The sequence below is a fragment of the Mirounga leonina genome, unplaced genomic scaffold, assembly GCF_011800145.1.
Source record: "Mirounga leonina isolate KUSES-001 unplaced genomic scaffold, KU_Mleo_1.0 Mir_173, whole genome shotgun sequence".
Lineage (NCBI taxonomy): Eukaryota > Metazoa > Chordata > Mammalia > Carnivora > Phocidae > Mirounga > Mirounga leonina.
Window position 1 is genome coordinate 77,144,084 of NW_023270447.1, and position 227,280 is coordinate 77,371,363.

Genomic DNA, 227,280 nt, shown 5'->3' on the forward strand with positions numbered 1-227,280 from the left:
CCACAGCGTCACCCCCTTGCTGCAACCCCACAGCGTCACCCCCTTGCCGTATCCCGCAGCGCGTAAGGCCAGTGGCTTGGCTGTCGTATCTACCACACGTCAGGCAAACAGCGTCATTTCCCCTCACAGCATCTTCATGGAGCGGAGCTTTATCACTCTCATCCCCGTTTTGCAGACGGGGACACTGAGGCTTAGAGAGGATGAGTCACCTGCCCAGAATCCCATAGGTAGTGTGTGGCAGAAGTGAATTTGAAGACGGGGTCTGTTGGACCCTGGAGCTCTTATCCAGTAAATTAATCTGGGAGAGCCCGCAGGTCGGGGGAACCCAGGCCGCCCAGAAATCCCACTGGGATGAACCATTTGAGATTCAGCCCAGCCCTTCGCACTATGAGAGCAAAGTGTCATAGGGATGTCACTGGAGAATAAAGTCACCAATGAACTCCTCCAGAGATCCTGAAGATGGGACTCTCAGGAAGACCGAGCTGTTCTCTAGGGGCCATACACGTGGACAGCCCTGGGCAGCTGGAAGGGCGTCTGCGCAGCCCAGAGCCTGGCACAGGGCCCCAGAAGCCTCTGCTCCTCACCCTGCTTGCATCTCCCCGCTTCTGTCCTGAAACTCGCCCCCCCAATTCCATTAACATACCAGGGGGCGCATGTTTCCTCTTCTGGGCAAAGGAGGGGGCCGAGCCCAGTGGGTTGAAAACACAAACCCGAAGCTCCTGAGGACAAGAAAAGCAGCCCTGACCTGCGGGGATGGACCCAACCAGGCGGGAGCCGCTCTTCCCGAGAGTTTGTGTGGAAATCTTCCAGATCAGAGTCCTCAGCTCAAAATGAATGAATCATTGTGACCAAAAAAAAAAAAAAAAAAAGTCAAAGCAATGGTAATTTATTTTTTAATTAGGAAAGGTATGCATGATCATGTGTAGAGAAAAAAATCCCTTTTTAATGCCTAAATAAATACATGTGAGTCTATGTGTGCATAGTTAGAGACCCTTCTTTCCTTCCTCCCCTCCCCTTCCTTCCTTCCCTTCTCCCTCCCTCCTTCCATCCTCCCTTTCTTCCCTCCCTTCCTTGCCCTTCCCTCCCCCTTTCCTTCCTTCCTTTCTTGCTTCTTTCCTTCCTTCCTTCCTTCCTTCTTTTTCTTTCTTTCTTCTTTTTTAATTAATCTTTTTTTAAGCTATTATTTATTTATTTGGCACAGAGAGAGCACAAGCAGGGGGAGCAGCAGAGGGAGAGGAGAAAGCAAGCTCTCTGCGGAGCAGGGAGCCGGATGCAGGGCTCGATCCCAGGACCCTGGGATCATGACCTGAGCTGAAGGCAGACACTTAATGACTGAGCCACCCAGGCAACCCCCTTCTTGTTTTTCTACAAAAAAAAAAATCATTCTTTATTATTCTGGAACATATTTTTTCATTTAACAATATATTGTGGACACCTCTCCAATATATTTAGATCTGTGTATTCTTTTAATTCATCTAAAATGTTAGTAAGTAATACATTCGCATGGGCCAAAGGTACACAAGAGCACTCATAGACGAGTTTCCTTCCCATCCCCTCCTCCAGGCAACGGGTCTGCTCTCCAGAAGCCAGCTTGCCTTTCTTGTGGACGCTCCAGAGTTATGTGATGTATGGATAAGCAAATGTGTCTATGCAATACTGTCCCTCCCATTTTACATAACAATATATTATTATTGGGACACCTGGGTGGCTCAGTCGGTTAAGCGTCTGCCTTCGGCTCAGGTCATGATCCCAGGGTCCTGGGATGGAGTCCCGCATGGGGCTCCCTGCTTGGCGGGGAGCCTGCTTCTCCCTCTGCTGTGCTCTCTCTCTCTCTCTCTCTCTCTGACAAATGAATAAATAAAAAATCTTAAAAAAAAAACAAAAAAACAATATATTATTATTATATATACAAAACATACAGTACATACTGCTCTGCATCTTGCCTTTTTTACTTAATACCATGTCTAGAAGTCATTCCTATCCATATGCAACATTTTCACTCTTTGTAGTGGTTAATTACAGCCTATGGTTAATAACAGCCTATGGGGTGTGGACTGATTTATTCAGCCCTTCTCTCACGAGGGACCTTCAGGTTGCTTCCAGTTTTTTGATTCTGCTATTATAGAGTGTTTCCGTGAATCATCTGTATACCCATCGGCATGTACTCATGCTTTATTTCCATCGGACAGATTCCTAGAAGTGGAATTACTGGGTCAAAAGTTGGATGTACTTCAAATTTTATTTTTTTCAAAGATTTTATTTATTTATTTGAGAAACAGAGGGAGAGAGCACAGAGGGAGAGGGAGAAGCAGGCTCCCCACTGAGTAGGGAGCCCATTATGGTGCTCGATCCCAGGACCTTGGGACCATGACCCAAGCCAAAGGCAGACCCTCCACTGACTGAGCCACCCAGGCGTCCCTATACTCTAAATCGTAATAAATAGCGCCAGATTAATTTTGCAAAGGTTGTAGCAATTTGTGGGCTCACACTTATTTTTATTTTATTATCTTATAAGTTGCTAACATTTTTGCCAATCTGATGAGAGAAAACAGCACTTCTGGTTCTGAATGTGCATTTCCCTAACTTCTCTGCGAGGCTGAGTATCTTTTCATAAGCACTTTGACTGTTTGCAGTCACCTTCTATGACTTGTTTGTGTCCTGAGCCTGTTTTTCTGGTGAGTTCTTTGTCCTCCTCCTAGCTCCTTCTTGGGTATCCTTCCTTTGTTTTCTGTAGAAATATTTTCCCCTAATTTGTTATTTTGACTTTGTGTATAGTGTCATGCGCCATGGAGAATAGTTTATTTTTTGTGTAGTCAAATCTGCCAAGCACGATAATATTTTAAGGAAAAGAAATTTATTTTTATCTTAAAAGATAAACATTTTAAATTTGGATGGTATAATTTCAGCGTGAATGCTGATTTTGCTTGCCTGCCAGATGCTTTACTATTCTAGGTATCGTGAAAGAGAAAGTAGCAGAGGTCAATCGATACGTGAAATCTTTTTACGCTGCTTTGTTTCAGATGCTCCCCCACCTCCCACTGCTGGTAGTGGTCCTGGTGGTCAGCTCACCTGCTCTGTGTTAGGGCTATGCTCTACTCTTAGTTACACCGTACTCTACATTATCTCGTGTAATCCCTACAACAGTTTTGGAAGCCAGCTTTTTTTCTTTTTTTATTGAAATATAATTCACAGGTCATAAAATTTACTCTTTTAAAGTGTACAATTCAGGGGCGCCTGGGTGGCTCAGTCATTAGGCGTCTGCCTTCGGCTCAGGTCATGATCCCAGGGTCCTGGGATCGAGCCCCTCATTGGGCTCCCTGCTCTGCGGGAAGCCTTCTTTTCCCTCTCCCAGTCCCCCTGCTTGTGTTCCCTCTCTCGCTGTCTCTCTCTCTGTCAAATAAATAAAATCTTTAAAAAATGAAAAATAATCCTATTAAAAAAATAAAGTGTACAATTCAGTGATTTTTTTTAATATGTTCACAAAGGTGGGTAACCATCACCACTATCTAACTCCAGAACTTTTTTTTTTAGAGAGGGAGGAGGGGGGAGGGTCAGAGGCAAAGGGAGAGAGAGAATCTCAAGCAGACTCCAAGCTGAGTGTGGAGCCCAATGCAGAGCTCGGTCTCACCACTCTGAGATCATGACCTGAGCCGAAATCAAAAGTCAGACGTTTAACTGACTGAGCCACCCAGGCGCCCCTAAATCCAGAACATTTTTAACCCCAAAAAGAAACCCCGTGGTAAGTACTGTTCTCATCCCCATTTTACAGACGAGGAAACAGACTCAGCGAGGTGATGTAATCTGGCCTGGATTTGAACTCAGACCTATCACATGTGTTGGCATCCTCTTGACTGAGATCCACGATGCTAGACCAGGGATTGGCAAACTTTTTCTGTAAAGAGCCAGATAGTAAATATTTTAGACTTTGTGAGTCACTCAATGGGTAAGTGTTTTTTAAATTGAATTTAGGGCAAAACAAGGATAACTCCATATGAGGAAAAAGTTTCTAAATGTCTGATAATGGGGTGAGGATTTCACGGAGGTATTCAACTAGAGGGCAGGCAAGTAGAAACAGGTCTTTTTTTTAAAGATTTTATTTATTTATTTGAGAGAGAGAGAGCACAGAAGGAGAGGGAGAAGCAGACTCCCCACTAAGCAGAGAGCCCGATGCGGGGCTCGATTCCAGGACGCCGAGATCATGACCTGAGCTGAAGGCAGATGCTTAACCGACTGAGCCACCCAGGCGCCCTAGAAACAGAGTCAGATCCAGGATGACCTAATGGAGCCAGATACTCCAGTTCAAAGTCGGGGGCAGCAGATGTCTGAGACTCCTCCCACCCAGCTCCCATGCCGAGGAGCACACGTGGGGTGTCCTTTAGAGGGTGTGTTATAAGGTCTAAAGTATCCTGCACTGCCCTGGCATCTTTGAGCCTCACAGGGCCTCAGAGGCCTGTTCCCCTGCTCCAGATATGCCCCCCACCCAGCAGGAAAGGCTCCCCACCCTGCTAGTTCCCCTATCAGCTGGGCCATCTGCCCCAGCTGTCCTCAACCTAATTGATTTCAACTCCCTGCCAGCCTGAGAAATTATTCAAACAAGCCAATCACATCCTCCCGAGGAAACCAGGGGTCACCTCACCCTCTGGTTTACTACAAAGCCCGCTTCCCACAGCCCCTGCTGGTTCACTCGGTTCCTGAGTACAACCCCCAAGTGGCCCCATGTGGCCCTGGGTGGCAGGCTGTGTCTTCCTCTGGGGCTATGGGAGTATGTTTGATTAATAACTTCCTGTTTGAGTTCATCTGTCCCGTGTCAGGGTCACGGGTTCAGCCATCTCATACTAGTTAGGGCGGGGACTCTCCCTCACCAAGCAGGTGAATAGGAGGCAATCGAAACAGAGATCATCTGCTGCCCTTTCCCAGCGTCCATGTCAGTGACCTGATTTTCCCTTGGGGTGCCACCTCCCCAAGCCTTGTGGTTCAGGTAGGACTGGCTCCAGCCGTAACTCAGGCCTATTCCATCCATTTGGCCTCAGTAATTGGTTCAGAGACAAATACGTGACCCGGCTTGATCCGCGGAGAGCTACTTTCAAGACTTTTTCTGAAACTATTGAGAAAGAGGCACTTTTTTCTGCTGAGGCAGCTAAGCAGGTGAGATATTAATTTGAAGCTGCTAGTGGCTGCTTGATGGGGAGCCTGTCTGAGATGAACCTGATATAGTGGGAAATAGAGCCTGGAACCAGCTTTACCTGAAGTGATGCTATTCTTAGACTTTTTCAGTTATGTGAGCCAATAAGTACCCTCCGGCCTCCTCCATTTGTTTTGGTTTTTTTTTTAAAGATTTTATTTATTTATATGAGACAGAATGAGAGAGAGAGCACATGAGAGGGGGGAGGGCCAGAGGCAGATGCAGTCTCCCTGCCGAGCAGGGAGCCCGATGTGGGACTCGATCCCGGGACTCCAGGATCATGACCTGAGCCGAAGGCAGTCGCTTAACCAACTGAGCCACCCAGGCGCCCCTTTGTTTTGTTTTTTGCTTAGCTCAAAGGAGTCTAGACTGACAATACACTCAATAAATACAAATTGAATGAATAAATGCATTCTCAGTGCTTGCTACACTCCTTAGTACGTCTTATTCTTTATTGAATGAAGTCTTCCATTTAAGAGAGAAGAAATCTTATCTACTGAAAACAGAGCCAGGAGTAAGATTAAAAAAAAACCAAAAACCTAAGACGGTGTGAAAAATTGGGGGTTGCACGTTTTCATGCACTCAAGCCACCCACTGAAGCCACCAAGGACCAGAAAGGACTGGTCTGCCCAGGTAGAACCTCCGTGCATCAGTATCACGTGTCTCTCGGTGGTCCTGTTCCCTTGGATGGGTCATTCAAACAAAAGGTATTTTCCCCCAGGTATGCATAATGGAGTTGGAGAGCATCACATACTTGGTTGAACATTTAGTCTCCAGTGAAATAAGCCATTGGTAAGTTACCAATGCACAACAAAGTCTGATTTCTGGTACAGTTCAATCTAGTGACCATAGTTACAGTCTAGGCAGAGGGTGTTAACTTGGGGACCCCCAAGAGCTCCATGGACAAAATTCAGGCAGGACACAGACTCAAATAGGGGAAAATTACATCTGTGTTTTCACTATCTTCTATCTGAAAGTTAGAATCTCTTCAGTTATGAATGAAGGCAATAAACCACAAATTACTAGCAATTCCTATGGTTTTGTTTCCAATAAAAATCATAGTTATTTTGGTATCACATTATGGTTATTACAGATATCTTGAAATATTTTTTATGATCATCACGACTTTGAAATTAGGATGGTCATTAGACCAGCTGCCAGATCTTGTTATTTAATGTGTTAATAAAGAAACACTTTTATTATATCGTGGATTTAAAAAAATACATTGTGACAACAGTATTTCATTATAACTTGTTTCCTTTGCAATCCTATGTATTTTATTTTATGCATTAAAATCATGTTCTGAGGAGGGGTCCATAGGTTTTGCCAGATTGTCAAAGGGGCCACAGCCCAAAAACCAGTTAGGAGCCCCTAAGCTAGCCCTTTTGTGTTGTTACACCCTGAATCCAGTTCTTAGCCTCAATGAACCTCAGTCTGCCCTTCTATAAAACAGGAACATTGGGGCGCCTGGGTGGCTCAGTTGGTTAAGCGACTGCCTTCAGCTCAGGTCATGATCCTGGAGTCCTGGGATCGAGCCCCACATCGGGCTCCCTGCTCAGCAGGGAGTCTGCTTCTCCTTCTGACCCTCTTCCCTCTCGTGCTATCTCTTTCTCTCTCACTCAAATAAATAAATAAAATCTTAAAAAAAAAAGGAACATTAATGGCTGTTACAAGATTATTGTAATGTTTAAATGAAATAAACATGGTGTCTAGACTGTTGCTTAACACATAGGAGGAAATCTGCATGTTTATTTTTCTTACCCCATTTCAAGCAGTTCCCAACTGGTAGTGCAGCATGAAGCCCCAAGATCTGATGCCAAAACTTCCTGGGTTCAAATCACATCTCTGCCTTGATCTCAGCTCTCTAAATCTGTTTCCTCTTTTTTTTTTTTTTTTTACGATTTATTTATTTATTTATTTGACAGAGAGAGAGCACAAGCAGGGGGAGCAGCAGGCAGAGGGAGAAGCAGGCTCTCCCCTGAGCAGAGAGCCCGACGCAAGGCTTGATCCCAGGACCCTGGGATCCTGACCTGAGCCGAAGGCAGATGCTTAACCGACTGAGCCACCCAGGCGCCCGTTTCCTCATCTTTGAAATGGGGTAATTTCTTTCCAGCAGTGTTACAAGAGTGAAAGATCGTATATATGCAAAACCCCCCACATAGTCCCTGGCCCAGAATAGTCAAAAAACAGAAGCTACTGGGCGCCTGGGTGGCTCAGTCAGTTAAATATCTGCCTTCGGCTCGGGTCATGATCTCAGGGTCCTGGGATCGAGCCCGGGTGGTGGGCTCTCTGCTCAGGGGAGAGCCTGCTTCTCCCTCTCCCTCTGCCCCTGCCCCCCACTCATGCTCTCTCTCTCAAATAAATAAATAAATAAATAAATAAATAAATAAATAAATAAAATCTTTAGGGGCACCCAGGTGGCTCAGTTGGTTACGTGTCTGCCTTCAGGTCAGGTCGCGATCCCAGGGATCAAGCCCTGAGTCGGGCTCCCTGCTCAGTGGGGAACTTGCTTCTCCCTCTCCTCCCTGCTTGTGCTCTCTGTCGCTGTCTCTCTCTCAAATGAATAAATAAAATCTTAAAAAAAAAAAAGACAGAAGATGCTATTATCATCAACAGTCCCATCAATTTCTGTATGAAAAAAAGCTGGACAAGTTGTCCTTTCTTTGCCAGAGAACTATCCTCATCCTCAGCCCACTCCTTAATAGTCCCAGTCAGACTCTTCCAGTGATGAGCAAGTGTCTGGAGATTTCTACTCCCCTGCAGTCATCCCATCAGGAAGAGCTCTGGAGGCAGCCCGGTGCTGTCATCATGCATCAAATACTAGCTGGCCATGGGGGAAATGTCCTTAAGACCTTGTGTTATAGGGGCGCCTGGCTGGCTCAGTCGGTAGAGCATGTAACTCTTAATCTCGGGGTTGTGAGTTTGAACCCCACATTGGGAGTAGAGTTTACTTAAAAAAAAAAAAAAAGACCTGGTGTTCTCACTGGGGAAGCTGAGTCCAGGGGGTGAGGGACTTCCTCCAATGTTGGGCATATTTCTTTCAGTGACACAGATTAAGTTGCTGTCCTTTCTAGACATGGTTTCATCTCCTCTCTGCATCCTTCCTGCCTGATAAAGAACGAGGGGGTCAGCCTTTCAGGAGAAGCTGGGTGAATAATAATGAGAAAAGAAACAAGAGGAGAACCAACTCTCCAGCACTTAATCCTGCCTGGCCTCATGTTACGAGCCATACAGATCACCTCATTCCTCCTCACTTCAACCTGGGAAGTAGGTATTACTGTCCTCATCTTACAGAAGGGGAAACCCCAGAGAGGGCTGTACATCTTGTCCATGGTCATGTAACCAGTGAATGGCAGGGCCAGGCTTTGAATCCAGAGCCATACGATCCAGCACATGTGCTCCTGCCATGATGACATCCCAGAGTCCCTTCTGCTTCTCATGTTTATTGAGTTGCACAGGGTCTGCACTCCCCAGACAGGGGTCCCCACCCCTGCCGCCTCTCCCTAGAACTGCACTGTGCCCTCCACTGCCACCCCATCCCCGCTGTCAAGAGTCCATCCTGGCTGCGGGCCCCCATGCTCCACCTGGAACCCTCGTTCTAAGGAGCCCTGGAGCCGAGCCAATCTGCTGCCCACCCAAGGGTCCATCTCTCCCTCTTTCTCTGGATGACAGAGTTGCACAGACCTGCTAATTGTGTTTGCATTTGGACTGATTTGTATTTGTGCTCAGCATGCATCCACACCCCCCACCACGAAAGCAGATGGGCACGTTGTGCTTTCGAAAGAATCATAGTTAAGGCAATTTAGCATCTTCCTCAAAGGACACTCTTCCTCCACACGGAGGAAATGTCTTTGGAGCTGCTTTAGAATGTCTGAGGTCGAATTCTGTGGTGCTCACAGCTGGCCCAATGGGGGGGGTTGGGGGACACGGTGCTGAGGGGGAAGAAAGAGAAAGCATTCTTTTACCCAGGGCCTGGGGCAGGCGGAGAGGAAATGCCAGGAGTGGGGGAGACCTGCTTTGTGACTTGAGAAGGTCTCTTTCCCTTCCTGATCCTTTAGGTACCACGTTTGTTTAAAAAAAAAAATAAGTAAAAATAAAGTAACTCAGCAGTAGTTTGAAAGGAGCCTTACAGATTCAGAATCCCTGGAGATGCTTGACAAGATTCACAGATGATCCCGACTCAAGCCAGGCTGGAAAACCTTTTCTTTAGAAGTATTCTCTGTTTTACTGAAAATGATTTTTTTTTTTTTGTAGAATTTTAGAGCCAGAAGTTACCTTAGTAACCTCTCTTATATAATGTGGAGCGTGAAGTTTGCTGATGTAAAGAAGCAGCTTGCTCAAAAGGGTAATAATTATTTTTTTTCTTTTATTCACATATATTCACGTAAATATATTTTATATACATAAAATCCCATAGTCCACAACTGCCAACAGTACATGTAAGAGAGTAAAAGATGAAAGTCGTTTGCACCCACGCCATCCTCCTCCCTTCCCAGCTGACCACTGTGAACAGCTTGGTGTGATTCCTTCCCAGCTACTTTTCTAGCATTTACATGCATTTTTATAGTTGTAAATGTACACAAATGTAGTCTGAATGAATGCCTGAATTGAATACATGAATGGAATCACACTACACAGACCCTTCTAGAACTTGCTTTTGTTACATAAGCTTTTTCCGCCCAGAGGGTTTATGATATCCATACACAGAAATCTACCAAGTTATTTTTAACTGCTTTATAGGAGCTCATAATTTAGATATAATATCATCGATTGAACCAAGGGGAATGCAAAGGCATTTGGGTCATTTTCATTTTTTCTCCCTGCTTTGATAAACACACATCCGTGCGCATGTGGGAGAGTACTTTGATAAGCTGATATTTAGCAATGGCCCTGTTAAAAGCCATGCTCGCTTAACCTTTGGAGAGTTGCTGGCAAGTTGTCCCAAGTAAGTTCCAAGTAAGACTGTCCCAGTATCGCTTCTCCCAGGGGCCCCACTTCCCCACACCCTAGCCCATGCTGGATGTGACCAATCTGTTCCAACTTCTCCAGTCAGATGAGTGAAAATCAGCTCTACTTCCCCAAAATTGTCTTTTGGGAATGCAAGTTGATTTCTACATGGAATTTGGAGGTTATGTTTTGAAGGGGACCCCTGAGATCCTTATACCCAACGTGGTGCTCGAACTCACAACCCCGAGATCAAGAATCACATGCTCCATGGACTGAGCCAGCCAGGTGCCCCAAGGGAACACCTGAGATTTTTAAAAGGATGCTTAGAAATCTCAGATGTGTCTGTCAATTAATAATCCATGCCAGAAAGTTCCCTTGAATTTCAGAGACTGTCAAACTGCCTTGTCTTTGGAGAGAGGAAAGCTGCTCTTTCCAGTCCCAGAAGGTTGAATTTGGAAGCAGCATCTATATATTATTATTATTATTATTATTATTATTATTATTATTATTATTATTAGGAAACCACGTTTTAGAATTAAATCCTGCCTTTCGGCTTAGCTGGGTCCCAGTGGGGAGTGGTATGAGGGGACAGACGGGTATACGAGTAGGCTTACAGCATCAGCCCTACTTCTCTCTGTGTAGTTCACATTGAGAAAGAACCCCTACTTACCAGATTCTTCTCTGTAATGAGAATTAAACGCACACACACACACACACACAGAGGAAAAACACTGGAGGACAAAGGGGTTCATGGGCTTTAGGGAAGCACTGGGGAGAAAGGCAGGGAAGCAACTCTGTGGAGGGAGCCAGCTGTCAGCGGGGCTTGGCACCCTGCTGGCCTCTTCCCCTCACCTCCTTTCATCTCCGTTCAGCAATAGCAATCCCCCCTCCCTACTCCATACCTTTTGTAATACTTCCCTGGGAATTACAATCTCATTGGTCCCCCTCAGTCTGAGTTCTGAGTCCTACTTCATAGTTGGAGAAATACTCAGGCCGAGTGGAGCAGGGTGGGCTCCCACACTAGCTGCCTCCTGTCAGGTATTAGCTGTGAGATCTTGGGCAAGTTCCTGCCATCTCTGTGCTGTCTCCTTGCCTGAAAAATGGGACTGATAAGACCTCATGATTCCCTTGAGAATCGTAAATGGCACGAGCTCCTCACGGTGCCTGAGTTGTTAGCAGGTGTCTTCCCCACGCCCCCCACCCCCCGACCCCCGGCCAGGGAGGCCTGGGAGTTGTTTCAGCCCTCTGAGCCTCATATTGTCCATCCATAAAATGGGGATGATAATTCCCTCCCCAAATGCTGTTGTGAAATTTAAGCACTGTGCCTGGTGCCTTGTCATCGGTCTGGCCTCATCTCCTTCTCTGGCCTCAGCCCCTTTTCTTAGTGATTGAAATGTTCAGAGGAGGGCTGTCGTGGCCCGCTCTGTTAGCTCAGAGGAGGACAGGAATTACGAGCTTGTGGACGGCGGCAGGGTTGGCTGAGGATGCTCTGTGTCTCTCCCTGAGTCTGGGACTGGTCCACTGAGAACCTAATGTGCCTCTCAGAAATAGTCCTAACTTTCCTCCCCTTATCTACCCTGCAGCTCCTGCCTAAAGTCAGGCCCCACACGCCTTGCCACAGCCTCTCTCCCCCACTGCAGACCCTCGTTTTCATCCATTCTATACACTAGTTCTGGAGTTTTCTCTACATACAAACCAAATATGGAGTAAAGCTTCCAATCAACTACTGTCCAAATACTTGATTTTTACTGAGCACTTACTATGCACCCAGCACTATGCTAAACATAGTCCTCCCTTCATGTGCTCCTCACAACACGGGCAGATACTTTCACTGTGCCCATTTTACAGATAAGCAAGGACACAGAGCTGCAAAGTGGACCAGTGGAATGTAGACATGCGGAAATCCTCGCCACAATCCTTGAAGGTAAGTCATAGCCTCGTTGTACATTATTTTATTCATTCAAGAAATACCTACCGTGCATCTAGCATGGGTGGCATTGATCTAGATCTGGGGTAGAGTGGCAAGCAAGATAGACAACGGTGGATCGAGTACAACAGGGCTGGAGCATGAGCAGGAGGGAGTGCTGGGGAAGGCTCCCTGGAGGAGGAGGTGGCCAGAGGAGAGCTGAGTGACCTGGGGGAGACAGGAAACAGGCAGAGAGATGATGGGTCCTGGCCCCAGGCAATGGCAAGAACTAAAGGCCAGGGCATGGAGCTCAAAGCCAGCTTCATGCTGTTCTCTGTGTTTCTTTCTGCCTCAGTTGTCCCTAGGAGATTCCTAAGACTGCCCAGAGCCAGGATATTGGGTTAGAGGCTTCCTCCTGGCCATGGGCAGCAGAAACACCAAGACCCTTCTCAAATGGCTTTCACCTGAGTTAAACTGAGATCCCAGAAATTCAACTCCTCTGGGGAGGGAGCGCATACCACATACCCCCACTCACAAATCATAAATCCTTTCGGCTAAAATGACTGATCAGAGTTGACTAAGTTGAATATCGCTTTTTTTTTTTTAAGATTTTATTTATTTATTAGAGAGAGAGAGCACAAGCAGGGGGAGCAGCAGGAAGAGGGAGAGGGAGAAGCAGGCTCTCTACTGAGTAAGGAGCCCAATCTGGGGCTCGATCCCAGGACCCGGGGATCATGACCTGAGCTGAAGGCAGATGCTTAACCAACTGAGCCACCCAGGCGCCTCGAATATTGCTTTTTTTTTTTTTAAGTTTGTTTATTTATTTATTTATTTATTTTTAAGATTTTATTTATTTATTTGACAGAGAGAGACACAGCAAGAGCAGGAACACAAACAGGGGGAGTGGGAGAGGGAGAAGCAGGCTGCCTGCTGAGCAGAGAGCCCAAAGTGGGGCTCAATCCCAGGACCCTGGGATTATGACCTGAGCCGAAGGCAGACGCTTAATGACTGAGCCACCCAGGTGCCCTAAAGTTTATTTATTTTTAAGTAAGCTCTGTATCCAACGTGGGGCTCAAACTCACCACCCTGTGATCAAGAGTTGCACGCTCTACCGATTGAGCCAGGCAGGTGCCCCCCCACCTCCTTTTTTTTTTTTTAAAGATTTTATTTATTCATTTGAGACACAGAGATAGAGAGAGAGAGAAAGCATGAGCAGGGAGAGAGGCAGAGGGAGAGAGAGAAGCAGGCTCCTCGCTGGGCCAGGAGCCCGATGTGGGGCTTGATCCCAGGACCCTGGGATCATGACCTGAGCTGAAGGCAGACGCTTAACCATCTGAGCCACCCAGGTGCCCCTCCTTTTTTTTTTTTTTTAAACAGAACTGATGAGTGGATTTTGTGAGGGTGACTAATCTGGTGCCAGCCCCAGTCTAGGTCGGCCTGCAGAGCAAAGTGTGTCCTCCTCTTCACAAATGACTAACTCTCCTGTCCCGCCCCTCCATGTCTCAGAGAGCAGAGGGGTAGGAATTTATGCCATAGCACAGACAATCCCTCCTCAGAAGCTCCTTCCCCCCGTGAAAGATCCCAGGGATCTGGTGGTGACAGAGGGGGTGAGGGCTGTTCACATTCAGTGAACACAGTGCAAGGCATTTCCATCTCTTGAGTCATTCCATCCTCATCATGATGCAGTCTGGACACTAACATCCCCATTTTACAGACAGGAAGACTGTGGCTCAGAGAACAGCCCCACCTGCCCAGGTTCGCCAGCCAGGGAGCGGCAGAGCTAGAATGTTCTCCTAGGCCTAACCCCAAGCCCATGCCCTTTTCTCCCTAAGACGTTGTCTCCCTTCTGTTTTCCACACCCGGTCTCTTTTATTCCTGCCCTCGACTCTGCAAGAAAGATATTCTTCTCATTTTATAGGTGGACAGTGTGAAGGAGTTAGTGGAGTTGTCCCTATTCTACAGATGAGGATTCTGAGGCTCAGGGAAGTAAAGTGTCAGAATTTGAACCCAGGCCCACGGGCTTGCTCCTAATCCCCAGCAGGGCCAGGAAGAACAGTGGGAGTGGTTACAAGTGGGAACCTTCCAGAATATCACACTTTGCCTATTTCCTTGGCTGGTTTAAACTTCTGTCCATTTGTGCCGCAGAATCTACGATTTCTCCAGTGCCGAGAGGGAAAGATTCTTGCCTTGGGGTCAGACCAGAAGTCCCCTGTGAGCTGAACTGCTCTGCTGCAGCTTAAACCCTTCACAGAGCTGAGTCAAGGGAGGTGCCTCTCTTCCTTCCTGGTGGCCACCAGCCTCAGCCCTCCTGTCCCCTTGGATTTCTATTCCCTGGGTGAAGCCATCGAGCTCTTAATTAAATTCTCTGGTTAGAAGTCAAGCCCGAGGAAAATAAACAGAGAAACCTCTCCTGTGGGACCTGTCTTCTCCCTGTTCGGAGGTTTGACGTTGGAGATGGTATCAGGGCTGCCCTTGGGACATCCATTCCTCACTGCTCCAGGGAATTTCCTGTTGGCTGCTTCCAGAGGAAATTGCAATGGGAGGTACGGGGATGTTATCAGGAGTCTCAGTGCTGTGTTCCAGTTAGGAGTGAGGGGCGACGGTGGGGGTGGGAAGGTGGCAAAGACAGGGAGGAAGAGTGGTGGGAGGCACTGAGATACGGGCTCAGGGACATCTGGACACTTGTCGCCAAGGACAGCAGACACCTGATCACATGTATCCCCCTTCCTAGGTAACTCCCATTCTCCCCTAACCACACTCTAATGGACACAAGGAAGCACGGGGAGCTGGAAAGAGCAGTGAACTGTGAGTCAGGAAGTGCAAGGTCTAGTCCAGATCTGTTGCTAACTCATTGTGTGACGAGTTAATCATAATCAGAGCAAAATGTGTTGTGGGGTTACGTGTTAAGTGTTATGCTAAACCCCACTCAAGAATGATCTTACTTAATTTTTTTTTAAAGATTTTATTTATTTATTTGAGACAGAGAGAATGAGAGAGAGAGAGCACATGAGAGGGGGGAGGGTCAGAGGCAGAAGCAGGCTCCCTGCCGAGCAGGGAGCCCGATGCGGGACTCGATCCAGGGACTCCAGGATCATGACCTGAGCTGAAGGCAGTCGCTTAACCAACTGAGCCACCCAGGCGCCCGATCTTACTTAATTTTTGCAATTTTATCCCCCTTTCTCAAAGAAACTGAAGCACATAGAGGTTAAGTGACCGACCCAAAGTCACACAGCTGGTGTGAGCTGAGATTCAAACCAAGTGGCCTGCCTCCAGAGCCCAAAGCTCCTGACCATACTCTCCAGTTAGTTCCCCCTTGTTGGTCTCATCTGTAAATTGACAGGATCAATATACTTGAACTTCAAAGGCCCTTCCAGCTCTGACAATCCATGCTGTGGTCAACATTCACTACATTGCCAGGCACTGAGCCAGGAATACAAAGACAGCTTGTGGAGGGCGGCAGGGAATCAGAGTAGAAATCACAACTGAATTATCCTTGCTGTCCCCGAACCACTTACCACAGTACTGTGCAAAGAGCAGGTGCTCAAAATATTCGTTCACTAGACGCATGATTCATGGTGAGAAGCCTGGGCTTGCGGAGTTGGATATAACTGAAGTCCCACCCTGTCACTACGCTTGCAAGAGAAAGTCACTTAACTTCTGTGTGTGTTTCTTCATCAGGTGGCAAGACAGTAGTCCTTTCCTCCCAGGATTATGGAGAGGACAATGCATGTTAAGCATTCAGCATAGTGCTTGGCACGTAAAATTACTCAATAAATATTGGTTCCTTTCCTTGGTGGATTCTCCATCCTTCCCTTTGCCCTGTCACTACCTGGTGAAGGGCCCTCTCTGTTGTCCCCAGGTCAAAACTGTCAACTAATTTCCACTGCTGAGAGCAGGCAGCAAACTTGCTCAGCAACCTTGGGAGCAGAGAGGAAGGAAGAAAGGAGGGAGAAGGCTGGGCTTCCGGTTCCCTGAAAAGCCCTCGCCTGGATTCTGATTCCCATGCAGTCCCTGGTGCAGATGTCCCCTCTGTCTAGACAGATCTCTCCTGAAGAAATTACAAACCACAGACTGATGACAAAGCTTGCCCTGGACATCAGTCCCCTGACACAGGATTCATTCAACCCTGTTCAGAAAAGGACAAGCCTGGCTGCCACCTCTTAAGCAGAGGAGACTCAATGGGAGCTGGTTGGCTTCTTTCATGAATTTGTCCGTCCATCCATCCATCCATCCATCCATCAATCCATCCGTCTTTGGTTGAAAGCCACAGTGTGCCGGACCTGGTGCTAGGCACGGGGCATACTGAGGTGCATAACCCCTCCCCTTCCAAAACTCAATGTTGGGGGAGATGGACACAAAGTAATTCTGAAAGGTACGGCATCCCAACTACAATTATAGTGACAGGAAACACTCGTGGAGGGCTTATTATGTGCCAGGCGCTACACTATGTACTTTAGGGGCTTGGTTTTAACGGTCATCATCATAACCCCATGGAGTACTATTATTGTGATCATTTTCCACATGAGCCAACTGAGGCTTCTGGAATTGAGGTAACTTGTCCAGGGTTGCACGGCCACTGAGCGGTGAAATCAGGAGATAAAACTCAGTCTGATCACTGAGTCGACCCTTTTAACCCCCACTCTACCATCAGACCTGCAAGGAGGGAACCACCACTTCCGTTCAGGAGGAATGGGACGGTCCCTGCAGAGAAGTGGATCTCAGAGCGGGGCCTTGAGGGGATGAGTCATGGTAAGTCAAGGAGGTATGAAAGATTCTGGAAACGAGAGGGATTCACGGAAATGGGGATGAGAACTTTGCAAATGGAAGGAAAAGCATGAGCCAGGTTATAGAAGGCAGAACATACAGAGTGGGAAATGACGGGGAAGAGTTTGGAATGCCAGGGCGGGGAGCTGGGACCTCTTCAGGAGCGGTAGCAGGTACTGGAGATGTCCGGGCCAGGAATCCGTGTGTTTCAGGAAGCCTGTTCTAGGGAAGCATGGAGGATGGTTTGGAGGGGTTGGGAAGCTCTTAGGGAATTGCCGCAGGTTTTCTCAGCATGGGAGCAGTGATGGGGACTATGATAGAGTTGTCGATGATGCCCATGTGGGTATCAGGGTTCAGGGTACAGAGACTGCCCACCTACCACTGTCCAATCATGCCATTTTCTTTCTTTTTTTTTTTTTTTAAAGATTTTATTTATTTATTTGAGACAGAGAGAATGAGAGAGAGAGAGCACATGAGAGGGGGGAGGGTCAGAGGCAGAAGCAGGCTCCCCGCCGAGCAGGGAGCCAGATGCGGGACTCGATCCGGGACTCCAGGATCATGACCTGAGCCGAAGGCAGTCGCTTAACCAACTGAGCCACCCAGGCGCCCCAATCATGCCATTTTCTTATTTGGAGCCCTTCCCTGGCTGCCGTGGCTCTCAGGATAAAACCTGGGGTCCTTCACCTGCCATTCAAGGCTCTTCATGAGCTGGCTCCTTCCCGCCCCTCCAGCCACATCCTGACCTCTTCTCCCTACTCTAGCAGTATATGCAATATATGCAATTCCCCTAACTAAATTCCTTTTTAAAAAAATTTTTTTAAAGGTTTTATTTATTCATCTGAGACAGAGAGAGAGAGAGCACGTGCATGAACAGGGAGAGAGGCAAAGGGAGAGGGAGAAGCAGGCCCCCCACTGAGCTGGGAGCCCAACATGGGGCTCGATCCCAGAACCCGGAGACCATGACCTGAGCGGAAGGCAGCCGTTTAACCATCTGGGCCACCCAGGCGCACCCACCCCCCAACCAAGTTCTTTTCTTAGTGTCTATGCCTTTGCACATGCTGTTCTTTCTACTGGGAAACACCTTTGCTCTCCTTCCCCCTTTGCTCAGATGCCTGCTACTCACCCTCCGGGCTCAAAGCAGGGTGACCTTCCCCATCAAGCGGGGTGACCTTCCCCATCGAACCTCTCTCCTTTCCCCCACACCACGCAGTGCTTAACTGCATGTGGGTTTTTTCTCCTGGACTGTAAGCTTTCTGTGAGTGGAGAATGTGCTTACTTAACACAGAGGGTGAGGGCTGAGAGGCTGAAGTGACCTTCTCCAGGAGATCCAGCCTTTTCCTTAGACCAGCTGTTGTTAAATGCTGTCAGTTGGTTAGAGAACGCTGAGATGTCACACAAGGTTTGCCCCTTTCTCTTCCCTGTTTCTCATCCCTGGTCAGGACAGCTTCTGGGGCTGTCCGGGTCTTTTCACTGAGGACACCCCCAGGTGTATTTACTCCGTGTGGGTTTCCCGACTCTAGGACCTCAGGCCGGGACCCTGGTGTTAGTGCAATTGCTTCTGCTGTCTAGACATGTTCCCTTCCTCCCCAGGACTGTTCTACTTGGGGCAGGCACAGCAGCAGCACCTATTTTGGGAAATGCCTACATATGGCATTGTTCCATCTTCCTATTTCCTATTCGGGAAAAGAGCCCAGGACCTGAGTAGAGTGAAGGAGGCTGAGGTGTGGCTGCCCATAACTCCTGTCTATTTGCCAGTGATTTACTTGCCTGGGGTTTGCACTAAGACAAAAAGAACTTTTGCATTATTGATGATCATTGATCACAGCCTTCCAAAAAAGAGAGAGAGCTTGAGAGAGATGGAGGTCCCTGGCCAATGATCCAACGGTAAACCAGGAGGGTGAGGTGTGGAGAAAGGAGGGGAGGGCCAGGTGGGTAGGGAATTTGTGGAAACAAAAGGACACAGAAGGACACTAACAAGAACGTCTGGAGGAGGTGTTGAGGGTTGGTGGGCCAGCTTTCAAACACTCGTGTGGGCCGTAAATAAACCAGCCACCCGACTGCTGGCCTCTCCCTACACCCAGCTAAAGGAGACTTCACAACAAAAACGGTTGCCTGGGACAGAGTCACTTCATAAGGATAAAAGGGTCAATTCATCAAGAAGACATAGCCATCCTAATGCTGGATGGACCTAATAACAAGGCTTCAAAATGCATGAAGAGCAAGTAGACAAAAAGCCCATAGGGATATGGAAGGCCAGCTCCACCTGACCCATGTGAAGCCTGGACACAGGACGCGCCCAGCGCTGTGCCTCCCCAAGGGATGGTTCTCGATGTTTGCTTTGTGCTCAAGTCTTCTCAGCCCTGGTTCTCTGGGACGGGGCAGATTCATGACAGCACAGGAGGCGGGAAGTGCCTCTCTGACCTCAACTCCTGCTATTCACTTGGTCCCCAACCGACCGGCAGCCTGGGGGGTGGGGGTGGGGGCCCTCACTGGGAATACCGGTTCCCCACTCTTCTGCAGGGCCCACTCCCCACCTCCTGCCTCCGCTCAGGCGCCACTTTCCCAGTGAGGCCACCTCATCTCTCTTTCCTTTTCCCTACTTTATTTTCTTCCGTACCATTTACCTCTACAAACATTTTATATGTTTTACTTCTCACATTCATGTAAGCTCCCTTGGGTCCACAACTGTTTAGTGCACCATGTCCCCAGTGTCTAGAACATGCCGGACACACAGATCAACAGTTATTTGTTAAACGAAGAAAAAAAAAATCCAACTAGGGATGAACACACGAGACGGGCACCGAAGGACAGATGCGGGAGGCTAGGCTTTCACCCCGGGGCTCTGGGCGTGGCCGCCCCCCCAACTGCGGACCCAGCCCACCGGCTCTCCCACAGGTGCGGCGCGTGGAGCCCGGGGCTGCGCTGGGGCGGCGGCGGGGGCTCCGAGCTCCCCGCGCGGCCGGGACCGGAGAGGGCCGAGCCTGCGGGCCGCGGGCGGGGGGCCGAGAGGGGAGCGAGCCTCGCGGGGGAGGAGCTGGGGGAGGGAGCGAGGAGGAGCGGCGGGCGCGGGAAGGGGAGCGCCGAGCGGGAGCCGCAGGGCGCCGGCCCCGGAGGAGGGAGGTGGGGGTCGCGAGGGCGCGGGCCGGGCAGAGCCCCCGGGACGGCGGGGCGGGCGGCGCCCGGAGCTCGGCGGGGGTCGCGGCGAGATGCGGCGGCCGCCGGCGGAGAGACGCGGCGCTGCGCGAGGAAGCAGGACCCGGACCGGCGAGCCCGGGGTCCGCACCTGCGTGGCGGGGAGCGGGTAAGCTCTCGGAGCCGAGCGCCGCCCAGGGAGGGCGCGCCGGGGCCCTCGGGGCTGGGAGTCCGGCCGTGACGGCCGTCCCGAGGGCGCTGGGGCGGGGAAGGGGCGCCGCGGCTTGGGGCCTCGGTGACCCGGCGCGATCCCCTTCTCGGCGCCTTCGGACGCGAGGCGCGCGCGCGCGGGACAGAGGGTCCCGGAGGACCAGTCCAACCCGCGGGGAGCGTCCGGGGGGCGCCGTCCGGAGCCCCGGGACGGAGTGGGGGCCGACGCAGCGCCGGGAGACGGGTGCGGGGTCCCAGGCGCGCCTTCGGGGCGCCCCGCGCCGGGGCGAGATCTGGCCGGGCGGGGGCCGCGCGCCTGGGTCGGGGGCTGTGACGCCCCCGGGAGGCGGAGGGAAGCGGGGCGCTGCCCCCTGCCGGCCAGGTCGGGGTGCGGCGCAGCGCGGGGCCGGCCCTTTCCGGAGGGGAGCTGAAAGAGCGTCTAGTGTGGAGCCTCTGTTTCCAGACCCGAAGCCCAGCGGGCCCGGACTTGCTTTGTGACCTTGGGCAGGTCACTGCATCTCTTCGAACTTCAGTTTGCTCATCTGGCAAATGGAGGGGATACTTCTCCCACCCTGCAAGATCCGTGGGAATAAATGAGATGCTGTAAGGATGCCTTTTTCTAATTTTTTTTTTTGTTTTGTTAAGATTTTATTTATTTGTTTGACAGACAGCGAGAGAGGGAACACAAGCAGGGGGAGAGTGAGAGGGAGAAGCAGGCTTCCCACAGAGCAGGGAGCCCGATGTGGGGCTCCATCCCAGGACCCTGGGATCATGACCCGAGCTGAAGGCAGACGCTTAACGACTGAGCCACCCAGGCGCCCCAGGATGCCTTTTTCTAAACTATAAAGTTCTGTACAAATCCTAGCTAATCACATAATGTCAGAACTGGAAGGGCACTAAGAAATCTGCTTTGCTGCAGGTGGGGAGAGTGGAGACTAAATCTTGCCCAAGGTCGCATTGCTTGTAAGAGGATCTAAGACTTAGCCCCCTGCCTCACCAGCTCTGGGGAAGTTCAAAAAATTAAGAGGTGGTGCTCTCCATCAGATTGTCTGCATTAGCAAACCGGGCTTGGCTATTTACTAGCTGCCTGACCTTGTGAAAGCCCTTAACCTCTCTGCGCTGTGGTTTTCTCCCATGTGAAATGGGTTAAGAATGCTGCCTTACAAGCTTGCTGTGCACATCAAATGTGGTCATTGCTCAGCACAGCACCTGGCCACACAACAGCTCAGTCATTAGTGGAAATCATTGCTCTGGTTAGTGGGAATCACCTCTCAATCTCTTCCTTGGAATTGGCCTCAAGTGTTTTCTGATTGAGCACTCGTCTCAGGTCTGTGCTCTCCTCTGGACTGCACAGCCACTGGTCAGGGTCTTAGCCTTCCTCACAGGGACAAGGAGGGACTCTTTACCGACAGCAGTGAGCAAGGCTGCTTGGACAGCTGGGCCTTCTGCAGGCTTTGGTCCTGTCCAACGAGTGGGGGAAAATGGGTGGTCTTTATTGTGGAGGCATCCTGGAAGCCAGGACGTAGAGGGTGGCCTAGGAGGAAGGGGCCGGCCAGCTGGATGTGACTGGTAGGGCCTAGGGCCTCCTCCTCCCCACAGTGCCTAGTACAGGCCCAGAAATACAAAGGTGCTTTCTCAGAATTGGTCAGTTGCATGACAGATAATGAGGGTGAATGGACAGGGTCATCCTTACTCTCCTAGGCCGCAGATGGATGACAGTTCTTGGCAAAGTGATGTGACTATGAGCAGAAATACATTCTTAGAGCTGGGAGTTCCAGGGACCTGAGAGGTCCCTCTCATTGCAGATGGTGCAGGGTCTGGAGTCAGGCAGAGGAACAGGGATCTGCCAAGGTCACCAGTGTTCTCCAGCAAGCTGAATTCCACGGACATCATTCAGTCTTGAACTTTCTCTCTCAGCAGCAGATGACACGGCTGACCACTCCTTTCCTCAGGATGCACTCTCTTCTGGCTCCTACAATGTAACACTGTCCTGTTTTCCCTTCTTCATCTCTTGTTTTTGCAAGTTTATCCTTCTTTCTACAGCCATTACCGGCTCTGTTCCCCCAGGCCCTCCGCTCCGCTCGTACTAGACATTCTCCCTGGGTGAGCTCATCCACCCTGTTGGCTTTAGTAACCACCTCTGTGCATGTGACTCATAAAGGTTTGTCTCCAGCTCAGATCTCTCCTCAGGCTGTAGACCCACCTAGGTATTGCCAGCCCCGCATTATTCTAGACGCTGGGGATATAGCGATGGGCTCGACAGAAGGTGAGTTTTGGGAGGGGGTGGGGTGAGACAAGCAAAGATGAGCAGAAAACATCAGATAGGGTTAAGTGTTAAAACGAGCATCGAGCAGGGTGATAGGATAGAGAATGAGGGCTACTTTACTATATTGGCTGGTCAAAGCTGTGCCCAAGAGGTGATATTTAAGGGTGGAGTCGGCAGCTGGTAAGAGATGAAGTCAAGGAGGTGTCTTGGGCATCAGACAGCGTAGGGCCTTGTGGCTGTGGTGAGGATTTCGGATTTTGTTCTGATATGGGAGCGGTTGGAGAGTTTCAGACCGGAGAGAGCAAATGCTATTATTTCTCCAGGGCTCACTGGAGCCTTACAAAGGAGTTCTTCTGTACTGATTGCCAGCCTACCGTGCCACGGTCACTGGAGTGCGGAGGGAATAGGGAGCTCTTCAAAGAGCTTCCAGGCACAGGCAGTGAGAGGCACCAACAGACCCAGAGTCAGGAGAGGGCTTAAAGGAGGAAGGTTTTGCCACCAGAAAAGGCTTCCTGGAGGAAGCGGCTTTTGAGAAGGGCTTCAGAGAACAGAGAGCAGATGACATCAGGTATGCAGGAAGGGGAGTGGGAAAGATTGTTCTTCCAGGCAGAGGGGAGTCAGCCTGAATCAGCATGTGAATTCCCCAAATATGTGTGGAGAAGTCAGGGGAGAGGAGACAGGACTTGTAGGGAATTAGACGTCAGGCTAGGGAGGAAGTCTGAGCCGTTCAGAGCAAGACCCTGGGTCTGGCCACGTATGAGCTGTGTGACCTTGAGCAGATTGCATGACCTTTCTGAGCCTCAACCTGCTCATACATAAAAGGGAAGTAACTGGTTAATTGCCAGGGAGAATAAGGGAGGGGGAGGATGCCAAGTGCTAGGGACAGGTGAATGGGAACAGGATCGTGCCTGCCAAGGAGGAAACAGGAGGGGCTGGTGTGGGTGAGGAAGATGGTGGCTGTACTGAGTTTGGGACCTTCCAAGCTCCCATGAGTGGTGGATGGAGTGGACAAGTTTCAGCAAAGAGGTGACAGTTGAATTTGATCCTGGGAGTGAAGTTGCAGTTGGATGAGTAGATGAAGGCTACCCACACAGAGGTCTCTGGACTTCATGACACAGGTATACCACTCCCCCCTTCCAGAAATCAAGTCCAACAGGGAGACAGGCAGTAAGCAAGTAAGCCCGGTGGAGTGGGGAGGAGGGAGTAATCAGTTCCATCTCTTGGGTCCAGAGAAACCTCCAGAGAAGGTGGATCCAGAGATGAGAGGAAGGGTATTTTGGGTAGAGGGAATACCCTGTGCAAAGGCTCAGAGGAGTGAGAGAACCATGGTGTTTTTGCAGAAGGAGGCCTCAGCTATGCTGGAGGTGGGGTCTTCTGCGAGTGCAGGTGAAGGGGAGAGGAAAGGGCTGGACTGTGCAGCCTCTGGATAGGTAAGCCACAGGAAGTGAAGAGAAAGGATTCAGGGCACATGAAGGGAGAAGTTCTCCAAGGATTCTTCAGTCTGTGGAATAGGTATCCTCGGCCCCAACTCCTCTCCCCTGGCTGACTGCATTTGTCCTCCAGCGCTCCGCTTCAGGGCTACTTTCAGAAGGGGTCTCGGGGTCACAGCAGGTTATCTGTCTCTCCTACATTCCCACGGCTCCCTTCATGCTCCGATGTCATCCTCAGTCATGTCTGTGGACCCAGGTTCCGGGAGCGTATCCCCGGGGCCGCCGGAAGTCTTCCCAGGAACAGGGTCCACATGTGTGTTGCTTACGGCAACACGGGGTAAGGCTTTAAGCGAATAGCTATCGAATGGCTGAGGAAACAGGCTCAGAGAAGTCAAGAAACTTGCCCAAAGTCACAGAGCTAGTAAGTGGCATAGCGGGAAAGCAAATTCAGTCTACCTGACTCTAAAGCTTGTGCTTGTAACACAGCTGGATTATGCCTCCCAGCAGGGCGAGCAGATGGTGAATAGTAGGTTTGGATCCCGTAAGCCCTAACAAATTCAGTGTTCCATTTCTAGGAAATGAATTCCTGTTGTTCGTACCTTGTTTATCCAGCCTGGAGAAGACAGCCTCTCGCTTGCCCTAAAAGTGGTTTCACTCCATCAGCTCAAGTGCTCTCTGGGGACCCAGATGTGCAGCACGGGGAGGGGGGCGCAGCAGAGTGAGCTCCAGGACCTGGGGATGCAGCCCTGGAGGCTTCTGGCCGAGTGTGGTCTGCCCTGCCAGTCTGTTCTGAGAATTACTCCCCTAGTGTGGAAACTCCGACAGAGGTGACTGGGAGATTTGAAAATGCCAAAAATGTACGGTGTGAAACGGGCACAAGAGCCGGTGGATACTGCTGTCCTTCGTCTCAAGTTCCTGCTGCTGCAAACGGGAGGCAGGGGAAGGAGCAATGATGGGAGTCTGAAGACTTGGTCTCCGCCTATAACTCACTGTGTGCCCGTGGGCAAGTGTCCTGCCCTCTCTGGGCCTCTTTCCCCGTCAGCACCATGAGGGAGTTGGACCACACTTCCTGAGTCCTTCCCGCTCTGACACTCACATCCTTCTGAAGCCTTAGCCCTGACATTGCGATTATCCCTGGCACCATTCATTGCTGCGCATGGAGCAGCCCCATCACCTGGGAGCTGGTCAGCAATGCCGAATCTCAGGTCCTGCTCTCCTCCCACGGAATCAGCACCTGCCCGTTTCCTAAGACCCCTAGGTAGCCCGTGGGCTCATTCCAGTGTGAGATGGGCTGCGGTGAGCGGCTGTTTCTACCCTCGCTCTGGGCTGTTCGGAGAAGGCGAGCGGAGGATCGCGTGCTGCCGGCTGAAGGAACAGCTCCTGCGTGCTCCCCGGGGCCGAGGCCCGCTAGGGTCGGAGTGACGGAGCTTGGCATAGAACAGGTGCCCAGGTCCCCAGCAAAGAGTCTGGGAGTGTGTGCAGGCTTGTGTGGGCTATTTGTGCAGCAGAGGAGGGAGTGGAGCTGACTCACTCGCCTTGCCTGAGCGGTGGAGCAGGGAGGCGAGCAAGCCGGGCTCCTAGCCTGGATCTGCAGGGCCTCCGACAAGCCATTTCCCTGAGTGGCAGTTCTCTGCCCTGGGCAATGGGAGTAATACCAATGGGACTGACTTCAGACGGTGGGAGGATCCACCTTAACTGAGTTGATAAAGGAGAAGTGCTGAAAACAGTGCCTGGCACCTAGTAAGCTCTTAAGAGCGGGTCGGGTTACTTTGTTGCTACTGGGCTTCCAGCCCCTGCGCGCGCAGCACCCCGGGCCGTCCCAACCCCGCCCCTGGATTGCGGGAGTTCCCTGAGGACAGAGTCCCAAAATGACCCCTAGGGGGCGATATCACCCCCGTTGAGAACCACTGGTTCTAGAGCACAGCTATGCAATTAAAAACAGAAAGCAAGCCACGGAGGTAATTTTAGATTTAGAAAATTTAGAGGTAGCTGTGTTAAAAAAAAAAAAAAGAAAAAACCACTTATGTTTTATTTACTCAATATGACCAAAATATGATCAACTGATATAAAAAATTATTAGTGAGATATTTTACATTCTTTTTGAAACTCAGTGCGTTTTACACTCCAGCGCATCTCAGTGGCCACGTTTCAAGCCCTCAATGACCACGTGTGGCCAGCAGTGGCTATTCTGGAGTTTTTCAGCGCTGGCTCTCAATCCTAGCTGTGTCACATATTACCCGTGTGGCCTTGGGCTAGTCATTTAACCTCTCTGGACCTCAGTTTTGTCATCTGTAAGGTGGGGGTACTAACTCTGCTTCCAAGCGGTAGTGTTAGAGGCAGATGGTGAGTTTAAAACCCCTTTGCCCACTTTCCCACAAGCATGGGAGAAAATCCAGTGAGTGGTCAGCCATAAAGCCTTTGGGCAACACATTTAGTCGTTCAAGGTGGTCCCTTCCCTACTGAAGGCTGGTAATAACTCAGTGCAAAGCTGTAAGGAAAAAGGGGTTGCATTCGCTGACTTCCCTAGCTGTTGCAAAGGTCTGGAAAACAGGTTTCACCTGTCTTGGATTTCTTATTTTTATTTTTTCTTCCCAGCTGACCAGGGACCCCCACTCGGGGCTCAATCCCAGGATCCCAGGATCATGACTGGAGCCGAAGGCAGACACTTAACCAACTGAGCCAGCCAGGTGCCCCAAACCCTTGCATTTTTAAGGTGAAGAAACTGAGGCCCAGAACAGGAACTGACTTATCTGAGGCCACAGAGAGGTTATGGCAGAACCAAGCAAAAGATCAGGGCTCCCCCCTCTCAGGCCACGCTCTATTCTCAGAGCCTATTCCTCACCAGTTCAGGGAGACTATCTTAAACAGGTACTGAGCTCTTGCTCTGGGCCAGGTGTCAGGGCTCTAGGGGTTAAGTAAGACATGGTCCCTGCACTCAAAGTCCAGTGATGGAGACAGTCCAGCATGGTAAGAGCTATGGTGTTAGGCATCCAGAGTGGGGTATCTAACACAAGCTGGGCTGGGGGGAGGTTAGGGAAGGTTTCCTGGGGAGATGCCAGAGCTTAGTCCTGAAGGGTGACTTGGATTAGGCAACCAGAGGGCTGAGCAGGGGATACTTTCCAGGCAGAGGACACAATGGGGACAGAGGTTCCGAACTGAAAGCAGCGCTGGGGCTCATGGCAGCGGGGTGCTGGCAGGAAGACTAGCAGATCTGTGTCACTGGAGTGCAAACGTCACAGCCAGCTGATTCAGGAGATGATGCTGGAAATGTAAATAAAGACCAGTTCATGAAGGGTCTCTTAGACCAAGTTGGGACTGAATCCCAGGGGCCTTGGGAGCCACTGGAGGATTATAAAGGACTGACATGGTCAGACTTTTAGTTAAAAGGAAGATTCTGGGACACCTGGGTGGCTCAGTCAGTTAAGCATCTGCCTTGGGCTAAGGTCATGATCCCAGCGTCCCAGGATCAAGTCCTACGTTGGGCTCCCTGCTCAGTGGGGAGTCTGCTTCTCCCTCCCCATTTTCCCCTCCCCACCATTCATGCGCTCTCGCTCTCTTTCTCTCTCTCTCTCAAATAAATAAATAAAATCTGTAAACAATTAAAAAATTAAGGAAAATTCTGGGTGTGATGTGGTAAGAGAATGAAGAGGGGGCAGGAGTGGCAGCAGAGAGAAACAGGAGAGTGATAGCAAGGGCTAGATGGGAGGAAAGAGCCAAGGCAGAGTTAGGTTTATGCAGTAGAATTGACAGAATTTAGTAATTCGGCAAACGAGACTATATCAGTCAGCTATTGCTGTGTAACAAACCACCCCCAAACTCAGTGGATTAAGATGACATTACTATGAGTCCCGCATCTGGAGACTGGCTGATTTAATCAGAGATTGGCTGGGCATTTCTGCTGGTTTAGCTGGGCTCACACATGCATCTGTTGGTCAGCTGAGGAGCTCTGTTCTAGGCTGGCTTTGGCTGGGGGCAGTTGACTGGCGTGGCTGTGCTCCATGCATCTTCACCTCCTCTAGGGACCAGTGGGCTCGCCCACACGTGTGCTCGTGGCAGAGTGCAAACAGAAACGTGCACAGCCTCTTGAGGACTAAATTTGGAACTGGCTCACTGTGGCTTCTGCTTCATTCTGTTGACCACAGCTAGTCCATGCTGAACCCAGACTTGAGGGACAAGGGAGTAGAAGCACAGAGCTGAGCTGAGAAGGGTGTGAAACTTCACTGTGTGGTCTTAGACAAGACACCTGCCTCTCTGGGCATCAGCAGTCTCAGCTGATTAGATTGGATTGCATCATTTAAGGTATTCCTTTGAAATCAGGTTTGCCAGGGAGGGGCTGTTAATTATAACTAATTGATGGAGTGTTTACTATATGGCTGGGCTTTCTGTTCAGCTCACTCAAACATAACAGCAATTTGAGTTTGGTGTTGTTATTGTCCGTGTTTTCTTTCTTTATTTCTTTAAGATATTATTTTACTTTATTTTTTAAAAAATTTATTTATTTGAGAGCAGGGGGAGGGGCAGAGGGACAAGCAGACTCCCGGCTGAGCAGGGAGCCCAACAGGAGGCTTGATCCCAGGACCCTGAGATCAGGACCTGAGCTGAAATCAGATGCTTAACCAACTGAGCCACCAAGGTGCCCCAGATTTTATTTTTAAGTAATCTCTACACCCAATGTGGGGCTGGAACTCACAACCCTGAGATTAAGAGTTGCACATTCCACCGACTGACCCAGCCAGGCATCCCTCACCCCCGTTTTCCATATGGAAGAAACAGCTCGAAGAGGTTAAGTGGAGAAGCCCAGGGTCTCCCTTTGACCCTAGCCTGACTTCCATTAGTGTAGGTCAGTTTTGCCTGTTCTTGAACTTTATGACGTTTGAATCACACGTGGTGTGTCATAATGTTCAGCTTCTTGGGCTCAACATTATTTCTGCTTTTTCCTTGTGGTGGTGTGTAGCGGGGAGCTGGTGTTCCTTCTCACTGATGTATAATATTCCACTGCGTGACTTTGCTCATTTCTCCATCCTACTGTTGATGTCTGTTGGGATAGCTTTCAGTTTGTGGTTGTTAAACCGTGCCTGTATGAACAGTTCTTGCACAAGTGGTTTGGCGGACGTAAATGCAGGTTTTTGTTGGTTATATAGCTGGGAGTAGAAGGTTTTGGCCAGAGGTTTGGCATTTTTTATCTTCTACATTTTCCAGATTTTTATAATTAGAGAAACAGGTGAAAGATGGACTTGCTTGAGATACTAATTAGAAGTCAAGCCTTGTGCTCAGATATAGACAGACACACACACACCCATGTTAACACTTCTCTAGTTTTCTGAACATATATTATTTCATGCTCACAACACCCTCAGGAGATAAACTTGATGCCCTGATTTTACAGAGCAGGAAACTGAGGCTGAGGGAGATCCTGTGCCCTACAGAGAAGGAGATGGTCACAGCTGTGGATGCACTTTGTAAAATATAAAGCACTCTTCAGATTTGTGGAGAATGATTTCCCCATCCAGGGCTCACTCAGCCGTACCACACAGCTTCTAGAGAAAGAACAGACAGGAATTTCTCTGGGGGGTATTTATCCTACGGCAACAAATCTTCATCACAGAGCCCTGGGTCTTTTTCTTCCAAAAGGATGAGACTGGTTTCTGAGGATACATTAAACCCATAAATTCTCTTGTTTTCTGGCAAGGTTTTATGACTGTTAAAATAAAGATCTTTCAGAAAGGGGAGGTGACTGATCTTTCTGCAAACTGAATGAGTCCTGGGTAGGAAGCCCTTGTTAAGAGGGCTACAAAGAGCCCCTGCTGTGGACCAGGCATGCATCCTTCCCACTGAATCCCCGGAGCAGTTCTGGGGGAAAGGTGCTATTACCCCAATTTACAGATGAAGAAGAAAAGCCCAGGAGGTGAAATGACTTGCCTCCACTGCACAGTAGGGATTGTTTGGGGGAAAGGAACTGGAAATCCTCTGTCTTATTACCACTTCTCAGGGCCTGTTGGACTGTTTCTCAGTTCATTTGAACTGGCTCAACTGGGAAAAGTAGGAGCTGGTTAACAATGAGGTTTCCTGGATACAGAGGTTGCTTATGGACATCCAAGAATAGGAAGGAGTGCCATTGGATCTGGAAGGTTCCTTCCTCTTCCTCTCTTGGGGCAGGTGGTTCTCCTGTTTCTCTGCTCTCTTCTCTGTCCTCTCCCTTCTCCTGCCTCTCTCTGCAGACCTCTTTCCTTATTTACCTGTGGCTTTTCTGCTGCCCCTAAACTTGCCCTGGCCTTGGTCTTCGGCGGTGGCCAGACTTCAGCCTCAGGGTCCTTGGCTTGCAGGTTGCTCCTCCTCCATTGTCAATCCACCCAGCTGTTCACAGTCTCCTTGCTAAATTCCCAGGAGAGAATCTGGTTGGCTCATTTGGGGTCACGTGTCCACTGGTCCAATCAGCTATGCTCAGAAGTGGTCTGTGGAACAAGATGAGATTGAGACTCTGCTTTTGCCCCTCCATCTCGCTGCAGAGATGCTAGAGCTGGGAGTGTATGGAGTGCCTGGGGTCTATGTGGTCTGGACTCTGGGGGAGACACTGCTGGGCTAAGGGGAGTCCTTGCTGCTGCCGCAGTGGTTCCCGGGGGTGTGGTGGGCAAGGGAGAAGCTCCCTGGTATGGCTGGTAGTTCTGACAGTGGCAGGCCTCACTCACTAAAATGGACAGGGATGGCTTGGTGGACAGTGGACAGAAGAGGCCTCATTGCCTGCAGACCTGAATTTGGTTGGACACATCATAGAGAAGCCAGAGAAGTCATCATTCGCTATGTCGGGCATTTGGATCCATGATTTTACCAGTTCTCCCCAAGCTCCTGTGAGGTCTGGGTTATCGGCTCCATCACGGAAGCTGTGCAGGCCCAGAGAACTTACATGACTTGCCCAATGGCCATAGCAAGAAAGTGGAGCAACAGGAATTGGACCCTGATCCTACCTGACTTAAAATGTATGCTTTTAAGGGGCACTTGGCTGGTTCAATCGGTTAAGTGTCTGGCTCTTGATTTTGGCTCAGGTCATGATCTCAGGGTCCTGGCATTGGGCTCCATGCTCAGTGGGGAGTATGCTTGAGTATTCTATCTCCCTCTTCCTCTGCCCCTCCCCCCTCATGCTTTCTCTCTCTCTCTTTCTCAAATAAATATATATTTTTTTAAATGTATGCTTTTAGCCACTGCCTGCCATCTTTGTACCCTCATTACATTTGTCCAAGTTTCTATAGTTAGTGCACATCACACACATGATCTTTTTTTTGAAGATTTTATTTATTTGTGAGAGAGAGAGAGCGAGCACAAGCAGGGGGAGCGGCAGAGGGAGAGGGAGAAGCAGGCTCCCCGCTGAGCAGGGAGCCCAATGCGGGACTCGATCCCAGGAGCCTGGGACCATGACCTGAGCTGAAGGAAGTCACTTAACTGACTGAGCCACCCAGGCGCCTCACATAAATGATCTTATTGGAAGTACTAAACATCCTTTGGGGCAGCATAGCCATGCTTATATTCCCATTTTACCCAGGAAGACACTGGGGGTTCAAGAGAAGTCATGACTTATCCTTGGTTACCTGCTGGCCCGTGGCAGAGCTGGGACCAGAACCCACATCTTCCGGATTCAAATGTATCAGCAGGTATTACTGTATCAAGCTGTATCCGTGTCATTGCTGGTAGGATGGCTGCCTTTTTTCTCAAATGTACAAAATTGATTGTCTAAGAGAAATAATTATAAATATATCATTCCCTGCAAAAGAGTACATATTATAATATACATACAGTTCAAAGAATAATCATCAACATCCAAGTACCTACCACCACCTTAAAAAACACGTCATCAGGGGTGCCTGGGTGGCTCAGTCGTTAAGCGTCTGCCTTCAGCTCAGGTCATGATCCCAAGGTCCTGGGATCGAGCCCCGCATCGGGCTCCCTGCTCGGCAGGAAGCCTGCTTCTCCCTCTCCCACTCCCCCTGCTTGTATTCCCTCTCTCGCTGTGTCTCTGTCAAATAAATAAATAAAATCTTAAAAAAAAAAACCAAACACGTCATCACTGATACTTTTAAAACCCCTACACAATCTCATTCCTGCATTCTTTCCCCTCCAGGGGTGACCACAATCCTGGATTTTATATTTAACGTTTCCTTGCTTTTCTTTATGGCTTTGCCAACATATATTTATATCTCTAAACACTTTGTTTCTTTGTGCGTGTTTTTGACTTTGGCACTAAGTGTTGTTTGTGAGAAGCACCCACAGGATGCAGCTTTGGTTTACTCAGGTTTGCTTCTCCATGATGCTCTGGCATAGGAATACACCACATTCTACCACTCTGCTGTGGATGGACGTTTGGGCGGTTTCTAGTTGTTTGTTTCTAGCCCATGCCACTGTGACCATTCTTGTTCCTCTCTGCTGATGAACACAAGAGTTTCCCTGCGATGTATACCTGGGAGCAAAATTACTGGGCCATGAGGTAATCACTGCACCTTTAGCTTTATGAGATAATATCAGATTGTTTGCTAACGAGGTTCCTCGTCTTTCCACTCTGCTAGTGGTAGGTGACAATTCCTGTTGGTCCACGCCCTTACGGATGATGCGGCATGATCAGATTTAAAATGTTGTACTTGTCTGCCGGGTGAATATGCTATCTCACTGTTGTTTTAATTTGTATTTTTTGTTTTATTATTTGAAGTGTGATAGGAGAGGCAGTTGCTTATGGAGCTACAGTCTTTATCTCCAAAGGCAGCTGGATTATGGGAAATTCCCCCAACTTTGTTGAGGGTGGGGAAGGACAGCAGGCGGGAGAGGAGGGAGATAGCTTCAGAAGCACTTGGCTTCCCTCAAAATTCCAGCTCAGCATTCCTGACCAAGGCAAACCACGCTATCCTTCCCAAGATGTCACCCACCAGCCTCCCAGGCCTTTCTGAGCCCACGCCTTTCACTGAGTGAGGTCACTGGAATGCCTGGAAACCAAGGGGCGGCCACATGGGTTTGTGGGGCAGGCATACAGCCCTCCATGAGAAATGACTGCACCTAGTCTGTCTGGAAGGAAGAACATTCCAAACAGTCCAACCCAACTTCACATTTTCCATGTGAACCAAAGTGGGAGGAAAACTTCAGCCAGAGGCTTTTGAGGTGGAGCACGGAGTGAGAGGGTCAGGAGAGGGCATCGTTTTCACCTATCACCGTGAGGCCCCAAACCAGTTTCACTGCTGGAAGCACATGCGCCTTAAGGCTTTTCTTCCTGATCCAGGCAGTGTGGAGAAGAATGGAAATCTCAAGAGCTGCTCTGGGCCCAGTTTTTCCACTTTTAGCTGGGTGACCTTCGGCAGGTGACGTCACCTCTCTGCTCACTTGTAAGGTGGGGGCCATATTGCCCACGTCACAGTGGGTGACTCTTGGCCCCAGGGCTAGCTCAGTGCCTGGAACATAGCAAGAGCTGTATGAAAGACATAATAATAATAGTATCTTTTATTTTTTTATTTTATTTTATTTTTTTTAAAGATTTTATTTATTTATTTGACAGAGAGAGACACAGTGAGAGCAGGATCACAAGCAGGGGGAGAGGGAGAGGGAGAAACAGGCTTCCCGCAGAGCAGGGAGCCCGATGCGGGGCTCGATCCCAGGACCCTGGGATCATGACCTGAGCCGAAGGCAGACGCTTAACGACTGAGCCACCCAGGCGCCCCAATAATAGTATCTTTTAAACTTTAGGAATGTTCTTGAGCAGGTTAGGATTAAGTTTGGTTTTCTTAGGGCACCTGGGTGGCTCAGTCAGTTAGGCATCTGACTTTTTTTTTTTTAGAGATTTTATTTATTTATTTGGCAGAGAGAGACACAGCGAGAGAGGGAACACAAGCAGGGGGAGCGGGAGGGGGAGAAGCAGGCCTCCTGCAGAGCAGAGAACCCGATGTGGGGCTCGATCCCAGGACCCAAGATCATGACCTGAGCCGAAGGCAGACACTCAACAACTGAGCCACCCAGGCGCCCCAAGCATGTGACTCTTGATCTCAGCTCAGGTGTCCGTCTCAGGGTTGTGAGCTCAAGCCCTGTGTTGGGCTCCACGCTGGAGTGGAGCTTACATTAAAGTAAACCAACAGATTTGTTTTCTTAAACTGAGGATGTTTCCCCTCTTCTAGGAAGATACATATTTTTAAAGATTTTATTTATTTGTTTGAGAGAGAGAGCACAAGCAGGGGAAGGGCAGAGGGAGAAGCAGGCTCCTCACTGAGCAGGGAACCGATGCAGGGACTCTGGGATCGTGACCTGAGCTGAAGGCAGATGCCTGACCGACTGAGTCACCCAGGTGCCCAGAAGATATTTTTTTCAAAGATAAAGTCCCCACAGTTTGAGGAGTGCAAGAGAAACTATTGCATTGCAGTAGTCTAGGTTCTTAATGGTTTAAAAACCAGTCAATCAACAGACACAGACTGAAACTTCCCAACAAATCCCAGAGCCAAGCTGTAGGGACCGGCAGTCAGACTGGCAATGAGTCTTGACTTTGCTCAGTGTTTACTGGGTTTCAGAGGCTGGCCTTGCCAGGAGCAATGGAAGCTCCACCACAGCCCGGAGGGGCAGGTAGGGTGGCCGCTTTTTTGAAGACGAAATCTGAGACTCAGAAAGGGGTAAGGGACTTGCTCAAGGTCATACAGGAGGGTGGGGAGAGAAGAGGGATTGGCGTCCAGACTGTCCCACCCAAGCCAAGCTCTCCCCTGCACCCAGCTGCCTCCCACCTCTGGCGCCAGCCCCCTCCTGAGCCTTCTCTGCTACTGCACCCCTGCTCTCTCTGCTCCAGCCAGTTGGGCTCTTTGCCAGGCCTTGCACTTTCTGACCTCTGGCCCTTTGCTCTTACCTTTCCAGCCACCAGGAATGCCATCCCTCCTGATCTTGACTATTGAAACCTTCTTCTTAATGTAGCCATCCATTGGAGCAATATACGGCCCTTAAGCATGATGTTATGGGAATGACTGATGGAACAGAGTTCAAAACACATTAAGTTGAAAAACATACAGACTATGAAACAAATTCATACATAATAATAATTCTTTTTTTTTTTTTAAGATTTTATTTGTTTGTTTGACAGAGAGAGACACAGCGAGAGAGGGAATACAAGCAGGGGGAGTGGGAGAGGGAGAAGCAGGCTTCCTGCCGAGCAGGGAGCCCGATGCGGGGCTCAATCCCAGGACCTGGAATCATGACCTGAGCCGAAGGCAGACACTTAACGACTGAGTCACCCAGGGGCCCCCATAATAATAATTCTTAAAAGTGTGTATATATAAATCTGCCTGGCCAGCTCCGTCCCAGGGTCCTTGAAGCTATATGTCTACACCCCGTGCCAGGCTTTGAACACTCTTAGGATGGGACCTGGAAGAAATCAAATGAATCATAGGGATTCCTGGTGGAGTTTTAGCATTCCATATAAGGCAGGGGAAGAGGTGGTAGGGGTGTGGATGGGGCTAAGGGGTCTTGGTACTCTTCTTGTCAACCCCATACATCAGGGGCTACCTGCAGGCCCCACAGACTTCAGCTGGGGTCATGCCAGAGATGGGCCTTACACAGAGTGCCCTGTGCTTTACCTTACCCCAATCATCTATACCAGGGGCCCCAAGCTCCAAGAACCCCTTGGCTTGCCCATGTCCCAAATACTGAAACCCAGATTCAAGGCCAGAGGCATACAGAGGAGAAAATGAGTCTTCGAGGGGTTTTTTGTGATGACATTCCCAGTTTCCATTTAGAAAGCTGACTATATTTTCTGGAGCTGAACTTTCACCAGGAAAAATGCTCAGGGTTTTAATTTTTGCAATTAATTTTCTCTGCTAGCCAAAAGGTGTTTTCTGTTTTTGCTTTTGTGTTTGTTTTAAGAATCATGCGTGCTCACTCAGGGAAATTGGAAAATTTTTTAGGAATAAAAGAAATCCCCTCCCCAATTCCTAGAGAAATACATTGTAAAAATTTGGTATCTTTCCTGTTGACCTTTTTTTTTTTTTTTTCCTGTGCACGGAGTTATTTTGTTTAGTTTTCATTGTTGCTGAGCAAATCGAATGATGGTTTCTGATTCATAATTTACAAAGCTGATTTCATGTATTTATAACAAGCCTGTGATGCTTCCAGCAGCTCTGCCCCCTCTGGGAATTGTGGGGGTGGGACCCGTTGCCCTCCCCTGTGTTCTGCTGGCACTTTTGACAAGCTAGGTTCACCGTGCCACCGCCAACATTAACCAGTATGCTTTTAAACTTATAGTTAGTCTCGAGTGTCTCAATGTCCTTCTAGAACCTAACTCTTGCCTTCTTTTCTTTTTTAAGCCCCAGAGCTCTGGACATGTGCCCTTCTCGATGAACCCACAGTGATCGGTTTGTTTTGCCTTCTCCCAGCTCATGCATACTTCAGGTCTTGGTAACCAGAATGTTTTGTCTGTTCAGGCTCAAAGTGATCAGTGGGACAGGAACCCCCAAGTTCAGTGCCTCATGATGTGTCAAGATGAACTTAGGAAAACGGTGAGCTGTTGACTGGACTGCTTCTCAGAATCTGCTGGTACTTCTGTTTGTCTCTGGTTTTAAAAGCCCCCCAGAGGCAACCTGAAACCCAGACTCTTCTCAGAATAGGGTGGGGGAAATTCCGAAGTTCTTATTAAACACATTTATCCCTCAAGCTTTGGAAGGAGCCAAAATGCCAAAAGCGAGAATCCCAAAGTACTGCCCACACTGGTGTGATATCCTGATAAATGTCTAACAAATCCAGCATGTGTCCCCTGGGCTTGAATATTTGCTGGGCAAAGTTCCAGAATAGTGAGACATCTTGGGATTCATCCGGGTTAGGAAAGACCTTTAACTACCAGCTGTCACCTCACTGTTCTTCAAATAGTCAAGTCTTGAGGTCTTTTCACTGTGCACTGTTCTGATGGAGGGCCCCCACCAGCATGAAGCAGAAGGATGACCTTGTCCCGTAGGCAGGACAACTGTGAAGGGAGCTGTGTGTGTCCAAGTCTGTGGGAAGAGAGAGCCACCTAGAATGTCCCCGCCAAACCAGTCACTGGAAGGCCTTCTCCAGGAGGCCTCCAACAGATCCCTGAATGCTACAGAAACCCCAGAGGCTTGGGGTCCAGGGACACTCCAGGCCCTCAAGATCTCTCTTGCTCTGCTCCTTTCCATCATCACAATGGCCACAGCCCTCTCCAACGCCTTTGTGCTCACCACCATCTTCCTCACCAGGAAGCTCCACACCCCAGCGAACTATCTCATCGGCTCCCTGGCCATGACTGACCTCTTAGTCTCCATCTTGGTCATGCCCATCAGCATTGTCTATACCACCACCCACACCTGGAGCTTTGGCCAAATCCTGTGTGACATCTGGCTGTCTTCTGACATCACATGCTGCACAGCCTCCATCCTGCATCTCTGTGTCATTGCTCTGGACAGGTACTGGGCCATCACAGATGCCCTGGAGTATAGTAAACGCCGCACAGCGGGCCGGGCGGCTGCCATGATTGCCACCGTCTGGGTCATCTCGATCTGCATCTCCATCCCGCCACTCTTCTGGCGGCAGGCCAAAGCTCACGAAGAGATGTCGGACTGCCTGGTGAACACGTCTCAGATCTCCTACACCATCTACTCCACCTGCGGGGCCTTCTACATCCCCTCTGTGCTGCTCATCATCCTCTATGGCCGCATCTACATGGCTGCCCGGAATCGCATCCTGAATCCGCCTTCGCTCTACGGGAAGCGCTTCACCACAGCCCACCTCATCATGGGCTCTGCGGGGTCCTCGCTCTGCTCGCTCAGCCCCAGCCTCCATGAGGGGCACTCCCATACTGCCGGCTCCGCTCTCTTTTTCAGCCACGTGAAAATCAAGCTGGCTGATAGTGTCCTGGAGCGCAAGAGGATTTCCGCGGCTCGAGAAAGGAAAGCCACGAAAACGCTGGGGATCATCCTAGGGGCCTTTATCATCTGCTGGCTGCCCTTCTTTGTCGCCTCTCTGGTCCTCCCCATCTGCCGGGACTCCTGCTGGCTCCACCCAGCCCTCTTTGACTTCTTCACCTGGCTTGGCTATCTCAACTCCCTCATCAATCCAATAATATATACTGTGTTTAACGAAGAGTTTCGACAAGCGTTTCAGAAAGTTGTCCATTTTCGGAAAGCCTCCTAGTCTTATTTGCTGATGACTCTTGTTATCTGTTGGGTCCTGTAACCCAACTGGAATTGTCTTGTTTATTTTTCCTGAGATTTGGGTCAATCCTGATATGTTGGGTTTTGGTTCGACCAATAGAATTGTTCAGCGTTCTTCTTCCTGTTGTCTTCTTGACTTCTGTGCCACCCAAAGTGGGGCAGCTTTGTGAAGGGTGACAAGACCAAAGATTCCACTTAGCATATTTTCACGGCTCATCCATGTTGGGAGAAATGTGATCCACAGGATTCCCCGTTGATTCGGTTCAGACGGGAAGCTGTCCAACTCTACAGAGAGACCCTAGGTTCAAATGGGAGGCTTTCTGGTCTACGTAAGTTTTGTATGGAGCTCAGAGGAGGAGGGTACGTGAGGTTAATGACCTGAGCTGAAAGAGAATTGGAGTCAGGATGGAAGCTCTCCATTCCATGTGGCACCTTGATTAGAAAATAACACGCAGATCAACTACCCCCTACCCTTCCTCCTTCCCCGGTATCTCTGCATCACCTTAATATTCTGAAGTTAAAACCCACAATTATCCTCAATGACAGATTGACAGGCTTTGGACCCACCAAGCTTTGAGTGGGACACCATTCTGAATTTTGTTTCATGAACTATTTTTTTTTATATCCTGTTCTCATCAGAGATCTTAAGATGTTGAGTCTTGTCAAATAAAAAGCATGAGACGTCATGGTCAGTGAGGTCTTCAGGTAATGTCCCCCCGCTCCCTGGATGAACCTTTCAATCCACTTCAGTCTCCAGCATTTACTGAGCACCCACCACAGGCCCGGCGCTGTACTGGAGCCCTGGCATCTCGTCTCTCACTGGAGCCTTATGAAAGCCAGTCTTGCGATGGTTAAAGCTGAGCAATGATGCCTCAGTTCAAATTCAAGTACTACCAATTTCTAGCTGGGTGGTCTGGGGCAAGTTTTTGAAGCCTTCTTTGCCTCACTCTCTTCAACTGTAAAATGGGGACAATGATAGGTATGTTATTGTATAAAAACAATAGCCACTGTTTATGGAGTGCCTACAATGTTCCTTGTGCACATTTTCTTGTTTGCTCTTCATCCCCATTTTATAGATGCAGTAGAGCAACGTTCCTATTGTTAGGGAAGATTTCATAAAGAGGGGACAGACTCTCAAAAGCTGAACCTTTGTGGGATGGGAGACTAAGGAAGGGGAGAGGGGATGAGGCCTCTTGGGGGAGATGGAGCGAAGCAAAGGAAGGTCATACCAGGTGGAACAAAGAGCAGGAACAAAGACTGGGAGGTCTGTAATGCTCATTGGGGTCTCTGGGCACAGAGAGAAGCATGATAGCCAGGAATCTGGGATATCAGGAAGGGAAGGAAAAGAGGGATGCCAAAATGGGGGGTGGGCAGGGGCAGACAGAGAAGTCTTATGTTGACCTTGAAGTTCCTGCTGGACATTTCACACTGTGCTCCCTGGGCCATCTGCATTAGATCCAGGGAGCTTGTTAACATTAGATTCCTGGTCCCCAACTCAGACCCATCAAATCAGACCTCTGGCAGTGAGGCCTGGGAGTCTGCATTTTAAATAAGCCTCTCTCTGACTTCTTACAGTAGATGATTTCTATCTCTCTAAAGTTTGGGAACCTCTATGTTAGTGTCTTGCTCCCCCTGGGAGATCCCTCCCTGAGCCCAGAGACACCTCTCAGCATGCTCATTGCTCTCCCTTGCACCTGGCATGCCCTTTCCTAACTTCCTTTAAGGCTGTGCTCTCTTTCCCATCTCCTCTGTCTTAATTTTTTTTTAAAGATTTTATTTATTGGGGCGCCTGGGTGGCTCAGTTGGTTGGGTGACCGTCTTCAGCTCAGGTCATGATCCTGGAGTCCCAGGATCGAGTCCCGCATCGGGCTCCCTGCTCAGCGGGGAGTCTGCTTCTCCCTCTGACCCTCCCCCCTCTCATGTGCTCTCTATTTCATTCTCTCTCTCAAATAAATAAAGTCTTTAAAAAATTTTTATTTATTTATTTGACAGAGAGAGACACAGCGAGAAAGGGAACACAAGCAGGGGAGTGGGAGAGGGAGAAGCAGGCTTCCTCCCGAGCAGGGAGCCCGATGCGGGGCTCGATCCCAGGACCCCGGGATCATGACTTGAGCCGAAGGCAGATGCTTAATGACTGAGCCACCCAGGCGCCCCTCCTCCATCTTAATTTGGGCCATCTTCCTGATCTGGGAAACATTAGGAATTCAGAGACTGGACAGGGAAGTGTAGCTCAGTGGTTAACTCAGCGGACATAGGCTTTGAAGTCAGAAACAGCCAGAATTGAATTCTAGTTCTGCCATTTATCAGCTGTGTGACCTAGGGCAAGTCACCTATCCTCTTTGTGCTCCAATTTCTTCATCTGTTAAATGGGATTGTCAGTATCTAAGCCATAGGATTTTTGTGGGGATTCAATGAGGTGGTAATTATAAAACGCTTTGCACGTGTCTGGCACATAGGTGCTCAGTAAAATGTCATCTGTTACTGTTTGAGAGCTTTGAGCCAATTACAAAGGAAGCTCAAAAGTCACCTCCTCAGAGGCCTTCCTTGACCATCTAGAACAAAAGTCGATAAACCTTCTAAAAGATGGCTTTACAGGGACGCCAGGGTGGCTCCCTTCAGCTCAGGTAATGATCCCAGGGTCCTGGAATGGAGTCCTGCAGTGGGCTCCTTGCTCAGTGGGAGCCTGCTTCTCCCTCTACCTACTGCTCCCCCTGCTTGTGCTCTCTCTCTGACAAATAAATAAATAAAATCTTTAAAAAAAAACAAAACATGGCTTTATTGAGACATAAGTCATGTACCAAATAATTCACCCACTGAAAGTATACAATTCAAAGCCTTTTAGTATATTCACAGAGTTGTGTAACCTTCACCACAATCAATTCATCACCCCAAAAAGAAATCCTGCACCCTTAGCCAACACTCCCCAGCCTCCCTGGCCCTAGGCATCACTAATCTATTGCCTGTCTCTATAGATTGCCTATTCTGTACATGTCACATGAATGGAATCATATAATCTGCTCTTTTGTGGCTGCCTTCTTTCATTTAGCCTAGTGTTTTCACAGCTCATCCATGTTATTTATTTTAGATTTTATTTATTTGAGAGAGAGAGAGCACAAACCAGGGGGGGCGGCAGGCAGAGGGAGAAGCAGACTCCCCACTGAGCAAGGAGCCCAGTGCGGGGCTCAATCCCAAGACTCTGGGATCATGACCTGAGCCGAAGGCAGATGCTTAACTATCTGAGCCACTCAGGCGCCCATCCACTTTTTTCCATTATAAATAATGCTGCTATGAACATTCTTGTACAAATTTTTGTGTGGACACATGTTTTTATTTCTCTTGGGCACACACCCGCGGATGGGATTTCTGGGTCATATGGTAACTCTATGTTTACCCTCTGAGGAACTGCCAGACTATTCTCCAAAATGGCTGCTCCATTTTACGTTCTGATTAGCAGTGCATAAGGGCTCCAATGTGTCCACATCCTCACTGATATTTGTTTTTTGATGATAACCATTCTAGTGGGTGTGAAATGGTATCTCACTGGGAAGGCAAACTTTTTTTTAAGGGCCAGATAGTAAGTATTTTCATCTTTGTAGATTCTATCATCTCTGTTCCGATTACTCATCTCTGCCCTTGTGGCATGAACGCAACCATAGATAATATGTAAGTAAACGAGCTTTGCTGTATTCCAATAAAATTTTATTTACTAATATAGGTGCCAGCTCACAGGCGTGTAGCGGTAGACCCCTGATCTAAAAAAAAAAAAAAAAAGCAAGCACCTCTCCCCGCATCTACCTAGTCATTCTCTATCCCCTTCTCTGGCTTTATTTTTTTTATTGTACTTATTACTAATGATGGTGTGTACGTGTTAGTTTTGCTTCTTGTCTGCTTCCAGAGTGTCAGCTTCTTCAGGGTGGAGGTCTTACTTGTCATGTTCACTGTTTGATACCCCGTATACCAGAGTGCCTGGCATATAGTACATACTCAATAAATATTTGTTTGAATGAATGAATGAATTAATGGAACACCATTTCCAGGTTTACAAATGACTTCTTCTCAATGTCTTCATCTTTAAAATTTTAAGAGAAGGTGACAGGCCCTGGAGCTGGAACCTCACAAATCATGAGATCTGATGTCAGGTAGACCTAGGTCAGACTCAACAGTTCTGTTCTGAGTGTAGCTGATGCCAAGAAGTGAGTGAGGGGGATGGGTGACCCCAGTGTCTCCATGGAGCCAGGGCTGGGCTGACCTCTTAGCCTGCACTCAGCCCGGCCCTTCTGTCCTTTTGTTCAGATGACCCCCTCCTCCCTAGTCTCTACAAACTGACAGTCAAAGGATAGACCAGCTTAGGAAGAGACCAGATGTTTTCTGATCTTTGTTATTATTGCCTGAAAGCTGCCCTTTGGGGTATCATGCCTGGAGAACTGCACACTAATTAGGCCACATGAAGGTCAAATTAAAAATAAACTTGTTTCCCATGACCACAGAAGAAGCCTGTATTTGAGGCCTTTCTCCTCCACGCCCCCCCCTCCCCCAACATCCTTGTCATGCTCTTAATTCTTTCACACTTAGTCACAAACACACAGCATGATAGCGGTGATGCTGGGGGAGAGCAGAGCCTTGGCTAGGAGGGGATTCAGCTCATTTCTGATTGAAGCAAGTGTAGTGGACACGGCAGGGTGCCCACCTAACAGCCAATCCTGCTTCCTTGCCCACAGAACCCCAGACCAGTTCCAATGGCAACGCGCCCAGCGCCCCAGGAGGTGAATCCTCATTGGTTTAAACCAGTTGGTGGTATTTCCACGCCCTTTGCTAGGGATTGGTCAAGGGATAGACATGTGAACCAGCCCTGGCCAGTGGGATGCAAGTGGGGAGACCAACCAGACAGATACTTGCCCACGACTAAGGGGGTTCCCATGACCTGCAAAGTTCAGTATAAGCCAGAAAAGTACCAGGCAAACCAGAACAAGTTGGTCATGTGGAATATAAGGGGAAGCCGGCAGGGGGCTTTGGGAAAGATACTTCTTGCAGGAAAAGAGCAACAGGAAAGGAAAAAAAAGTTCTTCCTGCTTGGGAGAAGTCCCGTGAGGAGGGGAAGCTTGGGCCGCGTTGCTGTGATTCTGTAGAAAAACATCACGGACGCCCTGAGGATGGCGGAGGGCAAAGAACAAGCCCCAGTTCCTTGACCACATCACTGAGGCACTGAAGCACCCGGGAGCTACCTGTCTCCGATTTCTTGTTAACTGAGCAGTAATAATCCTTATGGTTGAAACCCAGTTAGCTGGATTCTTCTGTTACTTGCTACTGAACACATCCCGACAGATACGGCAGGGTCTTCCTTTCTCTTGCTACCTTGCCCTTCCGTAGGCTGGATGGCAGCAAGCCTGCGCGCCATGAGGCACTCTCGGGTTGGCACAGGCTTGACGCCTTGGGCAGGGAAGTAGAGACAGCCAGAGGATGTTCAGGGTGAGCCAGCAAGTGCGATAAACAGCTTATGTGCGTTGGCTGCTTTGAGAGGTGACCCAGGGACCCAGGGATTTCCAGTGTGGTGCAAGCGCTCCATGGGGCCCATGGGACCATGTGGCAGCAGAGGAAATGAAGGCTCAGAGAGGGTGATTCATCTAAGGCCACACCAGTTTGAATCTCCATCTGTCCCATCCAAAGTGCATGCTCTTTCTCTTCACAGCACTGTCTTGGTTACACCACCAAGAAGGGATACTTACTGGAACATTCCTGGTGATGGGGAGATCAGTTTCCATGAGACACCCAGCCCATCACTGGTCAGCACTGACTGTTCTTCCCAATGGGGCCAAATCTGATTTGTTTAAAGATTTATTTATTTTAGAGAGGGGGGCGGGCAGAAGGAGAGAGAGAATCTCAAGCAGACTCCCTGCTGAGCACAGAGCCCAACACGGGGCTCGATCTCATGACCCTGAAATCATGACCTGAGCCAAAATCAAGAGTCCCACACTTAACTGAGCCACCCGGGTGCCCCCCAAATCTTATTTCTAGTAACTTCTACATACATGGCTTGATTCTGCTCTTCTGAAACCTGGAGGCCAGGACTGTTCCTCCCCAGGCTGATCAGCCTCATCTCAGCCTTTCTTCTTCTCATAACTGAGGAAGGAATTGGCCCATATTGCACTTGCAGTCAAACTAAAAGCACTAAATCTTTTCTTTTTTTCCAAGTAGGCTCCATGCCCAATTTGGGGCTTGAATTCATGACCCTGAGATCAAGAATCGCATGCTCTACCGACTGAGCCAGCCAGGCACCCCTAAAGGCATAAATCTTGTACCCACCTAGTGCTTTTTTTTTTTTCCAAAGATTTTATTTATTTATTTGAGACAGAGAGAATGAGAGAGAGAGAGCACATGAGAGGGGGGAGGGTCAGAGGGAGAAGCAGGCTCCCTGCCGAGCAGGGAGCCCGATGCAGGACTCGATCCAGGGACTCCAGGATCATGACCTGAGCCGAAGGCAGTCGCCCAACCGACTGAGCCACCCAGGCGCCCTAGAATCCACCATCTTAACCCTAGTGGATGAGGCCAGGGTCAAAACAGCATGTGGCTGTGAGGGACAGCATAAAGCAGTGAAAACAACACAGGTTTAGGAATCAGACAGACGGGGCTACCCAGCTCAGCTCTTCCATTTACTCACTTTCTGTCTCTGTGCCTCACCATGCTCTTCTCTACAATGTGGGTAGCAGTAAAGTCAGCCTCTGAGGGTGGTTGTGGCTTGGCACTGTGCCAATACTGTAGCATCCAAAACCAGGGGATATTCTTTTTTTTTTTTTAAAGATTTTATTTATTTATTTGAGACAGAGAGAATGAGAGACAGAGAGCATGAGAGGGGGGAGGGTCAGAGGGAGAAGCAGACTCCCCGCCGAGCAGGGAGCCCGATGCGGGACTCGATCCCAGGACTCGAGGATCATGACCTGAGCCGAAGGCAGTCGCTTAACCGACTGAGCCACCCAGGCGCCCCAAACCAGGGGATATTCTTGAGCGAGACCCAGCCACAGTTTACTCAGGAGGAATTTTGCTGAGCACCGACTACATTCTAGGTACTTTACAGGCATTTTCTTTAATTTAATCTTCAGATCAGCCCTGGGAGGAGTCCGAGTCCTGATCCCCCTTTTACAGATGAGCAAAGGAAGTTTGGAACACTAATGAGTCACATAACCAGGCTGGGACAACCCATCGTCCCGACACATCGCAAAGCTGGTGCTCTTGACTCTATCCCAGGAATCATAAGCTCAGGGGGCTGTGGGCGCCGTTCATAAGTGAGTAAAGCAGACTGGCTGTGACACAAGAGGGAGACGTGGGGACTCTGGTGACCTGGAGCTCACAAGCCCTATCTTAAGGCGGCAGCCGCTTCTCATCTCCAACGGACTCATGTTGTTCAGAAATGTGCTAGTGCTGTTGATTTTTAACAGAGTGAGGAATCTGGATTTTCTGTGCAGTCCCCTTATTTTGATTGTTGACAACTAATTAAAAAACAAACAAACCACCATGCTACCATGCCAACCACAAAACAAACCTGTGAGCCAGATTTGGCCCCCGGGGCACCAGCTGGCAACCCGTGATCCTCCCCCACACTCTTGGCTCATTTCTAGGCCCTGTATGGCAGTTGGTTCCCTCACAGAGCTCACAGTTTGGAGACCAAAGTGCACGAGCAGATTAGAAAGCCAGACAGCCTGTCCTGTGGCCCTGTCCTGCGCCCTGCCCCCACAGCTGCTTCCTCAGGTGCCATTCCAGTCACCTCCCTGTCACAGGGAGGGCTGGCTTGTGGGGGAGGGGAAGGGACAGTGCCTGCAAGTAGTCACCTGCATCGGGGAGTCTTAGAACGGTGGATTTACCTGCTTCACCAGGGCTCCCCAGGGGGATTCCAGTCCTGGAGGCTATCAGATGGAAGAGGACCTTCAAGGTCATCCAGGACAACCCCAATCAGATCACTAATGTCAGAGCTATAGCTCACACATTTTGATTGCTTTACTTCTTTGATCCCCCAACAACTAGGTTAAATGGGAGCCACTATTACTCCCATTTTTCAGATGGGAAGACTGAGGCTTGGAAGGGTTAAGTAATTGTCCCAGGGTATCACAGCAAATAAATAGCAAATCCAAGATTCACATCTAGTAGGTGTGGCCGACCCAAGAGCCAGTACCGCTAGCTATCAGCCCACACTGCCATCCTGAGCCACACTCCACCGGTTGCTTGATTCCTCGCCACTCCTACCAAGTATCCTCAAGCCTCTGCTCACGTGTCCAGTGACAGGGGGCTCACTACCTTTCTATTTTATTAATCATAGCTACACTCACCCAGCACTAACAAGGTGCTAGGTCTTGCACTAGGCATTTTTAATGATTTTTTTAGACTTATTTATTTGTGAGAGAGAGAGAGAGAGCGCGCGTGTGCGAGCAAGTGGGGGAGAGGCAGAGGGAGAGGAAGAGAATCTGAAGCAGACTCCCCGCTGAGCGCAGAGCCTGACAATGACTCAAGGCTCAGTCTCATGACCCTGAGATCATGACCTGAGCCGAAACCAAGAATTGGACACTTAACCAACTGAGCCACCCAGGCGCCCCTGCACTAGGCATTTAAAAAATGTTTTATATCATTCCATCCTCATGGGTCCTATATGCTCCACATTATACCCATTTTACATAGGAGAAAACCAAGCTTTAATATGATGAAGTAACTTGTCCAAGGTTACAAAATTAGTTAGGGACAGGTTGAGATTCAAATGCAGCTCTGTTCTTTATCTTAGACTGAAAGCCTCTCGTGGTTTTGGGGGGAGAAAATTCTGTTCCTTGAAGTAGTAGCCCCTAATTCCTAGTTCTCCCAGCCTTCTTCCCCAGATGCCCTCTTCAGATATTTGAGGGCAGACACTTGTACCCTTTGAGTCTTTTTTTTTTTTATAACAGAGTCAGTGTTCTGGCTCCTTCCACTGTTCCCCATAAAATATGGTTTTGTGGTCCTCCCTCAGCCATTATTTTGTTCTTTCTCCTATGGAAAAGTTACAATTTCCCCATGTCCCATTCAAAGTTCTAATCCCAGGGGCGCCTCAGTGCCTCAGTTGTTAAGCATCTGCCTTCGGCTCAGGCCATGATCCCAGGGTCCCAGGATTGAGCCCCACATTGGGCTCCCTGCTCAGCAAGAAGCCTGCTTCTCCCTCTCCTGCTCCTCCTGCTTGTGTTCCCTCTCTCGCTCTCTGTCAAATAAATAAATAAAATCTAAAACAAAAATCAAAAACCAAAAACCAAAAAAAAAAAAAAAAACCCCAAACAAAGTTCTAATCCCAAATGGAACGCAGGACTTCCGACATGGGCATAAGGAATATCACCTCCCTCACTGAACATATAGTGCTTCTATTAATGCAGCTCCCCAGGGATTCACCAGGGCTCAGTGAAGCATCTTCTATGTATAAAGCACTTGGTATAGAGAGTGAACAAGTCAGCAACTTCCCAGCCCTCTGGGAATTTACATCTGCCCACCGAGCTAAGGAAGGAGGCAAAGTCACGGGTCACTTGATGAACTTTATAAAGATTTTATTTATTTATTTTAGAGAGTGGGGAGGGGCAGAGGGGGAGGGAGAGGAACAAGCAGATTCAATGCTGAATGTGTAGCCTGATGCGGGGCTCGATCTCACGACCCTGAGATCAAGACCTGAGCAGAAACCAAGAGTCAGATGCTGAACCAACTGAGCCACCCAGGTGGCCCAACTTGGTGAACTTTAGACATGGATCCTAAATTATCAGAGCTGGTAGGGTCCAACCCCCTGCTGCCCTTATTTTACTGATGAGGAAACAGCCCAGAGAGGGGCAGTGGACAGACGCAAGATTCCACAGTGAGACAGAATCAACTTCTGCCTTTCTCAGAACCTCAGGCACAGTTGAGCCCTGGGGAGAGGGATGTGGACCGGGATGAAACCACCACCCTTTGGAATGTTGCTGTTGAGTGGAGGGCACTAGGCCTCCTTCCTCCAAGCTTTGGTCAGAAATCCTGGTCTATTCCAGGTATGACCACCAGGTGGCGGAGGGGCATCAGAGAGAGGCGCGGAAATCAAAGGTGGGTGGGTACCTTCCTCATTCAGAGCAATTTTCCTTTGCTTTTGGGAATGGTGAGGTGGGAAAAGCCTGTGCTTGCTCTGGGCGGGCACTCCAGCAGCTGTATACATTATAAACATATACTGAGGTGAATTCGGCCTCAAGCTTAGGGCAGTTGTTAAAAGCTTGGTCATCTCTATCCCACAGACTTGTAGGAAATCTAGCTCCTCTTTGCTGCTTTATCATGTCACCTCCCTGACACCTGGCTCTGACACATACAGAGGGTGCAAGATAAGGTCCTCATTTCCCAGGGCTCTACACAGAGCTGGAGTTGCTGGTGATCTGAATGTTTGGGGCCATGGGGGAGCCAAGGATGCCTGAGAGGAAAGAGAGGGTTAGAGGAGTAGGCTGGGCCTTGGGAGCTAAACCAAGCTATTGACTTTGAACTTTAAAACTGGGAACAACAGGAACTATTGAAGATTATTCATCAGGGGAATGACTTGGGTAGATAAGTGTAGAGAGCAATCACTCTGTGTGTGTGTGAAGGGAGGAATGGAGGTGGGAAGCCTGGAGGCAGAGAGACCAACAACGAGGCTGAGCAAGTAAGAGCTGCAGGCTGAACTCAGGTGATGGTGATGGTCGCTGATTTTCCATCCACTTGGAGCTTCTGATCAGCTTGAGGCACCCCAGGGAAACTTGTCTGTCTTGCCCGGGAGCTAGTTCCCCCAGGGTAAGGGGCTGCCCCGAGGCCAGGCAGGAGGAATAGGGGGTCCCAGAAGAGTTGTTTCCTAGATCCTTGATGAAAACATCCTGGCAAGAGAGAGGTTGACTAAAAAGAGAGACAAGATTCTGGGTCTGGTTGGAGGGGAGAGGCAGTAGAGACTAATGGTTAGGAACACATGATGAAGTCAGACACATCTCTTTTATGTCCCAGCTCTGCCACTTCTTAACTGTGTGACCACAGACAGGTCATTTTGCTTCTCTGATCCTCAGTTTCCTTATCTGTAAAGTGTGATTCTGAATAGGGCTCCCCCCGTGAAGCTGTTGGCGGGGCTGGACAAGGTAGTGTGTGTAAAGCTCAGCACAGTGCTTGCTACCCATCATGTGGAAGCCTAAAGGGGGAACTTCAGGTCCTCAATCCTGCTCAAAAACAGAGTCTGTTGCTGTGACATGGTGGTCTTTCTGGCTCTGTGGCACCTTTCCAGGCCAGGGTGGCTCCAGAAATGGGCCAGCCTGGGCTGCACACCACACTGAATTGAGCCAAGGGAATTCCAGCCAGAAGCAGAGAGAGGATGATTTGATCAGCCTGGGGCTGCATTCTGAGGGAAATGTACCATTTCTCTTCTACTTTTTGAAGCACTGAAAGTTATTTTCCTTACTCCAGGGGTCTCAGACAACATTCCTTGTTTTATTTTCTCGGGTTCTTCCTTATTTTGTGGGTGCTCATGCACTACAGTCTTCCTACGGTACCAGCTATTACGGCAAGTGCTTTGTAGAATTCTTTCATGTAATCTTTATGACAACTCTCTTAGGTAGGTCCTGTTTGCTATTGTGTCCACTGTGCAAATGAAGAAACTGGCTTAAAGAGGTTAACATATGTACCTGGGTCTGTTTAACACCAACCCCTTTGCTCCTTGCATTGACACTTACCTGTCCTGTGGACAGGTCAGCAGAAAGAAACCAGGTTACCCTCAAGCAAACTGCCCCCAGAGTTCCTCAGTGAGTAGGATGCCAAAGCTTGTCTGGTCCAAAAGCCAATAAGAGAAATAACCATGTGACCCACAGCCCAGCAGATGTCATAAAACAGCCCACCTTATTAGTTGGGGGGAGGGTGTCTCTTGTACCATACATAATAGCTAATTCCTACACAGAATTTACTATACGACAGGTCTGTTATAAGAACTGAATATGCTTTAACTCATTTAATCCTCCTAATGACCCAAAGAGAGGGGTTATTCTATTATCCCCATTTTTCAGATGAAGAAACAGAAGCACAGAGAAGTTAAATAACTGCCTAAGGTCACGTGACTAGTATGTGGTAGACTTGGACTTCAAAACAACAGTCTGGCCCCAGGTTTTGTGTGCTTGACTACATGTTTGCTATTTCCCATATAACTTGTAACTCATATTGTTTCCCTTTTTGCTTTGACTGCCAGGAAACTCAGCCATGGTTTTTGTTGTTTTTTTTTTAAGATTTTATTTATTTATTTGTGTGAGACGGAGAGCACAAGCAGGGGGAGTGGCAGGCAGAGGGAGAAGCAGGCTCCCCGCTGAGCAGGGAGCCCGATGTGGGGCTCGATCCCAGGACCTTGGGATCATGACCTGAGCCCAAGGCAGACACTTAACCGACTGAACCACCCAGGTGTCCCTGTTTTGTTTTTTGTTTTGCTCTACCACAGCGCTATCCTTAGGAAACTTAGCCTAGTATTTCTGCTATAATTAGTCAATTTTTTATCTTTCTTCCCTCCTTCCCCACTGACCTTTGGTCCAGGCCTTCATTACTCGTTGATTTTTGCTCTTCGATTATCCATCAAATAGGCTTGAGGCTGCAATGGAAACTACCTCAAAACACTTTGGGGAATAGGCAGGACAGAATGCATCAATTACATGAACAGAGACAATTTCTGATCAGCTGAGCCAACTGGACACAGTCGGTGCTAGATGGTTATCTTTTGAGCATCTTCCGTGTGACCAACACCATGCTTCATGATGTGGAGTATATAACAATGAATCCAAGTTAGTCCCAGTATTAAATTATACTAACTGCTGTAATAGAGAAATCCTGAAATTTCAATGCCTAAATACAGTGGAAGTTAGTTCACTGAGTGCCCCATTCAGTCAAGTGACTGGGTGAGACCCAGGCTGACCAAGGCTCTGCCACATTTGGTATGTGTCTTCCGAGGTCACCCTAGTGTTGGCATCCAGTTGGCAGGTGATAGAGAAAAGGTAGAGCTCTGAGAAAGCATACATACTTCTTAACTTGGATTTGGCCTGGATATGGCACACTTTGTCTCTGCCCACATCCCACTGGTGAAAATTAGTCACATACTTAATCACAAGGGGTGCTGGAAAATGTAGTGTGGGCTGCTTTTCTCTGAAACAACTCTACCCATGGAAGGTGAACATCTTGGGTGAACAGCTGACATTATTCCAGTTCACAAGGAACTGAACATTTTTGAGCCATTGGTCCTTATAAAATGGCTAAGAATACCATGCAATATATATGGAAGCCACGAGGAGGGAAATGGTCTTCCTTCATTTATAGGGAGCCAGGAGCAAAATGCAGTATTTACATTTTGGACCAAACATATATGTCCAACAGGAGAATGTGCTATTATGGAAGACAGAATTCATCACGATAGAAGTATTCAAACAGAGGCTGAATTTTCACTTGGCTAAAGGTTCTTAGAAGGAGTCAAGCTAGATGCCTCCTACCAGTCCTTCCAACTTTGAGCTTCTGTGCTGGGCTCCACAGTCATCTCTGAGCACCTATTTTGTGCTAAGCTCTAGGTGGGGTTTTGGGGACCCAAAAACAAATGAGACAAGGTTCTGGCCGTCAGGTTACTCAGCTGTAAATGTGTTGAAGTAGGATATCTGGGAAGCAGGTATCCTTCCTGCTTTAGGAAGGAGACCATTCCTTTAATGGTCTGAGCTCTGGAAATGGGAGACTGGGTTTTAATTTCTTTCTTTTTCCTTTCCTTTCCTTTTTTTTTTTTTTTAAGATTTTATTTATTCACTTGAGAGAGAGAGAGAGTGAGAGAGAGCACGAGCAGGGAGGAGAGAGAGAAGCAGGATCCCCGCTGAGCAGGGAGCCCAACATGGGACTCGATCCCGGGACCTTGGGATCATGACCTGAGCTGAAGGCAGACGGTTAACCGACTGAGCCACCCAGGTGCCCCTGGAGTTTATTTCTAACTCTGTTGATTTTAGCTGTGTGACATTGGAGAAGCCCCTTGGCCTCTCTGGTTCTCAGTTTTCTCATTTCTAAAATAGGGACAATGTTATCTTCATAGCTTCTGAGGACTTAAATGGCACAATTACATTCAGAGCACTTGTAACACAGTGACATGTAGTAAGCACTTTATTTTAGTCCAAGTAATACGTTAATAATGACCTTGGGTAGGTCATTTCAATTTTGTAAGCCCCCAGCTTTCTCATCCGTAGGATAGAGTTAATGCACTCACACCACGGGGTGGGGGGCTGGAATCTTGCTGTGTTGCGGGGGGTCTGCGGTCTGCCGTTTCGTTTCTCGGCGTCCTCCGGGGTAAGTGGGTCACATCACACCCAGTTCGTAAGGACTGAAAGCTTGGGGATGGCAGTCAGCACCTTCCGGCGGAGAGGAGGAACCTGAGTTAACGAGGACGCGATTTCCTGGCTGCGCTCCCCGGGAAGGAGGTTTGTGCTGGGTCCCATCCCCCGGCGGTCCTGCTCAGGAAACGCGGAGAGAAAGCCAGGAACCAGGCCTGCCAGGCGCCGGGCCCCTCAGCGCCTTCCCTCCGCCCCGGCCCTCGACCGCAGGAAGCCGGCTGGCGGGCACGCCCTGCCCGTGGGTGGGAAAGGCCGCGAGCGCGCCCCGCGCTGCCGGCTTCCCAGGCCCGACCTGCGGCAGGCGCGCCGCCTCCCCCGCCGCCCGCGCTCCCCGCGCAGCGTGCCCGCACGTTGCAATTCACCGAGGCTGAGTCCCCCAGGCGTCGCCGCCCGGCCCGGCTCGGAGCCCACGCCGCTGGGGCTGGGCTGGGGAGGGAGAGGTCGCTGAGGCCTGAGGGTTTGTAGGTGAGTGGTCCGAGGTCACGGCTAGCACACCGCGAGGCGGGAATTCGACCCTCCGTCTGCTGCACTCTGAAGTGTGCGCCTTCCGTCTGCGGTCTGGTCCAGGTTCTCGAGGGGCTCAGGGGGTTCAGGTTCTAGTGGAAGCTCATGAACAGGAGGTCTGAATCCGGGGGCTCCCAGAGGTCTGTGAACCTCTGGATTTTGTGTGTAACATGTGTATTGCCTTTTTGCTCAGAGTTTTAAAGGTGTCAGTGACCCCAAAAGGGTTAAGAACCGTAGCTTTCCAAGGTCACGGGTTCCTCAGTGGGGACTCCAGCTTTACTCCTCAACAGCCTATCTGCACCTTGAAGAGTATCTCTGCAGGGCCCTGCTGCTACTCTGGTGGGACTTGGGTTCTCTACAGGATCCCAGGATCTTCCTTCTGGATCTTGAGAATCTTTCCATAGAGTTTCTGGGGTCTCTTTGGGGATTTGCGGTTCCTATGGAATCTTGGAGTCTCTTTTCAGAGGTTCTAGAATCTCACTCTAAGGTCCTATGGTCCTCCATGGTGTGAGTTCTAAACCTGGGCCTTAGGATGCCCTGAAATTGTAGGCAAGGTATTGTGGGTGTGTCATATACATGTAATTCCTGGGAGAGGTTTCATAGATGTCGCCAGATTCTCAAAAGGGTATCTGATCCCCAAAGCTGGGAAAAACATTGCTTTAGAGCATCCAGTGTTAAACGGACCTTACTCCTCTTTCACCAATAAGAGTGAGGGAAGAATAAGATGGAGGAGATAGAAGGCAATATTCTCTAGAAGGTGCAGCATGGGCCTTGGAGTCAGGTGTTCCTAGGTTAAAAATCCCAGCTTTTGTGCTTAGCAGCTGTGTGACCTTAAGCAAATTTCTTAGTCTCTCTGAACCTCAAAGCCACCTCCTCCAGGAAGCCTTCCCTGTGTCCTGGATTCAGTTAGGTTCCCACTCCACATCCCCCAAACCTGATGCTCTGTGGTGCTTAATGCAATTGTGTTTAAGTAACGAGTTGTATTTAATGTTATTTTGTCTCTCCACCCCATCAGCCATGCTCCAAGAAGGCAAGGCCCTTTGCTGTCTTATAGTCTTGTGCAGTGCCTGGCCCATGTTAGGCCCTCAGCCATTTATTATGAAATAAATAAAAGACGGAGGGAATGGAGGGCTTCATGCCAGATGCTGCACTGGGGGCAGAAAGGGATCAAAAATGACTAAGTGTCGTTTCTGTCCTGGAGGAGGTCCCAGGCTGGTGGGGGTAATGATAGAGTTCCTGTAAAGAACCCTAAATGTGCTAACGGGGCTTGCGCCAAGAGATCTAAAGATGAGTGAGACTCAGTCCCTCAAGAGTTCATGGAACCACTTCCCTTTGTATTATGTGTTATGACTTAAAAAGCACATACCTTACATAAAATATCTGGGTAAACCCTTATTTTGCAGAGATGGGGATGCAGCTTCTGAGAAGAGTTCAGTGACTTGGCCAAGGCCACCCACGCAATAATGGCTGCCCAAGGACATAAGTCATTCGCTTTGGAAGTCAGCCCACATCCTTTAGGAAATGGGCTTTGATGTTGTGAAGGTCTTGGTTTAGATCCCACTAGATGTGAGACTTTGGGCATGTTACTTTACCTCCCTTGAGCCTTGTTTTCCTAATCTGCAAGGTGGGAATAATGACCTCCATAACCTATATGAGATAGTATCTGTAAAGTGCCCAGTAGGATGCTTCGTTTACAGTAAAGGATCCATAAGTATTTGTTGAATGAATGAATGAAATACACATCTTGGTGGGTGGCCTGCAATGTGAAGGACTGGAAATCATGCCACTGGGGGGACAGTAGGAGAAACGGAGGGCGATTTTATCCCTTCCCACTCTCACTTTCTATGATTCCTATGGAACTTAGCACTGGCCTCAACCACATTGTTATAATTTATTGTTTGCAACCAACAAAAGTGGACCAACACCAGCTTGCTTAGCTTTCCTTTTATACCTATCTTTACTGCATTTTTTCTGATGACCACATAATGTATGCTACTTGTAAAAAATTTAAATTGCAGAAGAGATATGAGGAAAAACAAAAGTGCAAGTTTAGGCACAGTAGACAAAAGATGCTGACATATTGTTATTCTTTGGGAGGGGCACAGGACAGGTAGCAAAAAAATTCTTCCTACTTTAAAGTCTTTCCTACTGGCCTTGCCATGGCTTCTGGAAGTTTTATTAGGAGTCTTGCCTTTGGTTGTAGCATTGAAAGTTCAAGTGTAGCTAAGGGCTGGAGAGTGGGGAGAAGGAGAATTGTCTGGGCAGGGGCTTTCCCTGGAATGAGATGGACACTATGGAACTTTCTATGGCAGTATGCACAATTGGTTCAGATGCCCACTGCTGATTGCCTTGTAGCTGTGTTTTCATCCCCTCTCCTCTCTCTTAGAATTTAGTAGAGTCTTTTTTTGAAAGTTCCTGCTATACACACACACACCACACAGAAAAGCAAATCAGAAAGAAAAAAGGTGAAAAAAGGTGTATTTTCCACCTTTATGTTTGTACTGAGCATAAAAGTTATAACCATGAGATCCCACTACACCTATAATTCCATACCTTACTCTTATTCTTTTTCTTTTTTTCTTTTTTTAAAGTTTATCTATTTAAGTAATCTCTATCCCCAATGTGGGGCTTAAACTCAAGAGTCACATGCTCCTCCTACTGAGCCAGCCAGGTGCCCCAGACTTTTTCTTTTTTCACTAAAATTTCTTCCTTCCTTAAGAGAGGTATCAGTCTCCAAACACTAGGATGCAACATTGTCAGAAAACTGAGCTTTCTGTTGCACTGTGGAAGCCTTCTACACTGTTGTCTGGTTTTGGCATATTGTCACATGTCCCTTGATCGCCGTTCCAAAGCTCTCTGGGAAATGTGGGTTCAAAACTCTGCCCCTGTACAGACCATTATGAGGGCTACGATTTACATAATATAAAAATAGGAATCCTGAGTCAATGGAGAAATGAAACCAAACTATCTACCAGTTTGATGAAACCAAACTATCAAACCAAACTGTCAACCAGTTAGTTTGATCTTTTATGGAAAAATTGCCTGAGGGCCAATGGGTTATGTGGTGAAAATGTTTGCAGCAGAATTGCTTTGCAGGAAAAGTCCCTAGAACCAAAAATCTACCCCATTCCTTTTACTGACTGAGATGCGTGAGGTCAGGACTCCCTGTTCACCCTACTTTCAGCCCAGAGGCCAGCACAGGACAGGCCTTACTGGGAAGATGTGTTGAAATAGTAATAGCAGCAAAACCATATTGGGGCATGAACGAGGTGCTAGGCTCTAAACTAAGCTCTTCCATGTGTTATTTCATTTAATCCTCACAGCCATTGTATGAGATAGGTACTATTATTATTCCCACTTTTCAGATGAGAGGCTGAGGTGCAGATACTTGAAAGCCTGAGGTCACACAACTGGTAAGTGACAGAGCCGAGATTTGCATCCTGAGCTTTTCTGTGCCAAAGCCTTTGCTGTGAATGAACAAATACGTGATTGATGGGCTTGTGGGTCTTGGAGGGAAAGTTCTACCTTCAGAACCTCCCCTGTATGTCCTAGGTTCTCTCTGCCGATGGTTTGCAATGCTTGGAATCAGCATCCCCACACAGGAGGAACTCAGTAAAGGCCTTTTCTTTGCCTGCAGCAATCCTGTGGCCGTGCCTATTTTTCATGGGAAGTAGCATTTTTTAATCTCCTCTTCTAAAAATAAGCTGCAATTTGTTAGGGGCCCTTGAGAACCAGCCCAGGCATTTCAGGACAGCCATTTGCCTGTCTGCAGCTCAGGAAATTAATCAGAATCCCAAAGCCCTTTCCCTCTTCCCACAGGCCAGCACTCTGGAAACGCCCAGTGCGTTGCTGCAGTTCTCCTCGAGGACTGCAGAGATGCCAAGGGCAGTTGAACACAGATCTATCTCTTTGTCAGGGAAGTGAGAGCAGAAAGGCATGAGGGAGAAGTGGGTCAGCTCTGCTGCAAATAACTTGCAGAGAGAACTTGAAGCTGTCCCCCACTTGGATGGGTGCTGAGTGACAGACACCCTGGGGCGTCAGATGTGACTCTGCAGAATCCCCCCTGCGGTCTAGAAACTGGAGTGTTGGTTTCTGTTCTAATGACAATGTTCTGCAGGCGACTTTTAGTGAGCCTCTTCCTCTCTCGGGACCTCCGAGTCTAACCCTGTGAAATGACTGGGAGGATTATCACTAGGTGTGCTATGTGCTGTTAGGAGCTGGAAATAATATTGATGATAATGATGAAAATAAGAATGACAACTACATCATTTCTGGAACACTGTGCCTGGTGCTTTCCACACAGTGTTTTATGTGATTTCAGAACAAACTCTGCAAGGGCTATATCAATATCCCCATTTTACACATGAGAAGAATGAGGCTCAAAGAGAGCTAGCATGGGCCAGAACACGGGTGTATAATTCCAGGGTTTTCTGGCACCACGAAACATGCGTGGTTTCTGACCTCAAGGAAGTGAGGACGTGCTAAGAAACAAACAGGAGGTCAGTTTGACACAAGTTAAAATGGGTTCATGCCCACATGAGTGTCAAACACAATGCACAGGTATTCGGGGATTGAGAGCAGGGAGGGTGGGCTCCTGGTTGGGGGAAACTAGGAGGAGCTGTAAGTTGAGATGAGACAGCAGGGGAAGAGCATGAGCCATGGGGCAGATGTGGGAAAGCAGTGGGAGTGCGAGTGGAAGTTTGGATAAACTTTACAGTGTGTGTGTGTGTGTGTGTGTGTGTAAAGGTAGGAAGAGACCAGACCAGGCCAGGGTTTTGGCCCTTATTCCACAGGCAATAAGGAGCTTACACAAGAGATGTCTTAAGAGACTAGCTATGCTGTTGCAGTCAGAGAGGTAGCAACCCTCGGCGCATCTGTGTCCCGGCTTGTGAATGCAGCTCTGTGCCAGCACGTGGGAGGGCATCTATGGGGAGAGTGCATCTGTGGCTGTGGCTGGGTTTGGGCTCCTTTCAAAGGCCCCCTCCCCCCACTTCTCTGGGCCCTAGGTACCTTGCACATAGTAGCTCCACCGGAAATGTGTCATAGAATTATTGGAGGGACTTTTGAGATCATCTGGTCATCACTCCTTCCCATCTTAAAGAAGGTAAAAGTGAGGGACATAGATGGAAGAAGACTTGTCTAGGGTCACACAATGAATTAATAGCAGAGCTGGGGACTGGAACCCATGCCTCTATTCTGAGCGCCTGTTCCACATTTGCTGAGTAATAGAAATAGTATTTGTTGAGTGATTACTCCATACCAGGCCCTGGGCTAAACACCTTTACATGGATTATCTCATTTAATCCTCACAACCCTCCTGGGAGTGCCCCTCTTGAAAGCAGGACATCTTTCTTGTCTGCCATTTCGATTTCGCACCGCGCCTAGCACAGGCCCCGGGCACCTAGCTAGGCAAGCAATAAAAACTTGGCAAAGTCCAAGTCCTGGGAAGGGGGTTAAAGAACGGAGGGGGCGGGACTGTCGGTCAGCCCCGCCCCTCACAACAGGCCCCGCCTTCCAGGGCGCTGACGTCACAACTGGCCCCGCCCCTCATTGTCAGTCCCGGGGAGCCGGAGGAGGCGCCGGCCGCCGGGAGCCGAGCGCTGGACCCCTCGGCGGGCGGGAGCGCGGGCCGGAGTCGCCGAGGTGAGGGGTTCGCGGTGAGGCGGCGGGCGCGCGGCGCGGGAGGCTAGGGCGGGCGGGCGGGGGCGGAGGAGGGCGGCCGAAGGGGGCGGCCTGCCCGGGCAAGGGGTCGGGGCACCCAGGGGCGACAGGACAGAATCCGTGGGCGCACCCGGGGAAGGGCTGGGGGGGGTATGGAGTTGAGGCGGGGGGCAGTTGGAGCGGAATTTTGGAGAAAGTGCTCACAAGGGGAGATTTTTTGGGGCGAGACCTTGAGAAATTTCTTGGAGTTGGAAATTTTTCTGTTGGAGGGGGAGGGAAGGTTCTGAGAGACTTTTGGTGGGAGCGAGAATCTGAGGAGAATGTTTGGGGCAGAGAGCCGAGGGGACATTTTCGGGGGGCAGAGGAGAGTTTCGGGTCGAGTTTGGGCTTCAGGGGGAGGGAGCGCGGTGGGGGCGGGGAGCGGCGGGCCGGGCGGGGGGCCGGGACCGCCGGGGAGGGGGCTGCGCGGGGCCCGCGGGCACCCGGGAGGAAGGAAGTGATCTTACAGGAAGAGCCGGGAGCTCCCGAGGAGGAGGAGGACGAGGACGAGGAGGACGAGGAGGAGGAGGGACGTTTGGGAGCGCTCGGGCCGGGCTGCGGGACCGGGCTGCGGGGGCGCGGGCCGGCTGGGGAGGGGTCCCGCCGCCGCCGCCGCCGCAGCTGTCGGCCCGCCGCGCCGGCCCGCGTCCCGGCCGATGCTGGTCTCGCAGCCAGACCGCTGGGCCGGGAAGGAATTCGAGGCATTCGCTTTGTTTAAGTTGCCAGTAGACAGTCCTTAGGACTAATTAATGGTGGAATCTGCAGGGGGACGCGGGCGAGCCGGGCCCGGGCCGCCCCCCGCCCGCCGCTGCCGCCGCCGCCGCCGCCGCCGCCGCGGTGAACTTTCCGCAGCGCGCGCGGCCCGCCTCCCTGCGCACCCCCGCCCCTGGCCGGGCGGGGAAGGAGCCATGGCTTCCCGAAGCGCAGGAATGAAGTGCGGTTTCTGGGGCTCGTGGCCTCTGGCTGCGGAGGCTGCCTGCGGGGAAGCCGGCGTCCCGGAGCGGCCGGGCTGGGGGTTCGCAGCCCGCGTGGGAGCTCTCAGAGGGGCCTGCGGTTTCTCTTAATAACGTTGGAGAAGGCTCTGCGAGCCGAGAAAGACCATCTTGCTTTGCAGCATCTGTTTCTTCGTCGCGTCAGCCCCTTTCCTAACACAGCAGAGCTTGTTGTGGCTTGTTTCGGAAATGCCGAGACCAGTGCTCACACTTAAGGGTGGGAGAAGGGAAGAGACTAGGCGCCCCCCCCACCCCCATATCCCTGCAGTGTAATCTCCAGAAAGCTAGAAATTGCTTGCAGATTCTCCCGTCACACCTTCACTGACTTGAATGACCTTGGGAAAGGAATTGTGCTTCTGAGCTCCTGGTGCCTTATCTGTTGATTGAGGAGAAAATACCCTCTGGACCTCCCTGCCTTATGGGGATATTTTGAGAGGTGGGGTTAGTTCAGGGCATTTTACGGACTGCTGCCGTTCTGGCCTAAGGAGCTGGATTAGAGTCAGAGTTAGGGGAATTCAGATCCCCTAGTAAGATTTTATTAGCTCAGATTAGGTAGGGAAGGACAGGTTTGGATTTTAGGAGGATATTTCCCTTCGGAGAATCTGTACAGTATGTTCCAGATTGCATTCTGTCACTTTGTGTGCAGCTTTGGTGGCATTCGTGTGGTTAAATTAAGTAACTCCGTAGAAAACTCTTCTGTCAGAAATAATTATTTTGCTCAAGATTCCCCTTGGGGCAGATTAAGGTTTTGCTTAATTTACTCAGAAGAATTTTCCAGGTTTCTAAAATTAAATCACTTTTCTAAACATAGTAACTAAAGTTTGAAAAACTGGAAATAGTGGGATGGGGAGGGAGTTGATTAGAGTATGAACAAGGCAGCAAATACAGATTCATTGTTGTTCTGTGATTACTAACAGGGATTATGAATTAGCCTTGATTAATAGGTATTTTCTTACTCCTAAATAGTTTAAGACCAAGAAAGGGAGCTTACTTTGTTGAGTTGCCTACTGTGTGCCCAGGATTTGTGCTAGGTGGTATATATCTCCTATAATTTTCACAACAATGCTGTGAGGTGGTAGTTGGCATCCCTGCTTCACAGATGGGCAAACTGAAGGTCAGAAGGTAAAATGACTTCCCCAAGTTTACACATACAGCTGGTAAGAAGTGGAGCTGGAATTCAAACCCAAGCCTGTTTCTGAGGTCCATGATTATCTCCATTGTGCACACTGCATTACTTTCTAGGCCTTTGCCTCAGCCACTGGGTCACATTGGACTGTAGAGTAAGTCAGTTAAGTCTATTCCCCCAGTAGCGTTGCCTTCTTTTTCTTCCAGCAATGTTGTCAGTATGCTTTTGAGATGTTCTTGGTTTTTGGTAGAAAAACAAACATACAAGGTTGTGCTAGTGGTGTGTCCTATGTACAGTAGGTGCTTAATAAATATATATATATATATATAGCTGTATTTTTTACGATGGAAGCATTTGTATTGAAACGCAGATACCTGGGTGATCACAGATTTCATTTATATAATGGAGAATGATGGATAGCTAGTGGTCCTACTATAGAGGCCATCATTAAGGTGACATTCATGATCAGAAGCAAGAACCATTTTTCATGTAATACGGCTTTTTGGGACAGTGTCAGCTTCTGAGTAAGGCACATTACTTACAGGTAGGACCCAGATAGTCAAGCTGAGAGATTTGGTATAAACTTGGAAGCACATAATAGATGCTCAGTAAATATTTGCTGAAGAAATACATGCATTCTTTTAAAAAAAAAATCAACTTTATTGAGGTGTAATTTACATACAATAAAATTCATCAGTTTTAAGTGTGCAGTTTGATGAGCTTTGACAAATGTATGCAGTTGTGTAATCCCCACAACTGCCATCATTTGTTTAAACTGTGTGTTGTGTTTAAGGTATTGGTTAGCAAAGTGATCCCTGGGAATGTTGTGAAGTTTCTGTGTTCCTGATTCAAACCGGTGAGATCAGAGTGAGTACTAGAGAGTCAGTATGCCGACTTTGTAGGAAACAGGGAAACCTTTGGTATTTATTGGTGAGGTGCATGAGAAGAATAAGAGAGGTAGAGATAGGGATACTTGGCAGAAAGAAATTCATGAGGGACCAGGTTTTCATTTTAGGACGAGGATATACGTTGGGGGGGAAATTACACAAAGATTTATTTTATTTTATTTTATTTTATTTATTTATTTATTTATTTATTTATTTAAAGATTTTATTTTTTTTATTTATTCATGAGAGACAAAGAGAGAGACAGGCAGAGGGAGAAGCAGGCTCCCCGCGGAGCAGGGAGCCCGATGCGGGACTTGATCCCAGGACCCTGGGATCATGACCTGAGCCGAAGGCAGACGCTTAACCGACTGAGCCACCCAGGCGTCCCTACCCAAAGATTTATTAAGGAGTTGAACTTGTATTTTTGTTTCCTTTTTGAAATGGTACCTTCTGAAATATAAAACTTCAGCATCTTCGGCTATACTTAAGTGCTTTACACCTTATAGTTCAAATAATTCTTAAGGGTGGGGATGCTATAAAATAATAGAAGGCCTTGCCCTTCCCCCTATGGCAGAATATCCTTAGTGTTTATCTCTAGCTTATTTTAGTTAATATTCCACAAAGGGAATACATCAGTTAGAAATTGTGTCTTTCTTGGAAGACATAAGATTATTTTTTCCTTGTCATAATTTTTAAAGATTTATTTATTTATTTGAGACAGAGACAGACGGGGTCGGGGGGAGGAGTAGAGGGGAGAGGAAGAGGGAGAGAAGCAGACTCTGCGCTGAGCAGGACATGGTACTTGATCTCACCACCCCAAGATCATGGACCTTAGCTGAAATCAAGAGTCAGATGCTTAACCGACTGAGCTACCTAGGCACTCCTCCTTCTCATAATTTCTTAGGTCACTGAACCTGTCCCAATCTGCTGCTATAGCTCAAGTCTGTCTTAGAAAAAGTTTGAAGCCTCTGTTGCCCAGCTTCTAGAAGCAACCCCATTTAAAAAAAAAAAAAGATTTTTATATATTTATTCAGAGAATGAGCATGCGCGAGTGGGGATGGAAGGGGGAGAGGGAGAGAGAGTCTCAAGCAGACTCTGTGCTGGTTGAGGGGCTTGATATCAGGACCCTGAGGTCATGACCTGAGCCGAAATCAGGAGTCTGATGCTTAACCTACTGAGCCATCCAGGTGCCCCTAGAAGCAGTCCCATTTTTTTTTTTTTTTAAGATTTTATTTATTTAACAGAGAGAGACACAGCGAGAGAGGGAACACAAGCAGGGGGAGTGGGAAAGGGAGAAGCAGGCTTCCCGCCAAGCAGGGAGCCCGATGCGGGCCTCGATCCCGGGACCCTGGGATCATGACCTGAGCCGAAGGCAGACGCTTAACGACTGAGCCACCCAGGCGCCCGCAGTCCCATTTTTATATCTTACTCCTTGTATCTCTTTGTCCATTCTGTTTCTACATGTTGACTTTTATAACCCTTCTCTCCCACCTGTCAGTCTTGAGAATGGAAGCTCATCAGCCGTGGGCCCTCCGTATATCATTAGGAAATAATAATTAAATTAAAATACCAGTCTACCAACTCAATATTTTGGGTGATAATAGGGAGAAAATAATAACTGTGCGGTAGTCATTATCCTCTTTATACGTGAGGAAGCTGAGCTCAGAGCAGTTACTGCCAGAGCTAGTGAGGGGCAGAGACCATTGATTTGAACTCAGAGTGATTGGTACTCAAGTTTGGGATCAGTTTCGTTACACTCTCTGTGTATTTGGGTTGGGGGAGCAAGGGAAGAGCTTGGAAATACCATATTAAAAATATAAGCCAAAACATAAACAAGCATTGCAAATCTTTTAGGCTTTGCTATGTGTTATTTTATTTTATTTTATTTTTTAAGATTTTATTCCTTTATTTGAGAAACAGAGCACAAACAGGGAGGAGGGTCAGAGGGAGAGGGAGAAGCAGATGTAGACTCTCCAGAGGAGCAGGGAGCTGGACACGGGGCTCCAGCCCAGGACCCTGAGATCACGACCTGAGCTGAAGGCAGACGCCCAACCCACCGAGCCACGAAGGCGCCCTCCCCCCCATTTTTTTTTTTAATAAAGATTTTATTGGGATGCCTGGGTGCCTCAGTCCATTAAGCGTCTGCCTTCGGCTCAGGTCATGATCCCAGGGTCCTGGAATCCAGTCCCACATCAGGCTTCTTGCTCAGCAGGGAGTCTGCTTCTCCCTTTGCCCGCTGCTCCCCCTGCTTGTGCGCTCTTTCTCTCTGACAAATAAATAAATAAAATCTTTAAACAACAACAGAAAGATTTTTTTTGAGTGTGTGCATGCGCATGTATATATATAAAGAGTACAATTTGATTTTTTTTTTTTACAAACTGAATATATCCGTGGAACCAGCACCTAGATCAAAACAGTATTACTCGTACCCAGAAGCCCCCACCAAGTTCCTTTCCAGTTCCTGTCTCCCTTCCATCTCCCAGCATGACTTCTAACAGCATATGTTAATTTTGCCTGTTTTGTACTTTCGCAAAAATGGAATGCATACAGCAGATACTCTTTTGGGTCTGGTTCCTTTTATTCAACAGTATGTTTATGAGTATGAAAAAACTTTTAAGGGTTTTCTTTAGGGCTTGGGATAAAATCCAAATTCAAACTCTTTATTTTGGCTTATGATGTCTTACATAACCTGGTCCTGCCTACCTTTCCAGCTTCACCTTATACCAATCTTGTTGCCCATTATGCTTCAATCACACCAGCTTCTTATTTATCCTTAACAAGCTCTTTCCTACCACAGGGCCTTTATACGTGTGGCTCTCTCTTCCTTGAACACCCTTTTCCCTGCTCTTTGCCTGGCTGCCTCTTTCAAGCCTCAGCATATAGAGCAGAGATACTCTCCCTCATTATTTTATCCTGCTAGTCCTTTTCCGTTATTCCCTGTTACTGGAGTCTGTTGCCTCCCTTCATAGCACCTATTAGTTTATAATGATACATCTGTTTGCATGATTATTATCTGCCTTCCCCATAGACTTCACAAGAGCGGGGAACTCATCTGTTTTGTTCATCAGTGTATACCCAGTACCTGACACGGTGAATGACATGTAGTAGGTATTTAATAAATATTTAATGACCACATTCCCAATTCAGCATCTTTGTTCCCATTATCTTTTGTCCTTTTCTTATGCTGTTTAACTATTTAAACTTTTCCATCCTTCAAGGCTCAGCTCAGTTCCTTTCTATGAAGTCTGTGTTGACTTTGCAGTAGTAAATCTTTCTTCTCTAAAATTTTGACATTTATTGCTGATAGCCCTCATGTTCTTGGTAAGTCACACTAGCATGTATCTTATCTACCTAATTGGATCCAAAGCTCCCCTCCACCCCCCAAATCTTGCAGCTTGTAATGCCAGTACCCCTTATATTCTTGGTCAGTTTTACTAGTTTGTATCTTTACCTAATTTGATCAGAAGCTTCTTCATTAGAAGCTAAGTTGTTTTAGCTGGAAACTCCCCTTTGCACATAGGCCCTTGGTAGAATTTTTTTTTTAAATTTTATTTAGTTTTTTTTAAAGATTTATTTATTTATTTATTAGAGAGAGAGAGAGAGCAGGAGAGCGGGGAAGGTCAGAGGGAGAAGCAGACTCCCCGCCGAGCAGGGAGCCCGATGTGGGACTCGATCCCGGGACTCCAGGATCATGACCTGAGCCAAAGGCAGTCGCCTAACCAACTGAGCCACCCAGGCGCCCTAAGATTTTATTTATTTATTTGACAGAGAGAGACAGAGCGAGAGGGAACACAAGCAAGGGGAGTGGGAGAGGGAGAAGCAGGCTTCCCATGGAGCAGGGAGCCCGATGTGGGGCTCGATCCCAATCAGGACCTGAACCGAAGGCAGACGCTTAATGACTGAGCCACCCAGGCGCCCCCCTCAGAATTTTTGATGATTGATCATAATGATGCTTATGCATAGGTAGCGGTTTTAATTTCTTAGGCTTATTAACATGGACTCTTTTGCTTCTCCCTCTCTTCCCCCTGCTTGTGCTCTCTGTCAAATGAATAAATAAAATCTTTTAAAAAATGGACTCTTTATTAGAATTCTTAGTGTTTTCTCTAATCCAGAGGTTGGGAGTGCTCCAACTGCTTCAGGTTGGTAGGCAATTATCAGGGTGTGAAAGTACAGGAGTCCAGTCCTGGTACCACAAAGCAGATACTCCTTTGGAATCTCACTGGCAAAGAACTAACTATGTGCAGTTCTTTCTTAGAAAGATGCTTAATCGGGGCGCCTGGGTGGCTCAGTCATTAAGCGTCTGCCTTTGGCTCAGGTCATGATCTCAGGGTCCTGGGATCGAGCCCCGCATCGGGCTCCCTGCTCTGCGGGAAGCCTGCTTCTCCCTCTCCCCCTCCCCCTGCTTGTGTTCCCTCTCTTGCTGTGTGTCTCTCTGTCAAATAAATAAATAAAATCTTAAAAAAAAAAAAAGATGCTTAATCAGTGCTTGTCTAATGCTCTCAGATTGGAGTTATTAACTGAAATGAGAGACTAGGTAATACCTCACTTGAACTATTTTGTTGAATAACATTTTATTTTAATGTCAAGGATGACTCCAAGCCAGTTACCTTCTCTACCAGCTACCTTCTCTGACTTGCCAGTGAGCTCTCTAAGTAGTAATTCTTCCTCTTTTATTAAAGGCAGAAGAATGTAAGTACTAATATTATACATACTTACTTTAAGCCAATTCCTTGTAACTGGGATGATTTAACTTAATATATATGTGGCACAATTGGGTGATACATGTAAAACTTTTTTTTAAGAGGTGCCTAATACGTATTTTAAAGCAATGATAATTTTGACTTAAAAAATTTTTTTTTTAAAGATTTTATTTATTTGACAGAGAGAGACACAGCGAGAGAGGGAACACAAGCAGGGGGAGTGGGAGAGGGAGAAGCAGGCTTCCTGCCGAGCAGGGAGCCCGATGCGGGGCTCGATCCCAAGACCCTAGGATCATGACCTGAGCCGAAGGCAGACGCTTAACGACTGAGCCACCCAGGCGCCCCTTGACTTTTTTTTAATTTAATTAAAAATTTTTAAGTAAGCTCTACACTCAACATGGGGCTCAAACTCATGACCTGCGGATCAAGAGTTGCATGCTCTCGTGACGGAGCCAGCCAGGTGCCCCATTTTGACTTTTCTCATGGAATTATATCAGAAGATTGTGGAGTGATTTAGTAATTATTTTTATGCAAACATGGGAGCAGAGGTACTTAAGGACGTTTCTGAGAGATGATGTTGGAGTAATTTTGTTCACAATCATTCCTAATCTCTCACTGTTATTTTTTTCTTTTAACAACTTAGAAATATTTTACGAAACCAGCCTCTTTACTTTTTACACCAACTAGGTCAAAATAAAAAGTATAAGTAGAATGCATTTATATTTATCCATACTTCAGACTACCGCTGGACTTCAATAAACTTTTCTTTTGAAATGTGAGGAGACAAATGATAAACTATGGGAATTCATTATAAAAAGCAACTTTCAGAGACACCTAGGTGGCTCAGTTGGTTAAGCATCTGCCTTTTGGCTCAGGTCATGATCCCAGGGTTCTGGGATCGAGTTCCGCATCAGGCTCTTTGCTCAGTGGGGAGCCTGCTTCTCTCTCTGACTTCTGATCCCCCTTCTTGTGTTCTCTCTCTTTCTCTCTGACCAGTAAATAAGTAAATAAGTAAAATCTTTTAAAAAGTGACTTTCAGAATGGATTACAAAGTTAGAATATACTCAACCCAGTCTTTTGCACTTCTCATATTCACAGTTGTTCATAACATTGGCTTCTAGGCATCGGAGATCTTGGAGTATGTTTCTGAATCATTTAGTTTTATTCAAGTAAGCTTTTATTAAATGTGATTTATTGTATTCTGATTCTTTGACAATTGGTTATCTATTTGTGTCTTATTCTCATTCTTTGACCATTTTGGTTAAATGGCATTTTAACCTCACAAGGTTATGTAAAACTATACAGTTTAAATTGTCTGCTGATCCCCCTGCTTGTGCTCTCTTGCTGTAGCCTCAGAAAGCCTCAATTTGTCCATCTTTACGATGGGAAAAGTGGTTGTGAGGATTAAATAATGTACAGAAGCATTTAGGTCATAATACCTGGTACATAGTAAATATTGGCCATTATTTCAGTTTTACATTTTTGTTTACCCAAAGAATAGAAGAAAAATTTCCTGTTCTTAATATGATTTAGTCTAAAGTCAGTTAATATCTTTGTATACTGGGCAGACTAGAAGAAACACAAGAATATTTATTTATTTATTTATTTATTTATTTATGAAAGACTTGATTTATTTATTTGACAGAGTGCACAAGTAGGCAGAGAGGCAGGCAGAGGGAGAGGGAGAAGTAGACTCCCCGCTGAGCAGAGAGCCAGTGTCGCTCAATCCAAGGACCCCTGCCTGGATCATGACCTGAGCCAAAGGCAGACGCTGAACCAACTGAGCCACCCAGGTGCCCCAAGAATTTTTAAAAGCTTAATTTTAACTTTACTAATTTCTGATGAAGTTAGGGACTTTCTCAGTGACTAGTTTAATTTCCTTTATTAATCTGTTTTTCTTGAACGACTCATCCTTAGCCTAAGTGTTGGCTGTGTGGTTGTAATTGGTACAAATGAGAGATAATTTCGGGATGTTCTAGCCAGCCCTTCATCACTTAAAGAGAGACTCTGCAACTGGAAATTGAGACTATTGATAAGATAATATGTGAGACTATTTCAAACCATTGTAATTTTTGAAAATTATTTATTTATTTGAAAATCATTAAAAAATATTAAGTCTGGTTATAGAATCTTGGGATAGTGGTATTAATATTGTTAGCCATTTACTTTTTTTTTTAGCCATTTATTTTTGCTTATTCTAGGTAAAGATTTCAAGTGATTTTACAACGTTAGTTATATTTGTCAGGTACTATCTTAAGCATTTTATGTGCATTATTTCATTTACTTGTTCATTTAACAAATATTTGAGTGCCTGCCATGTGCCAGGCACATAAGCTCATTTAATCCTCACCACACCCATGAAATAGATATAGTGTTTATTATTTTAGCCCCATTTCATAGATTAGGAACTGGGGCACAGAGAAGCTGTGTATCTTGTCCAGTGTCACAAAGCTGTCGAGGGTCAAATTTGGGATTTTAAAAAAATTTTGAATGACAGTTGCTGAAATATTGGCATAAATTAATTCTATGCCAGATTTTTTTTTTTTTAGATTTTATTTATTTATTTGACAGAGAGAGAGCAAGAGCAAGAACACAGGCAGGGGGAGGAGGAGAGGGAGAAGCAGTCTCCCCGCCGAGCAGGGAGCCCGATGTGGGACTCGATCCCAGGACCCTGGGATCATGACCTGAGCGGAAGGCAGATGCGTAATGACTGAGCCACCCAGGCGCCCCCAATTTTTTCTTTCTTTCTTTCTTTTTTTTTTTTTTAAGATTTTATTTATTTATTTGACAGAGAGAGAGAGACAGCTAGAGAGGGAACACAAGCTGGGGGAGTGGGAGAGGGAGAAGCAGGCTCCCTGCCGAGCAGGGAGCCCGATGTGGGACTCAATCCCAGGACCCTGGGACCATGACCTGAGCCCTGAAAGCAGACGCTTAACGACCGAGCCATCCAGGCGCCCCCAATTTTTTTTTTTCTTTAGGAGAAGGATATTAATCAAATTTTGAAGTGTGTGCTAAATAGGTTACAGTCCAGGTACTTGGAGCAGGATGTGTTAGGTTTAGGTGAGCTAAACTGGGATAATTTCCTCTTTTACTCCAAATCCATCTCTTTAAACGACCAACAAAAGAACAAAAGACAAGTTTGTTTTTTTTGTTTGTTTGTTTTTCCAAAAGACAACTTGGAGGTTCCTTCTTTTGGAGAATTCCAGTTTACCCAAACCAGTGTGAAACAAATGTAAATTTTCAAGAAGGATGGATATAAATAACTGTATTAAACACTGTTCTTCAGAGGCATTCTGGGAGCCAATGTTACAGAAGCATGATAGTTTGATTGTTTAAATTAAACAACTTCAGTTGTTATCCATAGTATCTTTTTGCTGCTTTTGCATAGATCTGTTAACGATATTTCAGACTTCCACTTTTGTTAATTGTGGTTTTATGGTCATCTCGGGGGTATTTATAGGGTAATATGACTGCTTTTTATTTTTTAAAGATTTTATTTATTTGACAGAGACACAGAGAGGGAACACAAGTTGGGGAGTGGGAGAGGGAGAAGCAAGGCCCGCTGAGCAGGGAGCCTGATGTGGGGCTCGATCCCAGGACCCTGGGACCATGACCTGAGCCGAAGGCAGACACATGACTGAGCCACCCAGGCGCCCCTATGACTGCTTTTTTTTTTTTTTTAAGATTTTATATTTTGACAGAGAGAGACACAGCGAGAGAGGGAACACAAGCAGGGGGAATGGGAGAGGGAGAAGAAGGCCTCCCGCGGAACAGAGAGCCCAATGTGGGGCTCGATCCCAGGACTCTGGGATCATGACCTGAGCCAAAGGCGGATTCTTAATGACTGAGCCACCCAGGCGCCCCCTATGACTGCTTTTTAAAAACAAATACCAGGGGCGCCTGGGTGGCTCAGTCGTTGGGCATCTGCCTTCGGCTCGGGTCATGATCCCAGGGTCCTGGGATCGAGCCCCGCATCGGGCTCCCTGCTCAGCGGGAGGCCTGCTTCTCCCTCTCCCACTCCCCCTGCTTGTGTTCCCTCTCTCGCTGTCTCTCTATCAAATAAATAAAATCTTTAAAAAACAAAACAACAAAAAAAAAAACAAAAAAACCCCCAAATACCAGACGTTTCCAAAATGGGAAATAATTATATATTTATTTCAGTGAGATTTCCAAGCTGTGCTATACTTCTTTTGAATTTGCCTTTAGAGCATATTGCACATTTTTAATCCTGATAAGTCTTCATTTTGGGGGAATTATATTTAACTTTTGAAGATAAGCAAGTCTGGTGAATGAAGTGAGTAATCAGTATGGTTTTTGGTCATAAATGAGATGTAATTCTAAGAGGTGGAGACATAAGGGATTTTGTGTGTGAGGTTTCATCTTTGAGAATCTGCAAATAGAATTTCAAAAAGGTTTTGAGCCTTGGTGGCATTGCTGGAAGAGAGTCTTGCTTCCCAAGATGACTTCAATAACAGCACTTATTTTGAACCTATAAATAAAAATCATTCCTTGAATACAACTTATTTAACTTGTATTCTTGATTGAATTGAAATCGTCTATAATGAAAACATTATCTTGTATTAATATCAGTATCTTATTTGTAGCTTTTAAAAGTTAGTCTCTTTTTCTGTCTAAAAGACAGTTTTTTAAAAAGGAAAAGACCACGGGGGCGCCTGTGTGGCCCAGTCGTTAAACGTCTGCCTTCGGCTCAGGTCATGATCGCAGGGTCCTGGGATCAAGCCCCACATCGGGCTCCCTGCTCGGCGGGAAGCCTGCTTCTCCCTCTTCCACTCCCCCTGCTTGTGTTTCTGCTCTCGCTATCTCTCTCTCTGTCAAATAAATAAATAAAATCTTAAAAAAAATAAAAGGGAAAAGGACATTTTTAGTCTGCTGAGAGGCAAGTACATATAGGAACAGATTTGAACTCCTTATAATTAAAAGGTGAAATGTATTTTCCTGACCCACTTACCCAGGCATTATGTGTGTGGCCTCTCTGTGGAGGCTGAAGAGTTCAGATAGAAAAATGGTATCATTCATCTGGATCTGACAGCATATCCTATTTCTAAAAGTAAAGAAATCTCTGGTTTTATCCGATTTCAGGTTTACTGGATAAGTTAAATGCTGAGCAAGATGAATGTAGTTAATTTTTGGCTCTTTAAAACCCTGGAACAGCTTTATCATAATGTATGTCCTCCTAATTACCTGGGGGTGTTTGTCTTATTTAGGCCATGTTGGTGATTTGTATCTAGTATCAGTGAATAAACAGAATTAGAATTGAAAATTTTCTATGGATTCTTAGTCATTGAGGAGTAATAATAATACCTAACATTATTGACTATGTGCCAGCCGCTGTATTTAAGCGCTTTTTATATCTTTATTTAATTTTCTCAACAATCCCTTGGGGTAGATACTATTGTTATCCCCATTTAATAGATAACAATTCCTTAATATAGGAGATCAGTACGCCTAAAGTCAACACAGCTGATGAATGCCAAGCTAGGATTTGACTCCTGAGCTTGCAATTGAACATTACAATGAGCACATGATTTTATGAACTATGTGCATTTAAGATCATTCTTCCCTAAGTAAATGAGGCCACCGTTGGCTTATGTTCCCTAGGAGAGGAAGAATATCATTTTTAGATCCTGATAAACTTAAAGATGTATTAAATGTCTTTAAAATGGAAGACTGTTCCTGAGTATACAAAAGCTGATTGAATATGTAAGATACTATCGAGGTAGTTTAGGCTGTTTGTGTAACAAAGTAATGATTGCCGGTAGGTTTACATCGGGGATACCAGTTGTTTTTTAAAGATTTATTTATTTGGGGGAGAGAGAGAGACAGAGACAGAGACAGAGAAGGGGGGAGGGAGGGAATCTTCAAGCAGACTCCTTGTGGAGTGCACAGAACCTGAGGTGGGGCTCGATCCCGCGACCCATGAGACCTTGACCTGAGCTGAAACCAAGAGTTGCGCCCTCAACCAGTGACTGAGCCACCCAGGCGCCCCAGGAATACCAGTTTTTATGCTTTCTGCCACAGCTCTACTGGAGTACGATATAAGATACTCTTTTTTTTTTTTTAGATTTTATTTATTTGACAGAGAGAGACACAGTGAGAAGGGGAACACAAGCAGGGGGAGTGGGAGAGGGAGAGGCAGGCTTCTTGCAGAGCAGGGAGCCTAACGCGGGGCTTGATCCCAGGACCCTGGGATCATGACCCGAGCTGAAGGCAGACGCTTAACGACTGGGCCACCCAGGCGCCCCATGATATGAGATATTTTTAATATAATTTGATAAAATTAGATACTTTCCAGCATATGCTAATTTTTTTGGTAGGAATTTGAGGACTGTTGATTATGTTAGACTTTTTTATTTATTTATTTATTTTTAAGATTTTATTTATTTATTTGAGAGAGAGAGAATGAGAGACAGAGAGCATGAGAGGGAGGAGGGTCAGAGGGAGAAGCAGACTCCCTGCCGAGCAGGGAGCCCGATGCGGGACTCGATCCAGGGACTTCAGGATCATGACCTGAGCCGAAGGCAATCGCTTAACCAACTGAGCCACCCAGGCGCCCATAATATAGGCCTTTAAAGTACCTGGCACACTTTTTTTTTTTTTTTTAAGATTTTATTTATTTATTTGTCAGAGAGAGAGCGAGAGCAGGAACACAAGCAGGGGGAGTGGGAGGGGGAGAAGCAGGCCTCCCGCTGAGCAGGGAGCCCGATGTGGGACTCGATCCCAGGACCCTGGGATCATGACCTCAGCCGAAGGCAGACGCTTAATGACTGAGCCACCCAGGCGCCCAGTATGTTAGACTTTTTTAATAGTGGATCCCACCGTGACTTGAAAGAGACTGTCAGGATCATAAAGAAGTATGATGAAAAAATAGATGGCTTAGTAGTGAGGCAGTTAATGGAGTAGGGAGGAATAATAAGGTAATAGTGGGGGGGGATAAAATTTCTAATCATAAAAGGCAAGAGGAGTGGGATTAGGGCAGAAATAGGGGAAGTAGGTGGCTGTTCATTAAGTGGGTACAGCCGAGAAGAGTGCAGAGAATCTTTAGGGAAGAGAGGTAGAGAGGAGACAAGGAACACTGGCTTCATTTACATATTTGGTCAGTTTCACATCTTATTTATTTATTTATTTATAATTTTTATTTATTTGACAGAGAGCGAGAGAGGGAACACAAGCAGGGGGAGTGGGAGAGGGAGAAGCAGGCTTCCTGCGGAGCAGGGAGCGTGATGCGGGGCTCGATTCCAGGACCTTGGGATCATGATCTGAGCTGAAGGCAGACACTTAACCCACTGAGCCACCCGGGCGCCCCCACATCATATTTAAAAGCCAGTAATTTAGTCAATTCTGTTCAATTCATAGTACCTGTTATATATTTAACCCAGGGCTAATTAATGTGGACAAAACAAAAAGACAAAAGAAGTATGTAGCCCTTGTTCTAAGGAATTTAACATTTAATTGGGGAGACAGTAGCTGGTTTTTGAAATGGTTCCATGACAATATTGGATCATATGTTAATGCCAAAAGGGGTGATACTGACTGGTGATTCTGGAGCTTTCATTTGATAAACCATTCATATTTCAAAAGAACTTTTTGTTTTCCAAGTAAGGACACAAAAATGAAAAACAACCTTCTTAATACCACTGTTTCAGAAAAGATGGAACGAATTTTAAAAGAGAAATGAAAGGGCATCATCTCAGATGGAAGTCTTTATATTGAATAATTTAGCCTTATGGAAAATTTAGTATTCTTTGGTGAAAACGTCCCTGAATCTATGGTACAGTGGTACCTATTCTAGGAGGTCTGTTACGCTACTAACTTATGTCAGAATGACAGGTAAGAGTTTACTGAGCTTAGTCTGGGCTGAGTGATCTGTGAGGTCTTCATGGAGGCCGTTAGAGTGGAGTTTTACAATGATGGATAGATAGAACGTGAATAGACAGAAAGAAGGGAATGGTTTTCCAGGCCAGGGCAACAAAAGAACAAAGATGTTGAGATTGGGATAAACTTGTATTATTGATTGGACCTAAGAATACTTGTATGCTCCACCCTTGAGGATCATTGTTGGGGCTTCCACGAGCTGGCAGCTTTGTTTCTTTGTTTTCCTGCTTCAGACATCTGGAGTTGCTGGGAGCCCCCACTTGGTCTCTACCAGGCATGCCGACCCCACAGCCAGGCTAGGATCTGAAGTGGTAGCACCGGGCTTGGGGCCTCTGGCACTCCTTGGATAGTGCCAGGCTCTCATGAGCTGATCCTGGCCTGTGTTGCCCCAAAAGTAGCCTGGGCCCCTGCTTGCCCCATAGGCAACACCTAACAAGTAAACACACCTAAACAGGTAGTCCTCTACCACAAAGATGCCTGGGAGGGAGTGGGGCCTCTGACCTCCTGCTCTCCTACTAAACAACTGCTTTGGCCCCAGGCGATATCACTGGGGGAGGAGAGGGTGTCCAAAAGTGGGGACATCTGTTGTGGAAGGGGTGTCTGAGGCCACTTGAGGAGGATCACCATTTTTCCCTCCCTGGATTAGCTTGGGTGCCAGCCAGGCTGCTCCATCCATCCACTGAGAGCTGTGTCTCCTGCATAAGGTCCCATACAGGATTGTGAGGCACGGGGTGGTAAGAAGCCATGAGTGGGTGGTGAAGAAGGAGCGCCGCAGGCCTCAGGGCCGGGAGGTCAGACCTGACACTCAGTACACCAGCCGCAAGCGCAAGCCCCGCTTCTAAGCCCTTAGCTGGATCTAATCGGGCAGCTCGAGCTCCACACGCTTGCAGGTGGGAAGTTTTCTCTGTTGAAGTGCCTACTTCATCAGTTGCCAAAATAATGTTTTAGAAAAGTTTTCAACCTTTCTGTTCTAAAAGTTCTAACGGTTTTTCACTAACAAGAGTTCTGAAAGCATCTTATTTTGTTCTAAAAACAATAAACCACTTTCTCTGGAACTGTGGGGAAAAAAAAGAATACTTGTCTGCTCCAATAATAGAGTTTAGATTATGGACAAGGAGGAGATAAGATTAGGGAGGTAATGCTTGAATTATGAACAGTCTTGAACATTATACTGGGGCATTTGGACTTGATCTTGCTACCATTTAGGAACCACTGAAGGTTTATAGAGGTAAGGCATTGATAAATATAGAATTGTAGACTGATTAATCAGGAGGTGTTATATAGATTATTGGAAAAGAAGCCACTTAAGGATTTTTGTAGTAATTCAGATGTGCATACTATGAGGACCTGAATTTAGGGACTTAGAAAAGGAGTATATTAGAAGTTTTAAAGAGGGAAGAGATAGGAGTTAATGATGATGTGGAAAAAGAAAGGTAAATGTAAGATTATGAGATTGGTAAAACTGGGGGGCATTTGTGACAACTAGTTAACTGAAGTTGGAGAAGGGGACAAACGAGATAGCCTTTTTGCCTCAAATTCTCTGCTAAATATTACTCTATATCCACATGCTTTTATGATACAATTTATTTATTTATTTATTTAAGATTTTGAGGGCCAGAATCTCAAGCAGACTCCGCGCTGAGCGCTGAGCCAGACATGGGGCTCGATCTCATGACCCTGAGATTGTGACCTGAGCCAAAACCAAGAATCGCGCTTAACCAATTGAGCCACCCAGGTACCCCACGACACCATTTATTTGAGATATGTTGAGAGTCTCTAAAATTGCCTTGGGAAGGTGCCTCCTTAGCGCAGTAGGCAGCGCGTCAGTCTCATAAAATTGCCTTGGGATTGAAGCGGAAGTTAAAAGGTTTCCTTTATTTTGGAAACACTCTTTTGGAAAAAAAATACATAGTACATTTCAAACTGTTAAACATTGTATAAGTTATTAGTTATAGAAATTGTATCCTAATAAATAATATCATTGTTAGTTAGATGACCTATCAAGTTTGGAGGAATTTTTGGAATGCATTGGTGACTTTAGAATTTTTTCATTTGTCCTGTATACATTGACAACACAGTGTGGCAATACACTGGTTCACCTTGGATGGTTTAATTTATCATGATAAAGTTAAAATAGTCTTCCGGTTTTTGTTACTGCAGCATGTGATAGTAGAATATATTATCTATCATTTCATTAGCATCTACTGTGTAGCAGGTACCTGATGTCTGCTAACTCTTCAGTGTTTCATGAAATGGGTACTGTTACTCCTACTTTGCAGATGAGGAAACTAAAGCTCATAGGGGGTTTAAGAAATGTCCCTCGGGGAGCAGTCATAAGAATAGGAATAAGGAAGGGGGAGGAGATAATTGATTAGGCAGTAATTCAAATCAATGAAGTGCTACCCACATATTAACTGGTGTTATCAAGCCTTTTCTATCCTGTGTGTGCAGGAGTGGGCGGGGAGGGTTTCAAAGACCAAATATGATCTAGCCTAGTTCTTGTCAAGGATAGTCACTTTTGGATAATGTCTCATATCTTTTTGTAGAGCCTTCAACAAATCCTTCATAAAAATAAATGTCCGAGGGGCGGCTGGTGGCTCAGTCGTTAAGCGTCTGCCTTTGGCTCAAGTCATGTTCCCAGGGTCCTGGGATCGAGCCCCATATCGGGCTCCCTGCTCAGCGGGAAGCCTGCTTCTCCCTCTCCCACTCCCCCTGCTTGTGTTCCTGTTCTCGCTGTGTCTCTCTCTGTCAAATAAATAAATAAAATCTTAAAAAAAAAATAAATGTCCGATTCAGAAAACAAACACACTCTTGACACAATTCGGCAAATTGCTAGTCTGGCAAATGACATCTAAGGAAGTTTCAGGGTCCGTCTTCTGGGAAAGTGGGATTTGAAGGTCATTCTGCTTGAAAGTGTAGTTAGTGCTGGAGACTAGCTGTCATTGATATCTAGCACTTTTTTGGGGGTCTCTGCCTTTCTTAATTCTCCCCATTATCCACAGCCATAAAAGTTTTTAGCTTTTCTTCATGTGTGCTGTTGATAATTTCTTCAATGTTCTCTCTTTTCAGTATTATAAAGCTCAACCCCACCCCTCTCCACCTCATTCCTGCTGTTCCTTTACCAGCTGCTTGTATTGGGTCTGGTATAACCTTTGCACAAATGTGAGCAAAGTCCTAGGTTCTTAATCTTTTCTCCCAGCATTTCCTCCATCTCCTAACACACAACTGAAAACAAGCTTTTTTCTCTAATGAATGTTGTTATTCGTATTTTTGCTGGTTGAATATTTTGTCATTCCTTGGACAGGGGGAGCAATTAATATATTTCTGGTCCTTCACTGTTGCTTCTAGACCATTTTTTGCTATTTTCGCACAGCTTCTGATTTTTCTTTTCTTTTTTTTAAAGATTTTATTTATTCATTTGAGAGACAATGAGATAGAGAGCATGAGAGGGGGGAAGGTCAGAGGGAGAAGCAGACTCCCTGCCGAGCAGGGAGCCTGATGCGGGAATCGATCCCAGGACTCGAGGATCATGACCTGAGCCGAAGGCAGTCGCTTAACCAACTGAGCCACCCAGGCGCCCAGCTTCTGATTTTTCAAAGTCCCTACCATTTGCTCTCCTCTGTTCTCATTGCGTTTGGTGACTTTCAGGATCCACATGGATCATTCTTCTTCACCATCCCGTTCCCTAGTATGCACTTTGTGGAGGACCTCACTCTTAACCTATTCCTGTCTGTCTTGCATCTGTTGATTACATCCCTTGCACTCTTTATTGAGTCCTTCCTTTGAGATTAGGAGTACACTGATGTCTTTTCTATCCTAAATAAATAAAATCCCCGCCTTTCTTTTTTTTTTTTTTTTTTAAAGATTTTATTTATTTGACAGAGACACAGCGAGAGAGGGAACACAAGCAGGGGGAGTGGGAGAGAGAAGCAGGCTTCCCGCAGAGCAGGGAGCCCAATGCGGGGCTCGATCCCAGGACCCTGGGATCATGACCTGAGCTGAAGGCAGATGCTTAACAACTGAGCCACCCAGGCGCCCTCCCCCTGCCTTTCTGTCTCTTAGAGTTACTGCCATATTTTTTTTTCTTTTACTCTCAAACATCTAAAAACAGAGCATTCCCTATGCAGCCTTTTCTTTCGTACTCCTCATTCTTTAACACCCTTCCTGTCTTGTTTCTGTGTCCAACACTTTACTGTAAATGCCCTTTCAAAAGACCCAGTGTCCATATATTCAGTCATTTTCATAGCCTTTGTCTTCCTTAATCTCTTGTCAATATTTAAGCTATTGATCATCTTCCTTGAACCTCTGTTCTTTGACTTGGAGTTAAAAATATGTGTGTTTGGCCCCATGAGCCTGGTAAGGCCATTTTACCTGGAACTTGGCTGGTTGTTGGACTCTGGTGTTCATCTTGGGGCCTGTACTGACTAGCTGAGAAGGGGTGGAGCAGGTTGGCACTGTGCATCTCATAGTGCTCTGTACCCTGTGGACTTGTAAGTAAATAATTGATTTGACTTGCTAGTCTTCTGTTCTCTCTCTCCCTGTCTCCCCAATCCTGCTATGGCTTGTTTGTAAAATGGGTTGCCCACTTCTGCTCTTGACTCTGCTTAAATATTATAGTACATGAAGGCAACATTTCTTTTTTTTAGAGCAGATTTTTGGAAAGAGTGTTATGAATTAAGTTCTTTAAACTCATGTGAGATTTGAAATGCTCCAGAAAATTTGGGAAAGTTTAATGAATATCAGTTAAGTGGCCTTAATGAGAAAACTTTTATGTCTTCTCTCTTATGTTAGTATTTTTATGGAAGGCTATTTCTGGAAGAAAAAAAAAAAAACCCACATCAGAGTCTATCACAGCAAAAATAATTACACTGAGAATCTCAGTATAATAGAATTTCTAAGCCCCATTTATTTTCAGGAGTATTTGCTGTAATAACACGGTACTGTGACAGTTCCCTGGAGTTTGTTATTAGGATTTTGACCTGATTTTGCCAAGACAGTTTCAGAAAGTTGCAGAGATAGCTGGGAAGTAGCAGCATGAGCAGATGTGGGTTAGGCTAATACACATGTAGGGGAGCAAAGTTTTGAGATGACATGATTTTTTGAGAAGGAAACAGTATTGAGTAATGCCACTTTTTGTTGCTGTTTTGCTATGTTAAATGATCATGGAAGCCTTGTATCCCGAAATTTTTTTTGTCCTTAGAGATTTGAGTCATTCTCTGTTCTCAGATGTTTATCACCTTCTTGTACAGGAAATGGAATTATTCAGCCCAGAGAGATGATAAAGAGCTTTGGACTAAGTGAGTCTGGAGGTTCTGGTTCAGTTTTTGTCATTATTTAGCTACGTAGACTTGAGCAAGTTACTTTACTCTTTGGGCTTCAGATTTGTCAAATGAGGTGAAGTAAATAATATCTGAAAAGATACTGCTATTTTAATTTGAGGTGTTTTGATAAAAAGCCATTCACAGTGAGTCTCAAAGTCAGTTTACCAATTAGTCAGAAATGTGGTAATTTGTATTGAGATAAGTCTGTGACAATTTGTATTAAGAGATAAGAGTTTGCAGTATGTCTTTTGACATGTAAGAAACACTGCAGCTGTTATCTTCAAAATGGTAGAATAGATGCCTACATCAGCAGCAGTGTTCCATGGATTATAAAGGTACTAGAAAATATTACTGAACTATGGAGATACAGAAATGTGAGATCCAGTACATATGCCTATTTCAAAATGATGTGACAGCTTTGAAACACATTTTTTTTTTTTTTAAAGATTTTATTTATTTATTTGACAGAGACAGAGACAGTGAGAACAGGAACACAAGCAGGGGGAGTGGGAGAGGGAGAAGCAGGCTTCCTGCTGAGCAGGGAGCCCGACGTGGGACTCGATCCCAGGACCTTGGGATCATGACCTGAGCCGGAGGCAGTCGCTTAACCAACTGAGCCACCCAGGCGCCCGAAACACATTTTTTTTAAGTGTTTGTTTATATGGAAAATAGGTAAAATGGCAGAGTGAAATAATATTAACAATAGTAGCTAATGACGTTTGGTTAGCACTTCCTACAAGGCCAGCTACTATCCTCAGATGAATTTATAATGCATTTAGTCCTTCCTTAAATAATTCTACATGGTAGCTATTATCCCTGTTTTACACGTGAGGGCACTGAAACATAGTTAAGTAACTTGCCCTTGCTATTAAGTGACATATTGTCACATATATGACTAAGGCTGTGTGACTCCAGAGCCTGTGTTCCACATACATGTATCTGTTACGTGCTGAGTTCAGAGTGCATACAGATGAAGTATATGGTGGTGAGAACAAAGTAAAATTCAGATATTGAATGTTTGACTAGGTTATTGTGTTTGCTTCCTTAAGCCATGTGCTATCATATGGCTTATGCATTATGCATTACAATTATGTTAGTTTAGTACTATCACTCACATTTACTGACCAACATGGCCTGGGTTTGAATTCCAGCCCTACCATGTGATTTTTGTGTAAACTCAGGTATGGAACTGTACCTCTTTGTGTCTCAGTTTACTCATCTGAAAAATGCGGTTAATAGTATCTGCCTCCTAGTGTTGTGAGAAATAAATGAGTTGATGCAAAGGGCTTAGAATGACACGAAGTAAACATACAATAAATGTTGGCTATTGTTATGTTATCTTTTAACTTTTCCAAGTACCTTAAATACCATTTCCTTCAAATAACATTCGTATGTGAGAGGTAGGGTCTAGAATCAAGCATATTTAGTCCCATTTTACAAATGAGAAATCCATGAAGCAACTTGTCTTAAGGACACGAGAACAAAATTAAATGGAATTAAATTTAAAAGGTTAATCCTGGTCTGAAAGAGAAAAAAATTGGTTTGGGATAGTGTCATGTAATAGTCACCTCTCTTGTAGAAGTAGGACAAGCCTGTGGTGTTTGGAACGGGAAGGAAGATCATTCCCAGCTACTCATTTCTTTTTCTAGTCCCTGATTCCCTTCCTGCTGTTAGAGGGGGATGTTGCTGCGTCATTCCTATGTCCTGGTTTAGCCATCTAGCAAGCTGAAAAACATTTGAAGGGTATCGGATTCTCTGGGAACTGAGAAAACAGCTTACCTTTTCTATGTGGAAAAAAGGTAAACCAAGTGGGAGGTGTGAGCTACCAGTATGAGCTGTGCTGTCATGTGAGTTGTTTTATGGATTTAACTCTTGAGCTGCTTTAACTGAATCCCACTCTTGTCGTGTGTCAGTTTCCTGCAGTTGTTTAGAGGCATTTTTAGGATTTAAGTGCTTCTAGTTTTTTTTTTTTAAACAGCTTCATGCGGCTTGATCTAGCTCAGCTGTCAGCACTTGATTTTGCTGCAGTATGTACTGCATGATCTCTGCATTGCTGTAACCAGATCCTGGTAAGACTTGCCTTTCCATCTCTTTGATGAAAAGATTTCTTTGCATCTCTCCCTCGGGCTAGGCTGGCTGTAGCATTGGAGGCTCTTCCCTACTCTTTGGAAAAACCTAAAAAGAGTTTTTGAGAAGTGACCTTGTGTTGGGTTTCTCTTGGCTAGGATTTCTCCAGCTAACAGCTGTTAGCTTTCCCTTAGCTCTAACACATAGGAACAATGTCTTCAGCGAATGTATATTGTACCTGCCATGCAAGAGCTACTACTACTACTAGTCACTGGAAATGCAGAATATAAAAATTGAAGCATATTGAATTAGACTGGATAATGATTAAGGAGAGATAAAATGATACATCAAGGAGAAGAGATCATGGAGACCTGGATTTAATTCCAAGTTCTGCCTTTTATTCCCAGTGTGACTCTGGGCAAATTTGTGAAACTTTCCTGAATCTCAGTTTTCTCACCTATAGACTAGAAGTACTAATAATACCTAGTTCTTAGGGTTGTTTTAAGGATTGATTGAGAGAATAAATTGATGACACTGAACAGGATGCGTGAAACAGTACTGGGAAATGTTACTAACCTTCCTGCGGTTGATTGAGTTTCTTGTTAAAATGAGGATATTAGTACTAGCTCAGGTTTGTTGTAAAGATGAAATGAGAATTGAGATAGCTAGCTAGCTGGCACATAGATGTTACATGTGCAAAAAAGAACTGGAGCAACTGAAATGCTGGAGGCAGTATTTCTTTGGAAGAGACAAAATAGTACCCAGGTCGTACCAACACCAGCAACCAGTCAGTGTTATTTCAGCAGTCTGTGTTACTTCTGTTGTGCTGAGCTAAATATGTGCATTTCCAGTTGTATTTTGCCCGTGATGCAGTCCCTTCTTTTTTACACATAATCATGTTCTACTCATTCTCAAAGATTAGCTTAAATTTTACCGTGAAGCTCTTGTAGATCACTTCAGAGAAATGATTTGTCCCACTTCTAAATGCCATTATGACGCTTAGCATGGACTGACATACAGTGTTTTTACTCTCATGATCTGCCTGGAGAGAAGTTCTAGTCTATTCCTTCTTAAAATCTCATTTAGATCTCTCCTATGAAACCTTTCCTAACTCATTATCAATCCGCTCCTTCTGTACTTCTGTTTTTGTTGTAGTACATCTTCTGAAACACTTGTTGCCCTTACCACGTTGTTCTAATTATTTGCTTACTTTTGTTTGCTTGTAATGAACTATGAATATCATAAGAACAGAGTATTTTCTCTGTGTTCCCATTTTATAGCACATGCCTGGTTCAGTAAGTAATGAATTGAGACTTCAGTGCATTAATCTTGTGTTGGTATTTTCTTATTCCAATCCAAAAGGGCATGAGTGAGAAGTTCACTTTGGTGTCTTTGTGTGTGTTTTAAAATAAAACCAACAGGGGTGCCTGGGTGGCTCAGTTCATTAAGCGACTGACTCTTGATTTCAGCTCAGGTCATGATATCAGGGTTGTGAGATAAAGCACTGTGTGGGGCTCTGTGCTCAGCGGGAGTCTGCTTGAGATTCTCTCACTCTCCCTCTGCCCCTCCCCTGCCCCGGCTTGTGCTTACTCTCTCTCTAATAAATAAATCACTCTCCTGGTATCCTTGTGCTCTCTCTCTCTCTAATAAATAAATAAAATAAAATCTTAAAAAATTTTTTTTATTAAAAAAAGATTTTATTTATCCATTTGACAGAGAGAGAGAGCAGAAGCAGGGGGAGTGGGAGTGGGAGAGGGAGAAGGCGGCTCCCTGCTGAGCGGGGAGCCTGATGCGGGGCTTGATCCCAGGACCCTGGGATCATGACTGAGCCGAAGGCTGACGCTTAACCCACTGAGCCACCCAGGCGCCCCAATAAATAAATTTTTAAAACCAACAAAAATATATATTGATGTAATCACATACCATAAAATTCACAACCATCACCACTATTTAATTTCAGACCCATTTTCATCACCCCAAAAGAAACCCCATACCATTAGCAGTCACTCTCCATTCTCTCCCACCTCCAGAACCTGGCAACCATAATCATTTTCTGTCTCTGTGGATTTGCCTATTCTGGACATTTTATATAAATGGAAATCATACAATATGTAAACTGTTGTGTCTGGCTTCTTTCACTTACCACAGTGTTTTCAAGTTTTATCCATGTTGTATCAGTACTTCATTTTTAGGGCTGAATAATACCCCATTGTATGAATGTACCACATTTTGTTTATTCATCGGTTGAAAGATACTTGGGTTGTTTCCACTTTGGGCTATTCTGAATAAAGATTGCTGTACAAGTTTATGTGTTGGCACAGCTTTTCATTTCTCTCAGATATATACCTAGAATGGAATTGCTGGGTCATGTGGTAACTTTTAACTTTTTCAGGAGCTATGAGATTTTTTTCACGCCATTTGCACCATTTTTGCATTCCTACCAGCAATGTATGTGGATTCTAATTTGTCCACATCCTCACAACCCTTGTTATTCTTTTTTTTTTTTTTTAAAGATTTATTTATTTGAGAGGGAGAGTGAGAGGGAGAAGCAGACTCCCTGCTGAGCAGAGAGCCTGATGCGGGACTCGATCCCAGGACCCTGGGATCATGACCCGAGCGGAAGGCAGACGCTTAACCACCTGAGCCACCCAGGCGCCCTATCCTTTTTGATTATAGCCATGCTAGTGGGTGTGACATGGTATTGTGTGGTGGTTTTGATTTGTATTTCCCTAATGACTAATGATGATGGAGCATCTTTTCATGTGCTTATTGGCCATTGGTATATATTTCTTTGGAGAAATGTCTGTGCAGATCCTTTACCATTTTTAAAATTGTTTATTTGCCTTTTGTTGATTTATAAAAGTTCTTTGTATATTTTGGATACTAGTCTCTCATCAGATAAGTGATTTGCAGATATTTTCTCTGAGTTTTTGGATTTTTTTAATAAATCCTTCTTTTTTTTTTTTAAGATTATTTATTTGACAGATAGAGCACAAGTAGGCAGAGCGGCAGGCAGAGGGAGAGGGAGTAGCAGAGAGCCCGATTCCGATTCCGGGCTTGATCCCAGAACTCTGGGATCATGACCTGAGCTGAAGGCAGACGCTTATTAACCGACTGAGCCACCCAGGCGCCCCTGAGTTTTTGGATCTACCTGCCTAGAATTCATTGCCCACCTCGTATGTCTACATGATATAGTAGAATTAGAGGTCCTAAAAGAGCATATGTTGATTGAAGGAATTGCCATGCTACCTGTAGCACTGAAGTTATGCAGTTCTAGAGGCCTTGGGTTACAAGAAAGATCGCATTTGACTGGGAGCTAGGGAAGTTTGGGTTTTACTTAGTGTTGCCATAGCCAGATAGTATGACCTTGGGCATATAATGTAATTCTCCGTTTTCTCACCTGTAAAGTGAACGATTTGGACTAGGTAGTCTTTAAGGTCACCACTAAAGTTTTTTGAGTTGATAAGGTCCTTGGGGACACGTGTTACAGGTCAGATTATACTCTCTCGTTTATTCTTAATACAGCAGTCTTGTGCATGCTGTTACTTTGCTAGAAAACTTACTTTTTTCTCTTCAGTCAAGAACCCTGTCTTTCTTTAAAACTTAAAGTAAATTCTGACCAGCTCCAGTCACATGAATAAACCTGGATTTTTATTAAAGAATTTGTAGCTAAAAGAGACTTTAAAATTCTTTTAATCCAGTGTTCTCTATTACAAGTGATGAATTAGAGGCATAAAAAAGTTAGGGTCGTTGATTTAATAATCACATTTGCTGGATGTCTGCTCTGTTCCTGGCTCAGGCTGTAGAACTAGTTGGTGGCAGAATTGAGATGAGCACTGAGATCTCCTGGACTCTCAGTTCACTATTTCTAGTATACCACTTTGCCATGGATTACTAAATTAGAATCTGGTTAAGAAGCAGTATCAGGAATTTGCCAGTGTTTCAGCTAAGGGTTACAATAATTTGTCTCCAAATTCTGATCTTTGAATAAGTGGGATTGACGTATATTCGTTACATATTTTAGGTATAAGTTGATCGATAGTTTTAATTTTTAATTATCTTTCTCTTGTTCAAGGACCTATTTTCAGCCTTAGAGAATTATATGTAGCTCTAAGGTCCCCAGTTGGCTGCCTGTGATTTTATTATAACAATTCCAGTCCAACACCATTGGTGCTATACTGTCCTAGCCCATGGTCTCTCTGGTCACTGACTCCTGATGAAAATTATTTATTTTGGCACTGTGCCTATTCCTAACCACCTGTTCCTGTTAATGTGGGTTTTCCAATTCTTCAATGGAATATGCAACTTCATTGGAATCACAAATACAGTTCTCTTGAAAATCTCTCCTCTACCTAACCTTGCCCCATAAATAGGTACTAGGGCGGGCTGATGGAATTATTTGAGTAGGAGCATAGCATATTCCCAAGGAGTCTGCAGTTATTTATGTGCAGTGTCAAAACCCAAAAAGCACTTAAATGAAAAACATGACTCACTTCATAGCAAAATCTGACCTGAACTAAAGTGAGGCTATTTATGAGGTTTATTTATCCTACTTAGTATTAGTATTCATATATATATGTGTGTGTGTGTGTGTATGCACAATATATAATATATATATATTTTAAAAGATTTTATTTATTTGACAGAGAGAGAGAGACAGCGAGAGAGGGAACACAGCAGGGGGAGTAGGAGAGGGAGAAGTAGGCTTCCCGCCGAGCAGGGAGCCCGATGTGGGGCTCGATCCCAGGACCCTGGGATCATGACCTGAGCCGAAGGCAGACGCTTAACGACTGAGCCACCCAGGTGCCCCTATATATATATGCTTTTTAAATAAACTCTATCCCCAGTGTGGGGTCTCAAACTCACAACCCCGAGATCAAGAGTGGCATGCTCTACTGACTGAGCCATCCAGGCACCCCATGATTATTCATATATTTAAACTGTGGAAATATTGATGTGTTTGCCTACTGCATATTGCCCTAGTCCCTATTATATTATCTTTACAAAAATCTAAAAAATCCTGAATTCCATAATATATTTAGCCCAAACAAAAGTCTGTGGATATGGGGCGCCTGGGTGGCTCAGTTGGTTAAGCGACTGCCTTCAGCTCAGGTCATGATCTCAGGGTCCTGGGATCGAGCCCCGCATCGGGCTCCCTGCTCGGCGGGAAGCCTGCTTCTCTCTTTCCCACTCCCCCTGCTTGTGTTCCTTCTCTCGCTGTGTCTCTCTCTGTCAAATAAATAAATAAAATCTTAAAAAAAAAAAAAAAAATAGTCTGTGGATCTGTATTTGTTTTGTTGTTGGTAGTTCCTTTTTACGTGGATTATTCTTGAAATAAACCCCGGGGCGTTGAATTTTTGTACTGGGCCTTCATTGGACAGCTAATTTCCACTACTGTTCTTTGTTTTTCAAAAGAACATTGCTGTGCCACCTATTCATTAATATTGCTGAAGGAGTTTTCTCTTGCTCTTTAAAAGAGTTGAGAATTCTTTATGGTTTTTTTTTTTTTACTCTTCAATTATTTTTTTGGAAAATTTCTAAACCTATTAAACAATTGAGTGAATAGTATTATGAGCACTCATATACCTTTCACCTATATCCGTGGTTCTCAACGGGTTATTTACAGATCCCTGGGGGCCCCAAGACCCCTTAAGGGGATCTGCAAGGTCAGAACTATTTTCATAATAATACTAAGATGTCATTTGTCTTTTTCACTGTGGTGATATTTGTCCTGATGATGCAAAAGCAATCAGTGGTGGATAAAGCTGTTGGTGCCTTAGCACAAATCAAGGTAGTGGTATCAAATTGTATTAGTAATAATGATGTTTGTGACACACTTGCAGTAAAACAACAAATGTCAGTTTCATTTAAGAATGTTCTTGGGGAGCCTGAGTGGCTCAGTAGGTTAAGTGTCTGCCTTCGGCTCAGGTCATGATCCCAGGATCCTGGGATGGAGCCCCACATCGGGCTCCCTGCTCAGCGGAGAGTCTGCTCCCCCTCTGCCCTCCCCCGCTGTTTATGCTCTCTCTCTCTGTCAAATAAATAAAAGCTTTAAAAAAATGTTCTTGATGAAGCAGTAAAAATTACTAATTTTATTAAAATTTGATTTTTGAATACACATCTTTTTAATATTCCTTGTGTTGAAATGGGGTGAAATACTTCTACATATCAGGGTATAGTGTTTATTTGAAGAGTTGGTTGTTTGAGTTGCAAGCTAATAAACCTCTTTTTTCATGAAACATCATTTTTACTTGAAAGAATTAGTGACAAAGGGGGTTACTCAGGTTTGGGTATTTGGAAGACTTTTTTGGGAAATGAGTGAAATGAAGTTTGTCCTTCAAGGAAAACAACTGAAAGTACCTATTGCCAATGATAAAATTCAGATTTCAAGCAAAAATTAGAATTTTGTAACTTATATCTGTCACTATGAGCTTGTCAGCTTCCCAACACTTAGTCTTTTTTGACAGGATTGGTGGTATATTAACCATAGTGATTTTTTTTGGGCTCCTGGGTGGCTCAGTCGGTTAAGCGTCTGCCTTCGGCTCAGGTCATGATCCCAGAGTCCTGGGATCGAGCCCTGCATCGGGCTCCCTTCTCAGTGGGGAGTCAGCTTCTCCCTCTCCCTCTGCCTGCCGCTCTGCCTACTTGTGCTCTCTATCTCTCTGTCAAATAAATCTTTAAAAAGCAAAACAAAAAAACAATAGTGATTTTTTGATACTGTACAATGAAATGTGTCAGCATTTAAGATCTGCATCTCTTTCAACTTAGTGAGCCAGTATTTACCAGATGATCAGGGCATGATTTTATAAAATCATGGTTGGTAAAAAATCCATTCAAAGTGCAAGATAGACCAATGGATTTTAATGTAACAGCGTATGAAAAGTTCCTATGGATATGGCTTCAGATTCCATATTACAACTAACCTGTGAAAAACTACTACTTGTCAAGTTAGGTAGAAGAATATCTCTCATCATCTTAAAAGGCTATCAAGGCACTCTTTTTTCAAGTGCATAGTGTGTGAAGTTGTTATTTTCTTCTCATACAACAAAATGCCATATTGTAAGCATGACGCAGAAACAGGTATGATATTTCAACAACAGACGTTAAAGAGAGTTGCAGAAGTGCAAAACCAGTGCCACTCTTCTTACTAAATTTTTTGAATTTGGAAAATTACTTTTCATAAAAATGTTACTTATGGTAATATATAATGAGCTTATTATAATTTGAAAATATGTTTAAAAATTTTCACAGTTTTAATTTTTTATATGGCAAATCTAGATTCATATAAACAAAAGCCCTCTGGGGTCTTCAGTAATTTTTAAGAGCGCAAAGGAGTCCTGAGATCAAAAAGTGTGAGAACGACTGATCTAAATTCACGATTGTTAATCTTTAGTCATAATTGCTTTTTTCTGTTTGTCTAATTTTTTTTCTGAAACATTTGAAAGCAAGTTGCATTCATTATAACTTGTAACCACTAAATAATTCTGCATTCAACATTGATATGACATTGTCCAATATTAGTTCATTTTCATATATCCCAGTTGTTCCATAAATGTTCTTTATTGCTTTCCCTCCCCTTTAGAATCCACTTCAAGGATTTCTTGTTACATTTGGTCCTCATGCCCCTTTTAATCTAGAGCCGGGATTGGCAAACTTTCTATGAAGGACCAGATAGTAAATATTTTTGGCTTTGCGGGCCATACTATCTTCTTGAAGACAAAAGCACCCAGAGACAATATGTAAATGAATGGGCATGGCTATATTCTGGTAAAACTTTAGTTTGAAGACCCCTGATCTAGAAAATCTCCACTCTTAACTTCTCTCTGTGTGTGTCTAATAACACTTCCTCTTTTGAAGAGTCTGGGCCAGTTATAATGTCCCGTAAGCTGGATTTGTCTGATTGTTTTCTCATGCTGAGATGCAGGGTAAACATTTTTGGTAAGAAACGCCACATAGATGATGCTGTGAGGTTTCCTTTGTATCTTATTGGGAGGCACATAATGTTAGTCTGCTCCATTATTGTTGATGGTAAATTTGACTTCTTCATTAAAAGGTACTTACTCCCCTTTATAAGTAATCTGTGGGGTGACTTTGAGACATTGTGAATATCTTATTCTCCTACCAAATGGTTTTAACTTTCACTGATGATCCTTTTCTGAATCCGTTATTACATTGGTGGTTGTGATTATAGTTTTTAACATCTGCTTAAGTGACAATAGCAATAAAAAATAAATTGTATTTTCAGAAAAGTACTTATGAGCAAATTTATTTAGAAAGCCCTATTAATATATATTGTTACTGTGAGTCTGTGGTTTAGTTTCCCATCATAGACTGTCTCCCTGGGAGGGTGAGGCTGAAAGATTGGGTCTGCATGTGTTGTACTGAACAGCTGCTTTCTAGAAGCAGGGCTCTAAAATACGGTGTCTTCTGAGCCCAAGGCTGCTTATTAAGGACCGGGCCTAGTCTGGATTGGAAGTTGTCTTTGCCATGACTGGTTTTTCCTCTTCCTTACCTCTTTTGTCAATATTTCACGTGTTTTAGTGGTTCAGTTTGTGGATCCTATAGTACTGTCTCGATCAGTTTTTGTCTAATTATGCGTTGAAGCTTGTGCTCAAAACCAAGTAGTTACAACTTAGAAATAAAATTTTTAAGAGGAACATTTTTCCCCACTATTTTCTTACGAAAAATTTTGAACTTACAGAAAAAGTTAATAATCTAATAAATACTTAAACCTTTTAGCTGGATTCACTAATTGTCAACTGTTTGCCTTATTGTACTTACGTAGTATATATGTATATTTGTATATATGTATCCATTTTTTTTTTAAAGATTTTATTTATTTGAGAGAGCGAGAATGAGAGAGAGTACATGAGAGGGGGGAGGGTCAGAGGGAGAAGCAGACTCCCTGCTGAGCACGGAGCCCGATGCGGGACTCGATCCCGGGACTCCAGGATCATGACCTGAGCCGAAGGCAGTTGCTTAACCAACTGAGCCACCCAGGCACCCTATATGTATCCATTTTTTTCTTAACTATTTGATACCCTGCAGATGTGTAACCCCCAGAGTAAGGATACTCTACTACATAACCACCATACCGTTATCATACCCGACAAGTCTGTTTCTAATATATAATATCAGTTCATATTGTCTTTCATAGTTGTTTTTTGAGAAATATTCTCTTGAAGAACAGTAATTGATGAGAGATTGACATACAATTGAGCAATGAAGTGCTCTGTGTAGTCTCTGACAGAAGTAACTACAAGTTCGCGTGGTGCCCTGCAGGTAGCTGCAATTAGTTGCATTTCATTGATCAATAAAATGAGGTCATCTGATTGCAGGGGAGGAGGTTCAGGGCTTCTTTAGCTTATTATGATCAAGTGTTGGACCTTTCAGCATGTCAATGATCATGATAAATTGAAAACAAATGAGAATGATGTCTAGGCTAGTGCCTGGCTCATAATAGATACTTAATGAGTATTTGTTGACTTAATTAAAGATGTAATTGGAAGCACGTGCCAGGAGACTATAATTGAGCATTTATTTCAGTGCATTTAGTGTCTGTTAGGTGTTTGTAGGAGATAAAGAAGTAGAAAAATGGTATTCATGCTCTTGTGGAGAGCTCTGCAGTATTAAGTGAGAGGAAATACTCTTTTTCCTTAAACCCATCTTTATTGAATAACTATTTATAACATTGTACTGGTGGGAGTATAAAGGAATGACAAGTCTCTACTAACCTTAAGGACTTTTGCATAATAGTTGGAGTAATGTGGTATAAACACACAAAAAGGGGTGCCTGGGTGGCTCAGTTGGTTAAGCGTCTGCTTTCAGCTCAGGTCATGATCCCAGGATGTTGGGATTAAGCCCCACATGGGGCTCACAGCTCAGTGGGGAGTCTGCTTCTCCGTCTCCCTCTGCCCTTCCCCTCACTCATGCTCTCTTTCTCTCTCTCTCTCAAACAGATAAATAAAATCTTTAAACACAAACACACACACACACAAATGAGTGTACTGTTTAAGAGAATAATACCTCTATCATGGTAGTATATGCTTATATGCTAGATGGCAGTAGGTGCTCAAGAAGGGAAGAATTAATGAGTAGTGGGTATGGAAGAGTTCCACTGAAGGGCATGGCATTGAATTGTTTCTTGAACCGATTTGATGAGGTGGAGGAGGAGATGACAGCCATTCCGGGCAGGGGAGATGTCCGGGCAAAGGTATAACATGAAGGAATTTGTCCTCAGGAAATATTGAATAGATCAGTCTGTCCAGGGCAAGGAAAAGATAATGACTAGCATGCCAGGGCCTCGAGTGACAGACTGAGGAATTTAGACTTCAGTTTCCAGTTGTAATGGGTGCCCCTCATAAATCTTATGTGTGCATTAGTGCCTTGTATTCTGAATCTGTTAATCAACTAATACTGCTACGTTCTTTGTATTTTTTGAAATTCTAACAGCCTTGATCACTTGCAGATGTAAAATTGTGATTCTGGCACGTGGTTTGTATGTAGATATAGAAACAGATGCAGAAAAGAATGAACCAGGGAAAAAAATTCTTTTAAGTGGTCTTACTTCCTTGGGAAAGTTTGATGGGGTGGGATTTGTATCACTAGTAGGTGCTGAGTAGTTGGGAGGATTTTGTTGTTGAGAGATGGATTGGGGGAAATGTTGAAACTGTTAAGAAAGGCTATGCTGATGTTAAAATGTGTTGCAAGATTCCAAATCTCATTGTCATATTTATAATCTAGATTTTGATAAGGCAATGGTCACTTACGTTTGAGGGCCAAAAATAAGAGAATGTGAGCCTAATGGTGAGATTTTATCTTGATCATTATTTAAAATACAACCACCGGAGGGCGCCTGGCGGGCGCAGTTGATTAAGCTTCGGACTTGGTTTTGGCTCAGGTCCTGATCTCAGGGTCGTGATATCCGGCCCTGCTTTGGACTCTGCGTCTGCTTGAGACTCTCCCTCTCCCTCTGCCCCTCCACCACCTCTAAAATAAATAAATCTTAAAAAAAATACAACCACCTACACATACAATCCCGATAGCTCCTTAACTAATTAACTCACTGTCTCTCACCTAACCAAACCCCACTGGTTTAAGAAGGATTTTATCATTTCTTACCAATCTCAGCCATGTCATTGATAAATGCACTTTAGGACATTCACTAGGACTAATGCTATATAGTCTTTTATTTAAAATTAAGGTATTTAAGATTATTGAGAATTTTTTCTGTATTCTGCTTATTTTTTCTTTAGCTAATGGAGGACTAAGCCAGTATGTAGACTTATGCTGTGATAGTGTTTATGGGCTGTCCCTAAGAGTGAGCTTTTATAAACTGGAAGAAATCATCTGGACTCTTGTTTTAATCATCCTGGTTTATAGATCTGATTTATCTGAATGGGTAAGTGCCTTACCATGAAAGGAAGGAATTATCAGGATATAGAGGAACCCAGGCTCCCCTTTCCTCTCCCCTCTGTACATTGTGGTGAGGTCATTCATGGTCCTTCTCAAAACAACAAAACCATATTGATGTTTATATCCCAGTTCTCTGCCATTGAGAGACTTAATGGTGCAGTTGGAGAAATAGGACTTAAGACATAAAAAGGGTAAGGCACATCATTTCCTTTTTTTTTTTCCTTTTTGACTATATTCCCTTTGTTGTACTTTTTATCCCCATGATTTATTTATTTTATAACTGGAAATTTTTTTTTAAAGATTTTATTTATTTATTTGAGAGAGAGAGAGAGCAAGCAAGAGAGCAAGAGAGCATGAACCAGGGGAGGGGTAGAGGCAGAGGGAGAAACAGACTCCCTGGGGGAGCCCGATGTGGGACTCGATCCCAGGACCCTGAGATCATGACCTGAGTTGAAGGCAGACGCTTAACCGACTGAGCCACCCAGGCGCCCCTATAACTGGAAATTTACTTATTTTATAACTTCACCTATTTCTCCACCTCTGTCCCCTCTGGCAACCACTAGTTTATTGTCCGTATTTATGAGTCTGTTTCTCTTTTTGTTGTTTGTTCATTTGATTTTTAGATTCCATATATAAGTGAAATCACATGGTATTTGTCTTTGACTTCTTTTTTTTTTTTTAAGATTTTATTTATTTATTTGACAGAGAGAGACACAGCAAGAGAGGAAACACAAGCAGAGGGGAGTGGGAGAGGGAGAAGCAGGCTCTCTGCAGAGCAGGGAGCCCGATGTGAGGCTCGATCCCAGGACCCTGGGATCATGACCTGAGCCGAAGGCAGACGCTTAATGACTGAGCCACTCAGGCGCCCCTGTCTGACATACTTCACTTAAGATAGTACTCTCTTGGTCACATCCTTCCTTCCGTTGGGAAAGTTTAGGACTAGTTGGGAGTTTAGGACATTTACCTCTTACGTTGCTTCCACATGTAGTGGAACTTTAAATAATGCTGGCCTTACAGGTTGAGACATCAGATTCTTATTCTGCTGTCAAGGTTCAGATCACACTAATAATTATCTCTCTATAACGCTTTACAGTTTGTGAAGTGTTTTTGTAAGAATTATCACATTTAAATCTTAGGACACTACGTTGGGTGGGGAGGCAAGAGCATTTATCACTATTTTATAGCTGAAACACCAGAAACTTGAATTCAGATTTTACTTCATGTCTGCCTCCTAATGTGCTAAACAACACTGCTTTTATGATTTCATTTGCTTTATATCCAGATTTCCATAATAATAATTATGTTTTGATAGGTTCCATTTTGGAATAACTGAAAAAGCTGTGTTTTCCATTACTTATTCAAAGGGAGTTATATGAACATGATTTTTTTTTTTTAAGCTAAAGTTGGACTGAAGAATTTGATCTTAGGCAGATTCTTGAGTTTGAGTTAAAATGTCCTATTTAACTCTCATGAATTCAGCAAACATTTATCAAACGTGTTCTATGTGCCAGGCTTAGTGCAGGGGATGGGAGATGGGGGGAGCCTTGGGAATGAAAAGTGTTAAAATGAAAAAAGCAAGAATTTAAAGTCAAGTAGACTTGAATTCAGAACCTAGTCTGCTACTATTTTATTTATTTTAAAGATTCTATTTATTTGAGGTGGGGGAGAGAGAGAGTGGGGATGGGAGGCAGAGAGAGAGGGAGAAGCAGACACCCCGCTGAGCAGGGAGCCTGACACAGCGCTTGATCCCAGGACCCTGGGATCATGACCTGAGCCAAAGACAGACGCTTAACTGACTGAGCCACCCAGGCACTCCTTGCTAACTTATTTATTAGTTGTAAGTTATTTAATTCCTTGGAGCTTCACATTCCTAATCTATAAAATGGGGATAATAGTACCTATTTTGTAGGATTGTTTTGAAGATTAGGGTGATGTATACGAAGCACTTGGTATAGTCTGTCTTTTATAAGTCATTATCGCCCCTAAGCGAATGAATAGGCGAATGTGTGTGGTGAGAGTTAGCTGTGTCTTGACAGAAAGTGTTTGGCTGACCCAGTACAGAATCGAGTGAAGTGTGTTTGGCTGCCAACATACTATGTTCTGCTTTTGTTAAAACTTGCAGCTCTCACACTGGTGTTTGCCAACATTGCATTTGACTTCTCACATAGTAGAAGCCAAGTCATTCCTATGGAATATAAGTCATTTGGAAACATCTGTAGGCTGGACCTTTAAACCTCTATTGCAGTTCAGTTGGGGGGAAAAAAAATCTCACATTACCATAGGGCAGTGAAAGTCATGTGACAGCCTTTTGGGCAGGCACCCAGATTCAGCTTCCTGAGCCATGTAGCCATCTGAAGGATGACACTGGTGACCGTGCATATGGAAGGCAAATTGAATGGGATGAAAGACCAAGAACTTATTTTGTTTTCTGAAATGGTGTTTCATTCATTTGTAAACATTTATTGAGCATCCACGGTATGTCGGGTACCATTCTGGGTGCTAGGAATACAGTGGTGGTGGTGGAAAGCCCTTTTTCTAGTAGAGCTTATGACCTAGTAAGGGAGAGTGTAAATAAATATAAAATATAATGAATCTCTGGTAATGCTAAGTACCATGAAGAGAAATAAAACAGAAAAAGCAAGGTCCAAGTTAGAGAAGGGGTGCTTATTTTTAGAGAGGATTTCACTTTAGATAGGATGGAATGGAAGACTTTTCTGAGAAGTAACACACAGCCCAGAATGAAGCCAGTGAGTCACCATCAAAGAAAAGGAGCCCGAATGGTGTGTTTCAGTAACCCTTTAGAAGGGTCTTTGGTATGAGGAGTGGAGGTGACACTGACTTCGGAAGTGGCTTTAGGAGGTGGGAGTGGGGATTACCTTATTAAAGTGCTTAAAATCAGCCCATATTGATTCTCAATATGGGAGAGAGTGGGTCTGGTACTGTTGAAAATCAGTCGGGCATCCTCAGAACACATAGTGTAGGTTACACCTCCCAGAAAACGTACATTTAGGTGTCCAGGAGAGCTTTTTCCTCACAGTATTTTAAAAAGCATAGTCTTTGGACCTTCTGTATCAGAATACAAATGCAAATATATGGGCTCCACGACAGATCCAATTAATGAGACTATTCGAGGATGGTCCCTGGGAATCTGCAGTTTTATCAAGTAATTCCATAGCTATACTGAGGTTTGAAAATTAGTGTTTATAATCTTGTTGATAGAAATCATCTTTTCCCCAGCCTTAATGCGTGGGCAGGCAAGTCCTTGCTTATTTAAGATTCATTACTTTTCATAATTTACATCGGAGCTTGAATTTCCTTTTGCATTGATTCAGTTGTTGGCTTTAGTCTCAGATATACGGTAGCCTCTATGTTAAGATGTTTTGTTGATGAGCCAGCAGGAAACCAAACTGGTCCTCTTTGCTTACATTATTTGGTGTTTTCACCATCAGCCACATCCCTGGGAAGGAGCAGACTCTGAAAGGAGAATGCTGCATTGGCTGTGTGACTTAGATGCTGTAGAAAAAAGCTTGCTTACGCTCAGTGGTTTTGTCTTGTTTTGTTTTCTGTTAATTGAAATTTCCAGGTATTTACTTGTGATTAAGGTTTTTACATTTTTTTCATAGGTCTTTAACATTTAAAATGCTAAATCAAAGGGAAAACGAGAATGAGGATATTGGGAAAGTATTTAATATATTTAGTGGTAGACACCCAATAAATACTCAGTTTGATTTCAGTGAAGGGGCTGGAAACAATCAGCAGTGGCAAATTTAAACCATCTGTAGATGGTCAAACCAGATCCTTAAAGGCGTCACAGCCAACATTCTAGTGGGCACACCGTTGAAGAAAGTATGCACTGTTTCCCCCATACTGAATTTTAGTGGTACCCTTGATATTCACGGTCAGGTTGTGGGAAGGCTAGCTTCGAAGCCTGTCTGCCAGGGCCCATCTCCAGACTGGTGGCCCAGCTTAAGACTTTTGTACCTTGCCTCTTGGGTACTGTTGTGGTTACGGTCTTCCTTTGGCCTCTTGGAAAGAGGTGGAGCCTTTTATTTATTTTTTATTTAATTTTAATTTTATTTTATTATGTTGTTAGTCACCATACTATTTATTCTTTTAAAAGATTTATTTATTTATTTATTTGACAGAGAGAAAGAGACACAGCAAGAGAGGGAACACAAGCAGGGGGAATAGGAGAGGGAGAAGCAGGCTTCCTGCTGAGCAGGGAGCCCAATGCGGGGCTCGATCCCAGGACCCTGGGATCATGACCTGAGCTGAAGGCAGATGCTTAACAACTAAGCCACCCAGGTGCCCCGAGGTGGAGCCTTTTAAAACTTGAAAGGGCCTTCAAATGAATGAAAGTCTTCATTTTTTATCTTACTGTTAAAGAAACCAAGATTCCGAGAATCAAAATTTTCTCCAAGGCCTAGATACTGGATACTAGAATATGAAGCTGGTGATAATAGTTTCCTTCAATAGGGTCATCCAGTTGAGTCATCTTTTTAAAATTTGCCCCTTCCACCAAGGGCTGTTCTGGTTCTGCTTCAGGGTTCTTGTAGCCCTTCCATTGTAGCACTTGGTTGTTTTTGACTTTGGCCAGTGATTGGGAGGCCCAGGTAGGGTGTGGGTGGGAATTTATATCTTGCTTCTTAGTAAAAATTATGTAATGTTTAATAGAAAAGCTCTTGCAATTAGGGCATATGGAGGAGCAGAAACTGGCCCTGAGTCACACCACAAAGCCCAGAGGAGGAGGAGAGTTCACGGAGTTGGTCTCTTTGCTTGGAACCATATATTTACTTTCTTTTCCCTCCCTTTCCTTAGCCACTTGACTCCCATAAACTCAGTCTTATGAAGAGGTATGGTGTGGCTTAAAGGGTTTGGATTGGGATTCTGGACACCTAGCTTTTAGGTCTAATTTTGCTCCAAGCCTCCATTTTCCTCTCTTTGGACTTTATTTTCCCCATCTTTAAAATGAATGGCTGGATAATTGATCCTCAAAGATCTTTTAAGCTCTGATATTCTTTGATATCATGGATCCTGGAAGGTTCTGACGCCGTTTGATGAAGGGCCACAACTCGAAGTTTGCTCTGACACACAGCATAGATTCTGTATGGGAACGTGACCACAATATACCCCGGGAGGGGGCCTCAGGCTAATTACCCCCCCCCCAAGGAATGTTTCTAAGACTGTGGCCTTTCTTTTTTTTTTTTTTTTTTAAAGATTTTATTTATTTATTTGACAGAGAGATAGAAGAGCACAAGCAGAGGGAGTGGCAGAGGGAGAGGGAGAAGCAGGCTTCCCACTGAGCAGGGAGCCCGATGCGGGACTCGATCCCGGGACTCCAGGATCATGACCTGAGCCGAAGGCAGTCGCTTAACCAACTGAGCCACCCAGGCACCCAAGACTGTGGCTTTTCTAGATAAGCCAGTTTTGTTTTTGTTTTTAAAGAGAATGTAAAAGGTTAAAAATAAGTGAGAGAAGACTTCAGAGTTGGATCTGTGGGGAGTATATTAATGTGTATCCCAAGTAACTGTTCTAGAATAGCAAATGCTTTGTTCAGTCTATGTAGGGTGGCATAGTATTGTGGCATTCTTCTGATGCTATTGCAAAGAACAAGGGGCCATAAGGAAGTTAAAAGTCCACAGTCAGTTTCCACCTTTGGAAAAGGTGTGCCAGCTTACCTCAGGGCCCATCGGGAGGGAGAGCTACTGAGGACAGGATTTCCAGCTTCGTCTGAGCTCCCACTTCCTAGTAGAATGATTTGAGCCGCTCTCAGCGCTGTATGACTAGAAAATCTGCAGTTTAAGCTTAGCTTGTTTGGCTTAAATTATGGGAATTTGTTCCCCCTAAAAATGTCACAGCTTAATGATTCTTGTAGGGTACTCAGAGCTCTTTGGGGATGAGTCTGTCCCCAGAGCAGGCTTGATAGCTGTGTTGTAAGGACCTAAATCCAGAGTCTGGCTCTATACTGGAAACCATTCACCTCATGCTTTCTTCTTCCCAGTGGGTGGGGTTCCCTCCAGTCCTGCCTGAATGAAAAGCATTTAGATGACTTCCTGATCATGCCCTGTCTTGTCCTTCATTTTTTCTTTGCTGCGCTTTTCATTATTTGCTGCAGCTCAGCCCATCTAGTTGTGGTTTTACACAAGGCAGTAGCCTCCAAGCTTTGTACATGTTTGTAACTGGAAAAAAACTTTAAAAGCTTGAGTTAGGGCAAAGGAGTTTAGGTCTCTTGCTCTGTTCAGGGGATTAGGGGGAGGAGTGGGGAAGATAGAGAGGTGGGGAGACTGGGATCCAAGAAAACACTGTAGGTGAGGGATTTGAGGAAATGGAGCTTTGGGTTGCTGACAGGGCAGAAAAAACTTGAGGAATGCTCCCGTTTGATAAATAAGCTATTTCTAGTTTGCAGAGTAAGAGTAGTTTCACCAGCTTAGTGGAATCTTCAGTCATGTTTGTAACTTAAATTAATCAGTTCAGGCTGTGCCAGAAAAGTGTCAGGTGGCATGCTAATTTCCTCCAACTTTTATTTCTGTCTGGCTTAACTCCTGTAGTCCTGTGGCTGGGCCTCAGGGCATGTGAATGGGGAGTAATTGGGGCAGGGGGAGGGGGAGAGCTGCTGCTGATGGAGATGCTCCTCCAGGAGAGAGAACTGGTATGCTAGGCCCCCGCCCTAATGCATGCACTGGTACTATAGGTCTCTGCACAGATGTAATGTGGTGTTTAAATTCAGAGTGATCCATGGGGCTCCTGGGTGGCTCAGTTGTTGAGTGTCTGCCTTCGGCTCAGGTCATGATCTTGGGTCCTGGGATCGAGCCCCGCATCGGGCTCCCTGCTCGGCAGGAAGCCTGCTTCTCCCTCTCCCAACTCCCCCTGCTTGTGTTCCCTCTCTCGCTGTGTCTCTCTATACCAAATAAATAAAATCCTTAAAAAAATAAATAAATTCAGAGTGATCCCTTGTGGGACCCCAAGGACGACCTTGGGTGGAACTGCCTTAGAATCTGATTTGCTGTTTTTCCAGTTAACTTGGCATTCTGTGCCCATCTTTCTTGGTCCTTATTTTACTCTGCCTTAAGTGATTTTTTTTTTTTTAAAGATTTTATTTATTTATTTGACCATTTATTCAGCACTCTTTTATTTAGCGCCCTCAAAAATGTGTGCCTGGCATTATTGTAGTGCTAAGTGTCCTTTGATCTTTGTTTCTTAGAGAATCTAGATTCTGTATGTGTTCTGTTGAAGAATGTCAACCTGTTAATTACTTAAAGTATTTTAATTTTTAATTTTGGGAAAGGCAGTTTATGTTTATGTCAATTATTGGGACACAAAAACATGTTTAGTGGTCTGATTTTGGGTACTATATGCTCATTTAGAGGAGCTGGACCTTCCTAACTGGAAGATGTGACCTTTGCTCTTGTAAGAATTCACAGTAGTGTGGAGAAAACAGTAACCTTACAAGTTAGTGAGAAAATACTGGAGCAAGTACAGACTGAATCAGCTGTGCATGGCTGACAAATACCCCGAGTGCTGCAGGGCTCTCTGGTTGGCAGGGTTTAGAGCTTCCCGTTGGAGCAAATTTTGCTCTTAACTTCTTTAGCTTTTTATACACAGGGAGGTTAGCTAGTAGCTTTTGAGTGTGGCTGTGGGCTGGCCTTATTTTTTTTTGCTTAAAGCATAGTAAAAGTAATCGGTAGGGACACCTGGGTGACTCGGTCAGTGAAGTGTCAGACTCTTGATTTCTACTCAGGTCATGATCTCAGGGTTGTGAGATCAAACTCCGTGTGGGGTCTGTACTGGGTGTGGAGCCTGCTTAAGATTCTCTCTCTCCGGGTGCCTGGGTGGCTCAGTTGGTTAAGCGACTACCCCCAACAAAAGAAGAAGAGGAAGGCCCTTCAAAAATCTTGTCCAGCCTGTCATGGCAGGTGCTGTGAGAGCCCAGTTCTTAGGCCTATTTTACAGATGAGGAAACTGAGGCCCAGAATGGGGGAGTCACTAGGTTGCAGCCCACATAGCTAGACAGCAAGAACAGCAGGATCCACACTCGATCCCCGCCCTCTTTGTAAGATGATGCTGGGCTCTGGGGTCCTAGGTCTATCTCAGAGACCGTCTACCCTAGGGGACAGACGGTCTCTGAGAGCAATACACACCTAACCCTTCTGGCAACCTCCCTGCTCATTTGGAAGGTTAAGGTGGGTTCTGTCTTGAGCTACAAGCTACATAGCTAAGCAGGGGGGCCCGCTGCCCTGACCCTCCCCCCTCTCATGTGCTCTCTCTCTCTCTCATTCTCTCTCTCAAATAAATAAATAAAATCTTTGAAAAAAAAAAGATTCTCTCTCTCCCTCTCTCCCTCTGCCCCTCCCTCTCTCTAAAAAAATAAAAGTAATCTGTATAACTGATTCTCATGGGGATAAGGAAAACTTAAGAGGTAGTTAGCTTAATAAAGCAAAGCAACTAGTGGACTGACCGATGCATCTTATTTGGGGAGACTGGGGGATTGGAAATTATGACGTTCCTGTTTCTTTTTCTGGGCCCTGACAACAGGGGCTGCCTGTGAAAGCCTTCCTTTAGAAGCTTTCAGCTTGCCTTGGGTTAGCAAATTATTTCAAATATGAGCCTCTGTTTCCTCACGTATAAAATGGGTTTGATAATACCTCCTCATAGAGTTGTGAGAATTAATTTGAGTGTATGGGAGTGAAAGCGCTTTGAACTATGAAATAATGTATAAGCATTAGGTATTATTAGCAGGCATATTATTTAGGGAGGAAGAGGCATGGACTTTTGAGGCCTCTGGCAGGACATCTCTGGGGAGCCTTTCTGATGATTCTGGGCATCCTAGAATCTGGACTTCCTTTAGTTGGTGTTAATAAAGAAAATAATGTTGTGTTATTACTCAGTGTTACATGTGGGAGATGAATTGTTCTTTCTTATATAAGTACACCTACGCTTGTAAGAACATAAATATAGGCACTCCTCATAGTGCCCAGCTATTTAGCCATTGAACATTTACTGAACTATTACTATATGCCAAGTTCTATGCATGTGCTTGGATTCGGAGATGAAATACTATAATCTTGGCCTTCTAAGAGCTCACAGTTTGGTGGGGGGAGATAAACAAGTCGACAATTACAATACAGGATGGTAAGTGCCATCTATGTTAGAAGCAATCCTAGGGTCTTTCAGAGGGGCCTGTTCTTACTTGATTCCTCTCACCTTCCTCTCCAGACTTTGTTTAAAAGGTGTGCGAGATCATAGGGAGGCCTGGAGAGATGAAGCAGTTTGCCTAAAGTCATACCCATAGCTAGTTCGTAGTGAAGCTAGAACTAAAATATGAGTTGTGATATTCAGTCTCTTACAACTTTGTTCTTAGTTCCATTAGCACTGACCTAAGTTTTTCCTCCCTTGCCCTAGATTCATGCTCTTCTCAAAGAGGTTACTCTCTCCGTCCTCTCTGCCTTAAGTGATTTTTTTTTTTTGGTAAAGATTTTATTTATTTATTTGATGGAGAGAGACACAGCGAGAGAGGGAACACAAGCAGGGGGAGTAGGAGAGGGAGAAGCAGACTCCCGCTGAGCAGGGAGCCCGACGTAGGGCTCGAGCCCAGGACCCTGGGACCATGGCCTGAGCCGAAGGCAGACGCTTAACGACTGAGCCACCCAGGTACCCCGAGATAACTTATTTTAGCTTAATATTCCACAAAAGGAATACATCAGTTAGAAATTGCCTCTTTCTCAGAAGACATAGATTATTTTTTCTTTCTCATAATTTCTCAGGTCACTGCACTTGTCCCAATCTGCAGTAGCTCAAGTCTGTCTTAGAAAAAGTTTGAAACTTCTTTTGCCAAGCTTCTAGAAGCAGACCCATTAACATTTTTTTTTAAAGATTTTATTTATTTAGAGAGAGTGTGCATGAGCGGGGGTGGGGGGGGAGAGGGAGAGAGAGAATCTTAAGCAGGCTCCACACCCAGCAGCTCTGTCTAAAGACCTTGAGATCATGACGTGAGCCGGAATCAAGAGTTGGATGCTTAACTGACTGAACCACCCAGGTGCCCCAATACTCAATGAATTTTTATGTATTATACTTCATGTAAAGACTGCTCACATCAGGATATTCATCAAGTCAAGATAGAGAATATTTCCAGAACTCCAGAAGGCTCCCTTGTGCTTCTTCCTCATCAGTACTGGCTGCCCAAGTAACCACTTATTGTGACTTCTATCTCCATTGATAAGTTTTGTGAATTCTTGAGTTTCGTGTAATAGAGTATAAATAGAATCAGTATGCACTGTTTTGGGTCTGGCTGCTTTTGCTCAACATTGTGTCTGGGTATTGGGTATTCCGTCTATGTTGTATGTAGGAGTATGTAATGTTTTATTGTTTGGATGTACCACAATTATTTATTTATTCTGCTGATGGACATTTGGGATCTTTTTTTTTTAATATCTTATTTATTTGAGATAGAGTGAGAGCAAGTGAGAGAGCATGAGTGGCGGGGAGGGGCAGAGGGAGAGGGAGAAGCAGGCTCCCTGCTGAGCAAGGAGCCCAACGTGGGGCTCGATCCCAGAACCTTGGGATCACATCTGAGCCAAAGGCAGACACTTAACTGACTGAGCCATCCAGGCACCCGGACATTTGGGATCTTAACAGTTTGGGCTTTTTGACAGAGCTGCCATGGATACTCAGAAGTCTTGTGTAAGTATGTCTTTTGGTGGACGTATGCACTCATTTCTTTTCTTTTTTTTTTTTTTTGAAGATTTTATTTATTTATTTGAGAGAGAATGAGAGAGAGCACATGAGAGGGAGGAGGGTCAGAGGGAGAAGCAGACTCCCTGCCGAGCAGGGAGCCCGATGTGGGACTCGATCCCGGGACTCCAGGATCATGACCTGAGCCGAAGGCAGTCGCTTAACCAACTGAGCCACCCAGGCGCCCTGCACTCATTTCTCTTGGGTGTATACCCAGGAATAAGATTCTGGGTCATATATCAGCTCTGATAGATACTGCTAAAGAGTTTGGTAGTACTGGTGTTAGCATTCAGTTTTTTTTTTTTTTTTTTTAAAGTAGGCTCCATGCCCAGCGTGGAGCCCAGTGTAGGACTTGAACTCATGACCCTGAGATCAAGCCCCTAGCCAAGATCAAGACCTGAGCTGAGATCAAGAGTCAAATGCTTAACCGACTGAGCCATCCAGGTGCCACTCAAGTTTTGTTTTTTTTAAAGATTTTATTTATTTATTATTTGACAGAGACAGTACGAGGGAGGGAACACAAGCAGGGGGAGTGGGAGAGGGAGAAGCAGGCTTCCCGCGGAGCTGGGAGCCCGATGTGGGGCTTGATCCCAGGACCCTGGGATCATGACCTGAGCCAAAGGCAGACGCTTAACGACTGAGCCATCCAGGCACTCCTCAAGTTTTGTTTTTTTTTATTATGAAAAATTTCAAACATTCACAGAAGGAGGGAGGCTAATATAGTGAACCTATGTTCATGTATATGTATATTTATATTCAGTAATTTTCAAGATGTTGCTACATTTGCTTCATTTGTTTTTAATGTGTTGAGGAATTTTAAAGCAAATCCCAGAAATCATGTCATTTTACCCCTACACACTTGTTTAAAAAAAGATTTTGTTTTATTTGAGAGAGAACGCCTGTGTGGGGAGGGATGGGAGGGGGAGGGAGAGGGACAAGCAGACTCTGGGGAGCCGGACACGGGGCTCGATCTCACAACTCTGATATCATGACTTGAGCCAAAGTCAAGAGTTGGACACTTAACCAGCTAAGCCACCCAGGTGCCTTATCCCTACACACTTTTATATGCATATTTAAATATGGACATTTTCTTACATAACCATAATGCCATTATCAAATTTAATGAAATTAACAGATCCTTAATAGTATCTAGATAAGATCATAATCAGATTTCCTTGATTGTCTTGAAAATGTCTTTGCAGTTAGTTAGGATAAGGATCTGACCAGCCACACAATACATTAAGTTGTTATGTTTCCTAAGTTTCTTTGTATGTAGAGTCCTTCTTCCTCTGCTCCCCCTTTTTCATATCACTGACTCATTGTGGAAATTGAGTCAGTTGCCAGACAGTAAGGATATTTTTGAAAGCTCCTAGCTAATTAGCTAAGGTTGAAAACCCCTCGGAGTGTAAATCTCAGGACTGTTCTTTTTAAAGAGAGGTGAAGGCTAGGGGCTAGAATATAGTCATGAAGTTCTCATTTGTCTGTCCCGATTTTACTTTGTGGTGTGAATCTTCTTGTTTAGTACGAACTTCAAAGGTTGATTCTCTAACCTAAGAATCAGAGACTTTGACATGAAAAAGAAATGATTTCTTCCCTGTTGAAGTTCTTTTCTTGTAGAACTCTTGATCATGAGGGTTTTCTTTTTCTTTTTTAATTAGTTGAACACAATTGGAAATTGGAAAATAGGTCATTCACGGCAGTTGAAAGAAAACTTTAAGGGATTAAGAAATTAAGTCTATACACAGCACAGGGAGGAAGTGTTAAAACATCCATGTAGGTGGGAGGCTGGAGTGTCCCCAGGCAGGCCACAATAAAGCGCAACAGGAGTTGGTTTTCCAAACCAGGAAGACCTAGGGTGATTCCTTCTAGTTTGTGTCAAGCATCTTCTAACAATTATCCACCATATCACTCCATCCTCTTTATCTATATGGGCCAAATTGTGCAAGTAATCTTATTTTTCTTAATTTCTTATTTTCTTAATCTTAATTCATCAAATCTAAGTGCTCAACAGAGTTTTTTTGTGGGAAAGTTGGTAATGTTGGTCACTGGCATGGACTGAAATGGTATATCCACGTAGGAAACCTGCGGAAGGTCAGAGTGGCTGTAGCATAGACTTTGAGGTACTATGGGATTATTACCTAATCCTAGGTTGTCAGAACTAGAAGGGCCCTTGGGCTCTTGGATTCTACCCACCCCCTCCCCTTTCTTAGGTTTTTTTGTTAGAGAAAATTTCAAATTTATACAAAAGGAAACTTGATAAAAATGGGACTCCCATGTACCCATCCACCGTTTCAACAGTCAGGAACTCATGGCCAATCTTATTTCATCTATACCCTTATCCACTTAACCCCATTCTGTATTATTTTGAAGCAAATTCCAGACATTATATCATTTCATCTGTAAACATTTCATTATGTATCTTTAAAAGTTAAGGGCTTCTTGGGGCGCCTGGGTGGCTCAGTAAGTTAAGCGGCTGCCTTCGCCTCAGGTCATGATCCCAGGGTCCTGGGATCGAGCCCCACGTTGGACTCACTGCTCGGCAGGGAGACTGCTTCTCCTTCTCCTTCTGTCTGCCTCTCTGCCTACTTGTGCTCTCTATCTCTCTGTCAAATAAATAAATAAAATCTTAAAAAAAAAAGTTAAGGGCTTCTTAAAATTAAAAAACCTACAATTTTAATAATCACATAAAAACTTAAGAATTCTTTAATACCGTCAAATATCCAGTCATTCAAATTTTCGTTTTCTCGTCAATGATTCTGTTTTGTTTTTTACAGTTAGTCTGAATCAGGAGCCAGTTAAGATCCATACATTGTGATTGATTGATATGTTTTTGTTTTTTTTTTTTAAAGATTTTATTTATTTATTTGACAGAGAGAGACACAGCGAGAGAGGGAACACAAGCAGGGGGAGTGGGAGAGGGAGAAGCAGGCTTCCCGTGGAGCAGGGAGCCCGATGCGGGGCTCGATCCCAGGACCCTGGGATCATGACCTGAGCTGAAGGCAGACGCTTAACCGACTGAGCCACCCAGGCGCCCCGATATGTTTTTTTTTAAGAATCTTTTAATCCATAGGTTCTCTCTCCACATCCCCTCCCTTTTGTATTTAAAAAAAATTTTTTTTTAAAGATTTTAGTTCTTTATTTTAGAGAGACAGAGTGTGAGCTCGAGGAGGGGCAGAGAGAGAGGGAAAGAATCTCAAGCATATTCCACGCTCAGCGTAGAGCCTGACGCAGGGCTCGATCTGCAACCCTGAGACCTATGACCTGAGCCGAAACTAAGAGTTGGATGCTCAACCGACTGAGCCACCCAGGTGCCCCCCTCCCTTTTTTAAATATACAGGGTATATATGTTGTAGCATAAAACAATAGTCATTTATTATATCAGTTTCTGTGGGTTAGGAAGCTGGGCATGGCTTTAGTGGGTCCCCTGCTTCAGGGTCTCACACAGGCAATAATCAAGATATCAACCATCAAGGTGGGACTGAGGAAGGACCAGCTTCAAGTTCACTCAGAGGTGGTTGGCAGGATTCAGGTCCTTGTGGGCAGTTGGATTGAGGGCCTCAGTTTCTTGCTGTTTGGTAGACAGAGGCCACCTTCAGTTCCTTGCCATATGGGCCTCTCCAGCACAGCAGCTAGCTTCATCACAGCGAGAGATGGCAAAAGAGAGAAAGTGCCAGCAAGAAAGAATTCAGTCTTTTTAACCTAATCTCAGAAATGACATCTCCTGATTCTTGCCATACTCTTGTTGTTAGAAGAAGATCCTGAGGCCCAGACCAAACTCAAGGGGAGGAGCCCACACAGAACATGGACACTAGCAGGTGGAGATCATTGGGAGCCATTTTAGGAGAGTGCCCGTCTTCTAGAGATAAACTCCGGAGTCCAGATCTGCTGACTATCAATATATCTGCCTTTTTACCATATTTTTGACGCCACTAGCAAGAAAAAGGCCCCTCAGCCTGTGCATTTCATTTGCCTCTGTCTGTGTAATAACTCTGTTACGCAGTTTCCTTCTGTTAGTCTGATAAATGCCATGTTTGTATTTGTCAGTAACCAGAGCAGTTGTTAAAAATCTTAGGTAGGATAGGTTGATAAGGCTTTTTCACCTTGACCAAGAAATAAACCAGTCACCAGTCTTTAAAAAAGATATTGACGATGTGTTTCACACTCTGCCAGGCCTGTAAAGGTGCAAAAAAGCATAAAAGAATAAGAGGGTAGTCTATAATTATTGTGTGGTATGGACAACAAGTGCAAAAACATAGGAATTAGCATTGAGTCAACCAGCCAATATTTGTGGAGCACAAAGCTCTGTGTACAAAGTCCATGTTAAGTGCTGTGGGGAACGTAAAACTCAGACAGCCTTCTGCTCTCTCCTTAGGAGGTGATCTAAAATAAAGCTGTAATGCAAAGTAGACTGGAAATCGTGCAAGTAGAGACACGGACAAAGTACTTTGGGTGCAAAGGATGGATAGGCTTAGAATGTTAGAGCCACAAAGGGCCCTCGTAGAGCATCAGGGCCAGTGGTCTTTACCATTCTGGGGACATGGAGCCATTTAGTCAGAGAAGTTGAAGAATCCTTGCGAAGAAAAGAGAATCATTGTAATCAGAAAGAATATAAATTTTTCAGCTGCCAGGGATGGGAGGACTTGAGGTAAAGACAGGTAGCCATAGATCATAGAACAGACTACTCCAGGACTGAGGACTTTCTTAATAGCACCCCAGACTGGCCGAAGGTAGACTCTGCAGCTGCCTTGTGTACCTATAATATAACAATAACCATGTTTTATAGTGGCCAGAGTACTTTCACATATATTATTTCATTTCATCCTTACAATCTTATAGTCCAGATATATTGGTCATTTCTGTTATACAAACGAGGAAACTTCTACTCAGAGAATTATAATAATCCACAAGGGTCACAGAACCAGTAAACTGGAGAGACAGGACTGGGTCTGAGGATTTCATTGCCCAGCATACTGCCCAGTATGTGTGTGCTCTTGGTTCTGTGTGTTTGTAATACTGAAGACACTGACTTGACACTTGCCAGCAAGCAGGACTTACGAAGAGGGTGAGGTAAAGAGACACCTGCAAGGCTACAAGAAGGGAACTTGGACAAGGAGTGGTGGGGAGACGCTGAGAACCGGGCGTGGAGCCCGTTGAGGTCTTCTGACTAGGGCGTCCTCCCCGCCCTTTCTGATGCTGCCCGGTGACACCTCTGGTCCCGCCCACCTCTTTTAGTACTACTTTAAAATTATTTCTGCTGGAACTGGGCCAGTGAATTTCCCAAGGTTCTTTTCCCAAGGGCTTCGTGGTACACTTAGAGGGAAAGAGAAACTAAATAAAAATGTGCAGGGGGTGTAATGCTTTATCCGAATGGTGATGAGGAGAAAATTGGATTAACATTTATAGGATACACTTTATGCCAGGCCTTATGTGTGTACACTTAATGTGTATTTTCCTATAATCCCGACATCAGCCCTGTGAAGTTTAGAGAGAATCTCTGTGTACACTTGAAGAACCTGAGATTGGGAAGTGGTATCACTTGAACTGCTGTGTGACTGAATTGTAGGGGAATCGAGATTGCCTGGCTTCTGAGACTGTGTGGATTCCTTCCTTCATAGTATGTTGCCTGGGCAGCAGGCAGGGTGCAGGAGGAGTGTGCAACAGAGACAAAGGGAAGCTCTCTAGAGGCTATAAAATGGAAAGAAAATTCTTGCTGGGGTAGAAATAATGACTCCTCCAAAATGTGCCTTGAAATTAAAATGGCAGAGCAGACCTTCTAAACCCAAGCCCTCCAGGATAAACAGCCGCGTCTTCTGTTCCTGACACACCAAGGGGAAGTGTATAGAAGGGCATTTTTATCTTCCGTTGTAGTGAGGAAGATGAGATGTATGTATAAAAAAAGACTTCCAGATTGATACTCTGGGCATTTGGGAATCAGTCCAAGGGGAGTAGAATTCTAAGGGGAGGAAGAAGGCTCAAGCCTTTGGGTGACTCGCCGCTCGTACAGGAGGTGGTGCTAGGATAGTGCCTCCTTTAAACAGAAACAGATGAAACCGAGTGTCCTCAACCCTGCGTCCTCTTGGATCCATCACCTTCACTTCGAAATAGCCAAACGTCTCTAAACAGCTGTCTGTATTCACTGCCTCCCTCCACTTAGCCTGTCCCAGGCTGCTTTCTGTCATTTCACTGTACACCTCTCAATAAGGTCACTTGGGTCTTCCGTGAAGCCGAATTCAACAGATTTTTTTTGGTCATTTTCTCAGGGAAGTTGACGCTGTTGACCACTCGTTCCTTCCAGAAACACTCTCTTGTCTTGGCTCCAGTGATGAAACACTGTCCTATTCTTCCTCCTACTTCTCCTCCATTCTACAGCTATGAAATGTTCTACTGTCCCAGGCCCTCCTCTCTACTCATAGTAGATACTCTCCCTCGGTGATCTCATCCACCCCATTGGCTTTAAGTAACCACACCTCTGTGGACGTGACTCATAAATTTATGTATCCAGCCTGGATTGCTCCCCTGTGCTACAGACCCATCTATTTATTGTCAGCCAGGCCCCGTTTTAAGATATGGAATACCCCAGGGATATAGTGATGAGGTAGACAGAAGGTGGGGGTAGGGGTGGGGGGAAGAGACGAACAATAAACAAGTAAACAAGATACCAGATAGGGTTAAATGCTAAGGTGCACATAAACCAGGGTGATATGTTAGAGGTTGAGAGCTACCTTATATTGTCTGGTCAAGTCTTTACAGGGGTGGTAGAATTTAAGCTGACCCTTCAATGACCAAAAAGAGCCAGCTGTACAGAGGGAAGAGGAAACAGTGCAAAGGCCCCAAGGCTGAACACTGTGTGCAAGAATCAGGGAGTGGGGAGGGGACCTGTAGGAGATGAGGTCGTAGATATAAGAACGGACCAAATCACACAGGGCCTAGTAGACTTTGGTGAGGACTTTAGATTCTTCTAAGTGAAAGGGAAAGCTGTGAGGTGTTTTGTTATGTTGTGTTTTTTGTTTTTTTTTGTTTTTTTTTAAAGATTTTATTTATTTATTTGAGAGAGAGAGAATGAGAGAGAGCAAGCACATGAGAGGGGGGAGGGTCAGAGGGAGAAGCAGACTCCCCGCCAAGCAGGGAGCCCGGTGCGGGACTCGATCCAGGGACTCCAGGATCATGACCTGAGCCGAAGGCAGTCGCTTAACCAACTGAGCCACCCAGGCGCCCTGTTATGTTGTTTTTAAGCAGAAATAGAGTCTTGATCTGATTAAATGTTTATAAATTTAATTTGCCGCTATTTAGAGAGTGGTGTATATAGGGGGGAGAGTTGGTAGCAGAGAGACTTAAGGAGGCTCTGTAGTAGGTAGGGTGAAAGTCCAGTAGTTTGGACTAGTGTGCTTTATAGGGGATAGAGAGCAGAGGGATAGGTTCAAGAAAATTTGGAAGTGGAGTTGATATAGGAGCTGCTGATGGATTTGCAGGTGGGGTGTGAGGGAAAGAGACACCTGGCACGACTGGGTGTTCAGCCTGGGCAGTTGGGTGAATGGTGGTATTGTGAATTGGGGGAAGATGTAAAGAGGAATGAGTTTGGGGAAAGAAGGGTGGGAGGTAAAATACCATCAAGAATCTGAGAATATATGGATATGTGGTATCAGTTACACATCCAGGTAGAGAAGTCATGTAGGCTGTTGGATGTGCTTCTGGAATTCAGGGAGGTCATTGATATTAAAAGTCATGGGACTGGAGGAGATTGCCCAAAGAAGGGAGGGTGCAGGTAAAGAGGAGAGGCCCCAGGACTGTCTCTGGTCAAGTAGAAGAGAAGGCAGAGCAGACTGAGGATGACCCGTTTAGTAGGAAGATCAGAAAAAGTGTGATATCCTGGAAACAAGGAAGAAAGGGTTTCAGTAGAGGAAGAGTGGTTATTTATGTTAAATGCCATTTGGAGGATAAGGAAGAGACCACATAGAATTTGGCAGTGTTGAGGCCTTTGGCTCTTATGAACAGTTTTCGTGGAGCATTGAGGATAGAAGACTGATTGGCGTGACTTGAGAATGAGGGGTACGGAAGTGAAGAGTAGAGACCACTCTCAGTTTTGCTGTGAGGAGAAGCAGAGACATTGGGGCTGGACCAGCTGGAAGGAGGTGTGAGATCAAGGGAGAGTTTATTTCTGGTTTTTGTTTTTTTTTATTTATTTATTTTTAAAATATTTTATTTATTTGACAGAGAGAGAGACAGCGAGAGAGGGAACACAAGCAGGGGAGCGGGGGAGGGAGAAGCAGGCTTCCCGCCGAGCAGGGAGCCGGATGTGGGACTCGATCCCAGGACCCTGGGATTATGACCTGAGCCGAAGGCAGACGCTTAACGACTGAGCCACCCAGGCGCCCTGGTTTTTGTTTTTTAAGATGAGAAATTCTAGAATCTTGCTTTCCAAATGTGGCCTCTGGATCAGTCTGGGAACCTGTTAGAAATAGGGAAACTTAGGCCCCACCCCAGACCTACGGAGTCAGTGCTCGCACTTCAGGGCGATCCCCAGCTGATTCGGGTGCACTTTCAGCTTTGAGAAGCACTGTTCTAGAGTGTGGCTTCTCAAGCTATCGGTGATGCAGGACCAATTAATTTTTTCTAATCTGTCTAGGAACATGTGGGACTGCTATGTGCATTTTGTCTGTAACTCACTCCACATGTGACTCACTGTGTGAGTTGATCAGCACCCTCACTGATCTAGAACCCTATCTGAGAAGTCCTCCTCAGATCCTGTGGTTGGAGGTTGTAGCCAGGTCAGCTTGCTTCCCAGATGTCCAAGTGCCTCTTCTCAGTTCCTGTACTCCCACTGGTAGGAGTCTGCGAGCCAGTGCTGGCCTGTGGACCACATGCCGGTTGAGTTAGGGGCATTTGAGAGTCTGCGCAGGGAGAAAAATGATGTAAGCGAGCAGAGGTCCCATTGCTTCTGAAGAGGGAATCGGATCCATCGTAGACATGAAAAGTTGTACTTCATGTATCAGCAAAGCCTCTTCATTGTAACAACAGGGGAAGCAGAATGCTCGACTTGGAGTTAGGAGATGATGGTCTGAGTGTTGCTTCTTGGGGACAAAGTCATTTAGCTGATGAGGGCTGGAGGTTTGTTGAGAAAGAAAAAGATGTGCAAGAGTCATTTTGGGGAGTCACAAAGTGAACCTAGCAAGGGAAATGTCGTGGGATTGCTGGCAGCATCGAGGAATGTGTTTGAGATTTGTGGTGATAAATTTAAAATGTGGGTGCCTAGCTGGCTCAGTTGGTAGAGCATGTGACTCTTGATCTTGGGGTTGTGGGTTCAAGCCCCACACTGGGCATGGATCCTACTTAAAAATTTTTTAAAAAACGATGCCAGTCGGTAGTTGGCATTTTCTCTAGAGACAGAGCTTAGTCGGTAACTTAGCTGCTTTGGTGCGGGCCTGGAGAGGTTGTTAGTATGGTTTAGTGTGATCTGAAGTTTTACTAGTTGAATACGACAGGCAGGGGGGCAAGTGAATGAAAGATGTTTGCAAGGGACTGATTATGAGGGAAGTGAGCACATGAAGGGGGCATGTAATACCATTAAATTACTTAACTTCTCTTTTATAAGATGGGGATAATAGTATGTTTCATAGAGTTGTTGTAAGGATTCAGTTATTCCTACAAAGTGCCCAGAAAGGGGCATGGGGCATGGTAGGTGCTGTGTATCCCCCCATTGTGATTAGCTCTTACTGCTCTCATGCCTCCTGGCCCACGGATCTGGCCTCCCTCCACATCTTTTGGCACCATTCTTCTCTCCTTCCATCTGTGGTCCATACTGAAGCTGAAGTCATCTTTTTGAAATGTACACACCTTACCCCTACTTAACACTTAAATGACTTTCTGTAGCTCTTTGGATAAGGACACAAATCCATAATTCGGTCTCCAAGTGCCTTTGTGGTGTGGCTCTCTCCATACCTGTCCATCCTTGTCTCCAGTCATGCGTCTGCTTGTTCCGCCTTTTTGTCATCCAGTTTAGCTCAAGTTCATCGTGCTCCCACTTCTACTTAGAAACGTCCTGACCACTAGTGGTAGGCTCTTAGACCTCTCTGTGAGTAGGTCAGCTTCTATTAACTTACTAGTGTGATTTTTTAATCAGTGTTTTCCTGTTGCACTATATAGTAAATGGCATGAAGACAGTTCTGTTTCTACTCCCAGTTTTATCCCCAGTGCTTATTACCTCAGAGCTTGATGCATGGTAACCACTCAGTATTTGCATGAATACATGATTGAATGAAAGAATGCACAAACTACCCATCAACCTCTTGTCGGTTTGTGATATTTGGGATGTGGATCAGGACTGGCTTTCTTTCTTTCTTTTTTTAAAGATTTTATTTATTTATTTGAGAGAGAGAGAGAATGAGAGACAGAGAGCATGAGAGGGAGGAGGGTCAGAGGGAGAAGCAGACTCCCTGCCAAACAGGGAGCCTGATGCGGGACTCGATCCCAGTATTCCAGGATCATGACCTGAGCCGAAGGCAGTCGCTTAACCAACTGAGCCACCCAGGCGCCCAGGACTGGCTTTCTTGAAGGTCAGAGCTCAGAGAATTCCTTGGAGAGGTGGTATAATGCAGAGGAGAAAGCAAATTGTGGGTCAGAAATACCTAGGTGAGAATCCACTTATCAGCTATGTGACTTTGACTCTTTATTTCTTCCTCAATTATAAAATAATCATGATGGTATTTACCTGAGGGGGTTACTGTGAAGATTAAATTAGGTAATAAAAGCACTTTTGGTTTCTTTCTCCTTGGGCTGCTTGTTGTGACTTGCTGTTTACATTTGCCATTACCTCCCCTAATCCTTGTGGCCCCTTGATATCCTAAGTAAAGACTCCTAGGGGTGAAAGGGAGGCAGCGTGTTCTTCTGATTCAGCCAACTTTCTAAAGCAGGTCTAAAACCAACAATTTTAGACATGTGGTTCTATTGCTAAACCCCACAAACATGGGCTAATTGCAAGGAAGCCTAATCTCAATTATAGCCTACTTGTTAGAAAAGGAAACAGCGGACAGGTGGCGGTCCTTGAGGGCCTGCTTCTAAATAGATGCCCTAATCAGAAGCTAGTATTATCAATTGTTTATTAATAAGTGGTTCCAAAGTGTTTGAAAGTTCTTAAATCCTTTCTTTCTAATTTTAATCTCATTTATACTCTTGGTTCTTTGTTAGGTAAAGTTCTTTGGTAAGCTTTCTTTGGTTTCTTTGGTGAAGTTCAGAAATGGGATTACTGGATTTAGTCCTGTCTCTGTTATGAGCTTCCTGAAAGAGTCACAGGTCTTAATCTGTTTGCTCATCTGTCATGTGGGGGATAAGAGTATCTGCCTTCACATCCCAAGAGTTACATGGATAAAAGAGTTATCCTAGGAGAATCAGACATTGTTGTTATTATTTTAAAGATTTATTTATTTGAGAGAGAGCATGTGAGTGGTGGAGAGGGGCAGAGGGAGATGGAGAGAGAAACGCAAGCAGTCCCCGTGCTGAGCATGGAGCCTGACACAGGGCTTGGTATCATGACTCTGAGATCACAGACCTGAGCTGAAACCAAGAGTCAGACGCTTAACTGACTTCACCATCCAGGTACCCCAAATTGGACATTATTTTAGCAGCCCTCTATCATAGATAGGTATTGAAATCTGTTATTAACATAAACTTTAGGAATTAATAACAAGATTATTAATTTATTCTTTAAAAATGTGAATAATTGTATAACCCTGAGGTATTCTAATAAATCACGTGAGTTGGGATGTTGCCACTTTTGCCTTTTGGGACCTATTATTTATGGTTTCTTCAAGGGCACATGGACACAGCATCTTAAGGGTTCATACATGTTGTTATTGGAAAGGCCCTTAAATATCATTTTGTCTTGAGTGTTTTGTTTGGCTAATAAAACAGAGACCCAGAGTATAAAAGACCTGTGTGAGGTTGACAGTGGGTCAGGTGGCTGTGAACTCCTGTTCCAGGTTCCTCACCCTAAGAGGGTACCTCTTTTCCCCAGTTTTCCACTTGCTCTGGGTTCTCCGCCCTTGTGGGCAGGTGGGATGGGGCAGAGAGGGGTTGAGAAAAAGTCAGGGCTTTCAGACATGTCTTCTGCAGCCTGTGTTTTTCCCCCTACTTTTACCTGGAGTGTCTTTTTTTTTTTTTTAAGATTTTATTTATTTATTTAACAGAGAGAGACACAGTGAGAGAGGGAACACAAACAGGAGGAGTGGGGAGAGGAAGAAGCAGGCTTCCTACGGAGCAAGGAGCCCAATGCGGGGCTCAATTCCAGGACCCTGGGATCATGACCTGAGCCGAAGGTAGACGCTTAACAACTGAGCCACCCAGGCGCCCCTACCTGGAGTGTCTTGAACTCCTGCATGAAGTGACTTGAGTGTGGGAAGCTGGTCAGGGATGGCATTCAGCTTACCTGCTTTTATCAGCCTAGGTGGCACTAGATTGGCTCTCCCCAAGCTGCTGCCACTCTTAAGCCCCAGACCCAGTGACTGGTCCCACTCCATCCTGCCATCAACCTGTTTATAGGTTGGCTTTTTGGTGAAGAGATTGCATAGGGCAGAAAAAACAAAATCTCTCCTCACTTTTTTCCTGAATACTCCTGAGAATGCTCACTCAGCAATTCTAGGGGAAAAATGATTGTCTCCTTGCTTCTTGCTTCTCATTAGACACAGTGGGGCACCAGATTTGACTCCTAGGACTTTGGATATTATGGTTATCTCAGGTTTAAATTTTTATCCCGCCCTCTCATTTTCCACCTTCAGTTTAGTTCTTTGCTTACGTCTGGAAGAACTCAAAAAGTTAATTAGTAGATATGAGGGGTGGCCTGCTCCAGCAGAATTGCAGGGTCCTGGTATCTCCGTGATCCTTAGTTATTCTGGTTCTCTCTGGTAACAGAAAATCAAGGTATCACTGTGTACACTCAGGTGAAGGACTCAGGGTGGTTCTTCTAGAGACTGTGGATGACCCAGAGTTTTTGATTTTGGATAATTTCTCTTGATCTGCAGATGTCATGGACTCTTTTCTCTGTCATCTCCATTCTGTTCTTAAGCCCTTTCAGAGGATTTTTGTGGTTGTTGTTTCAGGTATTACATTTCTGTTCTGAAATTTCCACTTTTTTTTTTTTTTTAATTATTTATTCATGAGAGACAGAGAAAGAGGCAGAGAGAGAGGCAGAGAGAGAAGCAGGCTTCCCGCGGAGCAGGGAGCCCGATGTGGGACTCGATCCCAGGACTCTGGGATCATGACCTGAGCCGAAGGCAGACGCTTAACCATCTGAGCCACTCAGGCACCCCTGAAATTTCCACTTTTTAAATAAAATTTTTTTCACTTCCTCTGCTTAGCTATAATTGCTGCTTTAATATCCTTGTCTGATAATTCCAGTATTTGGGTCATCTTGGAGTTGCCCTCTGCTCATTGTCTTTTCCCTTGCAAATTGGGTGTAGTTTTTCTAGTTCTTCGTGTAATCTGGGATTGTAGTCTGAACATGAATGTGTGTGGGTGTTAATGCTATGGAGACCCTGATTTTTGGTGATGTTTTTATTTTAGCAGGCAATTACCTAAGATTCAAAACTGCAGGGTCTGTCTCCCCTGTGGGGAGGGGGGTATGCAGTTCAAACCTTAATCCAGTTCTTTGGTCCTTGGCTGAGGTGCTTGGGTTCTGCCCTGTGTGTGCACGGTTCAGGGCTCAGCTAGAGGTTTGGATGGAGTTCATACACAGCACCTGGGACTTTGCTTCTCTGGCCCTCTTCTTTCTTATTTCCCATTACCTATGGCTGCTCTGGACTCTGTCTGTGGTTCCTCCAGAGAGAAAGCCTGGTTTTTTGTTTGTTTGTTTGTTTTTTTTAAAGATTTTATTTATTTATCTGACAGAGAGACAGCGAGAGAGGGAACACAAGCAGGGGGAATGGGAGAGGGAGAAGCAGGCTTCCCACGGAGCAGGGAGCCCGATGCGGGCCTCGATCCCAAGACCCTGGGATCATGACCTGAGCCAAAGGCAGACGCTTAACGACTGAGCCACCCAGGCGCCCCTGGGGTTTGTTTTTCGATTGGCACTGCAGCTGGTCAGCCTTTTGGTGAAAGCTCCCAAACTGGGGAATTCATCCCATCCCAGCCCCTTCTCCCAGTTTTTGACTTCTCTCCAAAATCTGCCGGCCTTTGTTCACTTCAGATAGTTTTTTACATTTTATCCAGAGTTTATTGCGGTTATCTGTTGGAGGATGATACTGGAACCAGAATTACCTGATAGCATTTTTATCTGTTATCAAAGTGTTTTGGGAACAAAAGTGATACATATTTAGAGAGTTTCAGCCTTCAGCAATCATATAAGGATAATTGGATGCATTTTTTTCAGTGTAGCTTATTATCTCGGGTGGACAAAACTGTGTTCATTTTAACTTGCTTTGCAACCTTGGGTAAGTCTCTTCTCGTGGGACTCACTTTCTCCTCTGGCACATGAGGCAGTTGGACTCTCCGTGATCTGTAAGGGTCCTTTCATCTCTGCTTCTAGACAGACAGACAGACACTACCCACACATACACACTGCCAACACTATCTCCGGCAAAGTTAACGGTGTGGGCGGATCTCCCAGGGTGGACAGCTCTCTGAAGGGGCAGCACTAAAGAGTATGAGGATCTTTACAGTCATCCTCTTGTTCTGGGGATAGAAGGCCAGTGTGCCAAGGATGCACGAAGTAAATGACATTCAGAAGCAAAGGAAAGAAATCATTTGCTGCTTGCTTCCATCCCTTAGAAATAAGGAGAGAATGTAGACAGTTGAAAATAAATCTGGATCATCAGGAGTTCCTGTTTGTTTGATTCTGGCAATGTATTCTCTCCTGTTTTGAAAGGAATAGCCCCCTGGGCCTTAGTAATACGCCGGGAAATGTGGCAGGAGGCTGTGGGGGCGGGCAGTAGCTCTCAGCGGTGCTGCTGTCATTGGTGGGCCGAGGGGAGACAGAGCAGATTGAAATGGCAATTATACACGGTCTACTTCGACTGACTTTTAAAAAAATGTGTGTGGTGGGGGGAGGGTTTTTGGGGGAAGCTAAAACTTCTCCCACATCCACTCAGGCCATCCCTTGGGTGCTGACCCTAGTATAGCTCTTTTTTCCTACTTTTCTATTTTTATTGCTTGTTATTAATTCTTTTCTGTTCTGGTCTTACTGGCTTGAGGCTTCAGGCCCTCATATTTCTTTTAAAGATTTATTTATTTGAGAGTGAGCATGTGCAAGGGGGGGGGGGGGGGGGGGGGGGGGGGGGGGGATAGCGAGGATCAGTGAGGAGCCTGACTCCGGGCTGGATCTCATGACCCTGAGATCATGACCTGAGCCAAAACGAAGAGTTGGATGCTCAACCAAATGAGCCACCCAGCCGGCCCCCTCATCTTTCTTTTAAAGCCATTTGAAAAAACTATCATTCAGTTATCTCTCTATTTTAATTTTAAGCCGTCTCACTCTAGGAGCATAGAGGCAGGGATGGACTCTACTGTGTGTGTGTTATGGGGTTGGTAGTGGAGGTGGAAATTAGACTAAAGGGAACAACGGCCTCGGAAGGAGGTCACAAGGTAGTCTGTGGGATGTGTAAGGGAGGGATGGGCCATCATGATGAGAGAAGGGGGTTAGTTTGTGTTGAAGATCAAGTATAGAAGCTTTACTTCCAGCGTAGAAGGTATCTTAGCATTCTTTGGCAAGACGAGGATAGACAAAAGTTTGCCCCAGATCTTCCACCTCCAGTAATTCTTCTGAAACTTTAGGGGTAACATTCAATGGGTTAGTAGACCTTTCAGGTCTCCGGCATAATGCTTGTTATAAAACCAGAGGGTAATTTTCAGACAGAGAAGCCCTACTTAGTTTTAATTGATACTGGGTGTTTCAAGGCCCTTTTGAGGACCACATCTCGAAGGCAACCCAATAAGAGTCAGCCTGGTGAAGGGGCTTTTTTGTCAGACAGGCATGGGTTTGAATCCTGATGACTGCCATTCATTCATTCATTCATTCATTTAAAGATTTTATTTATTTATTTGACAGAGAGAGACAGTGAGAGAGGGAACACAAGCAGGGGGAATGGGAGAGGGAGGAGCAGGCCTCCTGCTGAGCAGAGAGCCTGATGCGGGGCTGGATCCCACCTGAACCGAAGGCAGATGCTTAACGACTGAGCCACCCAGGAGCCCCCTGACTGCCATTTATTAACAAGCTGTAAGATCTTGGACAAATCACTTGACTTCTTGAAATTTAGATTCTTTATTAGGGGATGATATTATTGTATTAATGTCTTGTATGAAATATAAAACATATTGCCCAGGGTGTGGTAGGTACTCCACAGATGTTTGGGGTTTTTTTCTTACCCATCTTCTAGAACATCGTATTTTTAGTAGAATCCTGGCTTTAGTCCTAAGCAGTTGTGTGACTCACCCTTTCCAAGTTTCAGTTTATTTCCTTAAATTGAGGGCATTTAACTAGTTGATTTCTGAGATCCCTCCCAAGCTGTAAGATGTCATGAGTTTTAGACTTTTGGGGACTGTGGAGTCATGTTAATTTAAGAAAGACAGCATAGTCTGCCTTGAGACCATATCATCTGAAAGGAAAAGGGAAGTCTCCTCTCCCTTCAGCCCAGTCTTGGTGCAATTCCCGCTTTACCTATGTCTTGCTTTCTGTTTATAATCTGTCCAGGTCAAGAGGCAGCTGCCATTGAAAGATAGTGAGCACCTGTTTCCAAGACAGCAAGCACCAGGGGGGCCACCAGGAGCATTAACGGAAAGCTTAAGTTACCTAAATGGTAAGTATGCTGTACAGCGAAAAAAGTATGCTGGCCACAGATAGAATTGCATGGTTTCTGAAGTCTCTGCAATTTTTGCATCACTGCGGGAGAGGGAGGAAAGTTAATATTTGTTGATGAACCAAACACTGTGTGTACTTAATTTTTTTTTTTCTCTTTCTTTTTTTTTTTTTTTTAAGATTTTATTTATTTATTTGACAGAGACACAGCGAGAGCAGGAACACAAGCAGTGGGAGTGGGAGAGGGAGAAGCAGGCTTCCCCTCGAGGAGGGAGCCCGATGTGGGGCTTGATCCCAGGGCCCTGGGATCATGACCTGAGCCGAAGGCAGACGCTTAACGACTGAGCCACCCGGGCGCCCTAATTTTTTTTCTTTAAGATTTTATTTATTCATTTGAGAGAGAGACAGAGACGAGCCGGTGGGGGGGCGGTGGCAGAGGGAGAGGGACAAGCAGACTCCGTGCTGAGCAGAGAGTCCGATGCGGGGCTCGATCCCAGGACCCTGAGATCATGACCTGAGCCGAAGGCAGACACTTAATCAACTAAGCCACCCAGGCGCCCCCTTCATGTGTTTTCTAATGTAATCAGCCAAACAGCCAACCTACCCAAGGTAAAAATCCTTGCATTTAGTCAACAACTTTCAGAAACAGGCCTAAGCTAGCGTTTGCTGAGTACTTACTGTGCACCAGGCACGGTCCTGTTTGACATGCATGATCTCCCTTAGGATTCACGCTGACGCTACAGGTAAGTGCTATTACTTTCACCCCAGGGAAATGAACCTGGAGACATTAAATAACTTCTCCAAGTTCACACAGGGAGTGAAGGGGAGGACTGGATTTCATCCTGGGTTATTTTCATTGTACTGTAATGTTTCTCTTTTGAGAAAGTTACTGTTTTTGGTTGAGACAGTGACTGACTTAATGTTTAAAAAACAAAGCAAAATAAACAAAAACCTGTCTTGGTTGACAGCTAGCTCCTTTTCCTAGCCCTTCTGGATTCTGCACTCTAGTTATTTTCTTGGTTGTTGCTAACCAAGGCGGAGCGCAGTGAGGAAATAGAAGGAGCTCACACTTGTGTAGCCAAAGGACCAAACTGAGTGGTTTTGGTCACCAGGGGTAGCTGGAGTATAGCTAGAAGAAGGTTCTCTGGAAAAGGTAAAGCGATGGGGCGGCCGCTGACTGAGTCTGGGAACTGGTTCTAGGCATAGTAGTGACAGGACAGAATGTAGGAAAGGAATCTCAACAAGACCTCTCACTCTCAGGGTGACCCCTGCCAGGAAAGGGGGCACATCACACATAGCTCGGGCTCTTCTTAAGGGGGTGGGAAACTTTGAGGCAAACTCTTGCCCTGTTACTTGGTTCAGGATTCTTGGCACGCCTGGGTGGCTCAGTCGGTTGAACATCTGCCTTTGGCTCAGGTCATGATCTCAAGATCCTGGGATCAAGTCCCGCATCAGGCTGCTTGCTCAGAGGGGAACCTGCTTCTCCCTTTGCCTGCTGCTCCCCCTGCTTGTGTTCTCTCTCAAATAAATAAATAAATGTTAAAAAAAAAAAAATTGGGGCGCCTGGGTGGCTCAGTTGGTTAAGCGACTGCCTTCGGCTCAGGTCATGATCCTGGAGTCCCAGGATCGAGTCCCGTATCGGGCTCCTTGCTCAGCAGGGGGTCTGCTTCTCCCTCTGACCCTCCCCCCTCTCATGTGCTCTCTCTCTCTCTCTCAAATAAATAAATAAAATCTTTAAAAAAAAAAATTATAAAAAAAAAATTGGCTCAGGATTCTTGTTCTGTTCCTTTCCCTAGAGCATTTTTCCTACCTCAGGGAACTGGGTTAGGAAACTCGTTCTGTTTGGGTGGTGTGGCAGCCAGCATTCGTTGTTCATAGATCTTTCTGATGGTATTATAGTCCCTTTTTATTGGAGTACCAGTGTTTTGTGGTTTTGTTTGTGTGTTTTTATGTTTCAAGTTTTTATGTAAATTCTACTTAGTTAATATACAGTGTAATATTAGTTTCAGGAGTAGAATTTAGTGATTTATCACTTACATATAACACCCAGTGCTCATCACAAGTACCCTCCTTACTGCTCATCCCCCGCCCACCTTCTCTCCAGCAACATTTAGTTTGTTCTCTATAGTTAAGAAGCATCAATGTTTTTTAATATACTTGGTGAATTTGACAGGGCAGGTGATCATTTTCTTTAACAAAACTTACTACACATACCTATTGTACATAGAGTATTTTGTTATATACTGGGGCTTATGTTCTGGTGATAGAGATTGACCACTTACTACATGTTAGCACAATTCTTGGACCTAAACAGCTCTAAACAAAACAACAATACAGCACGAAACAAAACAGGAAAAGTCCTTGCTCTCAAGGATTATATACTAAAGGGTAGAAACATAAAAAAAGAAAATGAATAACTAGATAGAAACAAGCAGGTAAGTAGATAAAAAATATCCACTAGGTGATATGTGCTCAGAAAAACAAAAGCAGGGTCAGGTGGCCAAGTGATAAGGTGCCTAGGGGACTGCTCCTTTATGTAAGGAGATCAGGGAAGGCCTCTGATGAGGTGATAGTTCCAGCCAAGGTATGAAAGAAGTGAGGGATCCAGCCAGGAATATCTGGGAGAAAAGCATCCCAGGCAGAAGGAACAGCAGGTGTAGGATCCCCAAGGTATGAGTGTAACTTGTCCTTGACAAGGAGGCCTGTGACTGGAGTGGAGTGGGAGGGAAAGAGTAGTAGGAGCAAGAGCAGGGAAGCAGTGGGACCCAGATCAGGTATATGCTCAGAGCCAGGGTAAGACCTTTGGAGTGGATTTCATTCTAAGTGAGATGGGGGAGGCACTGGAGAGTCCGAGCAGAGGAGTGAATGAGCTGACTTCTGTTTTGAAAGGCTTCATCTGGTTGCTGTGGGAGAATAGACTGGAGGGGGGCGGAGGGGAGGGCAAGGCAGGCAGTGTGAAGTGAAACAGAGAGACCAGTGAGGAAACTCTTGCAGTGATCAGTACAGCCTAGGGGAGGGATGATGGCTGGGACTAGGGTCCCATGGTGCATAGCCAGAAAGCAGTGGATTCTGGACATGTTTTGAAGGTAGGGTCAAATTCTAGTTCTCCCTGTAGAAATGTTTGATTTCTCTGGACTTAACCTTTTGGTCACATGGGTTTGAGGGTATCAGTGGACACTTGACAGTAATCCCTGGTGAAATTCTAAAATTGACTGAGCAAAGGATGAGAACACAGTGTCCCCTAGAAGCCACTTGTGTTCACTAAGTAAGTCATGCTAACTAATAACAGTTGTTTTCTTTAAGTTCTGCCTTGTTTTTTGTTTTTTTTCTTTAAAGATTTTATTTATTTATTTGAGAGGGTGAGAGAGATTGAGAGAACGAGTTGGGGAGTGGCAGAGGGAGAAGCAGACTCCCCGCGGAGCAGGGAGGCCGATATGGGACTTGATCCCAGGACCCTGGGATCATGACCTGAGCCTAAGGCAGTCGCTTAATTGACTGAGCCACCCAGGTGCCCATGCTCTCCCTTGTTTTTATTTAAACTATAGCATTAGTACAAGTTTATTATAGAAATCTAGAAAATAAAGATAAATAATGGGAAAAATCAAACCATCCATAGATGATTACTACATATAACATTTTGTTGTATGTCAGGACAATGCATTTTTGCAAAGATTCTAGGTTGGATGGTCTGGAATATGCTACAAAGGTAATGTGGTGAGGAGCGCCTGGGTGGCTCAGTCGGTTAAGCGTCTGCCTTCAGCTCAGGTCATGGTCCCAGGGTCCTGGGATCGAGCCCCACATCAGGCTCCCTGCTCAGCGGGAGGCCTGCTTCTCCCTCTCCCACTCCCCCTGCTTGTGTTCCCTCTCTCGCTGTGTCTCTCTCTCTGAAATAAATAAATAAAATCTTTAAAAAAAAAAAAAGATAATGTGGTGTAAGTCCTACAGTTAGGTATTTAACATTTTCTCATGTGATCCCAAGACAAAATTTTGGGCTGGCTTACAAGCAGGTATTGTATAAGTATTAATAATGGATCAGTGTTTACCAGGAAGGGCTGTTTTTAGTGGTGTTCTGGATGGCTGTTGTTATATTTTATCAGTTTGAACATAAGCACCAATGAAGATATAGAAAAGATGTGTCTATCATATTTACAGTGAATATTTGCAAGCTGGAATGTGTAGAAGTATTTAGACAATTGAAACTGTTGATTGAAACTAACTTTCAAGTTGTTGAAATACAAAAAATGGTGAATAAGCTAAAACTTATATAGCACTTAAGATGGATGGGGTACTAGTCTAAGCACTTCATGTATTAACTCATTTGCACTTACAGTAACCCTTACAGGTAGGTATTGAAGCACAGAGAAGTCAAGTAACTTATCTGAGATCACACAGCTAGTAAGTGGCAAAATCAGGGTTTGAACTTAGGCTGTCTAGCTCCAGTGTCTGTAATCTTTAATTCTTGTACCATACTGCCTACAAAAGATATAAGAACTAGTCCTATATTTAGGTTATTAAAATTAATTAGGCTTAATAGCAGTTTATTAAAAAAAAAATCAGTATGAACCTAAGACTGCATGAGCTAATCTGGCAGCCACACTACCAGTCTGTAGGTTCATTATTAAAACTGGATTAACCAGGTCATCTTTCAAATCCTCCCCCACCCCTTTACTCCATTGCTACTGTCTTAGTTCAGGCCCTTATTCTCTCTCTTGCCTTGACTGTTACAATAGCTGCCTAGTTTATCCTGTCAGACTGTTCTTTCATAAATGCAGCTTTTTTTTTTTTTTAAGATTTATTTATTTTAGAGAGGGAGAGAACGAGCACGCAGTATGGGGAGGGGCAGAGAGAGAGAGAAACTTAAGTGGACTCCATGCTGAGTACGGAGTCCAGTGTGGGGCTCAATCTCAACCACTGGGAGATCACGACCTGAGCTGAAACCAAGAGTCGGATGCTTAAGGGACTTGCCCCCCAGGCGCCCCACAAATGGCAGTTCTCATTGTGTGGCTCCCTTGCTGAAATCCTTTTGTCCAAAGCAGGTTGCACATTTGCTTCCCATGGCCACTTGTAGACATGTAGGATGTGTTGTGGACGGTCTGTACAGTGGTGGTCTTTTTATTTCCTTTTTGAATTAGTTGGCCACATTTAAGAGACACATATAAAAGTAGAATTTGATCTCTTTTAGCCAGTGTCCTACCAGGCCCCTGTCACTCATTGACATTATTGGCCTGATCTCTTTGGCATTTGCATTTGCAGCCTCTGGCATAAAGGCTAAGTATCTTTCCTCGAATGTGTGGTACCCAGATCTGAAGACAATTCCTTAGATGTAGTTTGGTCAGTACAGGACACAGTCAGACTAATAGCTTCATTTATTTTCCAAAACATTTGTAAGGTTCCTTGCCTTGCTCCATCACAGTGTTCAGCACCCATGAAGGGAAAATAAAGATGACACAGTCCTGCTCTCGGAGCTGAGAGCCCAGAGCCCAGGAGAGGAATACAAACATATGAGCAAGGAAACACCATGGGTACAGCGATGGAAGTACCTACAAGGTTTAGGGTGGTGCACTGTGTTGTGGGAGGGGCTATCTGAAAAGGTGAGAGAGGACAGGTACCTCCATGAAAGATGGTCTCATGGGAGTGAGGCGGAGGCGGTGCGAAGGAAGAAGGGAGGCTGAAAGCGCACTCTTAGACTTGTTCCTTGGACCTGGCCACCTTAGCCTCTGTGCCCACTGGCAGATTGCAGGGGTCTCTGTTGCCCTCCATCCTCACCAGTTACCTGCTCTGTTCTTCAACTCATGCCTCTCTGCTCAGTCCTGGGGAAAGACGGTTGCCCAGATGCAGCGATGTTTTGTCCCTCTCTCCTCTCCTCCTCACTTCTCTCCTCCCTCCCTCCCTCCTTTCTTTCCTTCCTATAAACAGTTATTTTATATCCTTTACGTACCAGAGACTGTTCAAAGTGTGAAGAGACAGCAGTAAAAAACAGCTACAAACACGAAAAACCCTGTTTCTGGCATCATGGATCTTACATTCTAGTAAAAAGAGTCAAGCAGTAATCAAGTGGTTAAGTGTGCTTTAAAAAAAAAGAAAAAAAAAAAAAAAGGAGCTGTCCAAAGGGGGAATGAGTTGCCTTGGGAAGAAAGAAGTGTCCTGCCTGTTGTTAGAAGTGTTTGAACAAGAGTGGAGTGGCTACTTGCAAGGTACCTTCTGCGAAGAGTGGGGGGTTGGATCACAGGGTCTCTAAATCCTTTCCCACCTGGAGAACCTTTCTGTGCTAGGTGGGCTACTAACTCTTGAGGTTTGCATATCTAAAACATGAATTTGTGCTTCTGGGGAAAATAATCGAAGCCCACTCATGACATAGAAGCCCTCAGGAAGAAGTGGAGATGTGGGCAGCCTAAGGGTTTAAGACAGGTGACGAGAAATGGTTGGGAGGAAGCTGCTTAAAAATAGTCTTCCCATTTTCCTTTTGACCAGGGGTTGGCAAACGGTGGTCCACAGGCGCGCACTGCCTGTTGTTGTAAATAACGTTGGATGGAAGCACAACCGTGTCAGGTACTACACTGTAGTTGGGTATGGCCGCTTCTGCTAGAGTGGCAGAATGGAGTGGTGGGGACAGACCCCGACCTAGGTCTTACAAAGCCTAAACTACTTACTATTAAACTAAGTTGTATACTTCTGTGTATACTATCCTACTTCCCAAAATTGAAGTGTAATCAACATGCTGCATTGTATTAGTCTCAGGTGTACCGCAGTCGATTCAGCCTTTCTACTCTGTGCTTACCACGATGGATACTGTCAGACTCTGAAGACAAAGCTTGCCGACCCCTTACTTCAGGGATTGTTGGGAAGAGGAAGTGTGAATCATGGTAGCTGTGTTAGGGGGAAAGGGCAGGGTAGGTTTGATTATGTTCTATTTCAGACCTTCCTGGTCCAGGAGGACAGGAAGAAGAGCCAGCCTCCAAAATGCTGGATAGGGCCATTTGGAACTGGGTTCAAGAACTTTGGCAGAAAGGAGCCCTGAGTGAGAGAGAATTGGTGCTGGATCTTTCTAGTGTGGATTGGAACTGAGCTAGACGCCGGTGTGGGGGGCAAGTTTGCATTAAAGGGTTGGACCACCCTTCCCTCTCTTCACTTTCCTATGATTCCTGAGGTTTAATATCAGTCATTTCCTTCCCCGAATCCACCCTTGGGTACAATTAGTCACTTCTTCCGAGCTTCCAGTGCAGCCTCTATCAAGTGGTAAACTGTGCTAAGGGAAAAAAGCATGGTAGGAGGACAGGAAGTATAAGACTGTCAGGGAGGCTGCTTTATTACTGTTTTATAATTAGTTCTTTCTTGTGCCAGGGCCTGGCAAAGGTCAGGTCTTGATAATCTGTCTAGCACTTGGCAAAATACTAGGAACATCATAGATGTTCCATAGATGTCTACTTCAATAAATGAATTTTACCTGGATAAACATACTAGGGCATGTGGGAGGCACTGGGAAGAGAGGCATCTGCCCCTTCCTTTTGGATGGTCTTGGAGGTAGCAAAGCATTTCTTACTCTGGTTATGCTTAGGGCCAAAACATCAGAGAAAAGTGACACTTTGATCCCATTTTCTTGTTTTCCCTGCGCATGGAAGGGCTGATTTTAGTGAGAGGCTATTTCTAGGAGGATTTTGCTGGTGAAACTTACCTTAGGTCTGCATAGGAGTTTTCAGAGTTCTTTAGCTGACTATTTTTTGTTTTGTTTTTGTTTTTGCTGTGAGGTAGGTCAGGTTGGTATTTTATTTGCTCAGAGGAAGGTGCTGGGGCATAGAGAAGATCATTGACTTGGCCAACAGGTTAACATTCTCAAAGAATACGGATTATAGAGGTAGACTTGGGTTCAACATCTGGCTGTCCTCCTTGCTAGCTGTGTGACCTTCAGAGGTCAAAGGTCCCAATCCCATAATGTTATTGTGAAGGCTGAATAGAATAGTAGCGATAGCTACTGTTGGTTGTGACTTAATGCGCAGGGTATTCTGCTAAGCCCTTTACATCCCCTGGGATTACCATACTTTATGGGAAGAGAAAGCCTCAGAGAGGTAATTTGTTTAAGAAAAAGTAAGTGGTAGATCTGGGATTCCTAGAGAAAGCATGTATTTAATATATTGTCTGTAATACAGTAGTGCTCCATTGGTGGTTGTCCTCTGCACCTTTTTGTTATTGGTCTGTGTATAATCAGAACTGCTCACTTTGTAAAAATGCTTAAGAGTTTCCAGGAAGGTGATTCTACACAATGGGAAGAATCCTGGATAGACAATCAGGAGACTAAAGTCCTTACCTTTACTGAGTTGCTAGAGAAACCACAGTATTTATCTCTGAGCCTCAGTTCCTTCGTTTTTAAAATAAGGGGATTGAGCCAAATTGGTGGTTTTATTTTAAATAAAAGCAGTGGAACTCTTTACTGTCATATGGGGGAAACCCAATATGTTAAGAAGCTAATATGAGTTGCTTTGGCTGATGAAGTGAATGAAGGAGCCTGCAGCTCAGCCTGCTAAAACCTTCTTCCTTGTTCTATTTCCCCTGGATGAACTCTGAGGGGATTTGCTGAGCCCGGTTTGAAAACCTGTGGACTGAATGATCTTTGAGCTACATTTTGGCTCTGAAATCCCATTCTAAGGAGTGGAAAAAGATCCAGGTTTTCTTTTTCCCCTTCTTTCCAACACGTGGTCCAATAACTAGAGCTAGACAGCCTGTGAATGATGTGGGTTTTTTGGTATTTATGCCCCATTTCCATGCATAGACCTGAAAGCCAGAGGGGCAGAGTTTGAACAGGGAAAAGCACCGGGACTGAGACGCTGCAGGTGGCACTGGACTGAAGTCATTCAGAGCATCATCATAGGACCTGATATCTGTGCCGGCCATATCTGCTCTTGCCAGTTGTTTTTGCCTTTGTAATCCATGAGTAGCTTGTTGACATTTTTATTATTTTGTGTTAATGGTTAGTGCCAAAGGGCTGATAAAGTCATTTAATAATTGGGGGGCTCATTCAGCCATTCATTCATCAAATTTTAAGCATTAATTATGTGCTAGGCTTCCTGCTGGGTACTAAGAATACAGTGGTGAATAAGAAACAAATTGGAGAGACAAAAGGGGAAAATACCACTTGAATACAGCACGTTGTGTGCTGTGATGGGATCGGTCCAGCACACTCACTCTAAGAGCAAGGAGAGGCCCCGATCTGGCCTGCGATTTGGGGAGGGAGGTGCTCCAGGAGCTTCCAGGAGGAGGTACAGTGTAAGGTGGGATTTGGAGAAACGAGAACGATTACCAATCAAGCTAGTGAAGGCCTGGAGAGGAGGGAATGCAAGGTTTGTGGGCTGCAAGAGTGCGGGTGGCGTTTGAGAGGTGGGCAGGGCCAGAGCCTTTGGGGCTTCACATGCTTCCTTGGGGACTTTGGTCTTTATCTTGAGAGCAGCAAGGACCTTGAAAGGATTTTGAGTAGTGGTGTGTAAGAGCTCCTTCTCTCCACATCGCCAGTAAGTGCTTGCTGGATAGTTATTGGGCTTAGCTGTTTCAGTTCTTGTGCTGTGCTGGCTGGCTCATATCTGAGTTTTGAACAGAACATGTAAAATTGGCACTAAAAGCCAAATGAATAAACAAGCAATAGGATTCCTGGGTTCTACTTATTCAGAATTAGAATTTGTAGATGAGCTGTACTAAAGTTGAACATTTCTCTCTTCTGAAAAAGGAATTTGTTTATGAAAATTGTAGTATAAGTGAGAGTTGCTGAGGGAGATGTTTCAGTTTGGGGTAAGCTGTGTTTTTGTTTTTTTTTTTAAACAGCTTTATTGAGATCTAATTTATATATCAAAGTTCATCTCTTTAAAGTGTACAATTTAATGGCTTTCTAGCATATTTATGAGGATAAGCTGATTCAAAGCACTTTGTAGGAACATCATGTATCATTTGTTTTCTAATAACTGTTATGCCAATACAGATCTTTTAAAATTGGTTTATGGCCCATATTTATTCAGCTCCCATTTCCTTCACCCTGTAGATAAACTGGTCAGGTGTTTTGTGTTTTTTACTGGACCACTAGGCAAAAGGCCAAAAACAAGTGGTACTCGAAGTAGGAAAAGTGGATGGGAAGAAGGGAAAAGGTTTTTTTCTTATATAAATGTATGTAGGGTTTTTCTTTCTCTTTTCGAGAATGAGGAAGCATATAAACTGGAAAGAGAAAGAAGGGAGACCAAAAGAAGCAAAGAGAAGACAGAGAGAGATGGACCCAGGAAGCAGAGTGGCAATGAGAGAGAACCAACCAGGGAGAGGGCAAGATCCCGGAGTCTGAGGGAGGGAGGGAGGCTCTGTAGTTCTAGCACCTCCTTGGCCTTGGCGGTTTTAGGGCTGCGCATGGGCTCCCTCTGGCGGCTGACGGCATACAGTGCGGGCAGGGGAAGGGATCTTGGGGTTGGAGACAAGTGGCTTTTGGCATTTCCTCAAATCTTTCTCTTTTGCCCTGGGTTTTCTTGTGGGATCATTGTTGAGTCAGTTCTTCTCTTCCGAGTGGTGGCTGTTTTTCTGTTATGGCTCAGATGGTGTTCCCTCACTCCTTCCACCTGGTTTTAAATCTAATCTCATCAGACTGTATCACCTCACACCCTTAGTGCTGCTCACCTTCTGACACCTCAACCCCCCAGAGTGCCTCTGAGTTCTCAGTGACTTTAGCTTCTTATTTAATGTCGCTCTTTCCAGCTCTGGTCCTGTTAGTTTCTGGTGCTTTCAAGGTACATACATTCTGTGGTCCATGCAGTGTCTTTGCCTCTCGGTTATTTCTCTCTCCAGTGATCTTCCTAGCCCATCCCTGCTCCTAGCAGTCCCATGATCGTGGTCATCTGTGACCAAAAACTTCAGGATTTTTATTTTTGTTTTTTTAATTAAGACTATCTTGGGTGGCGCCTGGGTGGCTTAGTCGGTTGCTTTTGGCTCAGGTCATGATCCCAGGGTGCTGGGATCGAGCCCCATGTTGGGTGTTTCTTCCTTTCCCTGTCCCCGCCCCCCCCCCCCAAATGCTTGTGCGCTCTCTCTCCAAAAAAAAAAAAAAGACAAGATAGTCTACCTAGATAGGGGGCGCCTCGCTGGCCCAGTTGGTGGAGCATGCAACTCTTGATCTTCAGGTTGCAAGTTGGAGCCCCATGTGGGTGTAGAGGTTACTTAAAAAAAATAAAATATTGGGCGCCTGGGTGGCTCAGTTCGTTGAGCGACTGCCTTCGGCTCAGGTCATGATCCTGGAGTCCCTGGATCGAGTCCCGCATCGGGCTCCCTGCTCAGCGGGGAGCCTGCTTCTCCCTCTGACCCTCCCCCCTCTCATGTGCTCTCTCTCTCTCTCATTCTCTCTGTCTCAAATAAATAAATAAAATCTTAAAAAAAAAAATAAAGTATTTAAAAAAAGGAAAAAGACTATTTTAGAGTATTTTTTGGTTCACAGAAGAATTGAGGGGAAGAGATTTCCCATCCCTGCCCGCCTGCCTTCCCCATTACCAGCATCCCTCACCAGAGTGGTACATGTTACAACTGACAAACCTACATTCACACGCTATAATCACCCAGAGTCTGTAGTTGTTATGGCGCACTCTTTGTGGTGTACATTCAGTGGGTTTGGACAAATGTATAATGACGTGTATCCACCATTACTGTATCATATGGAGTAGTTTCACTGCCCTAAAAATCCTGTGCTCCACCTATTTATACCTTAGCTTTGGACATTCTCCATTACTGCAACCCCTTGGTAATTTCAGTTCCTAGAGGTAGATCCCTGCTCTGATGACCATCTCCTGTCTTTCAAGCTCACTGCTGCTAATACCCTGACTCCAGTGATCCTTCAGCCTTTGTTGGTACCTTCAGTTCATTTGATCCTGTTACATTTTCACTGTTCTTCACATGTTCTCATCCCTCTTTACCGAACGAGCTTAAGTGCTCTTGCACATGCCTGTATGTGGCCTTGTCTTGCGTTGTTATATTTGTGGAGCTCCAGCCGGGTTCAGTCCAACTCTGTCTCCTCTGTGCCTTCATCTGGTTGGCTGAACAAGACTGGATATAGAGATACAACCTTGCCGATTGGATTCACTTTAAATCATAACCGTGAATTTTAAGTGGGCCCTTAATGTTGCCTAGCAGTCATTCACTATTTCCCACTCATCTAGCTGACCAGATCTGAAACCGGTAATACTTTATCCCCCATTGCCACTTTAAGATGATGACCTTGCTTTCTATTTCAGTGAAGACACAAAAACTACCTGAAGAGGACGTCGCTGGACCTCCTACTGCCATACCTGCCTTCCCACCTGCCCATTAACACGTGCGCCGCGTCCTCCTGCCCGTCACCACGCATACACTGTTCTCCAGCGCTGCTGCTGAAACCTTATGCCGGAGCCCCATTTTCTCTCTTCTACCCAAGAACATTGCTCTAGAATGTTTCCACCGGTCTTTCATAACTTGTCAAATTTTCCCTTTTTTCCTGGATCATACTCTATCAAATACGCCAACATACTTTTTCTTCCATCTTAAAAACAAAACAAAACACCTTGATGCCAGTCTTTCTGTCAGTGGCCTCCCCACCTATTTGCTCTGCTATTTATTCATTTTTTATTTTTATTTGCTCTGCTTTTTAACAGAATTCAAAAATCATCTAATATTTGTTCTCTCTAATTCATCACTTTATTTTCTCTCTTAACCTTATTCTAATAAAACTTTCACTTCCATCACTTTACAGTGCTGCTCTTGGCAGGGTGGACTTCCATGTTGGAAAATTTAATGGTCTGTTCCTAGCCTTCATTTTACTTGAGCCATCAGCTTCACTTGACAAAACTGAGCACCCTTCCTCCTTCAAAGGCTTTCTTTGCTGGGCTTCCATGATACTATATTCTCTTCCAGTTTTCCTTTACCTCACTACTTTGTTTTTGTGTCCTTTGCTGCTTACTCTACATTTCCACCAGTAAAAAATATTGGCCACCTTGGGGCTAAGACCTTTGACTTCTTGATTTCTCTGTATTCACTCAGTTCCTTGACAGTCTCATCCAGATCATGGCTTTCTAAGCCATCCATTCATTGTTGACTCACAGATTTATACATTCAGCCTGTTCTCTCCTGAAATCCAGCCTTCTATATTCAAACAGCCTCTTGAATGTCTCCATTTGGATGACTAATTGATATTTCATAAATAATATGTCCCAAACCAAGTTCCTGATCTTCCTTCTCAGACTGCTCCATCCAGTCATCCCTGTTGGAATTGGTAACAGTTCAGTCCTTTTACAGATTCAGTCCAAAACCCTTGGAGTTTCATTTTTTTTCTTTCTTTAAGAGCTTTTTATTTTCTTTTTAAGACTGATTGATTTATTTTAGAGCATGAGCGGGAGGGGCAGAGGGAGAGAGAATAGACTCTGTGCTGAGCGGGGAGCCTGACATGAGGCTTGATCTCATGACCCAGAGCTGAAACCCAGAGTTGGATGCTCAACTGACTGTGCCCCTAGCCGCACCCCCCTCGGAGTCACACCTCACATGCCATCCAAGAGCAAGTGCTGTGATTCTCCTTTCAAGTGGCCAGAGTCGGACCACTTCTTACCATGTGTGTGGCCGCTGTCCTGGGCCAGGCCACAACTGCCTTTTGTCTGGGTTACTGCTCTCACCCTTAACCTCTGTGGTCTGTTTTGAGCACAGCAGTCATGTCGGTCTGTATCTTGTTTTACAGGTCATCTATCTCTATTTTTTGTTATTGAGGTAACATAGGGTGTACAAACATTAAGTTATATAGCTTGATGGCAGGAATCTGCCATCCATAGAACATTCCCCAGCAGCCTCCTCCTAGTCACGGTCTCCCCAGAAGTAGCCACGATCACCATGGATTAGTTTTTGCCTGTTTTTCAACTACATATAAGTGAAACGATATAGTCTAGATTGGTTCCTTTCATTCCAAGTCAGAATATGTTATTCCTCCGCTCAGAACCTTTGGATGGGTCTCCATTTCTTAGATGAGAAATCAGAGTCCTCCCTGGGGCCTACAAGATGCCCCCACATCCTCTTTGACTCCATCTCTCACTGCTCTCCTTTTGTTCCCTCATCTCCAGCCATGCTGTCCCTATTCCTTGAATACATTAAGTATGCTTTTTAAATAGTCTGTTTTCAATCTTCTCTTTGCCTAGAATGTTCTCTTCTAAATATTCTTCTTTGCTTCCTTCAAGTCGCTACCTAGGTGCCACCTTGAGGCCTACCCTAATTACCCTGTTAAAAATTGCAACCTCCTCTCAGCACCGCCCCCCAAGCTTGTTTGTCTATCTATTGAACTTAAATTTTTTTAAAAAAAGATTTTATTTATTTATTTGACAGAGAGAGACACAGTGAGAGAAGGAACACAAGCAAGGGGAGTGAGAGAGGGAGAAGCAGGCCTCCTGCTGCGCAGGTAGCCTGATGCGGGGCTCGATTCCAGGACCCCGGGATCATGACCTGAGCCAAAGGCAGATGCTTAACGACTGAGCCACCCAGGCACCCCTGAACTTAAATTTTTTTAAAGAGCACTTTTAGATTCACGGCAAAATTGAGCAGAAGGTAGAGATTTCCCATCTACCTCCTGCCTCCATATATGCACAGCTTCCTTCATTATCTCTATACCTGACTAGAGGGGAACATTTGTTACAACTGATGAACCCACACTGTGACCCATCATTATCACCCAAAGTCCATAGTTTACATTATGATTCATTCTTGGTGTTATGCAATCTCTGAGTCTGGACAGATTTATAATGAGATGTATTCATTGGTATAGTAGTATGCAGAGTAGCTTTATGGCCCTACAAATTCACTCTCTTTATCCCTCCTTTCTAACCCCTGATCTTTTTATTGTCTTCATAGTTTACATAGGTTTTGCCTTTTCCAGGATGTCATATAGTTGGGATCACATAGTATGTAGCCTTTTCTTATTGGCTTCTTTTACTTTTGAGCTTCCTCCATGTCTTTTCATGGCTTGATAGCTCATTTCTTTTTTAGCCAAATAATCCATTATCTGGATATACCACAGTTTATCCATTCACCTACTGAAGGGCATCTTGGTTGCTTCCAAGTGTTGGCAGTTATGAATAGAGCTCCTAGAAACCTCTGCGTGCAGTTTTTACTCCTCTGGGTAAATACCAAGGAGTGCTATTGCTGCATCGTGTATGGCAAGAGTATGTTTAGTTGTAAGAAATCACCAAACTGTCTTCGAAAGTAGCTGTATCATTTTGTATTCCCACTAGCAGTGGGAATTCCTATTCCACATCCTCACTAGCATTTGGTGTTGTCAGTGTTCCAGATTTTGGCCATTCTAATAGGTGTATAGTGGTATCTCCTTATTGTTTTGTGTTCCTCTAATGATATATGATGTGGAACATCGTTACATATGCTTATTGGCTACCTGTGTATATTCTCTGGTGAAATCTTTGTTACGAGGCCCATTTTTTAAATCAGGTTCTTATTGCTGAGTTTTAAGAGTTCTTTGCATTTTATGTTTACACTACTTTATCAAATGGTCTTTTGCAAATATTTTTTCCCAGTATGTAGCTTATCTTTTCATTTTTTTGACATTGTCTTTTGCAGAGTAGAAGTTTTTAATTTTAGTGAAGTCCAGCTTACCAGTTACTTCTTTCATGGATCATACCTTTGGTGTTTTAGCTAAAAAGTCATCACCATACCATACCCAAGGTCATCTTAAGTTTTCTCCTATGCTACCTTCTAGGCATTTTATAGTTTTATGTTTTACTTTTAGGTCTGTGATCCATTTTGAGTTAATATTTTTGAAGAGTGTAAGATCTGTGTCTAGATTCATTGATTGGCATGTGGATGTCCATTTGTTCCAGCACCATTTGGTGAAAAGACTATCTTTGCTTCATTGTATTGCCTTTGCTTCTTTGTCAAAGATCAACTGATTATGCTAATGTGGATCTGTTTCTGGGCTCTGTTTTTTGTTCTATTGATTTATTTGTTCTTTTACCAATACCACACTCTCTTGAATACAACAGTTTTATACTAAGTCTTGAGGTCAGGTAGTGTCAGTCTTCCAACTTTGTTCTTTATTATGCTTTGGCTGTTTGGGTCTTTTGCCTCTGCATATAAACTTTAGAATCAGTTTGTCGATATCCACAAAATAATTTGCTGAGATTTTGATTGGGATTACATTGAATCTATAGGTCAAGTTGGGGAGAATTAACATTTGGATAATATTGAGTCTTCCTATCCATGAACATGGAATATCTCTTTATTGACTTAGTTCTTTGATGCATCAGTTTTATAGTTTTCCTTATATAGATCTTGCACATATTTTGTTAGATTTATACTTAAATAATTCTTTTTTGGGGGGTGGGTGCTAATGTAAATGGTATTTTGTGTGTGTTTTCTAAAATGGTATTGTGTTTTTAACTTCAAATTCCACTTGTTCATTGCTGGTATATGGGAAAGCAACTGACTTTTGTATGTTAACTTTGTATTTTGCAGCCTTGCTATAGATTTTTTTTTTTTTAAATCAAGTTGAGGAAGTTCCCCTCTATTCCTAGTTTGCTGAGAGTTTTTATCATGAATGGGTATTGGATTTTGTCAAATGCTTTGTCTGTAATTTTTGATAAGATCATGTAATTTTTCTTCTTTAGTCTATTGATATGCTGGATTACATTAATTGATTTTTGAATGTTGAGCCAGTTTTGTATATTTGGGATAAATTTCACATGGCCATGGTCTAAAATTCTATTTACATATTGTTGGATTAGATCTCTTAACATTTTGTTGAAGATTTTTACATCTGTGTTCATGAGAGATCTTCATCTCTAGTTTTCTTTTTTTTTTTTTTGTAATGTCTTTGTCTAGTTTTGGTGTTAGGGTAATGCTGGCCTCACAGAATGATTTAGGGAGTATTTTCTCTGCTTCTAACTTCTGGAAGAGTTTGTAGAAAATTGTATAATTGGTATAATCACTTCTTAAATGTATTTTACAATTACCAGTGACCCATCTGGGCCTGGTGTGTTTCCTGTTTTTGAAGGCTATTAATTATTGATTCCATTTCTTAAATGTATATAGTCCTATTCCGATGATCTGTTTCCTTCTTGTGTGAATTCTGGCAGATTATATCTTTCAAGAGATCGGTCCATTTCATCTAGGTTATCAAATTTGTGGGTATAGAGTTCATAATCCTTTATTATCCTTTTTTAAATTAACATATAATGTATTATTTGTTTCAGGGGTACAGGTCTCTTTATTATCCTTTTAATGTCCTTGGGATCTGTAGTGCTATCCCCTCTTTAACTGCTGGTATTAATAATTTGTGTCTTCATTAGCCTGGCTAGAGGCTTATTGATTTTGTCCATCTTTTCAAAGAACCAGTTGATTACTGCTTCAATTTTATTTCTTTTCTTCAGTTTATTTTGGTTTTAACTTGCTTTTCTTTTCTAATTGCTGAGGATGGAAGCTTAGCTTATTGCTTGTAGATCTTTTTTCTTTCTTGATGTATGCATTCAGTGCTATATATGCCTCTAAACATTGCTTTTGGTACACCCCACAAATCGTGATAAAATTGTATTTTAATTTTGATTCAGTTAAAAATACTTAAAAATTTCTCAAGATTTCTTCTTTGACCCATGTATTATTTAGAAGTGTGTTGTTTAATCTCCAAATATTTGGGTATTTTCCAGCTGTCTTTCTGGTATTGATTTCTAGTTTAATTCCATTGTGGTCTGAGAGTACACAGTATATGATTTCTGTTAAGTTGTTAATTGTGTTTTATGGCCCAGAATGTGGTCTCTCTTGGTGAATGTTCCATGTGAACTTAAGAATGTGTATTCTGCTATTGTTGGATGAAGTAGTCTATACATGTTTATTATATCCAGTTGATTGATGGTGTTGTTGACTTCAGCTATGTCCCTACTGATTTTCTGCCTGTGGGATCTGTCCATTTCTGACAGGGGAGTGCTGAAGTCTCCAACTATAGTAGTGGATTCATCTGTTTCTCTTTGCAATTCTGTAAGTTTATGCCTCGCATATTTTGATACTCCATTGTTAGGTGCATATACATTAAGGATTATTATGTCTTCTTGGAAAATTTAGACTCCTTTATCATTATATCTTTACCCTGGATAAATTCACTTGCTCTAAAATCTGTCTGGGGGCGCCTGGGTGGCTCAGGTGGTTAAGCATCTGCCTTTAGTTCAGGTCATGATCCCAGCGTCCTGGGATCGAGCCCCACGTCCGGCTTCCTGCTCAGCTGGAAGCCTGCTTCTCCCTTTCCTACTCCCCCTGCTTGTGTTCCCTCTCTGTCTCTATCTCAAATAAACAATTAAAAAAAAAAATCTGTCTGAAATTAATGTAGCTACTCCAGCTTCCTTTTGATTAGTTAGCATGGCAGATCTTTCTCCATTCCTTTACTTTTAATCATTACTTTAATCATTAATCAATTACAATCAATAATCATTATCTTTTTTTTTTTTAAGACATTAGTTTATTTTAGAGAGGGGGCAGACAGAGGGAGGAGAGAGAATCTCAAGCTGACTCCCTGCTGTGCATGGAGCCCGACATGGGGCTTGATCTCATGACCCTGAGATCATGACCTGAGCCTAAATCAAGAGTCAGATGCTTAACCTACTGAGCCACCCAGGCGCTCCTAGTCATTATGTATCTTTATTAAAATTTTTAAGTGGATTAGCACTGAGTAATGCATAGTATTGTTGAATCACTGTATCGTACACTTGAAACTAATATAATGCTGTACGTTAATTATACTGGAATTAAAAGAAATTAAAAGTTAGGGCACCTGGGTGGCTCAGTTGGTGGAGTGTGTGACTGTTGATCTTGCGGTTGTGAGTTAGAGCCTCACCTTAGGTGTTGAGATTGCTTAAAAATCTTTTTTTTTTTTTTAAAGATTTTATTTATTTATTTGACACAAACACAGCAAGAGAGGGAACACAAGCAGGGAGAGTGGGAGAGGGAGAAGCAGGCTTCCCACGGAGCAGGGAGCCCGATGCGGGGCTTGATCCCAGGACCCTGGGATCATGACCTGAGCCGAAGACAGATGCCTAACGACTGAGCCAATGAGGTGCCCAGATTACTTAAAAATTTTAAGAAAAATTTAAAGTGGGTTTTGGAAATGTATAGTTGGGTCTTGATTTTTTTTCTACTCTGACCAATCTCCTTTAATTGGTATAGACTGTTGATGTTTAAAAAGTGATTATGTGGTCTCGTTTTTGTTCCTTTTGGTCTTTTTTTCTGCCTTTTGTGGCTTTAGTTGAGCATTTTTATGGATCCAGTTTCTGTCCTTAACATATCAAATGTTTTTTTTAGTGTTTGACCTTGAGTTTGCAGTGTACATTTATAAGTAGTACAAATACGTTATAATAAAGTATTTCTACTTCCTCTTGTCCCTTTCACTGCTTTCATTCATTTTATTTATACATAACCTATAACCACTGAATACATTGCTGCTATTATTCTTTTTTTTAAAGATCTTATTTATTTATGAGAGAGAGAGAAAGAGAGCACACAAGCAGGGGGAGCAGCAGGCAGAGGGAGGAGAAGAAGAAGCAGGCAACACACTGAGCAGGGAGCCCCATATGGGGCTTGATCCCAGGACCCTGGGTTTATGACCTGAGCCGAAGGCAGACGCTTAACAGACTGAGCCATCCAGGCGTCCCTCATTGTTGCTATTATTTTCCACAAATTGTTACCTGTTAGATCAATTAAGAGTAAGAAAAATTAGGGGCACCTGGGTGGCTCAGTCGGTTAAGCATCTGCTTTCGGCTCAGGTCATGATCCCAGGGTCCTGGGATTGAGCCCCGCATCAGGCTCCCTGCTCAGTGGGGAGCCTGCTTCTCCCTCTCTCACTCCCCCTGCTTGTGTTCCTGCTCTCGCTATCTCTCTCTGTCAAATAAATAAATAAAATCTTTAAAAAAAGTAAGAAAAATTAAAAATGCTATTTTACTTGCACTTTAATGCTCTCCCTTTATGTGATCTGAATTTTTAATTGATCTTTTTCTTCTCACTGAAGAACTCTTTAACATTTCTGGCAAGGCAGGTCTACTGGCAGCAGGTCTCAATTTTTATTTGTCTGAGGTCTTTATTTTTTCTTCATTTTTGAAGTGGTATAAAATATTCTTTTTTCATGTTTGCAGGGTACAGAATTGTAGATTGGTGGTGTTTTTTTCCCCCTGTCAACATTTTAAATATTTTACTCCACTCTCTTCTGGCTTGCATGACTTCTGAGAAGTCAGATGTAATTCTGTCTAGTCTTTGTTTCTCTGTAGGTAAGGTGGTTTTTCCCTTGGCTTCTTTCTTTTTTTTTTTTTTTTAAAGATTTTATTTATTTATTTGACAGAGAGAGAGATAGCGAGAGCAGGAACACAAGCAGGGGGAGTGGGAGAGGGAGAAGCAGGCTTCCTGCCGAGCAGGGAGCCCGATGCGGGACTCGATCCCAGGACCCTGGGATCACGACCTGAGCCGAAGGCAGACGCCCAACGACTGAGCCACCCAGGCGCCCCCCTTGGCTTCTTTCAAGATTTTTTCTTTGTCTTTGATTTTATGCAGTGTGTATTTGATATGCCTAGGTGTTGGGTTTTTGTTTTTCTTTTGTCTTTTCTTTCTGGCATTTATCCTGCTTGGTGTCTGACACTAATTTTTGGAGATTCTCAGTTATTATTGCTTCAGATTTTTTTCTTCTGTTATTCCGATTACATGTTATACATTTTGTAGTTCTCCTACACTTATTGGATGTCCTGTTTTCTTTCTTTCCTTTTTTTTTTTTGGTAATTTTTCTCTTTACTTTTCAGGTTTGGAAGTTTCTGTTGACATACCCTCAGGCTCAGAGGTCCTTTACCCAGCTCTGTTAGTCTACTAATGAGATAATCAAAGGCATTCTTCATTTGTTACAGTGTTTTTGATTTCTAACATATTTTGATTCCTAGAATTTCCACTTCTGTTCTTATATGATGTCTACTTTTTCCACTTAGCATATTAATCATAGTTTTAAATTTTTGGTAATTCTAACATCTCTGCCATGTCTGAGTCTGGTTCTGATGCTTGCTGTGTTTCTTCAAACCATGTTTTTTGCCTTTTAGTATGCCTTATAATTTTTTGATGCAAGCAGGACTTGATGTCCTGGATAAAAAGGACTGAGTTAAGTAGGCCTTTATTGATGGCCTTCTCCCCTCAAACTCCTACGCCCCTTAGGTGGTACAGGATGGCTAGAGGGAGCTGCAGTTGGGTATTTCCCTTCCTGCAGGCTCTGGTTTCAGAATGCTTGCTTTAACCCTCCCCCTGCTGAATGCACAAGGGAGTTTTCTCTCATCTTCACTGTAAGAATCTTGTACAGCTCCTGGAGGTAAAGCTCATAAAATGTGCTGCATCCCCCCCAAGATTAAGACTCCCTCTTCTTCTTAACGTGAGTTGTCCATACTGAGCCTCCAGCACTTTGTCAATTGCAGTTTAGGTTTTCCTACCCTGGTGCCGGGTGTTCCCAGGGATACTCGTGAATTTCTCTTCTGTTAAATTAGTATTCCCTGCATCCACTTGTCTAATTTTTGGAGAAGTGGTTTTTGTGACCTCATTTCTCTCATGGATCTAAGAAGAGCTGTGAATTTTCAGTCTGTTCAGCTTTTTATATGTTAAGACACAGTGATGACTTCCTTACATGCTGGACTAGAAACTGGAAGTCTGCCCTACCCTTCTGTATGCTTTTTACTTCTTTCCTGCCTTAAGATTTTTTATTTTTTTATTATGGTAAAAATGCATAACATAAAATCTATCATATTCACCATTTATAGTTCAGTAGTGTTAAGTATATATTCACATTGTTGTGCAGACCAATCTCTGGAACATTTTTTATCTTGTGTGACTGAAATTCCATACCCAGTAAACAACAGTTCCTCATGCCCCTCTCCCCCAGCCTGTGGCAATTACCATTCTGCTGTGTTTATATGAATTTGAATATTCTAGGTACCTCAAATGAGTGAAATCATAGAGTATTTGTCTTTTGTGACTGGATTGTTTGACTTAGCACAGTGTCCTCAAGCTTCATCCAGGATGTACTAGGTGTCAGAATCTCCTTTTTTAAGACTAATAATTTCACTATAGCATATACTACATTTGGTGTCTCCATTCATCCATTGATGGGACACTTGGGTTGCTTCCACTTCTTGGCCACTGCAAATATTGCTGTCATGAACAAAGGCATGCAAATATCTCTTCAAGATCCCGTTTTGAAAATTTTTATACTTATACCCAGAAGTGAAATTGCTGGCATATGGTAATTTGATTTTTCATTTTTTGAGGAGCTGCCACACTTTTCCATAGAAGCTTTACCATTTTATTTTCCCACCAACCGTACACAAGCGTTTGTTTTTCCATATTCTCACCAACACTTGTTTTTTTGATAGCAGCCATGCTGATGGGTATGAAGTGATCTCCCATTGTGATTTTGATTTGCATTTCCCTAATTTTAGTAATGTTGAGTATCTTTTCATATGTGCTTGTAGGCCACTTGGATATTATCTTTGGAGCGATGTTTGTTCAAGTTCTTTGTCCATTTTAAAATCATGTTACTTGTTTTTTGTTAAGTTGTAGGAGTTCTTTATATATATATTCTGCTTACTAATGCCTTATCAGATATATGATTAATAGTTACTCTTAACGGGGCACCTGGATGGCTCAGTCCTTAAGCGTCTGCCTTTGGCTCGGGTCATGATCCCAGGGACCTGGGATCCAGCCCCGCGTAGGGCTCCCTGCTTGGCGGGGAGCCTGCTTCTCCCTTTCCCTCTGCTCCTCGCCCTGCTTGTGCTCTCTTGCATGCTCTCTCTCTCAAATAAACAAAATCTTAAAAAAAAAAAAAGTTACTCTTAACAAGTTCTAAACTTAGTTAAAATTACTCTGTCCTCCCCTCAAACTACAACTTTTTAAGAACACTTGAATTCTGATTTCTTTCTTTATGGCTTACATGTTATTACCCAGCATTTTAGTTCACTTCTACTTTGGTTTTATCCTGCCCTACCTCCTCCTATCCCCAGTTAATTTTTGTTTATTGTTTAACTGAACCAGTGCTTGTTTGAGTTAATTTCTTTGCTTTCCTGGGGGTGTCTGGTGGCTCAGTCAGTTAAATTTCTGCCTTTGGCTCAGGTAATGATCTCAGGGTCCTGGGATCCAGCCCTGTGTTGGACTCCCTGCTCAGTGGGGAGTCTGCTTCTCCCTCTCCCTCTGCCCCCCACCCATCCCGCTCACTCTCATGTGTTCTCTCTCAAATAAAATCTTTTTTAAAAAAATCTCTTTGCTTTCCATTCCTTCTTGCATATCATGCCCGCCTTAAGTGATCAGTTTCTATATATATATTTTTTTTAAGATTTATTTTTTTGAGAGAGCACGTCCACAAGCAGGGGGAGGGGCAGAGGGAGAGGGAGAAGCAGACTTCCCATTGAGCATGGTACCCAAAGTGGGGCTTGATCCCACGACCCTGAGAGCATGACCTGAGCCAAAATCAAGAGTCTGACACTTAACCGACTGAACCACCCAGGTGCCCCAGTTTCTATACTCTGAAGTACATCCATAAATAGCTTTTTCAGTGAGGGTCTTTTAATAATAAACACTTAGGTTTTTATTTTCCTTTTTTTTTTTGTTCTGAAAGGGCTTCTAATTATATCTTTTTTCATAGTTTCCCTGGGTATTTTCTTCTATGTTATGATTGTTTTCTCTTAGAAATTTAAAGATAGCACCATGTCTTCTGTCTTCTATTTGATACAGGGTTCTGCTGAGAAGCTAGTTCATTTGTTACTTCTTCATAGAATACATATATCTTTTCCTTCTTGTTGCTTCTCTTTGTGGTATTTTGCTGTATCCTTACTTACGTGTCTAGGTGCAGATTTAACTTTACCCTGCTTGGTTGGGACTTTGCTTCCTAAATATAAGGCTCCCTATCTTTCATCAACTCTTGAAAATACTAGTAGCTCTTCAAATATTACCTCTCCCTCATTCTCTCTCTTCCTTCCTTTTGGGTCACATGTTAAACTTCCTCATTTTTGGACCTCTTTGTTTTATTCCCCATCTATTAACCTTTCTTTCTTTTTATTCTTTTTCTTTCTTCCTTTTCTTTCTTTTTTTCTTTTTTTAAAAGTAGGCTTATTGCCCAGCATGGAGCCCAATGCCGGGCTCAAACTCATAAATCTGAGATCAAGGCCTGAGCTGAAATCAAGAGTCGGGTGCTTAACAGACTGAGCCACCCAGGTGCCCCATTAGCCTTTCTTTCACAAAATCTTTTTAAGTTTGTGCTACCCTTTGTAATCTCCTTATATTTCTTCCCAACCACTGGACTCTTCATTTGCATCTAATTTGCCATTTTTCTTTCCATTTCTAGTGATTCTTTTTGGTTAATTTTAAAATCTTCTGATCTTAGTTGATACCACCTTTTTCTTATCTCAACTAAAATGCTGGGTAATAACATGTAAGTCATAAAGAAATCAGAATTCGGGCGCCTGGGTGGCTCAGTCGGTTAAGCGACTGCCTTCGGCTCAGGTCATGATCCTGGAGTCCCGGGATCGAGTCCCGCATCGGGCTACCTGCTCAGCGGGGAGTCTGCTTCTCTCTCTGCCCCTCCCCCCTCATGCTCTCTATCTCATTCTCTCTCTCAAATAAATAAATAAAATTAAAAAAAAAAGAAATCAGAATTCAAGTGTTCTTAAAAAGTTGTAGTTTGAGGCAAGAGGACAGAGTAATTATAACCAAGTTTAGAACTTGTTAAGAGTAACTTAATCATCTATCCTTCTTTTACGACTTTAAACATTGGAATGTGCTTAATTTACAGTCTCTATCTTACGAACTTTGGTTCTTATTTGTATAAGTATCCTTTGTTCAGTCATAGTAAAAGAGTGGTCCTTATTTTATTTTTTAAGATTTTGTTTATTTGAGAGAGAGACAGTGTGAGTGGCAGGCAGACGGAGAGAGAGAAGCAGGCTCCCCACTGAGCAGGGAGCCTGATGCGGGGCTTGATCCCAGGGGCCTGGGATCATGACCTGAGCCGAAGGCAGATGCTTAACTGACTGAGCCACCCAGGCGCCCCTCCTTATGTGTTTTGTAATTTAGAATTGTCAACCCAAGGTTCAGCAGGACTTTATCTGTGGGACTCTTGTGTGACCTGGGTAGAGAGTGTATCTCTCCAGAGTATTTTTTGTTTACCTCTGGTAGGTTTCCCAGGGATTTTACCAGGCTGAGACCATTTTAGGTTAGATTCTCAGTGAGGACAGGTTGATACCAGACCACTCAAGGCAGTGTAAACTTGAACTCAGAACTCAAGTGAAGGCACGCCCAAAATTATAAATTCTCTAGGGGTATAACCCTTTCTTTCTCCCTTCATGGAGCCTAGGTCCTATTATCTCCCTAGTGCCAGTGAGGTGATTTTCTTTTTCACTGATCTGTTTCTTTCCCTGAAGCTGTCATAGCTCTTAATAATCTTATGATTATTTACTGCTTTGTTGCCAAGAGCTTCCTCTGCATTATCTCAGAACAGTAATGGGGAGAGATATGGTAGGGGTCATTATACCCATTTTACAACTCAGTAGAACTGAAGCTGTTTACTTAATGATTTGCAGAAACGTAAGGATACTCCTGAGATTATGTAGGTGGCACATGGTGAAGATGACCAATGAGGCATTCCTCTGTGTATTTTTGCCATGTGGCCACTGTAGAATTCTTCATTAGGATGAAACTAGATAATCACCTCAGTATAAAGCACCAGTGTTTTCCTGCAGGATTATTAAAATTCATTTCATTCGGGTCGCCTGGGTGGCTCAGTCATTGGGCATCTGCCTTCAGCTCAGGTCATGATCCCAGGGTCCTGGGATCGAGCCCCACATCGGGCTCCCTGCTCCGTGGGAAGCACTCCCACCCCCCTGCTTGTGTTCCCTCTCTCGCTGTGTGTCTCTCTGTCAAATAAATAAATAAAATCTTTAAAAATAAATAAATAAATAAATAAAATTCATTTCATTCAACACATTTGAGCACCTGCTATGTTGTAGGCACAAGAATTAGAACAACTGGGAGCTGAAGTACAGATGTTAGATCTGCTGCCTGACATGCTTTCTGCTTTCCTTCTATAGACTGATAATGGTCTCCAGCTGCCAAAGAAGATTGTGGATGCCAAGAGAAAGGTAACCATTTCTCATCCCCTCGAGTGGAACTGGATGCCTCTAGGAGCTCACACCGGCTGGCAGTAGTCATGGCTGAATTTACAAACTACAAGGATACCGCCTCCAGCCGCCACCTGCGGTTTAAGTTACAGAGTCTAAGCCGCCGTCTCGATGAGTTGGAGGAAGCCACAAAAAACCTCCAGAAAGCAGAGGATGAGCTCCTGGATCTCCAGGACAAGGTGATTCAGGCAGAAGGCAGCAACTCCAGCATGCTGGCAGAGATTGAAGTGCTGCGCCAGCGAGTGCTGAGAATCGAAGGCAAAGATGAGGAGATTAAGAGAGCGGAGGACCTGTGTCAGCTGATGAAGGAGAAGCTTGAAGAGGAAGAAAACCTCACCCGGGAGCTGAAATCAGAGATTGAGCGGCTTCAGAAACGAATGGCTGAACTGGAGAAGCTGGAGGAGGCCTTTGGCAGGAGTAAGAATGATTGTACCCAACTCTGTCTGAGTCTGAATGAGGAGAGAAACCTGACAAAGAAGATCTCCTCTGAGCTGGAAATGCTCAGGGTCAAAGTGAAAGAACTGGAATCTTCCGAGGACCGCCTGGATAAAACTGAGCAGAGTTTAGTGTCAGAGTTAGAAAAGCTGAAATCATTAACTCTGAGCTTTGTAAGTGAGAGAAAATACTTGAATGAAAAGGAGAAAGAAAATGAGAAACTGATAAAAGAGCTCACTCAGAAACTGGAGCAGAACAAAAAAATGAACCGAGATTATACAAGGAATGCTTCTAATCTTCTGGAAAGGAATGACCTACGGATTGAGGACGGGATCTCCAACACACTGCCATGCAAAGAATCAAGAAGGAAGGGCACTCTGGATTATCTAAAGCAGGTAGAGAACGAGACAAGAAACAAATCCGAAAATGAAAAGAACCGAAATCAGGAAGACAATAAAGTCAAAGACCTTAACCAAGAGATTGAGAAACTTAAGACACAAATCAAGCATTTTGAATTTTTGGAAGAAGAACTTAAGAAAATGAGGGCCAAAAATAATGATCTTCAGGATAATTACCTAAGTGAACAAAATAAAAACAAACTCTTAGCCAGCCAACTGGAGGAGATAAAGCTACAAATCAAGAAACAGAAAGAGTTAGAGAATGGGGAGGTGGCAGGGGACGAGGCCTTCCTGTCCAGCAAAGGCAGGCACGAGAGGACTAAGTTCAGAGGCCATGGGAGTGAGGCTCCTGTGTCCAAGCACACGCCCCGGGAACTGTCCCCTCAGCATAAGCGGGAGAGGCATCGAAACAGGGAGTTTGTGCTCAACAGTGAAAACTATTCTCTGGGCAACAGGCAGGTCTCCTCTCCTAGTTTCACTAATAGGAGGGCAGCCAAAGCTTCCAGCGTAGGGGCGGCTGCAGACAGTGGGACTCAGGAGACACGGAGAGCTGAAGACCGGTATGCATCAGGCTCTTCTCAGAGTGAAGGGAGGAGGCCCCGGGAGCAGCCCTCAGTGCTCAGCCGCTACCCACCAGCTGCTCAGGAGCACAGTAAAGCTTGGAAGGGTACTCCCAAGCCAGGTACCGAGAGTGGGTTGAAGGGAAAAGTGGAGAAGACAACACGAACATTTAGTGACAATACCACCCATGGATCTGTTCCCAGTGACATACTGGGTAGAGCTGACAAGGCTTCTGACACCTCCGTGGAGGCCCTCTTTGGCAAGAGGGGGCAGGTACCCAGCAGTGGAAGTCCGTTAAATCAGGCTGCAGACTGTGGCAGTCCTAAGGGGATTGGGTCCCTGGCCTCATCTCGAAGATCTTCCTCAGAAGGGCTCTGCAAGGGCAAAAAGGCTGCCAGTGGCCAGGAGGCTGATACCGGTTCCCCAAATTCCAAGCCTCCACTTTTATCAAAGTATCCTTACAGCTCCAGAAGCCAAGAGAACATCCTTCAGGGCTTTTCAACCCCAAATAAAGAAGGCATCGATCAACCCGTAGCTGCTGTGATGGAGGACAGCAGTCCGCACGAGGCCCTGAGGTGCCGAGTCATCAAATCCAGTGGCAGAGAGAAGCCAGACTCAGATGACGACGTGGACGTAACCTCCCTCGTGACTGCCAAGTTGGTAAACACCACCATCACTCCAGAGCCAGAGCCCAAACACCAACCCAACTCTAGGGAAAAAGCCAAATCCCGAGGGGGACTTAGAACCTCCCTGTTTGAGACTGATAAAGATGTTGGGACAGAAAATGAATCTGTGAAACCTGTCCGAGCTTCCGCCAATGCCGTGGAGTTCCCAGATGCCAACGGTGCTGGGGCGACAAGCCAGCGGCCCTTCAGCCCCAGAGAGGCCTTGCGGTCCAGGGCCATCATCAAACCTGTCATCATTGATAAGGATGTGAAAAAAATCATGGGAGGATCTGGAACCGAGGCCCCCACGGAGAAGCAGAAATCCACCTCCAGACCAGGGCCAAACAAGGTGACAAGCAGCATAACCATCTACCCCTCCGACAGCCCCAGCCCTCGGTCCGCCCCAGGTGATGCCCCGCGGGAGAGGCACACGTCCACCAGCAACATCCAGCTTGGGCCAGCAGAGCTCCCATCAGGTAGCAACCACGTCAGCGCCGCCTTGGAGCTCTCCATTCACAAACATGACCTCGCCCTGCAGCTCCCGGAAGCTGAAAGAACGGGAGATGGGCCCCTGAAGAACAGGCCAGAAACAGTGGTCTCTCGGAGTAGCATTATAATCAAGCCCTCAGAGCCCGTGGAGAGAAATAGCCACGCACCCCCAGCGGAGACAATCAGGTGGAAAAGCCATGGTGCCCCTTCAGAAGCGGGCTCTGCAGACGCCAGGCATGTTACCTTGCGGAACGCCTGGAAGAGTCGGCGAGACTTGAACTCTTTAGAAGACCCCCCAGCTCGAGGAGGCAGAAACGTGGAAGCTCCCAACGCCTACACCCAGAGGGCCGCCACAGACTGTTCAGACCTCGGACAGCCCAGGTTGTACCTTTGCGAGCAGGGCACTCAGAGGGCAGGAAATTCAGGGGATACCCCTGAGCTTGTCTCCAGAAGGAGCCACAGTAGCCTCACTGTGTCCGAGGTGCTCACTCGTCGGAATCGGGCAGGAGATGCAGCCACCGCGGCAGCCTGGAACCACTCGGCAGGCGCGGTGAGCCCCCTGCTCTCCCTCTCCCCCACCCCTGCCTCTCTCCCTCCCCTCCTTCCACTTGCCTTTTCTCTGGCCAGTGTGACTCAGAATGATGGGGCTGGGAAATACTGGGTAGAACTGGGTTGCCCAGAGAACTGCTGAAAATCATGTGGGTTTGGCCTTGAAGAAGAATGAAGGATGTTGAAGAGAAGGTATTTTGGCAGAGGGCAGCATGACTTTCCAGAACCCTTTTCCTGGTTTTGTCTCTTCTGTATATGAAGGCCACACGAAAAGAAGAGAGATCTGGCCTCCATTCTCTGGGTTTGCCAGAGTGCCAAAGGAAGTCCCCTTAAAGCACCCCAGAGAGGAGAGCCCGGGAAAGGGTCCCCACAGCAGGGCTCAGCCGGCTGCTGGCATGTGGGGAATGAGAGCGAGGGCTTAGCCTGGGCCTCCCTGATACGCTTTGTGCCCACGTGTCACTCTTCTTTTGCCCCAGACAGCTGTCTGAGTCATTGCATCTTCTGTCTGAGGGCAGGGCTGGTACAGTAGGCTCATTACAGGATAGATAAATCCATAACCACCTCCTCATTTGAAGGTCAGAGCGTCAGGGGCGTGAAGGGGAAGCCTCTGGGAGTGTCTTTTAGATACGGAGCCTACGAGGATGCAGGACATTTTGGACTTAGACATTGTTTCCTTCTTTTTAAAAGGCAGGTGATGGTGCATTAACTTGAAATGTCCTGTAAGTCCTCACAGGGTACTCAACATCTGACAAAGCACTTCCCTACCATCTCAGTCTCTCCAAGAGCCCTGCGGGCAGGTATTATCCCCATTTTTTAGATCTAGAAACGGAGGGTCAGCGACACAAAGTGCCTTGCCTAAGGCCACCCGAGGGAATTACTGGAAGAGCTAAGATTTGAATCTAAGATTCCTGTTTCTGAATCCAGCACTTTCTATCCTGCCAGCCTGACTTCCTCACTCATACTTGTGTTCTTTGATCTGCATTTGCTCGAAGGACCAATGAGAACATGGAAAAGGCAGAATTCTGGTAGAAGAGTGAAGGGGGGGGGGTGTTTAGGTCCCTGAAGCTTTGGAGAGGAGAGAGAGGAAGTGGGATAGGTATAGGACCTGAAAGGGAAGGGACCTGGCTTTTTGGTAGTTTTTAAGTGGGAAGTAGGAAAAGCCTGGTCCGGCTTCCTTTTCAGGATACTTCCTTGCTCCCCAAGCAGGGAAATGGCTCACCCCAAGAAGCATGCAGCCTGCACATGCAGAATGCAAGGACTGCTGGGCACCTGCTTATGGGGCTGGCCCCGTACCCCCATTCCAGGCCCTGTCCTGCCCTACGAGCCCAGCAGCTTGGGGGTGTAGTCTATCCTAGTTTCTAAGGAACGTTTAAATTGGCCTGTCCTCAGACCAAAGCAAATCTCTGCCATTGTACTCTGGTCTTGTTTACACTGTACCTCCCTCTGCCAGGCTGGAGAGGACCCCTGGGGTAGGGAGTGAGCGTGTCTTGTCCCTCGCTGTTGTCCTCCACAGCTCACTTCTGTCCTTTCTGGCACAGGAGGAAGGGGACGACTGTGCACTCGGTGTCCACAGGCGACCGCACAACTCCCTGGAGCGGTGTGAGCTGCCTGCGAAGCCAGGGCCGTCAGAGCCGGGGCGAGCCCGGGCCGAGGAGCGGTTACGGCCAGCCAGGCCCTGCGCCGAGGACAACTGAGCCTGCTGGGTGAGGTCTGCCGTCTCCTCTGCTCCCGCTTCTCCGCTCTCCTGCCTTCCTGCCCTGTGAAGGATGCCGGGCCAGTTAACCAGGCTGGACGCCAGGCCTTGGCTGGGAGAGACGGCAGACCAGGCTGTGGCTCAGGTCATTTTGCCAGTTGGCCAGAGGGGATCAGAAACTACAAGCTGGACATAAGTCACCCAGGCCCAGCCTTCCCCGATGCATGAGTCCTCTCTCCTTGTCCCTGTCCCCAGGTCAGATGGCCCCTCTGGCCCCCAAATGGGGAAAGCTATAGAAACCCCTTGTATCCTCATCACACAACAGCAGCCAAAAGCCCTTCTCTGCTCCTTGGTGGGTCAGAGGGCGCCCCTTCAGCGCTTAGTTTCTTCCAGTTCACTCCTTGTTTGCTCTAGGGGCCTAAGTACCCGCTGAGACCCAGCAGCCGTCCGCGCCACCTGGGGGCGTCCCTCAGACTTGGGCAGCAGCAGGTCTGTGCTGCCTCTGGGGGACTGTGGGACCAACCTTCAGGCTGAAGCTTCTCTGACGTGGCCCCCTGGCTGATGATGGTTTCCTGGGGCAGAGCACACGGGTACCCACCTACTGGACTGATGTCATTCCCGCCACCCCCCGGCTCCTGGCTCTCAGCTCACCTTCCAAAGGCACCTGGAAGCGCACAAGCCTCACGCATCTCCTTTCCTGGGCACCAAAAATGCTGCTGGGCCTGCCCGCTCCTCTCCCTTGGCTGGAGACTTCAGGCCGACTCCATTGTTTCCAGCCTTTGGAATTCTCCCGGACTAAACTGGGCCTGGCCCAGCGTGCTCTGCCTTCTAGCAAGTGCCCAGCAAGGGGGAAAATGGGCAGAAAGAAGCATTTCCCCAGTCACTGCACAGAGCAATACTTCCGTGAAAGGCATGGACTTTGTCCCTCTTCCTTCCCCCCACGGAGGAGGTATGGCACTTTACCAAGCTGGCGCGTTCCTCCAGAGGTGGGCCCTCGGTGTCTGCGAACTATCATGAGGAGGACTTCACTGGAGGAAAGGTAATAAATGCCTACCGAGGCCCCAGGTTTGTACAAATGCAAAATGCAGCAAACCTTTCAGGAAGCCGCATAAATTAAAACTGGTTAGTTTCCTTGTACCAGTCACGGGGGTGGGAGGGGGCGCGGTTACAAAGAACCATATATTCTTGGCACTGCTTTTCGTAGAACACTCAGTTCAAAGAAGGGATCCCTTTTCAGAGGCTTGTAATGGTGCAGACACTGTTCCTTCATAGTGAAAGAGAGCGTAACTAGGGGTCAGGAAAGCTGAATTTTCTTCATGGCTTTGCTGTGTGACTTTGGCCAAGTCACTGTCCTCTTGGGGCCTCAGTTCCCTTATCTATAAAATGAATTCTCTGAAATGGTCTCTAAGGGTCCCAAATCTGGCATTCTGCGAGGATTCTGGTTATACTGTCCTGTGGGGGCTGATGCTTTTGGAAGGTAGCATCCAGATGGTTCGGGGAAGAGGTTACCCCCTGCCTTTTCTGGACCTTATTTTTTCCATGTTTTAACATCATGAGGATGAACCCCGCGAAGCTCGGTTGGCCTCGTTTTTCTAGTCTGTGAGAGGAGGGATTAGGTCAGCTGGCTTCTGTAGCCCTTCTGGCGCCAGCCTTGCCCACTTGGCACACAGCGTCCCCTGGCTTTCGGGACACCAGTTGGCCATCTTGTGTTGCTGTGCCTTGCGACTGGGCTCATGGCGCCCGTGTCTGCCATCAGACTTGGCGACCCTGGATCCTTTCGGGGATAGGAAAGTTTTGCGCCGACTTCCATTTTCTGGAGTGTTGCCAGTCTAAGGGCATTGCTGTCTAGCCTCTCTTTCCTTACAATGCTGCCTCAGAGGCTCAGTTTAAGACGTTGTTTTCAAAATCTCTTCCTGCTGCTTCCCCTGGGTCACTGCCCAGAAACTAGCTGGCCCAAGGCTGCAACCTCTCACCTGTAGCCTCCCTGCCCTTCTTCTTCACTGGTTGGCAACCTTGAGAGTCCAAAGGAAAACAGACCTCTGGTCGTCAACTGAGGTTACAGGAAACTAAGTCTGTGGCTCTTCTCTGCTGGTGGAAACAAAAGGGTGCCAAGCCATGCCTACAAAGATTTTGCCAATAATTCATGTCTTTGGGCGCTGGAGCCCTGGATTCTGGTGCTGTAGCTCCTGGTGCCAAAGTCTGGATCTTTCCACATTGCAGCAGCACCGACACCTGCCACTCCCCAAAAGGTCTGTGGAGGAGGGACAGTGGTGGTGCCCTCTTGCTGGGGGCTGCGATCTTAAACTCTGAGTGCAATAGGGTTCGATTGTAACCATTATTTCAGGATAAATACTGTTTCCTTCATCGGCATACTTTCTAGAACCACTGCAAAATAGATTTTATTTTTAAATGTCCTCAGCATTGCCTAAGATACCATTTGTAATAGCAAATGAAGGCTGGAGGCTCAGTTCCTCTGGTTTCAAATGGCTGGCGAGGCTGGCTCGCAAATTCCGAAGTTTGAAGGCACCTTTCCGAAAAGCAGCCTGTGTGTGTGACCATCTGGACCTCACCGTTAGGGTCCTGGGGGAAACTTCCACAAAAAGGGGAGACCTGGTAACGAAACAGCTGTCCAGTCGACCAGCTACCCCCACCGCCCCAGCCAACAGACCTGCTCTTAGGACAAGCCTCCGCTGCAGCGCGGCTCCAGCTCCCGCTCGCTGGCCGGTGGCTGGCTGTGGACGGGTGCCCCGGGAGCCCGGGGAGCAAGTATGCAAGGGCTGAATGCCAGAGGCCGGTCCCTCACCATTCTGGCACTCAACACCCCCCCACCCCGAGAGAGCTGCAAGGGGCGGCGGGCAAAGAAGCCCTGGCTGTTTTCTTTTACTTGGCAAAGAAAGCACGCGGGCTGAAGGGACCTGCAGTGGGGCCCAGGACTCCAGCCTCCATCACAGGCAAGCACACTCATCCTCCCCCCTCAGTGGGTGTGGGGAGGGTCTCTCTCGAGCTTGGACCTGGCATTCTGGGGCAGTTTTAGTGCTTTACGTGTAGTGGGTTCGTGCCAAGTGCTACCCCTTCCCAGTAAAGGAACGGGGACCCAGCCGCTGGGTCCCTAGTCGTATCTGTTGAGGCGGGGTTTGTTGTTACTCTGACAAGACTGCTTTGGGAAGAGCTGCTTTTAGGGATTATCTTTTGACTACCCCGGGTGGGGCACAGGGTTCTCCTCAAAGCCTCACACCCAAGATCATAGGAAAGGGGCCCTATTTTCCTGCTGCTTCACAGCTCAGAACATGTACTGAATGGAATGTATTTTTAAGAGAATAAAGTCTATTTTTTTGTATTTTAAAGATTGGGAGGGCTGGGGAAGTAGCCCTCAAAAAACTGTTAATGCATCAGAGGCCCCTTTGCTGGGGGGCCTCGGTCTCGGTCAGTCCACCTCTGCTCGTTCACGCAGGTGCTCTGGTCTCACCCCTGCCCCTTGGAGTCTAGGTGCAGCAGCTTCTACAGTCCTGCTCCAAGCACGGGACCAAGGAGGCCGGACCCTGTTGCTGGAAACCAGGGCGAAGCCACGAGCAGTGACTCGGGGCTCCTTGGGTGCATGTGTGTAGTGGAAGCTGCCTGTCTGCATGTATCCTCTGGCTCGAATGCTGTCTGTCGGCTCTGCAGCACGATATGTAACCAATAAAGCTCCCTAGTTTCCACGTGCGCTGTGTGTGAGTCACTGATGCCATATTTTTGTTGTCATCTGAGACAGCTCGTGCATCTCACTGGGTCTTATGTCAAAGAACCAACTACTTAGTGATGCTGTAAGGACTGGAAACATGCTGGGGCTTGGAAGAGGACACGCCTAGCACCCACATGACTTAAATGCAGCAATGAAACAGCTGCTAGGATTCCTAGTTTTAGGCTGGTCTGTTGTCACACATGGAAAGTGATCGGTCTCAATGTGCCTATGCCGTTTACTTAGAAAAACCACCTAACACCGCATCACCCACCTGAGGTAACCGTGTGAATGGCAGAACTGCGATTCAAATACAGGTCACAGTCCAAAGTCCGTATGCTTCCCACCGCATGCTGTTCTTACCTTTATACCCCTCACTCCTGGTGTGCAGGTTACTCGAAGCCTAGGGGAAAGCCCTCTCCACCTCCATCATATCGTTAGCCCACCGATTTAATGTCCCTCAAATCTTACTAAGAATAAACCTCATTTAGGCTCATTATAGGGAAGAATTGACTCACACAAGTAAAAGCAAACAGATTATGTACGTGCATTTGTAGTAACATTGTCTGTTAGGAGCCCTTGAGAAGGAACAGTTACTGTTCCCTTCTTGTAAAAATGTTTTTACCTTATATGGCAAAAGGGACTTCGCAGACATGAGTAAGGATTTTGAAATGGGGAGATGATCTGGGTGGGCCTTAAATGAAATCACAAGTATCCTTGTATGAGGGAGACAGGACTACAGAACAAGAAAAGCAGAGATTGGAGTAATGAGCTCTGAAGGTGGAGGAAGGGGCCACAAGCCAAGAAATACAGCCACTAGAAGCTAAAAAGGCAAGGAAGAGCCTGCTGCGGTAATCTGTTAGCAGCAATAAAAAAGTAACAACAGCTAAGTCACTAAACCCTTGAGCATCTCCTTATGTAACACTTCCTAAAACTTTTATACCACGAGTTGGACAAAAGTGGAAAGTTAGCACATACCCATGGAGGGAACCTGGGGAGTAAAGCCTGAATGGTCTGCCGGAGACCCACCCAAACTCTGCCTTGTTTTATCTTAAAAATTCCAAGTCACCTCTAATATCCATATGCTTGACCTGTAGCTTCACCCTCTTGGCATACAGTCACCCCACAGTCCCAATGGGGAACGCTCTAGTCCCACCGATCAGGCAGCCCATTGCTTCTGTGGAGTTCCCCTCAACCCTATCTTCAGACCAAACCGCTTTTTGCCTTTATATAAACATCATCCTTATTTAAACATGGATAAAACTGGCATTTCCAAAGGCACAGCAACCTGTTAATATAAATCTAAAGGGGAAACAACAAAAAAGAATTTTATATGAAGCTTTATTTTTAAAATATAAAAAACCACACACCAAGAGACTAAGATGTCCTCTCACGAGGCTTGCTTACCTCAGTCTTTAGGAAGAACACCGACTTCCGCACTAACGGACAACTGCCTCTCTAGCGCTAAGTCCCTCAAAGGAGGCCACACCTGGCAGCATGAGTTCCAACAGCTGATTGGAGCCCAGATGCCAGAGTGAGTTTCTCAGTGAAATCCAGTATTGCTATAAAAGCTCTGCTTACACAGCAAAAGACTTGCACATTGCTTCCCTCAGAGCCCATCAGTCTCACATGCTTGGGGACTGCTGTGCAGGGACGCCTGGTGTGGCCTGGCGAGGCAGGGTGTACATGGCCCCCAGGAACTGGTCTGCAATCCTTCCTGCTTCTCGCAGCCCACTCAGCAGAGCGCCATGGACAGTGGCTGGGTAGTTACGGATTGTATGTTCTCCAGCAAAGAAGAGTCGTGGAATTGGCTATTTCAGGGGGAAAAAATTGAGAGAAGAATCAGCAGGTTGCACATAGTAACTTTTATTTTTGTTGTGTCTGAACTGCCAAATTCTTATTGGCCTTTGAAGGCTGCCCTGCTGATCACAGACCATCATTCTACCAAAAAGGATCTCCCTCATCAGTGGGCATTCTCCCAGAAATGACCAAAGTAGAAATGCGACAATAAAACTCAGCCAAGCCAGCCTTAGTCCTAGGGTGATGCATAACTGCATCTGTTCTTATTTATCATTGAATGCTGGGGGATAACTGGTTCTAGGGCTTCCTTTACCTCCTATAGTACCTCCTGGGGCAGAGGGGTTCCTGACTACTCTGTACCACAAAGAATCCAGCATTTGTTCTTACTTAGGAACACCTTTGCTTCTCAGCTCCAGAGCCGGTTCACAGGGTCCTAAGCTCTGGAGGAGGGTCTGGCATCATCTAGATAAGGACGGGCATGTCCTGGAGACCCCTAGTGACTGACATCCCATGAACCATTACAAAATGGGGTGCAACTAAAAATGTTTTTCGTTTTTTAGGGGAAAAAGTTTGAATAAGGAAAAAGTAGTTGGTTTACCATTCTGAATATGGACTGCCTAGATTTACAGAACCAGAATCCGAGAAATCAGATACAAATAATACTGTTCCTCCCTTTTACTCTGCTCTTGGTTATCTGGAAGGGTCCAAGGACAGAACAACTAAAATCTAACCACCAGCCCCCGGCAAAAAAAACAAAACAAAACAAACCCAAAACTGTGGCGTGGTGTTTACCCCGAAAGCCTGGGATATGGCCTTTTCCCAAATAAGCCCAGGTAGTTTGCCAGTTTCTCACCTGTGGAGCACCTGGAATTGAGGGGCCAGGAGTGATTGGCTGAGCCATTAAATCATAGTCATTTCCAGATGATCCTGCAGCTACATATGAATAGGAGCCCCGGGCCCAGGGATCAGCACGCCAGCGAGATACCACAGTCTCCTTGGGCTAAAGGAAAAAGCATGAGCAGAAGTTACTATAGGGCAGAGGACAAACCAGTCCTCTGAAAGGTAGAAAAGCTGTGGTGGGTGGGGATACAACAGAGCAGTAAAGAGGCAAGAGACATGAGTTAGTCAAGTGATGAATGCTTCTGCTTTAAAACACACAACAAATGGCTTCCAGGGAAGCTTCCACATTGCCCTGCCTAGGAAATCTATAGATCCACGCAGGACTTAACCTTTATTCTCTCATTAATTCACATGAAGCATTAATATACCTTCTTTCAAAGGAATCATAAGGATCTACGGGGTTTCTTTCAGTGGGCCTAAAGAACAAAGTACCAAGTGATTCTTCCATGAGGGAGTCTGACCACTTTGTCTAAAAGGCAGGAGTGGGAGGACTCCGCAACGCAGATACGATGGATGAGACCAGCAGGGATATGCAGCAAATAGCCTTCTCAATCCCCCAGCCTGTGTGCTGGGCGGGGGGGGCCTTTCCTGAATCCCACACTTACACACAGACTCCAAACACTGGCTTTCATGGAAACCCAGCACACCTCTTAATTCTGGCTGAAGCTGTGCTGCCCAATGTAACGCGACTGTGTCAAACCCTGCCCTAGGGTGAACCTTGACCCCCACCTGCCCCTCCCACTTACTTACCTGGGGCACCGCACTGCTGCCAAAAATCCCTTTGAGGATGGCCAGGCATCGGCCGACAATCACATCATCACTTATGTTTTCCATGATGCCGGCAGCTTCCCCTGCCACTAGTGCCAACAGTATTGGGGCTGGAGAAACAGGAAGAACAGTCCAGGGTTCTCGTACAGACTTCTCTCAAGAACTTCTTTATCAGGCCCCACATTATTCGGGGCACTCTGAAATCTGATGACCAACAGACAGACATGCAGCACTTGCGCTAGAGACGTTACGTTTCTGAAACTGCAACTCCAGATCTGTCCCTTAGAAGGCAGCTGGCAAACTCTCGTCAGTAACGTGTGACTCAGGTACTTAACCCTTACAATTCTGCAGCATACAGAAGGCCTGAAGATGAAGTAACTTCAGACCTTGCTAAGAAAACCAACAGGCATGCCTATGTTTAGGCAGAGGATCCTTAGCCCTGACCACCTTAGACAGTCTGCTCCATGAGCTCCAAGAGCTATATCCTTTTAACTCTTCCAGGTCCCTCCAAGCCCATCACCACCTTCACTCACCCATTTGGTGACTATTAGGAAAGACACTTGTGTAACAGGCACAGTATGAGCTGCTGCGATATAAAAGCTATATACTAGACTATGTAACTCCATGGGTCAGTAGGTAAGTATCACGTAGCTGTAATTATGAACTGATAAAGCAATGAAGAAAAACAAAGGATACAGAGGAGAGAATACAGGGACTTAATTTAGATTTGAGGCAGTGGAAGTATGTGTGTCCTAAAAGCCGCTTTTCAACAGTGGCAGTTAGGTCAAGACCAGAAAGGCTGAGCAGAGTATGCCATACTGGGAAGGAAGAGAAGAAAAAAACTCCCCAGACCCAGACCACACAGTACATGCAGAGGCCCTGAAGTAGAAGACATGAGATTTACACACACACACACACACACACACACACACACACCATAAACATTTTAAGCACCACAGAGAAGAGCAATCCAATTACAGAAGAAATTAAAATAGGAGGTAGGAGTTCGATACATTCTGAAGGACGTGATCAAAGATTCAGGGGCCGGTCAGATACAGAAGTCTGAGAATAAGGAATACAAGTTTCCCCCTATGGGAAGCTTCCCTGGTTCTGTGCCTCCTGCCTGGGTTGATTCTTCTTTTTATGTTCTCTTTTGCAGCGCCCTGGGCTTTCACTCTGACCCTCTACTTATGGCCCTGTTCCTAAAGAGCTCACCTACTTAATGTATTTCCCACTAGGATATGAACTCCTTGACGGCGGGTATTTTTTTTCCAATATCCCCAGCACCTACCAGGAATTTCTGGAATTGTTGGTTGAATTAATGAAAAATCAAGACATACATATTTGAGAAAACCCAGAATATCCCTAATTCTCTATTCCTGTAAGGATATGAAAAAGATTAAAACCAGGAAGCAGTTACCTTTATAGAGGTTCCAGAAGAGGAAGAGCTCACCCCTGCTGGCCGTCGTACTGCCAACATGCCCAAACAAATTGACACTTGGATCCCAGAACACACGGTCAAAACACAGTACTACCTGTGGTTAAAAAAGAAAAAAGGAGCCCAGGAACTGATGGCAGGGCTCGGAGAACACGGCTTTAAGCACAGCTGTGCCTCACTCAACAGGAAAGACTTCTCAGACCTTACTGAAGTTTCTTCTGATCTCCTCTCAGTATGAGCCTAGAAATCCCTAGCATGAATGTATTCCTTAAAACAACATTTAGAGTTGTCTGTGTTTTTCTGGGCTTAGGTCCCAGAAGACTTGGTCCTCATATACATATAATTAGGCACTGAAATGAATGAACTGACAGGCCTCTCACCCTGATCTCACAGAGCTGAGAGCATAGCAAAATACACAAAAATATAAACCCCTATCTTCTCTGACTGCACAACAGGTATGTAGAGAGAGGCCCAGGGCAAGTTACCTTGTTAAGGTTGCCAAATCCCATCCTTTGGACTGCAGATGTTTTCCACTCAGGAAGAGGCGGCACGAACTGAACAGCTGGGGGCTGCTGCTTCAGCACACCCAAGGGGAGGGTACAGAGAACTGCATCACACTTATAAATAAAGGTCTGGCTTGTGGAGCGGGTATTCACAGCGATCACCTCACATCCTAGAGATGTCAGAGGGAAAAGACCTTACTGGCGTAAGGATGGTACTGAACATTCAGTGCATGGTAGAATCTACACACTATCTCAGTTAATTCTTACCCTAAGTGTATGGAGTCTGTTCTCTTCACTTTTTAATAGAAGAAAACCAATGTTGCGGCGAAGTAACTTCAGACAAGGCCGCACGGGTCCTAACTGCCAGGATTCAAATGCTAATAGTCCACTTCAGAGTCCGGGCTCTTCACCGTGTACTTGTCTTACCTTCCTGATACAGTGGTGATCTTCTGGGCTAATCCAAGAGCCTTATTATTTACCAAGGGTTAAGTAAATTTAGACCAAAGTGAAGAATAAAGGTCTGTAACAACGAAAGCAGTGCCTCTCCATGGTGGTTAGGTGCTTACTAAGGACCAGGAGAGGAACGACCCCAGGAGACCATGGTGCGGATCTATGGGATGCCACTAGGGTGCAGAGCGTGCTGTTCTGGAGAAAGAACTGTGACGCCTAGTTTGCCAGAGTCTGAATAAAGCTCAGAGTGGACCACAGAATAGGCACTGAAAAGAGGTTACTGTTATTCTTCCTCATTTGTGTTTTTTTCCTTCAATAAGTACCTATTTATAGAATTTCAGAAAATACATAAACAGCTCAAAATTGGTATGAGAACTCAGTTCATGTCCACTTTCTCACTTTCTTCACCTGCCTGCAAATGGCTATTTAAAAGCCACAGGTCTCAACATCAACTAGAAGCTGCAAATGAAGGGGAAATCAAATGGAAAACGGTTTCAGGGGTTGTAAAAAAAGAATATCTGCAGTAATCTCGGCAGTTCTAGAAAAGCAGCCATGAAGGGCAAGCAAGGTTGATTGCCATATCTCCACTTGTCATGAGGGCCCTGGGGGGAGGGGCGGGGGGGACTAGCTATCATCAAGAGTTCTAGACCATTAATTCCAAAGGTGGGTGGACAGCGGGTTCTCTGTACTCTACATTAAATGTGCCCTGAAACCAGCAACAGTGAGCACTGAGCCTTCTGCCTGTGGGAATCAGGGCAATTCCATCTTTGAAGTCTGATACTGCTCCCAGTATCAGAAACCAGATTGAGCAGTTAGCCCACCTGAACAGGAAAGGCTAGAATGGATCCAAAGAGCAAGACACAGATAGTAAAATACAAGGAGTGGGTCCCACTGTGCCCAGAGGCCAAAATCCTGGTCTTTTAAGAATATACTCAGTGGGGCGCCTGGGTGGCTCAGTCGGTTAAGCGACTGCTCCTTCGGCTCAGGTCATGATCCTGGGGTCCTGGGATCGAGCCCCATGTAGGGCTCCCTGCTCAGCAAGGAGTCTGCTTCTTCCTCTCTTCTCCCCCTGCCCCGGCTCATGCTCACTCTCTCTCGCTTTCTCTCTCTCAAATAAATGAATCTTAAAAAAAAAAAAAAAAACCACTCAGCAAAAATTAGGTCCAAACTCACTGGCAGTTGTTAACAAAGTAACTCAAGTACAAATTGGAAACTTGCCTCAATTTTCCGGTTTACACAATGATGGATTAGAATGCCCAAAGGCTCTAGAGGCTCAATCCTTTTGTCAATGCAGATTTTTAAAATTAGGGTTCATAGTTTATATGATATGACATTTCAACAGGAAATGTACCTAACATTTTTTTCTGTAGGTCAAACTCAACAAAAGATCAGTACCGTGTTTCAGAGTAAGAGACTTATCGCCCCAGTGAAGCAGGGACGTACCCGAAGCCGTGTAGCGAACCTGCCGCACCGCTGTGTTCAATTTAATGTCCAGGCCTTCCGCTAAAGCCACAGGTACACAGGAGTAGCCATTCCTCACTGTCAGGTGGCTGCCAGTAAACTCAAAGTCGTCATCCTAAAGAGGAGAGAAAAGTCCATCCATTTTCTTAACTTAATGCCATACATCCTGAGTTCTGTAAGATTAAGACTGAAAAACAACAGTTTGTGGAAAACAGTCAATATGCTAAGGCAGAAATTAAAAAACCAGCACTCAGTATTCAGTTACAGCTATCCCAGGAAACTAGAGAAAAAAGAAAAAATGCTTAAATGTCCCTAATGGCCACCTCTGGGCAGTGAGATTAGGGCAGTTTCTTCTTCCCTAGATTGAGTTTTCTCCTCATAGTCCAACACCCAACCTCTCAGTCCAGACTATCCAAGAGGGTGGGGGATGGGATCTCTCGAAGAAAGAGGATTCAATAAATTCAGATGTATGTTTGGCTTTTGAATGCATTACAGATTTGGTAGAATATCAGATTCACCATCCTAATCACATCTTCTTTACCTAAGAACAAAATCAGTTTTTATTTCTTAAACTTACAGGCTTGAAAGATGAGGAAGACTTCCAAAACTAAAGTTGGTCAAACTAGATAAAAACAATCTGGGATTATAAAGACTGGCCTAAGAGGATCCATATAGTAAAGAAGTCAGCATTTGGCCTGGAAGGATTCCCAAAATGATCTTATTTCTTTGAATCTACTGAAAACTTTTCTGTGTAGAGAAATTTTTGAAGGCTAGTCAATTTTCTAATTTCATGAAATTTCTGGGAGAAAACACAGCATGATTCTTTTGAATTACATAAAAATACTGGGTTGGCAGAACTCTCACTACTTAGTGACTGATTCATCTGCTCCCTATACCGATCAGTTCAAATCACCCACATTCAGAATTTAGTAAGATTACGAATGGATACATATTGAAACTTCAAATGATAAATCAGTGATGAGGAAGGGTCTAATTTAGTATTACAGGGGGAAAAACAACAACAAAAACAACTGGGAATTCTCTAAGATTTTTACCACTAACAGGTCCAATCCTCTAAGTCAAACACTAAAGAATATGAAGGTATAACCTAAAGATTAAGAATGCAAACTAGGGGCGCCTGGGTGGCTCAGTTGTTAAGCATCTGCCTTTGTCTCAGGTCATGATCTCAGGGTCCTGGGATCGAGCCCTACATCGGGCTCCCTGCTCCACGGGAAGCCTGCTTCTCCCTCTCCCACTCCCCCTGCTTGTGTTCCCTCTCTCGCTGGGTCTCTCTCTGTCAAATAAATAAAATCTTAAAAAAAAATTTTTTTTCAAACTAATTTTACAAGGAAAATGTACAATGGAAATGAAAATATGTAAGTAAAAATGTAACATTTACTTCTGTAGTCTTAGGTCTGGCCAAAGTCTCAGATTTAGAGATTGATCTTTAATATCTAAGAAGCCCTGTGATTTCTCACCAGTTCAAGAGTAACTCACATTTAAAATACATAAGAATAATTTGACAAAAGATGTGTAAAACCTGTACATTGAAAACTGTAAAATATGGCTGAAAAATATTAAAGAAAACCTAAATAAATGGAGAAAGATACCATGTTCAAATCCCAGTACCAATCAAAATCCCAGAAGGTATTTTTTTTAATAGAAATTGACAAGCTGATTCTAAAATTTTTATGGAAATACAGAAGACCTAAAGTAGCCAAAATGATTTAAAAAAAAGTTGAAGAACTTACACTCTCCTAATTTCAAGATGTACCATAAAGCAACAGTAATCAAGACAATATGATAGGGGCATGTGGACAAATGAATGAATAGGAAGGAGTAACCATAGTCTCACACATGGTCAACTGATTTTCAAAAAAGGTGCCAAGACAAATGAAGAAAAAGGATGGTGCCAGAATAATTAATTAGATAACCATATGGAAAAATATGAACCCTACCCTCATCTCTCATTGTACATGAAAATTAATTTAAAATGAATCATAGACCTAACATTAGAGCTAATAAGTCCATAAAACTTCAGGAAGAAAACAAGAGAAAATTTAGTTATCTAAGTTTAGACAAAGATTTTTCAGGATACAAAAAGCACAAAGGTTATAGAGAGTTGAGGAAATAGGAACTTCATAAAATTAAAAAGTTTTGTTCTTTGAAAGATACCATTTAGAAAATGAAAAAGGAAGCTGTGGACTGGAGGAAAATATTTACAAAGGAATTGTATAAATACTGACAAAGGAATTGTATCCAGGATCTAAAGAACAGAACATAATGAACTCTTACACAATTTAGTAAGAGATCAACCAGATTTTAAAATAATGGGCAAAAGATCGGAACAGACTTTTCACCCAAGAACTGACATACAAATGACCAATAAGTACACGAAAAGGTGCTTCACACCACCCATCATTCAGGAAATGCAAATTACCACTACAATGAAATGTACCATACACCCATTAGAATGGCTAAATTTTTAAAAACTGGCAGTACCAAGTGTTGGTGAGGATGTGAAACAACTAGAACTTTCATACACTGCTGGTGGGAATGCAATTTAGAATAATTTGGAGTTTCTTATAAAGTTAAAGATCTATGTAAGACCCAGCAATTTCACTCCTAAATATACCCAAAAGAAAGATGTGAATGTTCATAGCAGCTCCAGTCATTTATAGCCAAAAAAAACTGGAAACAATCCAAATGTCCACCAATGTACCAGCGTATGGATAAACAATCTATGGCACATCCATACAACAGACTACTACTAAACAACGAAAAGGAACAAACCAATGATATCTCAACAACAAAAATGAATCTCAACAACTTTGCTAAGTGAAAGAAATTACACACAAAAGGCTGGCGCCTGGGTGGCTCAGTCGTTAAGCGTCTGCCTTCAGCTCATGTCATGATCCTGGGGTCCTGGGATCGAGCCCCACATCGGACTCCCTGCTCAGCAGGAAGCCTGCTTCTCCCTCTCCCACTCCCCCTACTTGTGTTCCTGCTCTTGTTATCTGTCAAATAAATAAATAAAATATTAAAAAAAAAAAAAAGCTACATTCTGTATGATTATATACCGTATTTGTTCAATTTATATGTAATTCTAGAAAAGCAAAACTACAGTGACAGACAGGAAAATCAGGGGTTGTCTTGGGCCAGGAGTGGGAGGGCTGGGACTGACTACAAAGAGGCAAGGGAGAACTTTCCAGGGTGGAAATGTTCTTTATCTTCATTGTGGTGGTGATTCATGACTATGTACCTTTGGCAAAACTTCAAACTGTTTGCTTAAAATAGGTAAATTGTACTGTAATGTAAATTCTATTTCTTAACAAAGCTGTTTAAACACACACATACAAATTAAGTTTCTCCTAAGAGCCCTTTCAAAGATGTGTGCAACAAAATAAATGATAAAGGAATTTTACCTGATCCCAATGTTTAAGGGAGAGTGTAGAGAGAGGTGTGGCATTAGCAAATTCAAGATTTGCAAAATGCCAATCAAGTATTTGTCTGTCTCTTGATGAGAGATACACGTCACTGCAAAATGAAAACAGAGGAGCGCAGGTTATTTAAAGGACTACTATTCTCAGTGGGCTGATGGGGACAATCTCAGTAACTGAGGAAACCTAAGCCTGGTACTGTGCCTTATATAAAGAAATTATAAGTCAAAAAATAGGACCTTATCTGTCTTAACTCCTTTATTACTGGTGCTGAGAGCAGTGCCAAGCTCACTACATAAAACAAATTACTATCAGGCTTCATTTGTCTTGGCAGGGGTGGGGAGACAGGGCGCCTGGGTGGCTCAGTCGGTTAAGTGTCTGCCTTCGGCTCAGGTCCTGATCCCAGGGTCCTGGGATGGAGCCCCACACTGGGCTCCCTGCTCAGTGGAGAGTCTGCTTCTCCTTCTCCCTCTCCCCCTGCTTGTGCTCTCCTCTCTCATTCTGTCAAATAAATAAAAATCTTAAAAAAAAAAAAATTATCGGTACCTGGCATTATAAAAGCGTTTTTGTTTTATAAATAATGATTTTTTTTTTTAAAGCAAGAATGGGTAGCATCCCCAACTCCAGAACAGAGTAGATATACTGGAGGCCAGATACACCATGAAGCACAGTATTCACTATCAAAAATCCAATGGAAACAAAGTATAATACTTTCCTAGTCCTCAGAATTATGGGAATTTAAAGCAATACCACCTTCTATTCCACTCACAGGAAAACAGTATATTTCATTCAAATATCAGATCTTATAGAGAAAGGTTATCTTTTCAAAAACAAATATATTTAAATATTTCAGACACTCCTACACATTAAAATTATAATCCATTCACTGGACATAAATAAAACCCACAGTGCTTTGTAATTTTCCTTCTAAATATAACAAAGAACAGCAAAAGCTATCCCTCTGAACATTTGTGTGTTTTCCTCACCTTGGGGGATTGGCTTCCAATTCTTGAAGTTTTTCTTCTAACTTTCCTTGTGTTTCAGCTAATTCATCATATTCCTGATAAAATGAAGAGAACTGGGTTGATCTTAATGAGTCAGAGACCAACCTAGTTATTTATACCACAAAGTGTAAGACCTGGACCACCTGCCTATCCAGGTCGTATCTGTGAGTGTGCCTCAGGCTAAGGCTGGATCAGGGCTCAGGGATGGTTGTTCTTGGAGACAAGTTACAATGTGAGCCCAGAATGAAGATGGGGTGTGGAGGAGGGAGCGGGCATGCAGCAGGAGGAGATAAAGGAAGAAGAGCATACTAGTATGCTACAAGTAAGAGTGAAAAAGAATAGCAAGTACCACTTCCTGTGCATTTACCATGTCCCTAGCATGGGATAAAGCACTTAAGATCCCTTACAAAGAAGTATTAACACTGTGTCACAGATGAGGTGATTAAGGAATCTAAGATCCCATGGCTAAGAGATAACTAAGTTAGGGATTTCAACCAGACAGTTTGATACCAAATGACTGAAGTCTATGTTATCATTATTCTAAACTGACAGCAGTAAACTATGACAGGGAGCTAAACTAAAATGTAAGTAAGTTAAAGTATAAGACTGAAAACAAAGTAGGAATTCTGCAGAAAAAGCAGATCTCAAACTAAACTAATCCATTCAGTCCCCTTGGTTCCTGTGTACCAAACCCTCTTCTTCTTACCACAGGCACCTGTGATTGGTTAGTGATTCTCCCTTTTCCAAAGTTTCCCAGATCTATATTCTTTCTTAGGATCCCAAGGGAAACCACCTAGGCATGTATGTATACCATACCTTGCACAGGGCAGTCAGATCCCTGTGTTTGCTTTTCACTAAGAACTCGGCAGTGATATCTCTGGGTGGCTTGACCTCAGATGCTTCTTTGTATTGCTGATGGAGTTCTTTAATTTTCTCTTTCAAATTTACCATCTAAGAGGGAAAAATACAAATTTACCATTTCAGATAGTGATGTAATCCATCTCCAAATCACATGCTTCAGTTCCTCCCCTAAACTGCTAGTGTACCAAAACAGGTTACAATGCAAGGTTCCTGAAACTCTTAAATATCTCTTCTATATGATGACATTTTAGAATAGGAAAAAAAATCCTGTATGGTTCAACACAGAGGTATCACATCATTATCAGAGAAGTAAGATCATTTCTGTCTTCCAAAACAAATGGAGAACGAGGAGTGTTCCATTAATTTAAAAACATATGTGTATATATATATATATATACATACAAAAATCAAATTCCAGGAAAAACAAAGCACCACTTAAACTTATTGTTTTGGGGAACAAATTATTATGATTTGTTTTCTAAATTATGTAAAGGCTAAATCACCACACAGAACCTTCCACAGCCATTCCTAATGTTAGTCTCTCAGCTTTCTGATGGTACTGGGTCTCACAGCTATCCTGCCAACTGGCTGTTCTCCAGCCTCTCTGCTCATTTCACACATGCCACACACAATCCATGAAGAAGGTGGGCACAGACCTCTTCTCATTTGACAAGATGAAAAAACAAGGCACAGTGAGAGAGTGAGGCAAGAGTCTGGTCACAAGATACACCCAGATTTTGCATCAAAAAGCTCCCCACAGGAGCTGTCCCGCTTCATGTTTTCTCCCTAAGCTGATAATACGTTTGCAGCTGGTAGGATGAGGAGAAAACAAATGGTTTCCCAGACTGGAACCAGGCATCTGCGAAGTGGTGGGAAAGAAGAGCCCTCAGCAGACATACCACTGAGGACTAGCCCCATAACTGGCACCTCAAGTGAAATAATTATGGCAATGAATTATGGTCCTGGCTGCAGACCTGTTGTCCCCATCAGTGGGATTTGACCCCAGCGCAACTGATCTCCCTCTCATCACAGAATCCAGCAGACGGCACTGGGCTAGCTTTGCCAAAGGGAACCTGACACAGAAAAAGATCTATTTCCCCTGGCAATAATTTGCCAATAATACCATACTGAAAGACTGACAGATAAAAACCGTGCCTTTTGTTAGTCACTATTATTATTATTATTTTTTAAGAATAATGAGTCCCAGCTGCGCGGACCTTCTCTCCCCCAGAAGAAAAAAAACGAAACTGAGAATTTCTAAAGCCATGCCCCCCACCCCCAATGCATCTTCAGCTTTGAAGAAAATATAAAATTTTACCTTATTAAGAAGTTCTTTCAACTCCTCCTGAGTCTTCACTATCTTCTTCCAATGTTCAATTTGCTCATCTTTGACATGCTTTTCTTGCAACCTAAAAGAGACAATACATATGCCTTGGCCACAAAGCCAGCTTTGCAGCCCAAGATAGGAACCCATCAAAAACATTCAAGGACATCAAAGCCCACTGAAATTTCTAAAACTTTGGAACAAGAAAGTTGGTGGGTGGCAAATTATTTTCTAGGCTATGTTAAATAATATAGTTCAGTACCATAAAAGCTGTGAATTTTAGAATTGAGAGGGGCCTTAAGGATCATTCTTTTTTAAATGGTTTTGAGATTTAAATTCACACGAAAATAAGTGAAAACTAGCTCAAATAAGACTTGCTAAAAACCTTAAAGCATAAATAGCAAATCTCTAAATGGAATTCACTATACAACAAGCAGTATCAAAGTACTTACTGAATGACAACTTCCAATGCCTGGCCAAGGGACACAGGCTTATTATTGAGGACATTGAAGTCTAGCTGATGACTAAGGTAAGACGTAGCTTCTAGCAACCGGTTAAACTCTTGCTCTACCATTTCATCTTTCTCTTTAGGAACCTGAAAATTCGAAGTATAGCAGAGTTGGTCCTTATAAGACTAAACGTAACCATCCATGAAAACACAAATGCTCTACAGTTTAAAAGGTCAAAATATGTACCTCAAAGGGGGAACTTTGAGGACAATGATTCCAACTTTCTTTTCTATGAAGTGGTCAATTCCATTAAATGAGGTATGAAATGTTTGGCCCTAATATTTTCTATTCTCCCAATTTTGCCCTCCGAGCTGGGACTCCACCTCTATTAACAGCCATAGGATTCACACTGGGTGCTAACTGGTGCTAACTGAAGTTACGTGGAGCACAAGGTGTCCTGGAGCTGACATGCACTGAAAGAAGCTGGGCCGACATGCAAATGACACACTGGAGAAGTCTCAGAGAACAAAAACTATGTCAACACACCTGAGGACCCTCCAGAATAAGGGCAGGATGGAAAAATAAGAAGCCCAAGGTATTGTCTTTCCCTCAAAGATGAATTTCAGGTGGGAGTAGGGAAGAGAGAAGTGAAATTCACGACTATTAATGAGAACACAATAGCACCTTCATTCTTTTGCAGAGTAACAGTGTTTTATGGCACCAATTAAGTTCAGAGTTGAATATCCAAAGCTCTTAGACTATGAGTGACTGAGGTACCAGGTCTGGCTCACTACTGTGCAGGAAGAGAGCAGACTGCAAAGCAGATCATCAAGCTGCAAGACCACATTCCTAATCCCTGCTGTGCCCCTGCCTGTTGATATCATCAGTTAGTCGACCCAAATCCCTCTGCTACCGCTTAATTCAGTCCTAAAGCAAACTGCATCTGCAATTTTACTGAATTCACGGTAGTAGCAAGAAGGAAAAAGCGTATCTAAGGCAAGCATGTCTAAAGCAAGCATCTCTTGCCAGAATAAACTGGGCATCAACTGGGAAGTGGGATTCAAAATACGGAATTTTACTTTACAGCCAACCTAAAATTGGTAATAAGAAGACAGCATTAAAGAAAGTTCTAATAAACATTAAGGCCAAGGAGGAGTGCAGGGGTAACTTGTGGATGAGATCATTTGAAATGATTCTACCTCTCATTTGAAATGCCTTAGTTTTAGCCCTTTCCAATTAAAGAGACAATTTTTAAGGCACTAGTCTCTTTCCCTTCACTGAGGAGTTGCACAAGTAACTCTATAAGATGAGCCACGGTGTGGCAAAAGAATATGGCAAGAAGTACAATCTGCACCCAAAAAAGAAAGGGAAAAGGACTGCACCTCTCTTTTGGAACTGTAAATATGACACCATAACGGACCCAATCAGAATCATATTCTAAAGCATCAAATTCTAAAAGGCCAAAGATGGGAGCAATCAGGAAATCTTTATGAATTAGAGAATCCCCCTTGGCCTAAGAAATATAAATCCCTGAGAATCTTCTGGTTTATGTTGAGAAATAAGGCAGAGAATCAGACTTTGGATGTTTGGTGCCCTTTATATATGAGTGGTACCTAAGACATGGTGGCTCAAACACATCTGGCCTACCCATTCAACTCCATGGCCAAAGGAAGGAGCTCTTGGGTGACATCCCTACTTGTTCTGATTACACAGCTATCAGAGCTGATGGATGAGACCCTTTTGGTCAGGAAGTTCATTTACTTTCTCGTCAGCTGCTTTTCCTCAGTGATGTGATGGGTCACATACAGAGCAGCTCAAAGCAATGCTGAAATTTTGCTCAGTGTGATTCCTGCAATGATGTTACCAAAGATGGTTCTAGAAACTCTAAATTTGGTGTTTCTTTAAAAAAGGAAACAATTGCATTTTTAACACAAAATCTATATAGTTATGAGACCTTAACTGATCCCAGATGCCATGTGCATGACTGCTTTTCCTGGAATACAAAATAGTGATATTTCTATGTGTGACTTCAAAAATGCCTAGCAAGAGGATGCTATAGAAGCAAGAGGGACCAGATCACATGTGCTCTGCAATAGGGCAGAATGTGCCAATACACAGTGTGCAAATGGTACAGATTAAAGCTCTTCCAGTGTCAACTGGATGGCTTGCTTCAGACAAGCTTTAATCTCTATAGCTAGGGTGACAGTCACATAGGGAAGTTCATACTGAAAAAGTACGCAGCACTCAGGCTCAGTAACTGGGGTCCAGGGTGTGTGGTAGAGAAACATTTAAAGGGACACTGTCAAGGTTAGAGGGACCAAATTTGACCTTTTGTTTCTTCCCTCTGTTTGCTGAGCAGCCCACTTGATTCATAACACTTTCCCCTTCAGTCCACCCACACCCCCCCCCACAAAAACCTTTTTACATGCGCTTTCAATGACAAAAACTCAAATGGCACCAGCCCAACATATAGGCGCAACTCTACAACAACAAACCAGTGTGAATGTATGATGGAGAGGATCTTTGGAAGGGAAAGATCTAAGTTTCAAGCTTTTAATGGGTTATTGTAAACAGTGAAGAAAATGATTTGAAAAATTATTAAAAAAAAAATACCTTGACAGTGTCCTTTTAACCAGTGCAGCAGAGAGAGAAATAAACTGTAAATAACAGCCCAACAGCCACGTCAAGTTAAGTTTTGTATGACAGCAGTAAAATCAAGGCTTTAAACACACAGCATGACAGAAGCATTCTGTTAGCTCAGAAGCTGCAACCACCAGAGAAACAAGGAATAGACTGTAGAGAGACCAAAATGGGAAAGTCAAGGCACAGAAATGGGCAAAAGAAAGGCAGTTTGGGGGCGGGGGGTGTGAGGGTGGTAAAGGGAGATGGTGTCAGAAAGCAGTGAGGAATAAAGCAAAACTCAATAAAAAAGGAAAAACACAGAACAGTAACAAGAACAACAAAATCAAACAAACAAAAACCAAACCAAAAGATGACTGCCTCATCTGACTGACACCAGGATGACAGACTGCATCTCTGGCCCACTGACTGGGTCCACTGCTCTAACTGGAGACTCCACTCTCCAGAATACGAGAGACAGCACTTAGGCCCCACCCATTTTCCACCTAGTTAAGCAATTTTAGGACTGTTGCCAGAGAGACCAGGGATAACATTCAAACCTGGATTTTGTTCCCATTAACTTTAGAATTCCACTTTGAAATTAAAGAAATATTTGGAAAATAGCAGATATTTGTCAATTAGGAAACCAACAATGATGGGGGAAAAACCAAAATGTAGTTTTGATATACTTAAATCTTGAATCTGTTTCTAAAATTAAACTAGTCAGATATGTTCTATTTGACATACTCAGACAATGAAAAGAACTTTAGCAACTGACTAGCCCCTGAGCACCTCTTAAGTACGTATTTCAGGTCACTGCCCTCTCCTCGGTGAGAACCCTCAAACTGTTAGTTCCATAAATAATTATGGAAAGGAGCTGAAATATTGGCAATCTTTAAACACAAGTCGCAATAATTTTCTTAAATTGCATCCTGAGAAAGGAACTCAGTAAATGACTGGAAGGGGCTAAGCACCATGTCTGATGGCAGCTGGATTTCTATGACAACATACTGAGGAGCTAAAACAGCAAACTAAGCAGGGAAAGTATCTTTGATATTGTTCTCTAGCAAAGACTCAAACAAAAAGGCTATCACTTGAAGCAGACTTTTTTTTGAAACATTTTGATTACGACTTTTCAAAGCCATTTATTTCTCTATGAAAGGCCCCAAATAGTTCCTTCAATCTAAGAATCTGGTGTGTCTCACTACTCTAAATAGGTACAATCCTGACTGCTTTGGTCCTGTAGAGATTATATGGAGCATCCCTGAGCGTGGCTGAGCGAAGAGCAGCCTGGGTATCTAACTCATGCAGAGTAAATTTAGGGAGAGCCAAGTGACTTTCCGGACAGGGTCCTAATCCTGCAGGAAGTCATTTCAGAGGAAGGACAGCTCTCCTCAGTTCTACCTTTGGTTACATTCTATCATCACAAACCCTTTAGGCCTTCAAAACCCTGTCCATTTCTCTTGCTTCCAGGGTGCATAAGCTCTCCAGCAGCAGAGCAAAATGGAGTTAGGTGCACTTAGGTCCTGGGCACCCAAAGGCTGGAGATTTAGCCAGAGAAATCCTCAGGAAGAATAACACAATGAAAAAACAGCTGTAATGTAACCTGGCCAACAGAAGCTACAGTAAATCTCTGCCTCTCCCATTCCCATGCACTTCTAGAATTAAGATTAAGATTAGTTCCTTTGGTGGGCGCCTGGGTGGCTCAGTTGGTTAAGCGACTGCCTTCGGCTCAGGTCACGATCCTGGAGTCCCTGGATCAAGTCCCACATCGGGCTCCCTGCCCGGCAGGGAGTCTGCTTCTCCCTCTGACCCTCCCCCCTCTCATGTGCTCTCTCTCATTCTCTCTCTCTCAAATAAATAAATAAAATCTTAAAAAAAAAAAAAAAAAAGATTAGTTCCTTTGGTAAAACCTGGAAGAAAAATTTACATCTGAAGAGTCTCTAATTCCCAGATTCCCAAATAACTAAAAGAAATGAGATATCCTTAAAGGGAGAATAAGAACAGGAATATCCTTAATCCAAATAAAATTATGATTCTATAAATGGAGACGGTTGTCCACCCCCACTTTTTTTACCTCATTAGAAATCATTTAGGGGATATAAATAATGGACTTCTCTAAAGCAGTAACTAAGCTGCGTGGAGAAGGCACACACAACATGTCTGAGTTCACTCTAGCAGTTTCTAGCACACAGTAGAGGTGCTCTGTAAATTCTTATGAAATGAATAAATTAATAAAGTTTGGAAAAGCAAAGTTAGTATTATATTTGAAAGGAAGTAACTATTTTGCAACTTTAGGAACATTAAAGGAAGGCATGAGATTTTTACATTTATAAAAAAGCGGGGATTAGATTTTAAAAGGTAGAGAAAAACCACCTTCAAAATGCCAAACCTTGGGATGCCTGGGTGGCTCAGTAGGTTAAGCATCTGCCTTTGGCTCAGGTCATGATCTCAGGGTCCTGGGATCAAGCCTCACGTCGGGGCTCCCTACTCAGCAGGGTGTCTGCTTCTCCCTCTCTCTGCCTCTCCCCCCTGCTCATTCTCTCTAAGAAATAAGTAAAATCTTAAAAAAAAAACTGTTTCCACAAAGGAATAGGAAAACTGAAAAGGCCAGACGGCCTGTGTCAAAAGTATAACTAACCTAAGCACCACTCCATATGAATTCAAATGACAACTTGCTGAATTGAGGTAGGTATGGAGTATACCCAATTAATGGCATTAATGGCCTTCGGAAAAGACCTGGCACTCTTTACCTTTCAAGTGTATCTTTCTTCCTCACAACAGCTGAGCTATTATTCCCAAGAAGAAAATCAAGATCTGTTTCTCCACGTAGTTACTGAGTCTTTGGGCCTCATTTGGTAAAAACAAAAACAAAACAATGACTACAAAAAAACCCAACTCCCTCCCCCCAATAGAGACCAGAGATTTTATAATGCAAAATGGTATTGCACTGAAGTAATTTAAGATGCTGTTTCATTACTCAAAAAAGCCAAAACAAAACTAGAATTTAAAGCCCCTGAGTTACTAGTTGGTGTACAGGAGATACATAGAAAACATTTAGAGTTATATTTCCCCCATCTCCCCACCAATCCATGTTTTCAGTCTCCTCATGGTGACTCCCAAAATATTCCTGGAATATGAATTACCCTATTTCCCAATTATCTCCATATCCAGGTAAAGCTGATGACAGCACAGTCCAGAGTAGAACTCAATCATCAGTCAATGTGAGGGCAGCTGCTGTATTAGCTCTGTTTTTATAAGCTTGGAAGATGCTTCTATTTATAGGGACATCCTATATTAGAACCAAGTAAGAAAGCCCTTGTTCTAGTCATGTGGAGCCATAAACTTCTGTCAAAAACAAACAGAGAAGCTCGACATCCTAGCTGCCAACGCAGGACCAGAGAGAATAAAGTGAGCTCTTTCAGGGATTCTTGTGATTGTGATTAAAACAATAACAAGATAACAGAACAAAAACCACTTGCTATGTGATTTTTTTCATACAGCAGCAAAATGACTAAGTATGGTGATAGGTCCTTAAGACAATATTACAAATGATATTTGTCACTCTGAGTTAACTGCTCACTGCAGGAGGAGGGAACTGATTTCTACGTACTACCAACAGAACCATCAAATCACTCTCTTTTGCACTGAGGCTGTCCACAAAGAATGGAGGAGGACAATCCCATTTCATTCAACAGTTTACTAAAGAAAAATCAATGGTTGAGTGAATGTCCACTCTGAGGGGGTGGGGGGTGGGGTTCTTGTCTCCTTAGAGTAACTATTAAAAGAAAGCTCTTGGAGAAGGAGACTCAGCTGATGAGGAGTTGCATGCACTGACTCCAGTCCCCATCTTCTCTGAAATATAAGCCACATATGGCAGAACAAGTGCACGCATACCTCAGAAATACTGCAGGTCTGGCTCCAGACCACTGCAATAAAGTGAGTCAAATGAATTTTCTGGTTTCCCAGTGCATAAAGTTATGTTTACAATGTACTATAGTCTAAGTGTGCAACAGCATTATGTCTAAAAAACAATGTACATACCTTAAGTACTTTATTGCTAAAAAAATGCTAACCATCATCCAAGCTCTCAGTAAGTTGTAATCACTGATCACCTATTACCATAATAGATACTAATGAAAAAGTGTGAAATATTGTGAGAATTACCAAAATGTGACACAGTGAGCAAATACTGTTGGAAAAATAGTGCCGACAAACTTGCTCTATGCAGGATTGCCACAAATCTTCCATTTGTATAAAAAAGGGGGGGGGGCAGTATCTGCAAAATGCAATAAAGCAAAGCACAATAAAACAATGTACGCCTGTAACGGAATCTGATCTGGGATACCAAGCAATATATCCTGGGCTCTACAAATTATTGATTAGAACGATCCTAGGCAAACACCATGCCTGAGCTTTAGATTCTTCCCCTGCAAAATGAGAGAATGAAGCAACTAACCTACTTACTCCTCAGGTTTCCAAAGTCGAGAAACATATTTGTAATTATACACAAAATTAATGGAACTATAAGCTCTTAGTTCTTGTCCTGTAAGCCAAAAGCCAATCTACTAGTTAACAGCTGTCCATACCTACTCTGAACTAGACTACAAAAACATTAACATGACTTCTTATGTTTGATTAACTTAAGGCAAACAGAACTCAAAGCTGTTAAGAATTTTATCCTAAACTTGAGAGTGCTTGAAGAATCCTCCTTACCACTTGGCTACTGCACCAAAAATCAAACAAACTGACTTAGAGAAATCCTTTTGTAAAGATCAGAGTTGAATGACAACTACAAATTTCACTTGGAAAAATATCCCTACATACACAAAATGCTGAAAACAACACACCAGCTTAACGGAGGTTTGGTACAGTGCTCCTCAAAGGGCTGGTCCTGGTGAGATAAGGAGCTTATGCCAGATCATAACTAAAGCACCATTTCTTTCACTGGGAAGTCTTGCTACTCAGCCCAACTCCCCCAAATCATCATTTGAACTAACAGTGTGATTAATGATGTAGTTTATTTTACATTTGAGCACAAGCAACATATTTATCTCATCCCATACTGGAAACCAACAGCTAATTCATGAATTAGCAGCTGGGTGCAGGCCACACCTGAGGGGAATACTGGTATACTATTTAGAAACAAATGTTTTTAAAATGTGTTAAAGTTCTTCTAATACCAAGAAAGGAAGAGAATTTCTCTGGATATTTCTATTAGAAAAAAACTCTTTTTACTGTTATAAAGACTAAATAAACCTGCTCTATATTCGGGAAAGGCTAAAGAAAAAAACAGTGTCTCAATCATCAGTGATAACCTTTGGTGTGGATTCCATTACTTCTTGAGGACTAATGTAATATCCACGTCAGAAGCCCTGCTTCAATTCAATTCTCTACTGCCTATCTACCTAAAACACCCATCTGGTAATGTCACTTCTGCTCTCAACCCTCTGAAGTCCCAACCTACAAATCAGCCTAGTAAGCAACATCCTTCACCCTCAACTTGTTTTGTATCTTAGCCCCACCAGTACAATCCCAACCTCCTTCAGAGACTTCTTGGTCTTAAACCTTCCTCCACAGCCACATTAGGTCCTAAGCCACCTTCACAAATGCTCTCTTTCCCTCCATTTCTCTCCCCACTCTTGCACCTCCCACTTTCAGAGACTTTGACTCTTTCTCTCTCCTCCTCCCCACTGGCTCTTCCATAGCAATTTATCCTTTTATCTAACCCTTGGCACATCTGCCTTGTGTTACCGATATATGTATAAGCAGTATATTTCTGGTTGGGGTGTGGTTTTTTTTGAGGGGGTATACCACAGATTTTAATGACACGTATAATTCCCGATGCTCCTGGGTTCATAAGATATCTAGAGTCACCAGAATTTAAGACCCTTGAGAGCAGGGAATACATAATCAATGCTGAGAAGAATGCCTAGATTTTGGCAAATATTTTAATAAATACTTGCTGATTGACTGTGATTTGCTTTAAAATACTCCAGACCAAAAAAAAACCCCAAAAACAAAAAACCAAAGGGACTGAATAGACGCAACAAGACTAGAATAAATGAAAGTCCATTATTATACTATTCTTTCTACTTTTGTATGGGTTTAAAAATTTCCATAATAAGGGGGCACCTGGGTGGCTCAGTCGTTAAGCATCTGCCTTCGGCTCAGGTCATGATCCCAGAGTCCTGGGATCGAGCCCCGCGTCGGGCTCCCTGCTCTGCAGGAAGCCTGCTTCTCCCTCCCCCACTCCCCCTGCTTGTGTTCCCTCTCTCGCTTTGTCTCTGTCAAATAAATAAATAAAATCTTAAAAAAAAATCTTTTTTCCATAATAGGGATGCCTGGGTGGCTCATTTGGTTAAGCGTCTGCCTTTGACTCAGGTCACGATACTAGGGTCCTGGGATCGAGTCCCGCATCAGGGTCTCTGCTCAGCAGGCAGCCCGCTTCTCCCTCTGCCTGCCATTCCCCCTGCTTGTGCTCTCTTCTCTCTCTGATAAATAAATAAACTCTTAAAAAAAATTTCCACAATAAAAAGTTGGGAAACAATTATCTGTGTATAAGTCCCACTAGACTGTGGGCTCTTCTATGGCAGGGACTGTCTTACTCATCTCTATAGCCTTTACAGAGTAACAAAAGTTGATTGAATTGCTGAGTTAAGCTCTACTTCGTCCTTTTTCTCTTGTTCATTCTATTTTGTTTATTCTGCCAGAAGGTTGTCCCACCCCCAAAACAAGCCCTGGGAGGAATTTGAATCCAGAATGGTGAGGATAGGAGCCAAAGCATTCCCTTATGTCTGTCCTCTTCTGGTATGAACCCCACAAAGCCTAAAGGCTTTAGTGAGAATGTCCACTGGACCTAGCAGACTAAATTCAAGAGTTGGGATCTTACCACTTTTAGCCACAATAGCTAAACTGCCATATGCATCATGAATCCTCCCTTCCTCAAAATATAAAAATGATAACATGCTTATATCCTGAATGGTAAACTTGCTCATTCATGATAGGGGAGAGTTGGTAAAATTCTGAATATAAACTTTTGAATTGCACCCACCCCCCAAAATTAGGACTGACTTACATGGTCTAAGCCGTTCAACATAGTTGTTAAACTACTCTTACTCTCTCAGAGCAAACATCACTGCTATGCTACTGCCTACTAAGTATGGGAAGCTTCTATGCCTCTGGTCAACAAATATTTTAATCTACCTAAGTATCTGAGTTCAGTATTACCATTTGGCTATTAGTTCATCAAAATCTTGAACCTACACACACAAAGCTGAAGTCATAAAGAGCACACAGAGCTAAAGCACATGATGAGAGGCACAATACAAAGAAATGAAGAATCAGGTGTCAATTCCACAGGTCTCTTAGTAGGTGGCCACAGCCAAATTAAAAAAAAAAACAAAAAAAACCCTGTCTAGCTAGCCTTCGTTAAATGTCTAAAGATAAATGCCTAAATAAGCATGTAAATTTGCATATATGCAATAAGCCCTTCCTATACAGCTCATAGTTAAGGAACAATCAGAAAGTCACAATTTCTACCCTCAGTTCATACAGATATGCGTGTATATTCATCCACACATTTTCCCCAAATTGTTATTTCAACTGAACCAAAGAAATTTTGAAAAGTTCTGTTTGTCCTCAACTTACAGCTTGTCCATTGGCTTCATAAAGTGGGCATTTTTGCTTGATCTTGGCCAATTCCATATTTACTTGTTTGCTGACCACAGCCATGGGATTCCCTCCTAAAAAAAACTCAAACTATTAAATTCAACATATCTATGAAAAGAGAACACATCAAAGCAAAAGTATTTTTACTTGAAATTTAAAATACTCAAAGTTTTGGGTATGTGAATTATAGATTAAAAAAATGCCCAGTAAAATAATATGTAATATATGAAATATGTAAGATAAGCATAAAGAAGCAAAAAATTACCTATAACCCCATGTTAACTTTTTTTTTTTTAAGATCTTATTTATTTATTTTGACAGAGAGAGAGAGAGAGAGAGACAGCAAGAGAGGGAACACAAGTGGAGGGGTGGGAAAGGGAGAAGCAGGCTCCCTGCTCAGCGGGGAGCCTGCTTCTCCCTACCCCCCTCCCCCCCCCGGCCAATGCTTTCTCTCTCTCAAATAAATAAAATCTTAAAAAAAAAAAAAAATTTATTATAGCTCCTTCTAGATTTTATGTGCATAAAATTATAGACACACACAGAGAAGGATCACAATACATGTACTGTTTTGTAATCTTTTTTCAAATTAGCAATAAACTGTGGCCATTGTCATGTTAATATAAAGCTACATAATTTTTAGTGGCTGTAGAGTTCTCTTTGTATAACAATATAATCCTCGGAATCATGGGTTCTAATGTCTTGCTATGCCACATTTAAAAAGCTCCAGGAGCACCTGGGTGGCTCAGTCAGTTAAGCCTCAGACTCTTGGTTTCGGCTCAGGTCGTGATCTCCAGGTTGAAAAATCAAGCCCTGAGATGGGCTCTGTGCTCAACTCAGAGCCCGCTTGAGATTCTCTTGCTCCCCCACTGCCCCTCCCTCTGTTTGGGCATGTGCAGGCGCCCCTGAGCGCACTCTCTCAAATAGATAAATAAAATCTTTAAACAAAAAATAAATAAAATTAAAAAAAATTAAAAGTTCCAAACTACATGGTCCACTTGTCTATTTTCTTAGGATAATTTCCTAGAACTGAGTCTGCTAGGTCAAAACATATGTACAATTTAAATTTTGCAAATATCGATGTACTTTTCAGGAAGACTATTTGTCAATTCACCTCTAACATTAAGAACAGTATCTTAAACCAAAATATTTTAAAACCACATTTATGGCTTTAAAACATAAGGTTAATCATGAATCTCAGATCTTGTATAACAGCACGAAACTAAGGACTACTTACCAAGACCTGTCACTACCATAGCTCCAAGATCAGCTACATAGTTTCCTTTGCGAAATGTAGCAACTCGTCCACCCACTCGATCCTGTTTTTCAAAAATTAAATGGCTAAAATCATCAATTCTATTTTAACCATAAAAACCTGGCATGGTACCACCCCAGGCCTCTGTCTCTTATAATTTAAAATGAAAGGTATAGTTTAGAGTATACATGGCATGCAGTGTGGGCACAAAGAGTGAGTGAAGTTTAACTATTTGAGGGAGTGGTAGGTAATGAATGACAGAGAATTAAGTGATAGGAGATAAACAATTTGACAGCCAGACATATTTAGCCACGGGTACTATATCTCTCTACCCAGCTGTCTCTAATACCATTTACTGTACAGGCTGAGCAAGGGCCACTCACACAGAAAATATCCGTTCACAAATTGCAACACTAAATGCCATCTTTCTATCACCATGTTCTGACTTTTGCCCCCCATCCCTAAAGTCAGCTGTGAATGACAGATGACTTCTCAAATGGTCCTCTAGTGCAGCCCCATACCCAGGGGCAGAGGGTCTACTGAGCATAAACTTTTGACAGTATCTCTCATTCCTCAACAGGTCCAGTCCAAGTTTATCTCTGCTAACTCGGGATTTTCAAATATGGGGAAAAATTACTGAGCTGTAGCGACACTTTAATCATGGATATTATGAGAACACTCTAACCTCCAAAAAAACGAAAGCAAAATAAAACAAAAAACCTGTATGTTAGGTTAACATGTTAGATTATGGGTAGGGATCAGAATGGTCCCATTATTCATTACTGTATTGCTAATACAGAGGACAAGAGGGCACACAAATGTTTCCTAAATTATCTATAAAATATTATTTTTAGCAAGACTATTAAAAATTACTTTGATTTCTCCATACTTTATTTGAAAAGAATATTTTAAAAAATTAACAATTTACAAAAAAGCAACTTAGATGTACTGCACAAAATATTTTAAAAGCTTCTATAAAATTTTAAACCGTTTAGGTTACCTGAGAAGTGTTTTTTTGTTTTTTAAATGGTGTAAGTCCAGGGAGGCCTATAAGCCACTGGAAGATAACTAAATGTCAAAAATCACTCATGAAAATAATTTGAATAGTAGCATCTTAACATGACGTTCATTTTCTCCACTTTGTGCCATCATCCCTTTCCTCCTTCAATTTCCATTTCTTTCTAGGACTGATAAGGGAATGAACGTATCTTGGCTGCATTAGGCACTAAGAGATGACTGTTGCCTGAGATGCACTCCTTTTCTTTTACTATCAAACAGGGAATACAATCCACTCTGTTCCACCACTAAAAATACCTGCCACCTACAAAGGGCACGTCCATGAAGGCCCAAAATTTGAGAATTAACTACAAGAAACAATAACCTGAAAATATCCATCAAAGAGCTACATGGATCATTTACAAACTCTAAATACTCACTGAGCACCTTTCAAAGCTTCACTGTCAAAAATGCTTTATCCAATGTAAGTAACAATTACCTAAAATACTTTGAGTAGTATACAAATCAGTTTGGTTTAGTTCAAGCTGTGGGACTCATTAATTTGCAATAGATAATTTCTTATTGCATTGATAAATACCTATTTTCATTAGGTCAGGCTTCTAAACACAATATAAAATTCTTACCCTGGCTTCCAGAAGTGTGACATCCATTCCGAAACTTTGTAATTGACGAGCTGCTGCCAAGCCTGAGACCCCAGAGCCTATAATAATTACCTTTCCTGTCTTTTTAGCTAAAAGTAAAAAACGAATAAAAATTACAATATTTTGTTGTAGGTTTAAGAGTTTATTTTACCATTTTTTACATCATGAAAACCTCTAGTTCTCAACATGTCATGATGTCTTACAAAGTAAACAGTTCACTTATTTTTAAAATAGAGAAACTATCTGAATACAAATTAGCAAATATCTGAAACTTATAAGCTTTAATTCAATATTAAAAATTTATAAATGAAATCCTTTATCTTTAAAGATATACTTTCTCATTATACCATGGTCATGTGCTTTGGTATCTGTGACTGGTTAACTTACTATGAATAGTCTGCTTCATTTATCTCACAATTATACTAGGACAATCTGACAGACAAATTATTCTTAAAGCTGTTTTCCTTAAGCTCTACTTCTGCTGTCTTTACTATCCCCTTTTGAAGATTATTAAAGCATCAAAAATAAATTAAAAATAAATAAAAGTGTTAATTCTCAAAATATCCCTAAACCCTAGATTCCTGGCAGTATAAAGAACTGGTCAATGAAAGAAAACCTCAAATCTGTGCTTTCAAAACGGACTTCTCTCGTTTTTAACTATTTTGTTTTCTGATTTTTCTTATATTGGAAATTCAGTATCTTCTACTAAAGTACACTTATCAAACCAGAAATTACAGGAAATGCATATTTATGAAGAGATTTTACTTTAAATCTGACATATAATGAAATAAGCTTGGGAATATCGGACTCCAAATTTAGACTTAGAAATCAAAATAAAATGCTAAAAGCCTCCTGCAAATAAAAGAGAGTCCTAGAACTGTAACTTAAAACTATTAAGTCCATCCGCCAGGTCCTTACTTGGTAGGGGTTTTATCCTCTTATAGATGCCGAAGTTGATCAGACCGTGACGCTCTAAATAACTGTGAACTCGGTGGACAAGCACAGTATCACCTACAGAATAAATGAATTTTAAAACATGTTCATATTTTTAGCAGTTTAAACAGAAAGCTCTTTAACTCTTTTGTTTTTCCATCATGAAGTTATTCTATACATATTTTCCGTAAGCTTCAGATCATGTGATTCCTTTAGAAAAATGATTCCTAGAACTATTAGTCTGTGATGTAGTCCAAAATGCCTATCACATAATTTGGAATTTTTAAGAATGACATTCCATTACAGATGAAATAAAGGATAAAACCAACCCTTTTAAAAGTAGTATTATAATCAGTTACTTTGGCAAAAACTTTTCAAGACTTTGTGGGTGGTAACTGGAAAACGAGAAAGCCAGCCAGCCAGCCAATCAAATGTCAACAAAGTACTCCAGGGATTAAAGTTGGAACACAGTCCTAGTGAAATTACTAGCAATCACTTGAACTCACAACTTAAAAACCAAGAAAATCACTACAAAGATACATAATAGTTTCCTATAAGGCTTATTTTTGCATAGCACAAGGTAAAGTAAGATGGTAATATGAATTGACAAAATTCATTATCAATGAATCATGAGCCAAAACTAGTCCCACTTTTCACACTACTTACTGTTGTAAGGTGCTTCTAATTGTTGAAGGGTAGCCTCAAAGGTCAGCTGAATCTTTGGATTATCCAACCACAACTGCAACTGTATTTAAATGACAGAAATTTTATTACACAAGTAGACATAGACCACTTGACCAGTTTAAAATATCTTTTCAACTTTAAGGCCTCTAATACAGGCTTTCCTTTCATTGAAACAGAGGGTTATATTCCTGACAAACTGATGAAACACAAAACCATGTCAAATGAGTAAATTACTGAAGAAGCTGGAAGATATTCAGCCTAAAACAAAAAACAAAAAACCTAGTAACTTGGCAGTATCATACAGCTGGTAGGGACCAACTAGGATTTAAGCTGGGTTTCATGACTCCAGAGATACTGAGTAGATAAAAATCCACAAAATCCAATGATCAATTAGATATGCAAAGGTGGAGGGGGGAGGGAAGAGGTACCAAGGATATCTCCAGTTTTTAGCCTGCGCAACTAAATGAGTTGGTATGCTATTCACTAAATGAGGGCCACTGAAAGAAGAGGTGAATTCAGTTTCAAGACAACCCAGAGATACAAGATTGGCATCTAGATACGAGTTAGGGTTCTGAGGAGAGTTAAGGTCTGGAGCCATTTGCTTATGGGTGATAACTGAAGCCAATGTGCAGAAGAGACCTCCTCAGGAGAATATATAGCAGGGGGAGGAAAAGACCATAAGGAGCCTTAAGGAATTCTAACCAGTTCACATAATGGCCTGTTTTTAAAGATAAGCCTACAGGGGCGCCTGGGTGGCTCAGTTGGTTAAGTGTCTGCCTTCGGCTCAGGTCATCTCAGGGTCCTGGTATTGAGCTCCACATTGGGCTCCCTGCTCAGTGGGGAGCCTGCTTCTCCCTCTCCCTCTGCCTGCCACTCCCCCTGCTTGTGCTCACTCATGCTCTGTCAAATAAATAAATAAAATCTTAAAAAAAAAAAAAAATAAAGATAAGTCTACAAAACTGTCAGAGAAGATAACAACCAGGGAGGCAGGAGAAGAACCAGAATACGGTGTTAAGCTAAGGGAGTTTAAGAGAAGGGAAGAGAAGTTTAAGAGTTTAAGAAGGAGTAGTCAATTATTTAAAAAACTGCTGAAAAAGCACTAAGATAAGGAATGAAAAATATTATAGTACAATCAATAGGCTCTAACACAAATGCTCTTCAAATTGAATAGGCAAGACCAACTAAATGCCACCATATTTAAATCTTCGCTAAAAATTAACTTTTCCATAGACAAGTTTCAACAAAGAAACATAGCTATGTGTAAATAAATCCAATTACAAAGAGATACGACCAAATTCATAAGCACCCTCTACTTTTCTCGGTGGCCACTGTCAACGCAAAGTGGACTTCCTCAAGTACACACCAGGCCCAAGTTCCTCACCCATAAGCCTTCTTCCTCTGTCCATCCTATTAAAAAAAAAAAAAAAAAAAGCTCGGGTCGTAGTTTTTAGCTCAATAATTCTAAAGTTGTTGTGGTTTCAAAATCTGTAAGCAAAAGAACTGATACAATTCTTTTTTTTTTTTTAAGGTTTTTTTTAATTTATTTATTTGAGACCGAGAGAACGAGAGAAAGCGCACATGAGAGGGCGGAGGGTCAGAGGGAGAAGCAGACTCCCTGCCGAGCAGGGAGCCCGATGCGGGACTTGATCCAGGGACTCCAGGATCATGACCTGAGCCGAAGGCAGTCGCTCAACCAACTGAGCCACCCAGGCGCCGCTGATACAATTCTTATAAGAGAACGATTTATGTTCAGTTTTATAGCCAGAGGTCCACAACTCTAACTTGGGCCAGTCCTTCCTTCCCCAAATCTGGATTTTGGTCACAGAATATAAATCAGAGAAAACAAAGGTCACTGTAAATCCACCAAATTCAAGAGTGAAAACTTTCCTCAGATGAAACAAAAAAATGACCTTATCTAAAAAATACACTTCTAATTAACTAATCAATTTTAAGTAAGCTCTATATCCAACGTGGGGCTTGAACTCACAATCCTGAGATCAAGAGTCGCATACTCTACTGACCGAGCCAGCCAGGTACCACCTAAAAAAATCCATTCAGATAAAATGTTGATGTTATACACAGAAGCCGAATTCTAAGACAAATAAGTGTCAGAAATATACATTAAGAATTTCCCATTTACTTTTTTAAAAAATCACGTTTTTTCTTCACTCAAAAATCCCTTTCTTCTGTACTATGAAAACCCAGTATAACCCACCACTCACTCTAGCTAACAATCTAAATTCAGCAGGGGTTTTTGCAAACTAAGAGCCAAAATAAAGAAGTTAGTGGTAGCTAAAAAGCAGACATCCTAAAATGACATCTCCGAGCTATACTCAAAGTAGCTGAAATCAGGGGCACCTGGGTGGCTCAGTTGTTAAGTGTCTGCCTTCAGCTCAGGTCATGATCCCAGGGTCCTGGGATCGAGCCCCGCATCAGGCTCCCTGCTCAGTGGGGAGTCTGCTTCTCCCTTTCCCTCTACCCCCGCCCCTGCTGTGCACTCATGCTGTCTCTCTCATGCTCTCTCAAATAAATAAATAAAATATTTTTTAAAATAAATAAATAAAATAAAATCAAGCATTTAGCCAGAGGAGGAGGTTGAAGCAGAGAAGCAGAACAGAATAAGAGTTCCTCTTATCCTGGGAAAGAAAGACAAAATGATTATTTAATAATTTAAAAAACATGTGTGGGGGGGCACCTGGCTGGTTCAGTCAGTTGAGCACTCAACTCTTGGTTTTGGCTCAGGTCATGATCTCAGGGTCATGGGATTGAGTTCCACGATGGGCTCAGTACGGACTGTGCTTAACGTTTTTTCCCCCCTCCCTCTCTTCTGCTCCTCCCCTAGTTCATGCTCTCTCTCCAGAATAATTAAATCTTAAAAAAAGGGGGGGGGGGACGGGGGAGGCCCCTGGGTGGCTCAGTCAGTTAAGCATCTGACTCTTGATTTCGGCTCAGGTCATGATCTCAGGGTTTTGAGACTGAGCCCTGCATCTGGCTCTGTGCTGGGTGTGGAGCCTGCTTAAGATTCTCTCTCCTTCTCCTCCCCTCTGTCCTTGCCCTCCTTTAAAAAAAAAAAAAAAAAGTTTCGGGGCACCTGGCTAGCTCAGTCAGTAGAGCATGCAACTCTTGATCTCAGGGTTGTGAGTTTGAGCCAAACATGTGGCCTGGTTTACTTAAAATAAAAAATTAAAAGTTTATGGGGTGCCTGGGTGGCTCAGTCATCAAGCATCCGCCTTCGGCTCAGGTCACGATCCCAGGGTCCTGGGATTGAGCCCCGCATCGGGCTCCCTGCTCTGCAGGAAGCCTGCTTCTCCCTCTCCCACTCCCACTCCCCCTGCTTGTGTTCCCTCTCTCACTGTGTGTCTGTCAAATAAAGTCTTTTAAAAAAAAAATTAAAAGTTTAAATGAAGATTCTTTGTGTTTACAAGGTTATGAAGAATGAAAAGGATCCAAAGAATGTATGGAAATAGCATTTCAATTTTTTAAAAACAAAAACTAAATATACATTTAAAAAAATAACTGAAGGGAGGGCGCCTGGGTTGCTCAGTTGGTTGGGCGACTGCCTTTGGCTCAGGTCATGATCCTGGAGTTCCGGGATTGAGTCCCGCCATCGGGCTCCTTGCTCGGTGGGGAGTCTGCTTCTCCCTCTGACCCTCCCCCCTCTCATGTACTCTGTCTCTCATTCTATCAAAATAAATAAATAAAATCTTAAAAAAAAAATAAAAAAATAACTGAAGGGAAAAAACTAATTTTTAACAATGGTTACCTCTGGGTAATGGTACATGTTATAGATAATTCTGTAATTCTTCCCTCTCTTTTTTCCCATATTTTCCATAAAAGTAATATGTGCTTTTTAGTAATCCAAACAGGAAAAAAGCTGACATGGAAACTTACTGTGCGGTTTCTAATGAACAGAAAAACCTTCTGGGTCTGTTGCGGTCCACTGATGATATCTGGAAAACAGGCTGCTTCTTGAGAAGTCATCCGGTCATGAGGAAGTCTACTCTGGAAAGCTGCACCCTCCACACCTAGCAAAGAAAGCAAAGGACTTCTGGGAAAAGTGCAAGTGAATACAAAACCAGGGATAGTGAAACTCCTTTTTTGCCTGTAAAGCTCTGCCTCATTCACAGACTGATCTCACCTCCTTTAAAATAAAAATCTTTTATTTTGCTCAAAAGATGACACATCTTTAGAATTTACTTACTCTTTTGAGCGTAATATTCCAAAAATTACATTTTACTAATGAGTGAAACAATGTACCTCCGAAAACATAACAAAGCATGCAGCATATTTTCTTCATCCACAAAACAGCTTATAATCCTGGAAGATACTCTAATTAAAATTAGCATCACTGATAATGTTCCCGAAATCTTAAAACTAAGGAACCAGAATAAAGGAAAATACACTAAAAGGAAAGCAAGAGAGACTAGAGTGAAAAACAACCACATGCCTTCTTTTAAGATTAGAGCAGGGAACATGGAGAGGACTTTAAGGTTTAATAACCAACAGTAAGAAATGCATGATTATGTGGTCAATGGTACCACCCATTAGTTCCCATAATGCAATGCTGGCAGTGAGATAAGTTAGGCGGACTACAATGAGGACAGAAGCAAGGAATTTACCTTTCCCAGCAAAAACATCAGAGATGCTTTACTACAACTACACAAGTGTGTTACTGCATATTCTACCCACTACATATAATGTATACATATTCTCTGTACAAGTAAAATATATATCATTCTGAAACTTTTAAAACTGGGTATTAAATCGACTATTTTTATAAGCTGATAGTTAAGTACATCTTTATAAGATGTCCTTAGAAACACATTTACATGTATTCTACCTGTATTTCTAAGATCACCCTATAAAAGATATTTAACCACCAGCTTATTAAAATATCAAGACATAAAGAGTTTCAAAATTCAATACCACTGAATTACATATAAGTAATGAAATATGCACCCACCGATATCCATATTTAATCATTTAAAGCACATAAAACAAGAAGTCAGAAACACCGATAATGGAAACAAAATTAAAGGAAAGGCAGGGTAAGATTAAGAAAATAAAAAGAACAAGGCAAGTATAGATATAACTTAGAAAATGATAGCTAAGTTATTAAAGTGCTGTCTCCACAAAGACATTTATAAACAGTAACTCGGACAAAAATGGTTAACAAGAGGTCAAGCAAAAATGCCTAATGCTAATATGAACAGCACACTAAACAATATTCTTGGGAGAGAAGGAAAAAAATCTATCCACTCACAGTAGATAATGAGGGCACATGTACTATACTCACATTACCAAATCAAATCAACAATTCTCTCATTTAGTGAATCTCAACTTAAAGACTGTCAGGACAGTTAATTATTCCCTAAGGAAAAAAATAATCAGTAAGAGCCAAATTGTTGAGAGTGGAACATGAAATTAAGGCAAGGAGAGAAGAAATGCTGGCAACAGGGGTATAGGTTATTTCAGTAATGTGAAGTTTTCTAAAACTACACAGAGCTTTGATGTCCCTAGCCCCTTACCCACAATCAAATAAACAAAAAATAAAACCAAGAACAATAACATGACACATTATAATGAGCATTATCTACACAATAATCCCAAGTACTCAGAACAAAGATCACTTAAAATAGGTTACCTTCATAAATGTATACTACTGACATGAAAACCAATGAACTCTATAAACTGTACTCCTCCCTCCCCAAAACGGGTAGTTTTCTTAGCTCTACCTTCTACATGCTTATTAAGTCATCACGGAACATCAATCCCCCTGCAAAATACTACCGTCAACAACAGTCAAAAAAAACCACGTAGGGAAAAACACTAAATTTTATATTACATTTGGCTCCTCATTCTAAGTGCTCTTATTATCAAAAACTACTCTAAATTAGTTGGCTAACTTTGGGAATCTTGAGACTATGTAACAATTAAATATTATTTACATTAAGTCATGTGGCAGTTTTAAAAGTATCTTTAAATCAAACAAATGATTAACAAAAGGAATTAAAGAAGCCAAAAATTGTGACACTAATGTATGTGTGGAACGATAATCTTCTCCATCTCTATCTTCTACAAAACATCTGAAAACACCTATTGTTAAATACTTGTCAATTTTTAAAAATGAAAAAGCTTCTAAAAACTCAATAATTATTTTATTCCTTTTGATTTTTAGGTTTGAAGACTTATTTCAAGGAAGGAAGACCATTATCCATATAAAGATGAAAACTGTGTAAGAAAAAAAATCTAACCTTTTATCAAAGAAACAAAAAATTTTAAGTTGGAACCCACGCTATTCAGAAGCTAAATCAAAGCACTCTTTTAATAGGATATTTCCAAAATTAACTAATAGACCATTCTGGACAATATGACTCATAAATATCTCCTTCAGAGGGAAAAACCTTAAAGAATACAATTGACTTTAATAATATCCTTATTAAAAGGAAGTACTAGTAGTACATTTCATTCAAAAGTAGTTTATACTTGGCGTTTGTGTGCACTTAACAAAGTCTGGTATTCTGGAAATTGAGAATGTTTCAAAGATGCAACCTTAATTTTTTAAAAGCCCCAAGGTTGCCTATATATCTATCTTGCCCCCTCAGTTCAATTCCTTTTTCCCACACTTCACACAGGAAATTCCAGCATCACCTTTCAAAATGCAGTCATGCTAAAGCAGAAATGCCCTTTCTAATGGTCTGACTGGCTCACAGTTTCTCTGAAAACACAGTAAAAGTCATAAAATACTGAAGGGACTATAAAGACCTTTTTTGATAGACTAGACACACAGAGAAGGGGCAGGGGAAGATGAGGATATAAATCCTCTATTCCATGAAATGACTTCCTCCCTGATTCTGATGATATAGGTAGCATTGAGTAGAGTGAGGTAACAGAGATATAAAAAATAACAGAAAGGAGGCCTCCATGAAAGTTACTTGCCTTTTTTTCTTCATGAAGTAGACAAAATAACTAGAATGACTAGTTTTCTAGTTGAAGAGTGAAAATAAAAGCCTGACAAGAATCTACATATAAAAGACTACTTAAAATTAGTAAATTACAGATGCACCATATCCAGTCCTATAATAGTTTAAAGACAAAAAGAATAAGGAACAGAGGGAAAGGAGAGAAAAAGAAAAAAAGAGCATCATGATTTCTTATGTTTTACATCTTTTATTTTTAGGGTAAACATACACTTTAAATGATTCTATGAGGGAGGGGAGGGTATAAGGACTAGTCTATGCATAAGAAAGAAGACCTCTGGGTTCCACTCCTCCAACCTTTGGTGTATCCTCGGTCATATCATTTAACTGTATTTCAGGTCCTAATCCATAAAACAGGGGTGGATACAATATTATCTGTTCAACGACAGGAAGCTGGAGAAAATGACCTTAAGTTCCCTTCTAACTTTTAAGATGTAGGATGAATACATCAACTTGATGTGGATTTATAAAAGTCAAGATATGATCTTGGTCCCAAGATACTTATGAGGGTCATTTGGCTTTATTAAAAACAGAATGTTGATCGCTTACAAGCGATCTAACTGATCATCTCACAAATGCACGCTTCTGAACATGGCGAAGATCTGAAGAGAGACTTGAAGGGTTCAGAATAATCCCCACCATTCTTGGAAACACTTAAAAAAACAAAAACAAAAAAAAAAACACCTCATGTTCTACTAAACAGTAAGTCAGAAGCACCACAGTTTTATATGAAAGTCTGTTTTTACTTTCAGCAATACAATATATTGTTTACTAAAGCAGAAGAGTCAATTTATCCACGTTAAAACAAAAAGCAACAAGAAAACTCAATTTATTTCTTCAAGATTAAAGCCCTAAAGGCTATCCCTGATCCTCAACAGTTCCATGGAAGATCCAATTGTGCATCATTTGATGAACAGCATTCTTGAAGGTTTATCTGCCAGAGAGACTCTGAATGAGGATTTTAACTCCTCTAAGATAACCATGTACTGATTATCAACCTCCAATACTTGGGATAGCATTTAAGCATGTTTACTTCTAACATTCTGGATCACCTATATACTAATTTCTGCATTAACAGTGAACTTTGACCCAAGAGTAAAATACAAATATTTCCTGGACCTGCTGTACACAACTGCAAAAGAGAAATAATTTTAAAGTAGACTTAACAGTTGAAAAGTGACAAACTCCAAAGTGAAGTAATACCTATTCCAGTTCTATCAAAATATATGTATCAGTCAGCTTTGAGCACTGAACCACACAAAAACATCCAGGGCAAAGGATGAAATCCAGACATACTACTTTGAATTCCTGGAACAAACTTGAATAGCTCTAGATGGGCCCTATAAATCATTTAACCCTTTAGTTTTTCCTAGAAGTAAAAATATCACAGTTCGATCTGAAAAGAAAGAGCATTTCGAATAGACTTTTAAAAAATGATTAATTTTCACGTGACAAAATGTTTAAACTACAAATAATTAACCATGTAATGTTAATTAAAAAAATTGTACCCAACACTATCTAACAACCACCTCTGAAGAGTCCCTTGCCTGCATAATTCCTCTGACTAGTCCTAGAAGGCCTTTCTGTACCCGCCCCCCTTTTTTTGGGAAGGCTTTTGGCCTATGGCTTCTCCTCTCTGTGTATATAACTATATTTCTTTTTAAAGGTCCCATGATTCCTAAATCTAGGTTTTATATCATGTTTACTGTTACTATAAAAGCTGCTGGGAAGAAAAGGACCCGCCATCTCCTCAAAAACATGAAGAGCGGAGGGCTGAGATCGGCCTGAGGACTTCAAAAGGTTTTGCTTGCCTTTGTTCTGGCTACACTCTCTCCTATTCTACTACGCTGTCCTGAGGGTTATATTTCCCCTGCGCTTCTGGCTAAAATGTGGATACCATAGCCAAAAACACTTGCAAGCATCAATCCCTGACTTGGCGGCTCTTGCTACTAAGTGGCAAGCATCTAATGCCACCCTCACCTGATGCTTGGCCGTCTCCATACCCTCCAGAACTGTCGTCTTGAAGTCCTCCTGCTTGCCCTGTGGAAGGAAAGAGGAGAACTCAGGGACCTTACTCCATAAATTAAGATAATATCTGGACATAAAGGCCTAATAGTTGGCGACTCACAAATTCACCAACTAATAAACCCATATTCAGAGAGCTCCTTCTTCTCGAATCAGGCCCAGGGAATCACATCATAGTCTTCCAAATTCTGGTCAGAAAATTTAAACTTTACACACTGATTCTTGTTGAAAGGTAGCAGAACGAAGTACATACAGTATTTCTAATCACTAAATCCTTGCTGTCAGTCTTACTTAAGTCAAGGTTGGTTGGGGGGAAAAACGAATTCCAACGTCTTTTACTACTTGTTGCTAGACTGAGAGTTAGGTGTCACATGTGCTCTAGGGTCTAGAGCTGCAACAATTCAGCATCTGCTCAATCTCCCTTTATCTTTACCTTTCTATCCACAAAGAATATACTTAAACAACAAGCAAAAGACATAGTTTTAATGAAAAATATTCCCTTTGACTTCAAAGCAGGGACTGTAAAGATTCAGCTCCAAAACAAATTTCATTTACTATGCATGCTAGACAGCACTAGATCTGAATACGCCAGTGCTTCCTTAGTAAAACTTTCAAACACACCACAAGACACCCTGCAGTCATATGCCAAGTAATGTAGATAGACACACACAGTGGGGGCCGGGGGAAGGCAAGATATGGGGGAGCTTCTACCTCAAGCTACACAATAAGCCAGCTAAGAGATTTTCCTCATTGACGAATACGTAGAAATAACTTCAAGAAAAGTATCAAAGCTTGAAAGTTCAATCCGACAAAGTCAGAACAGATCATCTTCCAGATTCTTCCAAAATCTATCACCAAGACAGATGCTATGATCTTCTTAAGCTTCTAGCTACCTGGTACACTACGAGAAAACTATAGCATGATCTTTGAAAGATGAAAACACTCTGCAATGATCTAAAACTAGACAAGCTTTTAATTGATTAAAAGAATCTCAATGAGAAAGCAGACTGATTAACCATTATTTGAATTAAAAAGGAGCAGGAAAGTGAAAATGACATCTCTATCCTCATGTATTTGAAGGTGTTTAGATAGAAATGATTTTTGACATTAGAATGTGTTACTAGAAGCTATATGTTCTGAGGCTAGGACAGAATCTCATTCTAAAATTATCTCACTATGCTCTTGTCTGAAGGGCCCTTGAGTTTTAGAAGGGTATGGCTTTCAGACAAGGCTCAAGATATATGATTTGTTAACAGCCTTTGGAAAAGGGCATTAATTATGAATAGATGACTCCTTACAAAATCCAGTCTGTAAGCATCTTGAAAATGCAGGCCCTTTTAAAGTTTAAATAAGGGGTGCGTGGGTGGCTCAGTCAGTCAAGCGACTGCCTTTGGCTCAGGTCATGATTCCAGGGTCCTGGGATCGAGTCCTACATCTGGCTCCCTGCTCTTGGGGAGTCTGCTTCTCCCTCTCCCACTGCCCCGCCCCCCTGCTCGTGCTCTCTCTTGATCTCTCCCTCGCTCTCAAAATCTTTATGGGGGGGGGGAGGAAGGGCTCAGAACAATGAAATAAATACAGTTTCCAAGAATAACATTTAAGCACTAGGAAAAATATAGCTGCTGACTCTCTCAAATTATGTACCCCGGTTGGCAAAGAATGAAAGCTACAGTCTCCTGTCATGAAGGCATCTCACCACTTCTAAAAATAAAAACAAAAACCACTTTCAAGCTAGCCATTAAGTCCTGAATTATTTTATCCCTCCTATTTCTATCATTTGCTTTCTCCCACTATATGTCACACAGTATGCTAAATTAATTTATTTTAACCTACAGGCAGCTCTTGGCTGTTTTCTGTCATGGTCTTTAGACCAAGAAATCCATAGAAATATGGATTTCTTAAGCCTGATTTCTGTGCTCAAAAGCTTAACAAGGTTGCTCTTTTTTTTTTTTTTTTTTTTTTTTTTTTTTTCTTAACAAGGTTGCTCTTTTACAACAAGGTAGAGAGGTCTTTTTTGTCTTCTGCTTTTGAAAAAAGGAACAAGGGGCCCCTGGGTGGCTCAGTCGGTTAAGCGGCTGCCTTCGGCTCAGGTCATGATCCTGGGGTCCTGGGATCAAGCCCCGCATCGGGTTCCCTGCTCGGCGGGAAGCCTGCTTCTCCCTCCCCCACCCCCCTGCTTGTGTTCTCTGTCAAATAAATAAATAAAAATATTTAAAAAAAAGAAAAAAGGAACAAAACTCACATGGTGTTCTTTGATAAAAATATGTAGGAGTAATATGAAAAATATTCAATACCTTGCCTACCCCTTTAAAAAGATCCCTCTTAATAGCAGAAAATCAAAATAGAAATGAAACTCCAAAGTACTGCATAAGCAGAGAAATAGGAAAAACCAAATAGGTGATATAACCATGTAAGAAATGATGAGAAACAAAACAAGAAGTGCTTAAAATTAAGTAAAGGAACAATGGGTCTCTTAACTTGATGAACGTTTAGAGATGAGGTTCCTCCTTTCTCTCTAATCCTAACACACTCATGAGTATTTGGAGGGTGCCTACTTCTCCAAAGACAGGTAACAGCATCATCTTTATTAGTGATATCCTTCTAGACCAATTCTTCCACCATTTTCTTAAAAACAACACACATACAAATGTTTGCAGCTAACTTTCCATCAAGGATTGCCTCTGATTAGAACATATAAAATGCCATATTCACTTGTTCTTTGGGTCCTTCTGGCCTAGGACTCTGCTTCTACCAGTGGCACAAGGACATGGAACAGTAGGCAAGTACAGCTGTTACCCTCCAGGAGCTCAAATTCAAGATAGAAAATGAAAATATACAAAAACCACCTTTTCATATCACCTTGATTTTGGCATCACTGTGCAGGAGACCTTTTGTTTCTATTCCCACCACACACATACATATATAGACACACACACACACACACACACACTCGAGTTTGAAGTAGAGACCCTCAGTACCTGTATTTGTGCATATCTTCTACAAGTTGAAAATAAAATCTTTGGCTTATCTTACATAGCAGCCTTTCAGCTGCCCTCTAATAAACCCTCCACAGACCTGTTAGGTTATTCTTGAAGAACAGTGAAGTATTTTAGTTACAGTCACACTACTGGATGCTTTCTCATCTTGATTCAAATTCTCAAGAGATCACTCTTCCAACATCTTAAAAGGAAATCTATGATGTCTTTCAAATATTTTTATCTGACAAGCACGGAGGGCAGGATCACTGATGTGTTGTTCCCAGGAACATACCAGCAGATTCACATTTTGATTTTAGTTTGTTGAAATCACATTCAAATTAATAACTTTTGTAACCAATTTGAGAAACTTCTAAGTCTGCTGGGAAGCAATGATTTTTAAACAGAAAATCAACTTATCAAAATTTAATAAAAACTGTACCAAATTTATAGAATAAAAGTGACTGACAAGCTACTGGTTTCAATTAGACCTGACAAATTAGCAGAGGAAAAGAAAAAACTTAAAAGTTTAAATCATCTTTGAACACATAAGTTTCCCTCTATTAACACTTCGGTTTAGCTTATATTTTAAATAATCTCACTAATTCAATGTTTACCTATTCTAAAACTTCCAAGCACAAGTAGAAAGTTGAACACATTATGTACCTATTTTCAAAGGGCTTATAATCAATTGGGGAAAGATGAAAAATATTATTTTTTAGGGAAACAAGAAGCTAACACAGACTTGAGGAATCAGGAAAGCTCTTCTGAACAAATCCAGAGATTTGGCAGTCCAACCACCAGCATGATCCAGAACACTTATAAAAGCAAGGAGAAAAGCACAGACATGGAACATATAGAGAACCACACAGTACTTGCAGATGTGGGAGAGCAGGATAGGTAAAATGGGCCACTTTCAGCGCCAGAATCTAAACTTGTTCTTAATAGTGATGGGGCAGAACTGTATGATCTGTCATAGGAAAGCAGCAAAACAAGTGATATTTTAATTAATCTAATCTGGTCACTTTGGACCAGATGGAGCACAGAGAAAAGGTGACCTAGATAAATGAGATATAACTGAAAGGCTGCTTAAATAATTTAGATATGAAGTAAAATTCACTAGAATAAAAAGGCAACAATGAAAATAGATAAGGTATAACAAGTCAAAGAAGCTGTTCACAGGAAGATGCAGGACTTTAAAACAGACTTGATCAAAAGGGTAAGGGACAGTCAGGAAGACTCCAAGGTTTTAAAAGTTCAAGAATGGTGGGATGCCTGGGTGGCTCAATCGGTTAAGCGTCTGCCTTCAGCTCGGGTCATGATCCCGGAGTCCTGGGATCGAGTCCCACATCGGGCTCCTTGCTGAGCGAGGAGCCTGCTTCTCCCTCTGCCTGCCTCTGTCTCTGATAAATCAATAAAATCTTAAAAAATAAAAAAAATAAAAGTTCAAGAATGCTAATGCAATGGACAAAATGGGAAATTTAGGGAAAATTCAGGTAAATTAAATTAAATGGAAAGACTCTACTTAATTAGTCTTTAAAGTAATTAAAGACTAGAACTCCAGGGGCACCTGGGTGGCGTAGTCGGTTAAGCCGCTGACTCGACTTTGGCTCAGGTCATGGTCTCAATGTTCTGATATCAAGCCTCATGTCAGGCTCAAGGCTCAGAGGATTCTCTCCCTCTTCTCCGCCCAACCACGTCCCCCCTCCCCCGTAAAATAATAGATCTTAAAAAAAAAAAAAAAAAGACTAGAACTCCAAAGTTAGAATGGGGCCAAAACTTTAAAATAACATGGAGAGGGGCGCCTGGGTGGCTCAGTCGTTAGGCGTCTGCCTTTGGCTCAGGTCATGATCCCAGGGTCCTGGGACTGAGCCCCGCATCGGGCTCCCTGCTCCGTGGGAAGCCTGCTTCTCCTTCTCCCACTCCCACTTGTGTTCCCTCTCTTGCTGTGTCTCTGTCAAATAAATAAATAAAATCTTAAAAAAAAAAAATAACATGGAGATAGTAATATGCTCAGAGAAGGACGCCTGGGTGGCTCAGTCCATTGTCTGCCTTCAGCTCAGGTCATGATCCCAGGGTCCTGGGATTGAGTCCTGCATCAGGCTCCTTGCTCAACAGGGACTCTGCTTCTCCCTGGCATGCTGCTCCCCCTGCTTGTGTTCTCGCTCTATCTCTCTGACAAATAATAATAATAATAATAGCCTCAGAGCTTGAAGCAGTTGTAAATGTAGGACTAATCTCTTAAGAAAAGTCACAGTTTCAAAGAGGAATTGGTCAACGTAGACAAATGACAAGATAAAGTTAAAATAATTGGAAGGTAGTGAGTTATTGGTGACTATCACCACTTCGTGCTGCCTTCCAGTCCTCTCTGCAGTGAAAGGTGGCTTTAAAAACATCCTCATGGGGCACCTGGGTGGCTCAGTCATTAAGCGTCTGCCTTCAGCTCAGGTCATGATCTCAGGGTCCTGGGATCCAGCCCCGCATCGGGCTCCCTGCTCGGCAGGAAGCCTGCTTCTCCCTCTCCCACTCCCCCTGCTTGTGTTCCCTCTCTCGCTGTCTCTCTGTCAAATAAATAAAATCTTTAAAAAAAATTCAAAAACATCCTCAAGTACACTGCTCTCGATGTATCTCCTTCCTAACTTTTTGACTATGATTCTGGACAGAAGAATAAATGATCTACAGCAGTTCCAAGAAAGGAATTGGGCGCACAGAGGTATATAAAACTAACCTGAAGGAAAAGTCTCAGGCATTCCTTTGAAGCACAACAGAGGCATTTTAACACAGCTAACATTGATCAATACTCTCCAACAAAATTATCCAGAATGAATGAGATCTATGGATTCCAACCAGAATAGCAATCTTAGGGCTACACTGTCAATAAGGCCTAGAACGCAGGAAAATGGTGCTGCTTGAGGTAGGACCCCGCCTAGAATTTTCTCACTTTGCCCCAGAAGGAGCAGTAGGACGACCGATTTGCACCTGAAGGCAACAGTGGGGCAGAAGTGAGAAACCTGGTAGCAGAAATCCTACGCAAAGCAAAAGCCCTATAAGCTAAAAAGGAAAACAAAGCTTTTAGGAGCCAATGGGAAGAATTAACTTTTTAGGAACACCTGGGTGGCTCAGTCGTTAAGCATCTGCCTTCAGCTCAGGTCATGATCTCAGGGATCCTGCTGAGCAGGAAGCCTGCTTCTCCCTCTCCCACTCCCCCTGCTTGTGTTCCCTCTCTCTCTGTGTCTCTGTCAGATAAATAAGTAAAATCTTAAAAAAAAAAAAAAATTAACTCTTTAACATGCTATTTCCTTCCACATTCCATAGTAGGGATTTTCCTTACCTATTTTGTTGTAAAATCTTGGTTTGTAGTTCACTTTTCAAAATGTTCCAAAGAAAGTCTACAAATTATATGCTGTTATACTGCTTAACTACCAAGCTTAAGGTGAGTTTGAGTAATTAACAACAAACTTTTCTAGTTTACCTTTTTTTAAAAAATTAGTTTGTTTACGTATGTATGTAATCTCTACACCCAATGTGGGGCTCAAATTCACAACTCCAAGATCAAGAGTCACATGCTCTTCTGACTGAGCCAGGCAGGCACCCCTCACCTGTTTCTAAAAAGGCCAATACTGAAGTTTACCCTGGACCTATTAAAAGAACCATAATAACTTTTCATAACTGATAACCATGAAAGAATTTCAACAGGAGAATCCCTTTTTCCTGCTCAAGTAAGTTTCTCAGAATGCTGGCTATCTGCATCTTCTCAGATCATGATCAGAGGCTCCTTCCACCCTCAATATGATTTGAGTCTACACTGCTACAAGGAATATACAACTTCTTAGGCATTAATTAATCGTATGTGTTCTTCTATCTTCACGTATCAGAAGATGCAAAAAAACAACAAAAGCAAAAACACAACTAACTCTATCTTCGAATGTTTAAGACTTCTGTGATTAGCAAATACTGCAAAAATGTTAACATTTGTTATATCTCAATAGCTGATACATGGATTTTGACTAGGTTATTCTAAGGAGAGAGAATCTATATCAGAAAAGTACCAAGATTTGCCATTCCTCCTATGATTTAACATACAAAAGCTTAAGTGATCTATTTTGTAAGTGACATGTTACTGAAAATGGGTTACCACAAATACTTTACAGTTTCCAAAAGTGATAGAGTATATATGTCAACGTAACCTCATTTTTCCCCCAAAACATCAATCCACCCTATTCCTAGTTTCAACTGTTTAATAAATACAAGATGTTTGTACATGAAGATGGAATTCATATTTTCTCATTTGATCCCCATACCAAGCCCCATTTTGCAGATGAGAAAATCCTCACAGACCAAGTATCCTATTCTCCTATTATACCATGACCACACCAAATAAAGGATGGTAAGCAAAAAGAATTCAAGGAAATTATACTAATAAAGTTGCTCAGCTAACCAAATTACCATTTTGTCTTAATAAAAGACAAAACAGTGAAATGGAATCATTAAGAAACGCAGCTCAATCTGTCAAAGACAGAATATAAAACTGGTAGCATTTCATTCAATGGTTATCAGCCAAAAGCACTAAACAGTTTAAAATCAAGGAGATTAGGGGCGCCTGGGTGGCTCAGTCGTTAGGCGTCTGCCTTCGGCTCAGGTCATGATCCCAGGGTCCTGGGATCGAGCCCCACGTCGGGGGCTGCTTCTCCCTCTCCCCCCCCCCACCCCTGCTTATGTTCCCTCTCTCACAGTCTCTCTGTCAAATCAATAAATAAAATCTTTTAAAAAATAAAAATAAAGTCAAGGAGATTAACTTACTTCATAAAAGCTTAATTGAATTCCTTCATGTTTAATGTAAAACTTCCAAAATCCAATTTTGGGAAAAACATTTAAAAACAACTTCTGGATTCTCACCATACTTTGAATACACTTTTACTGTATTGTTTCTTCATTGTAGCCAATTATTAAACCTGTAACCCTAAAGTGGACTGACTATAAATTCTTTGCAGGAAGACCTAGTCTTCAGCTCTGAACCCTCAGAACCCAGAGCCACACCTGGAACAAAGCACTGTAGTTTTACAAGTAATGTGTGGAATAAAGTGAATGAGGAACTGCTAAATTTGGGGCAATTTTACTTTGTGTAGAAAATGTCTCTATTTCATTTTTTTTTTTAATTTCCCTTCCAGGGCACCTGGCTCAGTCTGTGGAGCATCCAACTCTCAATCTCAAAGCTGTGAGTTCAAGCCCCACGTTGGGTGTAGAGATTGCTTAAAAGTAAAATCTTAAAGGAAAAAAAAATCTCCTCCATACTACCTTTTTTTTTTTTTTTAAAGATTTTATTTATTTATTTGACAGAGAGAGACACAGCAAGGGAGGGAACACAAGAAGGGGGAGTGGGAGAGGGAGAAGCAGGCTTCCCACCAAGCAGAGAGCCCAGTGGGGCCCTGAGCCAAAGGCAGATGCTTAACGACTGAGCCACCCAGGCAGCCCCCCTTCCATACTTTTAAAAAAATTCCTCCACTTAGGGCGCCTGGGTGGCTCAGTCGGTTGGGCGACTGCCTTCGGCTCGGGTCATGATCCTGGAGTCCTGGGATCAAGTCCCACATCGGGTTCCCGGCTCAGCGGGGAGCCTGCTTCTCCCTCTGACCCTATCCCCTCTCATGCTGTTTCTCTCTCTCTCTCTCTCTCAAATAAATAGGTAAATAAAATCTTTAAAAAAAAATAAAATAAAATAAAAAAATTCCTCCACTTAGCCAAGGACTTTAGGAAGACTTACTTCCCTTTCACTCTTTTTCTGCCCCTAAGTCCCTCCAAATGTTTATACTAAAATGTGATATTTAAGAGTTATTTCACCTTATGGGATTTATGTACGCATTTATAATTCATACTAGGCCACAAATTACCTGTGAGTGGGGACCATGTATTGCACAGTGATATATATCTTGGCCCATTTTCAGTTATCTATCAAAATATAAAAATTTTGAATTAACCCAGATTACCTTTTCAGCCTGTGACTTTTTACACTCAGCTCTCCAGTAAATTATTCTGGGGCACAGTTCCAAATCAGAACCCTGAAATAATACTGTACACAAAAGAGGGGGGCAAGAAAATTAATCCTAGGTCTGCTTTCTAAATGTATGCACCATACTTCATATAATGAGAACTCAAATGATTTCAGGGACTTACTTGACACTAGCAGGCCAAAATGTTTATAAACAACTCCCTTAGAAATGAACTTCTAGCAACTTCTAGTAAATCTACAAAAGAGGGTCTCCTGCTGCGTACAGGGGTGTAACAGAATTCTATAATCCTCCCCGTGGAGGTAATCTGAATCCATTCTCATGAAATCTGAAAGCTATTCCTGCTATCTGACTGTACTTGAAGGCATGGCAAAAGAAATCAGAGAGAAAAGCCTGGGATAATAGTTATGGCACGACAAACAGAATTATTCACTGAACTCTGACCATAACTATCCATGCTGCCAAACCCAGGACTTTTACTGACCACCATCAGTATGACTGCCTCACACAGGGCCCTAAGAACAAAGAACTATAAAAATGTAGGGCCATTACACAAATATTAGGACCCCTGATTTTTTTTTCTTTTAAAGTAAGGAAATTCAGGGGTGCCTGGGTGGCTCAGTCATTAAGCATCTGCCTCCAACTCAGGTCATGATCCCAGGGTCCTGGGATCGAGCCCTGCATCGGGCTCCCTGCTCGGCGGGAAGCCTGCTTCTCCCTCTCCCACTCCCCCTGCTTGTGTTCCCTCTCTCGCTGTGTCTCTCTCTGTCAAATAAATAAATAAAACCTCAAAAAAAAAAAAAAAAAGGAAGGAAATCCATCTTCAACTCTTCTCTGGTCAAATTCTATTATACTAAGTTCTAAAGAATAGTCCAAAAGATTCTGCCTTTTAGATTTTTGCTATACTGAATAAGCAATTCATAAAGTATTTAGTCATCAATCTTTTGTCATAAATATTTTCACTATAATAGTATGTGTGGGGGCGCCTGGGTGGCTCAGTCGTTAAGCGTCTGCCTTCGGCTCAGGTCGTGGTCCCAGGACCCTGGGATCGAGCCCCGCATCGGGCTCCCTGCTCCGCAGGGAGGCCTGCTTCTCCCTCTCCTACTCCCCCTGCTTGTGTTCCCTCTCTCGCTGTCAAATAAATAAATAAAATCTTTAAAAAAAAAAAAAAAGTATGTGTGATCAAATTTCATTGCATTTTAAATTCTTCAACCCATACACACACATTTTATATATTTTCTATAATTTAGTACTTTTACTAATTCATGTTGCATCTCCTCTCATGTGATTTTTAAAAATATTCTTTCAACCTACAGTATGACTGTTACATGAACAGGGCCCCAAAATTATTAAAACCATTTTTTTTTGTCATACCAATCTCTCACATCAATGATTTCTGTAATTCGTTTAACGGCCTATGTCTCTTTCAAACACACATACCACATACACACATCCATAATTACCATGCACAACAGAGAGTAGGTACTTCCCTTTGTTTACATTCTTATAAGAATTCTTATATATTCTTAAAAGAATATAAACAAGATGAAGTGATTCTTCCTACATTCAACAGAATCAATAAAATAGATTATAGTACAGAGCTGTCATCAATCAGCTAACCATATCTAATAAAATTAACCAATGATTTGATGGAGCTTCATTACAGTAAATAGCACATCACTGAGGCTAGAAAAATGGTACAGACACATGCACATGCTTTTATATATATATGTATATATGTGTTTTTTAAACATACTTCTGATATCTGTTGAGAAATTCATTAACTTGAAGAAATCTTGAGAAAGGCATCTTAATAGCCCATTTCAAATTTCATTTTATTATCTTAAAGCAAGTTTCCATAAGTCTTAAGCTTTACACAACTAAGCTACTTCTAACCCCAATGAATTATATCTTCCCAGAGTTCCTAAACAGCTATGCAATACAAAATTTAAATTCAGAAACTAAGATTTTTCTGAAAATGTTCAACTATTGAAAGCCAGTGGAGTGAGAAGAAAAATTATGTTTTTGTATGAAAATAAAAAAGCTAAGTGCTAGCAAACCATTGATATAGTGAAACCTCTTTGAGGAATAATCAAAGGCACACAGGGTAACAAGTGAACCAAGAAAGGAAAAAAAGCAATTCTCTAACAGAAGGCTACTTTAACAGGGGTATTATTCTAAACCAGTAAAGTCCAACCAAGATTTTTACTCTATTTTACAGATGCTCCACTAGTATGTGACACTACTAATAACCACTCAATTCCAAAGACTTTTCAGGTTCAGTTGGCATGACTTTTAAAAACACTTTTATCTTGATAGAAGAAATACTAGGAAACCAAATAAACCCATCATTTGTTAAAACAAATATATTCAGAAGTGTACAATAAATGTAAAAATACATGGAAACGTTTAGGAAAACAAATCATTTTAATTTTAAATATAAGCAGCAATACTTAGTATGAAAAATACATTATTTACTCATGTGACTACCACAGGACTACAGGCCACATTCAGTTATTACCAAAAACAGACAAATCTAAAAATAATTTTTAAGCCACAACATAACTTCTTCCCAATTACATAAATCCAAACAAACAAAAAAACCCATCTTGTTACCATAAAAATTCAACTTTCATATTGAGAACATTTTTCCATTGACCAAAATTCACTAAACCTGATTATCAAAACAACCTAAATCATCTCTCCAAGCCAGTCTCTTTACTCCTTTAGTTCACTTTTAAAGACCGTATCAGATTGATTTTTCCAAAAAATGTATTTTGGTACAATGCCTCTCGCTCAAAATACAAAATACCTTGGTGCTACCCCAGGCAGATCCTCCCAGATATGGAGTTCAAATTCCTTAGCCTGGTAACAAAGGCTCCAACCTTCCTTTCTGGCCTCCCCTCAGAATTCTCCTAAAGGAATCTTCCCCAGTGATATTTTCTGACTCAATGGACTTCGGAATAACCTTGTGCTAACAAAATATTTTATTCTTAAGAATAACATTGTGGAAAGCCAAGCAAAATTTTCTAAGCAAACTTAAAAGTTGGTAAAAATGAAATGTATTCAAACCTTACTTATATAAGGTTTTATATCTTTATACTTATATAAAGAACAAGTTATTTTCTCGTTATTACCTAAAATGATTAAGATGAAAATATCTGGTAAAGAACGAGACCCATGTCTTCTCTCAAAGACTTTAAGATACCCAAATGACAATGGTTCTATTCAATTTTTGAATAAAAACTCAAGTGAAAGAGCTGGTGCTGATAAGAGATTTGGAAACCCTGGATAGCTTTTAAACACTCAAACTCACTTGACAATATTTTATGATTCACTATTAGGGCCCAATCTATTTCTAAATTATATAGGCCAGTACGTTGCCACTACTTTTCTGGGGGAAATACTTCCGTAATTCACCCTGGAAATCTTTTTTTAAATTTCAAGTTGTTTTAAAGGAAAAACAACTTTATTTTCATAATTACAAATAATATATTGTAAGTTTTGGCTGTTATCAACACATCTCTGAGCACTGAAGATAGTCTAAACTTCAACTTTAACTTTCCCCCAAAATACTAAGATAACTTATTTAAACCACTGGATAAAAATTAAGCTACAGCATAACAGCATAAAGAGAGTTCCCCAGGGTGCCTGGGTGGCTCAGTCAGTTAAGCGTCTGCCTTCGGCTCAGGTCATGATCCCAGGGTCCTGGGACTGAGTGCCACATTGGGCTCCCTGCTCAGCAGGAAGCCTGCTTCTCCCTCTCCCTCTGCCTGCCGCTCTGCCTACTTGGGCCCTCTCTCTGTCTTTCTGTCAAATAAATAAATAAAATCTTAAAAAAAAAAAAAGACAGTTCCCCAAATCCTAAATCTCTTTAATAAGATATTTACTTCTTGTAGCAACACTGCCTGACATTAATGGAAAAACAAACATACAAAAACAAAATAAAAAACCTCTTTCATGAAAAAGAAAATATTAACATCAGGTTTAAAATGCTCAGAGGAGGGCGCCTGAGTGGCTCAGTCGTTAAGCGTCTGCCTTCTGCCCAGGTCATGATCCCAGGGTCCTGGGATCCAGCCCCGCGTCGGGCTCCCTGCTCTGCGGGAAGCCTGCTTCTCCCTCTCCCCCTGCTTGTGCTCCCTCTCTCACTGTGTCTCGCTCTGTCAAATAAATAAATAAAATCTTTAAAAAATAAAATAAAATAAAATAAAATAAAATGCTCAGAGGACAAAGAAAGTGTGTATCAACTTGGTATATACTTAAGTCAGTTGTTCACTGGAGACACCAAAAAGAGGGTGAGGCAGCATCTAAACTATCAGATCATCTATTGAAGAAAACTTAGAGCTCTTGAACCAAGAAATCAGCAGCCTCTGGAACTATGACATATCAAGACTTATCCCATGTATCTCACTCATTAGTAAGTCTACAGCAAAGGTAGAAGAAAACAAAGGCAAGAATCACAGAAGAATACAGAAGAAAAAGGAACAGGGAATCAAGGGAGAAGTTGGAGGCAAGGACAGAAAGAAGGGATTAGAGCTAAATGTAAAAGACTAGAAAGAAAAAAAAATCAACAAAAAGAGAGGTGTTTTGAGGTATGGAGAAGGCTACATTTGCCTTAGGCACAACAGTCCCAGAGGTAACAGATCACTGCCAATAATTGCCCAAGAAGTCATTTTTTTTAATAGGTTTTTTTTTTTAAGATTTTATTTATTTATTCGAGAGAGCGAGAATGAGAGCGAGAGAGAGAGCACATGAGAGGGGGGAGGGTCAGAGGGAGAAGCAGACTCCCTGCTGAGCAGGGAGCCTGATGCGGGACTGGATCCAAGGACTCCAGGATCATGACCTGAGCCGAAGGCAGTTGCTTAACTGACTGAGCCACCCAGGCACCCCCAAGAAGTCATTTTAAGAAAGTTTTAGGAAAACCATTCTTAGAAAATCCTGGATTCCTGAGATAAACTGAACCCAGAATCTAATCCTCTTGTTTAAATGTTCTCAAACCATGTTTTTATTATACTTTATTATAATTAATGAAATTATAAATTTTAATTTTTGAGAGTTTTGGTCAGAATCTGGTAAGTTGTAAATCTGAATTTAAATTAACACCTGACCTGTAATTCTCTCAAGTGATACATCAGTAATAATCCTTTAAAAAAAAATAAATAACATCTGGTGATTTATATAACATCACAGGGGAGAACCTCTCCCCCCAAAAATACTAAAACAAAAGATAAAACTTCTCAAATTAAATATGTCTGTATCTGAGTACCTATGCAAGTCATGCAAGATACAGCAGATGGGATCTGAAACAGACATTTTGTTTTTAAAAGATGCAGGACTATGGGACGCCTGGGTGGCTCAGTCATTAGGTGTCTGCCTTCCGCTCAGGTCATGATCCCAGCATGCTGGGATGGAGCCCCACATCAGGCTCCCTGCTCAGTGGGGAGCCTGCTTCTCTCTGTCCAGCTGCCCCCACTTGTGTTCCCTCTTTTGCTGTCTCTGTCAAATAAATAAATAAAATCTTAAAAAAAAAAAAAAGAAAAAAAAAAGATGCAGGACTAAAAGAATTAGAGAGGTAAATGGACCTGGAGCTATTAAAGTTACAAAAAGTATTTTAAGGAGAAAAACTCAGTAAAAATTCAAAATCAAGAAGAGTTAATGAAATGCTATTAAGGCCAGAAGATAGGAAAAATTAATTAAGATTCTGCTTTTGTTTGGTCTCTCCAAACCAGAAAGGTACCCCTATGTGGTCTGGGAATCCTCAGTAGGTCTTAGTCTGAGGGGATGTTAGTGAGAATTCTTCAAAGATGTTTGAAGCTCTGAAACCAATACTTTAGTCTCCAATAATCTTTCCACTGTCATAGGAAGACTTTGAGTTTAGAATCTCTTCATAGCGTTTTCTTCTACTATTCCTTGGAATGGCCACTTGAAAGGCCACTTGGGCGTTTTCTTTTTGACCTCATATTTTTACATTTGTTCACCAGGAAACTGTTCTCAAAACTGATCCCCACTCTGAATGTTTTATCAGAAAGTATCTAACCATGTGGTAAATGCATAATTTAACCAGAATAATTTCTGAACCATTCTATCTACAAATTCTGAATCAGAGATAAATCTAAGGGGTTTGGTCTTTAGATTTGGCTTTCTGTATGTTTTCTCGAATTGTTTATTTCTCCAATTTCCAAGTGCCTTATACTGCCACTATCCTTCCATCACCATTTTTTACTTTCCTTCTATACATGTACAGACACATACACAAAATATCAGTACCACTGTATATGTATGCATGTGTATATGTATGTATATACATATATACATACACACACATGAATACACTACAGACACATGACCAATATCCGAGTATAAACCAAAGATAAAGACATAAATAACACTGTAGAATAGGAATTAATCAATTTATTCTTATTTCCAAGATAAAATAAAACTAGTTGGTTACTATAACTCACCAGATGGTTCTTCAGGCTCACTTTCATTTTCCTCCTCTGGTGGGGCTTGAGGGGGTGGTGGGGGAAGCTTCTTTTCTTTTTCTGCTTTAGCATTTCTCTCTTCTTCTGAATAATACTCATCTTCTGAGAGGTTGGCCAAGCTTTCATCCATCTCTCTGTACTCTACCTATATGGAGATTATACCAGGGAAAGCTAAATACAGTGAACATCTAAAACCAGGGACTCAATTTGGAACCATCAGTGAATGTGAACTGCCTTTTAAATTCAGATTTTTAGGGAAATAAGCAAATAACAAGGAACAAGCTAGCTCATAATAGGTAGCTATTAAAAACAAAATCTCGGGGCACCTGGCTGGCTCAGTCGAAAGAGCATGTGACTCCTGATCTCAGGGTCATGAGTTCGAGTGTAGCCCATGATGGGTGTAGAGATTATTTAAATAAACTTAAAAACAAAAACCCTAAAATCTCTCATGAAACAATCTCGTGTCAGTTCAGAATTAGCCCAATCTATCAATTTTACATCATACTACTGACATTCAGATCAATGAATCTGAGGCTCTCTACAACTCCTAAGAACTCTTTTAAAATATGTGTATGCATATATATGTTTGTATGTGCATATGTATTCATATGTATGTATACATCATGTTCACACACCAGAAGTTTCAACAAAGACTAAAATAACCCTGAGATAAAAATATAGTCAACTAGAATAACAAGTCTATCAGGCAGGCCAGGCCTGTACTTCTACTATTCCAAAGTGGAACAGCAAAATCCCAGAAACCAAATGGGGAGAAATGGTAGGTAATAAAAACTGCAAATGGCAGCAGCCAAATTGAAACTATGAAAAAGCACATTTTGCTTAAAAAATAACCAATGACCTAAGAAAGCTGAATGATGAAAGCAAAGAATCCTTAATACAACAAATTAAGTGAAACAGAAAGGGAGACCACAGGTCTTACTACTAATTTACACTCTGGTTATAAAAGGAGAGACCAGGTATTAAGTATAAAGAGGAAACAATCTTGGTGAATGTCTTATTGGGGGTAAAGCAACTTAAGATAGGGAAGATTATAATGGACCTGTTTGCCAAAATGTGTAATATGGTATTACAAATAGTCACCAACCTTAGAACACTAGCAAACTGTCACTGTTGACTCCCACCCTAAAAAGATTCCAGGAAGCCATAGCAACAGCTCTCTATTTCAGATTCAATGAAAAGATAAAATGAATGAAATAAAAATTTATTAGATGTGGAGACAGAGCAAAGACAATATGGTTTCCACAAATAACGTACCTAATTTATTAGGTTTCTGAAATTAATAGTCCTGTGGATTACAGCAAGTGTACTCTACCTTAATTTTTGAAATGTCTCTGAAATAGCTCCATATGGCTGGCTACTTTTATATTTTTCTTTTTCTTTCTTTCTTTTGACATGAACACAGACGGGCAGGAGAGTGGGTGGCTAGGGGAGGTAACATGGATTGTGTCAGAAAATGGAAACAAAAATTAAGGATAAATTAAACAGTTCTGACCCACGCTCTAAGATTCTTATTTAGGGCGCCTGGGTGGCTCAGTTGGTTAAGCGACTGCCTTCGGCTCAGGTCATGATCCTGGAGTCGCGGGATCGAGTCCCACGTCAGGCTCCCTGCTGGGCAGGGAGTCTGCGTCTCCCTCTGACCCTCCTCTCTCATGCTCTTTGTCTCTCATTCTCTTTCTCGCAAATAAATAAAATCTTAAAAAAAAAAAAAAAGATTCTTATTTAACACATGAATAATAGTATTCATCTATCAAATACAGAACACTGAGTACATGGCCACAATGGAGAAAACAATTATGAATGAGAGTTTCCCTGCCCTTAATAAACTGAAATTCTAGTTGCAAACTCTTGGTCCTTTTCAGGTAAATCGAGAGACTTTACAATAAACCTCCAGAAATCTACATACTAAACTTCACCCTACTTGACTGAGATAAACTGTAAAAACAGACCTCAGGACAACAGACAAAAAAGCAGCAAGGAGGAAAAGTTTCAAAAAGGAAGAAGGGTCAGAAAATGTAATACATGTTTAAAGTATGCAGTTTCCCTTCTTTTAGCCCTCAATAGTGCTTGACCCCTCCCTACCCCAAAGATTTAGCCCTTTAATCCTCTGTTCATCAATCTCATCCATTTAATCAATAATCATTTAACAAGTGCCTACCAAGGAACTGGGCAATGAGCAAATTCTGAAACAATAATATAAGATCCTTTCTACTGCAGTAGTTCATTCAGCTCTTTCCAAAGGATGTTCCACAAAAGGAATCCATGATCAAGTCTGGGAAACACTGCATTCTTTACAGGCCCCCTCTAGGACAATCACGATGCACATTAAAGTTACTGAGAAGTTCTGCAGCAAAAACACTCTTTTTAACATTGTTTAATCCAATCTTTTGATGAAGTAGTAGCCACTAAGAAGGAATAGAGTTCTTAGTTTTCAGGGAAAAAAAGAGATTAGAGAAACACCTAGAAGTAGGAGCAAAAATATCTAAGGGTAGTATTTAAAAACAACAAGGAAAAAAAAATCTGTATTTCACAGAACCTAAAATTCTTCAGGATTTCATTTAAATACACATTTATATGTGTTAAACCAAACCATAATCCTTTGGAGACTACCAACAAACACATGAACTTGTACTGCTTGGGTACTAAATCTGGGGTAGACGTAAGAATGAAATTTCTTCTGCAATCTGTTCAACCAAGACGGTGTCCTGAGAAGACAAGCTAAAAAAACAACCATTTGCACTACTTATCAATCACTGGATCTTATCAAGCACTGGGTCTTCACAATACTTCATAAACAAAACACAGAAATAAAACTGGATTCTGAGACCAATATAACACCGCAACTATTAATTTAAACTTAATATAAAACAGGCTTAATATAAAACTATTTTGGGATTTTGCATAAAGTTTTATTTTGTAAAAAAAAAAAGAATCATACACACTTTAAAAAATTAAAAAAAACTATTCCCCTGAAAAAAGGAATAGATACTCTAAACACAAAGTACTGGGAACTTCTCATCCCTAAGCAAAATCCTGAGACTTTGGAGGTTCTACAACTACTTACAACCAAGGACATAAAGATGTCCAATAGGCAGATATAAGTCAGTAAGGTAATTATTCTTACCTTTACACAGGTGACTCTGAAATTTACACCTCTAGTCTCTCCCTTCTCTTCTTCACCCTTGCTACAATGCTTCATTCACTTTCCAGTCATCTTAAAGCTCCAGTCTTTTTGTTTTAATCTTTCTTCCTTTTTAGTCACCTAGGACACAACTGCCAGACTGATTTTCCAAATACGTGATATTTTTAAATAGTTTTAAAGGTGAATGCCAAATTTTTCAAACCAGCATATAAACTTTTTGGCTCTAACCAGCTGAACTTACCTTTAGCCATTTTCTAACACACTAGTCAAAAAATCCTCAATGTTGTTCTACAGATCCCTAAACTCCCTAAAAGCTACTTCCACCCTTTTCTGTTAATCCGATGCCAGAATTCAAGGCTCATCCCTTCTGCAAATTATTTCCTAACTATTCCAAACTTGCAAATATGTCTTTCCTTTCTCCGAATTGTCATAGTACTTAAGGTCTGCACTTCTCAGTCTAGTGCAGTACTGTCCGATACCATTTTCTGTGATAACGGCAATGTTCTGCATCTGTGCTTCCAATATGGCAGCAGTAGTCACATGTGGGTATTGAGCACTTACCATGTGGCTCTTTAAGTTTAAAAGTAAAAACTCAAGTTTCCTCAGTCGTACTAGTAACATGGGCTAGTGGCTACCATACTGAATAGCACAGATCCAGTGTTTGGCTCTCTCTATAACCTGGACATGACTCTACAATCCAAACACTACTGGTTCCCTCCAATTTATCTTGCTCCTAGAAAAACGCCATTTTCATTTAAATTCATTTGCCCATTGTTCCCAATGTTCAAGTGTCCACTCTGGACTCCCTGTTGCTTCTCAAACCGCCGCATAATATACCAAGCATGTTTCACTTCCTTTCTCCGCTGGTAGTACTTAATTACTGTGCACTGTACTCTAAGCCAGACACTGCAGTAAGCGTTTTGTTTACATTATATCTAAACCTAAAAACCTTACAAGGTAGGGTTTATTTTCCTGAGGAAAATGAATCATAGGGAGAAAAATTAACCCCTTTTCCAGAATACTTTTCTAAATTCTGCGTTTTTTTTTTTAAAGATTTTATTTATTTATTTGAGAGAGAGAGAATGAGAGAGAGGGGGGAGGGTCAGAGGGAGAAACAGACTCCCTGCCGAGCAGGGAGCCCGATGCAGGACTCGATCCCGGGATTCCAGGATCATGACCTGAGCCGAAGGCAGTTGCTTAACCAACTGAGCCACCCAGGCGCCCTAAATTCTGCGCTTTTTCAAGGCCCAGTTGAAGGCCACCAGTCCTGAAGTCCCAACCCAACGTAATAATTCCAAACCTTAAATATTTTGCCATAATGTTAGCATACACACTCAGAGGTGATTTTATTCTGAAACTTATAAAACTTAAGCTTTAGGGACCTCCCAATTGCATGGACCCCTTCCAATACCCTGAACCTTGTTTTAGTTACATAACTATATATATAACATCTGTATCTATGTCTCCTATTGAATCTATAGTTCTAGATACAGATATACCCCCCCCCCCCCACATATACCTCAGAACTCTTGAAGCAAGGCCAGTCTATACTGGACTCAGCTTGCTTTTTCTTCCTTTAATAGATACTCTATCCCTTGAGGTCTGTTTCCTCTGGCTCCCAAGACTGGCCAGGAATAGGTCAGTTTCCCTAGTTCCTTATTTCCTAGTTGCTCCCTCAAATAAACAGGTAACCCACTTTTCTCTTTAGAGTTTGAGTTAATCACAATAGAAAAATAGTGTAGCAGGAATTAGAATAAACACAAGATAATTACAAAGACAGAAATCTTATGGTATGTCCCAAATTGATCTACAGATTCAAGGCAATCCCAATCAGAATATCAGTTGCCTTTTTGCAGAAACTGATAAGTTGATTCTAAAATTCATGTGGAAATACAAGGGTCACAGAATATCCAAAACAGTCTTGAAAAAGAGCAAAGTTGAAGAAATCAAACTTCCTGATTTCAAAACTTATTACACAAAGTCACAGTAATCAGGACAGTGTGGTACTGGCATAAGAACAAAAAATACAGATCAATGGGACAGAAATGACAGTCCAGAAATAAACCTTTACATTTATGGGCAATAAACGAGGGTGCCAACCATTCAAAGGGGGAGACAATAGTCTTCAATAAAATGTGCTGGGACAAGTGGATATCCACATGAAAAAGAATGAAATTGAACTCCTACTTCATACCATATACAAAAATTCACTCCAAAATAATCATAGATCCAAATTCAAGAGCTAAAGCTAAACTCCTAGGAGAAAACATGACAGTAAATCTTCCTGACACGGGATTAGGCAATGGTTTCTTGGATATAACCCCAGAAGCAAAAGGAACAAAAGAAAAATAGATAAATCAGACATTAAAATTAAAAACTTTAATAATCACCATATATAAAGAATTCTATTCAACAATAAAAATACAACCCAATTTAAAAAGAAGCCAAGGATTTGAACAGACATTTCATCAAAGAAGATATACAACTAATGACCAATAAGCATAAGAAAAGATGTTCAATATCATCAGTCATTAGGGAAATGCATATCAAAACCATGAGACACCATTTCACATCACTAGGATGGCTATAATAAAAAGTATCAAGACAAGGATATGGAGAAATTGGAAACCTTATATATTGCTAATGGAAATGTAAAATGGTGTAGCTAATGTGGAAAAGTGGCAATTCCTCAAAAAGTAAAACACTGGGGTGCCTGGGTGGCTTAGTCAGTTAAGCATCTACCTTGGGCTCAGGTCATGATCCCAGGGTCCTGGGATGGAGTGCTGTGTCAGGCTCCCTGCTCAACAGGGAGTCTACTTATCCCTATCCCTCTGCGCACCCCCCATGCTCTCTCTCTCTCAAATTAAACAAATAAACTTTTTAAAAAGGGGGGGGATGGGATAACCGGGTGATGGGCACATGATGTAATGAGCACTGGGTGTTACATGCAACTGATGAATTACTGAACTCTACATCTGAAACTAATAATACACTATATGTTAACTGAATTTAAATAAGTGAAACAAAAACAAAAAAACAGAGATGGTGACTTAGTGATTCCACTCCTAGTATATACCCAAGAGAACTGAAAACCTATGTTCACACAAAAACTGTACACAAATGTTCACAGCAGCATTATTCATAACTAGCAAAAAGAGGAAACCCAAATGTCCAACAAAATGATGAATGGATAAACAAAATGTGGTATATCCATATAATGGGCCATTATTATGCCACAGAGTCGTCAAATACCAAATGGAAATACTACAACATGGATGAACCTTGAAAACATACTAAAGCAAGACACAAAGGCCACATATTCTCTGATTCCGTTTATATAAGATGTAGGCAAATTCATACAGACAGAAAGTAAATCAGTGGTTGGTCCGGGTGGGAGTTGGGGAGAATGGGGATGATTGCCAATGGTACAGGTGTCTTTTGAGAGTGGTGAAAATGTCCCAAAATGCACTATGGTGGTGGTTCTAAGACTTTGTGAATATATGCTAAAAACCACTCAACTGTACCACTTAAAAATGGTAAATTTTATCATGTGATTTATCTCAATAAACCTGTTTTTAAGAAATATCTTATCACATGGTTTCTGGCCATACTTTCTATTAAAATAGTAAAATAAAAACCCTTGGGCTTCTGCCCTCTATTTCATTTCTGAGAGCTGGGAGTCTCCAACCTGTGTCTTTTCTAAACCATGCTTTGGTAAAAGCCCCCAAAAGCCTTTCCTCTTTTTAGCACACGGTTTTTATTCTTGGAGATCTCTCAAGTGGACAGTTGAATCTGAGGGCTCAGTCTGGGTAATACTCATCTCAAGAAGCTCTTCACACACAAGACTTGGCACATCCATTTAAAAATTATATACAGACAGAAGACTTGTTATATGCGTAAGCTACATGAATTGCATGATTTTAAATATTTTAAAAGTATGAATCTCCAGAAAACACCCAAGTCTAAAAAGTCTGTGCCCCAGTACTGCCTTAGTGCCCTGCACAGTTGGTGTTCCATGTGGTCCTTTGTCTGAGGCTGAAGATACCTTATCACAACATAAGCGTAGATTCCAGTTCCACCACTTAACTCAGTTGTGTCGTGACTCTGGGCAAGTTGCTTCAACTGTGTGCCTCTGCTTACTCATTTCTTAAAACGGGGCTAACAATACCTGCCCACTGGCATTCAGCAAAAACAAAACATTAGTGACGCCCTGAACACAGCATCTGGCGCCCAGAGATGCGAGGCAGCTGTTGTCTGTACATACTGTTCGGGTGACAAGCCTTTTTCTTCCCATATATTTTGCACCTTGACTAGTTGGTATTAGCCCTCTTCATCAGCTTCCTCATCTGTAAAAATCTACGTCAAAAGATCGTGGAGAGAATAAAAGGGAAAAGAGGAAAACCAGCGCACAGCGGGCCTAAAAACAACAAAAACAAAAACAAAAACAAAAACACAACCGTTCCTTTCCGTCTCCCGGGCTAAGACCATTTCTTTAGCGTTACCCTACAGCTCAAGGCGCGCCCAGCTGAAACTCCTTCAACGCTGCCCAGGGCCCCTCTCCACACACATCCGCGGACCAACAAGCCATGCCTGTCTCCAACAACGCCAGCCAGAACTCCACGTCAGAGAGCCAGGTCTCCCAGTAGAGAAAGGACAAGGCGTACAGATGTAAGGAGTCAACCACCCCTCCCATCAATCCCCCTTTCCCGAGACGGCCGGGTCCCGGCACAAAGAGCGCATTCAACCCGCGCGAAGCCCTTCCCTCCCTCACCCCACCCACCCAGCTGACGCGGAGGTGCGGTGGCCACCCGACGGGCTGCGGAGGCGGGGGTGGCCGGGGCTGGACAACCTCGAGGGAGCCGGGCACCGGGGTCTGAGGCGTGCGGGAGGGGGTCGCGCCTCACCTTCGCTCGCTTGCGCCGGCTGGTCCGTCGCCCCTCCGGAGTCTCCGCGATTCCCGTTTCCATGGGGGTCGCAGATCCAGGGACGACCGTAGGCCCGGCTTGAGGCCCGGCGGACCCCGGCGGCTCGGCCAGTCCCCCGGGGGGCGAGGCCCGCGGAGGCTCTTTCTTGCGGGGAGTGCGCTCCCCGGCCACCCCCGGCCCGGCCTCGGCAGGGCCCGACAGGCCCGCGGGCGGCGCGGCCACCTCGGAGCCGTTCTCTGCGCCGCCCGCTGCCCCGGGGCCGGCCTCAGTCCCCGCCGCCGCCGCTGCTGCTGCCGCCGCGGCCGCCGCGGCCTTCTTCCCAGACAACATCTCTGGCCGCCTGGCCGCCGACGGCCGAAGGGGCCGCTCGGTCTGTCGGTCCGTGGGTCCGCAGCCGCCTCGCCTCGCTCACTTCACAGCGGTAGCTCGCTGCCAAACGCCGCCGCGTACGCACGCGCTGAGCGCGCTCCCGCCGCGTCCGGACAAAAAGGCCCCGGTGCCCCACCGCCCCGCCTTCCCGGCTGCCATAGAGCGGCGTCCTCGCGGCTAGAGCGACACCACCGCACGGAGCACAGTGCTTTCCTAGAGCGTCGTCTTGGCCTTTGAAGTGGGCCCCAGCGCCTTCCCGGTCCTAAGGCTTCTGGGCCGTACTGCACCTCCGAGGGCGACCATTTCCTCCAGGGACTTGCATACACCCATGAATTCATTCGTTCGTTCGTTCATTCATTCATTCATTCATTCATTCATTTATCTACTCATTCGTCAGTTCAACCAATATTTATTAATGCTTACTACGTGACGAGGGTTTAATTATGAAGTTTTTGCTTTCAAAGAGCTTACAGTTTACTGAGGGGGAAAACATTGAACCATAACTGGGGAATCATTTTGTATCATAACTGTCCTGCTTGGACTGGGGAAATCTCGGAGAGCAAATGAGTTTCGTGGTAATAAAATGGACAGAAGTTAGGAAATCCAGGTTTGAGTCCAAACCGGATTGCTGTTGCCTCCAGGGCGGTGTTCCTGTTCTTCCTTACGTCCGGACTCCCTATTAGCACTCCCTCACTCACACCTCCTCCCACTCCCTATGTCTTCCATACATAACACCTCTTTTTACTCCAGGTTAATTCTTTCTAGTGCTGCAGATGGTGGTGGTGGTTTATTTTTTAAATTCCTCCAGGACTCCTTTAGTGACCCAACACTGGAACAGCTTGTGTTTCTTCAAGCTTGTTTCTACTCATTACACACAAATATAATTGCTTTTTTATATGTCTCTCTCTCTTCAGACTATAATTTTCTTTCTTTAAAAAAAAAAAAAAATTTTTTTTTTTTAAAGTAATCTCTACACCCAATGTGGGGTCGAACTCAAAAGTCGCATGCTCTTGGAGGCGCCTGGGTGGCTCAGTCCTTACGCGTCTGCCTTTGGCTAAGGTCATGATCCCAGCGTCCTGGGATCAAGCCCCGCATAGGGCTCCCTGCTCAGCGGAAAGCCTGCTTCTCCCTCTCCCACTCCTCCTGCTTGCGTTCCTTCTCTTGCTTTGTCTCTCTCTGCCAAATAAATAAATAAAATCTTAAAAAAAAAAAAAAGTTGCATGCTCTCCTGACTGAGCCACCCAGGCACCCTTCAAACTGTAATTTTGCAAAAAATTATCCCACTTACATGAAGTTTAAAGAACTGGTAAAACTAATCTCTAATGATCAAATCCAATCAGTGATCACTTGGGATGAAGGTGAGAGTTGACTGCAAAACAGCAGGAGGGAATTTGCTGGGGTTGATGGAAATGTTTTTTTATCTTGATTGGGTGGTGTACACGTTAGTCAAAACTCACTGTGCCATACACGTAAAATATTTTCATATTTTACTTTATGTCAATTGTACTTCAATGAAGTTGAATTTTTTTTTAACCTAGGCAAACGGGGAAAAGGAGACAATTAAGTCCAGGAAATTTAGAAGATGTACAAAAAAAAAAGTGTAATTGTAGTTCCACATACGGTTCAGCTATGAACTACATTGACATAGCCATAGTAACATAAGCATTAATGTTGTTTTAACCAAAGGGATAGAATTACATTGAGAGAATGGAAGAAAGAGAAAGTGTGTGGAGGAGAGGAATGAGAGGGGTTTACAGAAGCAGGGACGAAATGGGAATGGGGGAGATTCTGCATGGGAGCTAAATCCTCATCTTCCATCATAAAAAGATAATATAGAATGTCAACATTGAGAAATCAAGAAATAACAGTACAAGCATACAATTTAGATATATCAAGATACATACCAGAAGAAACAGTTAAAAAGTTGGAACGAGTTGTCTGAGTCATATAACTTGAGGATGGAAAGGGGGAGATAGAGCAAAGATTGCTTGTTTTAAACTCTTTAGTTCTGACTGGTTTGCACATTTAATAATTTGATTAAACTTAAAATTAGATTTTTAAAATATGTATATCCTTTAATCCAGCAATTCCACTTTCCAGAGGACATTCTAGGAAACTGTTTAAGCATGTGTACAGAGATTTAACTTTAATACTGTTTACCTCAACTTATATATAATAGCAATAAAGAAGAATTAACCTAAAGGCCCAATAAGTAGCCACTAATTGGATATATTAGACATAGCCATTAAAATAGACAATTGAACATGAAGAACTCCCATACAAAATAGTGAGCATATGTCAAAGATTTATTTAATTCATTAGAGAACCAGTAAGATGACAATGCTGGTTCAAAGGAAAACATGAAAAGCTGATATATAGTCACTAGTCAGTGGAAAAGAGAATGCTGGAATAAAATTGCAAAGTTAAATAAGAAACAAATGGTTTTAATGTCTTCCAAGTCCATAAAACTGTAGACTTTGAGGTTATCTTTTCTATCAGACACAACTAACTTGCTTCTATTTGGAAAAAAAAATCATTTGCAACTTACCCATTTTTTTCCTGGAAATAACTAATTTAATTGTTAAAAATTGTAGTAAAAAACATAACATAAAATTTATCACCCTTAACCATTTTTAAGTGTACAGTTCGCTAGGGTTAATTATATGCTCATGGTTGTACAGTCTCCAGAACTCTCTTCATCTTATAAAATTCCATGCCCATTAAACCACAACTTGTCATTTCTCCCTGCCTCCTAGCTCCTGGCAACCACCATGCTGCTTTCTGTCTGTATAAATTTAACTACTCTGGGTATCTTATATAAGTGGAATCAGATGACTTTCGTGTTTTGGGGACTGGCTTCTTTCACTGAGCATAATCACCTCAAAGTTTACCCATGTTGTAGCGTATGTCAGAATTTCCTTCCTCTTTTTTTTTTTTTTTGTAATGTTAGTTCACGTCTTGTATCAATCCGTATACAATCACTTGTACCCTGGTCTGTCGAAGCGGTAAGTCAGACATTTGCCACAGCATCTGTTAAAGTGGCTAGTCATAAGAACCAGCGCCACATTTGTCTGAAAGTGACTGATGTTGCCCTTCTCATCCACCTTAGAGAATATTTCAGGATGTCAAGCTTAACCTTCTTTCTCTTATGCTTATTCTTCCTGGGAGTGGCGTAAAACTTCTGCCTTTTCTTAGCACCACCAGGAAGTCTCAACACGAGTTGAAGAGTAGACTCCTTTTGAATGTTGGAGTCAGACAAAGTATGTCCACCTTCCAGTTGCTTGCCAGTGAAGATCAGTCTCTGCTGATCGGGAGGAATTCCTTCCTGATCCTGGGTCTCGGCTTTTACATTTTCTATTGTATTTGAGGGTTCAACCCTCAAAGAGTGATGGTCTTTCCCAGAAGGGTTTTCATGAAAATCTGCATCTTGGCAGCAGTTTCACGTCTTATGGTTGGTGGGAAAGGAGAACGCGGCAACAGCCCTCGGGGGTTTCTGAATTTCCTTCCTTTTTTAAGGCTGAACAATTCCATTGTATGTGTATACAGCATTTTGTTTATCCATTCATCTGTTGTTGGATTTTGGGTTTGCTTCCACCTTCTAGCTATTGTGAATAATGTTGCTATGAACATGGGTGTACAAATAGCTCTGTAAGACCCAGCTTTCAGGGGCGCCTGGGTGGCTCAGTCGGTTAAGCGTCTGCCTTCAGCTCAGGTCATGATCCCAGGGTCCTGGGATCGAGCCCCGCATCAGGCTCCCTGCTCAGTGGGGAGACTGCTTCTCCCTCTCCCACTTCCCCTGCTTGTGATCTCTCACTCTCTGTCAAATAAATAAATAAAATCTTAAAAAAAAAAAAAAAAAGACCCAGTTTTCATTTATTTTGGATATATACCCAGAAGTGTAATTGCTGGAACAACTTATCCAACTTTTAAAAAGTTAACATCTGACTTTACAGAGTCAGGACCCTAATCAATATTAAACAGTATTGTCAAAGTTACCTTCCCCTAAAGCAGCAGATGACCAGCAGGTGGACCAGCCGGACAATATTCTGATATGACTGTGTAAACAAGCTCAGAGGAATCTCTTTGCCTTATTTCCAGATCTCGGGTAACTTTTCTTTGCAGTCTCCCTCACCATGAGGGTAGGGGCTCTATGCTGCTGGCCATTTTATTCCCAGTGGCTAGGCCTGGAAGTACTGTTGAATAAATGAGGTATCACTAAGGCCGACATCACCTGGCTGTTGTGAGGACATCATGATATGTTGCTTACAAACTGCCTGTCAAAGTCTGGCACATAGTGGCTGCTCAAGACAGGAGTAGTTAATATTGTTATGCGACAGCTGGGAGAGGGTGGCTGGTTATGACTCGGAGGAGGGGGCGGCCATGGCTCCTGTCATGGCGGGCAACTGTCCTAGAGGGGTCACCAACGCAGGGTCTTGGGGCCTGGGTGCCTCCAAGCCATAATGCTGGGGGAACTTATGTCTCTTTTTAGGAATCTCCATGGGATACTTGCTTCCTCGGGCACCATAGGAGCATTGGTGGCTTGGTTGATCAGCTATAAGCCAGCCTTGTTTGGGTTCCTATTCCTTCTGCTGTTGCTTAGCAACTGGCTGGTCAAGCATGAATTCAAGCCCACCCCCCCAGAGCCCCGGCAGGTGAGCAAGAGGGGCCTTAGCTTCAGCTAAGGATGATGGGATATTTACAGCTTGACTGGGGGTATGGGGACCAGGGAAGATGTCAGGGTAATGGGGCAAGACTGAAAAATCCACAGCTCTAGTCTAAGCCCTTGTTCTATAATTCCCACTTGGATGATGGAGGACAAAGCACTTCCTTCACAAGGCTTCAGTTGCCTGGGCTGGAAAACAGGGACCATCCCTAGACAAAAACAAAAACAAAAACAAAAACAAAAAAACCCACAGAGAACAAACTGGTGGTTGCCAGAGGGGAGGTAGGTGGGGAAGGAGTGAAACAGATAAAGGAGATTAAGAGTACACTCATCTGGGGCGCCTGGGTGGCTCAGTCGTTAAGCGTCTGCCTTCGGTTCAAGTCATGATCCCAAGGTCCTGGGATTGAGCCCCGCATCGGGCTCCCTATTCCACGGGAAGCCTGCTTCTCCCTCTCCCACTCCCCCTGCTTGTGTTCCTGCTCTCGCTATCTCTCTCTCTGTCAAATAAAGAAATAAAATCTTAAAAAAAAAAAGAGTACACTTATCTGGATGAGCACTGAAAAATGTAGACAATCATAGAATCACTGTGTTGTATATCCGAGACTAATATAACACTGTATACTAATTATACTTCAGTAAAAAGAAAAAAAGAGAGAAAACTTGTTTAAAAAAAAAAAAATAGGTACCATCCCAGACTCTCCTGTTTCATGTTTGATGTCAACATGGTTTGGCAACAGTAACAACTACGTGAAGGTGGAAAAATTTTAAATGGATGAACAAAAGATACCTGTGGAACACAGACACATCTCTAGAATGGCATAATGAAGACAGCAGAAATGCACCCAGATTATGACAACTTTTATGTAAAGTTAAAAAAAAAAAACCACACATGAAACAATACCTTGTCTTGTTTGTGACTGTAGTGAAAATGTATTAAGGTTGGATCTCTCAACCTCTGCCTGTTTGATATTTTGAGTGGGATAATTCTTAATCGTGAGGGCCTGTCCTGTGTGCTGTAGGATGTTTAGCAGCATCCTTAGCTTCTATCCACAGATGCCAAGAGCACCTCTTGCCCCCCTTTTGTGACAACCAACAATGTCTCCAGACATTGCCGAATGTCCATTGGGGAAGGCAAAATAGCCTCCCATTGAGAACCACTGGTGTAAAGAAATATATGGAAAAAATAAATTCTGAATTCAGGATTGCAGTTGAGATGAGGTTCAGAGAGGGAGGGAACTCTATGAGAGGGACCCATGGGGGACTCCAGTTATATTTGTCATATTTTATTTCTCATGCTGGTATGGGAACATGGGTATTTGCTGTAATATTCACTTTTATTTTTGCATGTCTGAAACATATTTTTTAAAGATTTCATTTATTTATTTATTTGAGAGAGAGAGAGAGAGCACAAGCATGGGAAGGGGCAGAGACAGAGGGAGAGCTGGAGAAGCAGACTCCCTGATGAGCCGGGAGCCCAAAGCCGGGGCTCGATCCCAGGACGCTGGGATCATGTCCTGAGCCGAAGGCAGACACTTAACCGACTAAGCCACCCAGGTGCCCCTGCATGTCTGAAATATTTAAAATGGTTTTAAGGATGAGGAATTTGTAGCTGACTCCAAAAAGAAAAAAAAAAAAAAATTAAGTATTATTAATTGCATAGAGGCAGATGAGGATTATAGAGATCAGAGTGTGTCATGAGACCACAGGAAACTTGGCAGGTGGTGATTTTATGAGGCCTGAAAACAATCTCGGGCACACTGAGAGAAACACACGCTCCGGAGACAGATCTGGGTTAAGTGCTTTATGTCTCCTGGGAGTGCAGATGAGCAGGCCATTTCATTTATTCCTAGGAACCAAAGACAAGTATGGGTCCTAGGAGTTTAGGGGTTCCCAAACTGAGAAGAGGGCCTTTCCTCACTGGACCCCAACTCTCTCACTCACAAGATGTGGCAAAGATGCTCTTCTTGCAGGCTGGTTGTGAGGATTGATTAACGGGACGTGTATAAATCACTATTAATTAATGTTTCCTTTTTTGGGGTGGGGGGTCTAGGAAAAGGCAGAGAAACCAAAGCCTCCTGAAGCCAAACCCAACAGCTACGTCTTGAACACGAAAGAAATAGAGAGACTGCACGCCTGCTTTGCCCTCCAGGACAAGATCCTTGAACGGCTTATGTTCAGTGAAATGAAGCTGAAGGTCTTAGAAAATCAGATGTTCGTTGTATGGAATAGAATGAGTCACCGCAAGAGATCAAGCCGGCAGCGGACTTTTCCCATGAGGAAACACAGAATAAGGAGACATGATTCAGTTTTCTCCATCATCTCTGACTGTACTTCTAACTCCCCCTAATGAGGTCAGAGAGACTGGGGTGGGCTGGCCTCTTTGGATGTTACCTTTCCTCAGTAAAACCCAGTCAGAGACTATTGAATTTTCTTAGTAAATCACACTGGAGAGCAGGATTGGAGGCTGAAAGGCCAATCGCCTTTGGGAAAGAAATCTGTACTCACCCCGTCAGCCACGTAGTGCTCTAAGAACAGCCTGAGGGGGTGGCCAGAACCTGGCTCCTCCTTCTCTTTCAGTTGTCCACCTTAACCCTAGTCCAGAGCCCTCTACCTGTTCACCTTGAGTCTTACAATGGCCTCCCCTGAGCTGCCCCAGCTCCCAGTCTTCCCCTTTCCCTCTGCTCAGAGGCCAGAGCCAAGTTCTGCCAAGCGGGCAAGTTCACTGCCTCTTCTTGAAACTACGCCTCACTGTGGTTGATGGAATAAAGGTCACACTCCTTACCATGGTGTTTAGCCCCTCCATGATCTGACCCCTTTTCCAGGCTTGTTTTCCGCCCCTTACTCTCCCTCATGTGCTTTATACCTTGTGCCAGAGTATCCCAAACACCAGTCATCGGGTACCCCCTTTGTGATTTTTGCCAGAGCCATGAGCCACCTGAATATTTTTAGCTCAATATTGTCCCTTTTATTTTTTAAATGACAGTGAGTTAATATTTTATTTTTTTAAAATATTTTTTAAAAGATTTTATTTATTCGACAGAGAGAGACAGCGAGAGAGGGAACACAAGCAGGGGGAGTGGGAGAGGGAGAAGCAGGCCTCCTGTGGAGCAGGGAGCTCGATGTGGGGCTCGATCCCAGGACCCTGGGATCATGACCTGAGCCAAAGGCAGACGCTTAACGACTGAGCCACCAGGCGCCCCTTAATGTTGTCCCTTTAAACTGACTTGTTTCCTTAAATAAATGTATCTGTGAAAGAAAGTCATAATAAAAATAATTAACTGTATACTAAAAAGCTGTATCATTTGGCTGAAGTAGAAACTGTCAAAAAAAATTAAAAAAAAGAAGACGACGACAAGTGGAGACACAACAATGTTACTGAAGTTCCAACCAGAGCTTGGTTGCCCACTGGAAGTGTCTGAGCCTGGGAATTTGGGGTTAAAAAGAGAAATTAGTAAGTATTAGTGTTTGAGAGATATGCTAACACCAAACTAAGGTTTTTCTCCATAAGGAGAACTAGAAGGAAACCACTACCTTGCCGTGGGATCCGGCGTGGCTTAGTGCCTTGTTGGGCCCCACCTAAAATCATCTCTAATCAAACCAGATGGCTGGTCATCCCCCAAATGCATCCACATCTTTGCTCCTGTGGTTTCTTTCCCTGGAATCCCTTATCTTCCCCCTTGTACTATTACACTTCTTTAGTCCTTCCTAAACTACACCTCCAGAACGCTTCCCTAACCCACCTGGGAATAGTCTCTATCCTTGGTGGGCTCCCAGCATTTTATCTTCAGTTCGGCAGTGGAATGTATCACGATCCGCTGGGATTTGATTTGCACACATTTCTATATTCCCTCCCAATCCTCCAACTAGATTATAAACCCTATAAACCCTGCAAGCACGGCATCTTGTTCATCTGTCAACTGCCCACCCCCATGGCACCCAGCACTGGGGCTGGTATATAGTCAGTCAGTGCTTCATAAGAGCATCTCTGATTGTTGATCACAGTCTTATGTGTCCTGACATCTTCTCCGTGCCCTCCTTTTACGATAACTCCCCTATACCCTATTTTTTTTTTTTTTTAAGAGCAGGATCTCTGGTGCCTAACGGCCTAGCTTTAAATCCCACCTCTATCCACTCCCAGCTGTGTGCTCTTAGACAATTCCAAGTTGTTTATTCTCGCTGGACCTCGGTTTGCTCAACTGTCAAAGGGGGAGAGTAGCACTACCACCCTCATTGCGTGTCGTGAGGATTAGGTGAGCTACCACACCCCCTCGGGTCTTTCCTCCCATGACCTCCCTACTTAAAATCCCAAGCCTCCCTTGTGGGTCAGGTGTCTTCTCCTTGCCTCTCCAAGTCCACTGGGGTTGCCTCAGGCTGCTTTAGGGCTGGCTGGGTTCCTTCACAGGGGGCCACTCCTCTCAGGGAGGCTCTCTCGACAGGACCTTCTTCTTCCAGGTTTTCTTTGGAACCAGGGGTGGTAGCATCCCCCCAGTTTTCCAGCCCAGGGGACTGCACTCTCTTTAGATGCTGCTTAAGACAGCGTGAGGTCAGCCTTGCAAGTCAAGAAAAGCTGATCTGAGCTCAGGCCTCAGGGAAAATGCTTGCAGGGCTGAGGCACCTGAAGACCCTGAGGGGAGTGGAGACCTTGTGCAATCATTTCTGCTTTGGGGAAGGGAGTCCCTCCCTTTCACATAGCTTCATGGGCCATTGCTAATGGTCTTGCTGTATGGCCAGCCCATGGGACCACCCAGAACTAGACTGTTAGGAGAATCTCCATATGGTAACCTCTGCTGTGGAAACAGATAAAGCAATTCAGCCACAAAGTCCAAAGGTATGTGATATGTGAACAAGCTCACAATAAAGCAGTGCATCTTGACAGAGCCTCTGGACAGAAAAACTGGTCAGAACTATCTAGCCCATCCACTTGGTGCACTAGATCCGTGCCTAGACCTACCAGTAACAAAACAGTCATGGAGGTCTGAGGTGGCCCAGTGAGGATCCACTTGACCTACAAAGTCACTGACTCACAGACTACGTCTTACTTGCCAGAAATGCTGGCCTTCAGCTCAAGGTATAGTGCAACAACTTGGGGCATCTGACCAATTGCTGGCAGTGGATTCTGACCACCATAGACCTGATCGAGGATGTGGGTTGGCTACTCTCTTCACCAAGGTAGCCTCCTAAGGTTCTGATGAGCACCTTTGCCATGTGCCAAAATGTCCCGATAGGATACAACCTGACAATGGAACTCTGTTCACAGCCACTGGCTCCCAGTTGTGGGCCCTGTTAATGTGGAATTCACTTGCTCTTCCACACTTGCCCCTGCAGGTGGTGGGTAC

At 43.7% G+C, this 227,280-nt stretch overlaps 4 protein-coding genes, 1 non-coding gene and 1 pseudogene across 13 annotated transcripts; 4 read left to right on the forward strand and 2 right to left on the reverse strand.

The window, feature by feature from the left end:
• Positions 1–36,461: 36,461 nt before the first annotated feature.
• Positions 36,462–38,103, forward strand: HTR1D (5-hydroxytryptamine receptor 1D). Its single transcript, XM_035020218.1, has one exon. The coding sequence runs from the start codon at positions 36,846–36,848 to the stop codon at positions 37,977–37,979; it is 1,134 nt and encodes a 377-aa protein (XP_034876109.1). The 5' UTR covers positions 36,462–36,845; the 3' UTR covers positions 37,980–38,103.
• Positions 38,104–52,760: 14,657 nt separating this feature from the next.
• LUZP1 (leucine zipper protein 1) lies at positions 52,761–191,825 on the forward strand. Of its 7 annotated transcripts, none has more exons than XM_035019539.1 (4): positions 52,761–52,812; positions 120,353–120,458; positions 146,554–149,741; positions 151,279–155,135. In XM_035019539.1, the coding sequence occupies exons 3-4, from the start codon at positions 146,673–146,675 to the stop codon at positions 151,432–151,434; spliced, it is 3,225 nt and encodes a 1,074-aa protein (XP_034875430.1). In that variant the 5' UTR covers positions 52,761–52,812; positions 120,353–120,458; positions 146,554–146,672; the 3' UTR covers positions 151,435–155,135. The 7 variants fall into 7 exon arrangements, 5 of the variants coding, with proteins under 5 accessions (XP_034875430.1, XP_034875429.1, XP_034875432.1 ...); XM_035019538.1 differs by lacking the exon at positions 52,761–52,812 and adding an exon at positions 58,382–58,494; XR_004681774.1 differs by lacking the exon at positions 52,761–52,812 and adding an exon at positions 190,545–191,825 and having other exon boundaries at positions 119,786–120,458; positions 151,279–152,472.
• Positions 112,925–112,997, forward strand: TRNAK-CUU. The gene has a single exon. It is a non-coding gene; the product is annotated as a tRNA-Lys (tRNA).
• Positions 156,477–217,382, reverse strand: KDM1A (lysine demethylase 1A). Of its 3 annotated transcripts, XM_035019543.1 has the most exons (21): positions 217,171–217,382; positions 216,892–217,122; positions 208,807–208,972; positions 193,327–193,386; positions 188,258–188,391; positions 184,349–184,427; positions 183,668–183,760; positions 182,732–182,838; positions 181,074–181,155; positions 179,819–179,913; positions 169,553–169,695; positions 169,095–169,185; positions 167,732–167,866; positions 166,898–166,971; positions 165,897–166,008; positions 162,454–162,586; positions 160,543–160,730; positions 160,040–160,154; positions 158,602–158,729; positions 157,805–157,951; positions 156,477–156,962 (listed from the first exon to the last, which is right to left on the reverse strand). In XM_035019543.1, exons 1-21 carry the CDS (start codon positions 217,240–217,242, stop codon positions 156,777–156,779), a joined length of 2,571 nt encoding a protein of 856 aa, XP_034875434.1. In that variant the 5' UTR covers positions 217,243–217,382; the 3' UTR covers positions 156,477–156,776. The 3 variants fall into 3 exon arrangements, with proteins under 3 accessions (XP_034875434.1, XP_034875433.1, XP_034875435.1); XM_035019542.1 differs by having other exon boundaries at positions 216,892–217,382; XM_035019544.1 differs by lacking the exon at positions 193,327–193,386 and having other exon boundaries at positions 216,892–217,382.
• Positions 217,383–220,259: 2,877 nt separating this feature from the next.
• LOC118019905 lies at positions 220,260–220,829 on the reverse strand (annotated as a pseudogene).
• A 538-nt stretch (positions 220,830–221,367) lies between these two features.
• On the forward strand, positions 221,368–224,368 carry TEX46 (testis expressed 46). Its single transcript, XM_035020219.1, has 2 exons — positions 221,368–221,933; positions 224,094–224,368. Exons 1-2 carry the CDS (start codon positions 221,742–221,744, stop codon positions 224,289–224,291), a joined length of 390 nt encoding a protein of 129 aa, XP_034876110.1. The 5' UTR covers positions 221,368–221,741; the 3' UTR covers positions 224,292–224,368.
• The last annotated feature ends 2,912 nt before the right edge of the window (positions 224,369–227,280 follow it).

Bases quoted from the DNA above. Each gene is read 5' to 3' on its own strand.
- HTR1D (XM_035020218.1), top strand. From the start codon at position 36,846: ATGTCCCCGCCAAACCAGTCACTGGAAGGCCTTCTCCAGGAGGCCTCC.
- LUZP1 (XM_035019539.1), top strand. From the start codon at position 146,673: ATGGCTGAATTTACAAACTACAAGGATACCGCCTCCAGCCGCCACCTG. The intron at 149,742-151,278 runs GTGAGCCCCCTG...TTTCTGGCACAG, and splicing joins GGAACCACTCGGCAGGCGCG to GAGGAAGGGGACGACTGTGC.
- KDM1A (XM_035019542.1), bottom strand. From the start codon at position 217,242: ATGTTGTCTGGGAAGAAGGCCGCGGCGGCCGCGGCGGCAGCAGCAGCG. The intron at 169,186-169,552 runs GTAAGTACTTTG...TGTCTCTTTTAG, and splicing joins GCATTGGAAGTTGTCATTCA to GTTGCAAGAAAAGCATGTCA. The intron at 166,009-166,897 runs GTGAGGAAAACA...TTCATTTTGCAG, and splicing joins TTGGAAGCCAATCCCCCAAG to TGACGTGTATCTCTCATCAA.
- TEX46 (XM_035020219.1), top strand. From the start codon at position 221,742: ATGCTGGGGGAACTTATGTCTCTTTTTAGGAATCTCCATGGGATACTT. The intron at 221,934-224,093 runs GTGAGCAAGAGG...TTTGCCCTCCAG, and splicing joins CCCCCCCAGAGCCCCGGCAG to GACAAGATCCTTGAACGGCT.